Here is a 265105-nt window from a genome sequence, read left to right on the forward strand (position 1 = left end):
CTGAGCACAGGCTTACCTCCTCCCTTGGGAACTGAGCTTCTTGGCCACGCCCCAAACCATGGCCACACCTTCGAGGCCCTGGCCACGCCTCCAGGATTCTGGTCACACCCCCAAGGCTCTAGCACCACACCTAGACCTTAACCACAGGCTAAGGTCCTGGTCGAACCCTCAAAGCAGTATCTGAAGTAGCTCATTCACGCTGCCAACTCCCCAGACTCTGACCACAAATGCATGCACAGACATGGAGATCCTTGGAAACACAGAACCTTAAAACCATGGCCGTTTCTTTCCTTTTTTTTTTTTTTGAGATGGAGTCTGGCTCTGTCGCCCAAACTGTAATGCAGTGGCGCCATCTCAGCTCACTGCAACCTCTGATTCCCGGGTTCAAACGATTCTCCTGCCTCAGCCTCCAGAGACATTACAAGCACGTGCCACCACGCCCGGCTAATATTTATATTTTTAGTAGAGACAGGGTTTCACCATGTTGACCAGGCTGGTCTCGATCTCCTGACCTTGTGATCCACCGCCCGCCTCGGCCTCCCATAATGCTGGGATTACAGGCGTGAGCCATCGCGCCTGGCCAACCATAGACTTTTCTTTCTTTCTTTCTTTTCTTTTTTTGTTTTTTGAGACAGAGTTTCTGTCTGTTGCCAGGCAGCAGCATAATCTCGGCTCACTGCAACCTCTGCCTCCCTGGTTCAAGCAATTCTCGTGCCTCAGCCTCCCGAGTAGCTGGGACTATAGGCGCATCTCACCACACCTGGCTAACTTTTTGCATTTTTAGTAGAGAGGGAGTTTACCATGTTGGCCAGGCTGGTCTTGAACTCCTGACCTCAAGTGATCTGCCCACTTTGGCCTCCCAAAGTGCTGGGATTACAGGCGGGAGCCACCGTGCCTGGCCAAAGCCATATACTTTTAAATCATGACTTTTACTTTGAAATCATTTTTTTTCTTTTGAAATCATTTTAAACTTACAGAGAAGTTGCAAGAATAGTTTCAGACATTATGTCCTTTTGCCTCTAAATGCTTCAGTTGTATTTCCAAGTACAGCAGAGCAGTGTACATTTCTCAGTGATACTATTATCAACAGTGCAGTACAGCCTGTATTCAAATTGCCAGCTGTCCCCAACTATCTGTCATGACAAAACATTTTCATCTCTTCAGTTTCCTTCAGTCCGGTACAGCTCCTTAGCTTTTCTCTGTTTTTCATGTAATTGACAGTTGTGAAGATTACAGTCCAGTTATTTTGGGGAAGGTCTCCTTGATTTGGGTTTGTGTGGTATTTCCTTGCAATCAGATTCTGGTGGCAGGAGTGTTACAGAAGTGATGCTGTGTCCTTCTCTGTACGTCGTATCAAGAGGCACACGATGCTGCTTGTCCCAGGAGTGCTGATGAATTTGGCCACTTGGTTATTGTGAATTATGAAATCCCAGACCCATTGATTCACCAAGTCAGTCTCTTCCCTCCCTGGACCCTTCAGTTTCCCTGTCTATAAAATAAAAGTTTGGCTTACACAAAGGTTTGCAAACACACTTAAAGTGCAGACGTGTTCTGTTTACCTCTCACACTTTTTTTTTTTTTTTTGAGACAGAGTCTCCCTTTGTCTCCCAGGCTGGAGTGCAGTGGCTTAATCGCAGCTTGCTACAACCTCTGCCTCCGAGTTCAAGTGATCCTTTCACCTCAGCCTCCCAAGTTGCTGGGCACCACCATGCCTGGGTATTTTTTGTATTTTTTGCAGAAATGGGGTATCGCCATATTGCCCAGGCTGGTCTTGAACTCCTGGCCGATCCACCCACCTTGGCTTCCCAAAGTGCAGGGATTACAGGTGTGAGCCACCATGCCCTGACTTTGTGTGTGTGTGTGTGTGTGTGTGTGTCTGTGTGTGTGAAGCAAGGTCTCTGTCACTCCAGCTGGAGTGCAGTGGGATGCTTACAGCTCACTGCAGCCTCAATTTCCTGGGCTCAAGTGATCCTCCCACCTCAGCCTTCTGAGTGTCTGGAACTGCAGGCACCTGCCACCACGTTTGGGGTTAGAGGCGGGATCCATCTCTGTTGCCCAGGATGGTCTTGAACTCCAGGAGTCAATTTGTCCTCCCACCTCGGCCTTCCAAAGGGTTGGGATTACAGGTGTGAGCCACTGTGCCTGGCCAGCGCTCACACTCCTAAAGTCATTTTTTTGAATGTCAGAAGCATTTAGGATTTGGCAGATTTCATGCACGCATCTAGGAGAGATGTTCTCCGCCTTTCTGGGTTTACTGGATGTGGTGAGAACAAGTGGCTGGGGCCCTGAGAAATGCACTGAGGATGTGACTTCTGGCGTTAGAGCTGTCCCCGGGATGTCACCCAGAGGAGCTTTGGCAGTTGAGAGGTGACTGCTTACATTTTTTTTTTTTTTGAGACAGAGTCTCACTCTGTCACCCAGGCTGGAGTGCAGTGGCATGATCTTGGCTCACTGCAACCTCTGCCTCCCGGGTTCAAGTGATGCTACTACTTCAGCCTCCCTAGTAGTTGGGATTACAGATGTGTGCCACCATACCTTGCCAATTTTTGTATTTTTAGTAGAGATGGGGTTTCACCATGTTGGCCAGGCTATAAGTGCTGAATCCTGTGAAGGCTGGGAGGCTGGAGACCCCAAGCAGGGCCCTCCCACAATCTTCGAAGTCTGTGTTTCTCCAGCAGAAGGGGAAGAGTGGAAGGACACGTGCCCAGTCCCAAGGTCTAGGAGGCAGAGAGGGGATTTCCATGTGTGCAGAGGCCAGATCCCTTGTTTTAGAGAAGTTACTTACCAAGTTCAGTGCTGGGTTCAGCTCTCAGGCTCAGGGACAGTTTCTCATACACAAAGAGCCACATCACCCGCAGCCTAGACCCACAGGCACAAGATGACTTCCGACACACGCCAGGCTGATGACGGGCCAGGTCCTGTGCTAAGTGCCTGACACCCAGACACTCATTAAATGCTCAACCACCCATCAACCCCGAGGGGTGGAGGGGATTCCCATTTTGCAGGTGAGGAAACTGAGGCTGCCTCTTCTTCTTCTTTTTTTTTTTTTGAGGCGGAGTTTCTCTCTTGTTGCCCAGGCTGGAGAGAAATGGCATGATCTCGGCTCACCGCAACCTCTGCCTCCTGGGTTCAAGCAATTCTCCTGCCTCAGTCTCCTGAGTAGCTTGGATTATAGGCATGTGTCACCATGCCCGGCTAGTTTTTGTATTATTAGTAGAGACAGGGTTTCTCCATGTTGGTCAGGCTGGTCTCGAACTCCCGACCTCAAGTGATCCGCCTGCCTTGGCCTCCTAAAGTGCTGGGATTACAGGCATGAACCACCGCGCCCGGCCGAACTGAGGCTTATTAAATGCTCAACAGTGTGGTGGAGTCACTTCACCTTGAGTCATTTAGTCATTTGGTGGTGGAGCCCTGGTTGTGACAGATACACTTGTGGTCCCTCAATAGCCATACTCTCCTCTTCCCTTTTCTTTCTTTCTTTTTTTTTTTTTGTTTTTTGAGACAGTCTCGTTCTGTCTTGCCCAAGCTTGAGTGCGGTGGCTCCATCTCAGCTCACTGTGGCCTCCACCTCCCGGGTTCAAGCAATTCTCCTGTCTCAGCCTCCCGAGAAGCTGGGACAACAGGCATAAGCCACGATGCCCAGCTAATCTTGTATTTTTAGTAGAGACAGGGTTTCACCATGTTGGTCAAGCTGGTCTCGAACTCCTGACCTCAGGTGATCCACCCGCCTGTCTCCCAAAGTGCTGGGATTACAGGTGTGAGCCACCAATGCCTGGCCTTTCCTCTTCCTTTTGTAACTTCTTCCTTTTGAATAGAATTCAGAACCCCTGAATTTTGGCTGAATGGGTACATGCCGCCCAGATAAAACCGAATTTCCCAGCCTCCGTTGTGATAGGTGTGGCCATGTGATTCAATTTTGGGCAAATAGGATGTGATGTTTATGACTTCTGGGTTGTAGCTTTAAAGGGTAGGGGCATACAGTTGGCTTTTGTTACTTCTTCCCAGTGGTTGGAATGTGGATGTGATGGTGGGAGCTGGAGCAGCTATTTTGGACCACACAAGGTAGGTGTGAGGTGAGGGCAGCAGAACAACCAGGTAAAAGGCACCTCAGTCTCTGACACTCTTGGCTACTATTCTAGACTATTCACTGGGCCTTTACATGAAAGAAAAATAGACTTTCATCTTATTTAAGCTACTATAGGCTGGGCACAGTGGCTCATGCCGTAATCCCAGCACTTTGGGAGGCTGAGGTGGGTGGATCACCTGAGGTTGGGAGTTCAAGATCAACCTGGCCAACATGGTGAAACCTCGTCTCTACTAAAAATACAAATATTGGCCAGGCGTGGTGGTGCACACCTGTAATTCCAGCTATTTGGGAGGCTGAGGAAGGAGAATCGCTTGAACCTGGGAGGTGGAGGTGGCAGTGAGCTGAGATTGCGCCACTGCACTCCAGCCTGGGTGACACAGCAAGACTCTGTCTCAAAAAAACAAAACACAACAAAAAACAAAAAAGGTACATATTTCTTCTTTTATTTATTATAATTTTTGAGACAGGGTGTCACTCTGTCACCCAGGCTGGAGTGCAGTGGTGCAATCGTAGGTTACTGCAGCCCTGACCTCCGTCAAGTGGTCCTCCCACCTCAGCCTCCTGAGTGGCTGGGACTATAGATGCACGCCACCATGCCTGGCTAATTTTTGTGTGTTTTTTTTGTAGAGACAGGGTCTCACCATGTTACCCAGGCTTTGCCATGTTACTCAGGCTGTTTATTTTTTTTAAAGATAGGGTCTCTCTCTCTCTGTTGCCTAGGCTGGAGTGTGGTGGCGAGATCTTAGCTTATCGCAGCTTCAAACTCCTCTCAGCCTTTGAATATTTAGGACCACAGACACCTAATTTAAATTTTTTTTTTTTTTTTTTTTTTTTTTTTTTTTAGAGACAGGATCTTGGTATGTTGCACTCCAGCCTGGTGACAGATCGACATTCCGTCTCCAACAACAACAACAAAAAAAGCTGGGTGTGGCAATGCACACCTGTAGTCCCAGCTACTCGGGAGGCTGAGGCAGACTTGCTTAAACCAGGGAGGTGGAAGTTGCAGTGAGCTGAGATCACGCTACTGTACTCCAGCCTGGCTGACAGAGTGAGACTCTGTCCAAAAGAACAAACAAACATGAATATCAGTCAAACAATAAGAGTGCAAGGTGGATGCTACTGTTGTGCCCTCACTTTTATGGGTGGGAAAACTGGAGCTTAGGACCATGAAGCCCCTTAATCAAGGTCATGTCACATAGCCAGGAAGTGGAAGTGTATGACTTGAACCCAGTTCTGACTCCAGGGTCTGTGCTCTGAATGGCAGATATGCCTTTCTTTTTTTTTTGAGATGGAGTCTTGCTCTTTCGCCCAGGCTGGAGTGCAATGGTGTGATCTTGGCTCACTGCAACTCCCACCTCCCAGGTTCAAGCGATTCTCCTGCCTCAGCCTCCCAGGTAGCTGGGACTACAGGTGTGTACCACCACACCTGGCTAACTTTTGTATTTTTAGTAGAAATGGGGTTTCACCATGTTGGCTGGTCTCGATCTCCTCACCTCAAGTGATCTTCCTGCCTCGACCTCTCAAAGTGCTGGGATTGCAGGCATGAGCCATCTGGCCTGGCCAGCAAGAGGGCATTAACATACTCTTTAAGCCTGGCAGCTTCAGAGATGGGGTCTGGGTCAGAAACACTGACACATGGTTGCAAACAGAATAGCGTCCCAGTCAGGCGGGCTGGAAGACACACAGGCCACCCAGTCGGCGCTCACACAGGTCATCCATCCCGAAGTCCGTATCCATGAGTGTTTGTGTGCACACACACAGCCATTCACAGACCCCAGTGACGTCATCCAGGACGTCCATAGATGCAACAACATTGCAGAGTGATGGTGATTAATGTTCACTATTAGCAATTCACGTGAAGACCCACAGAAGCCCCCACAGATTAAAAACAAAAAACAAAACACCTCAGTGCTGTGGTTTGAATATTTTTTCCTTCAAAACCTCATGTTGAAATCTATTCTGCACCCCAGTCTGGGTGATGGAGTGAGACTCTGTGTCAAAAAAAATGAAGAAATTTGGGGCTGGGCGCAGTGGCTCATGCCTGTAATCCCAGCACTTTGGGAGGCTGAGGTGGGCAGATCATGAGGTCAGGAGTTCAAAACCAGCCTGGCCAATATGGTAAAACCCATTTCTACTAAAAATACAAAATTAGCTAGGCGTGGTGGCACACGCCTGTAGTCCCAGCTACTGGGGAGGCTGAGGCAGAATTACTTGAACCTGGGAGGCGGAGATTGCAGGGAGCAGAGATTGCACCACTTCACTGGGCAACAGAGCCAGACTCCGTCTCAAAAAAAAAAAAAAAAAGAAAGAAATTTGGGCCTGGTGTGGTGGCTCACACCTGTAATCTCAGTACTGTGGGAGGCTGAGGAGGGTGGATCACTTGAGGTCAGGAGTTCGAGACCAACCTGGCCAATATGGTGAAATTTCATCTTGGAAAAAAAAAAAAGGTATCACACCATGTCCTCCTTAGAAACAATGGCACAGTGGCAATGATGGTAGCATTCACAACCAAACACACCAGGAGTCCCGGAGTGACACACAGGAGATTGATTAGACAAGCTCCTGTCTGAGTCTCACAGCATCGCTCTGGGAGTCAGCTGGATTTGGTGCGCGGGGTGTGCACACACACGAATGCACTTCCTCCAGGTCCATCTCATGAAAGAGCCCCAGGCACCCAAGGGATATGGTACAAAAATAGTTTATTACAAAAGAAATCAAACCAAAATGCTTAATAATTTACATCATGATCTGTGCCTGTGACGGCCCACCTCCCCCCTCCTCAGTGATCTGGTAGAGAGTGGAGGGGAGTGGCTGTTCCCTGGGTCCACCAGCTCTGGGAGAGGACAAGGAAATGGAAGATGTGGGTGGAATTCCAGACAGGGACGGGTGCCTGAGAGTACTGGGGTCAGAGTCCTGGGCAGGGGGCGAGATGGGGGAACATCTGTGCTCAGAAGAAGGGTATATGGGTAGGTGCATGTGCTTCTGTGCAAATCCTGGTCCCGAAGATGGGGGGGGGCAGAGTGAGATCTTCACAGTTTCCAGAAGGGTTGACCCCACAGAGCAGGGGGCCCCTCCTCATGAGTCCAAGATCTGCCCCCCCATCCCTCTCAGCTGCCTCCTGGAGCTGGGGAGGGGGGCACTGGCCGGCCAGGGCCTCGGAGGACCCCAGCAAAGGGCAGGAAGGCAGGTGGAGATTGAGAAGGAAGGAAGAAATTGGGAGGAGCCATGGGGAATCCAGGGGGGTCCTTGGGGGGAGACTGGGAGGGTGAGGAGGATGGTGATGCAGACAGAAGACCTATGGAAGGAAGTGAGACAGAAGGGGGAGGGTGGTGAGAGGCTAGACCCAGAGAGCAGGGGCTGGGGCCATCTGGGTCTGAGGGAGGAGGGCCTGGGGGTCTGAGGCAGGACGGGCTGGGGGTCTGAGGGAGGAGGGGCTGGGGTCTGGACTCCTGGGTCTGAGGGAGGAGGGCCTGGGGGTCTGAGGCAGGACGGGCTGGGGGTCTGAGGGAGGAGGGGCTGGGGTCTGGACTCCTGGGTCTGAGGGAGGAGGGCCTGGGGGTCTGAGGCAGGATGGGCTGGGGGTCTGAGGGAGGAGGGGCTGGGGTCTGGACTCCTGGGTCTGAGGGAGGAGGGGCTGGGGGCCTGGACTCCTGGGTCTGAGGGAGGAGGGGCTGGAGTCTGGATTCCTGGGTCTGAGGGAGGAGGGGCCGGGGGCCATCACAGGGTGTGGCCTAGGCCGTTTAGGGGGCAGGGGAGGAATGGGGCAGGTTTGAAGCCAGGGGCGTGGAGTCCAAGGGGATGAGATAACGAGGACTTAAAGGAAGGGTCAGAGCTGGACACAGAGCAGGAGTGGTAGCCACAACTGGAAGGGGAGGTCAGCACTAGGCGCTGGGGTCAGAGCCCAGCTGGGGTCAGAGGATGGGGTGGGTAGGAGGCTGGAGGTCTGAGGAAAGAGGGGTCTGGGAGCTTGGACTCCTGGATCTGAGAAAGGAGAGGCTGTGGGTTGGGATTCCTGGGTCTGAGGGAGGAGGGGCTGTGGGTTGGGATTCCTGGGTCTGAGGGAGGAGGCTTCAGGGCTGGAGGTTGGGAGCCGTTTCTCACCATTGGAGCTGAGGCGGCTGCTGCTCTCTGGGGAGGTGTTGGTGCTCCGGTCAGGGGAGGGGTCTGGCTGGGAGGCGGAAGCAGGCCGGGTGGCCTTCCCCCTCAGGATGTCGATGACCTGTAGGAAGATGGGCGTCACCACAGAGCCACCCCTGCCTCACGGCCTTCCCTCCTCCTATCCCTCCTAGCTCGCTGGATCCAGGTGGGGGCCTCTCCATTTCTCAGTAGGAAAAGATAGGCAAGGCACTTCCTTTCTGGGTGCCAGTCCCTCACGTCTGGAAGTCACATCCGCGCTCTCAGAGGCTCACCCGCTCCCCTCCACGAAACAGCACAGGCACGCTCACACCTCTGTGCCCTGGCACACTCGCCTGCCACCTGCCCGCGGACACAGGTGTGCAAGGCGCATGCCCCCAGCCGCACCGGCTCACCCTGCGGCTGCGCGCCACCATGAGCGGCGTGTCGTTGTGGCAGTTCTTGAGGCTGCTGTCAGCGCCGCTGCGGACCAGCGTGCGCACCAGCGGGAGGAGCCCGCGGCCGGACGCCGAGTGCAGCGCGGAGCTGCCCGAATACATCTGCGCGTTCACGTTGGCGCCGTGCTGCGGGACGGGAGGGCCGGGTCAGGGGGGCGCGCGGGCAGCCGGGGGTAGAGGAACAGAGGCTGGGGGCCCGGGTGGGTGGCCGGCACGTGGGGCAGCACCGGATCGGGGTGGTGTCACAGAAAGGTGGGAGCGAGAGTCAAGGGCGGGCCTAGCGGGACTGCGCTGGCGGCGCTGAATGAACCGGAGCTGGACACCGAGGCCTGCGCCCCAAGGAGTCGGGGGTGGTGGGGGGAATTGACGGGGTGAAGGACGGGGGGGGCGGACAGGGCCTGGCTGGAAGGCGGGTTCGGCCAGACCATCGCAGGGCAGGGCCTAGGCCATTAAGAGGGCAGGGGAGGAATGGGACATGTTCGCAGCCACGGGCGTGGAGTCCGAGGGCTGAGACAGCGGAGGCCTTAAAGGAAGGGTCAGAGCTGGACATGGAGCTGGAGCCGGAGCCAGAACTGGAAGGCGGGGTCAGCGCCTGGGGCTGGGGCCAGGGCCGGCTGGGGGTCAGAGGATGGGGTGGGCGCGAGGCGCAGGAAGGCCGTACGCACCTGCAGCAGCAGCTGCACCATGTTAAGGCTGTTGTTTTCCACGGCGTGGATGAGCGGGGATCGGCCGCTCTTAATGTCCTGCGGCGGGGAGCGAAGGTCTTTGAGTCTCTCCAAGCTCTGCTCCAGCAGCCCGTGACCCGCATCCCGTTCGCATCCCATTCAAGTGGTCCAAGCCTCTCTCATGGGTCCGATATTCCAAGCCCCGCCCCACCCGGGCGCTCTCCCACGCCAACCCCACACTGGCCCCGCCCCCGCAAAGCCCCCGGCCCGCAAAGGCCCCGCCCCCGCAAAAAGACCCCACCCGGGGAAGGCCCCGCCCCTGCTAAAGCCCCACCCCTGTTAAAGCCCCCATCCCTTACAGCTCCTAGTGCGACTCACCACTGCGTCGATGTCGGCGCCGCGCTCCAGCAATAGCTGCACGGTTTCTTGGCACTCGGTGTTCACTGCCACGTGCAGGGCGGTGAGCCCTGAGGGAGGGGAATGCTCGGTGAATCCTAGGCCTGGGGCTTTGTGGCCGCAGATGGACTCCAGGTCTGCTGGACAGCCCAGCCATGCCCCGCGGTAGGTGCTTACCGTCGTAATTACGGGCCTCCAGGTCCAGCGTGCCCGGAGCTGCACTGTCCAGCAGGGCTCGCAGACAGGTCGGGCTGCGGTGCTCGCACGCCAGGTGGGCGGCCGTCTGGCCATGGCGATCCAGCGCCATGGGGCTGGCACCAGCTGTCACCAGGAGCCGGACCACAGACGGTAATGTGGTAATCACAGCCAGGTGGAGCGGTGTCTGAGGAACGGTGACAGTGAGGGACCTGTGTCCAGCCCTGCTCTCCAGTCCTGCCTCCCTCAGGTTTTCTGAACCCTGACTCCTCAACAATCCCTGCAGTCTCACCCAGGAACAGAAACCTGAGACGCCTCTCCGTGCTCCTCCTTCCCCAAGACCCAGAAGACAGGGCCTCCAACCTCCTCTTTCCCTAGTACCTGGATTCTGGGTCCCCAGCCCCCTCCCTCCTCACCTAGGAGGTCCTTAGGCCACTGAGCCCTTCTTTCCCAGGAACCAGGAGCCTGGAGCACCTGGCTACTTAGAGTCCAGACCCCAGCCCTCCTCCCTCGGACCCAGGAGTCCAGACCCCAGCCCTCCTCCCTCAGACCCAGGAGTCCAGACCCTCAGCCCTCCTCCTTCAGACCCAGGAGTCCAGACCCTCAGCCCTCCTCCCTCAAACCCAGGAGTCCAGGCCCCAGCCTCTCCTCCCTCAGACCCAGGAGTCCAGGCCCCAGCCTCACCTGCCGTAGGTTGTTGTAGGTGTCAAGCTCCCGGCCCCCCTGCTGGAAGAGGTTGACCAACCGGTGCACAGCTGGCAGGTTATCCTGCACCACAGCAATATGGAGAGGCCTGGGTGGGGGGAGGGGTGAAGGAATCACAGACTGCTCACCTCTCGCCCATATGCTTTTGGCAGTGCTAACTCCAATGTGTTGAATACTTTGGAAATGTCCCCAGTATCCAACCACTTCTCCCCACCCACTCCCTCCATCCTGATTCAGCCACCACTGGCTTCCTGCTGGGCCAGTACAGTTCCCTTCTCATGGCCTCCCTGCTTCCACCTGTGCTCTACTGTCTGTCCCCCACACAGCAGCCAGAGGGACTATTTATTTTATTTTATTTGTTTGAGATGGAGTCTTGCTCTGTCGCCCAGGCTGGAGTGCAGTGGTGCTATCTTGGCTCACTGCAATCTCTGCCTCCCGGGTTCAAGCTATCATCCAACCTCAGCCTCCCGAGTAGATGGTATTACAGGCATGCATCACTATGCCCAGCTAATTTTTATATTTTTAGTACAGATGGGTTTCACCATGTTGGCCAGGCTGGTCTTGAACTCCTAACCTCAAGTGATCCGACTGCCTCAGCCTCCCAAAGTGCTGGGATTATAGGCGTGAGCCACCACACCCAGCCCAGAGGGGCCCTTTTAGAACCTGAGTCAGATCACGCATCCCCCAGTCCTTACTGTGGCCCATAGGCCCTATGTGATCTTGTCTCATCCTCATCAATCCCCTTTGTCCCCATCTCCTTCCTCTCCCGGACCAGACTAGCCTCCTTGCTGTGTTTCTCCCATGTACAAAGCACGCTTGCCTCCCAAGGTCTTTGCACTGGCTGTTCCCTCTGCCTGGAACAGTGTTCCCCAGATGTCTGCAGGGTTCCTCCTGCTCATTTGGGCCTCTGCTAAGATGGTATAGTAGCTGCTCCCTCTCCCTCCCCCTGCTTCTTTTCCTCCAGTCATCATCTGACACATTGTACAGTGTGTTTTCTGTCTGAATCTCTCCCATAGAATGGCAGCTCCTTCAGGGCAGGGCGTTTTTTTTGTTTGCTTTTTTTTTTTTTTTTTTTTTGAGACGGAGTTTCGCTCTTGTTACCCAAGCTGGAGTGCAATGGCGCGATCTTGGCTCACCGCAACCTCCGCCTCCTGGGTTCAGGCAGTTCTCCTGCCTCAGCCTCCTGAGTAGCTGGGATTACAGGCATGAGCCACCGCGCCCGGCTGCTTTTTGTTTTTTAAGACTCAGTCTCACCGGGTGTGGTGGCTCACGCCTGTAATCCCAGCACTTTGGGAGGCCAAGGCGGGTGGATCAAGAGATCGAGACCATCCTGGTCAACATGGTGAAACCCCGTCTCTACTAAAAATACAAAAAATTAGCTGGGCATAGTGGCGCATGCCTGTAATACCATCTACTCTGGAGGCTGAGGCAGGAGAACAGCCTGAACCCAGAAGGCAGAGGTTGCGGTGAGCTGAGATCGCGCCATTGCACTCCAGCCTGGGTAACAAGAGCGAAACTCCGTCTCAAAAAAAAAAAAACAACTCAGTCTTGCTCTTGTCTACCAGGCTGGAGTGCAATGCTGGGATCTCGGCTCACTGCAACCTCCACCTCCCAGGTTTAAACGATTCTCCTGCCTCAGCCTCCCGAGTAGCTGGGATTACAGGTGCCTGCCACCATGCTCTGCTGATTTTTTTATTTTTAGTTGAGATAGGGGTTTCACCATGGTGGCCAGGTTGGTCTTGAACTCCTGACCTCAGGTGATCCACCCGCCGTGGCCTCCCAAAATGCTGGGATTATAGGCGTGTTTTGCCTGTATCATGCCCTTGGCAGTGCCTGGAATGGTGCCTAATGCTGGGCAGACGCTCCACAAGCATGCTCTGAATTAATGAATCCATCTTAGTGATCACCTGGGCCATCTGTGAAGCTGGTAACCAAGTTCCGATCCCTTTCCAGGCCATAGTTTTCTCATCCGTGAAATGAATGGGGATGAACTAGGTGCTATGAAGGTCTCTGCTAGTTGTGACTATGTATCAGCCTCCAACCTAAGAGACACAAGGGCTGCCTATGAGGAACAAAACCTTTTTTTTTTTTTTCGAGATGGGGTCTTGCTCTGTTGCCCAAGTTGAGCACAATGTCGCAATCATGGCTCACTGCAGGCTTGACCTCCCAAGCTCAAGATCCTCCCACCTCCTCAGCCTCCTGAGTAGCTGGGACTATAGGCATGCACTGCCAACCCTGGCTTATTTTTGATTTTTTGTAGAGAGAGGGTCTCACTATGTTGCCCAGGCTGGTCTCTAACTGCTGGGTTCAAGTGATCCTCCTGCCTCAGCCTCCCAAAGTGTTGGATTATAGGCATGAGCCACCATGCCCAGCCTGGAACAAAAGTTTTGACTAAAAGGGAGGTGGTTGGGTGGGGTGGCTCATGCCTGTAATCCCAACACTTTGGGGGGCCGAAGCTGGCAAATCACCTGAGGTCAGGAGTTCAAGACCAGCCTGGCTAACATGGTGAAACCTTGTCTCTACTAAAAATAAAAAATTAGCGGGATGCAGTGGCATGCGCCTGTAGTCCCAGCTACTCAGGAGGCTGAGGCAGGAGAATCGCTTGAACCTGGGAGGGAAGAGGTTGCAGTGAGCCAAGATCGTGCCACTGCACTCCAGCCTGGGCGACAGAGTGAGACTCCATCTTAAAAAAAAAAATGGCTGGGTGCTGTGGCTCACACCGGTAATCCCAGCACTTTGGGAGGTCGAGGTAGGGGGATCACGAGGTCAGGAGTTTGAGACCAGCCTGGCCAACATGGTGAAACCCCGTGTCTACTAAAAATATAAAAATTAGCCGGGTATGGTGGCTTGCGCTGGTAGTCCCAGCTACTCAGGAGGCTGAGGCAGGAGAATCGCTTGAACCCAGGAGGCAGAGGTTGAAATGAGCCAAGATCATGCCACTGCACTCCTGCTTGGGCAACAGAGCAAGACTTCATCTCAAAAAAATAAATAAAATAAAAATAGGGAGGTGAGGACAAAGTGGGATGGTGAGGCAGTCTGTACAGCCCAGAACCCCCTTCCAGACTGAAGGACTCACTCCCCAGCTTCTGGGAAGATTGTCAGCTTTCAGACAATTTGGGAATTGCCCTCAGCTGAAGAGAGCTGCTCACCCAAGGTCACGCCCCATGTGGATCAAGGGCGGCTGCCTTCCAATGGGATCCAGTCACTGGTTAACGTCAGCAAAGAAGGCCTTGCCTCCTGGCCTCAATGCCGAAGGCCACTCCAGCTTCAGTATTCTCTGTGGGACGGCTGAGGCCGTGTGGAGATGACACAGCAGCTCACCACCTCCCTCTGCCCAGATGGGCTTCCTTCATCCCACAGGTGTTGATGGAGAGCATTTCCAATAAACTTCCTGCTCAGTTTCCAAAGACCCCAACCTGGAACAGCTATTCGGAGACTGGTGTGTGTGTATGTGTGTGTGTGTGTGTGTGTGCATGTGTGTGCCTGTATGTGTTTGCAGGGGCTGAGGGACAGAGTGGAGGGCCAGAGGTGGGCTGCACGATCTTTTTTTTTTTTTTTTTTTTTTGAGATGGAGTCTCGCACTGTTGCCAGGCTGGAGTGCAGTGGCGCGATCTTGGCTCACTGCAACCTCTACCTCCTGGGTTCAAGCGATTTTCCTGCCTCAGCCTCCTGAGTAGCTGAGATTACAGGCGCCCACCATCATGCCCAGCTAATTTTTGTATTTTTAGTAGAGATGGGGTTTCACCATGTTGGCCAGGATGGTCTCAATCTTTTGACCTTGTGATCCACCTGCCTCGGCCTCCCAAAGTGCTGGGATTACAGGCGTGCGCCACTTTGCCCAGCCTGCATGTTCTTTATTTAGAGTCTGTTTACTAAGTAATTCCTTTCTCACCACCACCCGCCTCTCTTGTGAAATGTGTCTCTAGAATCCAGTTTAAACCAGCCTCCCAGGTGATTCTGACGGAAGTGATTCTCCTGGGGCCAGAGTTGCAGATTGGGCCACAACCCCTCCTAGCCTCCCTGCGTACTAGGGCGAAGCCATGGGGGCCTTTCGAAGCCTCAGTTTTCTCTTATGTAAAGTACAGCGCCCACAAGCCAGGGTGAGATCGCGCAGGTGAACTGCTGAACTCCGTTCCTGATCCGTAAAAGCCAAATGTAAAAAGAAAATGTTGCTGGAGGGGCGGGACCTGGGCCGAGGTCCCTGGGAAGGGTCCCCGCTTCTCTGCATTTCCCAGGACGCCTGGCCTGGGTCCCTCTCGGGGTGGCCGGGGTTAAGTGAGGGCAGAAGGAGCGAATGATTTCAGAGAAACCGTCCAGGCCTGAGTTCCCATAAACGCGCGGGCCGCAGGGGGTGGGGCGGGGCTGGAGGAAGTGGGGACGGGAGGGGCGACCCAGCCCTCGGACTTCCAGTAACAGGTCTGCTGGGCGGGGCTCCGCTTCCTGCTCCCGGGGGAGGGAAGCCTGGCTCGCCGGGGATCTACCCTGGCCACCCCCGGCACCCCAACTTCCATCCTCGAATGGGGCGGGGGAAGGGGGAACCCAGCCCGAGAAGACCTAGCTCCCTTGAGTTGTGCGTGTGTGTCGGGGGGCGCATAATCCCGAGTCCTCCGTCCTGGGGGCCCCTCTGGAACTCCACCCCTCAGGGTTCAGACTACAGCTGGCTGCAAGTCCCCCTTATGCCGGCATCCACTCCCAACATCTCTTGGGAGCCAGAAATAGCCCTAACTCGTCTTTAAGCGAATAAGGACTTCCCCAGTCCTTCGGAGCTCCAGGATCCCAAACTACCTTGCCTGTCCTTGTCCCCTCAGAGACCCAGAAATACAGCGCCCCAATCCCCGTCCCTTTGGGGATAGACTTTCAGGCCCCTTGGCGTGATCAGTTTCACCAGTCCAGGGCTTAGAATGTTCTGCTGCCGCTGTCTTCAAATTCTTAAGTTTTGAATCAGGGACCCTGCAAATTTCTGTATCTGGTCCTGCCCCTAAGACCCCTCTGAGTGCCAGGTCCCCAAGCTGCCTAGCTGCCGCTCATCCCCTCGGAGATTAAGGAATACAGTCCCCCAACTTCTGCCCTCTGAGAATCAGAACATCCGCCGTCACCCCGCCCCCTCCCCAGGTTTCTAGCTGCCCAGTCCCTGACCTCTTGGGAGTCCAAATGCCCCAAGGCTGGTACTCCCCTGTGAGATGGAAGTCCAGCCTCCCAACCTTTTGGCTTCTGCGGGAACCCAGACTTAGCGTCCCCCGCCCTCCTCGCCCCCACTGCCCTCCCCCGCGAGTGTGAAGTGGGGCCGGTGGCGCAGGCTGGGGCCGGGCCGCTGCCCGTTCCGGTAAAGTCTCAGCCCCAGCGGAAGGGGTTAAGGTTGGAGGAAGCGCCAGGAGGGGGGAGGCTGCGAGTGAGTGACGGGTGCTGACGTGGGGGTGGCAGAGCAGCTGGGTTGCGGTCAAGTTCTGCGGGAAGGGATTTCCCCCAGCAGGCAGCTGAGGCAGAAGTGTTTGCCTAGGGGGAGAGTCGGAGAGTCGGGGAGGGAGGGTGGGGGGAGGGCCCGGGGCTGGAGACTGGTGGACCGGGTGGCCTCTAGCTCGCACCCTGCTTTTCAGCGACGTGGACAGCTCACCCCTGCAGACTAATTAAGCCCGTTTCATAGAAGACCCCCCCCAGAGATACCCAGAACTAGGGAGGGAACTAGGTTTTATTAGCTCTTTATAATCTCGGGCACTTTCTCCAACCACCCGGGGAGCTCTGCTCAAACACGACCCATTTCCATGCATTGAGCGTTTACTGTTTGCCCAGCCCTGCTCTGTGCACTGTATGAATAAATGCGTACAAGATCTCACTGAATCCTAATTGTGATAGGTGCTATGATGAGACCCAGTTTCCAAACAGGGAAACAGGCTCAGGAACGTGAAGTCACTCAGTGGCCCAGTGGCGGAGCAGCCCCCTGCTCTTTCTCTGTTCATCTCTACCTGTGGTTTCCAGTCCCCAAACGAATTGCCACATAAGCGCTTTGTATAAATTACGTCATTTCTTCCCCATTGCCCCAGACCCTCACACATGATGGTTCCTGTTTTTGCAGAGAGGGAAACTGAGGCACAGGGAGGCGAAAGTGGCCACGCTGAGATGCAAACTCAGGTCAATAGAATAATAAGAATCACGATGATCAGTTGTAGCGAGTGCTTACTATGTACTAGGCACAGACTAAACCCTCCCATGAGAGATTTCTCAGCAGCCTCACAAACGTGTTCTTCAAATTGCAGGTGATAAACCATGGGGGTTGTGAAATCAATTTAGGGGATTGTCAAATTAAGGTAGTGAGCTGTGACCATGAAACAATGAAGTCGACTAGAATAGAAAATGGCAAAGTAAAACTGTAAAGCCGGGCTCGGTGGCTCACACCTGTAATCCCAGCACTCTGGGAGGCTGAGGTGGGAGGATCACTTGAGCCCAGGAGTTTCAGACTAGTCTGGGCAACATAGCAAGACCCTCATGTTTCTACAAAAACAAAAAAACAAAAATTAGCCAGGTGTAGGGGGAGTGCCTGTGGTCCCAGCTACTCAGGAGGCTGAGGCAGGAGGATCACTTGAGCCCAAGAGGTTGAGGCTGCAGTGAGCTCTGATTGCACCACTGCACTCCAGCCTGAGTGACAGATTGAGACCCTGTCTCAGAAGAAAAAAAGAAAATGTCAAAGTAGATTCTGCATAGTAAGGCTGAGTATTGTTTCATTTTGTGGTTTTTTTTTTTTTTTGAGACAGAGTCTCACTCTGTTGCCCAGGCTGGAATGCAGTGGTGAGATCTTGGCTCACTGCAGACTCTGCCTGCTGGATTCCAGGGATTCTCCTGCCTCAGCCTCCAGGTAGCTGGGACTACAGGCATGCACCATCACTCCTGGTTAAGTTTTGTATTTTTAGTAGAGACTGGGTTTCACCATGTTGGCCAGGCTGGTCTCAAACTCCTGATCTCAAGTGATTACGCAGATCACTTGAGGCTCAGCCTCCCAAAGTGCTAGGATTACAGGTGCACCCAGCCCATTTTGTGCAATTTTAATTTCAAGTTTATCAAGTGTGTGTGCTGGGTTTGAGATAAAGTAATAATAATATTAACAAACACTCAACATTTATGCCAGGTCCAGTGATAGGAGCTTTACATGTATAATTTATATAGTAAGTTAATCAATGAACTGTCTTTTTTGTTTTTAGATTGTGATAAAAAATCTGAAGACCATTGTTTCAAAAATAGTGTTCTGGCCGGGCGCGGTGGCTCACGCCTGTAATCCCAGCACTTTGGGAGGCCGAGGCGGGTGGATCACGAGGTCAAGAGATCGAGACCATCCTGGTCAACATGGTGAAACCCCGTTTCTACTAAAAATTTAAAAAATTAGCTGGGAATGGTGGCGCGTCCCTGTAATCCCAGCTACTCAGGAGGCTGAGGCAGGAGAATTGCCTGAACCCAGGAGGCGGACGTTGCGGTGAGTTGAGATCGCGCCATTGCACTCCAGCCTGGGTAACAAGAGCGAAACTCCATCTCAAAAAAAAAAAAAAAAAAATAGTGTTCTAGGGGTGGGCGCAGTGGCTCTCGCCTGTAATCCCAGCACTTTGGGAGGCTGAGACAAGTGGATCACTTGAGGTCAGGAGTTCGAGACCAGCCTGCCCAACATGGTGAAACCCCGTCTCTGCCAAAAAATACAAAAATTAGTCAGGCTTGGTGGTGGGTGCCTGTAGTCTCAGCTACTCGGGAGGCTGAGGCACAAGACTCGCTTGAACACGGGAGGTGGAGGTTGCAGTGAGCCGAGATTGTGCCACTGCACTCCAGCCTGGGCGACAGAATGAGACCTGTTTCAAACAAAAAACAAAACAAAACAAAACCACCCAAACAAAAATAGTGTCCTAGGAGGTAAGTGCTCTCAAGGTGCCCATTCTCCAGAGGAAGAAACTGAGGCTCAGAGAGGGGAAGGGCCTTATTCGAGGTCACACAGCCTGCAGTGGAAACAGTTCTGACTCAGGTCCACCGGGAGCTGAGTGGCCCTGTGTTATGGAGGGCCGGCCTCCCCAACCTCCCCTCCCCATAATAGGGGGCTGTCACTCACGTGTCTCCATCCTCATCTGCACGAGTAGCCATGGCGATGTCAGCAGAAAGGGGATGTTCCATGGAGCACATCATGGGGTACAGGGGTGTAGGCAGGTTCACCAGAGGAAATGGGGAGCCCATGGTCGGGGCAGGGTACAGGGGCAGTAAGGGTCCTGGACAATGGGGGACAGAGAAAGGACATGAGTGAGGCGACACCCAAGACCCTCAACCCCGTCCCCACTTCCAGGTCTTTGCTCCTGCGGTGTCACCTGCCCTTTCTCCCAGGTCCTTTTTGCATCCCATATGGGGTCCTCAGGGCCTAGAACAAACTCCCTTCCACATCCTTCCCCTGGGCTCCAGCAGCTTTCTCTCCCTCCAGGGCTGGTCACCTTCATTGTCACTTATCTTCTGACCCCAGACTTCAACCAGACAAAGGATCCCTTAAGAACAGAGGGAGCACCCATCCTCACCTAGCGGGGGAGCCCAGGGCCTGCCTGTGGAGTGATTTTGTGGCTGAGGGTGGTGAGGGACAGATGAAGAGCTGGGGACAGGGTGTGGGATGCATGGAGAGTGGGTTTGGGAGAGTGGAGGGAGAGAAGGGGTGGCACCAGAAGCCTGTTCAAACTGTTTTTTTTCTCTTTTTTTTGAGACGGAGTCTCGCTCTGTCACCCAGGCTGGTGTGCAGTGGCTAGATCTTGCCTCACTACAACCTCTGTCTCCCACGTTCAAGCGATTCTCCTGCTTCAGCCTCCTGAGTAGCTGGGATTACAGATGCCCACCACCATGCACGGCTAATTTCAGATCAAACTATTAAAAGCGGTCACGGCAAGCCAGGCCTGGTGGCTCACGCCTGTAATCCCAGCACTTTGGGAGGCCGAGGCAGGTAGATCACCTGAGGTCAGGAGTTCAAGACCAGCCTGGGCAACATGGCAAAACCCGGTCTCTACTAAAAATACAAAAATTAGCCAGGTGTGGTGGTGCACACCTGTAATCCCAGCTACTCAGAGGCTGAGGCACAAGAATCACTTGACCCCGGGAGGCGGAGGTTGCAGTGAGCCGAGATCACACCAATGCACTCCAGCCTGAGTGGGAGAGCTAAACTCTGTCTCCAAAAAAAAAAAGGGTGGGGGGACCATGCATGGCAGCAGGCAAATCCATACCAACCCATCTCACAGACGGGGAAAACTGAGGCCTGTGTTCTCACTGTGGGAATGGGAAAAGCTGGGAGGCCGTGGCAGAACTGACACATACAGCTTGAGGCTCTCCAGCTGTTGCGCTGATGGGGTGGAAGGTGCAGAAACTATGTAAATTTCTGGGGCTCTGGAGAAGAGCTCTCTGCAGCTTTGGGGGTCAATTGGGGATGGTGACATGGCTACAGCTATGGTAGGGGATGCCCCTTCCTTGAGCTCAGGGGTGGAGATGGGATGGGGAGAAGAGTGGGTGGCCTTCTCCGTCATCTGCTGATCCTTGTGTGCCCTCTGTCCCTGAACTCCCAAGTTTCCAGGTCCCAATAGCTCCAATACCAGACTTTGGGGCCCTGAGGCTTTCTGTCTGGAGACCCCTGAATCTCTCATCCTGGCTCTAAATTATCGAGTCTGAGAATTACCCAGTCTTAGGCTTCTCAGTCCCCTGATCCCCTCAGGGCCACCTGACCTTGACCCCCAAATAGGATCCTGATCACTTGTAGCCCCAATATATCTGAGTACCCAGAACCCCGGTCTCTGTTTCCCTAGCTCCTCAAGACCCACTGGTATGTGGGTCCCTGGAGCTCTGGTTCATTTCCTTGGATCCTGTGACCCCAGATATTGGGGTGATCAGAACCCTGTCTCTGTTCTCATAACACCCATGTCTCCAAATATCTTGGTTCCTGAGACTGTGACATCCTGAGATCCTCAGTATCTGTCTCCTTAGAACCCCAATCTGTTACCCTTTGATTCTAATATCAGGATACCAGGAACCCCAGTTTCTCCAGCCCAGCTCAGTTTCTTCATAACCCTACATATCTGGCTTAAGAGCTTGTAATTTTCTGTCCCTAGGACACCAGGCTGTGTCCTTTGATTACCTGACACCCCCATATCTGTATTACTGGGCACTGTCCCTGGCCCCCTCATGTCACTCAGCCCCTGGGCTCTGTCCCCCAGGGTCCCCAAATCCCCAGATTCCTGGGACCGTCATATCTGTGTCCCAAGGCACAGCTTCCTCATGATCTCCTATCTGTCTCCCTGAGACCTGGGGTTTTATTCTCTTATTCCCCCAAGTCCCCCGAGAGACACCGGTTGGTGTCCCGAGCTCTGTCTCCTGGCTCTGGTGACCCTATGCTCTGTGTGGCCCCCACCCGGCCCGGACCCTCGGGGAACACTCACCCGGGTAGTAAAGCGCCTCTGGCCGGGCCAGGCCGTGGAAGGGCCCGGGGACCGCGGGCAGGTCGCAGCCGCCGCGCAGAGGGTCCAGGGGGACGGCAGGGCCCGCAGCGCCGCGAGGAGCAGCAGGCTCCGGGGAGGGCTCCCGCAGCGGGCGTTTGCGGAGCGGCAGCGCAGCGCCTGGGAGTCCGGCGGCCTTGGGCCGGGTGCGCAGGTCCACGGGCCCCTCGTCCATGGCCCCCGCGGGGCATCGGGGCATGGGGCCGCCAGGGACGGCGGCCGGAGCGCGGCTCGGCTCGGCTGCACCGGAGGGTGGTTTTGCCGGGCGCCGGGACTTCCCCTGCAGCCGGCTGAACTGAAGGGACTTTTGTCGGCCGGGGCGGTGCCGGCCGCCCGCCTCCCCGCCCCCGGCCCCCCCCCCCCCCGGGGCCACCCGTACGCCCCAGGGGTTTCCTGGACCCGCCGCTGCTCCCGCGTCCTGCGCTGCAGCCCGCTGTGCGCCCCGCCCGCGCCCCGCCCCGCTCGCCCCCTCCCGGCCCGCCGCGTCCCGGGCAGCCAGGCCTCGGCGCGGGAGGGGGAGGAAAGGCAGGGTGGGGGGGAGGAAAGGCAGGGTGGGGGGGAGGAAAGGCAGGGTGGGGGGGAGGAGGCGGGGTCGCGGGTTGGGGTCCCCACCCCTGCTGCTTAGGGCAGCTCTCAGTCTCTCTGCCTCTGTTTTTGCCTTTCTGGCCCTATCTCTCAGTCTCTCTGTCTCTGAGTCTGCGATTGTCTCTCTGGTTCTCCTGTCTGAGTAGGTGTTTGTCTCTGCACCCCCGCGTTTGTCTCTGCGTGCTCTGTCTCTGACTCTCTTTTGTCTCTTTGTGTCTCTCACCATCTCTCTGTCCCTTGGTTGCTGTCTGCTTCTCTGTCTCTCAGGAGGCCTTGGCATCTCTGGGACGCGGGTTCGAATCCCGATTCCATTGGTTCCACTTCCTCGCTGGGTAACCTTGGTCAAACACTTCCCCTCTGAGCCGTTTCCTCCTTAGTGGGAGTGAAGAGACACACCCGGGGCAGGGACTGGCACTCGGCAGGCGCCCAGAAACGATTCCTCTTCTTCCCCTCTTCCATCTCTGCCACTCCACGTGCCCCATCAGCTGTGGGTCTAACGTTGCTAAGGGTGGGGTGGGGGTGGGGAGCACTCCACTGATTGTGTCTCTGCCCGCGGTGGGGCCCTGCACCCAGCGGGGCCCTGCGGGGCACAGGGGTGCTCAGAAAATCCTAGCTGCACAGAGAGAAAGAGATCTGGAGATAGGCGCAGAGATCTTGAGAGAGAGAGATAGCAGAGACGCAGACACCAGGTCAGAGTCAGAGCGACCGAGGCCTTGGGCTGCTGGAGCGGAGGGGGGCAGTTTGACTCCCCCCACCTCCTCCCACCTCGAGGGGGGTTGGTGGGTGGGGAACAGGCCTGGCGGGTTGGGGGCATGACTCAGGCTGGAGCTGGGAGGGAAGGAGTGGGGAGGCGGGCTTCTTCCCGGTCTCCTCCCCTCCTCTCCTCTCCCTCTCCCCGCCCCGGGGTGGGGCCCCGAAGGTCCGGGGCTTTCCCGGATTTCCCTAGGGGCGGGGCAGCCGCTGGGGTTGAGTCCGGGTCACTGAGTCACAGGAGGCGGAAAGGGAGGCTTTGGGGATACGGAGGGCGGGGTATAGGGGCTGCACCCCGGACCTGCCCAGAGGGCGCGCAGCGTTGCCCCGGGTCTCTCCCTGGGTCTCTTGCTGTCTTCGAAACTCACCTGGCCTCCCCTGCTTGTCTCCCGCCCCGCCCTCTGTCTCTGTCTCCCCATCTCTGACGCTGCCTCTGTGGCCCCTGGGACCTCGAAAATGGGTGTTGGGGCCCCGGGAAGGGACTTTGGCCCCACTCGGGCCCCACCTGAGTGGATCGTTAACCCAGGATGTGAGAAGTGGCTGCAGGGAGAGGCCTCACCCCTTCCCTCCCTGATCCTTTCTGCTTCTCTCTGGATCTCCCCTATACCCCTCATGGTGAAACATCCCAAGCACAGACATGCGTTCAAATCCCACCTCCACCCTGTGCTTCTGGTGGGACCTCAGGCAAGCCATACCCCGTCTTGAGACTCAGTTTGTTCTTCTGGAAAATGGGACCAATGGCAACCCCTGTCTGCTGGTGTTGTGCGGGCCACAGCAAGAGAAGGGGGGAGGAATTGGGTTGGACAGGCTGGGTGCTGTGTTCCCTGCCCACCCAACCCCACCTCCGGGGACCCTCAGACACAGGAGAGGGGTGTGGGCACTACTCCACTGCAGAAAGGAAAGCTGAGGGGTGGAGGGGTGAGGCTTAGGGTGGGGACCCTCAGAGGTAGGGTTGGAAGGACACCCAAGCCTGCCCCACTCCTGGCATCCCAGGGCCAGGTAGGGCAGTGGTTCCAACCTAGCAAGACTGAAGAGGGGAGAAGATTGCTGGGTCTGGTGGGGGCTTCAAAGGGCTGGGAGAAAGGGTGCCGATGGTTCTCTGAGGTTGGATGAGGGATAAAGGGTCTGAAGGAGGAGGATCTGAAGAAGGAAGACAGGTCTGAGAGAGAAGTAGATGATTTAGTGGGAGGAGGGGAGAGAGTCTGAAGGAGGAAGACAGGGCCAGATGGAGGAGGTGAGGGTCTGAAGGAGGCGGTAAGGGTCTGAAGATGGAGGTGAGGTTCGGAGGGAGGAGGTGAGGGTTTGAGAGAGGTGAGGGTCTGATGGAGGAGGTAAGGGTCTGAGGGTGGAGGTGAGGTTTGGAGGGAGGAGATGAGAGTTTGAGAGAGGAGGTGAGGGGTTTAAGGAGGAGGTGGAGGTCTGAGGGAGGAGGTTGAGGGTCTGAAGGAGGAGATAAGTAAGGGAGAAGGTGAGGGTCTGAGGGAGGAGGTGAGTTTGGAGGGAGGAGATGAGAGTTTGAGAGAGGAGGTGAGGGGTTTAAGGAGGAGGTGGAGGTCTGAGGGAGGAGGTGAGGGTCTGAGGGAGGAAGTGAGGATCCTGATGGAGGAGGTGAGGGCCTAGGGGAGAGGAGAGTATCTGAGGGAGAGGGCACAGTCTGGAGAAGTCTGGGAAGCACTAAGTGAGGAGACAGCTCTGAGGGAGGAGGAGAGAGTTGGAGGGAAAGAAGGGTCTGAGGGAAGAAGATTTGGAGAGAGTCTGAGAGTAGAGGCCAGACCTGAGGGAGGAGAAAGAGGTATGGGGGAAGAGATATGAGGGTCTGAGGGTGGAGGGCATGGTCAAGGGGAGGAGGAGCTAGTGGGGTGGAGGGGAAGAGAGGCGTGCCTCCAGAGCCAGCAGGGACCAAGGGGAGGGAAGGGAAGGGAGGCCGGGAGGCAGCCCCGCCCTGCAGCTGTCTCTAATTTCCCAGAATCTTCTGCTTTCAGGAAAGTCCCAGCTCCCACAGCGGCCTCCCTCCAGTGTCGGGAATGGAGGATGCGGAACCAGGATGGCCCCCCCACCCTTCCCCCTGCTCCTTGCACCCCAGGTGGAAAGGACTAGGGTCTCCCCTCTCTGAGCCTCGCGCTCTGGAGGGCCCCCACCTGCAGGGGCAGCCCCTGGATGGGTCTCAGAAACTTCCCAGAGGAGGCGCAGAAGTTCTGCTTGGTGTCTAACCTTTTTCCCCTCACGCGGGCTGCCCTTTGTACCTGTTCAGATCTGCTCCCCGCTGCTGCTGCTGCTGCTGCTTTTCCCCACCCATCCTGGGGAAGGAAAGGCCAGGAATTTACCTGCAAGGTCCTGAGAGGGAAATGAAATTCCATCTGGAAGTCTGTAGGCTTGAGGCAGCTTTCTTGCTCTCAGGGGTCTCAATTTCTTTTTCTAAGAGGAGAGAGTAGGGCTGGGCAGGCCCTAAGTTCCCATCTGGCTCAATTATTGGGTCTCATCCTGCTTTTTTTTGAGACAAGATCTGGCCCTGTCTCCCAGGCTGAAATGCAGTGGTGGGATCATAGCTCACGGTAGCCTTGAACTCTTGGGCTCAAGTGATCCTTCTGCCTCAACCTCCCAAGTAGCTGGGACTACAGGCATGTGCCATAACACCTAGCTAATTAAAAAAAAAATTGTAGAGAGGAGACTGTGTTGTCCAGGCTGGTCTGGAACTTCAGGGTCAAACGATCCTCCCTGCTCGGCCTCCCAAAGTGCTGGGATTACAGGTGTGAGCCACCACACCCGGCCTCCTTGTCGTATTTTGCTTTGAACTGAGGCCTGGGTGCAAATCTGTCTCCTGCTCGTTAGCTTTGTGACTTCTAGGCAATTATTTATTTTCATGGAGCCTCAGCATCCTGATCTGTAGAGTGAACCACATCACGAAAATATAACTCTGTCCTGTGGGGCCTGATGTATAGAAATCTCTCAATACAATTTAGTTGCTATTAGTTTTATTACAATAATAATAATATAACATTATAGACTGGGCGAAGTGGCTCATGCCTGTAATCCCAGCACTTTGGGAGGCGGAGGTGGGCAGATCACGAGGTCAAGAGTTCGAGACCAGCCTGACCAACATGGTGAAACCACATCTCTACTAAAAGTACAAAAATTATCCAGGTGTGGTGGCATGCGCCTGTGGTCCCAGCTACTCGGGAGGCTGAGGCAGGAGAATCACTTGAACCTGGGAGGTGGAGGTTGCGGTGAGCCGAGATCGTTGATGCCACTGCACTCCAGCCTGGGCGACAGAGTGAGACTCCTTCTTAAAAAAATAAAATAAAATAATATAACGTTATATGTTATTATTGTCATCATCAAATATCCTATTTTTTTTTTTTGAGACAGAGTTTCGCTCTTGTTACCCAGGCTGGAGTGCAATGGTGCGATCTCGGCTCACCGCAACCTCCGCCTCCTGGGTTCAGGCAATTCTCCTGCCTCAGCCTCCTGAGTAGCTGGGATTACAGGCACGCGCCACCGTGCCCAGCTAATTTTTTGTATTTTTTTTAGTAGAGACCGAGTTTCACCGTGTTGACCAGGATGGTCTCGATCTCTTGACCTCATGATCCACCCGCCTCGGCCTCCCAAAGTGCTGGGATTACAGGCATGAGCCACCGCGCCCGGCATATCCTATGTTTTTAATAGCAGGACCTGCTTCCTTGGGGAAAAGAGGATTCAACATGCCGAGCCCCGGCGCTTCCACATGCTAGCTGTGTGACCTTAGGCAGGTGACTTTCCCTCTCTGTGCCTTCCTTGCTCCACCACGACCAGCTAAGTTTTGTATGTGTAGTGAAGACTGGGTTTCACCAGTTTGGCCAACAAACTGGTCTCAACCTCTTGACCTCAAGTGATCCACCTGCCTTGGTCTCCCAAAGTGCTGAGATTATAGGCGTGAGCCACCGTGCCCGGCCCTTTGTGACTTTAATAATGGGGAATGGGGCTGGGCATGGGGTGTGTTCCTGTAGTCACAGCACTTTGGGAGGCCAAGACCGAAGGAGGGAGTCCTTGAGACCAGGAGTTCAAGAACAGTTTGGGCCACAAGGTGAATCCCTGTCTCTACAAAAATTTCTAAAAATTAGCTGGGCTCAGGGAGCATCTGTAGTTCTAGCCACTTGGGAGGCTGAGGTGGGAGGATGGCTTGAACCCAAGAGTGTGAGGCTGCAGTGAGCTATGATCACGTCACTGAACTCCAGGCTGGGCGACAGAGTGAGACTCAGTCTCAAAATAACAGTGATGATAATAGCATGATAACAGATTCTGCTTCACAGGCTTACTGAGCAGGTGAAGTAAAAATCTGTGGAATAAATGAAAGAATAGAATTTACGTCTGTCTCCACACTGCTGGCCTTCACCCTAACCCCATCCACGAGGCCAGGGCCTCCTCCTCACCCTTTTCTACTCGCAGAGGAGCTGAGCTCCAACTAATAATTGGCCCACTTAATCCTCTCAACACCTTGTAAGGAAATTCAGCTGAAATCCCCATTTTCTAGAGGAGGAAACAGGCACAGAGAAGTGAACTCACTGTCCGGGTCACACGGTGAGGAACCGGGGAGAGCTGAGATTTCAAGGCAGGTCCCTGTGACCCCAGCACTCTTCTGACCTGGGAAAAGCGGTCATGAATCTCGGAGACTGCAGGCACACCCTTCCAGCTTGATTCTAGACCCCTTCTCCCCAGGCAGTTTTGGTTTAGATGGGGAAACTGAGGCATGGAGAGGGGAAAGTCACGTGCCTTTCCCATGGAGATTCAAACCCTGGGGCTCTACTCTGCTGCCTCTCTGTGGGTGGAGAGAGGATGGCATTGCAGCAGGAGGGAATAGAGTTAGACTTAAGGGGCTGGGCATGGTGGCTCACGCCTGTCATCTCAGCGCTTTGAGAGGCCGAGGCGGGTGGATCACCTGAGGTCAGGAGTTCAAGACCAGCCTGGCCAACATGGAGAAACCCCATCTCTACTAAAAATACAAAACTTAGCTGGATGTGGTGGCAGGCCTCTTGTAATCCCAGCTACTTGGGAGGCTGAGGAAGGAGAATCGCTTGAACTCGAGAGGCGGAGGTTGCAGTGAGCTGAGATTGTGCCCCTGTGCTCCAGCCTGGGCGACAGAGCAAGACACTGTCTGAAACAAAAAAGAAAAAAAATAGAGTTAGGCTTAAGGGTTCCTTGAGGAGGAACCACCACTAGAACCTCCAGGGAGGCTCAGGGGGAGCAAGATAATTCCACAGACAGAGGGAAACAGAGACTCTGGTCTGGATGGGGAGGGCCGTGCCCAAGGTCAGGCTGTCTCCAGTCGGGGCCCTGGGCTGGAAGTCCACACGGCTCGGCTCCCTGAGGCTGCTCGGCCCCACCCCCGGGGTGAATGCAGGCCAGCTTCCTGGAGCATGGCCTGCACCTCCTGGTTCCTCCCCACCCTGGAGCCTTGGCAGCTGCAGGAGCTCCTGGCATTGAGCAGAATCAGCCTATCTGGGGCCTAAGCCAAGACTTAATCTTCCCCTTTCTGCCTCTTGCTGGGTCTGCATGCACGACGCTGAGTCAGAGGATTGCGACATCCTCTCTTGGCAGGCCAGGGAGACTGGACACCCTTGCCACACCCCCCCACCCCGCCGCCCCTGCCAGCTGCCTCGATCAGACAGGGGTGATTCGGTGGGGGGAGTGTGGAGATCAGCATCTGCCCTGGGTGGGTGGATGGGGGTCTGGGAAGGTGGGGTGTAGGAAGGAAGGTCACAGGGGTACCAGTGAGGTGACAGTCGACAGTCAGGTACTAGTGGGCTAGTGTCCTCATCTGTAAATGGGGCCCTGTCTAATCGGGTTTGAATCCCAGTTTGGCCACTTACGAGCTGTGTGACTCTGGGCGAGTGATTTACTCTCTCTGAATCCCAGTTTTCTCTCCTATAAAATGAGGGTAAAAACAAGTGCATGCCTTATGGGGTTGTCGTGAGAGCAAATGAATTCACACACATCAGTGCGGGCCTGGCACAGGAAGGTCTCAGCAAATGGAAGATATTATTTCAAAAGGATTGTTATTATTCATACAGGTATGGGAGTGGCAGCCACAGAGACAGGCAGCTCACACCCCCTTCAAGAAAAAACCTGTTGCCTGAGTGTGGCAACATGTCCTCTAATCCCAGTGCTTTGGGAGGCCAGGGTGGGAGAATCACTTGGGCCCAGGAGTTTGAGACCAGCCTGGGCAATAGAGCAAGACTCTGTCTCTACAAGAAAATACTTTTTTTTCTTTTTGAGACAGAGTCTTGTTCTGTCGCCCAGGCTGGAGTGCAGTGGTGCAATCTCAGCTCACTGCAGCCTCCGCTTCTCAGGTTCAAGCGATTCTCCTGCCTCAGCCTCCCGAGTAGCTGAGACTACAGGTAGACACCACTATGCCCAGCTAAGTCTTTTTTTTTTTTTTTTTGAGATGGAGTTTCCCTTTTTTTTTTTTTTTCTGAGACGGACTTTCGCTCTTGTTACCCAGACTGGCGTGCAATGGCGCGATCTCGGCTCACTGCAACCTCCGCCTCCTGGGTTCGGGCAATTCTCCTGCCTCAACCTCCTGAGTAGCTGGAATTACAGGCACGTACCACCATGCCCAGCTAATTTTTTGTATTTTTAGTAGAGACGGGGTTTCACCATGTTGACCAGGATGGTCTCGATCTCTTGACCTCGTGATCCACCTACCTCGGCCTCCCAAAGTGCTGGGATTACAGGCGTGAGCCACCGCGCCGGGCTGAAGTTTCACTTTGTTACCCAGCCTGGAGTGTAGTGGCGTGATCTCGGCTCACTGCAACCTCTGCCTCCTGGGTTCAAGTGATTCTCCTGCCTCAGCTTCCTGAGTAGTTGGGACTACAGGCATGCACTACCAATCCTGGCTAATTTTTTTATTTTTAGTAGAGATGGTGTTTTGCCATGTTGGCCAGGCTGGTCTCAAACTCCTGACCTCAAGGGGTCCCCCAAAATGTTGGTATTAAAGGTGTAAGCCATTGCACGTGGCCTCTGCAAAAAAATACAAAAATTAGCTCGGCATGGTGGTGGTGTGCCTGTGGTCCCAGCTACTTGGGAGGCTGAGGTGGGAGGATTGCCTGAGCCCCAGGAGGTCGAGGCTGCAGTGAGCTGTGAACGTGCTGCTGCACTCCACCCTGGGTAACAGAGCGAGACCCTGTCTCCGAAGTTTAAAAAAAAGGTCGGGTGTGGTGGCTCATGCCTGTAATCCCAGCACTTTAGGAGGCCGAGGCAGGTGGATCATGAGGTTAGGAGATTGAGACCATCCTGGCCAACACAGTGAAACTCCGTCTCTACTAAAAATACACAAAATTAGCTGGGCGCGGTGGCGCGTGCCTGTAGTCCCAGCTTCTCGGGAGGCTGAGGCAGGAGAATCGCTTGAACCTGGGAGGTGGAGGTTGCAGTGAGCTCAGATTGCGCCACTGTACTCCAGCCTGGAGACAGAGTGAGACTTCATCTCAGAAAATTAAAAAAAAAAGGACTTTTGGTCCTGCTGCCAGGCATTCGGAGAGAGCTGACAGCCTCTGACACTTGGCAGTTGGCTCCTTTGAGGTCCACCTCAGCTTACCAGCCAGGGCATGATCTCCTAGGCAGGCTCCAGCCGGTGACAGCTGGGGTTCAGAGGCAGTAGCCGTTTCTGAGCAGAGTGGGATTTCTCTAATGCAAGAGCCTTCCTGTGGGGCTGGCATTACAGCTTGACGATCCCCCTTGCTCACTCCTCCTGCTTCCCCCTTTCCTTTCTGAGGTGCTGTGCCCCCGGAATGTGTGTGTGTGTGTGTGTGTGTGTGTGTGTGTGTGTGTGTGTGTATATATTTAAGAGAGAGGGGCCGGGCGCAGTGGCTCACGCCTGTAATCCCAGTACTTTGGGAGGCTGAGGCGGGTGGGTCACCTGAGGTCAGGAGTTTGAGACCAGCATGGCCAACATGGTGAAACCCTGTCTTTAAAAAAAAAAAAGGGAAAGAGAGAGGATCTCATTCTGTTGCCCAGGCTAAGGTGCAGTGGTGCAATCATAGCTCACGGCAGCCTTAACCTCCTGGGCTCGAGCGATTCTCCTGCCTCAGTCTCCTGAGTAGCTAGGACTACAAGTATGTGTCATCACGCCTGGCTAATTTCTAAAATTTCTGCAGAAATGGGATCTTGCTATATTGCCCAGACTGGTTCATACATCTTACGCATGCCCAGTTCCGTATACGCATCTGCCTTCTCGAGGAGAGCCGGCTGGAGTCTAGACGCGGAACCTGAGTATCCATAGGAAGACCACCAGCGGCTATGCAGGTGGTCCGAGCCCAGCCTGTGGGGTCCTCACAACTACAGCCTGGGCTCCAGCTCCTTCAGCTGCACCAGCTCCACCAGGGCTGTGGTTGTGAGAAAGATGGAGACCCTCGATGGGAAGCTGGTGTCTGAGTCCTCTGATGTTCCGACCAAGTGAACAGCTGCGGCAGCCCCTCCCAGCCAGGCCCTTTTGCGGTGGCCTCAGAGCCTGGGAGGGAGGCCGCTGTGCAGGGGAGCGCCGGGAACCGGAGACCCACCTGAGGCTAAGCCCTAGCCCTCAGTCCACCGTGGGGGACTTTACTGCCTGGGGACCCCTCTTGCCCATGCCTCCAGCTACAAAACAATTCAATTGCTATTTTTTTTTTTTGAGATGGAGTCTTGCTGTCTCACCCAGGAGGCTGGAGTGCAGTGGCACAATCTCAGCTCACTGCAACCTCCACCTCCCGGGTTCAAGCGATTCTCCTGCCTCAGCCTCCCGAGTAGCTGGGACTACAGGTGCGTGCCACCATGCCCAGCTAATTTTTGTATTTTTAGTAGAGACAGGGTTTCACCATGTTGGCCAGGATGGTCTCGATCTCTTGACCTTGTGATCTGCCCACCTCAGCCTCCCAAAGTGCTGGGATTACAGGTGTGAGCTACCACGCCCGGCCAACTGCTTTTTTTTTTTTTTTTTTTTTTTTTTTGTCCAAAATAAAACCTTAGCTAGCTCTTAAAAAATAAAAAAAAAGTCTGCCTTCTTGGGGAACTGACCTGTGACAATGGCACTGGAATCAGACAACCTGATTGTGAGTATTGGCTCTGCTACATACTCATCTAATCTCTTTGGGCCTCAGTTTCCCTGTCCGAGTCACAGAATACTGACAGTGAGAGTAATAACACCACGGCTGAGAAGACCTAGTGAGTCAGCAACACAGCCCTTGGCAGGGTTGCCTGGCAGAAAGTGAGGGCTGCATACCTACATCATCCTCATCCTCATCCCTAAAGAGCTGGGGCTCTGGAGTCAGACCCACTTGGGTCTGTTCCCTACTCTGCCAGTTTCTGGCCATGTGGCTTCCGGCAAGTGCCGTGCCCTCTGAGCTTTGTTTGTAAAGAGGGGACAGACTCCTCCTTCTCAGGGCAGGGCACTGGCGAGATTAGGCATGGAAAGCCCCTGTGGAACCTGGCATGCTATGGGCAGGTGGTGTCATGGGGGCTGGGGACAGGTGAGCTGAGATCTGCAGGGCAGGCATGTCTGGCCCCCCAGTGAGGCCCTGGGCTTGGGCTGATGGATAAAGGGAAGTCCCAGGGCTGGGGAACCATGGTGTCCTCCTGCAGAAGTTCCCTGATTGTAGGATTCACCAGGGACATGGGGAGGGGAAGCCCCCTGCTCTGCTCATGCAGTCTGCCAGAGGGCAGGGAGAAGGTACGGGAAGGAAGGCCTCACATGGTGGGGGGAGTGCCTCCCCGCTTGGACCAGAGCTTCCCAAGGCTGGGAGGAAGGCCTCTGCCATCAGACTTGGAGGCCTCCAAGGTGGGGACATGTTTCCCGTCAGTGTAAAAGTTCCATGGCTGGGCGCGGTGGCTCACACCTGCAATCCCAGCACTTGGGGAGGCCTAGGCGGGTGGATCACCTGAGGTCAGGAGTCGAGACCAGCCTGGCCAACATGATGAAACTCCATCTCTACTAAAAATACAAAAGAATATTAGCTGGGCGTGGTGGCAGGCATCTGTAATCCTAGCTACTCCGGAGGGTGAGGCAGGAGAACTGCTTGAACTCGGGAGGCGGAGGTTGCGCCAGGATTATGCCGCAGCATTCCAGCCTGGGCAACAAGAGCAAGACTACGTCTCAAAAAAAAAAAAGAGTTCCTTGAGAGTTTGAATTGCATTCTTCCTCCTCCATCAGATCAGAATCTCCCTGAGAATGAGAGTGTGACCTCTTCAAAGATTAGATATCTCTGAAAGAGGATTTTGCTTCTCCTATCGATTCCCTGAAGATGCGTGGGGCATTTGTGCTCGGGACTAGTTCTATTTTTTTTTAAGAGACGGGGTCGCGCTATGTTGCCCAGGCTGGAGTGCAGTGACTATTCACAGGCGCGATCCCACTACTGATCAGCATGGGAGTTTTGACCTGCTGCATTTCCGACCTGGGCCGGTTCACCCCTCCTTAGGCAACCTGGTGGTCCCCGCTCCCGGGAGGTCACCATATTGATGCTGAACTTAGTGCGGACACCTGATCGGCATAAGGCACTACAGCCCAGAACTCCTGGGCTCAAGTGATCCTCCCACCTGAGCCTCCCGAGTAGCTGGGACCACAGGCACGCGCCACTGCGCTTGGCTCAGGACTAACTCTAAAAAAAAAAAAAAAAAAAAAAAAGTGGGGCAGCATGCCTTCCGCCTCTGTCTAGATTCTCAATTGAGGGTAGCAATTTTGCCCCTCCTCCCCAGAGGACATTTGGATGAGTGTCAGATTGGACTAGAGCTTCCTGAAGATAATGGCCATGCCTCCACCTTCCTACAAAACCTCCCTGAGGGTGAGTTTGGGTCCTGCGTCCTCCATCAGACTAGAGCTCACTACGCTGTAAAGCTTGAATCCTTCCTGGGACTAGGAGGGCTGTGAGAGTGAAATTAAGTTTTGTCCCTCAGATTAGACTAGGAACTATACATTTCTCCAGGAGGGAGCTGGTTTATCTGCCTCCTCCATCAGATTAGTGGTTCCTTCTTGACTTGAGCTGGGGGAAATCATGCCTCCCCTATCAACCTAGCCACTCCCTGAGTAGGGGTAAGCCCTCCCATTGAATTAGAAGCCCCTCTTCTCAAGCCCACCCCGGCAGCGTGGAGCACGGTGCCCACCCTGGAGGAAGGGACAGTACCTTTCCTGAAACTCCAGCCTTTTCCCTGGAAGTAGGTGCCTCCCCTACCCAAGGCCACAACCTGCCCTGTGGCCACCAGGGTTTAAAAATACAGATGCAAAAGTCCCTCAGGCTCCTGGGAAAGCTGAGGTCACAGTGAGCCCTTCCTCATTTGAGCCGGGGACATAGCACACTCACATCCCTTGTCCCCAGCTGCCATCCCAGTGTCCCAGTAGTGGCCACTCCTACCCTCCAACACATTCCCAGGATACCAAGGACAGGGCGGGCCTGTCTCTACTGCCTCATCCCTGTGGAGTCAGGTGGTCACAAGCCAGGAGTGAATCACCACATGCAGACGCTCAGCCTGGTGACCCTGGGCGGGCTCAATTTCCACATCCAAAAAGAACGGGACTGGCCCAGGATGGTTGAGGTTGCACCTCCTCCCAGGGAGAGCCAGGCTCTGCTTGCTGGTGGGAAGAGAAATGGATGACCACTCTCACTGGCGTCACGCTCTGTAGGAGGTCGGGTGGGGGCGGAGGCGCTGGCTTGTGGCCTCTACTTTGAACGTTACCTACCACTGAACTTGCCACTTCAGCCCCCTGTGGTCACACAGAGTCACAGCACCTTTGCTCACTTCTGGGAAAATCAAATTGTATTTGGTGTTTCACATCCCAGATTCTCCTGTGGGTTCCTGGTGCACGCTCGGGTCTCCGTGCCAGGGCTCAGAACTTTTGCCCACCGCCCCCTGGAGAGCCATGTCATTTGAGGAACAGAGATTTGGAATAGTGGGATTTAAAAAAAAATCCCTGAAAATTATATAATGTGGGGAGGATTGTATACAATTAAAATACAATGTTCTGTTTCAGAGACGTTTGTAAAGGAAACAGGTTAAGAAACAGTGTTGCTGGGCTGGGCGCGGTGGCTCATGCCTGCAATCCCAGCACTTTGGGAGGCTGAGGTGGGCAGATCACCTGAGGTCAGGAGTTCGAGAGCAGCCTGGCCACACCTTCTACAGGGGGACACCCTGTGGTCTAACAATTCTGGAGAATGCAGAAAAATGCACGCTCATGAGCATCAGGAGATGAACACAGTATTGGCCAAAACAGAAAGTGGAAACCAACCTTCTGCCCATCAACAAATCATAGATGGCAAAACCCCATCTCTACTAAAAATACAAAAATTAGCCAGGCGTGCTGGTGCGTGCCTGTGGTCCCAGCTACATGGGAGGCTAAGGTGGAAGAATCGCTTGAACCTGAGAAGTGGAGGTTGCAGTGAGCTGAGATTGGGCCACTGCACTCCAGCCTGGGCAACAGAGAGAGACTCTGTCTAAATAAATAAATAAAGGAAATATATTTTTTTTAAAAGATGGGGTCTCACTTTGTTGTCCAGGCTGGAGTGCAGTGGGTATGATCACAGCTCACTGCAGCCTCAAACTCCTGGCCTCAATCAGTCTTCCCACCTCAGCCTCCCAAGTAGCTGGGACCCCAGGTGCATGCCACCATGCTTGGCTAATTTTTTAATGAAATTTTTTATAGAGATGGATTCTTGCTAGATGCCCAGTCTGGTCTCTAATTCCTGGCCTCAAGCGCTCCTCCTGCCTTGGCCTCCTAAAGTGCTGGGATTATAGGTGTGAACCAACATGTCAGGCCAACAAAGGGAACCTTTTTTTTTTTTTTTTTTTTTTTTTGATATATGGAGTTTTGCTCTTGTTGCCTAGGCTGGAGTGTAATGATATGATCTCGGCTCACTGCAACATCTGCCTCTGGGATTCAAGTGATTCTCCTGCCTCAGCCTCCCAAGTAGCTGGGACTACAGGCATGCGCCACCACGCCCGGCTAATTTTGTATTTTTTGTAGAGACGGGTTTTTTCCATCTATGATTTGTTGATGGGCAGAAGGTTGGTTTCCACTTTCTGTTTTGGCCAATACTGTGTTCATCTCCTGATGCTCATGAGCGTGCATTTTTCTGCATTCTCCAGAATTGTTAGGCCACAGGGTGTCCCCCTGTAGAAGGTGTGGCCAGGCGGTTTTCCCACGTGGTTATGCCAGTTCTCACTCCCATCTCCAGTGCCTGCTGTGAGTTCTACTTGCCGCATATTTTTGCCATTACTGGATCTACCATATTTAAAAATACGAGTCATCCTGGTGTGCGTATGTGTGCACTGGATTCTCATGGTGGTTCTAATTTGCATTTCCTGGATCAATAATGAGATTCAGCACCTTTTCCTGTATCTGCTGTTCACTTGAATCCAAGCACAAGAGAATCTTAAGGACAGAGAATTCTAGACCCCTACAATCGTAGGTGCAAAGAATTCTAGACCGGCCACAGCAGCTCATGCCTGCAATCCCAGCACCTTGGGAGGCTGAAGCAGGAGGATCACTTGAGCCCAGGAGTTTGGGACCAGACTGGGCAAAAAAGTGAGAAACTGTCTCTACAAAATATAAAAAATAATTAGCTGGGTGTGGTGGTGTTTGCCTGTGGTCCCAGCTACTTAGGAGGCTGAGGCTGAATCTCTTGAGCTTGGGAGACCGAGGCTGTAGTGAGCTATGATCATGCCACTACACTCCAGCCTGGGCAAAGAGTGAGACTCTCAAAAAGAAGAAGAGGAAGAAGGAAGAAGAGGAAGAAGAGGGGGAGGAAGAGGAAGAATTATTCTAGAATGATAGACTCTTAGACCTTCAGGAACAAGGGATTCCAGAACTCTAGGCCCGTTTCCTCATTTGGATAATGGGGATAACAGGAGTCTCTAGCTCATCGTGTAGGTAACGTTATATGTGTATACCCGGCATGGAACTGGGCTCATAATAAGTGCTCAGTAAATGTGATTTCTCTGACGGCAAGAATTTTATACATTTTGTTCTCCCTTGTGTCCTTGGGATTTAGGGTAGAACAGAGGCCCAGAAAGTAGTTACTGACTGAATGAATCTTAGAATCAAAGGATCAAATAAACCTGCAATTACAGAACTTTAGGAGCAAAAACGGATAGAATGTAAGAAATTAAGAATAATCAGTCTTGGGTAAAAAGAATGTGGTACATATACACCATGGAATACTATGCAGCCATAAAAAGGAATGAGAGCATGTCCTTTTAGGGACACGGATGGAATTGGAAGCATTTATCTTTAGCAAACTAACGCAGGAACAGAAAACCAAACACCATGTGTTCTCACTTATAAGTGGGACCTGAATGATGAGAACACTCAGACACGGGGAGGGGAACAACGCGCACGGGGGCCTGTTGGGACGGGGAGGGGCGCAGAGGGAGGGAGAGCGCCAGGAAAAATAGCTAGTGCGTGCTGGGCTTCATACCTTGGTGACAGGTTGATAGATGCAGCAAACCACCATGGCACACCTTTGCCCGTGTAACAAACCTCCACGTCCTGCACTTGTACCCTGGAACTCAAAAAAGAAAAAGAAAAAGAATGATTAAAGCCGGGTGTGGCGGCTCACGCCTGTAATCCAAGCACTTTGGAGGCCAAGGTGGGCGGATCACCTGAGGTCGGGAGTTCAAGACCAGCCTGACCAACATGGTGAAACCCCGTTTAAAAAAAAAAAGAGAAAAAGAATGATTAGAGACGGAGTCTCGCCCTGTCACCCAGACTGGAGTGCAGTGGTGTGATCTTGGCTCACTACAACCTCTGCCTCCTCGGTTCAAGCAATTCTCCTGCCTCAGCCTCCCGAGTAGCTGGGATTACAGATGCACGCCACCACCCTCGGCTAATTCTTGTATTTTTAGTAGAGACGGGGTTTCACAGTGTTGGTCAGGCTGGTCTTGAATTCCTGACCTCGTGATCCACTGGCCTCGGCCTCCCAAAGTGCTGGGATTACTGGCATGAGCCACTGCGCCTGGCCTGATTAGAGTCTTAAGAACTAAAAAATGATAAAAATGCATCTTGGCAAACTTACGATTCACTATCTTTTTTTATTTTTATTTTTTTGAGACAGAGTGGTTTCTTTCCTGGTGCCCAGGCTGAAGTGCAATGGCATGATCTCGGTCACTGCAACCTCTGCCTCCCAAGTTCAAGCGAATCTCCTGCCTCAACCTCCTGAGTAGCTGGGATTACAGGCATGCACCACCACACCAAGCTAATTTTGTATTTTTAGTAGAGATGGGGTTTCTCCATGTTGGTCAGGCTGGTCTCAAACTCCCAACCTCAGATAATCTGCCTGCCTTGGCCTCCCAAAGAGCTGGGATTACAGGGGTGAGCCCCCTCACTTAGCCAGATTTACTATCTTAAATTTATATTTATTATTATTAATTATTATTTTTTAAGATATGGGTTCTTGCTTGTTCACCCAGGCTGTAGTGCAGTGAAGTGATCATAGCTCACTACAGCTTCAAACAGGAGGCTCAAGTGATCCACCACCCTGGGCCTCCCAAAGCCCTGGGACTATAGGCATGCACCACTGTGCCTGGCCTCTATCTTAAGAAACAAGGAAGCTAAGGCCGGGCACAGTGGCTCACACCTGTAATCCCAGCACTAGGCTGAGGTAGGTGGATCACCTGAGGTCGGGAGTTTGAGACCAATCTGGTCAACAGGGCGAAACCCCGTCTCTAATAAAGATACAAAAATTAGCTGGGCGTGGCAGCAGGTGACTGTAATCCCAGCTACTGGAGAGGCTGAGGCAGAAGAATTGCTTGAACCTGGGAGGCGGAGGTTGCGGTGAGCGGAGATGGCGCCATTGTACTCTAGCCTGGGCAACAGAGTGAAACTCCACCTAAAAAAAAAAAAAAAAGAAACACGGAAGCTGTCTGGTCAACGCTGCCTAGCTCAGAGTGAGAACAGAGAAGAGAAAGGAGTGGGGGCCTAGGTCTTCTCACCCTCCTGTGTCCCCTCCCAGGTGGTTCTTGTAGCCACTTCTCATTTCCATGGCCCTTCCTCGACCTCCTCACCTCCTCCTGCCTGGTTCTCCCTTTGCACAAGGCTAGAACCTGAGGAAGCTCCTCCCTCCTGAGCCCCATCAGCAGGAGAAAGTCCAAGATCCTGCCACAGAGGCCCCACGCCTGGTACCACCTCCCTTCGGCCTTATCTCCCTGGCTCTGTCCCACCCACACCCCTTTCTGCCTCTTAGCCAAGGCCTCTCCCCCGCCACCCTCCTTCCATTCATGCCCTCTTCTCTTCAACCTCAAAACTATGCCTCTTTCTTGGCAATACAAACTAGGTCACATAGTAAGTGCTCAACAAACACATCAGGCCCCAGCTCCGACATCCTTTCCTCCAGGAAGCCCTCCCTGATTTCTCTTTCTAGTCTGAGTCAGAAGCCCCCTCTGGGCCCTCTGACCCTGCCAGTCCCAACATTGTGGGATGCCACTGTCTGGGGACAGGCCAGTCTTCCCCATGTGTGAGCCTGTAAGGACAGGCCTGAGGTTGTCACTGCTGCGTGTATCCTGCACTGCTCCAAACAGCAGAGACTTCTGAGCACAGGGCTGGCAAGCCCATCTGACTATTCACAAGACTTGCTTACAATGCTCTTAATTGTGTGCCCTCAATGCCATTCCTCTGGGACCACGGGGATGGCTCTACTCACTTTTCCAGGTCAGCAAAGGAGTGCCCGATGGTTCAAAGGGACGCAGGTGAGGCCCTGACCGTGCTCAGCCCACCGCCTGCCCTCCCGAGACACAGGAGCCATTGTCAGCTGCTCAGCCCTCTGTCTCCAGTTCCACCCTAAAAGCTCATAAAGCCCCTCTGTTTCACTTGTAAACGTCTCTTGCGTGAATCCACAGTGAGATTTGAGACCTCAGCAGCTACCCTTAGTGATCATTCCCTCCTCCCCAACGGCCTCATCCTTCACCCAAGGCACAGAGACGTTAGGAGCTTCGTCTAAGGTCACACAGCCAATAAGGGGGAAGAGGAGCTAAGTGTTTTTTTTTTTCTTTTTTTGAGCTCTGTCACCCAGGCTGGAATGCAGTGGCGTGATCTTGGCTCACTGCAACCTCTGCCTCGTGGGTTCAAACAATTCTTCTGCCTCAGCCTCCCAAGTAGCTGGGATTACAGGTGTGCACCACCATGCCCGGCTAATTTTCTTTTGTATTTTTAGTAGAGACGGGGGTTTCACCATGTTGATCAGGCTTGTCTCAAACTCCTGACCTCATGATCTGCCCGCCTCAGCCTCCCAAAGTGCTGGGATTGTGATCCTGAGCCACCACACCTGGCCCTGAGTTAAGAGTTTAAAAATCAACTGTATTGAGGTATAATTTACACACAATAAAACACACCTGTTTTAAATGCATGTGTTTGGCTGGATACAGTGGCTCCCACCTGTAATCCCAGCACTTTGGGAGGCCAAGGCAGGTGGATCACTTGAGCCCAGGAATTTGAGACCAACCTCGCCAATATGGCGAGACCCCATCTCTACAAAAAATACAAAAATTAGTCAAGCATGGCGGGGCAGGCTGTAATCCCAGCTACTTGGGAGGCTGAGGCACGAGAATCACTTGAACCCCAGAAGTGGAGATTACAGTGAGCTGTGATCTTACCACTGCACTCCAGCCTGGGTGACAGAGTGAGACTCTAAAAAATAAATCAATTAAATTAAATTAAATTTTAAAAGGGGTATGTTAGATGAGTTCTGATAAACATGTACAATCATTTAATCATAACCCGATCAAGATGTAGAACATTTCTGGTACCCAGACAAGGCCCCCTGTGCCCTTCCCGCGTCACCCCCTCCCCTTGTCTCCAGACCCTGACCTCCAGCCACTAATCTGCTTTTTCTTTTTGAGGCGGAGTTTTTATCTGTCACCCAGGCTGGAGTGCAGGGCTGAGATCTTGGCTCACTGCAGCCTCTGCCTCCTGGGTTCCAGGAATTCTCCTGCCTCAGCCTCCCCAGTAGCTGGGATTACAGGCACCCACCACCATGTCCGGCTAATTTTTGTATTTTTAGTAGAGACAGGATTTCACCATGTTAGTCAAGATGGTCTCGATCTCTTGACCTCGTGATCCACCTGCCTCGGCCTCCCAAAGTTCTGGGATTACAGGCATGAGCCACCGCGCCTGGCCACATTTGGTACTTTTTGAATTTCGGAACTTGCGACGCCTTACCCTTTCAAAACAAACACATACAATCCATTCACTCTGCTAACGGGTTTTTCAAGCCATGCCCTGGTGTTGAACAAAGAAGATTCCTTACCTTGGGGAGTCACAGACTCATCCATCCATTCAGGACACAGTCAACAGGACAAGGGAAATACAGCCAATGGCGGGTATTTGCTATGGAGAAAAATAAGGCTGGTGAGGGAAAGACGGAGATGGAGGGGAGGAAGTGGAAGCTGTTAAATCCGGTGGCCAAGAGAGGCCCCACAAGGAATGATGTTTGGGGGCATGAGCCATGTGGACATCTGAGGGAAGAGTGCTCTAGGCAGAGGGAACAGCAAGAACAGAGTCCCAGAGGTGGGTGGGAACACCTGTTCGAGGCCAGTGTAGCTGGAGTAGAATGAACTGGGGGAGAGTGGAAGGGAAGATGGGGAGATGGGGTGGGTGACAAGCAGACGGCTCAGGATCTTATGAGCCACTGTAGGGATGTAGGCTTTTACTCAGAGGGTGATGGGCCATGGAGGGTTCTGGGCAGGGGAAGGATTCTCTGCCTTTTTTTTTTTTGAGGTGAAGTCTAACTCTGCCACCCAGGCTGGAGTGCAGTGACACCATCTCGGCTCACTGCAACTTCTGCTTCCTGGGTTCCAGCAATTCTCCTGCCTTAGCCTCCTGAGTAGCTGGAATTACAGGCATGTGACAGCATGCGCCAGCATGCCGGATAATTTTTATATTTTTAAAGTAGAGACAGGGTTTCGCCATGTTGGCCAGGTACCATGCTGGCCAACTCCTGACCTCAGGTGATCCACCTGACTCAGCCTCCCAAAGTCCTGGAATTACAGGCATGAGTCACTGTGCCCAGCCCAGGTTTTAATTTAATCTAATTCATTACTATTATTATTATTATTTAGAGACAGGGTCTTGCTCTGTTGCCCAGGCTGGAGTACAGTGGTGCCATCTTGGCTCACTGCAGCCTCGACCTTCTGGGCTCAAGCGATCCTCCCACCTCAGCCTCCCTATGATTTATGTGTTAAGAGGATCCCTGTGGCTGCATGTGGAAGAGAGACAGGTCCTTGTGAGGGTGCGGCAAGGACCCAGGCAGGGAGCCCTGTGAGGAGGGGACTGCACGGTCCAGGCCTTCAGTGATGGTGGCTGGACCATAGTGGGGACTTTTTTTTTTTTTTTGAGACAGAGTTGGCCAGGCGTGGTGGCTCATGCCTGTAATCCAAGCACTTTGGAGGCCAAGGCAGGCGGATCACCTGAGGTCGGGAGTTCAAGACCAGCCTAACTAACATGGTGAAACCCCGTCTTTAAAAATAAATAAATAAAAAATAAAAAGATTAAAAAAAGAGAAAGAGACAGAGTCTCACTCTGTCGCCCAGGCTGGAGTGCAGTGGCATGATCTCAGCTCACCGCAACCTCCACATCCCGAGTTCAAGTGATTCTCATGCATCAGCCTCCTGAGTAGCCGGGATTACAGGCCTGTGCCACCATGCCTGGCTAATTTTTGTATTTTTTATAGAGACGGGAGTTTCACCATGTTGCCCATGCCGGTCTCGAACTTCTGGGCTCAAGTGATCTGCTGGCCTTGGCCTCCCAAAGTGCTGGGATTACAGGCGTGAGCCACCCCACTTGACCTAATTTATTTATTTATTTAATGAGACGGCGTCTTGCTCTGTCGCACAGGCTGGAGTGCATTGGTGAGATCCTGGCTTACTGCAACCTCCGCCCCCTGGGTTCAAGTGATTCTCCTGCCTCAGCCTCCTGAGTAGCTGGATTACAGGTGTGTGCCACCACACCCAGCTCATTTTTGTATTTTTTAGTAGAGACAGGGTTTTGCCATGTTGACCAGGCTGGTCTCAAACTCCTGACCTCAGGTGATCCACCCACCTTGGCCTCCCAGCGTGCTGGGAATTACAGGTGTGAGCTGTAACACCCGCCCTACATCTTTACTTCTTTTGGTGGTGGGGGCTTTTGAAGAGGTACAGGGAGCCAGGAGAGGGAGGACAGAGAGGAGCCAGGGGACTGGGCCTGGCCTGTTTGAGCTGAGACCTGAAGGGCGTGGGGAAGTGTTTGAAGGAGGTGAACAAAAGGCTTTAGCAGAAAACCAGAAAAAAGGCTGGGCACAGTGGTACATACCTGTAGTCCTAGCATTTTGGGAGGCTGAGGCAGGAGGATCGCTTGAGCCCAGGAGTTCAAGACCAGCCTGGGCAATGAATGAGACCCTGTCTCTATAAAAAACAATTAGAAATTTACCCAGGTGTGGTGGCATGTGCTTGTGGTCTCAGCTACTCAGGAGACTGAGGTGGGAGGATCGCTTGAACCCAGGAGGTCGAGGCTTCAGTGAGCTATGATGGCGCCACTGCACTCCAGCCTGGGGCCAGAGCAAGACTGTGTCTTAAAAAAAAGAAAAGAAAGAAAACGCAAGCAGCGGGTGGTCAGGCTGTGGCCATGGTGCAGCACTTGGCTTTCTCCCGGGGCACTGGGGAGCTATGGCAGATTCTGAACGGGGGTCAAGGTTGGGTTTTGAAAGACTCCCCTGGCTGTGGTGCGGGCAGGGAGACCAGCTGTGCAGCAAGACACTAGGTGGCCTGTGTTGGGTGGTGGGTCCAAGAGGGAGGAGTGAAGGTCACCAATCGTAGATTTAGGAGGCAATCTTCTTGGAAGGGAAGGGCGGGGTGCATGCTGACTTGCTGGCGCCACTGTAGGCCGCTGTCCCAAGGCTTTCTTGTGTGTGAACGCATGGAGCCTTTACCACAACCCAGTGGGTATCCTCACTGCACAGCTGGGGAAACTGAGGCTGAGAGAGACACAGTCGCAGGCCCCAGATCTCACACAGCAGGTTATAGGAGCCAGCATTCAAACTCCTGGAGTCTGACTACAGAGCTTTGATGTTTTCACGCCCCCTGCTCCTTAAAGCTGAAGAAGCTGAGGCTCCCAGTGGGGGTGAAGTTCCTGGTTCAAGGCCACACAGCCCGGAACTGGAAAAGCAGGACCGAAACCACGCCTTACTGGGGGACATGGTCCTGCCCATCCCTTCGCCTTTCAGCAGCATGAGGGCTTGACCTCCGGGGAGTCCCCATTGTGGGTTGGCCGTCACTCCTCCCTCCCTATCCGCTTTGAGTCCCGAGCTCCCTCCGGACTTTAACCCTGGGCCACCACCGGTGGCGATGCTGCCAATAAGGGGAGGCGGTTGGTGCAGAGGCCAGCAGGGCAAAATTCCCCTACTCCCGGTGCCAGGGGAGTTACCCAGGGCAGGGGTGGGGGCAGGGGAAGGCAGGGCAGAGGAGCGGGAGGAGGGGGAGACGGGCATCTATAGCACGACAGAGACGTGGAACTTTGCTTTTCCGTGCCTCAGTTTCCCTCTTGGGAAAACAGGCATGGTTTTTCCCATGGAGGTAAGAAGGACCCCGAAACCTTTGAAAGGGTGGAGAAGTCTGCCCCTCTGGTCTGACTGGGAGACAAGGAGTTTCCCAATCGGATAGTGGGGGACAAGGTTGCCCAGCACAGAGGGAAAAATAAAAAAACTAAGGAGCTGTCACCAAATCCGAAGAGGGAGACAGGATTGCCCAAATCCGATGAAGAAGATAAGAAGCCCCAGCCCCAAGCAGCAAGAACGAGTGTCCAGTCTGTATTTCCGGTGTGTTGGGGGAAGTAAGGAGCAACATTCTGATGTGTGACAATGTATTTATTTATTAATTTTTGAGTCAGAGTCTTGCTCCGTTGCCCAGGCTGGAGTGCAGCGGTGCAATCTCGGCTTACTGCAACTTGCACCTCCCGGGTTCAAGCCATTCTCCTGCTTCAGCCTCCTGAGTAGCTGGGATTACAGGTGCTCACTGCCATGCCCGGCTAATTTTGGTATTTTTAGTAGAGAAGGAATTTCACCATATTGGCCAGGCTGGTCTTGAACTCCTGACCTTAGGCGATCTGTCTGCCTCGGCCTCCCGAAGTGCTGTGATTACAGGCGTGAGCCACCGCACCTGGCCAAGAGTAATACTTTGATGGGTGGGACAATACATTTCTAACCTGATGGGGGAGATGGGTAGTCCCGGTCTGATGGGGGTGTTGAAGGGCTCCTATACCTTCTGGGAGAGCTGATGAGCTTCTAAATGAGTGATAGAAATGGGGAGCCCCTCAAACTGGTGGGGAGACAGCCTGCTAGTCTGATGAGGGAGGTAAGAATCCCCCTGTCTGAAGAGGGAGCCAAGGTGCCCCACTGTGAGATTCCAGGGTGAGAAAAGAGACAAAGAACATGCTCCTTGCAGCTCAGCCAGCTCCCTCCTGAGCCCGGGAGTCAAATGGCCCCAGGATGCCTGGCCAGGGAGCCAGGATCGAAAGACCGAGAGGGATTTGCTCTCCTGACCCGGGGCAGTTCTGCCCAGCTCTGGGCCTCATCTACTTTTGGCAAACAAAGACCCGGCGGGTGGTGTACGGGCACCACCTAGCGGTTGCCATGGGCCACGCCTTCCATCCGGAGCTTGGGGAGAGCGCAGCCCTGGAAGACCAGAGGAGGGCTCCTCGGACTCTCTCCCGGGGAGCCGGGTCCAAGTCCCAAGCGACCCCTGACACTGGATTCTGCGCATCCAGTTCACCAGTTCTCCATTCACCCTGCATGTGGCAGCGGAGGAGTCTTTCGGAAGTACAAGCCTCCCCCTGCCTCTCCCTTGCTCCTGACCCTCCGGCGGCTCCCCAGTGCCCTGGGAGGAAGTCCACGGCGGGCCACAAGGCTGGCCTCTTCTGAACGACCCTATGCTTCAGCTCAACAATGAGTAGTTTCTCAAAGGTGTCATATGCAGAAGTTACCTTCAGGCCCTTGCACAGCCTGTTCCCTCTGCCAGGAACACCATTCCCTGCCTCCTCCCCAGCATCACTCCTACTCCTCTTTCAGGTCTTAGATGTCTCCTCTTTCATGAGCCCCCTGGTCAGCATCACGGTCCGGGGGGGCTGTCGTGGTCACTGCTGTGTTCCCGTGGGGCCTGACACTGACAATGCACTCCAGGGAATGTTGATTGAATGAATGAGTGAATGAATGAATGAATGCCAAGCTGAAGAGTTTGCTAGGGCAGCTGTAGCAGAGCTTAATCAGGGCCAGGACACGGTCAGATTTAGAAGTCCCTAGGTTTCCTCTTTTTTTTTTTTTTGAGACAGCGTCTTGCTCTGTCACCCAGGCTAGAGTGCAGTGGCGTGGCTCACTGCAACCGCTGCCTCCCAGGTTCAAGAGATTCTCCTGCCTCAGCCTCCCGAGTAGCTGGGACTACAGGTGCATGCCACCACACCCAGCTAATTTTTGTATTTTTTGTAGAGATGGGTTTCGTCATGTTGGCCAGGATGGTCTTGACCTCTTGACCTTGTGATCTGCCTGCCTCGGCCTCCCAAAGTGCTGGGATTGCAGGCATAAGCCACCGCGCCTAGCCCTCTTTTTTTTTTTGAGAGAGAGATGGAGCCTTACTTTGTCACCCAGGCTGGAGTGCAATGGCGCAATCTCAACTCACTGTAACCTCCACCTTTCGAATTCAGGCAATTCTCGTGCCTCAGCCTCCCGAGTAGCTGGGATTATGGATGCATGCCACCATACCTGGCTAATTTTTGTATTTTAGTAGAGATGGGGTTTCTCCATGTTGCCCAAGCTGGTCTCGAACTCCCGCCCTTGGGTGATCTGCCCGCCTCGGCCTCCCAAAGCGCTGGGATTACAGAAGTGAGCTGCTGTGCCTTTCTGGAAGCCCCTCGGTTCCCTCTCAACCCTGGGCTTTTCCCTGTCTCTGCAGCATTTGTACCTAGTCACCCCCACTCATCTTCTAGATATCAGGTGAGCTGTCCTCTCCTCCAGGAAGCCTCCTTGACCTCAGCCTGGGTCAGGTACCTGCTCTGAGCTCCTGCAGCCTCCTGGGCTCCTCTGTCCCAGGCTCTGACCACTGCTGGGCCATTATTACCTGGGGACAAGTCAGCCTCCCCTCTGGATCTGGGAGGGCAGGGCTGGGCTCTGTTCTCCCTCTCTGCCTTCTCCTCTGAGCTTACAGCATCTGCCAGGACCTGGGTTCAAATCCAGACGCCCCCATCATTGGAGCGTCTTAGGTGAGTGTGGGCCTCTCTGGGAGCCCCTGTTTTCTCATGTGAAACGTGGGGAGAACGAGAGACGGGCATGGAGATCCTCCCTGGGCTGTGGTGGGCGGTGAGGAGAGGAGATCCTGAAGTGCTGAGCTGACCACGGGCCGGGTGACCGCGGGTGACCCACTTCCCCTTTTGGGGTTCATCTGGCTGGATGAACGGTAGCAGCAGCCCCATCCTGCCGGGACATTCTGGGAGGTTCGCTCGGGGCTTCCCGGGGTGGGAGGGTCAGGGACCGGCGGAGGAAGAGGTGTCTGCTGGGTTAGGGGAAAACCAGCCTTCCCCATCATGAAACGGATGATGGGAGGGAAACAAACAAAGCTGGCTCCACCGGGGCGTGAGGGGAAGTTGGGGGAGAGGATGAGGGGCCCGTGAGGCGGGTGAAAACCACAGTCCGCGACTTGTCGCCAACTTCCCGCCTGGAGCCTGTGTGCCTTGGGTGAGGCTCCCAGCTCGTTAGCCTCAAACAAGACAGGTCTTCATTCCAACCTCCCCCCCAGCCCTGCCTGCAGCCTTCCGGCCTCAGAAATGGCAGCTTCAGCCTTGTGGCTGCTCATACTCACAGCTCGGAGACCCGTGACTCTTCCTGTCCCTTGCAGCACGATTCTGCCTCCGGTATCTCTTTCCACCTGGTGGCCAGAGGGATCCTGTTAGAACCTGAATCAGGGCTGGGCATGATTGCTCACACCTGTAATCCCAGCACTTTGGGAGGCCGATGCGGGTCGATCACCTGAGGTCATTTGCTTGAGACCAGCTTGGCCAACATGGCAAAACCCCGTCTCTACTAAAAATACAAAATTAGCTGGGTGTGGTGGCGCGCACCTGTAATCCCAGCTACTCAGGAGGCTGAGGCAGGAGAATCACTTGAACCCGGGAGGCAGAGGTTACAGTGACCTGAGATGGTGCCATTGCACTCCAGCCTGGGTGATGAGTGAAACTGTGTTTCAAAAAACAAAACAAACAACAAAAAAATTAGTCAGGTGTGGTGGCACATGCCTGGAATTCCAGTTACTCGGGAGACTGAGGCAGGAGAATCACTTGAACTCAGGAGGTAGAGGCTGCAGTGAGCCAAGATTGCACCACTTCACTGCAGCCTGGGAGACAGAGCAAGACTCCATCTCAAAAAAAAAAAACAAAAGAAAACCTGAATCAGAACCCATCCAGCTTCTGTGACTCCTGCCTCACTCGGGGCAATGGCCAAAGTCCTCACCATGGCTCTCAAAGCTGCTGGATTCCTGTTGCTTTTTTTGTTTGGTTTTTTTTCTTGAGAGGGAGTCTCGCTCTGTTGCCCAGGCTGGAGTGCAATGGCGTGATCTCACTGCAACCTCCTCCTCCCACGTTCAAGCGATTCTCCTGCCTCAGCCTCCTGAGTAGCTGGGATTACAGACATGCACCACTAGACCCAGCTAATTTTGTATTTTTAGTAGAGACGGGGTTTCTCCATGTTGGTCAGGCTGGTCTCGAACTCCCGACCTCAGGTGATCCGCCTGCCTCGGCCTCCAAAGTGCTGGGATTACAGGCGTGAGCCACCACTCCCGGTCATCATTTGTTCACTCTTGCCTTTGTCGCCTGTGCTTTTGAGGAGGTATTCGTAAAATCTTTCCCCAGACCAATGTCCTGAGGCACATCTCCTGTGTTTTCTTCTACTGGTTTATATTTTCAGGTCTTTCATTTAGGTCTTTCATCCATTTCGAGTTGATTTTGTATAGGGGAGAGGTGGGGATCCAGTCTCATTCTCCTGCATACGAATATCCAGTTTACCCAGCATCATTTATGAAAGATATTGTCCTTTCCCCAGTGAGAGTTCCTGGCATCTTTGTCAAAAATCAGTTAGCAGAGGTGGGAGAATTGGTTGAGGTCAGGAGTTTGAGACCAACATGGGCAACGTAGCGAGACCCTGTCTCTACAAAATATAAAACAATCATTCTGCCTCATAGGTTGTATGTAGAAAGAAAAAATTAAAAAGTATAAAAAAGGCTGGGCATGGTGGCTCACACCTGTATTCCCAGCACTTTAGGAGGCCCAGGTGGGCGGATCACAAGGTCAGGAGTTCAAGGCCAGCCTGGCCAACATAGTGAAACCCCATCTCTACAAAAATAAGTTGGGGGGTGTGGTGGCGGGTGCCTGTAATCCCAGCTACTCGGGAGGCTGAGGCTGCAGAATCGCTTGAACCGAGGAGGGGGAAGTTGCAGTGAGCAGAGATTTCGCCACTGCACTCTAGCCTGGGCAAGAGAACTGACTCCATCTCAAAAGAAGAAGAAGAAAATATGTATATATATATATAATTAGCAAATTAGCAGGTCATGATGGTGAGCACTTGTAGTCCCAGCTACTCAGGAGACTGAGGCAGGAGGATTGCTTGAGCCCGGGAGTTGGAGGCTGCAGTGAGCTTTGATTGTGCCACTGTACTCCAGCTGGGGCAACAGAGCAAGACTCTGTCTCAAAAAAGAAAGAAAGAAATAGAAAATGTAAAGTTGGATTAGTTGTGTAAGCACTAAATGCTCTGAAGAATAACGCCAGACAACTTTGGGTGTGCAGGGGACCCCTCTGAGGAGGCGACATTTGAGCAGAGACCTGGCTGGACAGAGGCAGGTGCCTGAGCGGGAGCAGCCAGTGCAAAGGCCCTGAGGAGGGAGTTGCTTGGTCCGTTTGAACAATAGCCAGGAGGCCAGGTGGCTGCAGGGAGTGAAGGAGAGGAGGGGGTGCGGGGGATGAGGGGCGGGCAGGCCTAGGGCCATTGTAAGGACCCTGGACTCTGATCCAAAGGGGGGATGCTCCAGGAATTGTGACTTTACCTCTGGGCGCTCAGTCTCCTCTTCTGAGAAATGTGCCAGATGACACTTGCGTCTGAAGGTCGCTGTGGGGACTCAGGGAGCTCCTGCTTCCACAGGCAGGAGCAGCCGCACAGGTGAGGCCCTTTGGCTGCACTGGGCCTGTGCAACCTTGCAGACTTGGGTGCCCTCTCTGGACTCTGCATTCTCTGTACGGTGTGTCAGGATGGGCTGAAGCTAATAGGGCTCACACCTTGGTTCCCAAAGTCTGGCCTTGACACCCGCTCCTCCGTCCTCCTCTTCCGTCTCCTTCCTCTTTCTTCTCCTCTCCCTCCCCCATCCCTCCTCCTCCTTTACCTCCTTCTTCTCCCTTCTTTCCCTGCTCCCCTTTTCTCCCTCCTCCACCCTCCTACTCCCTTCTCTTTCCTCCTTTTTTTCCCCTCTCTCTCCCTCCTCCCCCTTCCCTCCTCCCTGCTCTCCATCCTGAATCAACATTCCAGTCCATGGAAAAAAACAGGGCAGGCTTCCTTCCTCTCGCTGGCGCTGGCAGGGCTCCAGAGAGGGACTGGGCGATTGTGTATTCTGACCTCAAGGTCACCCCCACTCCCTGCCCTCCCCAGCGTGGTCATTTGAGCAAAGGCAGCTTGGGTGAGGGGGAAGGGATGGAGGCTGAGAGGGGCGTGGTGTGCCTCCCCACTCCTGGCTGGTGGAATCTGAGGGCCCCCAGTGCCACCAGAGCCTCAGGGCTTTATGGGGGAGGTGAGGAGCCGCTGTGGACCTGCTGGGGATGGCAGAGGACCCCAGTCTCAGCCCTCATCTGAAACCCGCTGTGTGACCCTGGACTAGTTCCTGCTCCTCTCTGGGCCAAATCCTGGCCCTGCTCCTTTCTGGCTGAGTAACTCTGGACAAGTCACCTCCTCTTCTTTGTGTCTCACTTTCCTTTTTTTTTTTTTTTTTTGTCAGTCTCTGCATCTGAGTCCCACAGCTTCCCAGCTGACAAAAATCCCCTAGACTCTTTTCCTCGGGAGTAGCTGGGATTACAGACGCACGCCGCCACACCTGGCTAAGTTTTTGTATTTTTAGTAGAGAGGGGGTTTCACGGTGTTGGCTAGGATGGTCTCGATCTCCTAACCTCATGATCTGCCCGCCTTGGCCTCCCAAAGTGCTGGGATTACAGGCGTGAGCCACTGTGCCTCGCCTAGACTCTTTGCTAAGAATTCTGCTTTCCGGGCGTGGTGGTGTGTGCCTGTAATCCCAGCTACTCAGGAGGCAAAGGCATGAGAATAGCTTGAACCTGGGAGGTGGAGGTTGAAGTGAGCTGCGATCGTGCCACTGCACTCCAGCTTAGACAGCAGAGCAAGACTCCATCTCAAAAAAAAAAAAAAATCTGCTTTCAAGTTCCCACGCTTGAGAGAGAGGTTTTTCTGGGCACAGGCAGGAGCCTAGGATATATATGATTTTATTTTATTTTATTTTTTGAGACAGGGTCTTGTTCTGTCTCATAGGCTGGAGTGCAGTGACACCATCACAGCTCACTGCAGCCTCAAACTCCCAGGCTCAAGCAATCCTTCCATCTCAGCCTTCCAGGTAGCTGGGACGACAGACACATGCTACCATGCCCGGCTAATTCTGTTTTGTTTTGTAGAGACAGGGTCTTGCAATGCTGCCCAGGCTGGTCTTGAACTGCCGGCCTCAAGTGATCCTCCTGCCTCAGCTTCCCAAAGTGCTGGATAACAGGCATTAGCTAGTGCTCCTGGCAGGGATGTATATTTTAATACACAGCTAGGAGATTTGGGAAATGCATTAATAGTTCCATTTCACAGAGAAGCTTTGAGGAGCAAGTCAGAGAATCTGTGCTTAGAGTGCGTTACCCTGGAACCTGCGATGATGAGTATCATGTTTCTAAAAGCTCGTAAACACTTATTATTATTACTTTTTTTTTTTTTGAGATGGTGTCTCGCTCTGTTGCTCAGGCTGGAGTGCAATGGCATGATCTCTGCTCACAGCAACCTCTGCCTCCCGGGTTCAAGTGATTCTCATGCCTCAGCCTCCTGAGTAGCTGGGACTACAGGCATGCACCATGACACCTGGCAATGTTTTGTATTTTTAGTAGAGATGAGGTTTCAGCATGTTGACTAGACTGGTCTCCAACTCCTGACCTCAGGTGATCTAACTGCCTCAGCCTCCCAAAGTGCTGGGATTACAGGCATGAGCCATTGCGCCTGGCCTATTACTGCTTTTGGTAAGCAATTCTCAGTAATAGCAATTTAAAGAGCATCATATATTACATAAATTGAGGCAAGCCTGCTTAGTAGGATTAAGTTTGCCAGGACAAATGTTATCTTTGAGGCTGAGTGCGGTGGTTTATGCCTGTAATCCAGCACTTTGGAAGGCTGAGGTGAGAGGATTGCTTGAACCCAGGAGTTTGAGACCAGCCTGGCAATACAGCAAAGACCCTGACTCTACAAAAAATAAAAAAAATTGCCAGGCATGGTGGCTCATGCCTGTAGTCCCAGCTGCTTGGGAGGCTGCAGTGAGCCATGATTTCACCACTGTACTCCAGCCTGGATAATAGTAAAACCCTACCTGTAAAAAAAGAAAAAAAGAAAAATGTTAGCTTTGCTTTTTCCATCTGCCTGTTGCTAAAAGCTAACATCTTAGTCTGGATCGTAAGTGTTTATTGAGCATGCATGTGCCAGATTCTTTACTTGTATTAACTAATATAATCTTTTCAATAATTGTAGGAGGCAAGGGCAGTATTATCCTCTCCATTTTACAAGGAGGAAAAGCAAGCAATGTACCCAAGTTCCTACAGCTAAAAGAGGCCAATTCAGTTCTGTCTGACCTCAGAGCTGTGCCCTGAAACCCCCTGCCCTGCTGAAGAATGGAGAGGACTCCCCAGCCGGCACCTCCACCCAGGAGCCACGGAACTGTGGGAACTGGAGCAAGGTTTTCAAGTCTCTGCCTCAGTTTCCTCACCTATAAGATAGAGGAATGATAATAACTTCTCTTAAGAGCTGCTGTGGAAATTCATTGAAAAAGGACCAAACCAATTAACAGGCTTTAGCTGTGTCCCCACCCAAATCTCATGATCCTGAGTTATTATCCTCAGTGTAGGAGGAGGGGCCTCGTGGGAAGTGATTGGATCACGGGGGCAGTTTTCAGTGTTTTAGCACCATCCCCCTAGTGCTGCTTGTTTAAAGGTGTGTAGCACCTGACCTTCCTCTCCTGCTGGCCATGTGAAGATGTGCTTCTTCCCTTTCACCTTTTGCATGACTGTAAATTTCCTGAGGTCTCCCCAGAAGGAGAAGCCTGCGTAGCCCACAGAATCACGAGCTGATTAAACCTCTTTTCTTTACAAATTACCGAGTCTCAGGTATGTCTTTTTAAATTTATTTTCTTATTTTTATTTTTTTATAGAGATGGGGTATCACCATGTTGGCCAGGCTGGTTTCGAACTCCTGACCTCAGGTGATCCACGCATCTCAGCCTCCTAAAGTGCTGGGATTACAGGTGTGAGCCACCGTGCCCAGCCTTCAGGTATGTCTTTATAGCAATGTGAGAATGGACTAATATACTGATGCTCAAGATATAGGAGTGATTATTGTTTTGTGGTTATTGTTATTATTCTTTCCTGGACTCTTAAAGAAGGGGATTGTACTATGTGGGAGGATTCAGCAAAAGAGCACAGAGATGCCCAGAGGGACGGAGGACCTGGTCTTTGAGCCTCCACCACACCCTGAGGCTATGGGATCTGGCTCGACCTAGAAACCTGAGCTGCTTCTCCTTCCCTCCCTCTGCCCCTCCTGCTGGCCTCATTCTGCATCAGCTGCACACAATCGCAGCTCTGACCAGCAGCTCCCATATTTCCCAAACCCCTGCTGCTGGGGCTGAGACTCTTACTCCTCGGGCTCAGGTGAGAAAGGCCATTTTGCCTAGCTGAGGAGGTAGAAGTTCCAAGGCTTGGAGTGGCCAGCTGCCCAGCAGAGATCCATTCTCTCTGCCTTTCTCAAGACAAAAACCTTGATGTTGATTGGGGCAGCAACATACCCAAGGCAAGGACTGCAATTCCCTGCCTCCTTTGCAGCTACGGTGGCCATGCAATTCCCTGCCTCCTCTGCAGCTACAGTGGCCATGCAATTCCCTGCCTCCTTTGCAGCTACGGTGGCCATGCAATTCCCTGCCTCCTTTGCAGCTACGGTGGCCATGTGACTCTTGGGCCAATCTAAACAGGAGTTGCTGGATGGTCCTTAGGTAAAATTCCCTTAAGAGGGGCACAGTCCATAAACTGGCAAGAGGGATTTTTCTGTCGTTGCTGTTGCCCTTTGTCCCCTTCTTTCTGCCTCTTGCCTGGAACATGGATAAGGCAGCTGTAACGTCAGCAGCCATCTTGGGCCATGAGGTGATGGAGAGGATGGAAGCCCCAAGCTAAGGCTAATGGGACAGAAAAATAGAAAGAGCTGTGTTCCTGATGACGCTGCAGGGCCTCCATTCCAGCTCTGAACAATCTGCTTCTGGAGATTTTTTATGCGTGAGAAAAATAATCTATCCGTATAAGCTACTCTCTGCACATCGAGCTGGAGTGCAGGAAGGAGTGTGATCATGGCTCACCACAGCCTCGATCTCCCGGCTCCTGAGCTCAAGTGATCTGTAGGTACACGCCACTAGTGTATATATACCTGGCTAATCCCAGTGTTATTTTAATTTAAGGAATTTTTTTTTCAAGTGTGTAGAAATTTTGGGGGAGACGAGTATAGCTATTGAATTGATATCTGTATTTGGTTTTATTTATTTATTTGTTTTTAAAAATAGAGATGGAGTTTTGCCATGTTGCCCAGGCTGATCTCAAACTTTTGGGCTCAAATGATTCTCTCACCTTAGCCTCCTAAAGTGTTGGGATTACAGGCGTGGGCCACAGTGCTGGGCCTATATTTGTTGCATTGCTATTTTAAATATTAATAATAAATTGACCTGCTGTGTAAACCTGCATTTGAAGAAAGGGCTCTGTGGCTTTTAAAAATGGTTTGGAAAAGTCTGGTCTACCTCAAGTCCACACCTTTTTACTGATGGACAAACTGAGGCTCTAGTGAATCCATGGCAAATGCAGGATTATGATCCAGATTTTTTTTTTTGAGATAGATTTTTCATGCTTGTGCCCGGGCTAGAGTTCAGTGGTGCAATCTCGGCTCACTGCAACCTCCGCCTCCCGGGTTCAAGTGATTCTCCTGCCTCAGTCTCCCGAGTAGCTGGGATTAAAGGCACCCGCCACCATGCCCGGCTAGTTTTCGTATTTTCAGTAGAGACGGGGTTTCACCATGTTGATCAGGCTGGTCTTGAACTCCTGTCCTTAGGCAATCCACCTGGCTCAGCCTCCCAAAGTGTTGGGATTACAGGCAGGAGCCACCATGCCCGGCCTATGATCCAGATTTTATAACCCCCATTCTGGAGGTCTTTGACAACCAGTCACCTCAACTTAACACAATTATCCCCAAAAGGCCCTTTCTCTTCCTTGCCCTAGCTTGTCTTTCTGTTCTAAGCCTGGTCTCTGCCATCACCACTCCAGGCCAATGCCAACAGCCTCTCTCCAGTGGGGCATTGTGGCTGGGTGGGGCCTGTGGCTCCCACTAATGAGAAGAGTTAGAAAACATACTCATTCTGGCCCCCACTTCCCAGCTCTGCACTCCTCGCCTCGATCCTTGCCCTGCTTGCATTCATCCATCCACAGGGCCTTTTCTGTGGCTAGAGAAGGATGGAGGTATTTTCAGGTTGTGAAGGTAACGTTTGAGGGACATCTGGGTAATCCCAGGACAATGGAAGACACAAAGGTGTGTCTTTGATTAAATGGGTGAGGACTGCCAGAAGGTGATGGAAGTCTTCTTGAGAAATATGGTCATTTCCCGAGCACAGGCAGCCCTGTTTTGGGGTCCAGGTGACAAAGTGTGGTGCAGTGTAGTCCCACAGAGGGCCATGTCCCACAGAATGCTGGTGCCCCAAGAGGGGAAGTCCTTGGCCAGCTGGGAGCAGGACTCTCACATATAACCTGAGGCACTGTGGGAGGGGCCTAACCTGGGGCACTGTGGGAGGGGCCTAACCTGGGGTACTGTGGGAGGGGCCTAACCTGGTGCACTGTGGGTGGGGCCCAAGGCCCTGCCATCCAGCAGTAGGGTGTGGAGCACGGTGATCTGGGCTCATCCTCCTGCACCTGCACACCCAGACAGAAAAGTCTTGAGCAGGAAAGGAAGTGAGTGTGACAACCGGGAAATGGCGGGGCTAGCAGTGGTGGAAGGAGAGGCTGACACACGTGTGCATTAACCAGGACGTTTATGGACTTGGTGGCTCCCCAAAAGCTCAGCGAGGGAGTGGGGCCCCGTGGCTCTAGCCCTAGGGTGGAAGCAGGAGAACAGCAGGACCACGACCCGACATCCTCACTGGCAGGGAGGGGTCCCCACTCAGGGGACGAGGACAAGACGATGACGTGAAGAGCTCTTCTCTCTGGACGTCTCCAGGGTCATGCTGCTACCCCAGGGCTGTGGGGGCAGATGGGAAGAGGGGGCAAAGGAGGCCATCAGAGAGGTGGAGGACCAGGTCCCCAGTGCCCCCACCCCTTCTGCTCCCCTGCCCAGGCCGGGCCACCCAGTGGCCGGTTCCGCCCCACGCTCAGCCTGTGCCAGGTTCAGGTTCAGGAAGGTAGCGTTGGTCCTTGTGCGAGGGAGGGAGGTTGACTGTGAGAAGAGAGAATGGGTGAAAAGGAATCCCAGGCTTTGTCGGGGTGGCCTGCTGCCACTGAACAGCATTCTCCCCTAACACTGACCCAGAAAACCAGGGTTTCATCAGTGAATGGATGAAAGTGGATGTCTGGCAGTGGTTGAGTCCTTGATCCTGGAAGTTTCCAGTGATGGAGAAGGCATCATCCCGGACTCAGGGACTTGGCTTCGGAGAGTGCTCAGTTTGATGCCAGACTTGGGGAATGATCTCATCCCCAAGTGTCTGAGAGCTAATGGGGGAAACCTGGCTCTGCTATAGAAACATGGACTCACAAATCCCTGGGGATGCTCAGTCTGATGGAGGAGACATGGACGCTGAGTCTGAGAGCTCCCAGTCTGATGAAGGAGACATGGTCCCTGACTCTGGGAGCTCCCAGTCTGATGGAGGAGACATGGACCCTGACTCAGAGCTCCCAGTCTGATGGAGGAGACATGGTCTCTGACTCTGGGAGCTCCCAGTCTGATGGAAGAGACATGGATCCTGACTCTGGGAACTCCCGGTCTGATGGAGGAGACATGGACCCTGACTCTGGGAACTCCCAGTCTGATGGAGGAGACATGGTCTCTGACTCTGGGAGCTCCCAGTCTGATGGAGGAGACATTGTCCCTGACTCTGGGAGCTCCCAGTCTGATGGAGACATCGTCCCTGACTCTGGGAGCTCCCGGTCTGATGGAGGAGACATGGTCCCTGAGTCTGGGAGCTCCCCGTCTGATGGAGGAGACATGGTCCCTGACTCTGGGAGCTCCCAGTCTGATGGAGGAGACATGGACCCTGACTCAGAGCTCCCAGTCTGATGGAGGAGACATGGTCTCTGACTCTGGGAGCTCCCAGTCTGATGCAAGAGACATGGATCCTGACTCTGGGAACTCCCAGTCTGATGGAGGAGACATGGTCCCTGATTTTAGGAGCTCCCAGTCTGATGGAGGAGACATGGAACCTGACTCAGAGCTCCCAGTCTGATGGAGGAGACAGGGACCCTGACTCAGAGCTCCTAGTCTGATGGAGGAGACATGGTCCCTGATTCTAGGAGCTCCCAGTCTGTTGGAGGAGACATGGTCCCTGCCTCTGGGAGCTCCCAGTCTCATGGAGGAGACAGGGACCCTGACTCCAGGAGCTCCCAGTCTGATGGGGGAGACATGAACCCTGACTCTGGGAGCTCCCAGTCTGATGGAGGAGACGTGGACCCTCACTCCTAGAGCTCCCAGTCTGATGGGGAGACATGGTCCCCAACATCTGGGAACTCCCAATCTGATGGAGGAGACACAACTTCCACACCTAGAAGCCTCCATCCTAATGGAACAGACCATCTTTATTTCAGTTTGAAAGAGAATCTCCACCATCTGATGGTAGGAACTTTGCCCTCGCAATAATACAAAGGAGGAGACATGATCCCTTTTGCATAGGATCTCCCAGTCTGAATAGGGAGGTCTGATTCATCCTTACTCTATGCCCGCAGTCTGATAGGAGAGGTAAACTTCCTTCATTAACCCATTTCCCCAATATGGCGAAAGAGGTAATATCTCCTATGTTTTAGGTTCCACCTGACTGCAGGAAAAAGGAGGCTCCGCCATCAGACTATGTCTTCTCTTTTAAAACCTTTAGTCTGCTGTACCTCTTATTCAAGAGAGAAGGCATGAGGGTCCCCTTTGGCAACCCCCAGTCTGATGGAGGAGGCCTGTCTACCCACAGTGTAGGTCATTAGTTTGATAGAAGAGGCAGAGCCCTATTTGGGAACCCCCAAGTCAGATGGAGGAGACAAGGCTTCCTTCAGTCTGATGGGGGAGGCATATCCATCTTTGGTCTATGTCCCCCAGCCTGATGGAGGAAGCAAAGACTCCTTTTGGAACCCCCCGCCCCCCATCTAACAAGGGGCATGCCTTTCCCCTTCCTGCATACTCACGGGTCACCTGAAGCTCCACGTCCAGTGTCTCAGTCTTGCCCTGCAGCGTGACAGTCTTGAGTGTGTAGCGGCCAGTGTCCGTGAGGTTCAGCTTCTGCACCAACAGCGAGCAGTTGGGGAAGCCCACCTCCCGGCCTGTGTGTGCAGGGCCTGCAATCCAGGTCCCTGAAGGCAGCTGGCTGAGCAGCCGGTTGGGCTCAGAGGCAGGCCCGCGGTACCAGGCGTAGACCAGCAGGTCCTTGGGGTAGCCCTGCACGGTCAGCGTCACGTCCTGGCCCTCCATCGGCTTGGTGGGCACGGGCACGATCATCATGGCAACTGCTGCAGCTGGGGAAAGAGCGAGGGGGGTGGGTCAGCTTGGCCTGCATCTGGCATGGTGTCCCTCTCCCATCCCTGGCTGGCTTCCCCCCAGCTGGCTGGCACTCCCCATGTGGGGTGCTGGGAAGGAGACTGAGGAAGGAGGTGACTTGTGTGGTGGTGGGGGTGGATTCTGGGTCTGAATAGTGTCTGCTAGGGGTCTGTGTCTCCCCTATCAGACTACAAATTCCCAGCCTTTGAGAGGTGTCTTCCCATTAAACTGGAAGACCCTGGAGGGTTGGGTCATGTCTCCTCCATCAGATTGGAAATCGCCAAAATATAGGGGCCATTCTCCCCTATCAGAGTGGAAATTCCAGAAAATGGGGACCATGTCTTCCCCATGAGATGGTTGGGACTTGTGTCTGTCTCACCGAGAGATCCCATAATGTGTAAGCTATAGCTCCCCCATCAGATTGAAAGATTCTAGAGGGTGGGAGGCCATGTCTCCTCCATCAGATTGGAAATTCCTATGAGGTGGCAGCCCTGCTTCCTCCCTCAGGTTGAGAAATTCTAAATTGTTGCTGAGTTTTTCCAATCAAGCTGGGGGCCCTAGAAGTTGGAGGGAAATGCCTATTCCATCAGACTGGAAATTCCTAGAAAGTGGGGGCCTGTACTCCTCCATCAGATTAGGAGTACCCAAAAGGTGGGTACCCCATCAGACTAGGAATGCTCAAAAAACAGGGCCATGTCTCCTGGAGACCAAGTCTCCCCATCAGAAGGAAAATTATCCCCAAGTGCAGACTGTGTCTCCTCCATCTGACTAGGAGCTCACTGAGGGTGGGTTGCCATCTCTCATCATCACTGATTGGAAGCTCATGGAGGATGAGGCATTGCCTCTTCTCTTTGACCCGGAATTCCTTGAATAAGGAAGCCATGTTTCTCTGTCTCAGGATCAGCTCTCCAAGGACAGAGACCATGTCTCCTCCATCAGATTAGTCTCCCAAGGTGGAAGGAGGGTGGTGTCTCCTTTTCTTCTGTCTCTCTCCCAGCACCTACCACAGAGTTGCTGACAGTACTAGAAGCCCTGGGGGCACTGTATCCACTCCCTGCACATACCTGCATACCTTGGACACCCCCCATGTTGGCCTGCACAGGCAGGGCTTGGGGTAGCACCTGAGGTCATCTGGTCCATCCCCCTGTCTCCTGTCAAGACCAGCTGCCAAAGCCCCAGGTGAGTGAGGCGGTAGGCACACTTACCTCTGGGGATGCCATTTCTGCTTTGGGTGAAAATCCACCCCTTGGATGAGACCCAGCCTGTTAGTGGGAGGGAGGGAAGGACCATTCCCCACTGTCCCCCTGGGATGATGGCCACTTGGGAAGGAACCGAGGTGGAATTAATGAGACCTTAATGTTCAAAGCCACCATCCCCTGAAGATGAGACAATGTCACCTGAGGATCCCAATGGCTCTGAAATGCCAGCTGCCTGCACTGCCCCAGCCCTCGGGTCATTTTAGGACAGAAGCCAGGTGACAATGCCTGCCCAGCTGTTTCTCCATTTGCCAGCAACTGGCTGCGATTCTCCAATTGTGTGTGTGTGTGCCCATCATCTGGGTCAGATAACTGGGTAGTCTAGTTGGCTGCACAGAATTTCAGCTGTCTGTGTGGCATGGGGGTGGGTCAAGGCCCTAAGCAGCTGGTGACTGAATTTAGAACAGCGGCACCCACCTGAAGTGACATCTGAGTGGTTTTCCACTCTGTCAACCCACAGTGCTTTGCCATTTGTTCTCCAGGTCAACAGGACTTGGGCTGTGTGGTCTCCCTTCAGACCCAGATGCAAAGGGATCCGCCTGCTATGCCAATCTGTCACAGCTCATGAATCAACTGTGAATCTACCATGTTCCAGTTCTCTGTTGGGCAAATGGTGGCCTAACCTTCACAGCCTGATGAGGCCTCTGTAGGGATTGCAGGGCGGCCAGGCTGGGGGTGACTCACCAGAGAGCTTGACCACCACTGAGGCAGATCCAGAGAGCAGGGTCTTGGTGTTCTTCACAATACACGTGTACGTCCCCTCCTGGGCCGTGGTCATACTGCTGATGTTGAGGTGGTCTTGGCCGTTCCTTAGGGCCTGCCCGTTGAAGGCCCACACATACTCGGGCTCTGGGCAGGACCTGGACACGCACCACAGGGTGAGGGACGTGTTGAAGTCAACCTTGATGGTGCAGCCTGTGCGGGTGGTGGAATCCTGGAGGATGGCCACACGTTCTGGGCCAACTGTGGGGGTAGGAGGGAGAGACACGGAGCAGTGGAAGGAAAGGGGTGTGGAGCTGGGTACTCCTGGCTTTCTCTCCACCAGGCTAGGTCCCTGGGAATATCTTGACCTAGAGGAGGGGGAAAAAAAGCTCTGGCCTTAACTCTAACTTGCTCTAGGATCTCAAGAATCACTCCCTTTCAGAGGATCTCAGCTTCTCTTCTGTAAAAAGAATGTGTTGGGCCAGATAACATTTCGAGATATTTCTGAAATCTATGGCTCCATTAACAAATTTTAAAAAAGCCCAAATGATTTTCTTTTTCTGACAAAGCCATTCTGAGTGTAGAATTTTAGGGCTTCAAGAATTGGTGCTTCTAGGTTCTAAGGTGCTAAGATTCTAGAAATCTATGTTTCTAAGATTCTAGACTCTCAGATTTCATGACAAGATTGTAAGATTCTAAGAATCTCTGCATCTAGAGGTTCTAGGATTCTCAGAGTCTGGAATTCAGTGCTTCTGAAGTCCAGAATTCTCTGGTTGTGGGAGTCTACGATTCTAGGCACTAAGTTTTTCTACATCATGGGTCCTCATCCCAGGACTCCACCCTGCACACTGCTGCCCCTGGGAGCGACTGCATGCTTTGGTTATATGTTTACATTTCACGTTTCCTCCCATTACACTATTCCCTCCCCTGCTCCTTTTTCAAACCAACTGGTCCTGTTTTGTTTCTCTGCAGGTCTTGCTCCTAACTGAAGGATTATTCAATAGCAAAGGTGGTCTGTAGAAGTCCTTTAGGATATGGGGCAAGTATATTATTATTATTTTGAGACAGCATCTCACTCTGTTGCCCAGGCTGGAGTGCAGTGGTGCAACCATAGCTCACTGCCCCTGCAGCCTCAACCTCCCAGGCTCAAAGAATCCTCCCATCTCAACCTCCTGAGTGGCTGTGACTACAGGCATGGGCCACCATTCCTGGCTAATTTTTATATTTTTGGTAGAGATGGGGTCTTGCCATGTTGCCCAGGATGGTCTCAAACTTCTGGGTTCAAGTGATCCTCCTGCCTTGGCTGCCCAGAGTGTTGGGATTTACAGGCGTGAGCCACTGCACCTGGCCAGGGCCAGTGCACTTTAAGAGGGACCCCTGGTCCCCAACCCCAGCTTGCCTGCTGACTCGCTGTGTGCCCTTGGGCCCCCTCTCCTGGCCTCAGTTTCCCCATGATGAGGTTTGGACACTGGGTATCTCTGGTGGGGCCAGGAGGACTCACAGTACACGGTCAGGTTGATGGGCTTGCTGCGGCTGACACTGACCGGGTTCCACACCTCACACTGATAAGCACCGGCCTCCTCCCGGCGGATGCCATGCCTGCTTATCGTCCTCCCGTCGGGGGACAGTCCCAGGCGGAGAGCGACGGGCAGGGCTCCACTGTTGAAGAACCAGCGGACCTCGGCGGTGGGGCTAGGGCTGCTGCACGTCAAACGCAGGGTGTCTCGACGCTCCACCAGTGCTGTGCTGTTGGCCAAGACTGTGGGCTGGGCCAAGATCTCTGTGGGAGCGAGAGACAGAGGGGGAGGGGGCCGGGCACCGCCTGCTCCAAGGGCCTTTCCTTACCCAGACAAGGGGCATAGCCAGGTTGTGGCTGTGCCCCTATACCCTCAGCTGGAGGGACAAAGAATGGTTTAGGAGGCAGGTCTAATCCTGGCGGCCTTCCTGAAGGAGGTGAGCATTTTGATGTTATTTTATAACCCTTTTCCCTGATGGTTTAAACATTTTTTGGATTTTTTTTTTTTTTTTTAAGAAGGATTGAGAAGGAGGTGGGAAGGCCTGGCTGGGCAGAGGGGTGCTTTGGGGGGTGTCTCACCATAGACCTGCACGTGTCCGTAGCCCACCTCGGTCTGAAACTGCCTGTTGAAGGTCTGTAGGATGTAGGTGCCTGAGTGCCCGGGCAGGACGCCCTGGATGTCCAGGCTGCCGTCGGGGCGCACAGCCTCCCGCCCCGTGTAGACGGGGCCAGGTGTCGCATCGCCCGTGCTCACGATGTAGCTGGCCAGCAGGTACGACACGCTGAGCGTGGGCCCCGCGTACCAGTTGTAGGCGAGCAGTTCCCCTGAAAGCCCGTGGACGACCAGCGTGACGTTGTCCCCTTCGGTCGGCTGGGCAGGCTCCAGGGTGATAGAGATCTCGGCCCCCACATTCAGGAATGTGGCTGAGGAAGAGGAGTCAGAGGGGTTGGATGAGGCAGGTTTGATCAGAAGAGACTCAGGCTCAGGGCACGTCCCCAGCTCAATGCCCTCTGTGTAAATGAGGACAGGCACAGCCAGGATTTGAACCTGTGACTCTCTGACTCTCCACATCTTAGCCACCTAATCTTCCTGGGAGTTTATCTGCGTGGCTTCCAGTACACTGCCTTTCTCTGTGTCTCTGTTCTTTCAACTCTTAGTGGGGATGACAGGTCTACCTGCCTCGTAAGGTTGTAAGGACTCTGTACACATAACACGTTTAGAATGCCTGGCATACAGTAAGTGCCCAATACATGTTAGTCAGATGCCTGGCATACAGTAAGTGCCCAATACATGTTAGTTAGGGCTCAGTCCCAGGGAGGGGTGTGTGGTGAGGACTGGGTTTGATGAACTGTGCAAGGATCTAGCATCTCATCTTGCAAACAGCAAGTGCAAAGCAAGTGCTCAGTCCATAGGACCGTGGCTTTAAGCCAGACCCAGGGGTTTTCCCATTGTGACAGTCACCAAACCAAGTCTCACGAGATCTGGCTGCGTTTCCAGCCCAGATAATTGCATGGCCCCATGTAGGACGTCAGGACCTGTCCCCGAGTCCTGACTCCCAGTCTGGGGCTCTTCCTCGGCCTATGGCAGAATCAAGGGTAAGATGAAAGCACTCCACGCCTTCCCTTCTCAACCGAGCAGATCAGCCCCAAGCCTGATGAGCTGACCAGGCTGCTTGGGTTTGAATGGCGTGCAGTTCCCTGGAACCGGTGGCTGTGGCAGTGCTCACATGCCTGGCCAGCTTTCCGGTACTTTCCAGGCTGTTAGAGCATGGCTAGGAGCAAGGGACTCTGGGTCTAGCCCTCAGTCCTGCCACTTTCTGGTGGTGTGACAGCGGCCAGTGATTTCACCTTTCTGAGCCTCATTTTCTCCCTGGGAAGTGGGGTTCATGCGTGGTCCTCCCTCATAGGTGGCTTGGTTTTTTTTGAGACGGATTCTTTCTCTGTCGCCCAGGCTAGAGTGCAGTGGTGCAATCTTGGCTCACTGCAACTTCCACCTCCCGGGTTCAATAAATTCTCCTGCCTCAGCCTCCCGAGTAGCTGGGACAAGGCTTGTGCCACCATGCCCGGCTAATTTTTGTATTTTAGTAGAGATGGGGTTCCACCATGTCGGCCAGGCTGGTCTCAAACTTCTGACCTCAGGTGATCTGCCTGCCTCAGCCTCCTGAAGTGCTAGGACTACTGGCGTGAGCCACCATGCCCGACCCCTCATAGGTGGTTTTAAACATACGAGAAGCTCTCAGAACAGCTCTAGGCACACAGCAGATATGGGAACCAGTGCTGCTGATAGTGACCTGATTCACACGACCCTGTCAGTGAGGCCCATTTCATAGATAGGTACATGGAGGCTGCCCCAAGCTACATCTTCTGGGAGAAATAGCTGCTGGGAAGAGTTCAGCCTCGTCAAGGCTTCCATACCTGATAAAACACAGAAACCTGCAGGAATGGAGGAGCAACAGCGGCCCCCTCATCCTGGCTCGTACCCTGGGCTTAGAAATCTCCAAAGCCCACCCTAAAAAACTCTTTGGGTGGCTGTCCCCAGCCTGCCCCAGGCAGGTGCCTCTTGGAGGGGTGAATGTGTCAGTGTGAAGCAGGGCTGCCCTCCCTCCCTAGCATGCTGGGGCTCACACCTTCCTTCTCTCAGACTGGGGATCCCCTCCCCTCCCCAGGGTCCTTGGGGGGCTGAGGTGCTGGGGGGTGCCATTCTTGCTCACCACTGAGGAGTAGCCAGCTGTACCCAGTCAGCGCCATCTGTCACCCCAAAACGAGTCCTGGAGTTGGTGGCGTTGAAGTCCCAGTGCTCAGACTGCCTTCCTGGTTGGGGCTCAGCTCCGTCTGCCGCTGGACCTGGGAGGGTTTGGTGATTTGGAGCCAGGGGAGATCACCTGAATTTGGAGGGATCGAGTCACCAAGGATCTGGGGCCCAGTTTGGGTACCAGGGTGGGTGTGGCAGGCACCAGGCAGAGGCCGTGACCTGGCCAGGCCTCCTGGGGCAGCCGCCTAACCCTCTTTGTGCTGAAGGCCGGGATTTGGTACTGGGAGAAGAACCAGGTCGCTGAGGAGAAGGGAGGAGAAGCGGGGTAAGATTTTTGGGTAGTTCTTAGCGACCACCCAGGCCCATGGCCTCCTGGGAGAGCTTGGGAGTCTCCAAGGAATAAAATCAGTAAAAAGTGACTGCGTCTTTCCCGGCCCCACCCCGTGCAGGGGACCTACAGGTGTTATCTCCATGGATGGCAAAACAAACAACCCTGGAAAGTGGGCATCTTTAGGACTCCCCTTTGCAGATGGAGAAACCGACGCCCCAGGTGGGAACTCCTGCTTGTCCAGGTTCCTGCAGAGAGAGGGGATTTGAGCCCTGCTCTGTGTGCAAACCCAGAGAGAAGGCCAGGAAGCCATATAGCCACATGCTTTCTTCAGGGCTCTGCTACTTGTTGGCTTCCTGCAAAGTGGTCGGAAATTCGCATTTTCTTTCTCCCTCTCCGGAGGCCTTGTTTTCCCCTATCTGTCAAATGGGTGTATTCGGAGGCTTTGGGGCCAAAGAGAGCTGAGTTTTGACACTGGCTCTGCACTTACCCACAGTGGGGCTGGGGAGACCCCCTTGTTGAGTCCCCATTTATGATTCTGAAAAATAGAGATGGTGGCCGGGTGCGGTGCTCACACCTGTCATCCCAGCACTTTGGGAGGCCGAGGCGGGCAGATCATTCGAGGTCAGGAGTTCAAGACCAGCCTGGCCAACATGTCGAAACCCTGTCTCCACTAAAAATAAAATTTAAAAAGTTAGTCAGGCATGGTGGCGGGCGCCTTTAGTCCCAGCACTTTGGGAGGCCAAGACGGGCAGATAACCTGAGGTGATGAGTTCGCAACCAGCCTGACCAACATGGAGAAATCCCATCTCTACTAAAAATACAAAAATTTGCCGGTCATGGTGGCCCACGCCTGTAATCCCAGCTACTAGGGAGGCTGAGGCAGGAGAATCGCCTGAATTCAGGAGGTGGAGGTTGCAGTGAGCTGAGACCATGCCACTGCACCCCAGCCTGGGCGACAGAGGGAGACTCTTTTTTTTTTTTGAGACGGAGTTTCGTTCTTGTTACGCAGGCTGGAGTGCAATGGCACGATCTCGACTCACTGCAACCTCCGCCTCCTGGGTTCAGGCAATTCTCCTGCCTCAGCCTCCTGAGTAGCTGGGATTACAGGCACGCACCACTATGCCCAGCTAATTTTTTGTATTTTTAGTAGAGACGGGGTTTCACCATGTTGACCAGGATGGTCTCGATCTCTTGACCTCGTGATCCACCCGCCTCAGCCACCCAAAGTGCTGAGATTATAGGTGTGAGCCACGGCACCCGGCCTAGAGGGAGACTCTTGTCTCAAAAACAAACAAACAAAAAAATAGAGATGATATGGACCCTACTTCAGGGCTGCTGACAGCAGTTAGTGAGATGTCACAAGTCAGGAATTGAAGCTAGGGCCTGGAGGACGTGACCCTGAACATGAGGTCTGATTGGTGCGGCTGCTATCAAAAGTACAGGTTCTGGGCCAGGCGCGGTGGCTCCCGCCTGCAATCCCAGCACTTTGGGAGGCCGAGACGGGTGGATCATTTGAGGTCAGGAGTTCGAGACCAGCCTGGCTAACATGGTGAAACCCCACTTCTACTAAAAATACAAAAAATTAGCTGTGTGTGGTGGTAAGCGGCTTTGGCGCCTGTAATCCCAGCTACTCGGGAGGCTGAGGCAGGAGAATTGCTTGAACCCGAGAGACGGAGGTTTCAGTGAGCCAAGTTCGCACCATTGCACTCCAGCCTGGGCAAGAAGAATGAGACTCTGTCTCATAGGAGTAAGCATAGGCTCTGGACATAGTTCCACTGTTTTCTACCTCCAGGACCCTGGGCAATTTGTGGAATCTGCCAGGCCTGAGTTTCCTTATTTGTAAAATGGGAAAAACATGGTACTCATATTACAGGGCTGTTGTAAGGATTAAGTAGACACACGTGTGAAGTACAGCGCTTACCACAATGACTGGCGCAGAGCGAATGCCCGGTAAATCACTCATTCATTTATTGGACGAATATTGAATGTGCTCCTATTGTTTGCCAGGCACTGTTCTAGGCGCTGAGGATGCATTAGTGCACGAGACAGATAAAACCCCTGCCCTCGGGAGGCCGACATTTGCAGAGTAAACCAAGGAAAGGTAAATATCTGACACGTCAGACTGAAAAATAAAGTCAGAAAGGGGATATGCTATTTCATTTTTTGTAGAGATGGGGTCTCGCTATGTTGCCCAGGCTGGTCTCAAACTCTTGGCCTCAAGTGATCTTCCCACCTTGGCCTCCCAAAGTGCTGGGATTACAGGCGTGGGCCACTGTCCCTGGCCTGGTTTGCCACTTTAAATTGGGGTGGAGGGAGGGTACCAGGGAAGGTGTCTCTGAGATGCTGCTGGGCGGGAACTGAGGGGGCTGCGGGGCCAGAGTTGCTGGTAGCTGTGTTCTTACCACCCACATCCTGATGGCTTCTGGGTCCTGGTTCCTCTGAGGCCTCAGCAGCCTGCTTCCGGGCAAGGGGCCACAACTGTGCTCACCTGTCCTGGTTTGCTCCTCCAGCACCGTGTCCTGGGCTGACCTCGCTGGGCAGGGCTCTGACAAGTGGGGGTGGGGGGGAGGCAAGGAGGAGGCGAGGGTAAGGCCAGGTGAGAGGCTCCGAGGATGTCCTGGCGCCTCCTGCTCCCCCTCCCTGCCTGCGACCTCACCTCACCCTTCTCCTTCCTGGCCCAGAGCCCTGGGACCTCGTCCCAGTATCAGTCAGGATGCCTCCCCCATGTCCCTGGGCACCTCTCACTCACCTTGTCCCAAACTGACCTTGGCGTCTTCCCCTAGAAGTGTTTCTTCCCCTGGTCCCTTTATCAGGGAAGGCACCACTGCCCACCTCATCACTGGGAAGAGAGACCCAGGGCTTCCTCCTGATGCTTCCCCTCCTTCCCGAGGACGCCACTCCCTCTGGCAACTGACTCTAAGTATATCTGCTCTCCCTGCCTGCAGCCCCGCCCTGGTCTAGGTGACCACCCACCACCCTGCCTCACCTGGGTCTCCTGTCTCCCCACCAACCTCCTCTCTAGTCTCTGGCCCTGGTTTCACCCCTTCCCATTGCCCTTCCACATGGCAGACAGAGGCTCTTTCTAAAACAGAAACCTGCCCCTGCCCCTCCCTGCACAGAACCTGCTGTGGCTCCCCAGTGCCCTTGGGAGGAAGCCCAGGTTCCTTGCTGTGGCCCAGGAAGCCCTGCCCAGCCTGGCCCCTGCCCACCTGACCAGCTATATAGAACACCCCTTGCTTCCGAGAACCCTCTGCTTCAGTTCTTCTGTCTCACTTGCAGTCTACCCAGAATATCCCTGCTTTCCTCTGCTCTATTCCACTGCCTTCCCCAAACCCCCTCCTTCAGGAAGCCCTCCTGGACTCCAAGGCTGGGTCATGTACCCCCTGGATCCCCTGTCCTAGCCCTGACCACCCTGGGTTCTTGCTGTCTGGGGCTGGGTCTTTTTCCCCCACTGGCCTGGGAGCCTCAGCTGGGCAGGGCTGGGCTGTCACCACTGTGTCCCCAGCACTGCCCAGCACAGCACCTGGCACGGAGCAGGGGCTCAGAGCATGTTTGTGGAACTGGACACCAGGTGTGGATGACACAGAGAGAGGAGTCTTCAGAGAGGCTCAGGTTCCTGGTGATCCACTATCTGCCTGCAGAGTGTGACCAGGCTGGGTTGTAGAGGCCCCGCGGCGTCACCCCCACCCTTCCCAGCCTGCTCCCATCCTCCACCTCCCTGGCCCCTCCTCTGGTGCTCCCGGCTATGAGCCCAGATCCTTGGTTCACTCAAGAGCTGCAGGCTCTTTAGCACCTGCTATGCGACAGGCCCAGGGCTGGGCAGAAAGCAGACAGGGTTCTCGTGGGCAGGGGCTTTTGCCTGTTTGTGCAGTGGGTGTGAGCAATCTGTCACTGACTTCCCTGGGACTCTTCTGAGGATCAAAATAGGCACATGGGGCTGGGCGAGGTGGCTCAAAATAGGCACATGGGGCCAGGCGCAGTGGCTCAAGCCTGTAATCCCAGTACTTTGGGAGGCCAAGACAGGTGGATCATGAGGTCAGGAGTTCAAGACCAGCCTGGCCAAATGGTGAAACCCTGTCTGTACTGAAAATACAAAAATTAGCTGGACGCAGTGGCGGGCACCTGTAATCCCAGCTACTCAGGAGGCTGAGGCAGGAGAATCGCTTGAACCCAGGAACCAGAGGTTGCAGTGGGTTGAGATCGCACCACTGTACTCCAGCCTGGGCAACAGAGCAAGACTCAGTCTCAAAACAAAAAACAAAAAACAGAAAAACAAAAAAGCAAAATAGGCACGCGGGGCCTGCGTCAGAGCACGCACTGGGCGCACAGTGGCTGCTGTTCCTCCACCATCTGACAAACGTTTATGGACCACTACTGTGTGCCAGGGACTGCGCTAGGTGCGGTGGGGTTAGAGCCATGAATAAGATAGACATAGGGCTGACCTACTGATTGGGGAAACAGTGAATAGACAAATACAAACATGAGCAGTATTAGAACAGGTGGTGACAACGCTGTGGAGAAAAATAAAGCAGGGGAGGGATGGAGGTGGTCGGGCACTGGTTTATGCAGGGCAGCGAGGCGACACCGTCAGAGCAACACTGGAGTAGAGGTTCAGTAAGGGGAGCCAGGCACAGTGGCTCACACCTGTAATCCCAGCACTTTGGGAGGCTGAGGTAGGAGGACCGCTTGAGCCCGGGAGGTTGAGGCTGCAGTGAGCTGTGATCACACCACTGCACTCCAGCCTGGGTGGCAGAGCAAGACCTTGTCTCAAAAAAAAAAAAAAAAAAGGACACACATCAAATAATGTAAAACAGATCATCATTTTTTATATTGATTCCATACTGGAATGACATTTTGCATATGTTGTATTAAATACATTCATTTCACCTTTCATTTTTTTGAGACGGAGTCTCGCTCTGTCTCCCAGGCTGGAGTGCCGTGGTGTGATCTCAGCTCACTGCAATCTCCGCCTCCTGGGTTCAAGCAATTCTCCTGCCTCAGTCTCCTGAGTAGCTGGGATTACCAGCACACCCGGCTAATTTTTGTATTTTTAGTAGAGATGGGGTTTTGCAATGTTAGGCTGGTCTTGAACTCCCAACTTCGTGATCCTCCTGCCTCGGCCTCCAAAGTGCTGGGATTACAGGCATGAGCCACCTCACCCAGCCCATGATTCTTTTTGACGGCGTCAGCTTTTCCCGTTGGCTCATCCAGCTCCCTGCTGTCCACCCGCAAGAAAACTCATTTTGCAGACAAGTAAACTGAAGCCTTGGGCCATTGCCTCATGAGGTTGGAGCAGGTGAGTCTTACTCTCAGCACAGCCATCTGGGGACACGGTCTATGACCTTGTTTGGTCGGGGTCATCCCTTGCCTGCCCAGCCCTCTTATCTCACCAGTCACTTAGTTCCCTAGGGAGCAGGAGGAGGCTGGGACTCCTTTATCTTCTCTTCAAGACCCCGCCCACTATTGAGATCATTAATATGTATTAGATGAAAGGGTGGACTTGGGCCTCTGTGGCAGAATCCTTGTCCCATCCTCCCTGGGCAGGGATGGGGAGGCCTCGATACTGAGGTGTGGCTGGAGCTAATCTCTTGGGTGGAAGCAGGTTTCTGGACCCCTTTCAGCCTCTCCTTATCTTGGGTGGGGCAGAGGGGGCTGTAATATTTGCTCAGGGATCTGACCTCAGGGTGTGACTTCCTGTGCCGGCCTGGCAAGGCCTGGAGCTGACTCAGGCTGGTCCTGGGGAGGTTGTTCTTGGGGAGAAACAACCAAACGTCCCCTTCATTCCTGACCCTAGAAAGAGCACCCAGGTGGCCGGGTGTGGTGGCTTGCGCCTGTAATCTCGGCACTTTTGGAGGCTGAGGCGGGTGGATCACGAGGTTAGGAGTTCAAGACCAGCCTGGCCAAGATGGTGAAACCCTGCCTCAACTAAAAATACAGAAAAAAAAAAAAACTAGCTGAGTGTGGTGGCAGGTGCCTGTAATCCCAGCAACTTCAGAAGCCTGAGGCAGGAGAATCACCATGTTGCCCAGGCTGGTCTCGAACTCCTGACCTCAAGTCATCTGCCTGCCTAGGCCTCCCAAAGTGGTGGGATTACAGGCGTGAGCCACCGCACCAGGCTAATGGTTAAAAAAATTTAAAAACCACTTTTTATTTTGGGAAATGTTACATATCCATCAAAAGCAGAGAAAAGAATGGTGGTACTCAGGCTGGACGCAGTGGCTCACACCTGTAATCCCTGTACTTTGGGAGGCTGAGGTGGGCAGATCACGAGGTCAGGAGATCGAGATCAGCCTGACCAACATGGTGAAACTCCATCTCTACTAAAAATACAAAAATTAGCTGGATGTGGTGGTGCACACCTGTACCCAGCTACTCAGGAGGCTGAGGCAGGAGAATGGCTTGAATCCGGGAGGCGGAGGTGGCAGTGAGCCGAGATCGCGGCATTACACTCCACATACACACACACACACACACACACACACACACACACACACACAGAATGGTGTCTCCCTTGAAACCACACACCCGTCACTCAGCTGATGGCCAGTCTGGTTTCCTCTCCTCACCCACAGCCCCTGTGTTATTTGAAAGCAAATCCCAGCCATCAGATCATTTCAGTCACAGCCATTTCCGCCTGTATCTTTAAAAGATAAAGACTCATTTAAAAAACATATTCACAATGCCATTGTTTCACCTAAACAGGGAAAATCAAAATGAACATTTCCTTAATACCTTCAAATGCTCCGTGTTCCAGTTTTCAGTTTTTTCAGCAAAGCCATGATTTCTTTAATAATATCATAATTCCTTTTGTGCAGCCCTCACTCAAATCTAATTTTAGAACACTTTTATCACTCCAGGAAAACTCCCTTCTGCCAGGATCGAAAAGCAGTTCAATATTTTGAAATTTCTGCCTGAGCAGTGAAGGGCTTTCTTCTGATGGAAACTTACCTGGAATCCCAGTGTGTTTAACATATAAACAACACCACAACCCACACCTGTCCATACCTCCCCCAGGCACAGGATCCCCGTCCAGGACTGCAGACCGACCCGGGGGGTGGGGGAGCTGGCAGAGGGGTGGCGAGGGGCTGTCTAGACCTCTAGCGGTCTACATACATCCATTGACCCTGCGATCCTAGGAAGCCACACAAAGCCTTCTGCACACAGAGTCGAATTGGGAGGGTTTTCCCCGTGAATCATAATGACTCTCGGTCATGGCCCAGCCCACTTCCTTCCCTGCCACCAGCTTACTCATTTGTAAAACGAGGAGCCACAGCCCTGAGAATCCGGGGTGTACCAGGGCTCGTGGGGAGAGGATGAGGGAGATGGGGAGAGGGAGGCAGTGAATCTGGTGGGCAGAGCTTGGGTGGAGAGAGCCTGGGAGCCGGGGGTGCGGGTGGGGGTCTGGGGGCTCTTAGTTCCAGTCAGGGACACTAGTCTCATCCTAATTAGGCCAGACATAAACACAGTGCCTGAGATTCCACCATCAGCAAGACCTCCTTTGGGTGAAGCCTCACTCTCTTCTCTGTGGCCTTTGTAGAGGGCAGAGACCTCTGCTCGGACACACACAGCCCACTTGAGTGGGCGTGGGTTGCGTCTTCGTTCACCTTCCTTTCAGGCTGGAATGAGCAGATGACAAAGTTCCGGCGTAAGAAAGACTTTGGCTTCGTTCTCAGCTTGTGCACTGACACCCTGCGTGACCTCAGCTTTTTCTGTTGTTGTCGTTTTGAGACAGGGTCTCGCTCTGTTGCCCAGGCTGGAGTGTGGTGGCACAATCACGGCTCACCGCAGCCTTGACCTCTGGGCTTAAGTAATTCTTCCACCTCAGTCTGCCAAGTAGCTGGGACCACAGGCAGGCACCAGCACACCTGGCTAATTTTAAAATTTTTTTGGCCCCGTGTGGTGGTTCATGCCTGTAATCCCAGCACTTTGAGAGGCCGAGGTGGGTGGATCACGTGAGGTCAGGAGTTCCATGGAGACCAGCCTGGCCAACATGGTGAAACCCCATCTCTACTAAAAATACAAAAATAATCAGGAAATCGCTTGAACCCGGGAGGCAGAGGTTTCAGTAAGCCAAGATGGTGCCATTGCACTTCAGCCTGGGTGACAGAGCGAGACTCCATCTCTAAATAAATAGATCAATAAAAGCAAATAAACACGTTTGCTTTTGTGCAGACTGGGTCTTGCTGGGCTAACCAGGCTCATCTTGGACTCCTGAGCTCAAGCAGTCCTTCTGCCTCTGCCTCCCAAAGTTCTCGGATTAAAGGCATGAGCCTCTGTGCCCAGCCAGTTTTGCTTACTTAACCTCATTTTCCTTATCTGTAAAATGGGGATAATCACAGTACTGGGTTGGTGCAAAAGTAATTGCGGTTTTTGCCGTTACTTCTAATGGCTAAACTTCCCTCACAGAACTGTTGTGAGGATATCAGTGAATAAATATAAAGCCCTTAGCACAGTGCATGGGGTATACTAAGTGCTCAATAATGTTTATTATTATTATTATTTTGAGACGGAGTCTCGCTCTGTCACCAGGCTGGAGTGCAGTGGCACAATCTCGGCTCACTGCAACCTCTGCCTCCTGGGTTCAAGCGATTCTCCTGCCTCCGCCTCTGGAGTAGCTGGGATTACAGGTGCCCACCACCATGCCCAGCTAATTTTTAAAATATTTTTAGCAGAGACGGGGTTTCCCTATGTAGGCCAGGCTGGTCTCGAACTCCTGACCTCGTGATCTGCCCACCTCGGCCTCCCAAAGTGCTGGGATTAGAGGCCTGAGCCACCGCGCCCGGCCTATTATTATTATTACGTTGAATTCCAGGTCATCTCCCCTAATAGACCTCAAACTCCCTGAGCGTAGGAGCTTGGCTGGTTCATCTTCCCCTCTGTCATGCCGGTCAAGTTCATGTAACAGAGTTTGGTAATAGTAGTTGCTCAATAAACATTTGTCAGTGAATGAATGGGGACTGCTAGGCTGGGAAAGGGAAGGATGTGTATAATGAGCATCCACACTCCGTGGGCCCTGCCTTGTGCTGGTCAGTGCTGGAGCCCTCAGTGATGGAGACAGCACTTGTGCTTATTGGGCTCATAGTTCAGAGGGAGACAGACCCATCCCCAGACAGTGATGGCCCACAGTGGGCAAGTCTGGGGTGAGTGAGCTCACAGGGGGTCAAGGAGGGCTTCCTGGAGGTGGAGGTGTGTGAGCTGAGACTTGGAAGGTGAATGGAGTGGGCAGGAAGAGTGGAGCTGTGTGCCTGGGGGTGTGCAAGGGCCTGGAAGTGAGATGGAACACAGTATGTAGGGAAACAGAAAGAAGTTAAATCCAATGGACCATAGACCAGGGCTGGGGTGAGAGGGTCGTGGGTGCTGAGAGGTGAGACTGAGAGTCCCCTGGAGGTTGCAGGTGTTGGAGGCTGTGGTGAAGAGCTTGGACTCCAAGGGCACTGGAGAGCCATGGATGGTTCTGAGCGGGAAGGGTCTGGGTTGAATTTGGGCTTTAGAAAGATCCCTTGGGCTGCTTTGTGGTGGGAGAATGGGAGGAGGCAGGAGTCTAGGCAGGAGGCCGGGGCAGGGAGGGGACAGAAGCTGCCTGGCCTGGGGCTGGGCTGCAGGGATAGGGGAAGGACAAATTCCAGAGGCCTGGAGGGTGGGCCCTGGTGCCCTCAGTGAGAGTGGGGAGGGCAGTGTCCAGGTTTTGGCTTGGGCAGCAGGATAGATTCTCTGTGTTCCCAGAGGGGTAAAGAAAGGGGCAGAGACGGGGTGGGTGAATGGGGGGCTCCAGGTAGCCACAGCGCTTGTGCGTGGCTCTGTGCGGTCCTCTGCTGCCCCCTGCTGGCTCAGGGCTGACCCTGTCTCACAGCAAGTCTGGCAATAGTGACGACCCAATAAACACAAACCCCAGTGAAAGAAGGTGACGTTTCTGGAGTGACAATGAGTCAGGCGCTACAAGGCACACTCATGTTCACTGTCCCCACTCCCACACCCTGACTCCGGTCTCCAGCTGCCCCCTCCTGCTGACTCAGGACCGACCTCTCAAACCCGCCTGCGTTCTCTCTCCACTTCCTCCTTCCCTCCCTCCCTTCCCATCTTTCTTTCTCTCTCGTTTTTCATTCTCTTTCTTTTCTTTCTCCACCTCCTTTCCCCCCAACTCCTCCTCCCTCCCCCACCCCATTTCTCTTTCTTTTCCTTTTTAAAAATATTTTGCGAATGCCAGGCACGTTGGCTCATGCCTGTAATCCTAGCACTTTGGGAGGCTGAGGTGGGTGGATCACCTGAGGTCAGGAGTTCAAGACCAGCCTGGCCATCATGGTGAAACCTCATGTTAAAAAAATATATATTTTTTGCGAATCTGGCAGCCCCTGAACCAAAATAGGTTCAGAAAGTCTCCACTCTTTCTTCTTTTTTAAACAGTTTTGAGGTATAATTCACATGCCACACAATTCATCCATGTAAAGTGTACAATTCGGGCTGGGTGCCATGGTTCACACCTGTAATTCAGGCACTTTGGGAGGCCAGGGTGGGAGGAACGCTTGAGTCCAGGAGGTCGAGGCTGCAGTGAGCCGACACTGCAACCACTGCACTCCAGCCCCAGCGAGAGAGCAAGACCCTGTCTCTCTTTTTTTTTTTTTTTTTTTGAGACAGAGTCTCATTCTGTTTCCCAGGGTGGAGTGCAGTGGCGCAATCTCGGTTCACTGCAGCCTCAAGCTATTCTCCCGCCTCAGCCTCTCGAGTAGCTGGGACTACAGGTGCGCACCACCATGCCCGGCTAATTTTTGTATTTTTAGTAGAGACGGGGTTTCACCATGTTGTCCAGGCTGGTCTCGAACTCCTGACCTTGTGATCCGTCTGCCTCAGCCTCCCAAAGTGCTAGAATTACAGGCTTGAGCCACTGTGCCTGGTAACCCTGTCTCTTAAAATGAAAATGAAACCAAAACAAAGTGTACAATTCAATAGCTTTTAGTATATTCAGAGCTGTGCAGCCATCGTTACAATCAATTTGAGAATATGGCTGGATGCAGTGGCTCAGGCCTGTAATCCCAGCACTTTAGGAGGCTGAGGTGGGCGGATCACCGGCACTCAGGAGTTTGAGACCAGCCTGGCCAACATGGTGAAATCCTGTCTCTACTAAAAAATTCAAAAATTAGCTGGGCGTGGTGGTGTGCACCTGTAATCCCAGCTACTTGGGAGGCTGAGGCAGGAGAATTGCTTGAACCTGAGGGGCTGGGGTTGCAGTGAGCCGAGATCATGCCATTGTGCTCCAGCCTGGGCAGCAGAGCAAGATTCCGTCTCAAAACAAACAAAAAAACCAAAAAACCATACTCATTCATTTGCCGATGGGCATTTGGATTGTTTCTGCTTTTTGGCTATTGTGAATAGTGCTGCTGTGGACATTCAACAGAAGTCTGTGTGTGGCCATGTCTTTTTTTTTTTTTGAGACCGAGTCTTGCTCTGTCGCCCAGGCTGGAGTGTAGTGGCGAGATCTCAGCTCACTGTAACCTCCGCCTCCCAGGTTCAAGCAATTCTCCTTCCTCAGCCTCCCAAGTAGCTGGGATTATAGGTACGCACCACCATGCCAGGCTAATTTTTGTATTTTAATAGAAATGGGATTTCACCATGTTGGCCAGGCTGGTCTTGAACTCCTGACCTCAAGTGATCCACCTCCTTCAGCCTCCCAAAGTGTTGGGATTACAGGCATGAGCCACCGCACCCAACCAGCCATGTCTTTTTCTCTTGCAGACCTGGCCCTGTTGCAGTGTGCATAACACGCCTGCTCCCTACCCTCCCACTGCTGGAAGCAGTCACCCGGGAGATGACCCTTTCCGGCACCTCTTCAGCATGTGAGTTCCAGCAGGTTCTCCGCACCTGCTCCATCCCTTCCCGGCATCATCACCCCTGACATTATGTTCTGTGCCCTTTGTTTATCTGTGGTCTTTCTCCTACCAGGAGGTCAGCTTTCCAAAAGCAGGCATTGCTGTCTCACTCATGGCTGTCTCTCCAGAGCCCAAAATAGGGCTCTCCATTTATTGAGCAGATGCTCAATAAATGTTCATTGAATTGATGAACAAACCAATTATTGGCACACTCTTCTCTCTAATCCCCTGTATCCAAACCAGAACCAAATTCTGTCAATGTTTTGTTCTACAGTTGCTCTGTTGCCCAGGTTGGAGTGCAGTGATGTGATCTCAGCTCAATGCAACCTCTGCTTCCCCGATTCAAGTGATTCTCCTGTCTCAGCCTCCCAAAGCGTTGGGACTCTAGGGACGCACCACCATGCCCGGCTCATTTTTGTATTTTTCGTAGAGGCAGTATTTCAGCGTGTTGGCCAGGCTGGCCTCGAACTCCTGACCTCAAGTAATCCTCCTGCCTCGGTTTCTCAAAGTGCTGGGATTCGAGGTGCCTGCCACCACGGATTACAGCCCTCCTGCCTGCCAAAGCCAGGAGTTCAAGACCAGCCTGGCCAGCATGGTGAAACTCATCTCTACGAAAAAAAAAAAAAAATAGCTGGGTGAAGTGGTGTGCACCTGTAGTCCAGCTACTTGGTAGGCTGAGGCAGGAGAATTGCATTGGTTCCAGTGAGGTGAGATCACGCCACTGCACTCCAGTCTAGGTGACAGAGCAAGACTCTGTCTCAAAAGAAAAAAAAGAGAGAGAGAGAAAAGATGGAATCCCCTCACACTCCTAGCCCTGCACCCTGGCTACATGGCTGGCTGGGCTGACCATCTTAGCAAGGCAGTCCGAAGCCCAGGCAGTGGGTGTCTGGTGCGGTCTGGGAATGGAGAAGTCTCCCAGGGAGTATCTGCCTACTGAGTCAGCATGAGACGCAGCTTCTCCTTCTGTGACATCTTCCTCATCCTCTATGTCAGTTTCCCACTTCCTGTAACACGTTGCCACAAATTTAGTGGCTTAAAACAACACAGATTTGTTACCTTACAGTTCTGGAGGCCGAGAGTCCAAAATGGGTCTCACTGCACTGAGGTCAAGGTTTCAGTGGGACTGTGTTGCTTTCTGGAGGTTCCAGGACAAGAACGCATTTTCTTGCCTTTTCCCAATTCTATTTTTTTTTTTTTTTTTTTTTTTTTGAGACAGAGTCTTGCTCTGTCGCCCAGGCTGGAGTGCAGTGGCATGATCTTGGCTCACTACAACCTCCACCTCCCAGGTTCCAGCAATTTTCCTGCCTCAGCCTCCTGAGAAGCTGGGATTACAGGCGCCTGCCACCATGCCCAGCTAATTTTTGTATTTTTAGTAGAGATGGGGCTTCACTGTGTTGGTCAGGCTGGTCTGGAACTCCTGACCTCGAGATTCGCCCTCCTCAGCCTCCCACAGTGCTGAGATTACAGGCGTGTGCCACCGTGCCCTGCCAGGAGTTTTGGTTTTGTTTACTACCAAGGCTGCAAGAGTCTGACCTAGGCCTGGCATACAGCAAAGGCTCATTTATTGCTGAGTGAATGCATAGATTGGGGGAGTGACAAAGCAGAACCCACCTTTGGGACCAGGGGCTGGGGCGGGGTGGAGAAGGGAGCTCCTGTGCTGAGGGACTTGATGGGATTCAGGGTGGGGGCAAGGCCAGCAGCTGGCAGCAGGTTCTCAGAGGGGCAGGGGCATCCTGAACAGGGAAGGGTCCGGCAGCCTTGGTCACCTTGCTGGAACTGGCGTGTGGGACCACAGGCCTGTGAGGCTGGGCCTCTCTGCCACCTGAGGCCTGCATGATGGGGGGGTCTGCCTTGTCTCCAGGGGAAAAGAGCCTGAGGGTCACTGGTGGAGTGGGGGTAGGGCATTGCAGCGAGCCAAGATCGTGCCCCTGCACTCCAGCCTGGATGACAGAGACTCTGTCTCAAAAATAAAAAGGAGCAGAAAGGTCAGTGTGGTGGAGACAGAGTGGGGAAGGAGGAAAGGGTGGGAGGTGGTGTTAGGGGACAGTTGGTAGCCCAGCCAACTGCCTGGGAGGCAGGCCTGAGGCCACCCCCTTGTCCCCAAATATCCAGATCCTGGGGGGCTTTGGGATGGGAGGGGCCCAGAGTTTGCCTTTCTAGACACACAGCCCGGGCCAGCTGGCTTGAAAGAACAGACTGAAGGCAGGGCGTGCACTCAGGGGCTGCGCAGGGAACTGGGCCTGTTCCGGGCTCCTGTTCCCCTGCTGGGACACCTGCCCCACGTGGTGCTGAGTCTTTGGCCGAGTCCACCTCATCAGCCCCACAGCCCCCGATGGCCTCGTCCTACTGGTCTTAGGCGTGAGGCTCCCAGAGGAGGCTGGGGCCTTGTCTTCTCCCCGGCTGGCCTGGCCCAGGACCCATCAGGAGGTTGGCACCAGCTGGCAGTAGGGGGCAGGGTCAGGGTTTAGCAGGTCCTGCTTGGGGGGAAGAAAGAACAGAATGATGACTGGGTGGAGGGTGGGAGTCTGGGGCAAACACACAGGGACAGAGGCGAGACCGAGTGAGATGGAGAGAAAGCAAGCCACAGAAAGGATGGAAGAGAATGTGGGAAGAGTGAGACTCAGAGACAGGAGGACCCGGAAGAGGCCACAGAGAGGATGGAAGAGAACATGGAAAGAGAGTGAGACTCAGAGACAGGAGGACCTGGAAGAGGCCACAGAGAGGATGGAAGAGAACATGGAAAGAGTGAGACTCAGAGACAGGAGGACCTGGAAGAGGCCACAGAGAGGATGGAAGAGAACGTGGGAAGAGAGTGAGACTCAGAGACAGGAGGACCTGGAAGAGGCCACAGAGAGGATGGAAGAGAACGTGGGAAGAGTGAGACTCAGAGACAGGAGGACCTGGAAGAGGCCACAGAGAGGATGGAAGAGAACGTGGGAAGAGAGTGAGACTCAGAGACAGGAGGACCTGGAAGAGGCCACAGAGATGATGGAAGAGAACGTGGGAAGAGAGTGAGACTCAGAGACAGGAGGACCCGGAAGAGGCCACAGAGAGGATGGAAGAGAAAGTGGCAAGAGAGTGAGACTCAGAGACAGGAGGACCCGGAAGAGGCCACAGAGAGGATGGAAGAGAAGGTGGAAAGAGAGTGAGACTCAGAGACAGGAGGACCCGGAAGAGGCCACAGAGAGGATGGAAGAGAACGTGGCAAGAGAGTGAGACTCAGAGACAGGAGGACCCGGAAGAGGCCACAGAGAGGATGGAAGAGAAGGTGGAAAGAGAGTGAGACTCAGAGACAGGAGGACCCGGAAGAGGCCACAGAGAGGATGGAAGAGAACGTGGCAAGAGAGTGAGACTCAGAGACAGGAGGACCCGGAAGAGGCCACAGAGAGGATGGAAGAGAAGGTGGAAAGAGAGTGAGACTCAGAGACAGGAGGACCTGGAAGAGGCCACAGAGATGATGGAAGAGAACGTGGGAAGAGAGTGAGACTCAGAGACAGGAGGACCCGGAAGAGGCCACAGAGAGGATGGAAGAGAACATGGAAAGAGAGTGAGACTCAGAGACAGGAGGACCTGGAAGAGGCCACAGAGAGGATGGAAGAGAACATGGAAAGAGTGAGACTCAGAGACAGGAGGACCTGGAAGAGGCCACAGAGAGGATGGAAGAGAACGTGGGAAGAGAGTGAGACTCAGAGACAGGAGGACCTGGAAGAGGCCACAGAGAGGATGGAAGAGAACGTGGGAAGAGTGAGACTCAGAGACAGGAGGACCTGGAAGAGGCCACAGAGAGGATGGAAGAGAACGTGGGAAGAGAGTGAGACTCAGAGACAGGAGGACCTGGAAGAGGCCACAGAGATGATGGAAGAGAACGTGGGAAGAGAGTGAGACTCAGAGACAGGAGGACCCGGAAGAGGCCACAGAGAGGATGGAAGAGAAAGTGGCAAGAGAGTGAGACTCAGAGACAGGAGGACCCGGAAGAGGCCACAGAGAGGATGGAAGAGAAGGTGGAAAGAGAGTGAGACTCAGAGACAGGAGGACCCGGAAGAGGCCACAGAGAGGATGTAAGAGAACGTGGCAAGAGAGTGAGACTCAGAGACAGGAGGACCCGGAAGAGGCCACAGAGAGGATGGAAGAGAAGGTGGAAAGAGAGTGAGACTCAGAGACAGGAGGACCCGGAAGAGGCCACAGAGAGGATGGAAGAGAACGTGGCAAGAGAGTGAGACTCAGAGACAGGAGGACCCGGAAGAGGCCACAGAGAGGATGGAAGAGAAGGTGGAAAGAGAGTGAGACTCAGAGACAGGAGGACCTGGAAGAGGCCACAGAGATGATGGAAGAGAACGTGGGAAGAGAGTGAGACTCAGAGACAGGAGGACCCGGAAGAGGCCACAGAGAGGATGGAAGAGAACATGGAAAGAGAGTGAGACTCAGAGACAGGAGGACCTGGAAGAGGCCACAGAGAGGATGGAAGAGAACATGGAAAGAGTGAGACTCAGAGACAGGAGGACCTGGAAGAGGCCACAGAGAGGATGGAAGAGAACGTGGGAAGAGTGAGACTCAGAGACAGGAGGACCTGGAAGAGGCCACAGAGAGGATGGAAGAGAACGTGGGAAGAGAGTGAGACTCAGAGACAGGAGGACCTGGAAGAGGCCACAGAGATGATGGAAGAGAACGTGGGAAGAGAGTGAGACTCAGAGACAGGAGGACCCGGAAGAGGCCACAGAGAGGATGGAAGAGAAAGTGGCAAGAGAGTGAGACTCAGAGACAGGAGGACCCGGAAGAGGCCACAGAGAGGATGGAAGAGAAGGTGGAAAGAGAGTGAGACTCAGAGACAGGAGGACCCGGAAGAGGCCACAGAGAGGATGGAAGAGAACGTGGCAAGAGAGTGAGACTCAGAGACAGGAGGACCCGGAAGAGGCCACAGAGAGGATGGAAGAGAAGGTGGAAAGAGAGTGAGACTCAGAGACAGGAGGACCCGGAAGAGGCCACAGAGAGGATGGAAGAGAACGTGGCAAGAGAGTGAGACTCAGAGACAGGAGGACCCGGAAGAGGCCACAGAGAGGATGGAAGAGAAGGTGGAAAGAGAGTGAGACTCAGAGACAGGAGGACCTGGAAGAGGCCACAGAGATGATGGAAGAGAACGTGGGAAGAGAGTGAGACTCAGAGACAGGAGGACCCGGAAGAGGCCACAGAGAGGATGGAAGAGAAGGTGGAAAGAGAGTGAGACTCAGAGACAGGAGGACCCGGAAGAGGCCACAGAGAGGATGGAAGAGAACGTGGCAAGAGAGTGAGACTCAGAGACAGGAGGACCCGGAAGAGGCCACAGAGAGGATGGAAGAGAAGGTGGAAAGAGAGTGAGACTCAGAGACAGGAGGACCTGGAAGAGGCCACAGAGATGATGGAAGAGAACGTGGGAAGAGAGTGAGACTCAGAAACAGGAGGACCCGGAAGAGGCCACAGAGAGGATGGAAGAGAACGTGGCAAGAGAGTGAGACTCAGAGACAGGAGGACCCGGAAGAGGCCACAGAGAGGATGGAAGAGAAGGTGGAAAGAGAGTGAGACTCAGAGACAGGAGGACCTGGAAGAGGCCACAGAGAGGATGGAAGAGAACGTGGGAAGAGAGTGAGACTCAGAGACAGGAGGACCCGGAAGAGCCAGGGAATGTCGTAGACACAGTGACAGAGACGAAGAGGCAGGAGAGACAGAGATCGGAGACAGAGAGAGACTGAGGAAAGACAGATGCAGAGGAACAAAGACGTGTAAAGAGAGGCGTCTTAGACGCGGCAGCATGAGCAAACTGCAGACAGAAAGACAGAGAGATTAAAGAATACAGCCAGAGAAACGAGAGAGAGAGAGAGAGAGGCTCCAAGAAAGGGGAAGGCACACACACACACATATGTAGGCCACGGAGAAAGACAGAGACACAGGGACAGATGGCAGACGGGAGGGAGGGAGAGGGACTGAGCCCTGCCACGGGGTTTCACTGGGTCCCTGACTGGCTGTGTGGCCCCTAGCAATCCCCTGTCCCTCTCTGGGCCTTGTTCCTCCTGTGCAAATTCAAGCTTCTTTTGCAAAGAAGGAAATTGAAGGCTTGGGAGGAAAAGGACTTGCTAGGATCTCTCAGGGAGGTGGTTTTGGGCCTCTCCGAGAGCTGAGACCAAACTTGCGGGGAGGAGGGGAGGAGAGCCCCAGTTTTGGTCATCTTGACCCCTCCCCACCCAGGCTTCAGGGCTCCTGGATCTGTGGGGTCCCCCCACCCCTCCAAGCTCCCAGCTCCATACCTGGTATTGGTGGTTCTCTGGCCCTGCCTGCAGGGGTGGGGGTGCGGGCAGGGGCTGCAAGGTAAGGACATGAGTTGGGTGGGCACCCGACACCCCCCGTCCTCTAACTGTTGACCTTTGATGCCGGGACAGTCCCAGATTCCAAGTCCCCATCACCGCTCCCAGACTTCGAGGCCCCCGGCAGAGGGGATTAGCTTCCCCGCACCTCAGCGTCCTCTGACGAATGGGCACTGGGCCCGGCTTCATGCGGTGCCCAGTGGCCTGTCAATCACCCCGTTAACGCTCAGTCTATCCCTGTCAGCACCTCTGGTTCGGAGCTCTTAGCCTTAGAGTTTTAAGTTTCTCTTATTTTTTACTTTTGAGAAAGAGACAGGATCTCGCTCTGTCACCCCAGCCAGAGTGCAGGGGTGCAATCACAGCTCCCTGCAGCCTCAAACTCCTGGGCTCAAGCGATCCTCCTGCCTCAGCCTCCCTGGTAGTTGAGACTATAGCTGCACACCACTATGCCTGGCCAGTTTTTTGTAGAGATAGGGTCTCACTATGTTGCCCAGGCTGGTCTCAAATTCCCCTCCTCAAGCAATCCTCTCACCTCGGCCCCCCAAAGTGTTGGGATTTACAGGCGTGAGCCATCATGCCCAGCTAAGTTTCTCTTTTTATTTAATCTAAATAATTTTTTTTTTTTCTGAGATGGAGTCTCGCTCCCATTGCACAGGCTAGAAGTGGTGTGACCTCGGGTCACTGCAACCTCTACCTCCCCAGTTCAAGTGATTCTCCTTCCTCAGCCTCCCGAGTAGCTGGCACTACAGGTGCACGCCACCACGCCCAGCTAAGTTTTTGTGTTTTTAGTAGAGACAGAGTTTCACCGTGTTGGCCAGGCTGGTCTTGAACTCCTGACCTCAGGTGATCCACCTGCCTCGGTCTCCCAAAGTGCTAGGATTACAGGTGTAAGCCACCACCCCTGGCCTAAATAAGTTACTTTTATAAACTTTTCAGTCCGGTGCAGTGGCTCACGCCTGTAATCCCAGCACTTTGGGAGGCTGAGGCAGGTGAATCACAAGGTCAGGAGATTGAGACATCCTGGCTAACCGGTGAAGCCCTGTCTCTATTAAAAACACAAAAAATTAGCCAGGCATGGTGGCGGGTACCTGTAATCCCAGCCACTCAGGAGGCTGAGACAGGAGAATCGCATGATTCCAGGAGGCGGAGGTTGCAGTGAGCCCAGATCACGCCACTACACTCCAGCCTGGGCGACAGAGTGAGACTCTGTCTCAAAAACAAACAAACAAACAATCTTTCATCCCTCCTCTGCTCCCCATTATAAAGGGAGTAGCTGCTCAGTGCAGAAAACACAGACAAGTATAAAAGAGAAGACAAAACCCACCCACCAGCCTCCACACCCCAGAGACAAATACCGCTTCTGTTGTGCTGCTCCCTGCCAGTCTTTTTTCCTTAGGATTGTTAAAAACAGGGAACGGTATCGAGAGTTAAGGTTCCCAAACTTGGTGTCAAGGTGGCGTGGAGGACCACAGCCAGCTCAGAGAGGAGGCACCTGTTAGCGTCGGCTTCAGGGGAGAGGCCAGGGACGGGACTCACCAGGGCTGGGTTCGTGGACCCCGAGTCACTGATGGGGGACACCAGGAGGATCGGAGAGGGCATCACTTCATAGATGTTGTCGTCTGAAACGGGGGACAGGGGAGGTGCCAGCTGACAGATGGGCCCCACAGGCCACTCTGGCTGCATGTTGATCTTCATTTATTTATCATTCAACTAAACTCTTCTTCTAGCCAAACCCAGTGCTGGGGACACAGGGGTGACCACGACAGTCCCGGGCCTGCCCTTCGGGGCTCACAGTCCAGTGAGGGAGGCAGACCAGTCTCCAGAGTGACAACCTGGAGTGTTTAGGGCTGGAGTTGGGAGACTGGGGGTGGGTGGGAGCCCAAGAGGGAGTGCCTAAGCAGCCTAGGAGTTAGGGAGGGCTTCCTGGAGGAGGAGACATCTGAGATAGTAGAGAGAAGTGAGAGGTAAGAAAAGGCAGGAAGGGCGGGGCACGGTGGCTCATGCCTGTAATCCCAGCACTTTGGGAGGCCGAGGCAGGTGGATCACGAGGTCAGGAGTTCGAGACCAGCCTGGCCAACATGGTGAAACCCTGTCTCTATTAAAATACAAAAATTAGCCTGGCATGGTGGTGCGTGCCTGTAGTCCCAGCTACTCTGGAGGCTGAGGCAGAAGAATCGCTTGAACCCAGGAGGGGAGGTTGCAGTGAGCTGAGACTGCACCACTGCACTCCCGCCTGGGCAACAGAGCAAGATTCCTTCTCAAAAAAAAAAAAAAGGGCAGGAGAGGGTGTGTGCATGCAGAGGTCTGGTGAGAGAGCCAGCTGTGTTTGATATGTCTTGACCGTGTGTGTGTATGCGTGTGTGCAATTTAATTAATTGTTTATTTTTTTGAGGAGAGTAATGTTACATATGAGAGATGAAGCCAGGGAAGTCAGTGGGAACCAGCTTATGAAGGGCCTTGAGAACAACGTTAAAGAGCCTAAACTTTGTCCCAAGGGCACTGGGGAGCCATGAGGGCCTTTGAGCAGAGGAGTAACAGGATCAGAATTTTAGAAAGAACTTGCCCCAAGATGGGTTGGAGGTGTCTGGAGGCTGAGAGACCAGTGAGGAGCTGGGAGTGGGGGTCTAGGAGGCTGGGAGTGGCCTGTGGGCATGGATGGGACCCACCCGCATGGTGGGATGGGAGTGCCAGACACTGAAAAGAGAAAAAGCCGGTTTGGGGTGGGTGCCGATGTGCTCAGATGATGAGGGTGGAGTTCAGGGGGCCCCAGAGAGGTCTCGGGGCAGGTGCATTGGGAGGCCCCTGAGTGAGGGAGAATAAGGGGCGTGTGGCTATGGGGGAGAAGGGAGGAGCTGACAGGAGGGCTGATTAGAGAGATCTGGGGCTCCTGCCTTACCAGCATCATGACCAGGGCCCAATTCTGGCTTCTCTGTGGTTGCCATCCTGGGGACACATGGAGGGAACCAATGTTAGGCTAGAGACACTCAGGTGGGTGGAGAGAGACGAAGAGAAGCTGGAAATCCCACCAGGCCTCGGAAAGCCACATGGTCTCTCTTTCAGAGTGAGCTAGGAGAGGCCTGAACTATCCCAGGCTCTTCTTCCGTAATCCCCATCCGCAATCCTTCAGTTTCCCTAGCCACCACCTGATGCCAATGAGCACCGTTCCCCAAACGGCACCATTTACAGAGATCACCTAAATGGTGCAGCTCCAACCACCTGTCTTAGGATTTCCTTAATATTGCTCTTTACATTGACTCATTTGCATTTATTTATTTATTTATTATTTATTGAGATGGAGTTTTGCTCTTGTCCAGGCTGGAGTGCAATGGCATGATCTCAGCTCACTGCAACCTCAGGGAAGACAGTGGGAACCAGCTTGTGAAATGCCTTGAGAACCATGTAAAGTAGCCTAAACTTTGTCCCAAGGGCACTGGGGAGCCATGGAGGGCCTTTGAGCAGAGGAATAACGGGATCAGAATTTTAGAAAGACCTTACCTCGGGATGGATTGGAGGTATCTGGAGGTGCAAGTGATTTTCCTGCCTCGGCCTCCCAAGTAGCTGGGATTACAGGTGTGCACCACCACACCTGGCTAATTTTGTATTGTTAGTAGAGATGGGGGTTTCATCAAGTTGGTCAGGTTGGTCTTGAACTCCTGACCTCAAGGGATGCACCCGCCTTGTCCTCCCAAAGTGCTGCGATTACAGGTGTGAGCCACCGCACCTGGTCTGAATACCCTTAATTTAAAAATTACACGGGAACCAGGTGAAGTGGCTCATGCCTATACTCCCAGCACATTGGGAGACCAAGGCAGGAGAATGCCTTGAGGCCAGGCGTTTGAGACCTGTCTGACCCACAAAGTGACATCCCATCTCTACAAAAATTACAAAGATTAGGCAGGCGTGGTGGCGTGCACCCGGGGTCCCAGCTATTTGGGAGACTGGGGTGGGAGGATGGTTTGAATCAGGGAGGTCGAGGCTACAGTGAGCTATATCATGCCACCGCACCCCAACCTGGGCGACAGAGCGAGACTTTGACTCTGAAAACAAAAGTACTCTTGATAACGCTATAGCAAGTTTGTTAATTTACCGAACAAGTATTTACAAGCACCAACCATGTGCTGGGTGTCACTGAAGGCACTGGGGACACAGCTGGGCACAAGACTGACAGGGACCCCTGGCCTCCTGGAGCAGATGCCCTAGCAGGGAGAGAGAGGGGAAGAAAGTTGTAACACAGCATTGACAGCAGATTATCAGGGAGCAACATTCCTTCCCCGTGAAGGAAAATGGAGAGTGGGGAGAGAGTGGAAGGTGTGTATGCAGATTTGAGTACATAAAATAATAATCGGCCAGGCGCGGTGGCTCACACCTGTAATCCCAGAACTTTGAGGGGCCGAGGCCGGCAGATACCTGAGCTCAGGAGTTTGACACCACCCAGAGCAACATGGTGAAACCCTGTCTCTACTAAAAAGCAAAAAATTAGCTGGGCGTGGTGGTGCACGCCTGTGGTCCCAGCTACTTGGGAGGCTGAGGTCAAGAGAATCACTTGAGCCCTGAAGGCGGAGGTTGCGGGGAACCGAGATTGCTCTACTGCACTGCAGCCTAGTGACAGAGCAAGACTCTGTCTCAGAAGAAGAAGAAGGGGAGGAAGAGGAAGACGAAGAAGAAAGAAGAGGAGAAGGAGGAGAAAGAGGAAGAGGAGGAGGAGAAAAAGAGGGGGAAGCAAAAAATTCGTGGCACCTAAGGGAGAGTTGAGAAAGGACAGAAAACTGCTGCTTTCATATTCTGGGAACTGTTGAGTGGCAGAAAAATTATCTACAATCAACTCAATCAATTTCAAGAGATAAAGTTCTGAGGACGCTGATGTCATAAGAAAGGAATTCTTCACGAACAGACTCTCCCTGGGGGAAACAGGACCTCACCTCTCTCTCCCCGCACAGAGGTGGGCAGCATCTGACAGCTTTGCTGCCGCTGTCCACGCCCCTTGTTTGACAACGGCATCCACTTTTCCTTTGGAGAGCCGGTCGACACTCTCAATCCATTTGATTATACGGGGCTGGATCTATCCCAGGCTCTGGGGCGCACAAATAGCCCAGGTTTGTCCAATCAGAGCTTTCCTTAGCCAACAACCCCTGGCCACAGTGGTTGGGTCATGAAAAGTCATGTGATCTGAGTTAAGCCAATGAGAGGTAGGTTTGGGCTTTCGCTGAACTACCGGGAACTGGGCGGTCTCCTTGCTAGGAGTTGCTAAATCCGTGGAGTATAAGCCTGCGCCCCCTGGGAGCGATGTTGTCACACCAGGGGAGAGCCGGCCTGAGAATGAAGCTACCGGAAAAAAAATAGAGTTGAGGAGTATATGGAGGAATTGCTTGAGAACAGGGAGCTCCTGGATGCAGCACATCCTGAAGTTAATAAGTTATGCAGTATTAAACAATTCCTTGTTTTTGCGCGGAGAACAGTGGCTCATGCCTGTATTCTCAGCACTTTGGGCGATGGAGGGTGGAGGATCACCTGAGCCCAGGAGTTCGAGACCAACCAGCCTGGGCAACATGGCAAAACCCCATCTCTACAAAAATAAAATAAAATAAAATAAGCTAGGCGTGGTGGTGCACGCCTGTAGTCTCAGCTACCTGCGAGGCTGAGGTGAAAGAATCACCTGAGCCTGGGGAGGTCCAGGCTGCAGTGAGCCGTGATTGGGCCACTGCACTCCAGCCTGGGTGACAGAGCGAGACCCTGTCTAAAATTCTTTGTTTTTGATAGGTCAGTTTAAGAGTAGGTTTCTGTCCCTTGCAATGCAGAATTCTGTTTGATACAGGATAGAAAGATCCTTTTCACCCCAGGAGTTTCAAGATTTGATGAGATTGTGTATGAGCCAGATGATGTGACTTGTGGAAGAATCCACGGGGCTTGAGAAGACAGTGGGAGGAGACAGGGGAGGGACGCCTGGGGACCCTGTACCTGTGGCTCTGGCCCCTCCAATTCCTTGTCACCAGAAGATAGGCAATGCAGCTGATGAGAAGGGCCCCAGCAGTAAGAGATCCAATGATGGTGGCCGCCAGGATCCCAGCATTGGTGGGCAGGTGTGTACTGGGCAGCTCTTTATTCCTTTCTAAGAGGTGAGAGAAAGAGAGGGGACTGTGCGGTGTCTCCTGAGGGCTTCCCCCTCCCCCCACCGACTGCATCAGTGACTGCATGGAGCACTGATATGCAGTTCCCTATTTCCAGCCCAGAGCTTTCTTGGGCTTTTCAGATCTGAGTATCCAACCATCTGGGTGGCACATAAAATTCAACATGTCCCAGTGGGCCAGACGTGGTGCTCACACCTGCAATCCCAGCAATTTGGGAGGCGGAGGTGAGCGGATCACTTGAGCCCAGGAGTTTGAGACCAGCCTGGGCAACATAGTGAGACCCCATCTTTATTAAAAAAAAATTTTGGTCTGGGTGCAGTGGCTCACGCCTGTAATCCCAGCACTTTGGGAGACCGAGGCAGGCAGATCATGAGGTCAGGAGTTCGAGACCAGCCTGGCCAAGATGGTGAAACCCCCATCTCAACTAAAAGTACAAAAATTAGCCCAGTGTGGTGGCACGCACCTGTAATCCTAGCCACAGGCAGGAGACTCACTTGAACCCGGGAGGCGGAGGTACAGTGAGCTGTGATCGTGCCACTGCACTGTAGCCTGGGTGACAAAGTGAGACTCCATCTCAAAAAAAAAAAAAACATTTGGCTGGGTGCGGTGGCTCACACCTGTAATCCCAGCACTTTGGGAGGCCGAGGCAGACAAATCACCTGAAATCAGGAGTTCGAGACCAGCCTGACCAACATAGTGAAGCCCTGTCTCTACTAAAAATACAAAAATTGGCCAGGCATGGTGGCGTGCACCTGTAATCCTAGCTACTCGGGAGGCTGAAGCAAGAGAATCACTTGAACCCAGGAGGCAGAGGTTGTAGTGAGCCAAGATAGTGCCACTGCACTCCAGCCTGGGCAACAGAACAAGGCTCTGTCTCAAAAAAAAAAAAAAAAAAAAAAAAAAAATCATCATGTCCCAGATGGAACTCCTCAGCTCTCCTATCTCAACGTCGCTGCTCCCTAGGATTTCATACAGTCCTCAGCACATCCAGAACCTGCTTGCCGACGTGCTCCCCCATCCCACCCCATCAAACTGTTTTTTTTCTTTTTTGAAATGGGGTCTCACTCTGAAACTCTCTCGCTGGAGTGCAGTGGCGTGGTCACGGTTCACTGCAGCCTCGAATTCCTGGACTTAAGTCATTCTCCCACCTCAGTCCCCCAAGTAGCTGGGACTACAGGCACACACCACCACTCCTGGCTAATTTTTAAACTTTTTGTAAAGAAGGGGTCTCACTAAATTACTCGGTCTGGTCACAAATTCCTGGACTCAAGCTGTTCTCCTGCCTCGGCCTCCCCAAGTGTTGGGATTACAGACGGGAGCCCCTGAGCCTGACCCAATCCGCTCTGCGTTTTCTCACCTCAGTTGATGATACTTGAATCCTTTTAGCAAAAGGATGAGGTTCTGGTGCTGAGAAATGTTAAGTGTGTGAATATTGAGAAATGCCGAGTATATGATAGAATATATTGTTTGCTAGGAAGAACGATGGCAAGGAAAACCTAGCCGTCCCCCCACCCCCAGCAGAAAACTGCTCGAGGCATTCCAAGGTGGCAGGACAACGGATGAACATCATACACCGGTTAAAACCATTCCTTGGATAGCTGACCCTGCCCCCGTGGCTCCCTCGTGGAGAATACTTCATAGGTTGTTTGTGATCAGTGGTAATCGGGCAGCAGCTGCCTACTTGGCGTGTTTTGTGTTACGAGAAAATACCGAACACCTGCATGTTAATAATGATCACCTGTTCAGAGAGACTAACTGCGGGGATCAGCGGCTGCTCCGGGCCTTCAGCCTGGAATGCTGTCAGCCCCTGAGGCTCTCAGCTTGGAAGGCTGCCGGCCCCCCCCCCCGATAGACCCACTTTGCTGTTCTATCCGGGTGTCTGCCTCTTAGTTCCTTCAGCCCGTCTGGGTGGGGGGGTCTGTATGGCCGAGCTGGTACTCGGTATTCTGGGCTGGGTTTTCCAGGAGATGGAGGGGACTTGGAGGATTCTTAAACTGGACTTGCCAGAATTAGGACCACGCCTACCCGACTCTTACCCTCTGACCTCCCAGCTTTAAAGCTGGACATCCGTTTTATCCCAGCTCTTCTTGGCAGCTAAGCTCATAGACGGTGAGGTCCTAATGCTGCCTACTGGCTGTGTGACCTCGGACAAATTAATCTGTGACTTGGTTCATCTGTGAAATGAGAATAATATGAATACCTAGCTTTTAGGGTGGTTATGAAGTTTGAAATACACACGTACACACACACAGATACACACAGACACACACACAATGCTCTCTCAATGATCCAACAAAGAAGTAGGCTCTGTGCCATTTTACAGATAAGGAAACTGAGGCTCGGAGAAGTAAATCGACTTTACGGCTCACGATAAGTGCACGCTGTGACCATACCCAGGCCACCTGAACTCCTAATGACCACACTGTGCGGCTTCCAAAAGGGGCGCCTGTGACCTGGGAGCCCTGAAAGGGTGGGGAGAAGCCACTTCAGGCTCCATGAGTGAAGAAAGGACTTATCTCCAACCAGGCTAGAGTGTCATTTTATGCAGATTTGTGTAATCAAATTAATGCATAGGTTGAGTCAACTTTTGCCTATTTCATTTCTCTAAAATTTTTTCTAGTCACCGTCCAAAACCCATTTTAAAATTGAACTAGGGGCCAGGCGTGGTGGCTCACACCTGATCCCTAACCAATCCCAAAGGATCCTCCACTTACATTTAGCCACCTCAAGGTCCCTCCCCCGCGCCAACAGCCTCCAATCAGGGAGTACTTCAGGGTACCTGAAGCTTTTCCTGTTTTCCACTATGAAGCTCTCTCTCTCCTCTGCCTGCCTTTGAGTCTCTGCCTAAATACAAGTGACTGTGGCTGACTCCCTTGCCACAGCAGGCTCTGAATGAATAGCCTTTGCTTTTTCCATTTGGTTGGTCTTTGTTTATTTCCACAGCTTAAAAAGCCCCAGCTTCTCATAGGTTTGTCAAGCCAGGGTGTGCGCGGTGGCTCATGCCTGTAATTCCAGCACTTTGGGAGGCCAGGGAGAGCAGATTGTTTGAGGCCGGGAGTTCGAGACCAGCCTGGACAACATGGCGAAAACCCTTCTCTACCAAAAATACAAAAATTAGGCGTGGTGTCGGGTGGCTGTAATTCCAGCTACTCCGGAGGCTGAGGCAGGAGAATCACTTGAATCTGGGAGGTGGAGGTTTCAGCGAATGGAGATCGAGCCACTGCACTCCAGCCTGGGCAACAGAGTGAGACTCCATCTCGAAAGAAAAGAAAGAAAAGAAAAGAAAGATTGGAAAACCAAACCTCGTATCTTCTCACTGATGCGTGGGAGCTAAGCTGTGAGGACGCAAGGGATGAGAACGATACAATGGACTTTGGGGACTTGGGGGGAAGAGTGAGCGGGGGGACGAGGGTTAAAAGACTACACATATGGTGCCGTGTGTACTGCTCGGGTGATGGGTGCACCAGGGTCTCACAAATCACCACTGAAGAACTTACTCATGTAACCAAACACCACCTGCAGCCCAATAATGTATGGAAAAATAAAATTGTAAAAAATCAATTGTATATAAAAATATTGTGTATTTTTTATTAAAATTATTAAAATATTGGTATATGTTATTAAAAATAAAGTTACACTCAGGCTATGTGTATAAGATGTCTATAAACATAAATAAATTTTATGTTTAGACTTGGGTTGTATTCCCCAAATATCACATTATGTATATGCAAATACTAAAAAAAAATCCCAAGGCCGGGCGTGGTGGCTCATGTCTGTAATCCCAGCCCCTCGGGAGGCCGTGGCAGGCGGATCATCTGAGGTCAGGAGTTCGAGACTAGCCTGACCAACATGATGAAACACCATCTCTACTAAAAGTACAAAAATTATCTGGGCGTGGTGGTGTGTGCCTGTAATCCCAGCTACTCGGGAGGCTGAGGCAGGAGAATCTCTTGAACCCAGGAGGTGGAGGTTGCAGTGAGCTGAGATTGTGCCATTGCACTCCAGCCTGGGTAACAAGAGTGAAACTCTGTCTCAAAAGAAAAAAAAAAAAAATCCCAAATCTGAAACACTTTGGTCCCAAGCATTTCAGTTAAGGGACACTCAAGCTGAACCTCCGTGCCCGGGGCTGGCTTGTTTCCAGGCTATCCAGCGCCTGTGGAGTCGTCTGCTTCGTCAGTCCTGCTGGAGACTTGCGTTCTTAGCTTCCTGTGCAGTCGGGAGCTGCCATGTGGCCCAGGCTCCCCCAGAGGCACCTTGTGAGACTTTGCTTTGGAAGCCAGAGGCACAAGAGCGCAGCACCACGCGAGGCGCATCGATGGTGAACATGGCAGCCAACGCATCCACCAACATATGGGCTCCATGAGGGCAGAGATCTTTGCGTGCTTCCTTCTTTCTTTATTTTGAGACAGAGTCTTGCTCTGTCACCGAGGCTGTAGTGCAGTGGCACCATCATAGCTCACTGAAGCCTTGAATTCCTGGGTTCAAGAGGTCCTCCCACCTCAGCATCCCCAGTAGCTAGGACTATAGGCTTTCACCGCCATGCCTGGTTAATTTTTTTATTTTTATTTTTGACATGGAGTTTTGCTCTTGTTGCCCAGGCTGGAGTGCAATGGCGCGATCTTGGCTCACCACAACCTCTGCCTCCCAGGTTCAAGCAATTCTCTTGCCTCAGCCTCCGAAGTAGCTGGGATTACAGGTGCCCGCCACCACGCCCAGCTAATTTTGTATTTTTAGTAGAGACTGGGTTTCACTGTGTTGGTCAGGCTAGTTTTGAACTCCTGACCTCATGATCCGCCCACCTCGGCCTCCCAAAGTGCTGCGATTACAGCCGTGAGCCACCGCACCCGGCCTTATTTTAACTTTTGTAGAGAAAGGGTCTCACTTGTTTCCCGGGCTTGTCTTGACCTTGTGGGCTCACGAGGTTGAGGCAATCCTCCTGCCTCAATCTCCTGAAATGTTGGGTTGACAGGCACGGGTCACTGCTCCTGGCCTTTGTCTGGTCCCTTCTGTATATCCTCAGTGTCTGGCATACAGTAGGTCTTCCACAGATGTTTGCTGAATGAATGAGTGAATGAACGACTACAGCTCTCTGATGCCCCAGAGGCAGGAATTCCTTGCTCAGCACTGACACTGTGGGCCACACTTGCTCTTGTGGGAGGGAGCAGCCCTACTGAGTCATTGCAGCTTGTTCCTGGGTCTCAGCCCCTGGGAGATCCCATGAGCCTGCAGTGCCCTTTATTACATCCCTTTCTGCACATGCCAGCTGCAGTCAGCTTCTGTTGCAGCCTCTAAAGACACCCCAGACCCCCTCACAATTAAGGGAGAGAAACAAGTGAGTCACATGGGATACAGGACATGCTCCCGGACATTTCCACTCCCCACCCACATGGAGGGGCTGCTGGAAACAGAATGCTTGTATCCCCTTCCCATTTCTTTTCTTTTTTTTTTTTTCTTTTGAGATGGAGTCTCACTCTTTTGCCCAGGCTGGAGTGCGATGGTGCAATCTCGGCTCACCGCAACCTCCGCCTCCCGGGTTCAAGTGATTCTCCTGCCTCAGCCTCCTGAGTAGCTGGGATTATAGGCATGCACCACCATGCCCGGCTAATTTTGTATTTTTAGTAGAGACGGGGTTTCTCCGTGTTGGGCAGGCTGGTCTTGAACTCCTGATTTCAGGTGATCTGCCCACCTTGGCCTCCCAAAGTGCTGGGAAACCAAGCGTGAGCCACCACGCCTGCCCCCCTTCTCATTTCATATGTTGAAACTCTAATCCCCAATGGGATGGTATCATATTTGGAGATGGGGTCTTTGGGAGGTGATTACATCATGAGGGTGCAGCCTTTAGGATGGAATGAGAGCGCTTATTAGAAGAGACATGAGAGGGCTTGCTGCCTCAATCTCTTCTCTCAGCCATATGCAGACACATTGAGAACATAGTGATTTGCGAATCAGAAAGTGAGCCCGCCTCAGACTGTAGATCCGCTGGCACCTTGATCTTGGACTTCCTGGCCTTCAGAGCTGTGAGCCATAGATGTTTGCTGTTTCAGACACCCACTCTGTAATAGTTTGTTATAGCAGCCAGAACTGACTAAGGCAGGGACTGAACTGGGGGCCACTGCTGCCCTTACATGTTCAGAAATCATGACCTTCTATCCTTAAATGGCTTGGCTGCTGAGGACTGCCCAGTACAGGCTGGACACAGAGGAGGCCCTTGGTGGGGGGCTGTTTCCTGCAGGAACCAGTGAATGAGCGATTTAGCATCTGCAGGGGGCAGCTACGTGCCTTCGATTCAGGTGGCCCTGTATTAGAATCCTGACTCTGCCACTGATTTGCTGATTTGTTGTCTGGTGTTCTAGAGATGTCTTAAACCACCTGAGTCTCTGTTCCCTCCTGGATAAAATGGTGATTCAACCTGTGTGCCTCTCAGATCTTGCCTCCCTGCGTGCTCCTTGCTCACTGTGGGAAGAAGGAAAGTTCCTCTTTAAAGTTTCCTTTCTTGTTAAAGAACAAATCATAAGTGTGCTAATAACTCTTTGTTAAACCCTAGCCTATGTAGCTGTTAGACATGCCACGCATACAGGCACGTAGTACATTCTATGTTCTTGTACTTTAACCAGGATATCTGTGCTGGACGTGCTCACAGCCATGTCCCAGTTCTCCATTGCTTTTACCTGTTTAGAAAAGTTTTAAGTTGTTAGCCAATTGGGTTTTAGTTTAGATTGTGCAGTCTGGCTCCAGCCAACGGAGATCAGACACAGCAGTAAGGATGACCCCAAATGCATAAGGGATAAATATATCTGTTTTCCTTTGTTCATTGTACTCTCATGGCAAGATGGCTAGCGAGGGTCCCCTTCCTGCAGTCCAGGAAGTAAAAATTGTGTTGCTGAAATATCTTTTGTCTCAGTGCTGATTTTTCTTTGAGGCATGGAGCATCTGTTTCCAACACTCACCAACAAGCTAGTCTAGCCTCGGGGCCTTTGCACCTGCCGTTCCCTCTGCCAGGAGCTCTGTCTCCCCAGCTATCTACATGGCTCCCTCTTGTCTTGGTCCATTAGGGCTGCTATAACAAAACACCATAAACTGGGTGGCTTATAAACAACAAACATTTATTCCTTACAGTTCTGGAGGCTGGGAAGTCCAAGATCAGGGTGGCAGTGTGGTCTGGTTCTGGTGAGGACCCTCTTCTGGATTGCAGATTGCTAACCTCTTGCTGTGTCCTCTCATGGTGAAGGGGTCAAATGAGCTCCCTTGGGCCTTAGTTAGAAGCACAAGAAGGGCCAGTGTATTAGTCAGGGTTCTCCAGAGGGACAGAACTTACAGGGCATATGTATATGTATTAATAAAAAGGAGTTTAGTAAGGAGAATTGGCTCACATGATCACAAGGTGAAGGCCCATGATAGGCTGTCTGCAAGCCAAGGAAGAAAGAAGCCAGCAGTGGCTCGGGCTGAGTCCAGAAGGCCCCAGACAGGGAAGCCAGTGGTGCAGCCTTCAGTCTGTGGCCAAAGGCCCCAGAGCCCCTGGGAAGCTACTGGCACAAGTCCAAGAGTCCAAAGGCCAAAAAAACTGGAGTCTGATGTCTAAGGCCAGGAGGAGCAGAAGAAAACGCCCAGCATAGGAATAAGAAGGAAGCCAGAAGTCCCTGCAAGCAAAATGATCCCATCTTCTGTTGCCTGCTTTGTTTTTTGTCTCACTGGCGGCCGATCGGATGGTGCCCACCTGATATGGATTGGCTGTGTCCCCACCCAAATCTCATCTTGAACTGTAGCTGCGATAATTCCTGTGCATTGTGGGAGGGACCCGGTGGGAGGTAATTGAATCACGGGGCCAGCTTCCCCCATAGTGTTCTCATGGGAATGAATAAGTCTCATGAGATCTGATGGCTTTATAAGGGGAAACCCCTTTGGCTTGGTTCTCATTCTCTCTTGTCTGCCACCATGTAAGACGTGCCTTTCACCTTCTGCCATGATTGTGAGGCCTCCTCAGCCACGTGGAACTGTGAGTCCCTTAAACCTCTTTTCTTGGGTATGTCTTTAACAGCAGTGTGAAAATGGACTAATACACCACCCACACTGAAGGTGGGTCTTCCTTGCCCAGTCCACCAAGTCAAATGTCAATCTCCTTTGGCAACACCCTCACAGACACACTCAGAAACAATACTTCACCAGCTATCTAGGCATCCTTCAGTCCAATCCTGTGATGCCAAATATTAACCATCACAGCTGGGCATGGTGATTTACTCTTGTAATCTCAGGACTCGGAAGCCAAGGTGGGAGGATTGCTTGAGGCCAGGAGTTTGAGACCAGCCTGAGCAATACAGTAGACCCTGTCTCCACAGTCTTTTTTTTTAAACGAAAAAAAAAATATATATATATATAAGGGCATAAAATCCATTCACAAATGCTCTACCCTCATGATCCAATCACCTCCCACGAGCCCCATTTTTTTTTTTTTTGAGATGGAGTCTTGCTTTGTTGCCCAGCCTGGAGTGCAGTGGCACAATCTCAATTCACTGCAACCTCTGCTTCCTGGGTTCAAGTGATTCTCCTGCCTCAGCCTCCCAAGTGGCTGGCATTACAGGTGCCTACCACCATGCCCAGCTAATTTTTGTATTTTTAGTAGAGACGGGGTTTTACCATGTTGGCCAGGCTGATCTCGAACTCCTGATCTCAGGTGATCCACCCTCCTCGGCCTCCTAGAGTGCTGGGATTACAGGCATGAGCCACCACGCCTGGCCCGAGCTCCACTTTCTAATACCGTCATCTTGGGGGTTAGGATTTCAACATATAAATTCTGGGGGGATGCAGACATCAGTCCACAGCACCTCCCTCCCTCAATCACCTTCTTCTGGTATCTCCTCTAAGGTCACTTCTTCAGTGAGGTCTCCCTGATGACCTCCCTTCCCACGTCACATCATCTGGTTCATATTCTTTACTCAGCAAGTCATAACCACTGCGTGCCTCTATTTTTCCATCTGTAAAATGGACACAATAATGGCACCCACCTCATGGAGTTGCTTTAAGATAAAACTGAGTAAATACGGAGTAGTGGTTCTCAACCAGGGGTGATTCTTCTCTCAGGGTGGAGACATTTGGTAATATCTGAAGACATTTTTGGTTGTCACGACTATGAAGGTGCTACTGGTACCTAGTGAGTAGAGGCTAAGGGTGCTGCTGAAATCTCTGCAATGCACAAACCCTTTACTAGGAGGAATCGGCCAATACAAAACATGAGTAGTGCCAAAGCTGAGAAACTATGCTTTAGGAAAAACAGGTTTAAGACAGTACCTCGCTCTTAACAAGCACCCAAGAAATGCCAACTGTCATTATTGTCCACCACTCTGTCCCTTACACTTTACCCCGAGTGGATTCATCGGTAAATACTCGCCTTATGAACATAAAGATTGAGGGATGCATTCCTTACAACCAGGCATACAGTAAGTGCTCAATAAAAATTTAGTGGCCAGGCACGGTGGCTCACGCTTGTAATCCCAGGACTTTGGGAGGCCGAGGTGGGCGGATCACCTGAGGTCAGGTGTTCGAGACCAGCCTGCCCAATATGCCGAAACCCCATGTCTACTAAAAATACAAAAATTAGCTGGGCGTGGTGGCGGGTGCCTGTAATCTCAGCTACTCGGGAGGCTGAGGCAGGAGAATTGCTTGAACCCAGGAGGCGGAGGTTGCAGTGAGCCGAGATTGTGCCACTGCACTCCAGCCCGGTGCCAGGCACAAGGCAGGCATTTCATAGATATTTTATTAGTTAATGCATGTGAGGGTTAAAGGCTATCTCCGGGGATTGGTATACAGTAGACACTCAATATGTATGAATAAATGAGAGAACCAAATGAAATGGTGTTTGCACAGGGCCTGGTGTGTGGTAGCTGCTCAGGGCTCATTAGCTTCCCTATCTCATCCCCAGACCCTAACACTTACCAGCTACCTGGACCTCAGTCTTTGCCTTCATAGTCCAGTCAGAGTTGATGGTGATGGCTACTTGGTAGGTGCCGCTGTCTGTAGGCTGGGCGCGGCGCAGCAGCATGGAACCATTGGGGAAGCCCACAATGTCTCGCTGTCCCATGGCGCTGCCATCCCTTTGGGGCCGTTGTATCCCGGGGATGTAGGTAAATAGCCTCGTGCCTCCATAGATCTCCTCCCCCAGGTACCAGTTGACATCCTGGAAGGTGTCTGGGACACCCTGGACAGACAAGAGAAGGTCTTGGTTCTTTTGAGGCTGCTCTGGAATCTTCTGGATGTGGAGGGCTGCCTGGGAGCTTTGGAGCATCCAGAGGACCAGGATTGAGGCTGTGGGAAGTTATAGAGAAGGGCTGAGATCAGGGGTGTTGCCAGGGTCCATGGCATGCTCCTCTCTAGACAGAGATTTTCACTGGGGAGCAAGGACTCTGAGTGCTGCTCATTGGAAACAGTGCTGGGATTGATTATCGATGTCTGCCGTGGGTGCAGGAGTGGGAACACAGGCATGGATACCACAGATTTGCCATCCTACTGATCCAGAGGTTTTTCTACATTGAGATGCTGTGTGGCCTGCTTCTAAACACATGGACTCTATGAATTCATTCATTCATTTATTCAATCAATACTTATAGGCATGTATAATATATAAGCTACAATACCAACTATATATAATACATCTACACTTCTTTCAATGTTTAGGCATTGGAGATGTAGCAGAGAACCAAACAAGCATAAAGTCCTGCCTTCATCATCCCGACATTACAGAAAATTCCACAGATAAAACGATGATGAGGATGTGATTCCGTTGCCCCTCCCCATCTTACCCTAATTTCATCCGCTCAGATCATCTTTCCCTACTTCTAAGAGGAAGCTTCAGTCCCTGGGCTGAGTCCCTCATCCCTTTTCCCCCTCGGCCTTTATGATGTATTTCCTCCTTACCTGAGAGCAGGAGGCTCTTTGAGAAGCAGCCCTGGATCCCCATGGGAATCTCCATCTCGGCGTCCTGTGGATATGCCAAGGGCCCAGAAGCTGAACACTCAGGGGGCCAGAGGGCTGGGCCCTGGCTGTCTGAAGTAGGCAAGCTCAATGGGGATCCCAGGGGTGCCTTAGAGACCCCGCTGAGGCTGGCCCAGCCCTAGCATCCCCTGTTCACAGGCTCTGGAGGCTCCACCTATAATCCCTGGGATGGGAGCACAGACACAGGTTGAACCAGTTTTTCAGGGTGACTGGGGAACTTCCCAGGACTCCTCCCCTGACCCTCTTCAACCTCTTTTTCTCACTAGGGTGACTGTAACAGCAGTCACTATAACAATAGTCATAGTAGCCTCTGTTTGAACAACTCCCCAGGGTTTGCTCATTCAGCAGCCACCATAAATAACTGTTCCCATTGCACAGATGTGAAAACAGAGGCCCAGGAAGAGGCAAGTCTGCCAATAGACAGACGTGGGATTTCACCTGTGGCTGACTCACTTGAAAGCTCTAAGACAGACCACGCGAGGTGGCTCATGCCTGTAATTTCAGCATTTTGGGAGGCCGGGGTGGGTGGATCATGCAGTCAGAAGTTCAAGACCAGCCTGGCCAACATGGTGAAACTCCGTCTCTATTAAAAATACAAAAATTAGTCAGGTGTGGTGGCAGGCACCTGTAATCTCAGCAACTGGGGAGGCTGAGGCAGAAGAGTCACTTGAACCTGGGAGATGGAGTTTGCAGTGAGCTGAGATCGCACCACTGCAGTTCAGCCTGGGTGACAGAGCGAGACACTGTCTCAAAGAAAAAAAAGAAAGCAAGAAAGCTCTGGGCCTAGTATTTTAGTCTTGCTGTATTTCCATTCATGAACATTGAATGTCTTTCCATTGAAATTTGTCACTTATAATTTCATGACTATTTATAGTTTTCAGAGATGTGTTATTATATATTTTTTGAGACTGAGTCTCGCTCTGTTGCCCAGGCTGGATTTCATTGTTCACCACAGCTTCCAAATTCTGGGCTCAAGCAATCCTCCCGTCTCAGCCTCCTGAGTAGGTGGGACTACAACTGTGTACCACCATGCCCGGCTAATTTTTTTATGTTTTGTAGAGATGAGATCTCACTATGTTGCCCCAGCCTGGGGTCGAACTCCTGGGCTCAAGTGATCCTCCCACCTTGGTCTCCCAAAGTACTGGGATTACAGATGTGACTCATCACACCTGGCTTAGCCTAGTTTTTTAAAAAGCATCCTCCATTCATTCATTCATTCATTCATCCAGCACACATTCCCAGTGCCCAGTTGTGGGTGCTGGGTGATGTTGGTGACACAGTGATGATTGAGACCATCGTCTGTCCACAGTAGGGTACACAGTCCTGTAGCATGTGGGGGGCACATCCCTCCCCACACAGTGATGATCCAGAGTGATCAGGGCTGGAATGGAGGAGGCCAGGAGTCTGGGAGAGCCCAAGGTGACACACCTCATTCAACCTGAGGGGTAGGGAGGGCTTCCTGGAGGAGGGGGCATCTGAGCTGAGACCTGGAGTAAGTAGAAGTGAGGCAGATGATGGGGTGAGGCTGGGTGAGGGTTACCAGGCAGCATAAACAGCAATGCAAGGGTGTGGAGGCTGATACAGTCATCAAGGCGAATTGAGGAGGTTGCAATATCCTGGGTGAGTGGAGCCAGGAAGAAGCACGTGGGACATGTGTGTGTGAGGCTGGGTGGTGTACTCTGTTGGTTGGATCAACAGAGCTTGGGTGATGGAGAGTCTAGTGTTATGTTGTTTAATATCATAGCTATTAGTCATATGTGGCTATTTAAATATAAATTTAGGCCAGGCACGGTGGCTCACACTTGTAATCCTACCTCTTTGAGAGGCCGAGGTGGGAGGACTGCTTGAGCCTAGACATCAGCCTGGGCAACATAGTAGCTGGGACTGCAGGCATGCATCACCATGCCTGGCTAAATTTTGTATTTTTAGTAGAGATTGGGTTTTGCCATGTTGGCCAGGCTGATCTTGAACTCCTGACCTCAGGTGATCCTCCTGCCTTGGCCTCTCGAAGTGCTTGGATTATAAGCATGATTCCATCTCTACACAAAAAATTTTAAAAATTAGCTAGCTTTGGTGGCTCTTGACTGTAGTTCCAGCTACTCAGAAGGCTGAGGCAGGAGGATTACGAAGCCTGGGAGGTCGAGGCTGCAGTGAACTTTGATCATGACACTGCACTCTAGCCTGGATGACAGAGTGAGAGAGACCCTGTCTCAAACAGAAAATGCTGAATAGGCTGGGCACAGTGGCTCATGCCTATAACCCCAGCACTTTGGGAGGCGGAGACAGGCGGATCACGAGGTCAGGAGTTGAAGATCAGCCTGGCCAACATAATGAAACCCTGTCTCTACTAAAAATACAAAAATTCTCGGGGCGTGGTGGTGCACGCCTATAATCCCAGCCACTGTCCACCGGGAGGTGGAGGTTACAGCGAGCCGAGATTATAGCACTGCACTCCAGCGTGGGCAACAGAGCAAGACTCCATCTCAAAAAAAAATTGAATATATATGTATATGTAAAAATGTATATATATGTGTATAAATATGTATATATATGTGTGCATATATATTCAAAGCAATTAAAATTAAATGCATTAAAAAATGCAGTTTCTCAAACTAGCCACTTTCAAGTGCTCACTAGCCTCGTGTGATCAGTGGCTACTACACTGGACAGCACGGATGGAGAATGCTTTCATCATCATCTCAGAAAGTTCCATCCGGGATCGAGAGCTGACCTAGGGATTTGAGGCAGGCATGCCAGGCATTTCTACCTGGTGAGGGCCATGGGGAAGAGACAGTGAGGTCGGGGTGTGGTGTATCCATAGCACTTTGTGAGTGTCTGAGCGTTCTGGACACATGTCTTCAGCCTGTTGGGGGTGATGGTATCTTCCAGAGGCCCCAGGTTGAGGCAAATTAGGAATCTTTTGAGACGGAGTCTTGCTCTATCATCCAGCTGGAGTGCAGTGGCATGATCTCGGCTCACTGCAACCTCCGCCTCCCAGGTTCAAGCAATTCTGCCTCAGCCTCCCGAGTAGCAGGGATTACAGGCATGCGCCACCACATCCAACTAGTTTTGTATTTTTAGTAGAGATGGGGTGTCTCCATGTTGGTCAGTCTGGTCTCGAACTCCCGACCTCAGGTGATCCACCCACCTCGGCCTCCCAAAGTGCTGGGATTACAGGTGTGAGCCACTGCGCCTGGCACACCTAGAAGATTTTATGCTGAGTTCGTGGGTCAGAGTACCCTCAGAATCTACCTTCACTCCTTCTTTTTTGAGACAGAGTCTCGCTCTGTCGCCCAGGCTGGAGTATAGTGGCATGATCTCAGCTCACTGCAACCTCCGCCTCCTGGGTTTAAGGGATTCTCTTGCCTCAGCCTCCCCAGTAGCTGGGATTGCAGGTGCCTACCACCACGCCCGGCTTATTTTTGTATTTCTAGTAGAGACGAGGTTTCACCATGTTGGCCAGGCCGGTCTCGAACTCCTTACCTCAGGTGATCCGCCCACCTTGGCCTCCTAAAGTGCTGGGATTGCAGGCGTAAGCCACTGCACCCGGCCCTTCGATCCTTGCTGCAGTTTTGCAATTTCCTTGGTCTGTCTCCTGAAGAGAGGTTGTTGCAAACCCAGCAATTATTTCCAGGCACGTAATGCAAAGCCAGCTATTCTCAATTTTCCGGTGGCTGGATTCTACTCTCTCTGCTGTCTCCCTCCCTGCCTCCCTCCCTCTCTCTCTCCTTCCTCTCCCTTTCAAATAATGACTTCGATTCCTTTTGCATTATTAAACGAAGAGTCAAAGTTTATTACAGAATATTTAGGCAGTACTTAGAATAAACCTAGACATCTTCCAACTACTCAGAGGTAGGCACTGCTAGTAACAGAGCTCTAGGCGGGCCTGCAGCCTTCATCCGGGCCTCTCCCCAGCCCCAGAGGGCAGGTCCTGATTGGTCCAGCTTCCCAGGCGGTCCCATTCTTTTGGCCAGGGATTGGTTGAGCGGTAGGAGGCACTCGTGAATGAGACCGGAAAAGACACTGCTGGGTGAGGTTTCTCGTTCCCACGGAGGCTCACCCAGGTAGGGATGGACAACTTCTCTGGGTCTGAGTCTGGATGTGATGCCCGGAATGCAGCAGCCATCTTGGCGCCAGAGGGTGATGCCCATATGTGGAGGAAAGCTGAACAAACAGCAGAGAAGTAGAGTCGTGCCCAGAGTAGACCAGTTCTTTTTTTTCTTTCTTTTTTTTTTTTTTTGAGACAGGGTCTCGCTCTTGTCACCCAGGCTGGAGTGCAGTGCCTCGATCATGGATCACTGCAGCCTCCGCCACCCAGGTTGAAACGATTCTCCCACCTCAGCCTCCTGAGTAGCTGGGATTACAGGCATGCACCACCATGATTGGCTAACTTTTTGGAGAGATGGGGTTTCACCATGTTGGCCAGGCTGGTCTTGAACTCCTGACCTCAAGTGATCCACCCGCTGCAGCCTCCCAAAATGCTGGGATTACAGGCATGAGCCACCACACCCAGCCCATAATTTAAAAAAAATTTTTTTTTTAGATTTCAGTAGCACAGGCATTTTCACTCTAAGTAATCTGCAACCCAGAGGCTTCTGGGACCTCACAGCTCCTCAGGGCGAGATCATATTGACCTGAAAAGACTCCCCGCTCCCATGCAGGAGCAATGTGGAGGGAGGGTTTGGAGTTTTTAGCCTCTTTATGATCTCCATCATATCCCGCCTCCCGCCAATTCTCTGATATGGATAGTTGCAGTTTTTCTCTTTCTTCTCTTCTTTCTTTTCTTTTCTTTCTGAGTGCAGTGGCACAGTCTTGGCTCATTTCAACATCCGCCTCCTGGGTTCAAGCGATTCTCCGGCCTCAGCCTCTCGAGTAGCAGGACTACCTGTGTGCGCTACCACATCCAGCTAATTTTTGTATTTTTAGTAGAGACAGGGGTGTCACCATGTTCGTCAGGTTGGTCTCGATCTCTTGACCTCGTGATCCACCTGCCTTGGCCTCCCAAAGTGTTGGGATTACAGGCCTGAGCCACCACGCCCGGCTGTTTTCTTAAACTTATAACTCTATACAAGACCCTATACCAAAATTCTGGGTCCACTCTCCATTCCTAGCTCTGTGGACTCCAAGGATGCCCCCTCCCTCCAGATAAAGGTCATCATCTACATCGCTGGTGGGGACAGAGCTCAGCACGAATTCTGTGAGGTTCATTTGTCAATATTAATCACAACGACAAGAAACATACCCTTTGGCCCAGCAATTCCACCTTCAGGAGTGTGTCCTATACTCACGTGTCAACATGAGCTCAATGACAGTATGCCTTGGCCAGGCACGGTGGCTCATGCCTATAATGCCAGTACTTCAGAAGGCTGAGGCGGGAGGATTGCTTGAGACCAGGAGTTTGAGACCAGCCTGGGCAAGATGGCAAGATGCCTGTCTCTAAAATAAAATAAAATAAATAAAATACATGACACTGTGTAAAGTTATTCACTACAACACTGTAATAGTAAAAGGCTGGAAATGATACAAATGCCTGTCCTTTGGGGCCTGGTTAAAAAACCTGTACATCCCTCCCATGGAATATGAGGTAGAATAACTAAGGAGGCATTCTGTGAATTACCAGAAACTGTGAGCAGCCAAAGTAAGGTCCAGGGCTGGGCGCGGTGGCTCATGCCTGTGATCCCAGCACTTTGGGAGGCCGAGGCAGGAGGAGCACTTGAGTCTAAGAGTTCCAGACCAGCCTGGGCAATACAACGAGATGCCCATTTCTAAAAAAAAAAAAAATTTAGCCAGGTGGGGTGGTGCCCACCTCAGGAGGCTGAGACAGGAGGCTCACATGAGCCCAGCAGGTGGAGGCTGCAAGGAGCCATGATCAGGCCACTGCACTCCAGCCTGGTCAACAAAGCAAGACTCTGTTTCTAAAATAAATAAACAAATAAACAAACAGATAAAGGGTACTATTCAATGGTGTTTTTAGTACATAATTTTCAAAAATTGTGGTTAAAAAGAGATAACAGAAAATTTGCCAGTTTAGTTACTTTTGAGTGTATGATTCAGTGGGATTCACTGCCTTCATAGTGTTGTGAAACTGATACCCATGTGCAAAAGAGCTGGATCACTACTCTAAACACAAATTAACTCAGCATGGATCCCTGATGTCTTTTTTAACTTCTAATTTGGGGAAGCTGATGTACTATCTAATTAAAAAAAATTAGCTTGGCACAGTGAGGTACGCCTGTGGTCCCAGCTACTTGGGAGGCTGAGGTGGGAGGATTGCTTGAGCCCTGGACTTAGAAGGGCTGCCATGAGCTAGGGTAGCACCACTGTACTCCAGCCTGGGGGACAGTAGACAATGTCTCTTCAAATTTTTTTGGGAAAGGGGGAAAAAAAAAAAGACAAGCAAGCGGTTACGGCCTTCACTTAACGCCTTGCTTCCACGCCCCTGGTTCCAGCCCACGTGGCGACAGTACACCTGAAACCTGTCTCCTCCTTGATTTCCACAAGAGACCCCATTGCACACAGCCAGTGCAGGTGCAATAAATAAGCTATAATGAGGTTCTGGAGGCTGGAGATGGACGAGGATCTTATGTGCCACCAAAGCAACCAATGTTCCTTTGTCTCCCCAACTCTGTAAGGTCCTATTGGCCTCGTCACCCCTTGAATCCCTTGCCCCTGCCATTCTGCCAGTTCTGGTCTCTTCCCCACTCCTCCACCTCTGTCCAGAGCAAATCCTATGTCCCGCTTATCTTCTCTCGCAGAGCAGCTCAAGCTTTGCTTTCCCGTTTAGCATCTTGGCCAAAGGTCTTCTCTCCCTCATGCTATTTTCCTAGAGGGTTTTCTTTATAAGAGGAATTCTGGTGCCTGCCCTCAAGATCATAGAAGTTTTTTTTTTTTTTTGAGACGAAGTCTTGCTTTGTCACCCAGGTCGGAGTGCAGTGGCGCGATCTCGTCTCACTGTAATCTCCACCTCCCGGGTTCAAGCCATTCTCCTGTTTCAGCCTCCTGAGTAGCTGGGATTACAGACGCATGCCACCATGCCCAGCTAATTTCTGTGTTTTTATTAGAGACGGGGTTTCACCATGTTGGCCAGGCTGGTCTTGAACTCCTGACCTTGTGATCCACCCATCTTGGCCTCCCAAAGTGCTGAGATTACAGGTGTGAGCCACCGCGCCCGGCCGATCGTAGACCTTTATAAAGTAAATTTGTCAGTTGCATCTGAGCAGCTCAGCCTCCTGGGTCTTGGGTCTCCTGCATCTTGGCCCTATAGGAGTGTGTCCTGAGCAACCACAGCACCGCCTCTCCCTGCATCCCTCCCCCTCATGCTGGAAATAGCATTTGCTTCTTTTGTGAGTTATTTCCTGCCAGCCCAGCTTGCTGGCTGCAGATGCTGGCAGAAAGTGGCTGCAGCTGACAACCTTCTCCAAGTTCGCGTCTCTTCTCCTTGGACAACCCCCAGGCAGCTGCTCGTGGTCTGAGTTCCAGCCTCTGGTGACCAGGGTCAGTGGCTGTTTCTTGTAACCACAGAGATCTGACAGATACAGAGACTCAGAAGCTCAAGGCCAGAGGCCAAATTTTTACCCAAATTCTCTGGGGGTCCACACCCTTCTGTGTGGTCCACTGTGCAGTAAAGGCTTAGCCTTGCCTAAAGAAAGACCGGGCCCTTTATTCTCAGCTCCTGGGCATTCATCTCTAAGCTCTTGGAATACCCTGCCTGATAGCCCGTCTGAGCTGATCATGCTAATGCTGTGATTTATGGTGGGGGGGACCTTGGGCCACATGGTATGGGCTTGATGCAGGAGGTCCGCCATGTGGGTGGTGAGCTGCTTAATTCAGCACTTTGGGAGGCTGAGGCAGAAATAACACTTGAGGCCGAGAGTTCGAGACCAGCCTGGGCAACATAGGAACACCCCGTCTCTACAAATAATAAAAAGATTAGCCATGCATGGTGGCACATGCCTGTGGTCCTAGCTACTCAGGAGGCTGAGGTGGGAGGATGACTTGGGAGGTCAAGGCTGCGATGAGCTGTGATCTCACCACTGCACTCCAGTCTGGCAACAGAGCCAGACCCTGCCTCAAGACAAACAAAGAAAAAACTGGACACGAAGGTCTCGAGTGAGCTCCTCTGGCTGGCAGTACTTCTTGCGTGTTGTCGCATGTCGTTGCTGTGAGAATCAGGTGCTGCCTACACGGCTCCACTGGGAGGGGACGGCTGGAAGCCGTCAGCTCATCTCTCCCAGAACGTGTGCTGGGCAGCACCTCGCTTTGCTGATTTTAATCTCTGTCCTTTTGCTGTAATAAACCGTAACTGGGAGCTTAACAGCTTTCCTGAGTCTAGTAAGTCCTTCTAGCAAGTGAGCTCAGGGTGGTCTTGGAGACCTCTGAACATACACCTACCACCTCGTTTTGAGGTCTGGCACAGGAAGGATGCCAGTCTCTTTGGAGGGGTCTTCATCCGTTGGGGCGGGGTCCAACTCTGGAGGCCCATGTCCTTGCCAGCTCCAGTCTCTCTCCCCGCTCAGACCCGACGCTGTCACCTTGTGCCCTCTGCCTGTGGATCCTGGGAAGAGTTGGCCACAGGTGCATAGGAGACGGGCTGGAAGAGAGTTTTCAAACCTTAGCCTCAGGGCTCTTTTGAACAAAATCAAAGAACATCTTCCCACCGAAGACCAGTGTGCAAAGAACTATAGGCCTGTCCCCTCCGCTCTCCCTGGAAGCCAGGGCGGTGCTTCTCAAGGTGTGGCCAAGGGTGGAGTTGGTGGGGAGGGCCGATATTAAAATGCAGATTCCCTGGCCTCGGCACAGACCACACTGTCGGGGGCTGTGTCTTAGCAAACTCTACAGGGGATTCTGCCCAGCAGGAAGGGTTGGGAAATGCTGCTCAAGGCAGCAGGAGAAAAGACCCAGAAGACCCAGGCTCCTGAGGCTGGGCTGCGGGCATCTGGAGACGTCTGGTTTGTAGTTGGTACAGACCCCACACCCTCCTCAGCTCCCACACTGCACTTACCCTGTTAACCAAGGTGCTGGCAGCCGTCCGACCTGGGGAAATAGGAGGGGAAGTCGTCAGGAAGGAACAAGGCTGGGAAGCTGGGAAGAAGATATGCCCGGGTGTCAGGGCCCTGAAAACGCCAAGTTCTGCCTCTGCCGTTACATGGGGCGCCACTTCCCTTAACGCTATACACGTTTGTCACACAGGGATGGCGGGTATGCTCGTCAAGGATTTGAGACCAGCCTGGGCAAGACAGCAAGATCCCTGCCTCTAAAATAAAAAATTAAATAAATGGCAGTGTAGGCCGGGCACCGTGGCTCATGCCTGTAATCCCAGCACTTTGGGAGGCTGAAGTGGGCAGATCACGAGGTCAGGAGTTCGAGACCAGCCTGGCCAACATGGTGAAACCCTGTCTCTACTAAAAGTACAAAAATTAGATTTTTTAACTATCCATTAATTAAATAAAGATCCATAAATATCGAGCCTGGGCTCTGGAACCAGATGGATGGGTTCAAATTCCATCTCTGTCCTTTAGGAGCTGTGTAACCTTAGACCAGTGACTTAACCTCTCTGGTTTCAGTTTCCTAAACTACTGAACATGGGTTTATTTAGCAAACAGTAGTAGTATTCAGCAAATGGTAAATGTCTACTTTGTGCCAGGTACATTCTAGGTGCTGGGGACACACCTGTGAACAAAACAGATAAAAACGCCTGCTCTTGGCCAAGCATGGTGGCTCACGCCTGTAATTCCAGCACTCTGGGAGGAATTCCCCAAGGTGGGTGGATTGCTGGAGTCCAGTTCAAGAGCAGCCAGGGCAACACAGCGAAACCTCAACTTTACTAAAAATACAAAAAATTAGCCGGGCCTGGGAGTGCATGCCTATAGTCCCAGCTACTCAGGAGGCTGAGGTGGGAGAATCACCTGAACCTGGGAGGGTGAGGCTGCCGTGAGCTGATATCACGCCACTGCACTCTAGTCTGGGCAACAGAGAGAGAGGAAAAAAAAAAAAAGCCAGGCATGGTGGCTCACGCCTGTAATCCAGCACTTTGGGAGGCCCAGGTGATGAATCACGAAGTCAGAAGTTGGAGACCAGCCTGACCAACATGGTGAAACCCCCGTCTCTACTGAAAATACAAAACTTAGCTGGGTGTAGTGATGCACGCCTGTAATCCCAGCTACTTGGGAAGCTGAGGAATGAGATTAGCTTGAACCTGGGAGGCGGAGGCTGCAGTGGGCTGAGGTTGTGCCACTGCACTACAGCCTGGGTGACAGAGTGACAGCCTGCCTCAAAAATAAATAAATAAATAAATAAATATTAAAATCAAGGAAGTTGTAGTGACAGCCCGCCTCAAAATAAGTAAACAAACAAAATAAAATTAAAAATTAAAATCCAGGAGGTCGGACATATAAAGCAGCACATGGACAGTGCTCAGCAAAGTATCACTCCTCTGATTACAGAATTAGCTGGTACACTTCTCCAGAAGGAGCCATGGGAGGGTGCTCCAGGCAGGGGAACGGCCTATGGGCATCTCTTAAGGTGTGAAAGCATCAGACCCTGTTAGAGCTGAGGATCAGAGGTGCCAGTTCCTGCCACCTCCTCCTAGAGTCACTCCTGAACAAGGCAGATGGAGTAAGGCTGAGGGGTTAAGCATTACTTCACCCCTATCCTTCTGACAGGGACTCCCACATCACCTGAATGAAGTGCCGAAGCCTCAGGCCTGATACGATCTTCTCCCACTCTGTAAATACTTGTAAATGTAATAAATGAAGCAGTGAACGAGATTCCCTGGTTCTGCACCCTCGTTGGTCAAATGGGGAAAACCTCATGGCACTGGGGTGAGGATTCAGTGAGAGGCACACGGGAAGGGCTTAGCACAGAGCCCAGCACACAGTAGGTGCTCCATTATGGCAGCTTTGGTGATGCTCACTCGTGGAGACAGATAGCAATGCCAAAGGAACTTACGGGAACATCTGGACCAACAGAAATAAAGCCCAAACCCCAGCAGGGTCAGAACAACCAGGAGTCCCAGAAACAGGAGGAGGATGTTGTTCCAGGACATGCCTGGGGGTTCACTGGGAGGTCCCTCTGAAAGAGAAGGAAACAGGTATTTAGGTAAGGAAACTCTTGGGGTTTATCCCTCATTCTTGAAATGGCATCTCAAATTTCCTTACGGAGCCACCACTCCACCTGCCTCAGTCTATTTAATTCAGGTGGACTGGATCCTACCCTCTGGTTCCTAGAATGGGACTTTGACACAGGCCTGACCAATCAGAACATGCCATTCTCCCTGGCTGCTGTGATTGGTTCATAGGTAGGCTGTGGCCTAAGCTGGGCCAATGAGAGCCAGCCCTGGGACTTTGGCTACAGTTATGGAAAATGGTGTTTTTTTCCTCCTGCTGTTGCTATTCTGGTAGGATGTGAGCCTGTCACTGCTGAGGGCTATCTTGCTTCCCTGAGGACAGAGTCTTCCTGAGAATCAAGCCAGTATAACGAAAAGCAGAGGCAAGAGATGTATAAAATAAAAGTTCCTGGATTACATAGTTGGAACCCCTGGCTCTAACCATACCTGAAGGTGACATTTCAATAAACTCCTGGATTTTTTTTTTTTTTTCTTAGACTACTCTGAGTTGTGTTTCTGACAACTGCAATTGATAGAGTTCTGCCTAATACATTTGGAAAGGCCTGAGTCCCTGAGAGAGAGGGATTCCACATCTATCCCGACCCGGGTGTGCGGAGGGAGTGTATTCAGGCAGCTGAACAACGGTACCAGCGGTATGGTATGGTGTTAACAGGGGAGTAAAGCTGGCCCCACTGGTCCTTTTGTGAGAAGGCTTAGGAGAAGGATGGGAGCCGGCTGCTGTGATTGGTTCATAGAGAGCATTGGAGAGGGAACCCTGCCGCGACCTCTTCCTTTGGTCCCTGTTCTCCTCACCCAGGGAGTTCCTCACCTTTGACCTGGACAGTCAGTTCTGCCTGGCGAGCTCCTAGGGCACTGGTGACGTTGCAGATGAAAGTCGTGTTGATTGACTTGTCCACAGGATGGATGAGGAGCTGGGCGCCCTGGGCCACAGCAGAGGGCGGCAGAGGACCCATGGTACTGGGAGAGACAGAAGGGCGAGTCTCTGCTGCGAGTCTGGAGTGACAGTGATTGAGCACCCACTACTTGCCAGAAACCCTCACGCCCTCTATGGTATAAGCCGAGAGCAATTCTGGAGGACGCCCCCAACCCCCGACTCTTCCCTTCCTCTCATGCCCACACCCAAACCATCAGCCAATCCTTAGGCCCCGCCCTAAGATCCATCCAGAATCCCACGGCTCCTCAGGGCCGCCTCCCTGCTCTGACCTGGTACATTCTGGCCCCCAGCAGCCGCCTCCACGCTGGGCTCCATTTCCGCCCTCGCCCCCTCGTTTGTTCCCCACTTGGCCACCAGAGGTCGCCTGTGAACCCTAAGTCAGTTCTTATCACTCAGCTCAGCACCCTCTGGTGGCTTAGCCTGGCTCAGAGTAAAACCGAACTCTCCTCCGTGTCACAGGCCCCACGTAACCTGGCCCCTGCTACCTCTGCCCCTGTTTTCCACGACCCTCCCCTTTGTTCCCGCCTCTGTATCCACAGTGTCCTTGCTGGTCCTGAAACTCTCCAGTTAGGTGTCCTGGGTGTTTGCTTATGCAGGGACTGATGGATAGAAATGGGTTTGCCTGGCCGGGCGCAGTGGCTCACGCCTATAATCCCAGCACTTCGGGAGGCCGAGGCGGGTGGATTACGAGGTGAGGAGTTCAAGACTAGCCTGGCCAAGATGGTGAAACCCCGTCTCTACTAAAAATACAAAAATTAGCCGGGCATGGTGGCGGGCGCCTGTAAATCCAGCTACGCAGGAGGATGACGCAGAGAATTGCTTGAACCAGGGAGGTGGAGGTTGCAGTGAGCCGAGATTGCGCCACTGCACTCCAGCCTGGGTGACAGAGTGAGACTCTGTCTCAAAAGAAAAAAAAAAGAAAAAGAAATGGGTTTCCTATACTGTTCCCTCTGCTAGAATGCTTTGCCCCCACGTACCCACAGAGCTCACCCTCACCTCCTTCACCTTAGCAACATCTCACTTGGCCACCCTATTTCAGCTGTGATGACCACCCTTCCCATCCCCATTCTCTCTCTCTCTTGCTCTCTAATTTTATCGTTATTTTTTGAGACAGGGCCTCACTCTGTCACCTGTGCTGCAGTGCAGTGGCACCACCTTGGCTCACTGCAACCTCTACCTCCTGGGTGCATGCAATCTTCCCACCTCAGCCTCCTGAGTAGGTGGGACTGCAGGTGTGCCCTCCCACACCCAGCTAAGTTTTGTATCTTTTTTGGTAGAAATGGGGTTTCACTGTGTTGCCAGGCTGGTCCCGAACTTCTGGCCTCAAGTGATCTTCCCATCTCAGCATCCCAAAGTGCTGGGATTACAGGCATGAGCCACAGCGCCTGGCCCCCATCCCCTTTTCTGCTTTATCTTCTCCATGGTATTTATCGCCATTGCACACACACTCACACTTTACGACTTTATCTTGCTTCTTTTTTCTTTCCCCACTGGAATGGAAGCTCCATATGGGGAGGAAATCTGGTCTGTTTTATTGACTACTATATGCTGGTTAATTGCACCTGGCACACAGTAAGTAGTCAAGGAACACTAGTTGAATGAACAGAGGTAGAGATGGAAGTATTGGGCTTTGGGCACTCTGCAAAGCTGGGATGCAAACGCAGCCATCTGGCTCAAGAGGCTGAATTGTGGTGCTTTGAGGCAGGTCAGTAAAGGCACCGTCACACCATCAAAAACCTCTGACCGGCAATTCCTTCCACTGACAACTGACAAATGACCACGGGGATGGTCACCATGGCATTTGCAGAGTTGAAAATGGAAACCAACATCTGCGTCCTGTACTAGGGATGGTTAAATAACTGATGACATCCACGTATGTTGGAATCTCTTCCCTGCACTTTGGGAGGCCCAGGCAGGAGGACTGCTTGAGTTCAGGAGTTCAAGACCAGCCTGGGCAATGTAGTGAGATCTCATCTCTATTTCTTAATTTTTTTTTTAAAGGTGATAAAATCCCAGCAACATTAAAGAAGGGGCCATGTTAGCCAGGCGTGGTGGTGTGTGCCTGTAGTCCCAACTATCTGGGAGGCTGAGGCTGGAGGATCACTTGAGCCCAGGAGCTCAAGGCTTCAGTGAGCTGTGATTGTGCCACTGCACTCCAGCCTGAGCAACAGAGTGAGGCCTTGTTTTTAAAAAAAAAAAAGCAGGGGAGCTGAGGGTGCTTTGAAATGCATAATATGATTGAGGGATGAATAGAGGGACGGAAGGATTCACAGAAATGTGATAAAGCAAGCACAGCAAAATGTTAGTGGGGCAATCCACATGGTGGAATCTTAAGTGTTCACTGGAAAATTAGGCTTTTTCTGTATGTTCGACAATCTTCCTAATACAATATGTGGGAAATGGGCTTGTGGATCTATGTGCTTTGAGATGGAAAGATATTCACAAGATAGAGGAAAAGTTTCAAAATTATATGTATGGCATAATTCCAGTTTTTGTTTAGAAACACAGAGATAAAAGACAGAAGGGTGTATAATGAGGGCCACTGGGTATTTCCGGAGGTGGCTGGGTACGCTTGACTAGAGGTGCTGCAACTCAATAGCCTGGCGTTTCTAAAGCGACATGAGTTATTTTTGTAATAAGGAAAAAGGCCTAAGGCTGGGTGAGGTGGCTTACGCCTGTGATCATAGCATTTTGGGAGGCTGAGGTGGTTTGATTGCTTGAGTCCAGGAGATTGAGACCAGCCTGGGCAATGTGGCAAAACCCTGTCTCTGCAAAAAATACAACAAAATTAGATGAGTGTGGTGGCCTATACCTGTAGTTCCAGCTACTCAGGAGGCTGAAGTGGGAGGATCACCGAGCCCAGGGAGGTTCAGGCTGCAGTGAGCTATGATCATGGCACTGAACTCCAGCCTGGGTGACAGAGCCCCAGCCCCTCCTCCCTCAGATCCCGGAGTCCAGGTCCCCAGTCCCTCCTCCCTCAGACCCAGGAGTCTGGGCCTCAGCTCCTCCTCCCTCAGACCCAGGAGTCCAGACCCCCAGCCCCTCCTCCCTCAGACCTAGGAGTCCAGGCCCCCAACCCCTCTTCCCTGAGACCCAAGACTCACGTGCTCCACTCATAGCCTGTGGGCTCTGGGTTGCTGTGAGCGTCGCAGGTCAGGTTGGCGTCAGTCTGGCCGAGGTACCAGTTGCCATCATAGCCAGAAATGGATACCTCTGGGGGATCTGCAGGAAGTGGACACAGAGGTTCACAGACAGGGAGCCTTTGGTGGGCCTAGGGCTACATGGGATTCACATTACTGCAGGAAAAGGTCTGGGCATGTTTGGGGAACAGTGGGAGCTGGAGAGGCCTAGGAGGGGTCTAGGGAGATGGGGTGCCACAGAGAGCAGAAGCCTGGGAGTCCCTGGTCAGTGGGGACATGGAGAGGGCTTCCAAGGACCTGCTTTTCTCCACTAGCTTTCCTAGGTAGCCTGGTCCAGGTATGTGTTGGGTGTCCTGCGGGAAAAGGCCTCCTTGTCTCACTCATAGGCAACTGTCACTCGTAACACACAACAGTGTATTCGAGGCTCTGACAAGTCCTGCGGGAAAGAGCACTGGATAAATCGCCCTGCTCTAGGGTGCTGCTCAGCCATCCCAGACATGACCGACAGCGAAGATCCTTCAGCATCCTCAGGAGGAAGGTCGGTGGGACAGGGTTTGTTGGGGGTGAGGGGTGGGAGTCAGTGTGGAGGGACTCCAGTGTAGACAGCACCTGAGGGAATCTGTGTACCAGTTGCCTGGTGGGGGAGCAGGCAGTATAAACGAAGATGGAAGGAACAGTATGGATGATGCCTAGAAGAGCTTGTGTGGATATTAGTGACAGGCTCAGTGTAGACCTGGCGTTAGAATATCATAGCAGATGCTATAATGTCCGGCCCGTGTTCAAAATGCTGGGGTGGGGGTGAGATCACTTCCATATATAGAGTGTGTCCCAGGGAGCCGGTGAAATTGAAACAGGCTGTGTGTGCGTGTGTCTGTGTGTGTGTGTAGACAGTATTTGGATGAGCCAGTGTAGACGATGTGGGAGCTTAGTCTAGATCTATGCTCTCCAATATGGCACCTACTGACCACATGTGACTACCGAGCCCTTGAAACATGGCCAGGCCGAAATACACACCAGATTTCAAAGGCTTACTAGGGCAAAATAAATGGGAGAGATCTCAAGAAAAAAATTTAGAAATGAATTACAAGTTGAAATAATATTTTGGGCATATCGGGGTAAGTAAAGGCAACTATTAAAATTAATTTTGGCCAGGCACAGTGACTCATGCCTGTAATCTCAGCATCTTGGGAGGTTGAGGCAGGAGGATCGCTTGAGCCCAGGAGTTTGAGACCAGCCTGGGCAATATAGGGAGATCCTGTCACTACAAAAAATACACTAGGCTGGGTGCAGTGGCTCACGCTTCTAATACCAGCACTTTGTGAGGCCAAGATGGGCAGATCACATCAGGAGTTCAAGACCAGCTTGGTCAAGATGGTGAAACCCTGTCTCTACTAACAATACAAAAATTAGCTGGGCATGGTGGCGGGGGCCTATAATCCCAGATACTGGGGAGGCTGAGGTAGGAGAATCACTTGAACCCGAGAGGCGGGGGTTGCAGTGAGCCAAGATTGCACCACTGCACTCCAGCCTGGGCAACAGAGCAAGACTCTGTCTCAAAATAAATAAATGAAAAAAAAAATAAAGTAGCCGGGCATGGTGTCACATGCCTGTAGTCCAGCTACTCAGGAGACTGAGGCTGAGGTGGGAGGATCGCCTGAGCCCAGGAGGTCAAGGCCGCAGTGAGCTGTACCACCACACTCCAGCCTGGGTGGCAGAATAAGAACCCATCTCAGATAAATAAATAGGTAAGTAAATACACAAATAAATTTCATCTCTTTCTTGTCATTTTGTAATGGATGGCTATTGGAGAATTTCAAGTCCTCTATGCAGCTTGCATGCTATTTCTGTTAGACAGCACTGGTGAGCGAGTGCTTGGGGCTGTCAGTGGAGATAAATGTGTGGGTGTCAATGTCAATGGCACCATGCGGGAGCTAGTGGAGGTGACACTGTGCAGGAGAACCGGGACAGACGGTGTGAGGGGGCTGTGCAGGCCAGTGTGGCGATGTGGGGCAAGACTGGACAGCCTGTAGATGAGCCAGTGTAGACAATACTGGGCAGAGGGATGTGTAGACTACACCGGGGGACTAGGCTGCAGACTCTGCTCAGTGCAGCCAGCACCCAGGGGAGACTGTCGATCGTGGCTCAGGGGAACTGGAGATACAGTGTGGGAGGTGAATGCAGACAGTTCCCCAGGGAGGCAGGGTAGACAATGGGAGGGGGCACTTTAGAGAGTGCCTACGACCGGGCGAGGTGGCTCACGCCTGCAATCCCAGCACGTTGGGAGGCCGAGGAGGGCAGATCACGAGGTCAGGAGATATAGACCATTCTGGATAACACGGCGAAACGCCATCTCTACTAAAAATACAAAAAATTAGCTGGGCGTGGTGGCATGTGCCTGTAGTCCCAGCTACTTGGGAGGCTGAGGCAGGAGAATAGCTTGAGCATGGAAGGCGGAGGCTGCAGTGAGCCGAGGTCACCCCACTGCACTCCAGCCTGGGTGACAGAGTAAGACTCTGCCTGAAAAAGAAAAGAAAAGAAACGGACAAGGGAGTGGGTGTAGACAAGGGAGGCTGTGCTGACAGTGGCCAGGAGAGCCAACATGGGGAAGGTCATCGTGGATAGTTGCCTGGGGAAGGGGGTGTAGCCAGTGTTTGGGGGCCGCGCAGACTGTGCTCAAGGGAGTCAACAGAGTGTGCGGTATCAGTGTAGACAGCGGCTAGAGGAGCCACAGTCACACCAGTAATCCCAGTTACTCGGGAGGCTGAGGCAGGAGAATTGCTTGAATTCAAGAAGCAGAGGTTGCAGTGAGCTGAGACTGCACCGCTGCACTCCAGCCTGGGAACAGAGTGAGATGCTGTCTCAAAGAAAAAAAAGAGAGAGGGCAGACAATCTGGGTGTCAGCACTGACCGTGGCCCAATTAGCTGGTGTAGACAATAGGGGCAGTGTTGTCTATGGCCCAGGGGAGCTGGTGTAGACAGTGGGGGTAGGCCATGCAGACAGGAGTCAGGGGAGCCCGTGCAGATGATGGAAGCAATGCCTACAGTGTCCTGGGGAGTCAGTGTAGACAGGGGTGGGGGCGGCCCGGCAGGGGTTCTCGCCGTGGTTGACTTGGGCACACTCACAGTACACGGTGAGGTTCACAGCCAGCAGCTGAGGCTTCTCGAAGCTCTCGTGCTCTACTTTGCAGGTCACAATCTTGCCGTCCACCTGGCTTGAGGGTGCCAAAATCCAGAGGCTGGTGACGGTGACCGTGCCAGACAGGCGCCCTTGCACCTGGGTCATATTGGCCATCCCGCCCAGGTCTGAGTGCCAGGTGATTCGGGCAGGCGGGCGACCCCCTGTGGAGATGCATCGGGCCACGGGCACAGGCTCTCTGGTGAGCTGGACCTTCTGAGCCTCAGCTGTGTTCTGGGGCTTGGCTAGGAAGAGGAACAAAAGCAACAGGTCATCCAATGAACCCTTCCGTGGTAGAAGAGGGGGATTCATTAAGGGTACAGGATGGTATGCTGGCTGGGCATGGTGGCTCACACCTGTAATCCCAGCACTTTGGGAGGTTGAGGTGGGTGGATCACTTGAGGTCAAGAGTTCGAGACCAGCCTGGCCAACATGGTGAAACTCTGTCTCTACTAAAAATGCAAAAATTAGCCAGGGTATGGTGGCACACACCAGTAATCCCAGTTACTTGGGAGGCTGAGGCTGGATAATTGCTTGAACTCAGGAGACGGAGGTTGCAGTGAGCCAGGATTGAGCCACTGCACTCCAGCTGGGCAACAGAGCAAGATTCTGTCTCAAAAAAAACCCAAAAGTGTACAGGATGGCATGGTTCAAACCCCAGCTCTGTCCCTGAGCAGCTGGGTGGCCTTGGGCAAGTCTGTGCCTCAGTTTCCTTGTCTGTCAACAAGAGATAATGATGGGATCACAGGCATGAGAATATTCCGGTAAAGCTCTAAGAATGGTACTTGGCACATAAGTGCTCAATAAATATTATTTGGTGGAAAGTGCTGGGGCCCAGCAGTGACCAAAATAGCCCTGGTTCTGCCCTCATGGGTACTCAGTCCAAGGGGCAGAAATACTCTTTTCCAGGCAGTGATGACTTGGAGAAGGCAGGGCTGGGACGGGGAAACCCAGAGGGGGTTATCCTAGTCTGGGCCTCAGTGGAAGAGAGGAAGCCTGAGCTCTGAAGTTGAGAAGGGAAGTGACTTGCCCACGGTCACAGAGCTATAAGCAGCAGAGCTAGACTTTCACATAAAGTCTGTTCGACTCCAAAACCACCTTGACCATCTCTTAATCATCCTCCTGGTGATTCCCAAACCTGGGACTTCCTTCCCCATCATTACCTGTATTATTATTTACCCAAGGTTTCTCCTTAACTTGACTCACTACTTCTGTTTTACCTCATCCTATAAACCGTGATACCCAGAATCCCAGGCTTGTTGGAGTGACAAGAGTTGCCTTTGATTGGATGCTGTGTGCCAGTTGCAAACCCGTGAAATTTCATGAATTACTCATGCACAAGCCTGGAATAGTTCCTGGCACATAAACTTAAAAACCAAACATCAACAATGAAAAAGGCGGGCATAGGGGCACATTCCTGTAATTCCAGCTACAGGGAGGGCAGGAGCATTCCTAGAGCCCAGGAGTTCCTGGCTGCAGTGAGCTATGATCACGCCACTGCACTCCAGCCTGGGTGACAGAGCAAGACTCTGTCTCAAAAAAAAAAAAAAAAAAAAAAGGGTCAGTTATTTTGAATCCTTATGGTGATCCCCATCCCACAGATGAGGAAACTGAGGCACAGAGACTTCTTGCTCAAGTTCCAGGAGGAGGGCCTCATGGAGCTCATGAAAATGAAAGCATGACCCCCCTCCTCTTTTGGGTATGAGGATCTTTGCTTTTCTGTCTGTTTCAACTTTCTCCTTCTTCACCAAGTAAAGTAACAGTAACGGACAGCTCTAAGCCATGAAGCACCTCTGCTCTAAGCCTTCACCCGGACACTCAGGACAGCTTTCCAAGGGTGATGCTATTGTCACCAATCCTTTTACAGATGAGGAAAGGAGGGACCCAGAAGACGCCACCCAGGCCTCCTCCCTTCCCAGTGCCCTCCCAGCCCCCTTTCCAATATACCCCTTCCCCTCCCTCAAGGTGATCCCAGGCTTGGAGGTCCTTACTCCCGGGGATCTCCCCTCTCTTCCTGCCCTGTAGCCCCTCCCCCACTAGCCTCCCCCACTCCACCCCTCATCATTGCCCTGCCCCTTCCTTTAGTCCCAGGGAATCTGCTGTGGAGGGAATCTCCCTCCCTCCCAGGCCTTCCCGCTCTTTACCTACCTCCCTGATCCTCCCACCAAATCTCCGCCTTTCATTCAGCCCCTGCCCCAACGCGCCCCACCTCACCGAACACTCGGAGCCAGGTAACCGCGCTCCTGCTGCCCTGCGGGAACGTGACGAACAGGCAGGTGTAGTTGCCTTCATCCTCGGCGCGCAGCTCGAACACCCTCAGCGAGGCATCCCGCAGCTCCGCCCCTAGCCTGGCGGCCACGAATTCCAGCCGTTTGGACTCCGGGTAGTTGGGGCCCTGAGTACGGTGGAAGACGGCCACGCTGCGTGAGTCACCGAGCCGCGTCCAAGTCAGCTGCGACACGTGCGTCACCTCCGTGCTGGGCAGCTGCAGGTGGCAGGGCAGCGTCACGGAGTCACCCAAGAAGCCGTGCACCTGGGTAGGCGCCTTCAGGACGATGTCTCCTGCGGAGAACCGAAGAGAAGGTATCAGATCTGGGGCGTTCTGGGGCCAGATAGGGAGGGGCTCCGGGAGGCCTGGCACCCGGGCGTGCACTGGCACGCTGGGATCCTGGAGCCCTGGTGGGCGGTGGGAGGTGGGGAGGGGGGGACTGGGGCACGACTTGCGGTCATGGCAGGCAAGGAGGGTAAGGGCGTCTGGGATGGTCGTGCCCTTTCACTTTTTGGCCATTTATTATCATATTTCCTCTATTATTACCGTATTTCCCTCAATCTCGACATCATCGATTTTAAAAATTGTGGTAAATATTGTGGTTTAAAAAATTAAATTTACCGCCGGTGCGGTGGCTTATGTCTGTAATCCCAGCCCTTTGGGAGGCTGAGGTGGGCGGCTCATAAGGTCAGGAGTTCTAGACCAGCCTGGCCAACATGGTGAAACCCAATCTCTACTAAAGATACAAAAAATTAGTCGGGCGTGGTGGCGAGAGCCTGGAATCTCAGCTCCTCGGGAGGCTGAGGCAGGAGTATCGCTTGAACGCGGGAGCCGGAGGTTGGAGTGAGCCTAGATCTCACCATTCCACTCCAGCCTGGGCGACAGGGCGAGACTCCATATTAAAAACAAACAACAGACACACACACACACACACACACACACACACACACAAACTAAATGTACCATTTAAGCCATTTAAAGCATACAATTCAGTGGCACTATGTACATTTCATGATGTTGTGCAACCATTACCACTACATAGCTCCAAAACTTTTTCTTTTCTTTTCTTTTTTTTTTGAGACCGAGTCTCACTCTGATGCCAGGCTGCTGGAGTACAGTGGTGAGATCTTGGCTCGCTGCAACCTCCAACGCCTGGGTTCAAGCGATTCTCCTGCCTCAGCCTCCCGAGTAGCTGGGACTAAAAAGTAGCATGGCTAATTTTTTGTATTTTTAGTGTAGATGGGGTTTCACCACATAGGCGAGGAAAATCTCATAATCTTGATCTCTTGACCTCGTGATCCGCCCGCCTCTGCCTCCCAAAGTGCTGGGATTACAGGTGTGACCCACCGCACCCAGCCCAGAACTTTTTCATCACACCGGTGTTGTAGGTTTCACATACTATGACTGCTATAATTTACAGCACAACTTGCTGTTCCCAATGTAGAAAACAGGGAGAACTCTTGAGTCTTCAAATCTGTGAAACACTCTATTACTCTGGGTGGGTCCTGGCTGGAAGAATGTAGGGGATCGTGGCACAAAAGGAAGGCAATTATAGCCCAGGAGTTTTGGGTTCCTTCAGATCTCTGCTGTGAGGCCTCAGGCAGGTTACTTAACCTCTGATTCTTTTTCCTAGTTAGTAAAATGAGACTTAGAACAGTGGACATTCACAGGGTGCTGACACAGCTCAGGGGCTCTTCTGGGCACTTTACATACCTATTGGCATTTAGTCCCTGAGGCAAACACTACTGCTAGCATTTTACAGATAGGGAAACTGACACACAGAGTGCAGTGTCAGCCAAGTCATATGGAGGTCTAGTGGCAGAGATGGGATTTGAACCTGGGTGGTCTGTAGTCAGAGTCTGACCTCTGATCCCCCAGGTCCTATATGAAAATCTTTCTGCTAAGGGCCTTAGCACATAGTAGGTCCTAATATGTGTCAGCTCTTATTGAGACTAATAAACATAGTCCTATTCATTCTTTTTTATTTTTAAATGCTTATTTAATTATTTTTGTAGAGATGGGGTCTTGCCATGTTGCCCAGGCTGCTTTTGAATTCCTAAGCTCAAGTGATCCTCCCATCTCAGCCTCCCAAAGTGCTGGGATTGCAGGCATAAGCCACTGTGCCTGGCTGCAATCAGCCTGGGGAGCATAGCAAAACTCCATCTCTAACAAAAACACAAAGAAATTAGCCAGGTGTGGTGGTGAGCGCCTATTATCCCAGCTACTCCAGAAGCCAAGGTGAGAGGATCGCTTGAGCCTGGGAAGTTGAGGTTGCAGTGAGCAGGGACTGTGTCACTGCACTCCAGCTTGGGCGACAGAGCAAGACCCTGTTTCTCTCTCTCTCTCTCTCTGTCACACACGCACACACACAAATATATATATATATATAAATATATATATAAAAAATATAAAAAATATTTATGTACTCATTAAATATTAATAAAATATATCATTATATAAATAATATATGTTATAAATATATAATATATATTTAAAATAGCTACTAAATATATATTTACTATATATTTATTAATAAATATATAACATGTAATATATAATTATATATAATAATAATTATAATATATAATATATATACTTATATCAGGAGTTTGAGACCAGCCTGGCCAACATGATGAATCCCTGTCTCTACTAAATATACAAAAAAAATGGCTGGGTATGGTGGCTCACGCCCGTAATCCCAACACTTTGGGAGGCCAAGATGGGGCAATCATGAGGTCAGGAGTTCGAGATCAGCCTGGCCAACATGGCGAAACCTCGTCTCTACTAAAAATACAAAAAATTAGCTGGGCTTAGTGGCAGGCGCTTGTAATCCCAGCTACTCAGGAGGCTGAGACAGGAGAATCTCTTGAACCCGGGCGGTGGAGGTTGCAGTGAGCAGAGATAGTGCCACTGCACTCCAGCTGGGCGACAGAGTGAGACTCTGTCTCAAAAAAAAAAAAGTAAGAAAAAAATTAGCCAGGTGTGGTAGCACATGCTACTTTCGAGGCTGAGGCAGGAGAATCACTTGAACCTGGGAGGAGGAGGCTGCAGTGAGTCGGAGGCTGCAGTGTGGGGAGCAGGACACTGCACTCCAGCCTGGGTGATGGAGTGAGAGTCTGTCTCAAAAAAAAAAAAAGAAAAAAGAAAAAAGAAAGAATGGCCGGGCACGGTGGCTCACGCCTGTAATCCCAACACTTTGGGAGGCCGAGGCGGGTGGATCACGAGGTCAAGAGATCGAGACCATCCTGGTCAACATGGTGAAACCCCGTCTCTACTAAAAATACAAAAAATTAGCTGGGCACGGTGGCGGGTGCCTGTAATCCCAGCTACACAGGAGGCTGAGGCAGGAGAATTGCCTGAACCCAGGAGGCGGAGGTTGCGGTGAGCCGAGATCGCGCCATTGCACTCCAGCCTGGGTAACGAGAGAAACTCCGTCTCAAAAAAAAAAAGAAAAGAAAAAAAGAAAGAAAGAATGAATGGCCAGCCAGACATTGGAGTCAGAAGGGGAATGGTGTCGAGTGTCGCCCACTGTCCTCCTCCCCAACATCAACCATCCTCTCCGCCCAGACACAGCATACCCAGCAGGGGTGTGGCCTGAGTGTGGTGAGCCGCGGGGACTGAGTGAGGTAATTCGGCTTGAATCACCGTCCGCTGATTTTCCCTGATTCATTTGCCATTTTGGGAAAATTTCTGTACCCAACCTCCATCCCCTTTCTGGGGGGGCCCAGCCGGTGTTCTTGCCAGTTTCGAGAAATTTCTGTACCCAACTAACTCCCACCGCCATCCGGGTGGCTAAGAGGAGGGTCCTGCCTTCGCCCCGTGTTCCTGCCGATTTCGAGGAAGTTCTAAACCCAACTCAGACTGCTGTCCGGGTGGCTAAAAGGAGGCTCCTGCCCTCTCCCTGTGTTCCTTCCAACCCCGGGGCAGAAACGGGGGTTGGGTGGCGCCGAGCCGCGCCGTCACCTTCGGGGACTCGGGGGGCCGAGTGCCCGGTTGGGTTGCGGAGCTGGGAGGACGGGGCCGCCGGACTGCGCGGAGGTCACTCACCGGTTCCCGGGCATGACCACAGCACCAGCAGAGCCAGCAGCAGCAGCGGCCACGCGGCGGCCATGGCTCGGGCCGTGCCAGCTACTCCGGGCATCTGGGCCCCGGCGGGGGTGCCGCCTCCACGCTCCCCGGCGCGCTCGCTCTGCCGCAACTGCTGCGAGTCCAGATCCCGGAGCTCGGGTCCTGGAATCCCCGTGGGGCGGCTCCGCCAGTGCCTGGGAAGGGGAATACCCGCTTTTTTAAGCTCCAGACGAATGACTGGCGAGGAGGGCAGTGGGCAGCCGGGTGCCCCTGGGCGCGGGGGCTCCAATCTGCGCATGTCTCTCAGGGCGCTCAGTCCGGAGACAGACGCTTGCTGGTTCCCTAGGTGCGCACGAGAGGAGGCGGCTTCTCGTGTGAGGACGCCAACTTTCCAGAGGCGCGGGGAGACATTCGGCAACCGAGGCTCGGGGTTGCCGCGTGGCAGAGCTGAGGTTCCAACTCGTGATGGGACAGATCCTGAGCCCACCAGGCTGTGCTTCCACGCAGCCTAAACCCGTGGGCTTTGGGGTCCTGGGCTCATGTTGGGCAAATGGCTTTTCCTCGAGTGCCCTCTGATTCTTTACCTGAAAAATGGGCATAGTAGGGCGCAGTGGCTCAGGCCTGAAATCTCAGCACTTTGGGAGGCTGAGGCGGGAGGACTGTGGGAGCTCAGGAGTTAGAGGCTGTAGTGAGCCACCATCGCGCCACCCAACTACAGCTTGGGTGACAAAACCGGACTTTGTTTCAAAAAAAAAAAAAAAGTTGGGGGTCGGGGGAGCAGGCTCAGTGGCTGACGCTTGTAAGCCAGCACTTTGGGAGGGCAAGCAGCTGGATCACCTTAGGTCAGGAGTTCAAGACCAGCCTGGTCAACATGGCAAAACCCCGTCTTTACTACAAATACAAAAATTAGCTGGGCATGGTGGCACATGCCTGTAGTCCCAGCTATTAGGGAGGCTGAGATAGGAAAATCGCTTGAACCTGGGAGGTGGGGTTGCAGTGAACCAAGATCCGGCCTCTGCACTCCAGCCTGGGTGACAGAGCAAGACTCCATCTCAAAAAGAAAAAAGAAAAAGCATACTAACAATACTTAGCTCACATTGTGGTTTGTAAAAAGCTTAAACAAGAAACTGCTTAGCTCAATTTCAGGTCTGAACTAAATAAAAGGCAGATAGACCAACAATAGCAGCAGTAGCAGTGGCAATTATTATTATTGTTGCTTTACAGTTGCCATCAAAAACTAATGTTCATGAGAATGGTGATTCATTCACTCTTCATTCAACGTGTATGTATTAAGCCAGCCAGTAACCCAGGTGCTGGGGATACAGCAGAAAATAAGACAGACAAAAATCTCTGCCTTTAATGAAGACTGTGTTCTAGTGGAAGGAAACAGACCGTAAGTAGATTAACACAGAGAACTCCATCATGCCTGGGGGGGAGATAAGTGTTATGGACCAACCTGCGGTAGGGAGAGGGGAGGAGGGAGGGACAGAGAGAGAAAGAAATGGAAGAGAAACAGAGAGACACACTCAGAGATAGGGACTGGGAGACAGAGACAGAGAGAGATTGAAGGAGAGACACAGCATAGACAGTGAGATGAGAGAGAAATGAGAGGTGACAGAGAGAGATTTGGAGAGCCATACCCTCAGAGATAGAGCCTGAGAGACTTCCTGGTCCCCAGAGGTGTCTGTCCCAGCCAGGATCTCCATGAGGACGACTAACAGCAGCTCTGGTCCCTCTTCTCTAACATCCTTATATCCTTTTTATTTAAAATTTTTTTCAGACAGGGTCTCACCATTTCACCGAGGCTGGAGTACAGTGGTACCATCATTGCTCATTGCAGCCTCCACCTCCTGGGGTCAACTACTCCTGCCTTCACCTCCCCGGTAGTTGGGACCATAGGTGTATGCGATAACTCCTAGCTAGTTTTTAAATTTATTATAGAGACGGCGTCTCATTATGTTGCTCAGGCTGGTCTTGAACGCCTGGCCTCAAGCGATCCTCCCACCTTGACCTCCGAAAGTGCTGGAATTACAGGCGTGAGCCACTGTACCCGGCCCCACATTCCCGTAGCTTTCTGTAAAGTCCCTCCTTTGGGTTTTGGCTGGCTTGGAGGTTTCTGTCCCCGGGTGCTCTCTTTGACTTGGAGCTGATGCTTGCTCAGGACACATCTGATGGTTGGGGTCTCTCACCCTGGAAGAATGTAGGTGAATTTCTAAATGGAAACATGGAGGCTGGTCTCTTGGAAATCTCTGAATTTTCTCACTCTTGTTCTGCTATTTCCAAATGGGGAATCTGTAGCCATCATGTTCCTCCTCTGGACGATGCCGTCACCATCTGGGGTTTCCCCGCCTCTCAGGGTTCCCCAGCTCCTGTGGCTCCAGGGTATCCTCTCAGGTCCCAGAGGGTCAGAGGCTGCCCTGAAGAAGCAGGCTTACAAAAAAAAGCAAGTTTGGTTTGGGGCATATCTGCTTGCTTCTGTGTTTCTCTGTCAAGAGTCTAAATTCCTTGAGTGTTTGGACCAGTTGTAAACATATTCTTCATTCAAGTGCTGAAATATCCCCTGAATAAATAGTGAATGGACATCTCCAGTGGGTATCCTCTTTTTTTGTATTTGTTTGTTTTGAGACAAGAGTCTCGCTCTGTTGCCCAGCCTGGAGTGCAATGGCGCGATCTCGGCTCACTGCAACCTCCACCTCCGAGGCTCAAGCGATTCTTGCGCCTCAGCCTCCCGAGTAGCTGGGATTAGAGGGCTGCGCCACCATACCCAGCTAATTTTTTGTGTTTTTAATAGAAACACAGGGTTTCACCATGTTGGCCTGGCTGGTCTGGAACTCCTGAGCTCAGGTGATCCGCCCTCCTCAGCCTCCCAAAGTGCTGGGATTACAGGCGTGAGCCACCACGCCCAGTGGGTATTCTTTTCATGCTGTGGTTTTCAAACCTCTGGATCCAAAAGGATTGCCAAGAAGCTTATAAAACTAAGCAAATATGAATCCATTTCCTCATTCTTCCCTCTCCCATTAAAAAAATAAAATGGTAGCATTGTTCCGTCTCTTTCTGTTTTTCACTTAGCAACATATCTTGGTGATTTTCCCATAGGCAGACATATTGAGCTACCTCATTCATTCATTCATTCACAGATGTGTAGTAGGACATTGCGTGACTGCAGAGTCACTTTTGAAACTGTCCTCAGGGGATGGGCCTTTTTGGGTGTTTCCAGCCCTTTTGTATTTGCAGTCTATGCTTCCCTGGGTCATCATGTCCATGGCATTTCCCATGTATGTGACAGTGTCTGTCATATTTATTCCCAGAAACAGACTTGCTGGGTCAAAGGGCATGCATTCCTGGTTTAGATGATATTGCCAAATTGTTGTCCAGCCCCCAGGCCAGCAAAGTAAGGGCGTGGAGTGGCTTCTACCCAGGAATGCTCATGGCAGTGATTGAAAGTTTAAAAATTTCAGATGTGCAGCTGGGCATTGCGGTTCATGCCTGTAATCCTAGCACTTTGGGAGGCTGAGGTGGGAAGATTGCTGGAGGCCAGGTGTTTGAGACCAGCCTGGGCAACACAGTGAGACCCCCCCCCCCACCATCTCTACAAAAAATTTAAAAATGAGCCAGGTGGGTGGCACATGCCTGTAGTCACAGCTACTTGGGAGGGTGAGGTTGGAGGATCCCTCAAGCCCCGGAGTTTGAGGCTGCAGTGAGTGATGATTGCATCACTGCACACCAGCCTGCATGATAGAGTGAGACTCTGTCCACCCCAAAAAGAGAAATGTCAGATGTGAAGCTTTGTCCAGAAGGGTGTGATGTAGGAGGCCTGGGAGCAGGGAAGAAAGGGAGAAAGACCCGGAGAGCGAGAGGAGGAGACTGGGGACGAGGGCTCCAGAGACTCCCTTGGTTCAAATTCTGCTTCCACCCATTGGTAGCTGGGATTCTTAAGCAACCAGTATTGCTTCGCTTGCCTCTTTTTTCTCATCCACAAAATAGGGGCTTTTAAAAACATGTGGTGATAATTAAGTAAGTTATTCAGAAACAAATTGTATGTAGCTGGGCGTGGTGGCTCACGCCTGTAATCCCAGCTACTTGGGAGGCTGAATCACTTGAGCCGAGGAGGCGGAGATTGCAGTTAGCCAAGATCACACCACTGCATTCCAGTCTGGGTGACAGAGTGAGATTCTGTCTAAAAAAAAAAAACTTATGTGGTTTAAAAAGTTATTTATTTAACTGCTGAACAAATGGCAGCAATTATTATTCACGTCTCCTGGGACTTACGATTCTTCATCTGAAAAGGGTGGGCATGGCACGGCACGATGGCTCAGACCTGAAATCTCAGCACTTTGGGAGGCTGAGGTGAGAGGACTGTTTGAGTCCAGGAGTTAGAGGCCGCAGTGAGCCGCTAACTTACTTCTAATCAGGGGTGCCTTATTACTTTGCTGGGCACTCCTGATTAGGAACTACTGCCACAGGCAGTATAGAGTTTTATGCAGGGCAGAGGCCACATCAGAGCTAAATCTCATGTTCCTCACACAGAAAATGGTAGTGATGGCCGGGCACGGTGGCTCACACCTGTAATCCCAGGTGTGATTACAGGTGTAATCACTTGGCCTCCCTTCGGGAGGCCAAGACAGGCGGATCACGAGGTCAAGAGAATGAGACTATCCTGGCCAACATGGTGAAACCCCATCTCTACTAAAAATATAAAAATTAGCCTGGCATGGTGGTGCCCACCTACAGGGCACCTGTAGTAGTCCCAGCTACTCAGGAGGCTGAGGCAGGAGAATCGCTTGAACCTGGGAGGCGGAGGATGCAGTGCTAAGATCATGCCACTGCACTCCAGCCTGGGCAACAGAGCGAGACTCTGTCTCAAAAAAACAAAACAAAACAACAAGAAAATGGTAGTGAGTTTGTCATTCTCTAGGGACGAGTCTGTGTCACCTACCAGGCTGGAAGTTTCACAGCAGCTGGTCCAAGGCTGCGTAACTCATGTCCTGCCCTCTTTATGGCGCCACTGTGGTGAGAGATAGAGAATGGGGTTGGTGGTTTTGGCAGGGCAAAGCTTTCATCTTCTGTACTCTGAGGATACGCATGAAAGAGCTGGAAAAGAAAACCCTGGAAATATAAGCTTGCCGGTCCTTCCCCAATAGCCCGCTGTCATGGACAAGCACGTCCCCTCTCTCATTTCCCTCCCGTCCCCGCACCGTGCCCACATCTACCTGGAGTGTAGTGGTGCCTCACCATGGTGGTTTTCCTTCTTTCTCTCCCTCCACATCTCTGGCTCTTTTTCTTTCTTTCTTTCTTTTTTTTTGTGAGAAAGAGTCTTGCTCTCCAGGCTGGAGTACAGTGGCCAATCTCATCTCACTGCAACCTCCACCTCCTGGGTTCAAGTGATTCTCCTGCCTCAGCCTCCTGAGTAGCTGGGACTACAGGCGCGCACCACCATGCCTAGCTAATTTTTGTATTTTTAGTAGAGACAGGGTTTCACCATATTGGCCAGGCTGGTCTCGAACTCCTGACCTTGTGATCCACCCGCCTCCACCTCCCAAAGTGCTGGGATTACAGGTGTGAGCCACCGATCTCTGGCTCTTTCAATGCCCAAGGAAGGAAATGAAACCTGCCCTCAGAGTCCGCTGCTACCACAGATGACTACGTGGAGTGACACCCTGTTGCAGGTACTGTTGTCAGGACAGTGTTCACGTTCTTGAGGCTGGATGACTAAATCCTGAGGCCTCTGGCTTTTAAGGACAGCTCCAACGTCACTTCCTCTTTCCCTTTCCCCACCAGCCAGTGGAACCCTGGCAGCCACTCTAAACAAACCATGTGTTCTCACCTTCAGGCATTAGAACTTGCTGGGCCCTCTGGCCAGAACGTTCCCCGCCCCCCCGCAACCATTCTTCATCTGATTAATTGTTACTCATATTTCAGATCAGTTGAGCCACCCCTTCCTCCAGGAAGCCCTCCTGGACTCCTGGGCTGGGCAATGCCTCCTTTGGTCTCCCCAGCCCTCTAAGCTTGTGTGTTCCAGTCCTGCCCACTCTGAGTCTGCCATTCTGTAGGGACGGGGGGTCTGTGTCACTTACCAGGCTGTGAGTTTCTTTTTTCTTGAGACAGAGTCTTGCTCTGTTGCCAGGCTGAAGTGCAGTGGGTGATCTTGGCTCACTGCAATCTCCGCCTTCCGGGTTCAAGTGATTCTCCTGCCTCCAGGCTGTGAGTTTCAAGGCAGCAGGGCCAAGGTTGCGTAAGTCATACTAGGAAGTGACTAATCAATTTCCCCATCTGTAAAATGTAGCTAATAATAGCACCTGCTTTCTAGGGTTCAGAGAAATAAATGAGGATGATGCATTAAAGCTCTTTGGTGCAATGCCTGGTAAATATCACTCTGGAGACCTGGCTGCTCTTTTAAAAAAATTTTTAAAAAAATTTTTTTGGGACAGAGTCTTGCTGTGTGGCTCAGGCTGAAGTGCAGTGGTATGATCTTGGTTCACTGCAACCTCTGCCTCCCAGGTTCAAGTGATTCTCGTGTCTCAGTCTCCCACATAGCTGGAACTATAGGCACTTACCACCACGCCTGGCTAATTTTTTGTATTTTTAGTAGAGACGAGTTTTCACCATGTTGGCCAGGCTGGTCTCGAACTCCTGACCTCAGGTGATCCACCCACCTCAGCCTCCCGAAGTGCTGGGATTACAGGCGTGAGCTACCTCATCCCGCCAAAATTTCTCAATAACCCACCCCTTAATTAGCATGTCAGTACAGTGGATTTAAATATGATTGCAAAAACTGCCCCTGAGCTGCTTACAGGGTATCTCTGCTCTGCGGGAACAGTCACAGAGCTGTAACACAGCCACCTCAATACAGCTGTTTTCTTCTTTTTTTTGTTTTTTGTAGAGATGGGGTCTCACTATGTTGCCCAGGCTGGTCATGAACTCATGGGCTCAAGTAATCCTCCCACCTCAGCCTCTCATAAGTGCTGAGATTACAGGCGTGAGCCACTGTGCCCGGTCAAAGCTGTTTTCTTCTGCTACTGGCTTGCTCTTGGATTCTTTCCCAAGCAAAGCCAAGATCCTGCCCTGCATCAATACATCATGGCACATATGGCTGCCAGGGAGGCAGAGAATATCTGTGCCAGAGACATCCAAACCAGGGTGGCTCCATCTTAAATAAAGGCCGAGTAAGAAAAAATCTTCTGAGTTACATTCCCAGGAAGTTGAACACTCTTGGTCCCAAGATATTTATCACTGAAGGAACAAGTTAATGGTACTTACTCACTAAACAAGACCAAGAACTTAAAGAAATGTCTTGGTGTCATGATACCTTAAGCACAAAACACACTGCTAGATTAAGAATAGGTTTTGCTTGGGCTGAGCGTGGTGGCTCATGCCTGTAATCCCAGCACTTTGGGAGGCCAAGGCAGGTGGATCATGAGGTCAGGAGTTCAAGACCAGCCTGGCCAACATAGTGAAACCCTGTCTCAACTAAAACAAAACAAAACAAACAAACAAACAAACAAAATTAGCCAGGCGTGGTGGCGGGTGCCTGTAGTCCCAGCTACTCAGGAGGCTGAGGCAGGAGAATCACTTGAACCCAGCAGGTGGAGGTTGCAGTGAGCCGAGATGGCGCCACTGAACTCCAGCTTTGGCAACAGAGGGAAACTTCGTATCAAAAAAAAAAAAAAAAAAAAAAGACTAGGTTTTGCTTGAAAGGTAATAGCATATCCATAAATTCTTGCTGAAATTAATAGTTACACAAAAGAATAACAATGCTAAAAACCTGTCACAAGCTGATCACAAGCCTTTGTAATAAAGCATGTAAGAACATTATTTGGCCCAGCGTGGTGGCTCAGGCCTGTAATCTCAGCACTTTGGGAGGCCGAGGCAGGCAGATCGCTTGAGCCCAGGAGTTTGAAACTAGCCTGGGCAATGTGGCAAAACTCTGTTTCTACAAAAAATACAAAAAGTAGCCTGGCATGGTGGCACGTGCCTACAGCTACGATCCCACCTACTCTGGAGGTGGAGCTGGGAGGATTGCTTGAGCCTGGGAGGTTGGGGCTGCGATGAGCTGAGACTGCACCACTGCACTTCAGCCTGGGTGACAGAGCAAGATCGTCTCAAAAAACAAAAACAAAAAACATCATCCTTAGCTCTGTTATCCTCTATAAGCAAGCGTTGTATTTGAGGTGGGGGCGTTCCTCCTCTTTCTTTCTGAGGACATCCTGCTCTGTAATAGAATAGCCTCTAATAAGCTATTTTAACGTCACAGCATGCTGTGATTTGCCCTGAATTCTGTCTTGTGTGAGACTCAAGAGCCTGCTCCTCCTGGGGTCTGGGTTGAGATCAGTAACACTTGAAGACAGAAGAAATTAATTTTTCTTTGTTTTTGTGTTCTATTTAGATGCAAATATGTGATATCTACTTAGTTACAGATTAACCAGAACAGGTGCCAGCTGTGGGCTTCTCAATTTTCTTTCTTTCCTTCTTTCCTTTTCTTTTTCCTTTCTTTCCTTTTTCCTTTCTTTCCTTTCTTTCTTCCTTCCTTTCCTTTCTCTCTGTCTCTGTCTCTCTCTCTCTCTTTCTTGAGACAGACTCTTGCTCTATTGCCCAGGCTGGAGTGCAGTGGTGCAGTCTTGGCACACTGCAACCTCCACCTCCCGGGTTCAGGATATTCTCCTGCCTCAACCTCTTCAGTAGCTGGTATCACAGGCACCTGCCATCACATCTGGCTAATTTTTGTATTTTTAGTAAAGACAGAGTTTCGCCATGTTGGCCAGGCTGGTCTCGAACTCCTGACTTCAGGTGATCTACCCGCCTCAGCCTCCCAAAGTGCTGGGATTACAGGCATGAGCCACTGTGCCCAGCCCTCAATTTTCTTATGTTACATCTCTTACTTTTTGTTTTGAGACAGAGTCTTGTCTCTCGAGCAAGAGTGCAGTGGCGTGATCTCTGCTCACTGCAACCTCTGCCTCTTGGGTTCAAGCTATTCTCATGCCTCAGCCTCCCAAGTACCTGGGACTACAGGTGCCCACTACCACACCCTGCTAATTTTTGTATTTTTATTAGAGATGGAGTTTCACCATGCTGCCATGCTGGTCTTGAATTCCTGACCCCAAATGATCCACCTGCCTTGGCCTTCCAAAATGCTGGGATTACAGGCATGAGCCACCACACCTGGCTAATGTCTCTTAATTTTTTTTTTTTTTTTCGAGACAGAGTCTCGCTCCGTTGCCCAGGCTGGAGTGCAGTGGCCATGATCTTGGCTCACTGAAACCTCTGCCTCCTGGGTTCAAGTGATTCTCCTGCCTCAGCCTCCCGAGTAGCTGGGATTATAGACATGTGCCTCCACGTCCGGCTGATTTTTGTGTTTTTAGTAGAGATAGGGTTTCACTATGTTAGCCAGGCTGGTCTGAAACTCCTGACCTCAGGTGATCCACCCGCCTTGGCCTCCCAAAGTAGAGGGATTACAGGTGTGAGCCCCTGCGCCCGGTCGGCTATGACGCATTAATCACAAGGTGAATAGTCAATGGCTGGCACATGGAGAGTGCTCAACACACAAGACGTGGACTCAGGTCCGCTACTATTACTGCTAAGCATAATGCTGTTTAGGTGGTTGTGTTAGTCACAGAAGCACTGAATGTTCCTCAGAGGTGAGCTGTATCCCCAGAGGAGTTTCATCCACACTTCGGTGCTCTGTGCCTGCCATCTGTCGGGATCCTCTGCTGGAGGGGTATTAAACGTGAGCAATGCCAAGCTCAAAGGCTGATCTTATTTGCAAACACGCCATGGATTTCTGGGAACCATCTCCCCACTTCTCAGGAAGAGGCTTCATGAGAAACCACTCAGACGTGGTGGTGTTTTTATTTATGTTTTGGTTCTTTTTGAAAAAGAGCAAAAAGAAAAAAAAGAGCAGCATGTGTAATAGACATATTTTGGGGTCTGGGCAATTTCCCAGGTAAAACCTCCCACCTGTCTTCTAAGCACTGTGCTTCCACAGACAGGGATGAGCCCCTGGTGCTTTGCTTGCACAATGTGTCACAGCGATGGGACCACGGATGACACCGGGTCAACCCATCAGATGCTTTCTTCAGGTGTTTCAGAAACAGGGTAAGGAAGTCTGGTTAAGCGGGTTGCTCCCTTGAACAGAGATGTTGTGGACTTGGAAGCTATGGGATGGAGGCTTTTTCCAAGTGGATAGAGAAGCACAAAGTGCCCACCTGCAGAGAGAGAGAGACAGAACTATGAATTCCACGTGTAGGGAGAAAAGACTTGTAAGGGCTTGGGGTAGGGGTGAAGTGTGTGGGTGGGGGAGGCTGGGAAAGAGAGCGGTGTACTTCCACATTTATTGGTACATTGCAAAACAGGCCACGGATTTTTCCCTTCCTAGTAAGAGGCGGAATCAACTTCCCCACCCCTTGAATTTGGCTAGCCACGTGACTTTCGTCCCTTCTGTGGCAGAAGTGATGGCATGCCAATTTTGAGATTGAGACTTGAGGGGCCTTGTAGTTTCTGCTCTTCCTCTTGGAATCCTGTCTCTGCCTTGTGAACAAGCTTGGGTCACCCTGCTGGAGGATGAGAGACAGTGTAGAGGAGAGGCCAGTTGTCCCAGCTATGAGGCTATCCTAGTCCAGATAGCCCCTGGGCAATCTGCCAACTGAGCCCAGATGCAGAAGCGAGCCCTGCAGAGAACAGAAGAACTGTGCAGCTGAGGCCAGCCCAAATGGATGACCCATGAAATTGCAAGCTAAATAAATGGCTGTTGTTTGAAGCCACTAAGTTTTGGGGAGGCAGTGTTACACAGCAGATGGGAGGCAGTCTGTTACACACCTATGGATTGCTGGAAAATTTCATAAATCCTCATATTAAACTGTTCATTTTGTTTTTTCCTGAGCTACTTTAGTGAGTTTCTTTTGCAGGCAGCCCAAGGGGTTTATGAAATATAAACTGCTTGTTTAGGCGGCTTCCAGGCATGTGCTGAGCTGGGCAGATGGGGTGCTGGCAGTTGGCAAAAGGAGGGAAAAGCACCTCCCGGAGCTTTCCACAGGAGGGGAACATCTCACAGACAAATGGCCAGGGAACCAGCAGGGAGGAAGTCACATATGGAGTCTCTGCCCAGGAACCTCATTCTGTTCCCAAACCTAGGATTTCCTTCACACCCTTCCTGGTGTTACCTCTTCAGCTGACGGGAGAGTTGCCCACGTTGCGGCTGGATGTTCTCCGTCTGCAGTGGAGAGAGAGAGACAGAGAGAAACCATTATTAACTGCATTATTATCCACTCCCCAAATTAATATGTAGTCCTAGCCCTCCAGTGTGACCAATTCTTCAGGCATAACAAAGTTAAATGAGGCCATAAGCGTGGGGCCTGGATCCACTAAGACTGGTGTCCTCATAAGAAGAGGAAGAGATAGCAGGGATGAGCGCAGAGGAAAGGCCACGTGAGGACACAGCGAGAAGGTGGCCTTCTGCAAGCCACAGAGAGGGGCACCCAGGGACATCAAAGTGGCTTCCACCTTAATCTGGGACTTCCAGCCTCCAGAACTGTGAGAAAATACATTTCTGTTGTTTAAGCCCCTCAGTCTGTGGCATTTTGTTACAGCAGCTGGAGAAAATTAATACAATCATCTTCATCATATGGCTGAGGTTTACTGAAGGCTCACCACGTTCCAGACACGGTTCACAGCTCATGACTCCCACCATTTTACTTAGTCCTCACTCCTATCCTTGGAAGGAGGTATACTCATATTGCTGGCTTTTTTTTTTTTTCTATTTTTCTTTTTTGGAGACAAAGTCTCACTCTGTCTCCAAGGCCAGAGTGCATGGGTGCTATCTTGGTTGACTGCAACCTCCGCCTCCCAGGTTCAAGCGATCCAATATCCTATATATAGAAATATAGATCGTATATTGGCCCATCCGGTATACTGTGTTTGTTCACTGTGTTTCCTGATGGTGTCTGCGACCAGGATGCAAGTTCCATGAGAGCAGGCACTTTCCGCAGTTTCTTCCCTTGGTATCCTCAGTGCCTGGTCACTCTGCAGATATGTGTAGAAGGGACGAACATAGTGCTTACCACATTCCAGGCACTGCTTTAAGTTTCTTAGAAATATTCGGTCACTGGCTGGGCATGGTGGCTCACACCTGTAATCCCAGCTGTAATCCCAGTGTTTGAAGAGCCCAGTCTGTGCCCAGTGTCCGCAATCTAACCCCTTTTGGGAGGCTGAGGCTGGCAGATCATGAGATCAGGAGTTCGAGAACAGCCTGACCAACATGGAGAAACCCCATCTCTACTAAAAATACAAAAATTAGCCAGCGTGGTGGCATACACCTGTAATCCAAGCTACTCAGGAGGCTGAGGCAGGAGAATCGCTTGAACCCAGGAGGCAGAGGTTGCAGTGAGCCGAGATGGTGCCATTTCCAGCCTGGGTGACAGAGTGAGACTCTGTCTCAAAAAAAAAAAAGAGAAGAAATATTCACTCACAACAACCCAGAGTCAGGGGCTATTATTATCATCACCATTTTGCGGATGGGCAAACTGAGGCACAGAGAAGGGAAGTGGCTTGCCCACAGCCTCACTGATAGTAAGTTACGGAGCTGGGACTTGAACCCAGGCAGCCCAGCTCTAGCGTCCTCTTCTATCTCTTTGTTGCTGTGCTCCCATTTTGGAAACCAATGAGTCAGACGGGCTCCTCAGGGGTCCCTGTCACCCTCCTTGATGGGGCTGTTGGTTTCATCTCTGTTTCCTTGTTGGGCCAGCTCAGTGCCTCATGGGGGCTGAGTGGATGTTGCCCAGTGCAGTGGGGTGAGGGATGGAAGTACCTTAGGCTCTGGATGATGGTGAAACACAAGCCTCCAATCAGCACCCCAGCTCCCAGGATTCCAGCCACGATGAGCGAAATGGCAGCGCTTCCGGACAGGGACAGAGTGGGGTCTGGCTCCATGGGCTCTGGTTCTGTGGGCTGCACGTTGGCTTCAGTGGACCAAGGAGGAGTGAGATTGGAGGAGCCATCTGCCCACCCTCCCTGCGCTCCCCTCCCTCCCGCCACTCCCCCTCCCAAGTGTCTCTTCAATCCATCCTTCTCTTTCATCCTCCAGCTCTCCAGCCCCCTCTCCTCCCTGCTCTCCTGCCCCAGTCCAGCGCCCACCCACCTTCCTTCCACCTGGAAGCCAGGAGGATCTTTCTAAAGCTCACACCTGACCCTGTTCCTCCCCTGCTCAGAACCCTGCTATGGCTCCCCGGCACCCTGGAGCAGAAGTCAGTTCCTCACGTCAGCCTTCAGGGCCCTGCCGCCTGGCCAGCCTCATCTCTCATTGCCCTGCCTTTATAGCCCTGCCACCCTGCACTCCACTCAATTTCCCAAGCTCACTCTTTTCTTTCTCTCTTGCCTCCAGGCCTGTCCATGCTGCACTCTCTCTCTGGAATGCATTTATGCCATTTCTCTCCCTTGGATTGCATAATTCATAATTCTTTTTTTTTTTTTTTTTTTTGAGACAGAGTCTCACTCTGTTGCCCAGGCTGGAGTAGAGTGGCACAATCTTGGCTAATTGCAACTTCCACCTCCTGGGTTCCAGTAATTCTTGTGTCTCAGCCACCCCGGTAGCTGGGATTACAGGTGTATGCCACCATGTCCAGCTAATTTTTGTATTTTTAATAAAGACGGGGTTTCACTATGTTGGCCAGGCTGGTCTCGAACTCCTAGCCTCAAGTGATCCACCCGCTTCGACCTCCAAATGGCCTGCGCTAATTTTTTGTGTTTTTAGTAGAGACGGGGTTTCTCCATGTTGGTCAGGCTGGTCTCGAACTCCTGAATCTCAGGTGATCCGCCTGCCTCGGCCTCCCAAAGTGCTGAGATTACAGGAGTGAGCCACCACACCCGGCCTGTGTTTCTTCCAACAACCCTGCAGAGGTATATAGGATTACCCCCATTATACACATGAGGAAACTGGGGCTCAGAGAGGGGAAGTGACTTGCCCTAAGTTACCCAGCCAGGAAGGCATGGGAACAGGGACTGAACTAAGTTTTGACCGGGTCCCAAACCATTTCTCTGATCCCAACAACCTGCTGTCAGTTTGATTGCCACCCAGGTCTCCATACACCTACTGCATATGGTAATAGTTACAATTAATAATGACAATGCTAATTGCAACAGTGATATTGGCTCACGGTTACTGAGCACCCACTAGTGTTCAGTAGTGCTAGGCATTATTGTTTCAAGCTATTCACCTGCTTATCTCATTGAATGCTCACAACTACACTCTGGGGTAGGCACTATTATCTTCCCAGTGTTATGGATGAGGAAACTGAGGCACAGAGAAGTCAAGACACTGGCTCAGAGTCACACAGCCAGGGATTCAAATTCCAAAGCCATTGCTTTGAACCACTCCTTAGATGATGATGATTTTTTTATTTTTGGAGACAGAGTCTTCCTCTGTCACTCAGGCTGGAGTGCAGTGGTGCGATCACAACTCACTGCAGCCTTAAACTCCTGGGCTCAACCGATCCTCCCATCACAGCCTCCCAAATAGCTGGGACTACAGGTGGTGCCACCATGCCTAATTAATTTTTTAGTTCTTTTTTTTTTTTTTTTTTTTGGAGACGGAGTTTCGCTCTTGTTACCCAGGCTGGAGTGCAATGGCGCGATCTCGGCTCACCGCAACCTCCGCCTCCTGGGTTCAGGCAATTCTCCTGCCTCAGCCTCCTGAGTAGCTGGGATTACAGGCACGCGCCACCATGCCCAGCTAATTTTTTTGTATTAGTAGAGACGGGGTTTCACAATGTTGACCAGGATGGTCTCTAACTCCTGGGCTCGAGTGAGCCTCCCGCCTCAGCCTCCCCAAAGTGTTGGGGTTACAGGTGTGAGCCACTGTGCCTGACCCACTTCTTAGACTATGATCTGCATTTTTTGCAGGTATGTGCTGAGACTCAGAGAGGCGAAGAGGCTTCCCATGTTCACGTAGCCAGCAAATGGATGGAGCCAAGGACCCAGGTAGCCTGGTCCAGATCCTGAGCTGGGCTTTCATTGTAGTTAACCTCTTTGAGCCTGTCATCTGAAAATGGCCTAATTGGCTGGGCATGGTGGCTCACTTCTGTAATCCCAGCAATTTGGGAGGCCAAGGTGGGCGAATCACTCAAGCCCAAGAGTTCGACACCAGTCTGGCCAACACAGTGAAACCCCGTCTCTCCTAAATATACAAAACTAGGCCAGGTGTGGTGGCACACGCCTGTAATCCCAGCTACTCAGGAGGCTGAGGCATGAGAATCACTTAAACCTGGGAGGCAGGGCTTGCAGTGAGTTGAGATCGTGCCACTGCACTCCAGCCTGGGCAATGGAGCAGGACTCTGTCTCAAGAGGAAGAAGAAGAAGAAGAAGGAGAAGGGGGATAAGGAAAATGAGGAGAAGGAGGAGGAGGAGGAGGAGGAGGAAGAAAGTGGCCTAATAATCCATAGCCCACCAGGTGGATGAAACATTGGAATGACATTTGCCTATAAAGGGTCTCACAGGGGCTGCTCATAGAAGGTGGCTAAATGGAATCAGCAAGGCTGCCCCAGGCTGGAGAGGGTGCAGGGCTCTTGGGTGGGGTGGGGTGGGGGACTCACTTGGCAGTGAGATGGTCACAGGCGCAGAGACCAGCTGTTCCTTGCTGTTTGTGGCTGTGCACATATAGGTGCCCAACTGCTCCATGGACAACCGCCGGATGAACAGCCTCTCCCCTATCCCACAGGGCACCCCATTGAGGGTCCAGCTCACCACGGGCTCAGGGTCCATTATCACCATCCACTGCAGGATCACAGAATAGTTGAGCTCAGTCTGGATGACGCCCTGGAAAGCCTCTGGGAATGTCTTCAGTTGCGGTAGTGGGAAGCTGTCTGTGCAAACAGGGAACAAGGCCACAAGAGCGGAGACCTCTCAGAAAAGCTGGGTATGTCTTCTGCCCACCATAGAGACGTTCATTCTTTCATGTGTTCATTCATTCATTCATCCAATAATGTGTTTGAAGAGCCCAGTCTGTGTCCAGTGTCCGCAATCTAACCCCTTCCCCTTCCCACTTCCGGTGGCCAGCACCTGCATTCTGTTGCCTGAGGGTCTTCACTGGTGGCCAAAGCCTACTCTGCCCACGGAGGCAGCAGGCTGGAGTGGGAATGAGCACACCCGGGAGCAGCCTTCCACAATGCTGGGCACAGGTTGGTGTGTAAATACCCCAGATCCCTCGCCGCCACGTGGGATAACTCTGCAGAGTCGTTCCACACCAGGGCCCTGACTTCCCCAGTGGGACTGTGCTCTAGCTGCCCACAGTAACCAGGTCGGGAACATAGCTCTTATTATTTCCTGCCTTCTCGGCCTAATTTCCTCATTCTCCAGTTCCTTGCACCTCCCAAACAGACTACCTGACCTTAAATCCTTGGCTCTGGATCTGGGTGAACCAAATCTAGAACTCTGAGGCTCCAGGGCTCGGGGGCTCAGCAGCAATGAAACAGACGCAGTCACTGCCCTCATGAAACTTATGATTGAGTGACGAGAGAGTCAACAAACAGACCAATAAATACATATGGTGGTGGTAAGTGCTGTGAGGAAAACTGCAGAGGGCTGTGGGGTTGGACTAGGGGTGGGGTAAGCCCGTTTCAGGTAAGGCAGGTCAAGGAGGGCCTCTTTGAGGAGCTAATGTTTGAGCAGAGTCCTGAAGAAGCAGAGGAAGGAGCCATGTGGATTCCTAAGGAAAATACCCCTCCTGGGTTCAAGCGATTCTCCTGCCTCTGCCTCCCTATAGCTGGGATTACAGGCACCCACCACCACGCCCGGCTGATTTTTGTATTTTTAGTAGAGATGGGGTTTCACCATGTTGGCCAGGCTGGTTTTGAACTCCTGATCTCAGGTGATCCACCCGCCTCGGCCTCCCAAGGTGCTGGGATTACAGGTGTGAGCCACTGCACCTGACCATGGATTGGGCCCTTGCTATGAGCCAAGCACACGTGGGTAAAGGTGTTTGGGCCACAGGGGCGGAGCTCTCATGGCTTGGTGCTGTCCTCATGGTAGTGAGTTCTCGTGAGATCTGATTCCCCTCTGACTCTCTTGCTCCTGTTCTCACCACAAGAGACACCTGCTCTTCCTTTGCCTTCCGCTATGAGTAAAAGCTCCCTGGGGACTCCCCGGAAGCTGAGCAGATGCTGGCACCATGCTTCCACCTGTGAAACCATGAGCCAATTAAACCTCTTTAAAAAAAATAAAATAAATAACCCAGTCTTAGGTATGTCTTTACAGCAATGCAAGAACAACCTAACACAATGTCAATGACAAAAAATAGCTACAACATATTATAACTCCTCTCCTTAAGAGGTGGGACCTATTTTCCTCCTGTTGAAGCTGGGCTGGCCATGTAACTTGCTTTGGTCAATAGAAGGTGGCGGAAGTGATGGCAGTCAGTTTCCAGCCTGGGCCTGAAGGAGTTTTGCAGCCTCACATCTTGTTCCTCTTTCATTGCTGAGTGAACAAGCCCAGGACAGCCGGCTGGAGGACGGGAGGCTCTGTGGCCCACTCACCCCCATCACTCCAGCCACCAGCCAGGCCATAGCCAGGCACATGAAGGAGGCCATTCTGGACCAGCCAACACCCAGACACCCCAACAGCTGACCACAAGAACTATCCAGCTAGATAAGTGATTGATATGTTAAGTTTTGGGGTGATCTGTTGGGGAGCGATTGATAACTAGCACAGAATGTGTCCTGGTGGGCTCTTCTAGGGTCCAGTGGGTCTGCTTTCTGAGAAGTCAGTCCCTCCCACGGTGGGGCCCCACTCACTCTTGACATGGATCTGCTCCATCGCACTCCTGCGCCCCCTGCTGGTTTCTAGCACGACGGTGTAGCTGCCAGAGTCCTGAGCCGTCACGTTTCGAATGACCAGGCTGCCTTGGGTGCGCAGCATCTCCCGGCCAGTGTGAGCAGGTCCTGGGAGGCCCTCCGGGGAGAATATCATGGCTGCTGGCTGGGCATCATGCCCTCGGAACCAAGACGTGGTGAGAATGCCATCGAGGCTTCCGGGGACAGGAAGGTGGGCACTGGCTCCTTCGGTCCAGGTGTTCAGCTGTGTCGAGAAGGGCAGCTCCGAGAAGGCAGAGCAGGTGCAGGATGTGAGCAGGATGCCTTGGAGGAGCAGGGAAGGGGGAGACAAGGGGGGCAAGTGAGACCAAAGGCGAAATGCTGTCCCTGCCGGTGACCGTTCCCAAGCCGCTGAGAGTGAGTGTGGGGCATCGAGAGCTGACGATGACAGTGACAATAATGATAGAAGTAGAGGAGAACCGTCACAGAGAACACTCACTAGCACCCACCACAAGCCTGACTGTGTTCTAAGTGCTGGTTGTGTATCACCTCACTGGTTCCTCTCCTTGACCCTATGAAGCATACAGTGGTATTACACTGGATGTTGCAAAAAGTGGTTTTCTACCCTTCTCTGCTCCACTCTGCTGCCTGAAAGGCTGACTTCCCTGAGCTGTGTTGCTGGGGTCCCCTTGCCTTTTGCTGCTGGTTCATTTCTGTCAGTGGTGCATTGGCAGAAGAGAGGGCAGCAGGGGAGTGAGCTTGAAGGGAGTAGTCCCACAGTTGGCTGGGTCCTTCTGTTCCAGCCCACAGCTCCTGCTGAGTGGCCCTCTCCATACACTACTGATGTCTTCCGGTTCTGGGATCTGCTTTTCTCCTTATGGCTTCCAGCCTGAGGGAGGTAATAGCTCCCTGCTGTTGCTAGGCCCTGGGTGCTGCATTATCCCATGTTCTTCCTATCCCTCACCTACACCTCTGCTGCAAACAGTCCCTGTCTTAAACTCTCCTTACCACTCCCTTAGAGTAGACCAACTGTTTCTTGCCTCAACCCTGACTGATACGACTGTGGTACCCCATTAACAGATGAGGAAGCAGAGGCTAAGAGAATCTAAAACATTTTCCCAGGATGTCATAGGTGGTAAACAGCAGAACCGTGATCCCCATGCAGGCAGTCAAAATTCTCAGCCACTAAACTATCCTGCCCAACTCCTGCCTGAGTTTCTCTCACGTCCTCTCATTCAGTTTCCATATTGCTTGGAACTTGGAGTTGAACCCCTGGAGTTGGTTCCAGATCCCACGCAGTTACCCAACCTGCTCTTCTTTCTCCCACCAGAATGGTGTGGTGGGAATACAAGCTCTAGCCATAAAAGACTAAAAAAAAATTGATGTAAAATGAAAAAAAACCCAAAACACCTGAAAGGTTAAAAAAATCCCCATCACTCACAAAGTCAAAAGAACGACGACCAGGAGAAACTCATTCTAACTGATGTCACAGACAAAGAGCTCATTTCACTAATATATAAAAGCTCCTGGAAATTAATAAGAAAATATCAGCAACCCAACAGAAAAATACACATAGCATATGAATAGGCAGTTCATAGAAAAGAAAACTGAACTATCTCTCAACGTAGGGAGGATGCTCAATTCCACTCATAGTAAGAGAAATGTAAATGAAAACAAACCGAGATAACCTTTTCAGCAAAGATCCAAAAGTTTGCTGATGACTTGTGTTGGTGATGCTGAGGGCAACAGGAATGCCTATACTTTGCTGGTACATGCCCTGCAGAGGGCAATCTGGTAAAGTCTTTCAAAATGACAAATTCTTGTATCCTTTGACCCTCTAATTAAATGTCAGGGACGCATTCTATAGATAGACTTTCCCAGAACAAAATGACCAGTACATAGTGTTACCACACCCTGTTTACAATAGCAAAAGATTGGAAATACCCAACTCTTCAACAATAGGGGACTGATGAAATAAATAATGGTTCATTTATTTGATAAATGTAATCACTTATTTTAAAGCTCTCTTAAAAAAGCAATATAACAGATGGTAACTTTTAAGGATCAGAAATACCCATTTACAGAATGCATGTTAAAACATCAGCTTTCTTCTTGGTTAAACGAATGAGATGTGGTGGCTGGAGATACCCACTCCCAGGAGCTCATCACCAGATACAAACACACTGGGCTCTGGAAGCGGGTGTGAGGTCTCAGAAGCAGCTTTGGGTGATTGGCTGACACTGCATGCTGGCTGAGGCTGAGTGCCAGGGACCATGCCAAGCCCTTCCAACTTGGTATCCTGACCAGGATACCTCATTGAGCCCCTCAACAACTCAGAAGTTGGTGCTGGTCTGTTTTACAGAGAAAGAAACTAAGGGAAAGCAAGTTTGAGTCTTAGATTCAGAGTCATAGTGGAGAGCTGGGAGTTGTGGGGGTCACTCATTGCCCACGTCCCACCTCCATTGAGTTAATCTCCAAGTCAGCAGCTGGTGTGAGCTTCCTTCCTTCCTTCCTTCCTTCCTTTCTTCCCTCCCTCCCTCCTTCCTTCCTTCCATCTCTTTCTTTTGTTTTTTCAAACAAGGTCTCACTCTGTAGCCAAGGTTGGAGTGCAGTGGTGTGATCATAGCTCGCTGCAGCCTTGAACTCCTGGGTTCAAGCAATCCTCCCACCTCAGCTTCTCAAGTCTCTGGGATTTTAGGGGCACACCACCATGCTCAGCCAATTTTTAAACCTTTTTTGTAGATATGGGGGTCTTGCTATGTTGCTCAGGCTGGCCTTAGTGAATCTCTGGCCTTAAGTGATTCTCTCACCTCAGCCTCTGAAAGTGCTGGGATTATAGGCATGGATTATAAATCAGTGTGAAGGGAACATTTTAAAAGGATGACATAATATTTGTTCTGGCCACTCTGATGAAGTTATAACCTTGCCTCTATTTTTTCTTTTAAAAACTAACAAATACAAATTGTGTATATTTATGTTGTACAATGTGATGTTTTAAAATACGAGTACTTTGTGGAATTGAGCTAATTAATATGTTAATTGAGCGAATTAACATGTGCATTACTTCATGTACTTATTTTTTTTGTGGTGAGAACACATAAAATCTACTTTTTTTTCCTTTTTTTAATACCAGCTCATGAGAGCAAAAATCTACTTTCTTAGCCAATAATTTACTCAGAAGTGTACAATTCAAGAGCTTTTAGTATACTCAAAGAATTGTGCAACCATCAACACAGTCAATTTTCGAACATTTTCATCACCCCAAAAAGAAACCTTGCCTCTCTTAGGCACCACACCCTAATCCTTTCACTCCTGATGGATTGTTGTTTTTTTTTTTGACGTGGAGTTTCGCTCTTATTGCCCAGGCTGGAGTGCAATGGCACGATCTCCCCTCACTGTCATCTCTGCCTCCCGTGTTCAAGCCAGTCTCCTGCCTCAGCCTCCTGAGTAGCTGGGACTACGGGCATGCACCATCATGCCCAGCTACATTTTGTATTTTTAGTAGAGATGGGGTTTCACCATGTTGGCCAGGATGGTCTCAATCTCTTGACCTCGTGATCTGCCCGCCTCAGCCTCCCAAAGTGCTGGGATTACAGGTGTGAGCCACCGAGCCCAGCCTAATTTTTTTTTTTTTAATATAAGAGTAGGCCAGTGCGTTGGCTCGCACCTGTAATCCTAGCACTTTGAGGGGCCAAGGCTGGAGGATTACTTGAGTCAGGAGTTCAAGACTAGCCTGGGCAACAGAGTGAGGCCTTGTCTCTACAAAAATAAAAAATTAGCTGGGCATGTTGCATGTGCCTGCAGTCCCAGCTACTTAGGAAGGAGGCTGAGGTGGGAAGATCCCTTGAGCCCAGGAGTTCGAGGTCGCAGTGAGCTATGATCCCACCACTGCACTCCAGCCTGGGTGACAGAGCAAGACCTTTCTTCCTTCTCTCTCTCTCTCTCCTTTTCTCCCTCCCTCTCTCTCTCTCTATATATGGTATTACTCATACATACTCATATACATACATACATACATATATATATATATATATAAATCCATTTTTATAGCATAAAACTTAGACACCTAGAGATAAACACTATGTTTTGGAAACTTTTACTATTTTTTTCAAGCTTTATGCTTCTTATTGTTTCTATTTCTTTTACAGAAAAAGTAGTTATATTCAGCAATTCTTACAAGACATCACAGAAACAACTTCTGCTCCTCATTATAGAATAATTTGGAATGTAAAATAAAAAGCAGTAAATCAAATCCTTAAGCCTAATACTCAGATAACCATTTGGGGAGTATATTTTCTTTGAAGGTTTTTCATAATTTTTAAAATGAATTTTTAATCACACAAGTGTTTCTACTTAGGAAAAAAAAAAAAGCAGACCCATCTAAAGCCAAATCTCCCTTTGACCTCCACCCCTGAGCTTGTCCTGGTCACACTCTCCAGGCACCTGCTGTTATCAAGAGAGCATGTTGTGTTTACAGAGTTGAAGTTTGTCGCACAGTTGCTTTGTGTTCCTTTGGATAATGTTTTGTAAGCTCCCCCCATCACTTTGCAAACCTCTTTCTTCCTTTCTTTCTTCCTTCCTTCCTTCCCTCCCCTTCTTTCTCTCTTTCTCCCTCCCTCTCTCCCTTCCTTCCTCTCTCTGTGTCTCTCTTTCTCTCTTTCTTTTTTTTTTTTGGAGACAGAGTTTCGCTCGTTACCCAGGCTGGAGTGCAACGGCGCGATCTCGGCTCACTGCAACCTCCGCCTCCTGGGTTCAGGCAATTCTCCTACCTCAGCCTCCTGAGTAGCTGGGATTACAGACACGCACCACCGTGCCCAGCTAATTTTTTGTATTTTTAGTAGAGACGAGGTTTCACCATGTTAACTAGGATGGTCTCGATCGCTTGACCTCATGATCCACCCACCTCGGCCTCCCAAAGTGCTGGGATTACAGGCGTGAGCCACCGCGCCCGGCCCTCTCTTTCTCTCTTTCTTGACGGACTCTTGCTCTGTTGCCAGGCTGGAATATGGTGGTGTGATCTTGGCTCACTGCAGCCTCCATCTCCTGGGTTCCAGTGATTCTCCTGCCTCAGCCTCCCAAGTGGCTGGGACTACAGGTGTATGCCAACACACTCAGCTAATTTCTGTTTTTTTAGTAGAGACAGGGTTTCGCCAGGCGCAGTGGCTCACGCCTGTAATCCCAACACTTTGGGAGGCTGAGGCAGGTGGATCACGAGGTCAACATAGTGAAACCCCATCTCTACTAAAAATGCAAAAAATTAGCTGGGCACGGTGGCGCATGCCTGTAATCCCAGCTACTCAGGAGGCTGAGGCAGGAGAATTGCCTGAACCCAGGAGGCGGAGGTTGCAGTGAGCCGAGATCGCGCCATTGCACTCCAGCCTAGGTAACAAGAGCGAGACTCCGTCTCAAAAAAAAAAAAGAAGAGACAGGGTTTCACCATGTTGGCCAGGATGGTGTCGATCTCTTGACCTCGTGATCTGCCCGCCTGGGCCTCCCAAAGTGCTGGGATCACAGGCTTGAGCCACCGCACCCGGCCTTGAAAAACAACTTTCTAAAAGCTGGTTGCTATTTTATCCAGTGGCATAGCCAATTCCCAAAGTGCCCCACCCTCTCTGCCCCCACCCCAGCAAGATCCAGCAGCACACAGCATGGCCCTTTTTCCGACTTACAACAACAGCAGCCAAGGAGAAGCTTTCCCACCTGCTTTTCTTTCCTTCCTCCCTCTGCCCTCCACCCTCCGCCCTGAGAGAAGCCTCAGACAACAGCTCTGATGAAACAGGGAAGAGGCCCACCATGTCCCTTTCCTCCTTCCAGTGTGACACAGGCCTGAGCTGGGGACACAGCAAAGCTTTGAACTGGGTGGACTTTGGGGTTTTAAAATTACACAGAACTGAACTTTTAAGACCTGGAACAGGAAGTAATTCAGTCACTGTCTGAGAGGCAGGTGTGTGTGGTCTCTGGCAAGTGTTGTCTGGGAAGCCAGCCCACCTGCCTTCAAATCTTCATTCTGCTACTTCCATGTGTGCGACCCGGAGAGGGCACATGGCCTCTCTGAACCTCAGTTTCCCCTTCTGTGACATAGGGATCATCCAGCCCTGATCTCAAAGGGTTGTTATAACAGTTAAATGTTACTACATGATAGCACTTAGAACGGGCTGACAGCCTGGGCACAGTGGCTCACACCTGTAATCCTGACACTTGGGGAGGCTGAGGCAGGAGGATCGCTTGAGCCCAGGAGTTCAAGACTAGCCTGGGCAACATAGTAAGACCTCATCTCTACTAAAGAGAAAAAATATATATATAGCTGGGTTCGGTGGCATACCTGTGGTCCCAGCTCCACAGGACACTGAGGCAGGACAATGGCTTGAGCCCAGCAGGTGGAAGCTGCAATAAGCCACCGTCATGCCACTGCACTCCAGCCTGGACAACAGAGCAAGGCCTTGTCACAAACAAACAAACAAACAATGCCAGCGGGCTGGCATGCAGACCTATTCAGTCACGGCGACCTGCTATTACGGCTGTTATTATTTTATTATTGTTATTACTTATATTGATTATTACTAGGTTGTGGATTGCCGGGGTGAGACAGGGCACCTGGTGGAAGGGGGTCCTGAATTCTGATCCTGCTCCTTGCCAGCCCTGAGATCTCGGATAGGTGACCTGGTCCCCTCCTTGTGCCTCACTTCCCTTCTTCCTAAAAGAAGCCAATAGGATCATCTCTTGCGGCGGGGTGGCCTTCAAGAGTTCCCATAAGTTGGGAACCTGAGCTTCTTGGGCCTCAAACTGCCCAGGGTCGAAGCTCTGAGTGGGGCGACTTGGATTTGGACAGAGACTCTCTCCTCCTCGTCCCTCCCCGTGGTGGAGCCGCTGTCTCCAACGCACCTGTTAAAAGCAGCTTCCTCCAGGCAGGGGTGTGGCCGGAGCTGACGTCCAGAGGACTTCTCATCTCGAATTCTGTCCAGGGACTGTGCAAAGAAGGTCTCTTCGTCACACGTGGGGTCTTTATAGGCCTGCGCAGTTGCGTCTGCAGCCTCGGCCCCGCCCTGCAGGACCCCGGCCACAATGACCACGCCCACCCTGGCCATGTCCCCATGTGACTTTTTGAGTTGGCTGGGAAGTCACCTCCAGCCACATCCTTCTCTAGCACTGGGTCAGTGGTGGCGGTGGGTGGGGACCAGACTGGGACAGGGTTTCTGGGGAGGAGGCCCTGAGGTTTTGCTCTCATTCCCTCACCCTACAACCCCTGCCGGGAGATGGAGGGAGGAGCAGCATCGCCCGATCATTCACATCAAAGGCAAGGAATGGCCAAAGGTCACCTGGTAGGAGGTGACGGGGCCTTCTGCTGGCCTCCTGGGTTCTCTCCTGGACTCTGAACCACAGCTTTCTTCCTCTGTAAGAAGAAAATGTTTATTTCATGTGTACATTAAAAATTTCCAGAGAAGCCAAAAAGAAGTATTCACTCCCTGCCTTGTCATTTCTGGAAAGATTGTGGGGAGACACTGTATTGCATATTCATTAATAAATTGTTCTGCTAAGAAAATTTAAAACAAAATGAAGGTGTTAATAATAGTGTCTGCCCCAGAGTCAGAGGGGACCGTGGACACAAGGTGGTTGGCATTGTGCCTAGTCACATAGTAGGTGCTCGGTGAATGTCAGTCACTATGAAGTCAGTGCTAATTATAATTTGACATCTAAGATGTCCTGGAGGCGTGTTCAGAATCCCAGTATCAGGACCTTGCTCAGACTATATCCTGAATTTTAGATTCTAGAAGGATAACCACACTACACTAACTAGCTCCTTTTTCCTCACCCTTCTCACTCCCCAGGCCCGTTCTTTCCTCCTCAAATTAATAATTATATTGCTCTAACCAATCGCTGGTGTTTACTCAACACCTACTATATGCCGGGCACAGCATTAGCCCTGTAATAGCACTGCCTAATTGAATCCTCCTACTAACCTCGAGGAGTAGATACGAGCGTCCTCATTTTCCAGTGGTGCACAGGTGCTGAGTAACTCGCCTACCGTCACACAGCCGTTCACAGGGGCTTTCTGCCAGTTTTTGGAGGGCGCCAGCTCAGGGCCTTTGCACACGCTCTTCCCTTTTCTTAGAACCTTATTCATGTAATCTCAAAGCCGACTGTATCTCATTATTCTGGCTTAATTCACACACATCACCTCCTCAAAAAGGCCTTTCCTAATGCCTGCTGCAACTCAGGCCCCCAGCTGTTTGCTAGCAAGCCACACTGTTTCGTTTTCTTCTTGACATCATTTGCCGCTCTCTTAGATGATTTCTTTGTTCACTTGTGTTATCTGTCTCTCCTCCTTAGTCTCACCTCTCCAACTTGAACGTCAGATCCAGGAGGGTAGGGGTGTTAATCTGGTGTGCGGCTGTGCCCCTGGTGACTAGAACAGTGCCTTGCACGTAACAAGAGCTCAATACATTTTTTTTTTTTTTTGAGATGGGGTCTCACTCTATCAGCCAGGCTGGAGTGCAGTGGCACAATCATAGCTCTCTGCAGTCTCAACCTTCTGGATTCAAGCAATAATCCTGCCTCGGTCTCCTGAGTAGCTGGGACTTGTCCTTCCGTCTTGGAACCACTTTCAATCCATGTGCCCAACTTCAAGCAGACCCTGAGCAATCTCTGGAAATCTGTTTATTTCTCCTTGGTCAGTTCCTGGTTCCAATTTTCTCAGCAGCCTTTCCAGCCTTTACTGCCATATGCAAAGCCCAGGTCACTCTCATAATCATACCTGAGAACCAGTTCAGCTTTCTCTGGTTAAATTTCACTCATTGGGTCTGAACTATCACTCCCAGCTCACTTTAACATTTTTTTGTAGAGACAGGGTCTCACTGTATTATCCAGGCTGGTCTCGAACCACTGGGCTCAAGTGATCTGCCTGCCTCAGCCTCCCAGAGTGCTGGGATTACGGGCATGAGCCACCGCGCCAGCCGACATGTTTTCTTTTTAGTGAATAAATGGATGAAGGGCAAGTGAGTGAAATGGAGTGTCCAGACTTGAACTCAGATTTGTCTGACTCAGAAGCTCATGCTTTTCCCTCCCAGAGAGGTTCAGGTTCCACCCAGGGCTAAGGTTCACCCATGAGTTGTCAATAATAGTCATCGTCAGGTGACACAGTTATTTCTTATTAGCATTTGCTAACGTGCTTCCTTTACGGTTGGTCTGAAGGCCTCTGCTAGCATGATGACCTAGGCCAGGACACCACTGATAGGCAAAAAGCAAATATTTACAATGCAGTTAATAGCCATTATGCTGTAAGAGTCTGGGGTTTCTGCCCAGCCAGCATTCACTCTCTTTTATCCAGGTAAAAAAACAAGCTGGCGTTCCCTTTGGAAACCAGCTTCCTCATGGCTTCAGGGAGGTGAGGGGCCTAGGACTGGCCAATCAGAGCACCGCATCCCCTGACAACACTGGCAATATAGCCCTATTCCCTTTTCAGAGCATTTACTAAAAAGGGCCTACAATTGTGAACCCTTCCTCTTTCTCCTTGAGATGTGTGTGTATGTATCTATATCCCACAACTCAGGGCAGTTTTTTTTTTTTTGAGACAAAGTCTTGCTCTTGTCCCCCAAGCTGGGGTGTGATGGTGCGATCTCGGCCCACGGCAACCTCCACCTCCCCGGTTCAAGCAGTTCTCCTGCCTCGGCCTCCCGAGTAGCTGGGATTACAGGCACCTGCCACCATGCCCGGCTAATTTTGTATTTTTAGTAGAGATGGGGTTTCACCCCATGTTGGCTAGGCTGGTCTCAAACTCCCGACCTCAAGTGATCCACCCGCCTCGGCCTCCCAAAGTGCTGGTATTACAGGTGTGAGCCACTGCACCCGGACCCACTTTTCTTTACTCAGTATTATTATTTAAAATGACTCATCTAATGGATTAAAGATCTAAACCTAAGACCTAACACCATAAAAACCCTGGAAGAAAACCTAGGCAATGCCATTAAGGACATAGGCGTAGGCAAGGACTTCATGACTTTAACACGAAAAGCAATAGCAACAAAAGCCAAAATAGACAAATGGGATCTAATTAAACTTAAGAGCTTCTGCACAGCAAAAGAAACAATCATGAGAGTGAACCAGCAACCAACAGAATGCGAAAAATTTTTTGCAAGCTACCCATCTGACAAAGGGATAATATCCAGAATCTACAAAGAACTAAAACAAATTTACAAGAAAAAAACAAACGACCCTATCAAAAAGTGGGCAAAGAATATGAACAGATACTTCTCAAAAGAAGACATTTATGTAGCCAACAAACATATGAAAAAGTGCTTATCATCACTGGTCATTGGAGAAATGCAAATCAAAACCACATTGAGATACCATCTCACGCCAGTTAGAATGGCGATTATTAAAAAATCTGGAGACAGATGCTGGAGAGGATGTGGAGAAATAGGAACACTTTTACACTGTTGGTGGGAGTGTAAATTAGTTCAACCATTGTGGAAGACAGTGAGGTGATTCCTCAAGGATCTAGAAATAGAAATACCATTTGATTCAGCAATCCCATTACTAAGTATATATCCAAAGGATCATAAATCATTCTATTATAAAGACACATGCACACATATGTTCATTACAGCACTGTTTACAATAGCAAAGACTTGGAACCAACCCAGATGCCCATCAATGATAGACTGGATAAAGAAAATGTGGCACATATACACCATGGAATTCTATGCAGCCATAAAAAAGGATGAGTTCATGTCCTTTGCAAGGACATGGATGAATCTGGAAACGATCATTCTCAGCAAACTGACACAAGAACAGAAAACCAAACACCTCATGTTCTCACTCATAAGTGGGTATTGAACAATGAGAACACATGGACATGGAGGAGAACATCACACACTGGAGTCTGTTGGGGGGTGGGGGGCTAGGGGAGGGATAGCAGGGTGTGGGAAGATTGGGGAGGGATAATATTAGGAGAAATAACTAATGTAGGTGACGGGGGATGGAGGCAGCAAACCACCATGGCTGTGTATACCTATGAAACAATCGTGCAAGATATGCACACATACTCCAGAATTTAAAGTATTAAAAAAAAAGTTGAAAAAAAAGACTCACCTAAAATAAGTTCGCTCAGTTTTTAAACAATAGCATCCACAAAATTATATATGCATATGCTAATTACATTTAAATGGTGATGATGGTAAAAAAAAAAAAGGAAACATATCTGTCCACATACCTTGTGGAATTTTTTGATGTGTAATCAAAAAAAAAAACAGGAGCCCCATATGGAGGAAATAGTCGTGACAATTGTTAGTATTTATGGAGAACCTGGCTCTGAGCCTGGTCCTACTCTTTGCATAGATGAGCTCCACATTTATTCATTTATATAACTTCACACTTTATATCAATTAGCTCTTTTATCCTTTCAACAACACTATGAGTCAAGCGCTGCCATTCTCCTACTGCAGAGGAGGAAACTGAGGCACAGAGAGGTTAAGTGACTTACCCAGGCCACACAGCTGCTGAATAGCTGGGCAGACCCAGGTATCAAGCTCCAGAGCCTGTGGTCTCAAGTGCAGCAACCTTTTAAAGTCATTTGGGTCTCCTAACCTCCCTAGCTGGTAAATCGCTTCCATTTTTTCACATGAGGAAACAGATTCCTGGAGGTGAAATAAACTGTCCAAGGTCACATGCAAGTAAGCGGCAGAACCAGGATTTGGAGTTAGGGATTTGGACCTGGGCTTCTGAGTCTGGCTCTGTGATAGGTGAAGAGAGGTCAGTGCTGGGTGAGAGTATGGGGCTGTGGGGAAGAACATTCTAGGTTGAAGGAAAAGACAGGTTGAACTTGTCCTTCCATCTTGGAACCACTTCGAATCCATGTATCCAACTTCGAGCAGACCCTGAGCAGTTTCTGGGAATCCATTTATTTCTCCTTGGTCAGTTCCTGGTTCCACTTTTCTCAGCAGCCATTCCAGCCTTTACTGCCATATACAAAGCCTAGATTACTCTCATAATTATTCCCGAGAACCAGCTCAGTTTTCTCTGGTTAAATTTCACTCACTGGGTCTAAACACATTTTATTTCCTGCCCCCACCCGTGAACTTGTGAGCCAGCCTCACTTCCTTCCTCCCATCCTCAGACAATGAATTTACTGACGTTCAAGGTCAAGACCTGTTCTCCTGGCTCCTTGAGTCCCTGTACCATCAGTCATCATTTCTCCTGCCCTGTGTGGGGGAGTCACATATTTTTCACATCTCTATGAGAAGGATGTGACATCGAACTGAACTGGGTCTGAATCAGTCTTTAACCTGAATCAGTCTTTCAGGTTAAATTTGGAGTGGCCTGGCCGGGGAGGGAGTCCATTCATATGGTTTACGTGTGTGGCAGGGGGCAGCTTTGAATTGTATTTATGGTTTACAAGCGCAGCATCACAGGTATAGCAGAGAACAAGATGGAAGAGCACAGACTCATGATAACTTCACAAAGCAGAGCTGCATACCAGCTAGGACTGTTACAGGAGAGAGAAAGGCATTTCTATGGAATTTAAGCCATTGTTATTTTTATTATTTATTTATTTTGGAGATGGAGTTTCACTCTTGTTGCCCAGGCTGGAGTGCAATAGCACTATCTCGGCTCACTGCAACCTCTGCCTCCTGGGTTCAAGCGATTCTCCTGCCTCAGCCCGCCGAGTAGCTGGGATTACAGACATGCGCCACCACTTCCGGCTAATTTTGTATTTTTTAGTAGAGATGGGGTTTCTCCATGTTGGTCAGGCTGGTCTTGAACTCCCGACCTCGAGTAATCTGCCCACCTCGGCCTCTCAAAATGCTGGGATTACAGGCAAGAGTCACCACGCCCGTCCCCATTGTTATTTTTAATCTATCACCAGCATCTAAATTTATATCCTAAATTGTTTAGATTACAGGTGACAGGAGGCAAGGGAGGTCATGACAAACCCACTGGGCTACACAGCTTGGTTACATTCCCTGATATTGCATATTGCTTAGGAAATACTGATGACGTGCTGATTCGTCTCTCTCTTAATTGGTTCTGACTTCAGGCCAGACTAAGGATGTCATTTGTTGATGAGAAAAGCTAAGCTCTGTAAAATATTTCAAGATATTTATTCTTAGCCAAATGTGAGGATGATGACCTGTGACACAGCCTCAGGAAATCCTGAGAATGTGTGCCCAAGGTGGTTGGATTACAGCTTGATTTTGTACATTTTAGGGGACGGAAGTTACAGGCAGACATCAATCTGCACACGTAAGGTGTACACTGGTTCAGCCCGGAAAGGTGGGGCAACTTGGAATGGGGCAGAGGAGTTACAGGTCGTAACTGGATTCAAAGGTTTTCTGATTGGTAATTCGTTGAAAGAATTAAGTTATTATCTCAAGACGTGGAATCAATAGAAAGGAGTGTCTGGGATAAGTCGCTGTGGAGACTAAGGTTCTTATTGCGTAGATGAAGTCTCATGGGTAGCCACCCTTCGAGGCAGTGGATGGCAAATGTTTCCTACTCAGACTTTAAAACGTACTAGACTCTCAGCTAATCTCTTCAGGATCCGAAAAAGATCCAGAAACGGAAGGGGAACCTCTACAGAATGTAAATTTCACCCACAAGAGACAGCTTTGGAGGACTATTTCAAAATATGTCAAAAAATTTATTTTGGGATAAAATACTTTGGTTTCCTTCAGAGCCTGCTGTTATGTGATGCTATACTCTGGTTGAAATTTGGCATCTCAATACTACAGTCTGTTTTGTCTTTTTTTTTTTTTTTTTTTTAAGATGGGGTCTCACTCTGTCGCCCAGGCTGGAGTGCCGTGGTGCTATGTAGGCTCACTGCAACCTCCATCTCCCAGGTTCAAGTGATTCTTCTGCCTCAGCCTCCCAAGTAACTGGGACAACAGGTGTCTGCCACCATGCCTGGCTAATTTCTTTTTTTCATTTCTTTTTTCTATAAAATGTATATAGCTACACAATTTTTTTTAAAAAAAAATATTTTTAGTAGAGTCGGGGTTTCACCATATTGGTCTCAAACTCCTGACCTCGTGATCCGCCTGCCTCGGCCTCCCAAAGTTCTGGGATTACAGCATGAGCCACCGTGCCCGGCCCTGTTTTGTCATTCTTAAGGTCTCTGTTTAAATGTTGCCGCGCAGTCGTGCCTGAATTCCAAAGGGAAGAGGTATAAGGAGACACAGCTGACCCCAATCACGGCCTGAATTAGTTTTTCAGGTTTCTTTGGAATCCTCTTGGCTGAGAGGAGGGGTCCAACCAGTTGGTTTTGGGGCTTAGAATTTTCTTTTTGGTTTACACATTCATTGGGATCTGATGCCTCCACCTAGTGGAGAGTTAGGTGCACAGAAACCAGAAGTTTTATTTCGACTATCGTCTGAAAAGCAGGCCCTACCTTCACAGGGGAAAGACGAGCTGCAGGGTTCCCATGGACACAGAACGCCAAGGAGAAACTGTCCTGGGGGTTTTCTGTTGAGGACTGGCTTGCTCAGCATGCGTGCGTTCTTCCTTCTGGTGGCTTTCCTATACTGCAGAGACTGGCAAGCTGAAAATGATACTTCCTCACTGCCTGTGAATCTAGGTTTCTGCCAATCTGACGTATTTGTGTGCGATTAGGAAAGTGGAAGTGATGCTTATGATGTTTGAAAAGTGGAGCTTGTGGTTATGACGTTTTTGCCACTTTATCTGGCAAACACTGTTGTGGAGAGATTTTTTATTTTTTTTTAAGAGTCTCACTCTGTTGCCCAGGCTGGAGTGTAGTGGCACAATCTTGGCTCACCGCAACCTCTGCCTCCCGAGTTCAAACAATTCTCCTGCCTCAGCCTCCTGAGTAGCTGGGATTACAGGCACCCACCACCATGCCCAGTTAATTTTATGTATTTTTAGTAGAGATGGGGTTTTGCCATTTTGGCCAGGCTGGTCTCGAGCTCCTGACCTCAGGTGATCTGCCTGCCTTGGCCTCCCAAAGTGTTGGAATTACAGGCGTGAGCCATCACACCTGGCTTAGATTGTTTTTGTTTTAGATGGAGTCTTGCTGTGTCGCCCAGGCTGGAATGCAATGATGTGATCTTGGCTCATTGTAACCTTTGCCTCCCAGGTTCAAGCATTTTTCCTGTCTTAGCCTCCTGAGTAGCTGGGATTACAGGCAACTGCCACCACGCCCAGTTAATTTTATATATTTTTAATAGAGATGGGGTTTGCCATTTTGGCCAGGCTGGTTTCAAATTCCTGACCTCAGGTGATCTGCCTGCCTTGGCCTCCCAAAGTGTTGGAATTACAGGCGTGAGCCATCACACCTGGCTTAGATTGTTTTTGTTTTAGATGGAGTCTTGCTGTGTCGCCCAGGCTGGAATGCAATGATGCGATCTTGGCTCATTGCAACCTCTGCCTCCCAGGTTCAAGTGATTCTCCTGTTTTAGCCTCCTGAGTAGCTGGGATTATAGGCACCTGCCACCACGCCTGGCTAATTTTTTATATTTTTAGTAGAGATGGGGTTTTGCCATTTTGGCCAGTCTGGTGTGGAACTCCTGACCTCAGGTGATCTGCCTGCCTTGGCCTCCCAGGTGTAAGCCACCTTGCCTGGTTTAGAGTTTGTTTTTGAGATTCCACTGAAGCAGTGTCATTGTCTGGAGTAAATATCTGAGATTCGTTGTCTCACAGCTACAGAAACGTAGGACGTGGACCACCAGAGTGAGATTAAGAGTGGAAGTTTAATAGGTGAAAGAAAGAGAAGAGCTCTCTGTGCAGAGAGGGGGTCCTGGAGAAAATGGGTTGCCACTTCCGCAGTGAAATGCAGAAGGTTTTATAGATGAGCTTGAGGAGGCAGTGTCTGATTTACATAGGCCACGGAAGATCGGTCGGACCAGGTGTGGCATTTGCATAGCACGTGATAAACTGGTTAGGACTAAGTGTGCTGTTTGTGTAGCGTCCAAAGAAGCTTGCTGCCCCATCCAGCTTTATTATGCAGATGGGTTTTCTACCTGGCCAGTGCCATGTTGCCTGCTTTTTTACTGCACACGTGGTAACAAAGAAAAGGGAAGATGAAGCCTCCATGTTGAACATACCCGGTTTCCAGGTAGCCCTTTTCTGTTGGCACAGCTGCCGGCATTCACCCTTGCAAGCTTCCAGCTAGCTTGCTTATCTATGTCTGCAGCCCAATTTTTCAGACTGCTCTTTGTTTAGAAAAGAAATTATTTTAGGGTTGCTTTTTGTTAAAAGAGAAATTCCACCAAGTGTATCACCACCAGTGACTAGCTTCGTGCGTCTTGAGAGGCTCTTGCCTGTGTGAACTCAGCGGGCACTGCATAGGTCTGGAGCCGACAACTCCAGTAGCAGCAACAGCAGCAGCTTTTTTATTCCCCACTGCCTGTGATGGTGAAGACAACAGCTCCTCTGATGGGTCAGTTTTGCAGCTTCAAGTCATCGTGGGGGTCTAATGGAGTCAGAGTCCTTTCTCTTTTCCATCAGAGGACACCCAGATGTCTTTCCCAGGGATGGATCTGTCTCCTTTGCCTTCTCAGAAATTGAATTAGGCCAGGTGCAGGGGCTCACACCTGTAATCCCAGTACTTTGGGAGGCCAAAGTGGGAGGACTGCTTGAGGCCAGGAGTTCCTGACCAGCCTGGGCAACATAGTGAGACTTTATCTGTTAAAAAAAAAAAAAGTTAGCTGGGCATGGTGTGTGCCTGTAGTTCCAGCTGCTCAGGAGGCTGAGGTGGGAGGATTGCTTGAGCCCGAGTTGAAGGCTACAGTGAATTACGATCCTGCCACTGCACTCCTATCCCAGCCAGTCCCAGGAGACAGAGTGGGACCCTGTCTTTAAAAAAAAAAAAAAAGAATTTGAATTAATTCAATCTTCAGTCAAATCAGATGCAAAAGAATGTCATAATACCCAACCTGCCCCTGAAATACCTTAGGAAACGCAAATGCAATAGCATTCCAAATGAAAGTGTTGGAAACGGGATTATAACGTCGGGAAGAATCCACTCCGCGACAATGGATGACTCAGCAAGGCTAGTTCACTTCCTGCAGGAAGGGTGCACCTCACCGGCAGTCTTGCCACGAGAGCACACCTGAACAAGGGAGACAGAGACATTTATAGCTTTCCTAACCTGACGCAATCGTCCTACTACTGTGTTCAGTTTCCATTGGTTGGAATGGGACCTCACATTCTATGCTTGGCCCAACTGGCTAAAAAACTTGGAAATTTCCTGATAAGGAGGAAGGAAAGGAAGCTAGTCAGGAGAAGGTCCGGAGGGTTTCTAAATAAGGAATGGCATGCACCAGGATTTGGAGCCTGCCCAGTTCTGTTCAGACATGCCAGAGCAAGTCAAGGTAGCTGATTTAGAGAACATATATACATGGGTATATATATATATATTTTTTTTGAGATGGAATTTCGCTCTTGTTACCCAGGCTGGAGTGCAATGGCGTGATCTCGGCTCACCGCAACCTCCGCCTCCTGGGTCCAGGCAATTCTCCTGCCTCAGCCTCCTGAGTAACTGGGATTACAGGCACGCACCACCATACCCAGCTAATTTTTGTATTTTTAGTAGAGACGGGGTTTCACCATGTTGACCAGGATGGTCTCGATCTCTTGACCTCATGATCCACCCGCCTCGGCCTCCCAAAGTGCTGGGATTACAGGCGTGAGCCACCGCACCCGGCCCGGGTATATGTTTATGCTAATAGTGGATAATGGCCATAGAGCAAGAGATCAGAACTCCTTATAATGTAGTCTAAGATATAAACTTTGAAGAAGAACTTTCCCATCTCTCACAGAAAGCAATTTTCTCATCTTGCTGTTTTCAGCCACCGTCCATAAATGAGCAGGAAGGAAAATATTCATTTAAATGAGACAAGACTGTTACATTACCTATCTGTTTTAATACAAATATCTAGCCGAGTCCTGGGTGGTCTTTTTAGCTCCACGACGGTGGGGGGAAGGGAGAATGGCCAATGAAAACTCATAATTCTTTGTACTTCTCAGGAAAAAGGAGTGTCATTACCAGGTTTCACCATCTTGGCCAGGCTGGTCTCGAACTCCTGACCTTGTAATCTGCCCACCTCGGCCTCCCAAAGTGTTTGGATTACAGGCGTGAGCCACCGCGCCCGGCCGACAACTGCGGTCTTTAAGTTTTACTTGGGTTTCCTCTGTGTCTTGGTGTCCATCCCACATTTACAAACTTTTTCAGGGACATTCCTCCTTGTCTCCTGTGCTCTTATTCCTCATCCCATCCTATGCTTAACTGAGCCTGGGGTATGTTTATAGATGATTAAACCAGCCCCCTAGACATCACTTTGGATGCTTTTGGCCATAAAAAATGGATAACTCAACTCAAAGTGGTTTAAAATACTGACATGTATTACCCTATGTAGCAGGGATTCCAATGACAGGGTAGTTCCTGGGTTGGTTGATATGGTGGCTCAGTAATAACACCAAAGGTCCAGGTTCTTCATCTTCCCACCCAGCCTTGGCAGGTTGTCCTCTCATGGTGACTTCCCTCCCAATCCAAGATGGTGGCCAGCCACATCCAGAGACACAAAAGGGGAATTGTTGCTCCTAGTTCTCTTCAAGATCCAATAAAAATCTCTCCCGGTTGGGCGCAGTGGCTCACACCTGTAATCTCAGCACTTTGGGAGGCCATGGTGGGTGGATCATGAGGTGAGGAGTTCAAGACCAGCCTGGCCAAGATGGTGAAACCCCATCTCTGCTAAAATACAAAAATTAGTAGGGCGTGGTGGCGCTCGCCTGTAATCCCAGCTATTCCGGAGGCTGAGGCAGAGAATTGCTTGAACCCAGGGGGTGAAGTTTGCAGTGAGCTGAGATTGTGCCACTGCACTCCAGCCTGGGCAAAGAATCCAGACTCCATCTCAAACAAACAAACAAACAAACAAAAAATCTCTCCCATCAGCCCCAGCAGACTTCTCACTCGGCATTGGCCAGAACCAGGTCCCATGCCCATTCTTCTTCCCCTTTTATCCAGCCATCCAAAGAATACCCAAAGCCCCCAGTTATCACTCATCTAGAGAGCTGGTTAGGACCCTAACAGGGATGCCTGAAAGAAGTTTTGATAGTTCAGGATGTGCTACCCGGGCCAGGTTGCCCTCTGCTCTTCTCCTAGACTGTTCTCCATTTGCCACCAAATTCTTCCTGTTGCTCATCTATGACCCTGTCATTTGGGCTGTAACAAGAGTAATCTATCTTGTGTGAATGATATATAGAAGCTATTATTACTGTTCCACCTTAGCCTGCTCCACCTTGCCCTGCCCTTCTCTAGAAGTGGATACAGCGGGGAATACCCCCACTCAATCTAGTTCTCACATGCCCTTCTCATCCCAGGTGGCTGTGGATCAGAATCAGGGCCACTGCCTTGCCCACATTGGTAGGAGCCATTTATTGTGCTCTGTGTGAATGGCGTCCCCTGGCGGTGGAGGTGTGTACTTTGGGTGAGGACAATGGTGGGATGAGGACTTGTCTAGAAGGGGGTGCAAGACTGGACCTTTCATCTCTGGGTTGGGGAAGTGAAGAAGATTGGAACCCGCCCCATTTACAGTTCCTGAACATCACCAGGTAAATACTCTCTGTGGCTGCCGCGTGGGAAGAGTGGATTATTGATTCACTGTGGATTATTGATTCACATTGGCTCCCAGCTGGGCAGGGCAGGGCAGGGACTTTGTCTTATCAAGAGTTTCTTTTGGCTGGGCTCCAAGAGGAGCTCAATGGCTGCTTTGCCTTGTGCCTGTTTCCCAGGTCACCATCTGCCCTAGGTGAGTGACATCCACTGGCACACTGTGGATAGGTTTTGGTGGAATCAGTTCTCCAAATGACTGTCAGGTAACTTTTCAGTTTAGAGAACCTCAGGGGCTGAACGTTTAGGATGCCCACCATCTCTAGACAAGGAATAAGGTTTTGGAAAATATGCTTCTCATGTCCACATCCTCTTCCTTGGTAATACATACCTTGATTGATTTTTTTTTTTTTTTTTTTTTGAGACAGTTTCACTCTTGTTGCCCAGGCTGGAGTGCAGTGGTGCGATCTCGGCTCACTGCAACCTCCGCCTCCCAGGTTCAAGCAATTCTCTTGACCCAGCTTCCCAAGTAGCTGGGATAACAGGCGCCCACCATCACACCCAGCTAAGTTTTGTACTTTTAGTAGAGACGGGGTTTCTCCATGTTGGTCAGGCTGATCTCGAACTCCCAACCTCAGGTGATCCACCCCCCTCAGCCTCTCAAAGTTCTGGGATTACAGGCGTGAGCCACCGTGCCTGGCCCATACCTTGAGTTTTAAATGGATGCATGGGAGTCCAGCCAAAAATATTATTTTCTCTCATTCCCTGAAGCTAAGTGTGGCCATGTCCTGACTTTTGGCCAATAGTTACAAGTAGAAGTGTTGTATGAGACTACCAGGAGCTGGCCTTAAAGATAGCTTTTGCTCCTAACCCTTCACTGCTGACCAGAATGTGGATATGATGGCTGGAGCTCCAGCAGCCATCTTGGACCACAAGTTATATACTGAAGATGACAGAGCAATACTCATAGAAGGAGGCTGCATCCCCAGGATTATGAAACTGCCACAATCTCCCCCTTACACATTTTGTCAAGACTAGGTCCAGCTGCAAGTAACAGAAAACCCCAAAATCAAATGGCCTCAACAAGATGGAAGTTTCTCTTTGACATAAATGGAGTCTGGAGGTAGAGACTTTGGGATGCTTCTCCAGATTTCTGGCATTAGGCCTCCATTCCCACATCAGAGCAATCAGAGCAATTAGCTACACCTGAATATGGCAGCGGCCACGGTCAGATGGGGACCCACCACACTCTATTGCTCTCAAGGCAGGCGGCAGTTATCCACTAGATTGTGCGAACTTTCTCTCAGCAGGATATCTTTGTCTCCAGCAACAGTGGGAAAGTCAAAGTGAAGCAGGCTCCCAACTGCTTCATCCATTTATACGACCTACGTGGCCTCAGGGGCATCCGAGTTTGAGATCTCTGGACAAGCCCAGGGAGGGGGCGGCAGGGTAACTCCACACATATCCCTTGCATAGCTGATGAGGCAGGGCTGAGGGCAGCAGCCAGCCTTCCCAAGCCTGAGCCAACTGGCTCTTGAGAAGTTCCCAAACTCGCGGAACCTGGAAGGGCTAGTAGGCAGGCACAGGCTCTGCTGGCGTGAGGTTGCGGGAGGAAGCCAGACCCAGGGAGTGTGGGGCCAGCGCGCCCTCTAGTGCACATCAGGGAGCTCTGCAGCCACGGTGAAGATGCTGAACTTGATTCCTAGAAGTCTACCATCCAGACCCCCCCCAAACAGGCTCCCCTCCCAGTCCCTTGGCTTCCAGCTACTTCTTGCACTCCGAGGAGCTGAGCAATGTTCCAACTCTACCCTTGAACTCCAAAATCAATTCAATCTGCAGCCAGAATGATCATTTCAGAATATGAGGCACAGGGTGTTAATCTTTAACTCAAAATTCTTCAGTAGTTCTGACTCCCTCAGAATACAATTAAAAGTCCTTACGGGCAGGCACAGTGGCTCATGCCTGTAATCTCAGCACTTTGGGAAGCCGAGGCAGGAGGGTCACTTGAGCCAGGAGTTTAAGACCAGCCCGGCCAACGTGGCAACACCCCAGCTCTACAAAAAAATACAAAAATTAACTGGGCATGGTGGCACATGCCTGTGGTCCCAGCTACTCGGGAGGCTGACGTACAAGAATCACCTTGTAGATAAATGTTCTGTTCTTATTTTACTTTTCAGACTTCTGAAATATTCCATCAAATGGATTCACCCTAGTATATTTCATGAGTACCTTACTTAAGTTTTGTGATGGTTAATTTTATATGTCAACTTGGGTAGCCATGGTGCCCAGATATTTGGTCAAAGAACAGTCTAGATGTCATGGTAAAAGTATTTTTTTTTTTTTCAGATGAAATTAACATTTAAATCAGTAGACATTGAGTAAAGTAGATTAGATTACCCTCCATAATGTGGTGGCCCTCAACCCGGGAGGCAGAGGTTGCAGTGAACCATGGTCATGCTGGTGCACTCCAGCCTGGGTGACGGAGCGAGATTCTGTCGCCAAAAAAAAAAAAAAAAAAAAAAAAGTAGCCCTTATAATCATCTACAAGATCCTACATGATGTTCCCAACCAGAGCTAATACTGCCCCCTAGCGGCTATTTGGCAATGTGTGGGAAGGTTCTCTGGTCTCAATGCCTGGAGGGAGCTGCTGCAGGGAGCTTGTTGCAGGGAGAGCAAGTGGTGCTGAACTCCTTGCAACGCACAGGACGGATCCACAGCATGAAAAACTGTCTTGCCAAAAATGCTAATGCCAGTTGTAACTTATCTGTCTCTCCTACCTCTCAGATTTTATTTCTTACCTCTTTCATTTTCACTTACTCAACTCCAACCACACTGATTTCCCTCCTTTTCCCTCCAAAACAATGATCTCTCTCCTGCCCCAGGGCCTTTGCACGTGCTCTTCCCACTCTCACAGTTTAACTCCGATGAGTGAGTCTCTGGCAGTGGCTGAGTCTAGCGTGCAATGCTGCTAAGTGCCCTCTGTGATAGTGCTCTTTGCTTCCTTTCCTCCCTTAGCCTTCTTCCTGAACCTCTGCAGGAAGCAGGTGTCTGCTCAGCTGACGATCACATCCGACCCTCCCCGGGCTATCGAGGGGGGCAACGTCACCCTGTCTGTCCAGGGGATCCCTCAGAATCTCATCTCCTACAATTGGCTCCAAGGAGCAACCACCAGCCAGGTTACCCGGATCCTCAATTTTAACTTCTTCAGCCATGGCTACACCCCAGGACCAGCCCACGCTGGCAGGGAAACAGGCAGTGCTGATGGTTCCCTGACCATTATTGATGCGCGTGCACTGGACGACGGCATCTACACCCTGCATCTCATCTCTTCTGGTGAAAACAGTTCCCATCGTGCTATGCTACTTGTCTCTGGTACCCTTGGGAAGCAGGGGGAGGCTCTCTGGTAGCACAATAAACAGTAACATTTAGAAAGTGCTTTCTGTGTACTAAGTATTGTGTATCCTTTGCAGATAGAGTGTCATGGGCTCTTCACTACAACTTTTAGATAAGACTCAGGAGCAGGGGAGCTAAGGCTCAGGGAGCCTAACAACATGGCCAGTGGCACCCATGGAGCTGGGATTTGAACCCAGTCTCTGCTTAACCCTAAAGCCCATGTTCTTGAGTACTACATTAGAGTGTTACTACATTGAAGTATTTAAATATTACCACCCCACCCTGTTATTAAAGTAACAGTGCTCAAAGCATCCTTCTTCTGAGTAATTATTCTGTATCCTTCCCTGTACTAACCCTTTTACTTAATTATCACATAAAATCTGTGTATAATATATACAATACACAAAGAGTTTCCACAAATCAATAAGAAAAAAATACTTCAATAGAAAAAACAGGAGAAAGATTTGGATAATCAGTTTGCAGAGGAAGAAATAGAAATGGTCAATAATGATATAAAAAGATGTTCAACCTCACTAATAATAAAGGCAATCCCTTACTCATAAGCCTCTTAAAACTTCTCAAGTGTGATTCTAATCAATGTTGCCAAAGGCGTGGGAAGTGAGCGCTCCTAAGTGGTTGATGGGAGTGTAGGGGCAAAGCATTTTCTGAGGGCTACTTGGTCTTTTCTATAATAACATTTTGAAACATTTTATTTGGAAATAATTTCAAATTTACAAAAAGTTGCAAAAAATGAAGAGTACAAAGAACACCCATATGCCCTTGATTCAGATTCACCTATTGTTAATACTTATTCTCATTTAATCATTTGTGCTCTCTCCCCCCTCCCTCCTTCCCTCCCTCCATTTGAGAGTAAATTACAAACATCACGGCTCTTTACCTCTAAATGTATCAGTGTGTGTTTCCTAAGAACAGAGATATTCTCTTACATACCCACAATGATCACCGTCATAAATGTCCAGGGATACAATACTTTTATGTAATCTATCATCCATATTCCAACTTTGTCAATTGGCACAGTAAAGTCCTTTATAGCCTATTCCCCCATCCAATTCAGGATCCAGTCTCTAGTCAGATACTGCATTTTGTGTCCTGTCTCTTTACTCACTTTTAATTTGATACTTTCCCACAGTTTTTCTTTTTTTCAATGACTCTTTTTTTAAAAAAATTTAGAGATAGGGTCTTGGTCTGTTAGCTGGGCAGGAGTGCAGTGGTGTGATCATAGCACATTGCAGCCTCCAACTCCTGAGCTTCAGAGATCCTCCTGCCTCAGTCTCCTGAGTAGCTGGGACCACAGGCATGCACCACCACACCCATCTAATTTTGAAAAATTATTTTTTAATAATTTTTTTTTTAAGACAGAGTCTTGCTCTGTCGCCCAGGCTGGAGTGCAGTGGTGCTGTATTGACTCACTGCAACCCACACCTCCTGGGTTCAAGAGAGTCTCCTGCCTAAGCCTCCAAAGTAGCTGGGATTACAGATGCCCGCCACCATGCCCAGCTAATTTTTGTATTTTTAGTAGAGATAGGGTTTTGCCATGTTGCCCAGGCTGGTCTTAAACTCCTGGACTCCAGTAAGCCTCCAGCCTTAGCCTCCTGAGTTGCGGCGAGTACAGGCACACACCACCGTACCCAGCTAACTTTTTAATCTTGTGTAGAGATGGGGTCTCCCTATGTTGTCCAGGCTGGTCTTGAACTCCTGGGCTCAAGTGATTCTCCTGCCTCAGCCTCCCAAAGCACTGGGATTACAGGCATGAACCACTGTGCCTGGCCACATTTTCTAATTTTTTTAAATTTATTTTTAACATTTTTACATTTTTTAAAAAAGCATATTTGTTTATTTACTTTGAGGTGGGGTCTTGCTATGTTGCCCAGGCTGGTCTTAAACTCCTGGATTCGAGTGATCCACCTGCCTCAGCCTCCCAAAGTGTTGAGATTACAGGCTTCAGCCACCATGCCGGCAAGTTATTTTCCACGTATCTCGCTTACTGTCTCCCTCCTCCCCTCCCAGCACTGCAAAACATGTCGTTTCTATAAAGGCAGAGATCTCTTTTTGTTTCATTTGCTGACATTCCCTGAAACCTGATACAGTGCCTGGCACATAGTAGGGCCATATAAATCTCTGCTGAGTGAATGGACTTGGGAAGGCACAGTCACAGGGCGGCAGCCTGGGCTGGGAGGTCAGTCCCACCTGGGAAGACACAATTTTGAGCCAGTCTGCATGGCTGAGACTTGGTAGGCGAGAATGGGAAGTAAAGAGGACCTGGTTTATTTTCACCTGTTGGAAATAAATTGAAAGTTGTGGTACAGGGAGGGACCCAAAAAGTCCCCTTCTCTCCTTGCAGCAAAAGACGGAATCTGCCCTGGGGGCTTGGTAGGTGAGTTGGTGGGGATTTCAGGAGAGAAAAACCCTGCCTCTGCATGAAGGGGCAGATCTGGGAAGTCCACTCCAGCAGTAGCTCTGTCCTCTTGGGTGGGGAGGAGGGGAAGATGGGAGAGTGCCTCAGGGCAGAGGTGGTGGGGAGGGAACCTGGTTTAGGAGAAGGAGGGTGGTCACAAGGTTCAGACATTTCGGGAAGAACGGGGTAGGTGGCAGAGGCCTTGAATGCTGGGCTGGCCTGGGTCTCAGCACAGGGAGCCATAGAGTTTGAGGGTGTGGCAGGGTGATGTGGCCACAGGAGTTCATTGATCTTAGTGTACAGAAAGGTGGGGCTGGGGGCAATCCAAGGGCCCTTGGAAAGGGGAACACGGAGGTTGAGGGCCAGGACCAGAGACGCTCTGTGACTCTATCCAGGTCATCTCACTTCTGTGAGCTTCAGTGTTTTTAACTATACGATGGAATAATCATATTCCTTACCCTACTCTTTTTTTTTTCTATTTCCTTCCTTCCTTCCCTCTTCCTTCCCTTCCTCTCTCCCTCCCTCCCTTCTTTCTTCCTTCCTTTTCCTTTCTCTTCCTTTCCTTTCTTTCCCTTCCTTCCTTTCCTTCTTTTCTTTCCTTCTTTTTTTTTTTTCTTCTTTCTTTTTTTAGAGACAGGGTCTTGGTCCATCATCACCCAGGCCAGAGTGCAGTGGTGCGATCATGGCTCGCTGCAGCCTCAAACTCCTGGACTCAAGCAATCCTCCCACTTCAGCCTCCTGAGTCCTGCAACTACAGATACACACCATCAATGCCTGCTATTTTTTTCTTTTAATTTTTTTGTAGAGATGGGGGCCCAGGCTGGTCTCAAACTCCTGGGCTCAAGCAATTATCCCACCTTGGCCTCCCAAAGTGTTGGATTTATGGGCGTGAACCACTGCATCCAGCCTTGTCTGATGGTCTTGTGACCTGCTATGTCCCCAGCACCTAGAACAGGCACAGTAGGCACTCAGAAAATGAGTGTTGAGTGGCTCTTGGTCAGTTTGGGCTGCTGTAACAGACCACGGTGTGGGTGATTTATAAAGAACAGAAAGCTATTTCATGCAACTCTGGAGGCTGGAAGTCCTATATCACAGTGCTAGCATCGTCACGTTCTGGTGGGGGCTCCCTTCCTGGTGGCAGACTGCCGTCTTCTGGTTTCATTCCCCACGTGGTGGAAAGTGAACAAGAGAGATCTCGGAGATCCCTTTTATAAGGGCACTAATCCCATTGGGAGGGACTTGATTGCCTCCCAAAGTTTCCATCTCCTAAAACCATCACACGAAGGGTCAGGATTTCAACATCTGGAATGGCAGAGGCACAAACATTCAGTCCACAGCAGTGATGGAGCGAGTGAATGCATACCCGCTCCTAGGGCTGCAGTGAGATTACGATGTGGGGCAGTCACGACATCCAGCGGGAATTCCGCATCTGCCGATGGCTCACGCTGTGCCAAGTGTTGTTCTGAGCACTTTCCTGCACAGACTCTTTCAATCCTCACAACCGTCTTGTGCGGGGAGACTGATTTCTCCCAGTCTGCACATGAGGCACATAGAAGCATGCAAGGGTGATGACATTTTCCCAACGAACCACGGCTGGGATGTAAAGGACTGAGCTGCCAGCCCAGGCAGTCAGATAGCCTTGTGCTTGTGACCAGGGCTTGTGCTGCAAGCCAGGGTGACAGATGGCCTGGCACACTGAAGTCAGGTGCTCATAACCACAGAGCCTCTTAGGAGGCAAAAGCATCATCATCTATTTTACTTTATTTTACTTTATTTTATTTTATTTTATTTTAATTGAGATGGGGTCTCACTATGTTGTCCAGGCTGGTCTTGAACTCTTGGGCTCAAGTGATTCTCCCACTTAGCCTCCTAAAGTGCTGGGATTACAGGTGTGAGTCACCGTGCCTGGGCATCATCTCCATTTTAGAGCTGAGGAAAGTGGTCTCCAGAGAGGGGATCTGACCTGCTGAGGCCACCCAGTTAGCAAGTGGGGGAGTCAGGATTTGAACCCATGCAGTCTGGCTCCAGAGCCAGCTGCCTCAGCCTCATGCTTTATCAGGGCAGATACTTTGTGACTGCCTATAGCAGGAGTAAGACACAAGCAGGGCAGCAAGACGAGGCAGCTGGGTCATAATCTCTTTCTTGCAATGCCAAACTGCCCCTTATACCCTAAGTAACACTTCTAGAATTTTCTAGGACTCTTGTTGAATCACCCATCCTCCCTCACTGCCTCTATTCTAGAGCTACCTGACCTTCCTTCTGTGCCTCAAATTCAAAAACTTTAAACATGCTGCTCCCCCTGGCTCATCCCTATGCCCTTAGGTTTCAGCTACTATGTCCCCTCCTCCAGGAAGCCTTCCCTGACCCTGAGCCTGAGTCAGGTGCCCCCTTCGAATTTCTCCATCCCAGCCCTGCCCACTCTGGGTCTCCATCTCAGCCCTGCCCACTGTCTAGGGACAGGTCTGTCTCCCCCACTGGACTGTGAGCCTTTGTGAGAACAGGATTGGGGCTGTCTTAGTCAGTGCTGTGTCCCTAGTACCACCAGGAGCAGGGGTCAGCACAGAAGAGAATTCAGGACTGGGTGCAGTGGCTCATGCCTGTAATCCCAGCACTTTGGGAGGCTGAGGCAGGCAGATCACTTGAGCTCATGACTTCAAGACCAGCCTGGGCTATACGGTGAAATTCCTTCTCTACTAAAAATACAAAAAGTAGCTGGGTGTGGTGGTGCATGCCTGTAGTCCAAGCTACTAGGGAGGCAGAGGCAGGAGAACCACTTGAGCCCAGGAGGTGGAGGCTGCAGTAAACGGAAATCATGCCACTGCACTCCAGCCTGGGGGACAGAGCAAGACTCTGTCTCTAAAAAAATAAAAGAAGAGGAAGAAGAAGGAAGAAGAGGAAGAAGAGGAGGAGGAGGAGGAGGAGGAGGAGAAATCAGGGAGTATTTGTTAAATGAATGGATGGATGGATACATGGATTAATGACATTTCTCTCAGCTGGTAGGTTCTGTTAAATCTTCTGGGTTTGGGTGTACATACTCTCAAAGAATAACAGCTTGTCTTGCTCATAGAGATGTTTTTTAAAGTAATTTTTATATATTGAACCTTTACTATGTTCTCTAAGTTTCAGCTCAGATGTCCACTCCTCCAGGAAGCCTTCCCTGCCCCCTCCCCCAAGACCACGTCAGGCTCCTCCTGGAGTTCCCCTAGTCCTGCTCAGTCTGTGATCCCTGCCCGTCTGACTCCAGAGCTTTTGTTTATGACCAGGATCTAGATCACAAACATGATTTCAGCTCATTTAATATTTACTGGCTGTTTACAATGAACTTGGCACTGGGCCTGTTTTATTAAGCTCTTGGAAACAAGGAGCTGGCCATTGTTGTTTTTTTTATTATCTTTGCTATTGACCATCCTAATCTCAGTTCCCGGTCTCCAGGGTTCCTGGAGTTCCTGCTCTCTGCGCTGGGCAGGGAAGGAAAGTGAGCCCTGGGGGTGGAGGGCAGAGGTAGGGTCAAAGTTGCTTCCCTGCCACCACCTGTCTGTCCTGGGAGCCACAGTTACTTCAGTGTGTGTGAGTTTCTAGCAGGGCGGGAGAGGAGAGAAGGCGGGTGGAGGGGCTGCAGCTGGAGTTGGGACTGTCTGTGTGTGCAAGCCGGGGGAACAGACAGCCTGGCACACTGAAGTCAGGTGCCGGGACCCATGGGGCCTGCTGACTTATGGGGACACCACTGGATGGGAATCCTGCTCTCAGGTGAGTGCCCTGCTTCCTTCAGATGGAGGTGGAGGGGAGTTGTATGCATCTGTTTGTCAGTGATATGTGTGTATGTATGTGTGTGTGCGTGTGTGTATGTGTGTGTGTGTATGCACTTGAGGAAAGAGAGATAGAAATAAGGATAGATGCAGATATAAAGATAGGGCTGAGCGTGGTGGCTCACGCCTGTAATCCCAGCACTTTGGGAGGCCAAGGTGGGCGGATCACTTGAGGGGTTCGAGACCAGCCTGGCCAACATGGCAAAACCCCATCTCTATTAAAAATACAAAAATTAGCTGGGCTTGGTGACACAGACCTGTAGTCCCAGCTATTTGGGAGACTGAGACTTATAGGAGAATTATTTGAACTTTGAACTCAGGAGGCGGAGGTTGCAGTGAGCTGAGATCGCACCACAGCACTCCAGTCTGAATGACACAGCAAGACCCTGTCTCAAAAAAAAAAGAAAAAGAAAAAAGAAAGAAAGAAAGAGAGGTACAGAAATAAAGACAGATACTAAAGAGACTGACAGAAGGAGACATAAACAGACACCAGAGAGACACAGATATATGTTTATTTGCCAGTGGGGTGTGTGTGTGTGTGTGTGTGTGTGTGTGTGTGTGTGTGTGTGTGTGTGCAGAGAAAGAGAGAGAGAAAGACAGAGTCAGAGCCACAGAACCAGAGACCAAGAGAGAAAGAGAGATAGGGAAATACAGGGAGAGAAAGATACACAGAAAGACAGAAAAAGGGTGAAAAAGTAACTTTAGAAATGACACCAGTTGGTGCCGGGTGTGGTGGCTCACATCTTAATCCCAGCACTTGGGGAGGCTGAGGCAGGTGGATCATGAGGTCAGGAGTTCAAGACCAGCCTGACCAAGGTGGTGAAACCCCTTCTCTACTAAAAATACAAAAATTAGCCAGGCGTGGTGGCAGATGCCTGTAATCCCAGCTACTCAGGAGGCCGAGGCAGAGAATCACTTGAACCTGGAAGGTGGAGGCTGCGGTGAGCCGAGATCACACCACTGCACTCCAGCCTGGACGACAAAGCAAGACTGTGTCACACACACACACACACACACACACACGAAAGGAAATGACACAGTGAGAAAAACGGGGGGGCAGAAAGAAGAGAGAGGGAGACAGAAGACAAAGAGACAGGGACAGAACTGTGTAAAGACAGAATTAGATTCAGAGAGACAAGGACAGAATTGGAGCATCACAGAGACAGACAAGCAGACGGGGGTGAGACAGGCGGAGGGAGGCTGAGGCTGTGCAGCCAGAAGCGGCCAGGTCCACGGATCAGGATGGATGTGAAATTTCTGCCTCAAAGGCATCTGAGACAAAAGGCAGAAACTAGAATATTTTGATGAAAAAAGTATTTTGGAAGTGAAGACATGATTTTGCAACAACTCATGTGCAGAGGTGAGGGCCCAGCCCAGTCCTGCTGTGTGTCTCGGGGACCGGCTCCTCCTTCTCTGGGCCTATGCTTCCTGGCTGACCCTGGAAGGCTGCAGGAACTCTGTCGTCCTGTGGGGCTGAGAGTTATCAGCCACATCCACAGGTGTCTCTGTAAGTGTTGCGTCTTCCTGGTGGGACAGAAGGCAGGACCCTGCGAGAAGAAAGCCAGAGGGAAAGGGCCAGGGCAGGCGTTCCACAGAGGGAGGCTTCTTGTCTTGGGTGGGTATGATGAGACTCCCATCAGTGCTTTCGCTCACGTCATGCCACTTATCCTTTCGACAGTTCAGTGAGGCTGGAACTGTTACTACCTCCATTTTTCAAATGGGGAAACCGAGGCTCAGATAGGGAACATCACTTGTCCAAATAAATGGCAAAGATGGAATTCAAACCCAGGTGGTCAGGCTCTGAGCCTGTGGACCTAACCTCTAATAGCATTTGAGGCAGAGAAACCACAGACACAAGAACCTGTCATAAGACCACTGCCATCATCATCATCGTCATCATGGTGGCTGAATATTTGCTATGAGCTGTTTTAAGCATGTCACATCCAATGTCTCATTCAGACCTCACAACCATCAGAAGAACTAAGTTCTACTGTTCTCACCATTTTGCAGTTGAAGAAACTGAGGCTCATGAAGTCCCTTACCCATGATAGTAGGGCTAGTGACAGAGTCTGTATTTGTTCCTAAGAGCTCGTGCCCTTATTTACTGACTGGCAGGTAATGGGAGTGTTTGGGCCACACTGGGGCCCTTTTGAGAGGTGCAGAGGGGCATGGTGTCCCGTCTGTGTTAAGTGGGCTCACGGGAGAGACAAGGTCAGCTGCATGTGAGCACAGCTGCTGAGGTTAGCCCTGGCACAGTCTCTCTCTCTCTCTCTCTCTCTCTTTTTTTTTTTTTTGAGACAAGGTCTAGCTAGCTCTGCCACCCAGGCTGGATTGCAGTGGCACGATCTCGGCTCACCGCAACTTCCCCCTCTTGGGTTCAAGCGATTCTCATGCCTTAGCCTCCCAAGTAGCTGAGATTACAGGCACACGTCACCATGCCTAGCTAATATTTGTATTTTTTGTAGAGGCGGAGGTTTCACCATGTTGACCAGGATGGTCTCAAACCCTTGGCCTCAAGTGATCCACCCACCTCAGCCTCCCAAAGTGTTGGGATTACTAGCATGATCCACCGTGCCAGATCCCATAGTCTCTTGCAGCCCCCGTAATGGTGTGCAGAATGATCAAATGGAAAACTGGAACTAGTTCTTTGGTTTTGTTTTGTTTTTTTTTTTTTTTTGAGACGGGGTCTTGCTCTGTTGTCCAGGCTGGTCTCAAATTCCTTAGCCCAAGTGATTCTCCCACTTCAGCCTCCAAAGAACTGAGATTACAGGCATGAGCCATCACACCCGGCTGAAAACTGGAAGCTTCTGCTATCTTGTTCCTCTTTCCTACCCATGCAAGTGAAATCTTGCCTGAGGACAAGTCTGAGGAAGTGACAAAAGTCAATATTTCACACCAAGATCACAGTAGAAGTACCTGTGAATCAAGGGTTGGGTCTGTGGCCACTCCTGGGCTGACAGGAGGAATTACAGGGTTGAGAGCAGTCTTCAGGCCCTGGCAGGCCAGGTTCAAGTTCAGCTTCTGCCACTGACAATATGGACTTATTGTCAGTGAGTGACGTCACCTCTCTGAGCATCAGTTTCCCTCTATGTGGAATGGGGAGGCCATCTTGTGTCTCCAGTAGAGGCCACATCACTGGAGAGAACACGGTGACTATCAGGGGGCCCAGTTAATGTTTGCCAATATTCATTACCACCCCCAGAACAACCCTAGGATGCAGGTGATAGCATTCCCATTTTACAGATGAGGAGATTGAGGCTCAGAGAGGACAAAAACATGCTGCAGCTGGGCGTGGCGGCTCACGCCTGTAACCCAGCACTTTGGGAGGCCGAGGAGGCGGATCACTTAAGGTCAGGAGTTGGAGACCAGCCTGGGCAATTTGGTGAAACCCCATCTCTACTAATAATACAAAAATTATCTGGGTGTGGTGGCCTGTGCCTGCAATCCCAGCTACTCAGGAGGCTGAGGCTGGAGAATCCCTTGAACCTGGGAGGCGGAGGTTGTGGTGAGCTGAAATTGTGCCACTGCATTCCAGCCTGGGCAACAGAGCCAGACTCTGCCTCAAAAAACAAAAACAAAAACACGCACACAAACAGAAACCAGACAAACAAACAAACATGACACAAGTCATGTAGCTGGTAAGTAACGAGTAGGACTCAAGTCTCTATGGGTGGGATGCCAGCTCTTTGACCTCAGAATTCCTTCTGCTTCTGAAGACCCTAACCGGGCACCCCCCAACACACCTCTCCCTCCCCGAATGTCTCCTCTCTCTCCTTCTAGCCTCGCTTTGGACCGTATGGAGTCCTCCAGCTGCAGCCCAGTTCACCTTTGATGCCAACCCACGTGACGCCACACAAAGTGAGAAGGATGTTGTTCTGTCCGTGTCTGGGACCCCCAGGACACCCCAGACTCATGGCAGATCCAGAGGTGTGGGCCCTGAAAACAAGACGGTCATTCTGATCTCTGCCTCCATGGAGATCCATCATCTGGGCCTCACGCCCGAAGTCCCAAGAGGACGAATCTGATTGGCTCAGCCAGGGTGTGGCAACGACTGGTTCAGCCATCTATGCGGGGGGAGGGGGGGTAAAGGGGGAGGCTGTGGTTGTCGTGGCTGGGGTGGGCAAAGTTAGCTAAAAAGTGGGCAGGGGGGCTGGGTGCAGGTCCTTACACCTGTCATTCCAGCACTTTGGGAGGCTGAGGTGGGTGGATTACTTGAACTCAGGAGTTTGTGGCCCACCTGGGCAACATAGGGAGACCCCATGTCTACAAAAAAAAATCGCCAGGTATGGTAGTGCACACCTGTAGTCCCAGCTATTGGGAGGCTGAGGTAGGAGGATCGCTTGAGCCCATGAGGTCAAGGCTGCCATGAGCCATGATTGCACCACTGCCCTCCAGCCTGGGTGACAGAGTGAAACTCTGTTTCAATAAAGAAAAAGAGTGGGTAGGGGCCCTTGCTGGCATCCATGTGGCAAGCTTGATTGTTGTTGCAGCTGACATCGATTGACCTTGTCAAGTCCCAGATCCTCTAACTCACTTGCACAATGGCTTTCAATGGGGCTTGGAGAGGGGAAGTAACTTGCCCTACATGACACCTACAATAAGCACTAGATCCAGCACTTAAGCCCAGGCAGTCAACTCCAGTGTGTCTTCTGGCAATTCCGATCTAGTCCTGTTTCTCTGGGTCCCTCTGTAACTAGGTCTTGTTTGTTCTTCCTCTACCCGTGTCTCTGCCTCTGTCTCCGTCTCTTGCTTTCAGGGCTGGCCAAGCCCACCATTGAGGTCAGCTCGGGCACTGCCATAGAGCAGAAGGAAATGGTGACCTTCTATTGCAACACCAGCGATGTCAACATTACCATCCACTGGGTTTCCAACAACCTCCCCGTCATGTTCCATGAGCGTATGCAGCTGTCCAAGGATGGCAAGACCCTCACCATTCTCATTGTCCAGCGGGAGGACTCGGGGACTTACCAATGTGAAGCTCGAGATGCCTTTGGGAGTAAGAGCAGCGACCCCACCTTCCTGGATGTGAATTGTGAGTCCCTTTCCATTCTTTCCAACCCCTCACCGACACTCATTTCCTTAGTGCCTTGCTCAGTCTCGCAATACCACCCAGATGTGGACTTGTCTACCTTTGAACTTCAGACATGTAACTGTTTGACAGCTCTACTTGGATTCTACTGGAAACCTCCAACTTAATGTGTCTAAAAATTGAGCTCCCAAACCTCAGATGTTTGATCCAAAACCTTGCCTGGATAGGGGTGAGCAGAGCATTAGCTGGCTCACTATTTATTTATTCATTCATTCATTCATTCGAGACAAGATCTTGCTCTGTTGTCCAGGTTGGAGTACAGTGGTGCAGACAGAGCTCAATGCAGACTCGACCTCCTGGGCTCAAGTGATCTTCCTGCCTCAGCCTCCTGAGTAGCTGGGACTACAGGCATGAGCCATTGCAACTGGCTAATTTTTAAATTTTTTGTGGAGAGGGTACCTTGCTATGCTGCCCTGACTGGTCTTAAACTCCTTGCTCCAAGCAACCCTCTTGCCTCAGTCTCCCAAAGTGCTGGGATTACAGGTGTGAGCTACCATATCCAGTCAGTTGGCATACTTCAGATGTGTCTTTCAATCTTGCTTTACCCCGAGATGAGGTTGACATTTCATCTCCATCTGACTGCTGTACCTCCTTTGTAATGGATATAGCCTTTGAGTGGGGAGGAGGGAAATAGAGTATTTATTGATCCACTAAAGACCTCCGTAAGAGACCTGTTGCTGATGCTATTGTTCCTGCTGTAATTGTTCCTGTCCTCTCAGATGGTCCTGACCCTGTTGAAATCAAACTGGAGTCTGGTGTTGCCAGTGGGGAGGTGGTTGAGGTGACGGAGGGCTCCAACGTGACCTTCTTGGTGGAAACAAAGTCTCATCCACCCCCTTCCTATATGTGGTTTCTCCCTGACTCCTCCAATCTGTCTCTCACCATGAGAACATTCGCCATCCATGCTGTGTCCAGAGAACATGAGGGCCTGTACAGGTGCTTGGTGTCCAACGTTGCCACCCACCTGTCCCGCCTGGGTGCTCTGAAGGTCCAAGTCCTTGGTAAGTCTCCTTTCCTGGTTCCTCTCCTTCGTTCTTCTGAGAGTCAGACAGTGGCCACATCAGAAGGATCTAGGAGTTCTTAATCCGGGGCCTTTGGATACTGTGTGAGGGAGTAATTTCTGCATGGTATTGAGTTGCATGTGAGATGTTTGTGCTGTCTTCTAGAGACAGGGTCAAGGATTGTCATCAGATTTGTGAAGAAATCTTGAACTCCTAAAGAGCCACTGAGCTACTCTAATACCCCAGAGTTTGAGGAGGACCCAGGGGGATTTCCAATGTAGCTGGTGGTTGAGCAGGGTTCCAACTGCAGGGAAGGCTAGGCACACTGGCCCTTGGCTTGGAACGTCCTGCACAAGACCCTGGTGGCTCTCTAGGGGGTGTCCAAGATTTGATTCTCTGGAGGTGGGGGGGTTAACTGTCTACATTTAAAAACACTAACACAACACTCACACACTCCATACACACACAGATAACTCCACATGCACAGCACACTCACATACAATACACACAGTAAACATAACTCATACCTTGCAATACCACATACACATACCGTGTAATACCACAGACATAGAGCACACACTGACACAAAACATACACACATATAGCATGCACACAACAGAGGTGTACAACTCACCCATCACAAAGTACATAACACATCAGACATACAACACATACACACAAACCCACAGCACATACACACAAACCCACAACACATATATACAATATGCTCACACACATACAACACACGACATACAAAACACAGACACACATATCTCACATACGTCTACCAACAAACACAAGATCACAGATACATGACACAGTCACATAAAATATATATACACTTAATATGCACCAGTGGACACACATAACACATCACAGACACTCAGCACCCGCTAAACATTACAACCATCCAACATCAGACACTCAAGATGTACAACATGAAAAACACACCACATACCATACATTCAACACCCTTAACACATATATACAACAGAAACACAATGCACATGCAAAATGCATACACATACCACATGCAGCAGAGACACAGAGCATATATACACAACACAAATACATAACACAAACAATACCACAGACACAGAACACACACTCATATACAAAAAATATATACATATAACATATGCTCACATACAAAGTGTGTATGTGTACACATATACTTGATATTAAACACATACACCCAGCACACACGAGAGATGCAAAACACACAAACACCACACACTACGCACACAACCCATTGCATATTCACATAATAATCACACAACACACATTCATCCACAAAAGACATGTATGTACCCCACACACCAGTCATATGCAAATCACACACACACACCTGGAAAAACTTTGTGGGCCCCACATAGGCAGGAGACAGGGGAAATCTCCCTGAACTTGATCCTGTATCTCCATGTGTTTCCAGAAACACTGACCACACCTCAAGTCATGTCTTCAAGCCTGAACCTTGTGGAGAATGACAGGTCTGTGGCCCTGACCTGCCAAACTGACCATGAGAGGGTGAATGTCCAGTGGTTCCTGAGTGGCCAGCCCCTCCTGCCCAGCGAGCACCTGGAGCTGTCAGCTGACAACAGGACCCTGACCATCCATGGCCTCCAGCGGAACGACACAGGGCCCTATGCCTGTGAGGTCTGGAACTGGGGCAGCCAGGCCCGGAGTGAGCCCCTTGAGCTGACCATCAACTGTGAGTTACCTAGGGCCTGGACCTTCCCCTTCTCCCTGCCTCTCTAAGTTCTTCCTTCCAGTAGTTGATGTCGTGATTATTGAGCTCCTGCTCTGTGTCGGGCATGAATCTGGGCACTGGACAAAGCCAAGTGCCTGCCCTCAGGGGGCTTATGTTCTAGTGTAGAAGCCAGACCATAAATAGAGAAGTAGGTAATAAGGTTTAGGGACAGCACCAGATTTAGGCTTTCACAGGGTCTCACTGGCCCTTGTCTACAGGGAGGCAAACATAGAAGCAGGAGAGAGGAAAAGTGAGAGAAGGAGTCGTATTTGTCTGGATCCTTGGAGAAGCAGACCCCAAGATGGGATTAACAAGATTATTCATGCAAGGGTTTTATTAGGGGAAATGTGCCTGTGAGGATAACTAGGGAGGCAGTTGTAGGAAGTCTGGGAGAGCCATCAGACTGGGAGACTGAGATGCAAATGTGACTCCGAGTGACAGGGAGAGGGACAGAGACTTGAATGGACGCACCTGGATAACCATGCAGTTGAAGGAATACCCAATCAAGGCTGCTGGCACCTTCCATGTCCCCAGGAAGGGGCCTGCCTTAGTTTCCTGGATGTACCCAGGTACTGGCAGGGTGCAGCCTGTGGGAGGACTGGGAGCAGATTTGGTGGCACAGCACTTGGGCCCTTGGTCAATTACATTTCTGCCATTGGAGGTCTTTGAAGAGCTTCCCCTGGTGGCCACAACTGCCCGGCGAAAGATAATGGGGTGAACCAGAGTGGCAACTGTCAGGTGATGAGAAATGGGTGCACTGTGGATATATTTTGAATATGCTGCTGACTGATATTAGGTGAAAGAGAAAGAAAGGAGTTGAGAATGACTCTAAGGTTTATTGCCTGAGCCACTGAAAGGATGTAGGAGTCATGAACCAAGATGGAGAAGATTGAGGGAGAAGAGGTTTCTGCAGGGAGAGAATGGGGGAGTGCACTTTTGTATATGCGAAATAGCAGGGAACACAGAGGTAGGGGTTATTAAGTACATGTCTTTGCTCCTCTTTCCCCTTCTCTGTTGCTCTCTCCTCTCTCCTTCTCAATTCAGTCATTAAACCAAAAATATTTATTTTGTGCTGTCTCTGTGCTAAGCAACGTGTTGGGCATCTGATACTTGCCATGATTTTCAGCTCTCACAGCCTGCTGGGGATAGGGAGGTCACTAAGCAGGCAAATAAAACACAGCATGATAAATGGGGCCTCAGAAGACAAAGGGAGGGTCTGGGGAGCCCAAAGGAAGCTTCCATCTGGGGGATGTTGCAAAGGGTCATCATGAGCAGGAATGTCCACCGTGAGAGCTGAAGGATGCGTAGGAGTAGGTTGGTTAGAGCAGAGTCAGGGAAGAGCATTCCAGGCAGCGGGAAGAGTATGCAATGGCTTTAAGGGAGGAGAGAGTGTAACAGGGATAGAATCTCCGAGTGAGATTTAATTCCTGAATGAGAGCAGGAGGGGTAGGAAGGTGGTGGGGCTAGAGGGGTCTGTGAGAGTCAAATTGTAAATGGCCTCATCGGCCACAGGCTTTGTCCCAAGGGCACTGAGGAGTCACAGAGGGTTCTGAACACTGGAGGGATAGTGACAATTTAGTACATAGGAAGACTTTTCTGGCTGCTGTGTGGAGGATGAGCCTAGGATGGGGAGACCAGGAGGGGCTGGGATGCAAGTGAGGGATCTAAGTGGCCAAAGGGTTAGAATGATTCAAAGTATGTTTAGGAGGGAGCAGAGATAGGGTATTACTCCCCTCCTGGAATGTCTCAATTAGCGACCTTTTGCATCCTTTCCAGTATTTTACATTAATTTAAATAAAGTATGACTCTCAAACTCTTTTAGGTTTTTAAAAAAATAGAGACAAGATCTTACTATTTTGCCTAGGCTGGTGTCGAACTACTGAGCTCAAGCAATCTCCCTGCCTCACCCTCCCAAAGTGCTGGGATTACAGGCGTGAACCACAGCCCCAGGCCCAAACTCTTTAATTTATATGAGAAATCCAACAGCTACTTTCATCTGTTTCCTTCTTGTATGTGGTAGAAGAGAAAAGTGACAATGATCCCTTCTGACATTACAAATAAAATGTATACCATTGAGAATACACAGTACTAGAAGTTAGAAGTTAGGGATTATGTGCACAGGACACAGCAACAATTTCTATTCTTTTTCTTTCTTTCTTTCTTTTTTTTTTTGAGACAGTCTCACTCTGTCACCTAGGCTGGAGTGCAGGGGTGCAATCTTGGCTTACTGCAACTTTGGCCTCCCAGGTTCAAGCTATTCTTAGCCACCTGAGTAGCTGTGATTACAGGTATGTGCCATCACACCCAGCTAATTTTATTTTTCTTTTTTTAGTAGAGATGGGACTCGCCATGTTGGCCAGGCTGGTCTTAAACTCCTGGCCTCAGGAGTTCCACCCTGACATCCACCTACCTCGGCCTCCCAGAGTGCTGGGATTACAGGTGTGAGCCACTGCGCTTGGCTGAGCAACAATTTCTGATGCCTGGGTGACTGAGAATACTTATTTAAATTTACTTTGCAAAGGCAGAGTTTTTGGCTTTTTTTTTGTTTTTGTCTCGATCTCCTCCACTCCCAGTGTTGTGGAGCACACTCTGCTTGTCAGACAGCTTAGGAGGAAAAAGGAGCATGTTCTCTTTATCTTACTGAGATTCCAAGGTGAAAGTGAGTGGCGCAGAAAGGGATGACTCGCCGATGGGGGCCAGGGTGCCTCATGTTTGGCTTTGCACACAGATGGTCCTGACCGAGTGAACATCACCAAGGAGTCAGCATCTGAGGTGGTCAGCACCATCAAGGCAGAGCTCAACTCCAGCCTGACCCTGCAGTGTTGGGCCGAGTCCAAGCCAAGTGCTGAGTATCGCTGGACTCTTGAACACTCCACCAGGGAGCATATGGGGGAGCATCTGATCATCAGGGCTCTGACCTGGGAACACGATGGGATCTACAACTGCACAGCCTCCAACCCGCTCACCGGCCTGGCCCGCTCCGCTTCTGTTCTAGTCAAGGTGGTAGGTGAGTCTCTCAGGGTTGCCTTCTCCTGGGACCCAAGGGGCCTTTCCTGATGCTGGTCCTGGCCACCTAGTCTATCCCTACCGAGGGCTGGAGTATGGCAGTCTCCACACTGCCTGAACAGGTTCTCAGTCCACAGCTGTCAAATCCCAACCCCTCATGCTCAGGGGAACACAGAACATCCACTTCCTGCTGTGTTCCCTGGAAAACTCTCCATGCTGTTCTAAGCCTCAGTTTGCTTCCCTGTAAATTGGGTCTGTGATGTGTTTTAGTACGTTTTCATACTGCTGATAAAGATATGCCCAAGATTGGTTAATTTATAAAGAAAAAGAGGTTTAATGGACTGACAGTTCCACGTGGCTAGGAAGGTCACACAACCATGGCGGAAGGCGAAAGGTGTGTCTCACATGGCGGCAGACAAGAGAGAATGGGAACCAAGTGAAAGGGGAAACCCTTTATAAAATCATTAGATCTCGTGAGACTTATTCACTACCATGAGAACGGTATGGGGGAACCGCCCGCATGATTCAATTGTCTCCCACTGGGTCCCGCCTATAACACATGGGAATTACGGGAGCTGCAACTCAAGATGAGATTTAGGTGGGGACACAGCCAAACCATATTGTGATGCCTATCTTTCAGAGTTGTTTAGAAGGACGACGAGTCGGGGACATACCCAGGGAGGGAAGGACTGAGCTATATGGGGAATCAGAAATGATGTTAATAACAACTGGGCATGACTGGCAGGGAGTCCCTGTATCTCTATCTTTAGGTCATTTTTTTTTTTTTTTTTTTTTTTTTTTTTTTTTTTGTGAGACGGAGTCTCACTCTGTCACCAGGCTGGAGTACAATGGTGTGATCTTGGCTCACTGCAACCTCTGCCTCCCAGGTTCAAGCAATTCTCCTGCCTCAGCCTCCCAAGTAGCCAGGACTACAGGTGCTTGCCACCACACCCAGCAAATTTTTTTGTATTTTTAGTAGAGATGGGGTTTCACGATGTTGACCAGGATGGTCTTGATCTCTTGACCTCGTGATCCACCCGCCTCGGCCTCCCAAAGTGCTGGGATTACAGGCATGAGCCACCGCACCCGGCCTGTCTTTAGTTCTTGAGAAGGCAACAGTGTCACTGTTCACCAGGGTTCACATCCTTCACCAATGCTTATTAACCATGTGACCTTGGGCAAGTTACTTACCCTCTCTGGGCCTCTGACTTCTTATCTGTAAAACATAATATTTCTGCTTGTTTCTTAGGGTTGTTGAAGACGGGTTAACATTTGTGAAGTTCTTAGGGCAGTGCTTGGCATATTGAATTTGTTAAACAAACAAAATTAATTCTTTTTTTTTTTTTTTTGAGACGGTCTCACTCTGTCACCCAGGCTGGAGTGCAGTGGCACGATCATGGGTCACTGAAGCCTCAACCTCCCAGGCTCAAGTCATCCTCCCATCTCAGCCTCCTGAGTAGCTGGAACTACAAGTGTGTGCCACCACACACAGCTAATTTTTTATTTTTATTTTTCGTAGAGATGGGGCCTCCCTATGTTGCACAGGCTGGTCTCAAACTCCTGGGCTCAAGTAATCCTCCTGCTTTGGCCTCCCAAAGTGCTGAGATTACAGGCTTGAGCCACCACGCCCAGCCTAAAATAATGATAATAAATCAATACATCATTATCATTATTTATTGAATCTGTGCCACATGTCTGAATCCAACTTTCTCATATATAATATCGATAAACACTTCTTGGGTACTCTCTGTCAGCCAGTTTTGAGGTGAGCCTGTTGGTTTATTCATTGTACAGGAAGGGAAACAGACCTTTAGACTCAAATCCTGTCATCGGGGTTTGAAACCAGGTCCTCAAGTTGTTCACTAAGCCTAGGACATCATTTACATCAACTTCCAAATTACCTCATTTAATCTTCAGAACAATCTTGTGGTCTTGTTAAGACCATTTGATAGGATAGATGGAGCAACAGAGGCTCAGGGGAGGAAGCAGTGAGTGCAGTTGATGCTCATGGGGATATTGTAGGATTTGAATGAGATAACCTATGAAGGGCTCTTGGTGCTGTAGCTTGCTAGATAGCAGCTTCCATCATCATCATCATCATCATTTTTCAAGCATCTGCCATGTATCAGGCACTGTGCTGGTAGTTTTATATATGATCTCATTAATCTCTTAAAAAGTGTAGAGGCTGGGCACAGTGGCTCATGCCTGTAATCCCAGCACTTTGGAAGGGTGACCCAGGTGGATCACATAAGGTCAAGGGTTCAAGACCAGCCTGGCCAACATCGTAAAACCCAGTCTCTACTAAAAATACAACAACGACAATAATAACAACAAAATTAGTCTGATGTGGCAGTGCATGTCTGTAATTCCAGCTACTCGGGAGGCTGAAGCAGAAGAACTGCTTGAACCCGGTGGGTGGAAGTTGCAGTGAGCCAAGACTGTGTCATTGCACTCCAGCCTGGGTGACAGAGTGAGACTCCATCTCAAAAGAAAGAAAGAAACAAAAGAAATGAAAGAAAGAAAGAAAGAGAGAGAGAAAGAAAGGAAAGAAAGAAAGAGAAAGAGAGAAAGCGAGAGAAAGAAAGAAAGGAAAGAAGGAAAGAAAGAAAAAGAAAGAGAGGGAGGGAAGGAAGAAAGGAAGGAAGGAGAAAGAGAAAGAGAAAAGACAGGAAGGAAGGGAGGGAGAGAGAAAGAAAGAGGAAAGAAAGAAAGAGAAAGAAAGAAGAAAGAGAGGAAGGAAGGAAGGAAGGGAGGGAGGGAGGGAGGGAGAGGAAGGAAGGAAGGGAGATGCAGAGAATAAAACTAAGAAGCCCTGAAGCACCCTAAGAAGTTCCCTCCTGCCCCTCCAAAGCAGAACTCCTTCCTCGCACTCCTGACCCTTGTGGCTGTGTCCTTAATTCCAGTGGCTGGATTTCACCCTTCTGAGAAAGGCTCAGGCAGAAGTGACACGGGCAAACAGCAGGCCAATATTAATGAAAGCAATGGCCATTTATTAATCACCTACTATGTGCCAGGTGTTAACATTCATGATTTCATCTCATCTTTGCAAACATTCTGTGCTATTTACAGATGAAAAAATGAGACTCAGAAATGAATTCACTTGTCCAGGGTCACATGGCCCCAGTGAGTCAAGGGGCTCTGAGTGAAAGCCAGGTTTCTGGTTGCCAAAGCTCTTTTCTCTGGTCTGTGCCTCCTCTCTGGGAGGGTGAAAGGCAAAGTCATATTTGATCCATTATCCTAATTGGCGTCATCATCATGGCAAATATTTACTGATCATTCTCCATGATTCCAAACAAACACTATATATATAGAACATGAATACATATATGTTTAATCTTTCCAAAAAACCCTATAACACCTATTGTTCCCATTTTACAAAAGAGACAACTGAAGCATAGAGAGGTTAAGTAACACGCTCAAAGTCACACAGCTGAAATTTGGACCCAGAAACTGGGTATTTCAGTTTATAAATGATGCTCTTAATACCACTGACTGAGGCTGGGCACGGTGGCTCACGCCTGTAATCCCAGCACTTTGGGAGGCCGAGGTGGACAGATCACTTGAGGTCAAGAGTTCCAGATCAGTCTGGGCAACATGGTGAAACCCCGTCTCTACCAAAGAATACAAAAAATTAGCCTGGCATCGTCGCGAGTGCCTGTAGTCCCAGCTACTCGGAGAGGCTGAGGTGGGAGGATCGCTTGAACCTGGGGGCGGAGTTTACAGTGAGCCAAGGTTGCACCACTCCAGTCTGGGTGACAGAGCGAGACCCTGTCTCAGGGGAAAAAAAAAAAAGCAAAAACAAAAAATCACAATCTTATGCCTCCCAAAGACTGGAAGACAAGTGCTCACAAAATGTCAGCAGAGAAAAAGCTGCGAGCTTGGGAATGGGCTGGGGGCAGGGATGAGGGTGTGTCAGGCCTGGGTCTTGATTCTCTCTCCTTGCCCAGGTCCCCAGTCCTCCTCCCTGTCCTCAGGGGCCATCGCTGGTATTGTCATCGGGATCCTGGCTGTCATTGCCCTGGCCACAGAAATAGTCTATTTTCTCTACATCAGAAATGCCAGACGGTAATACAGGGACACAGGGAGGGGAATGGGGGCGTGGCCAACAGGGGGAGCGCCTGTCGGGCTTGTTGCTGACCATGGTACTGAGTCGTGTCTGGCACCTGGGGAATTCAGAGGGTTGCGGACATTGTCCAAGAATGGACATAGGATATGGGCGGAACCTGTGGAGATGGGCAAGGACTAGAGGCACAGAAGAATGAGGGCTTTGGGGTTTCAGGCCCTCAAGGAAAACAACAGATGACCCCATTCATGAGACTTCACAATCCACCCCTAAGGAGGAGCACCCTACAGAGCCCAGTTCCAGTAAGTGACTCTGGCTGATGCCCGGGGCAGGGGTGAGGGCTGGGGAAGAGGCTGGTGCTGGGGGCGCCCACCTTTGACACCAAGTCACTGTATGATCAGGCCAAACCCTGTCTACTCTAAGCCTCTGTGTTCCCATCTGGAATATGGATGAGATTGGAATCAAGACCTCTGATGGGTTCTGCCTGTTCCAACAGTCATGGCAAAAGCGGGACACCATACTGGAATTCTCTCCTTTCTCAATCTCAGAAAACATTGTTAATTGATTGTTGTACACAGAGCGAATCAATCACAACACTCCTTCCTGTTGAATCCAAATCCGGTCTCATAACATATCTCAACATAGTGCCTCGAGTGCCCTCTACTGATGGGTTAGAGTTGACCAAAGACAAAATGATACATATCTGCCATCTCTGCATCTGGGATTCTGGAAGGATAAGCCTTTTGATATGGAAGGTTTTCTAGAAACTGTTCAATCCAGCCCCATTTAACAGAGAGGAAAACCAAGGCCATGAGGGATGAAGGGCTAAACCCAGGCTACAGAGGACCCAGTGTCAAAACTGGGACTAAAACTTAGATTTCCCCCCTCATCTGTGTCACCATACAGCCTTCCTAACCCAGAACCTGATTTCCAGGACATTCCCAGGACAGGCTCACTGGAAATGTGACAGGGAGTCCTGGGAAGGAAAATTTCTGCACTTCCTTCCTGGGGACAGGGGTCCTGGAAAAACAGCTCCTTGCCCCATATCTCTTTCTGACTCCAGCTTCTGACTGAGATTCACTTTTCCTAGAAAGCCTGAGGCCTGAGTATTGCAACATGTCCCAGCTCCAGGGATGGAGCAGAGTTGAAAAGGTGAGTTATGCTGCAGAGGGATCTTCCTTGGTCCCCCAACCAGGCTGCTATAGTCCTACCTCTTAGGGTGGGAGATGGCATGATCTCTTGAGAAAACCCAGTGCCAGGTCAAGTCTCTCTGCATCTCCTTCCCTGACTTCTCTGAGGATCTCAAGACCCTCCTGGGTTTTCTCATCTCTTCTCCTCGCCTTCTTACTCTTTGACATGATAATCCCTAGCTTTGAGCCCCCTGGAAATCACAAGGGCTATAGCTGCCTCTGAGGCCAAAGCTATTTCTGAGAATCTCTTGGGGTAGCCCCTATTCTAAGCCCTATGACCTCTCTGCAACTTTGTTTTTCCCCAGATGCAACCACCAGACCCTCCAGAGAAGACCTATGAGGTACATTGCCCCTGCTGGGTTTGGTTAAAGAATCTATAGAGGAAATACAATCTGAGTTTATATGTGACAATCCTGAGAGATCATCTTGTCTAAACATTTCACTGCACATCACAGGGCCAGGGATGGGAAGAGAGTAGCCTAGGGCCTCACAGGGAGCTGGGTCAGATGCCAAGACCCTGGATCCTCTTTTGTTCCTTCCACCTCCAGGGCTAGGAATTGGATTGCCAATGAGGTGGTACTGGAACAGCACATGCTGGGGTGAAAAGGAGGCTGGGAGTAGGGGTTGCAGAGCCAGCAAGAAAAAGGAGAGTCCTGGGCCAGGGACAGAGCCTGTTTTCTAACTCCGCTTCCACCTCTGATTCTTTGCAAGAACGTGAACAGATTCCTTCCACTCTCTGGGTCTCTGAAGACTGTAAGTTGGTACATTCCTGGCAATCTGTGTTTGCGGGCCCTACCTGATTTCTCTGCTTACTTGCAGACGAGGCTGCCTTCAGAAAGCCCTGGAGGCAATTCTTTCAGCCCCTGGAAGCCACCACCCAAAGCTCTGATGCCCCCACTCAGATTGCTCTCCACTCGGCCAAAGGGTAACATGGAGTCAATCTATGAGGTATGTTTATGCCACATTGAGTCTTTGGGCAGGTGGAAATCTGTCACCAATCAGCTTATTCTTCCCTACTAAAGAGTCTATAGGATGAACTATGAAAAACAATTCCCTTTAAAAAATCTCAATTCCATCCTATCCATTTCCATCTTGTCATTTTCTACTCAGTTTTACTTCATTCCTTTCCAGTGCACTCCATTTTATTGCATTCCATGTTTCACTCCATCCATTTCCTTTCAATCCATTTAGCTTTATTCAGTTTCTGTATTTCTGTATCACTTCACTCTGCCACTTTCTTTCCATTCCACTCTATTTCCACCCATCCCATCTCTTCCCATTCACTCTACTCCATTCCATGCCTTTTTTTCTCTCCTTCCTTCCTTTTCTTCTTCCTTTTTCTTTCTCTTTCTTTCTTTCTCTTTCTTTCCTTCTCCTCTTCCCTCCCCCCCCCCTTCTTCTATTTTTTGAGACAGGGTCTTCCTCTGTCATCCAGGCTGGAATGCAGTGGCTGTCTCCGATCACTGCAACATTCACCTTCTGCTTCAAGGGATTCTCCCACTTCAGCCTACCAAGTAGCTGGAACTACAGGCATCAGCCATCACGCCCAGCTAATTTTTGTATTTTTTTGGTAGAGACAGCATTTCACCATGTTGGCCAGGCTGTTCTCAAACTCCTGACCTCAATTGCTCTGCCCACCTTGGCCTCCCAAAGTGCCGGGATTACAGGAGTGAAGCTACTGTGCCTGGTTTATTCCATGCCTTTTCATTCCATCCCACTCAATTCTGTTTGATCCCATTACACTCCTTTCCATCTCTTTCTTATTTCATTCCTTTTCGTTCTTTTCCATTTCTATTACTTTTATCCATTTTTTAAATTCCTTTCAATTCATTTATTTTACATTCCATTACACTCTATTTTATTCCAGCTTCTCAATTTCCATCCCACCATTTTATTTCATTTCCATTCTTTTCTTCCCATCCCATTGCATTCCTCTTATTTCCATCCATATATTTAATCCATTTCATCCATTCTATTTCCTACCTCTCCATTCCTTCCTAGTCAATGTCCCTATATACATTCATTTCCATTTGATTGGTTTTCATTTCATTCCACTGCATGCCAGCTTTTATTCTGTTTCTTTTCCATTCACTTTTTTCCCATTCCCTTTTTTCTTTTTCATTCACTTTCTCTTCTCCATCCCTTCCCCTTTCATTCAGTTCTATTTCACTGTTTTCCATTCCCTTCTCTCTGTGGTCTTCATTTCCTTTTCCTTTTCATTTCTTTCCAATCCATTCCACTCTATTCTATTCCATTCAATTCTACTCCATGTTTCTTCACTTCCATCCTCTTCTTTCATGTCCTTTATGGCGCTTCATTCTCTTGTCTTTATTACTTTCCTTTTCAAGCTTCCCATTTAAGTTCTTTTCAAGTCATTCCATCCCACTCCTTTTAATTTCTTTCCAGTCTTTTGCATTTCCTATGCTTCATGACATTGATTTCAGTTTCATTATTTTATATTCCATGGCATTCCATTCCACCTCTTTTCAGTTTTTTTAATTTTGTTTATTTTTATTCTTTAATGTTATACTTTCCTTCTATTATATTACTTTTCTGTCATTTCCTTTCCATTTCTTTCCCCTCATTACCTTATTTTATTACTCTCCTTCCCACTCCATTTTATTTTATTTATTTCCACTACAATTTTCCTTTTCATTCAATTTCTTTCCCTAGCATTTCTTTGGCAATCATGCCATTTTATTTTACTCCATTCGCTGCCTTTAATTTTTATTGTATTCCTTTTTGTTCTACTCAGTTTCCCTCCATTCCATTTATGCCTTTGCCATCTCTTTCAATTGTATTCCTAAACAGTCTATTCCTTTTCATTCATTTCCTTTCCTTTGCAAGCTTTCATTTCATTCATATTTACTTCCCCACATTTTTCCCATGGGAGATTTGAAGCAGTTTATATACAACACTACAAAATGGTGTTAAGTTAGAAATAGAAATTACCATAAAAATGTTTTTAACAATAGCAAGAAGTCAAGATATGGGTAAAAGGTAAAAATATATGCAAGGCTTACATGATATCTGCCCATATATCTCTTATGTGTTTCTAAGCTTCCTGGTAACAATAAAACAGAGAGGTATGATTAGTTACATCATTCAAAAAGAAGAAAACTGGGCCAGGCATGAATGCCTGTAATCTCAGCACTTTCGGAGGTGGAGATGAGCAGATCACTCAAGGTCAGGAGTTTGAGACCAGCCTGGCCAACATAGTGAAACCCCATCTCTATTAAAAATACAAAATTTAGCTGGGCATGGTGGCAGGCACCTGTAATCCCAGCTACTCAGGAGGCTAAGGCAGGAGAATCACTTGAATGTAGGAGGTAGAGGTTGCAGTGAGCTGAGATTGAGCCACTGCACTCCATCCTGGGCAATGGAGTAAGACCCTGTCTCAAAAAGAAAAGAAAAGAAAAGAGAAAAGGAACAGAGAGGAGGAAGGAAGGAAGGAAAAAGAAGAAGAAAGGGGGGAGGGGGAGGAGAAGATGATGACTATTAGTTCATCCAGGCATAAGCAAGATTCCCAAAACAAGTTCAGAGCAGTCAGGCGATAGCTCCATAGTTCTAAGGACTAGTAGAATTACTTTAGAGAATTTAAGTGATCACAACCCTGTCATCAGGACTAGCCAGATTACCCCATTTCCAAGAATGGACTTTAAATAATTCTATATTCTGAACAAGTCAGTGACCAGTCAGAGTTTATCCAGAGAAGTAATAAGAGAGAGGCCAGAACAGGGACTGAAATCCATGTCCTACTGACAGAGTGAGTTTAGAAAAGAAAAAGTTTAGGGACAGAGAACTCCAATATTTTAGTGTCTAACAGGCTTTGGGTAGAAGGATAAATGGGTTCCTTGTTGTTTCAGAGGGCAGATAAATTACCATGGAGGATAAGTAAGAGAAGGGTAGATTTTAGCCCGACAGATGAACTATTCTTGAAAAATGTGAATATCCTATATACCTTTTAATTTTTTTGAGACAAGGTATTGCTCTTTCGCCCAGGTTGTGTGCAGTAGTGCCATCACAGCCAATGGCAGCCTCTTGATTCCTGGGCTCAAGTGATTATCCCACCTTGGCCTTCCAGAGTGTTGGGATTACAGATACGAGCCACTGCACCTGGCTGAATATCTCATATAGTAATATCTTAGTCGAGAATTTTTAATGTTAAGAAAGTTAAACCTTTGGAATGTAGTTCAAATGGGGGTTAACTGAGATAACACTGAGAGATATCAGATAACTCAATTTCAGAAATTACTCCTAGGCCCCTTGGGGACTCGAATGCTATTAAGAAGCTGTTTCTCTCTTATTATAAAGTTTCTCGTTTTCACTAATCTATGAATTCATTTCATTCTTCTCAGTCCAGATTGAATTCCTATGTAAGTCTCCTGGTCATTGCTTCTCTATAACTTCAGATTATATATAATATCTTCTGCTGCCCTTTAAGCATTTATAGGTTAAATTCTCCATAGGAGAGTCAAGTTGGTTCAGGCCAAGGCATGGATCACATTTAGGTTTGTCAGCTCTCTAATCAGCTTTGAACTGATAAAAAACTTAGCCACCTAGTCCCTCTCTTCACCAGTATCTGGGTAGGGAAGCCATGTTTGTTCCCTATTATTAGTAGGGCAAAAGGTCTTCCCAGAAATCCCACCCAGTAAGCTTCCTTTTATATCTCATTAGCCAGAATAAGATCACATGGTGCTCCTTGTTGCAACAGAAGCTGAGAAAGTGACATATTAACATTCCCAGTCTCTTCAGTAGAAACAAGCAAGGGAAGTGGTGTGGGGAAAAGCATTAGGTCAGTTAACTCAGTCTCTGCTACATTATGGAGGGATTAAAAGGAGCAAGCCATGCAAACAGTATGGAGGGATACATTCCAAGTTGAAAGGCATCAGGAAGAAAGGCCCTGAAGTGGATGTAGAGTCGTCAGTTGCTGTGTAATGAATTACCACAGACTTTGAAGCTTAAAACAACATTAATTTATTATCTCACAGTTTCTGTGGGTCGGGAGTTCAGGCATTGCTTAGACAGGTCTTCTGCAAGGCTATATAATCAAGATGTCAGTCAAAGCTCAGGTCTTATCTGAGGCTCAACTGGTGATGGATTTACTTCCAAGCTCACATAGTTATTAGCAGCATTCAGTTCCTTGCAGACTGTCAGAATGAGAGCCTTAGTTTCTTAATGACAGCCGGAAGTCATCCTCAGTTTTTTGCCATGTGGCCCTTTCCATAGGCAGTGCACAACACTGCATCTTGCTTCTTCAAAGCCAAGACAGAAGTCATAAACTTATGTAATAGCATCACATACATGGAATCATGTCTATCTTGCCACCTTTGCCATATTCTGTGGATTAGACGCAAGTCACAGGTCTTGCCCTCAAGGGGAGATTACATAAGGGAATTAATACTTGGAGGTAGGGATTATGGGGAACATTTTAGAGTCTGTTTACCACAATGGGGAAGCAGATGGGTCATCCCAGGAACAGAGAGGTGCCAGTGTGACTAAAGTGTGATGAGAAGGGAGGATCTTTGGAATTTCCAAAGAAAGGAAAGCGCCAGGCTGTTTGGTCCCCAGACTATAGTGAGTAGACTAGGAGGGTCCACCCAGCAAGTGGAGCTCACATTTTCTTTTTGTTTAACAGGAGCTTGTGAATCCAGAGCCCAACACTTATGCCCAAATCAATCCCTCGGTCTAATGGAAGCAGAGATCTTTTCTCCAGGAGTCCTAGAGAAACCACGCTTGGTCATATATTTAATGACATTTATTAAGTGTATATTATAACTCAGTCATTCTCTGTCATCTCTGTAGACCTTGTAGATGTTCTACTGCAATGGGTTGGTCAGGCCCTGGCTCCCACAGAGTCTTAGATCTTGACTCATATTTTTTTTTTTCAAAGAAATAGTAACAGGGTAAAAATGACAGCGTTCGGATCTAGAATTAGAGGGCCAAGGTTTGAGACTCATCAGCTTAGGATACCATAGTCGTAGGTTGAGGATGAGCAAACACCATTGGTGGACACTGACTCCAGGGGGAAGAGTGAGTCTGAGTCAGCCAGAGAGGAGCAGAGGACAAAGGCAGAGTCAAAGAAGAAGTGGCTTTTCAAATCATGGTAGAGGATAAAGATAAGGAGCCCTTAAGAAATTAAGAGCTCTTAGTAACAGGAGAAAACACATAGTGAAGTGAGGGACTGAGGCTCCTGAGGAGAGGTAGGCATGAAACGCTTAGAATCCTGAGAAGTGCAGGGGTGGAGAGAGTTAGAATGAGATTTTCTGAAGGTAAAGAAAGTGAAGAGACAAGGATATATCCATGGTTTCTTGCCAGGGCAACTGGATGATTGGCAGGTCACTTTCTCAGCAACTTTGGGATAAGGAGAGAAATGAAGAATTTGCTTCATGTCAAGAATTTAGACATCTCAAGAATCAGTTGGAGAATCAAGTAGGCAATTGTTCATAAAAGTCTAGATAGCTGATGGCTAGAGATACACATTTGAGAGTTGTCAGTAGGATTTAAAGTTATAGGGCTGGATGAGCTCCTTTGTTAGGGGGGTCCCTAAGACCACCTCATGCTCAATGATTTTCTAGAAGAATTCACAGGACCCAATTGCTATACTCATGATTATAGTTTATTATAGCAAAAGGATGGAGAATAAAATCAGCAAAGGGAAAGGGTTCATGGGATGAAGTCTGAAGGATACCCCTGTACAAGCTTCCAAGTGTTCTCTTTCAGTGGAGAACTGTAAGAAATAAATTGCCCTTTTAAAACAAATTACCGGCCGGGCGCCGTGGCTCATGCCTGTAATCCCAGCACTTTGGGAGGCCGAGGCAGGTGGATCATGAGGTCAAGAGATCGAGACCAAACTGGTCAACATGGTGAAACCCCGTCTCTACTAAAGATACAAAAAATTAGCTGGGCATGGTGGCGCGTGCCTGTAATCCCAGCTACTCGGGAGGCTGAGGCAGGAGAACTGCCTAAACCCAGGAGGCGGAGGTTGTGGTGAGCCGAGATCGCGCCATTGCACTCCAGCCTGGGTAACAAGAGCGAAACTCCGTCTCAAAAAAAAAAAAAAAAAAAAAAAATTACCCAGATTTAGATATTCTGTTATAGGCAACAGAAAGTTCTGTTTACTTATTTATAATGAAGGGCAATTTATTTCTTACAGTTATGGAGGCTTGGAAGTCAAGGTCAAGGGGTAGCATCTGGTAAGAGCCTCCTTGCTGTGGGGACTCTCTGTAGAGTCCTGAAGTGGTGCAGGGAATCACATGCCAAGGGGACTGAGTGTGCTAACATGTTAGCTCAGGTTTCTCTTCCTTTTGTTATGAAGCTACCAGTTCCACTCCCATGATAACCCATTAATCCATTAGTCCATGAATGGATTAATCCATTCATGAGGGCAAAGCCCTCCTGAGCCAATCACCTGTTAAAAGCCCCCATCTCTCAATATTGCCACATAGAGGATTACGTTTCAACATGAGTTTTGGAGGAGACAAATATTCAAACCACAACACATGAAAAATCCCCCAGCAATGATGTGTGACAACATGTGTGAAGCAATGCCATCGAGGGAAGGTCACCTAAACCTGGGTGTCCACAGTTTTTGTAGAGGGTCAGCCACTGAAGTTACAGACTCCTAGAAGCAAAGCAGATGTTCCCCCATAAATCACATTATTAGTATAAACCATCTGGACACACTGGTACAGCAAGGCTCAAGCCTCAGGCACGCAAAAGTACTCTTACCAGATAGAACGTTATGAGAGCTCAATTCCCAGAGCTGCCCAAAGGCTAGTCAGGAAAACAGGACTTTCATGGGAACTTACAGGGTTTGAGCAACCCAGGCCTGTAATGTCAACCCCAAGGAGAGTGGATGAAAATAAGGCAAAGGAACAGACTGACAGCTGATTCCTGGGTCCCTCCGATGTTTACAGAAGAGATCAAGCAAAGGAGACAGAAAAGGACTGATAACGCAGAGGAGGAACCAACACAGTAAACTCCTGGAAACAAAGAAAGAGTTTTCAGAATGGGTCGTTGCTATCTTTGGAGATGAATGCCTATGATGATGATGATAATGTTGAGATTTTAAAAATTAATCATAAGATGTGATACAAAAGACCAGAGTTAAAATCTGAAGGGTTGCACTAAGTAGCACCAGAGACACCTCCCTATTTGAACCCTGGGAACTTTCCTCTTCCCTGCCAAGGAATGTCCCTCTCCCCGACATCCTAGAGACAGATCATGCCCTTCTACCCTCTAGTGACTCTTATTTTTGTCTTCCAGAATTTAAATAGATTCATAACCTTCTTGCTCTTCACTGTATCTTGAGCCCTTACCTAATTCCTGGCCAATAAATAGGACCTTAATATGGAACTTTGGTCCCAGCTCTTCCCCAGACTGTTGATAGATAAATCTTTAGGTTAGACGGGTATCTTTCTAGAATGTTCCTGAGTGGTAATTCTTTTTTTTTTTTTTTTTTGAGACACAATCTGGCTCTGTCACTGAGGCTGGAGGGCAACAGCATGATCTAAGTTCACAGCAACCTCTGCCTCCGGGGATCAAGAGATCCTTCCTGCCTCAGCCTCCTGAGTAGCTGGGACTACAGGCTTGTGCCACCATGGCCAGCTAATTTTTATATTTTTTTGTAGAGACAGGGTTTCGCCATGTTGCCCAGGCTGGTCTTGAACTCCTGGGCTCAAGTGACCCTCCTGCCTTGGCTTCCCAAAGTGCTGGGATTACAGGCAAGAGCCACTGCCTGGAAGTGGTAACTCTTCTAAAGTCCCTGTAATATTCAGGTTAAGTCAGGATGTATGGGTTCCTGGAAGTAAACATTACCACCTTGTTCATTTTGAAAGAAAGAAAAAAAAAACAAACAGAAGACAGATAGACAAAGTCAGTTTTACATTACATAGTACTTATGTTGTATTTTCTGAATATCTTTTTTTTTTTTTTTTTAGAGATGAAGTCTTACTCTGCTGCCCAGGCTGGAGTGCAGTGGGGCAATCTTGGCTCATTGCAGCCTCTGACTCTCAGGGTCCAGTGATTCTCCTACCTCAGACTCCCAAGTAGCTGGGATTACAGGTGGCACACCACTACGCCTGGCTAATTTTTGTATTTTTTTAGTAGAGACAGGGTTTCACCATGTTGTCCAGGCTGGTCTCAAACTCTTGACCTCGAGATCTGCCCGCCTCGGCCTCCCAAAGTGCTGGGATTACAGGCGTGAGCCACTACAACCAGCCCATTTTCTGAATATCTTAAAAAATTAACACAAAAATAAGTGAAGTGAAAAAAGGAAGATGAGCTAACACTCAAACCATTGCATTTTTATTTTGTCATATTTGTATTTGCAGATCAATCTGCGAGATTTTATATCTTTACAACACAGCTAGCAACATGGCATTTCTATTTGTCCATTTTCTCTCTCTCAGTAAGGTTTTGAGGGTTTCTTCAGATGACTTATATCTATCTTACTAAATTTATTTATAAGGCTTTTTCTTGCTTTTTTGTGAATATGAACTTTTTCTGTCTTGTTTGCAAACTTAGTATTGCTTGCATGTAGAGGAAAGATACTGATGCGTAGACAAGGGGCAACCTAAGGTAAAAGTTAAGAGCATGGACTAGAGTTCAATTTCTTGGTCTCAAATCCCAGCTCTATCCTAACAATACACTCTAGGGTAAGTTACTTATCTCTGGGCTTCAGTTTTATCTTCTGTAAAATGTAAACAACAGTCTCATCTCACAAGAGTTGTGGTGAGGACTACATGAGTAAATATATATATATGTATCTTACAAGACTGCTTAGCACAGTTTCACATGAAGGTTTGTTATTATTAGCACAGAGTGTTACATAAATGTTTATTATTACTTGTTTCACATTTAATTACTTTTAAACTCTCCTTGATGTTAATTGCTTTTAGTTAACTCTCTAAGGTCTGCTAATAACATCTGCTAATAATTTTGTATTCTTTTTTTTTTTTTTGAGACAGAGTTTCACTCTTGTTACCCAGGCTGGAGTGCAATGGCGCGATCTCGGCTCACCGCAACCTCCGCCTCCTGGGTTCAGGCAATTCTCCTGCCTCAGCCTCCTGAGTAGCTGGGATTACAGGCACGCGCCACCATGCCCAGCTAATTTTTTGTATTTTTAGTAGAGACGGGGTTTCACCATGTTGACCAGGATGGTCTCGATCTCTTGACCTCATGATCCACCTGCCTCGGCCTCCCAAAGTGCTGGGATTACAGGCGTGAGCCACCGCGCCCGGCCTAATTTTGTATTCTTTGTACCTAATAGTTATAACATATATCTATTTTGTATTGAAGTTTTCTTTTTAAAACCAGTTCTTCAATGAGAATGCATGAACATAGGGAGGGGAACATCACACACCAGGGCCTGCAGCGGGGTGGGGAGCTATGGGAGGGATAGCATTAGGAGAAATACCTAATGTAGATGATGGGTTGATGGGTGCAGCAAACCACCATGGCACGTGTATATCTATGTAACAAACCAGCATTTTCTGCACATGTATCCCAGAACTTAAAGTATAATAATAATAATTTTTAAAACCAGTTGTCAGACATATGCTGAAATGTAGCATTTCATAGACAAAATTAAATAATATGTAGAATTTGCTTCAAAATCACTAGGAGATGAGGCGAGGGGAAAGCACAACATAGGTGGAAATATAGATGAAACAAGACTGAGTGAAAATATTTAAGTCAGATGACAGAGGTCATGGGGGTTCATTGAGTCCCTACTTTTGTTTTGAATTTTAAAAAATAAAAGGTAAAAAAAAAATAAGCTACCTACTTCGATTTAGGAACCAATGTCATATTTAACCCTCAAACTTTAGAGATACGCCCATTAAAAGAACACAAACAAGAATGCCTCTTTTACTAATATTGTTTTGGAAATGGCAGCCAATATAATACAACACGAAAGAGAATATCTAGTCTAAAATACTGGTAAGGAAAAGATGAAATTGTAGATAACTGTCTCAACAGAAAAGCCAAGAGAATCTACTGGAGTATAAGAATTAATAACATTGCATTAGGTTAACCAGATACAAAACAAATACTTTAGGCTGGGCGCGGTGGCTCATACCTGTAATCCCTGCACTTTCGGAGGCCGAGGCGGGCAGATCACAAGGTCAGGAGTTTGAGACCAGCCTGGCCAACATAGTGAAACCCCGTCTCTACTAAAAATACAAAAATTAGCCAGGCATGGTGGCGCGCGCCTGTAGTCCCAGCTACTCGGGAGGCTGAGGCAGGAGAATCGCTTGAACCGGTGAGGTGGAGGTTGTGGTGAGCCGAGATCACGCCACTGCACTCCAGCCTGGGCAACAGAGTGAGACTCTGTCTCAAAAACAAAACAAAAAAGAAACTATGGGGATAGAAATTACATTTCAAATAGCAATAATTCATTGTTGTTAAAGGTCAGAATTTACGTGAGGAAACTATAGGAGTGCTTTGACAAGCATTTTTAAAAACTAAAAACTTATGTATTTTCATACAGAAGGGCTCCAATTTCCAGCTACCTCCCCAGTGGGTTGAAAATAACATCATAATTACTTAATAGGGTGATTGGGCTGGGTAATGAGATATTAAAGTGTTTAATACAGAGACGGGAACCTTTATTTAGTCAAAACAGATTGGGCATCTATTATGTGCCAGGTCTCTTTATTTTAGGTGAGGATGCAGCAGTGATCAACATCGATAGAAATGCTTTTCCTTATGGAACTGACATTGTAGTGGTGAAGGCAGACAGTAGACCAAATAAATACTTAAAATACATAGTGTGCTAGATAGCGAAAAGTTCTCTAGAGAAAAAATAAGACGAAGTGGGAGGCACGGAGCCTGTGGGGAGGGAAGGGGTTGCTTACAAGTTCACAACAGGTGGTGGGGCAATGCCTCACGAGAAGGTGATATTCCCCTAATGACCAGACGGTGAGAGCCAAATGAATCCCTCAGGAGAGGCTGCCAGGGAGTGCAAATAAAATGATTCTTTATATTTTACTATTAAGTGTAAAAACACAGATTCCTGAAGGGTTCGGTAGACGCTCCCTCAACTGTAAAATAGGGATGTCGCAAATGTCTAACAGGTTTCCCCCAAGACTAGAGGAGACAGTGGGTCGCGCGCAGCGTCTGACAGGGGGCACCCAAGAAGGGTCCCCGCCATTTCTATTGGATTTCGACGTCACGTCAGAGCGACTCCCCACCCGTCGCTGCACTGGCCTCGGCCACCCGGTCCTGTTGCTGGTCTTAAGGCTTCCCCCAAGACCTGCACAAACACAGTCGCGACGCCCCACCAGACTTCGGACGCTGACGGTCGCTTACCTTCTGCCTGGGTCCTCCGCCCTACTTCCCCCGAAGAGCCGGAATCTTTCTCACCCATCGCCCGCGCCGCTGAGGCTTCAGGGAATTGTAGTTCCGGCGCGCCGAACCCAAATGTATTTCCGGGTTCGGCCACAGCGCAGCCATTGTTCCGCGCGCCGACGCTCGCAGTTGCTGAGCAGTTAGGCCCTTTCGACTTGCAGATGCTGACTAGCGGAGGGGACCAAACAAGCCTAACCCGTGTCGACCGTATTGCAGAATCGGGGCCAGGGTTTGCTTCACCCGAGTTCGTCCTGCCGCAGAGCCTGCCAGGCACTGAGGCGGTGATAGGCCCAGCCTGGGCTGCGGGCCAGCGGACGCTCGGTAGGGGCACGGGGCAGCGCCTGGTGTCCGATGCGAGCATGCGCAGGGTCTAGGCGCGAAGCTGGAAGCGGTGGTGAGTGTAACGGGGAGACCTGATCTCTGTGCGGGTGGCGGTTTAGCCTGAGGTCACCTAGGTTGATGGAGTTACTGAGACAGCTGTACATTCTGCGACTGTCCTCTGTGTGCATGCGCGGGTGCTTGGTCAGTTGGTGCTCTTGTCTGGGGCCTAAGGATACCCAGGTTGGTGAAAAATAGGGTATATGCATTGATGTAAGGGGGCATCCTGAGAACTCCCCTCCTTCAGTGCCGGGCTTATTTAGTGGAGGTCCTGAGGCTATCCGGGTTGATGGAGTACTCCATTGCCGATTGTGGTTTCTGGAGAAGAGGGGCTGTGCCACTGTCCCTCTACTCTTGAGCAAGCATTTGAGTAGGAAGCAAAAGGTGGTAGATAAGATTCTGAGCAGGTGGCTCTGAGCCCCTGGAGCAGACAACGCGCTTCTCGAAGGTCTAGGGGCGCTGTGGTTGGTGGAGAGACCAGGTTGGAGTTGCAGATTCTTGTCCCAGAAGAGGCAGTGTTGCTATTGCTAGTGAGCCCTTGGTGGGAGTCACCCATGGGCAGCAAACTCCCAAGCTGAAGAAGGGTATCAGCGCCTAGAAACAGCTTCTGGGCAGAAGGCACCCTGCATGTCCTGGGGGTGTCTGAATGGAAAACAGAAACTTGAACTGATAGTAGGGACCCATGTAGGATAGTGCAGAGCTTTAGGACATTCAAGATGGCAGACTCTGGGTTGGAGATACAGAGTCTGAGTCCAGGAAGGACAGAGCTGCAACAGCTGCCATCAAATTGGTAGCTGGGAGGAAGCTGTATACTGCCAGCATCCTTATGAAGCAGATGTTCCTGAGACCTTTACTTGGGCTACCCTACTTGCAGGCACAATAATGTGCAGATTAGTAGAGGGACAGCGTCTGTGCTATAGATTTGGTCTTGGAAAGAGCTGACTGCATGACACCCAGGCCCTCCTGTTTGGGCAAGAGAAGGCCAAAAGGCCCAGTTCCCATGGAGCTGCTGTATCATGGGCTTGAGAATCCTCACGCCAGCGAGTGCCCAAGTCCTGAGGCTGATTGTGGAGCCGTATGCTCAAGCTACTGTTTAGTTGTTCTAGCTGCAGGCAAATAGTGGGGCAGGTGACCCCAGAACTCACACAGAGGCTTTGGGTGCCTGAGATGTCCCAGGAAGGGTGAGGGATGTAGATTCTTGTCTCAGGAGCAGGGTGTGCCCCCAGACTGGCAGAAGATCCAGGTCCTGGATGCAGATTGTGAGCGTGAACCTGCTCTGTGGCTGTGTCTGTGGGAGGAGGGAGCCTAGGTGGGTAGCCCATGTGCAGTGGCTGTGGAATAGAGGCCTGGGGGCCCCAGTTTGAATCTGGTCTTAGGAGGCATGGGGCTACTCCAGCTGCACTCTGCACATGTGCTGGCATTTGGGCAGACTGGGGAGGCATGGGCAGTCTTAGGACCCTGGTTCTGCCTGAGGATGCTCAGGTGTGTGGAGGAAGCAGCTGCAGAGGGGCGGGACTGTGTCAGGCACTCCTTGTGCACACACACAGGCGTTTCGTTGGGAAACAGGAGGCTGGAGATGAGTTTTAGACAGAGGGTGCTGGGGTCTTTGTGTGGTTGGAACCCTGATCACAGCCTGGTGGTGCCCAGGTTGACAGTCTCTTCCTGAGCCACAGGTGCCTAGGAAGGTGTTTGGCCAGGAATCTGGGCAGGGGCTCCAACAAGGCTGTGGAGGAAAATGAGGAAACAGTTTGGGTGCAGGTTCAGGAAGCAGCTGCATTGTGAGCCTACACTGTGCTGCATGAGTGAGAATATGGTGGAAGCAGGGGAGAGAGTAAGAAGGAGAGATAGGGTGCAAGGAGTGGGGTGCCTAAGGTGGGATTTGCTAGGGGCTGCTCTAGTCTCAGACCGCAGAATACCTAGTTAGTACAGAGGCACCTGAGCTTCTGAGACACATATTTAGAGCCTGGGTAGGGCTGCTTTTGTCTGGCTTATGTTGGTGTCTGTTGGAGGCCCCTAGTCCTGTGCAGGCCCTGTTGTAGTTTCAGGCCTGAGGATGCCCAAGCTGGTAGAGGGACTGGTTTAGAGCTACAAATTCAGGGCCTGGGAGGGTGTTAGGGTAGAAATCTGGCTGGTGCTGTTGGAGTAGGAGCCAGTGGACCCCAGAATGGTGGAGGGAACAGGATGTGGGTGCAGCTACATTCTGTGTATATGCTTGGCTATTTGAGCAGGAAGTGGGTGGCCCTCTGTGCTGGGTTGCTGGAGGGACAGGCCTGGCTGATGGAAGGGTAGGATCAGTCTTAGTTGCTGAATCAGTTCCTGGGAGCAGTGGAGCTGTGTCACCAGCTGCATGCAGTTAGGCAGTGAGTATGATTCTGGCCCTAGGAAGAAGTGCTGGTTTGGGGCTGTAGATTGAGATTGGTAGGAGTAGGATGGGGTGAACACCAAGGGGTCTTTGATATGTCTGATATTTGTGGGGAATCCCAGGGCCCAGTGGAATAAGAGAGTGATGGACTGGTGCTGCAGACTTTGGTGGTGGGCAGGAGGCCATGTTTGGGCATAAGCTGGGCTTACAGGTGGGGACGGTCCAGGGGCCCAAGACAGTGGAGGAACCAGAAGCTTAGCCTGGGAGAGGGACTGAGGGACTCTCAGTGCATGCACAAATATTTGGGCAGGAAGTTGGCAGGAACCTCTAGCAGTGCATTTGCCATGGGAATGCATCCTTCATCCTGTGAGCAGGGGCTAATGGGGGTGGGGGCCACAGCAGATCTGACAGACCTGCATCTTCATGCTGTACCTGGGACTTCTCTCAGTGCAGCTCAGGACCTCAGCACCCTGCTGTGCCTGGAGGAGAGCATGGAAGAGCAGGATGAGAAGCCCCCAGAGCCCCCAAAGGCCTGTGCACAGGTGAGTGGAGCCACCTTTCCCAGAGGGACCCACAGCTTGCTCCCACATAAGCCCTGCAGCCTGACCCTCTGGGCTTGGGAGGCTATGGCCCTCCTGACTTTTAGGGGGTTTGGGGCCCTCATTGCCATCAGGCTTTAACACTTAGACACTTATAATTTATAAATCTTCCTGGTAGTTGCCTCACCTTTTTAGCCCACATAACTCTTTCTGGGAGGAATTTGGCATCCTAAATCAAAAGCCCTTAGAATGCTGATTCCCCTTTGGCCAGCAATTCACAGCTTTGTTTGAGAATGAACAATTGGAAATATACTAAACGTGCAATGCAAGAGGATAGCTGAATGAATTATGGTAAGATCATGAAATGGAATACACTGTAGCCATTGGAACTGATACGATAATGCAAATTTAATGACAGAAAAAGTTATTTATTACCTATGTTAAGTAAATAGCACTTAGAAATCATCACCTTTTAAAAAGGGATATAGTTTTAATGTATATAGAAAATACATTAGAAGACTATAAATATACCAAACTGTTAACAAACATTATCTGGAGTTACTTTATAAGTGACTTTGTTTTATTATTCATTTATCTGTATTTTCTTTTTTTGGATACAGGGTCTTGCTCTGTCGTCCAGGTTGGAGTGCAGTGACACAATCCTAGCTCACCGTAGCCTCAAACTCCTGGGCTCAAGCCATCTTCCTGCCTCAGCCTCCTGAGTAGCTGGGACTACAGGTGGGCACCACTAAGCCTGGCTAATATTTTTGTGTGTGTATTTTTAAAATTTTTTCTTTCTTTCTTTTTTTTTTTTGAGACAGAGTTTCGCTCTTGTTACCCAGGCTGGAGTGCAATGGCGCGATCTCGGCTCACCGCAACCTCCGCCTCCTGGGTTCAGGCAATTCTCCTGCCTCAGCCCCCTGAGTAGCTGGGATTACAGGCATGCTCCACCATGCCCAGCTAATTTTTTGTATTTTTAGTAGAGACGGGGTTTCACCATGTTGACCAGGATGGACCCGATCTCTTGACCTCGTGATCCACCCACCTCGGCCTCCCAAAGTGCTGGGATTACAGGCATGAGCCACCGTGCCCGGCCTAAAATTTTTTCTAGAGACGATATCTCACTATGTTTGCCAGGCTGGTCTTAAACTTCTGATCTCAAGCCATTCTCACACCTCAGCCTCCCAAAGAGCTGGGATTACAGATATGAGCTACCACACCTGGCCTGTATTTTCACATTTTTGTACAGTGCATTTTAAGGTAAAAATATTAACAATTGGCCAAGCACAGTGGTTCACGCCTATAATCCCAGCACTTTGGGAGATCGAGGTGGGAGGATTGCTTGAGGCCAGGAGTACAGGACCAGCCTGGGCAACATAATGAGACCCTGTCTCTACAAAAAACTTTAGAAATAAGCCAGTATAGTGGTGCCCATCTATAGTCCCAGATACTTGAAGGGGTGAGGTGGGAGGATTGCCTGAGCCCAGGAGGTCTAGGATGTAGTGAGCTATAATTGTGCAACTGCACTCAAGCCTGGACAACAGAGTAAGATTCTGTCTCTAAGAAAAAAAAGAAAGTTGACAATTTAGAACATTTCCTACCGCAAATATTCTTTGAAAATGCTGAATTTCTTAAAACTGTTAAATTAGGGTTTCTCTTCCTGAACAATTCAGCCCTGAAGCCATGAGGTGGGGCAGTGCGAGGTAGGCACCTACAGTCGTCAGGGCTGCCTGCTGTGAAGAGAGTGTCCATGTGCAGGGTGTCAGTGACCAAGTAGGGTGAGGAGAGCATCTGCACAGGATGACATCCCCGCATAGTCAGAGCCCACGTGGAATGAAGAAGTCACTTGTGTACCTGGGGGAGCCCATTGTGGGTGTCAGAGCCCAAGTGGGTGAGGCCAGTCTCCATATCTGGGGATCTGGTGTGGGGTGATGGGGTCAGAGCAGGTGAGCAGGGCATCCAGAGGGGGGGTGCCCCACTGGGGACAGTTGGAGCCCAAGTGCAGCAAGCAGATGTCCATGGTAGATGGGGTGTTGGCGCCAGAGCAGGGTAAGTTGTACACCTGTGTTGAGGGTCAGGTGCAGCCTGGTGTGGCATGTCAGAGCATGAGCATGTTGAGGGCATCATGCATGACGGTGGCCTGCAGGGGTGTCAGAGCCCAGCAGCATGTGGAGGGCACTCACATAGTGGGGCGGCTTGATAAGGGCTGTCCAAGTCCAAGTGGCAGAGTGAATCTGAGAGCTGAGGCAGTCTAGCCTGGGGAGTCAAAGCCTAAGCAGGGTGAGGAGCGCCCCTGGGCAGAGGGTGGCCTAGTGTGGGGTGGCAGAGCCCAGGGAGTCTGGGGAAAGCATCCATGGGGAGAGGGCGTGGTTGTGGAAATGAGAGGAGCTACCTACAGGGGGATAGATCAGATAATAAATGTATAATCAGGGACTGGAGCCAGGTGTCTTGCCGTCAAATGAGGTAGAGATATGGCAAGAAAGAACATTTGAGTGGACTCTGGTGTGCAGTGGGCATTGGAGGTTTTAATGTGGGCTCATGGTTTTCAGTACACATTAATCTAGAAATATATAGAGATGTGTGCCTGTATCTGTGTGCATATGTGTACACACAGATTCCCTGTCTGTCCATGGAGGGCTGGGAGCAGTGACATCCCAGTACCACTATGCACACCTAGTGTCCAGACTTCACCTTCTAAATATGTTGTGGGTTTTATGGGTTTGTTAATGGCTCTTTAGTGTTAAATTTTTTGCTGTTACAAATAACATTGATATAAATGTTTTGTATGTGATTCCTTGTACACATGTGCAGTTGTTTTAGAAGGAGTTAAGCAAATATAAGTTTACACATATATCTTTATCAAAACTACAGGTAAAATGTATGGGTTTTTGTTATTTTGTTGTTTTTTAAGAGACGGGGTCTCACTCTGTCACCCAGTCTGGAATACATGGCACACCAACATAGATCACTGCAGCCTAGAATTCCTGGACTGAAGTGACCCTTCCACCTCAGCCTCCTGAGTAGCTAGGACTGCAGGTGCACACCACCATGCCCAGCTGATTTTTTTATTTTTTATTTTTTATAGAGACAGGGTCTCACTGTGTTGCTCAGGCTGGTCTCGAACTCCTGGGATTGAGCCATCCTCCCACCTTGGCCTCCCAAAGTGCCGAGATTACAGGGTGAGCCACAGTGCCTGGCTGGTAAAATGTGTTTTGATGTGGCCATTGGTGTTCTAATTTAATTGAGGGACTAGGTGTTTTCTGGGAATCATAATGGTCCTTTTGCCATTTTCTTTTTTGTGAACTAAATTAGAAGTCCAATATATTACTTGTGTCACATATTTAGTGACTGCCTAAGTAGGCCCTTTGCAAAGCACTGGGAGGAAAGATGAGGCAGGCAGCGCTGCCCTGCACAACTTAGTTCTCAAATCCAGAAATGTGCTTCTTATATTTTCCAAGGCTGCATAGGAAAAGCAAAAACGTCCTGTTTCTTGTATTAGTTATCTGTTATTACATACCCCAAAACTTTGCAGCTTAAAATAGCCAATGTTTACTTTGTCACACAATTTCTGAAGGTCAGGAATCCCAGTCGGCTTAACTGGTTGTTTCTGGTGCTCAGGGTCCCTGATGAGGTTGCAGGCAAGTTGTTGTCTGGGGCTGCTGCCTTCTGAAGGCTTGACTGGGTGGGAGGGTATTGTGGCACACTCAGATGGCTGTTGCAAGAGGTGCTCTACACCACATAGGCCTCCCTCCAGGGCTTTCACAGCGTAGCAGTGGATTTCTGCCAGAGCAAATGATCGAGTGAGAGAGAGAGGGAGAGAGCAGGAGATAGCAAGAGCACTTAGTTGCATACAATCAAGGTGAAACCACAGTGTCTTTTATCATCTGATTTCAGAAGTGATACACCATCACTTCTTCCATATTCTATTGGTCACACAGACCCATATTGGTGCCATTGGGCTAGGATTGCACAAAGGCATGAATACTAGGAAGTAAGGGTCTTTGGGAGCCACCTCAGAGTCTGGCTACCATTCTTCTCAACTCTGAATGTTCTCTAGTTAATTTTAATTATTATCAAAAGATGAACAAGTACTTGATTTGGACCTGAAGGATATTCGAACCCTGGAAGGGAGAGAAAAATCAAGGGAGCCCAAGTTTTTGCTTTGAATGAAGGCCATGAGTTCAGTGAGCCAATCTAGGAAGAAACCATCTGGATATTGGGACATCACCTTAGAGATTTTAGTGGCTCATACACAGAGAAGTAGCTGGTCCAGGGAAGGCCTTAAGCCAACTTTGAGCTCTACCTGCCTTCAGGGGCTGAGACCAAAACTGCTGCCAAGTAGGTGGTAGAATCTCACCCATCCACTGTCACTCTCAACATTCAAAGCTGTGCAGGTTGTTGGTGGCCCTATGTGGATGGTCTGTTTTCTATATTTGAGGACAGTGAGAATTACTCATGGATGATAATGTGGGGCAGGAGAGGGAATTTTCTTGTGCATGAGAACTAAAGGATCCTCTTGTCAGGATGGTCTCAAAAAATGAGGCAGGGGAATCTTCTTTCCAGTGCTGTAGTTTGTAGAGGTTGGTTTTATGCTTTCTAGATTTGGTGATTAAGAAACCTCAGGGCCTCCCACATGGGCCTCTGTGGATGCCACATACCTTGAGCTGAAATGTGAGCTCTACCTTCCATCTCCCTGGGCAGGAAGAGATGGAAACACACCAAGAAGTCATCTGCTTGTGTGACGCTTGTGTTTTCTCAATGTCCTCACAAATATATAGAGGGTTTACTGCCAGTACACCCCAAAGCAAAGCTCTGAGAATTGAGTCCAGTAATACTTCAGTGATTTGATTAGAAACTTCATTTTATTGCTTCAAGAATGCCTCATATTGGGAAAGGTATATTTGGTCATCTCTGTTTATAGGTGAGCAAATATTCATAGCCCTAGGTCTGATTTACCACTGTCTCACTTTGAAGTGGACAGGTTACTCCACAATAGTTCTGCTTATCTCTTTTCCCCTGCTTTGGGTCCCATGGGGTCCCACCTATGTTACAGAAGGAACAATTTTTATCTCCTGCCCACAACCCTTTTCTTTGTGGAAGTCAACATTCTGATTCCTGTTCCCATTTTGTAAAGTCTGCAAAGAAAAAGGGAAATGCTCCTTTATGATATAGGTGACTATTGAACAAGAGGGTAATTTTAAAATGCTCCAAAGCATACAGAAAGTAGAGTAAAGGTTTTTAGTTTTGTTCCTGTGTTCCAAACGCTGTATGTGTCTCTAGTCTTGTCAAATTCAAAGAACTTTTATTGTGCTCCTACTCAATACTGAAGAGAATACAAAGATAAAAAATATACAGTGCTTTATAATATAAAATTCAGGACCCAGGGGGCGGTATAGAGAAATGGAAGTAATATGAAGAGAATAATTTTACTGGTATAGTAAAGGGCCAGCAAAGTTAAGAAGTCCTGAGAGAAAAAGACATGAAGCTTTCTGCTATCTGGGAACACTTCATGGAGGAGGTGGCATTTGATCTGGGCCTTGGGTGATTAGACAGATTTTGGACAATGGAAAGCAGAAGAGTTTGTGTCAGGCAATCAGTGGACTTAAACGAGCTTACTAAACTTTATTACCATTAATTTCTACATTGGTGAAATAGACATATTACTCTTTTCTTCAAAATGTTTTTAGGCCAGTTACAGTGGCTCACACCTATAATCCCAGCACTTTGGGAGGCCGAGGTGTGCGGATCACAAGGTCAAGAGATTGAGACCATCTTGGCCAATATGGTGAAACCCTGTCTCTGCTAAAAATACAAAAATTAGCTGGGCATGGTGGCACACGCCTATAGTCCCAGCTACTTAGGAGGCTGAGGCAGAAGAATCGCTTGAACCCAGGAGGTGGAGGTTGCAGTGAGCTGAGATTGCGCCACTGCACTCTAGCCTGGTGACAGAGCGAGACTCCATCTAAGAAAAAAAAAAAATTAGCCAGCTGTGGCATTGCATCTGTAGTCCCAGCTGTTTGGGAGGGTGAGGCAGTAGCTAGCTTGAGCCCAGGAGTTCAAGACTATAGTAGGCTATGATGGTGCCACTGTACTCCAGCCTGGGTGACAGAATGAGACCCTATCTCTTTAAAAACAAAAAAGTTTAGATGATTTTGTGAGGTGGAAATTCTGTGTTGAAGTACTCTATGTATTACTAAAAATACTAGGCAAATGATAGATTATATTGACATTATCTGAAGGAAACTAAGGAAGCTAAGATGTAAATTCAGGAGATATTCCTAAAATGGTCAGTAATTTAAACTGAGTAGAACCTAGGGGAAAGTCAGGGTATGTGGGTGTGCATGCATTCACGGGCTCACATGCATTTGTCACAAGCTTGTTTCTGAGCATTTAGTTTGTAAGAGTAAGTTGGGAGCAGGTTCTGGAGGCTGACACTTTGAATTTTCTGAGAAGAAAAGGTACCCAACAGAGGTTTACTCTAACCAGGGGAAGGGCTTGAGCTCAACTATGCTTTAGTGCCTCTAGGGACCCCAGGGACAAATGCAAAGGTACAGGTAGCATATTCCATGTCCCTTCTAGTGGCTGTTTTATAGTCAGCATACATTTATGAAGAGCCTACTATGTATCAGTAGTGATCTAAGCATGGTGGAACCATGGTAAACAGGACAGACAAGACCTCAGCTCTTTTTTTTTTAAAGTCTTTTAATTACTGCATTTTTTGTACTAAAATTTGTTTATATTTTTAAATTATTCAAGACCTCAGCTCTTAAGAAATTCATTCTTTTGGAAGAGTTAAATAAAAAACCAAAGATACAAGAATATATGTGATGTGAATATAGGAAAGCAGGGTAAAGCGATATAGTTGACTGCTGGGATCAGGGCAACGAAGGACATTTCCTCCAGAGTCTACTTTAAGGAAAGATGAGTTTCTTTTGTTTTCTTGTGAAAACTTTTAAACAAAAAGGTGCTGAAAACAGTTTTCATTCGAGAGGAGGTACAATCATATTCTCCAAGTAAACAAACGGATGGAGAAACATTCCATGCTCATGGTTAGGAAGAATCAGTATCATGAAAATGACCATACTGCCCAAAGTAATTTACAGATTCAACGCTATCCCCATCAAGCTACCAATGACCTTCTTCACAGATCTGGAAAAAACCACCTTAAACTTCATATGGAACCAAAAGAGAGCCCGCATAGCCAAGTCAATTCTAAGCAAAAAGAACAAATCTGGAGGCATCACACTACCTGACTTCAAACTATACTACAAGGCTACAGTAGTCAAAACAGCATGGTACTGGTACCAAAACAGAGATATAGACCAATGGAACAGAACAGAGGCCTCGGAGGCAACGCCACACAGCTACAACCATCTGATCTTTCAGAAACCTGAGGAAAAAAAGCAATGGAGAAAGGATTCCCTGTTTAATAAATGATGTTGGGAAAACTGGCTAGCCATGTGCAGAAAGCAGAAACTGGACCCCTTCCTGACACCTTACACTAAAATGAACTCCAGATGGATTAAAGGCTTAAACATAAGACCTAATACCATAAAAACCCTAGAAGAAAACTTAATTCTTTTGGGAACATCTTTCCAGGTTTTTCTGTGTATATTTATATTTCATAGAAATCTATTCATCTTCTGTATACTGTTCTTATTTTTTCACTCAGCAATATACTATAGACATCTTTCTATTATGTGTATCAGTACATGCAAATTTATTTCTTCTTCTCTTGGCTGCTAAATAGTATTCAGTCATCTGAGTAAAGCATAATTTATTTGACCAAGCACTTCTTAGTGGACATTTAATCTCCCTTCTCATGTTGCTATGATAATGTAACTTGCTAATGAGATTTCTTGTACATGCATCCCAGTGTACTTCATGTTATTTTCGAAGGATAAGTACTTGAAAGTAGGCTAATGGATATTACATTACACTTTAAAAAATATTACCTTTAAAAAAACTAAAACAAAAATATACGTAAAAATAGAATAAACTCTGCACTCGAATTAATAATATTGTACCAAAATTTCAATTTCCTGGTTTTGACAGTGTACTGTGGTTATATGATATTACCAAGGAAAGCTTAGTGTGGCTTTATTTTTGCCGTTTCTTGTGAATCTTTAAGAATTTCCAAATAAAGCATTATTTATAAATACAAATATTTAATATATAGCAAATACAGGGTGATTGTATCAACTTATACTTCTTCTAAGAATATATGAAGCTCTTGGCCAGTGGGTTGCCAGAGCTGGAGTCATTAGCAACAGACTAATGACTGTGACTGTCACAGAAACATCCTATGTGGTCAGGATGTTGATTACATACAGGGAATGAGCAAATAAGTAAATATAAACAGGAAAATGGGAGCCAGAGAAAGAAGGTATACATAAAGAAAGGAGAAAGTTTAGATAGAATAAGATGTGTTATTGAATTGTAGTTGGAGGTATCCATGTGAATTTATGATCTTTAATATATACAGATACAGAAATAAGTGTTTGATTTTGACGTAAAGAGGTGAGCATCTGGTTTGTATATTCACAGCAGTTTCTTCATGGTTGCATGTGCATTTTTCTTTGTCCATTTTTCTGTTGAGGCTACCTTTTATTGTTTTGGAAGAAGTCTTAATAGTATAGATTTTTTTTAAAATTGCATTTTAGTTTTGGGGTACATGTGAAGAACATGCAAGATTGTTGCATAGGTGCATACGTGGCAGTGTGATTTGCTGCCTTCCTCCCCTTCATCTGTATCTGGCATTTCTCCCCATGCTATCTCTCCCCAACTCCCCACCCCCCACTGTCCCTCCCTATTTCCCCCCAACGGACCCCAGTGTGTAGTGCTCCCCTCCCTGTGTCCATGTGTTCTCATTGTTCAACACCCACCTATGGGTGAGAACATGCGGTGTTTGATTTTCTGTTCTTGTGTCAGTTTGCTGAGAATGATGGTTTCCAGGTTCATCCATGTCCCTACAAAGGACACGAACTCATCGTTTTTTATAGCTGCATAATATTCCGTGGTGTATATGTGCCACATTTTCCCTGTCCAGTCTATCATCGATGGGCATTTGGGTTGGTTCCAGGTCTTTGCTATTGTATGTGCTGCAATGAACATTTGCTCTTGTAAACTGTGCTGTAATGTGCATGTGTCCTTATAGTAGAACGATTTATAATCCTTTGGATATATACCCAGTAATGGGATTGCTGGGTCAAATGGAATTTCTATTTCTAGGTCCTTGAGGAATTGCCACACTGTCTTCCACAATGGTTGAACTAATTTACACTCCCACCAACAGTGTAAAAGTGTTCCTATTTCTCCACATCCTCTCCAGCATCTGTTGTCTCCAGATTTTTTAATGATCGCCATTCTAACTGGCGTGAGATGATATCGCAATGTAGTTTTGATTTGCATTTCTCTAATGACCAATGATGATGAGCATTTTTTCATGTTTGTTGGCCTCATGTATGTCTTCTTTTGTAAAGTATCTGTTCATATCCTTCACCCAGTTTTGAATGGGCTTGTTTGTTTTTTTCTTGTAAATCTGTTTTAGTTCTTTGTAAATTCTGGATATCAGACCTTTGTCAGATAGATAAGCTGCAAAAATTTTTTCCCATTCTGTTGGTTGCCGATTCACTCTAATGACTGTTTCTTTTGCCATGCAGAAGCTGTGGAGTTTGATTAGGTCCCATTTGTCTATTTTGGCTTTTGTTGCCAATGCTTTTGGTGTTTTGGTCATGAAGTCCTTGTGTATGCCTATGTCCTGAATGGTTTTGCCTAGATTTTCTTCTAGGGTTTTTATGGTGTTAAGTCTTATGTTTAAGTCTTTAATCCATCTGGAGTTAATTTTAGTGTAAGGTGTCAGGAAGGGGTCCAGTTTCTGCTCTCTGCATATGGCTAGCCAGTTTTCCCAACACCATTTATTAAACAGGGAATCCTTTCCCCATTGCTTGTTTTTGTCAGGTTTGTCAAAGATCAGATGGTTGTAGATATGTTGTGTTGCCTCCGAGGCCTCTGTTCTGTTCCATTGGTCTATATCTCTGTTTTGGTACCAGTACCATGCTGTTTTGATTACTGTAGACTTGTAGTATACTTTGATGTCCGGTAGTGTGATGCCTCCAGATGTGTTCTTTTTGCTTAGAATTGACTTGGCTATGCGGGCTCTCTTCTGGTTCCATATGAAGTTTAAGGTGGTTTTTTCCAGTTCTGTGAAGAAGGTCATTGGTAGCTTGATGGGGATAGCGTTGAATCTGTAAATTACTTTGGGCAGTATGGCCATTTTCACGATATTGATTCTTCTTAACCATGAACATGGAATGTTTCTCCGTCTCTTTGTGTCCTCTCTTATTTCGTTGAGCAGTGGTTTGTAGTTCTCCTTGAAGAGGTCCTTTACATTCCTTGTTAGTTGTATTCCTAGGTATTTTATTCTCTTTGTAGCAATTGTGAATGGCAGTTCGTTCTTGATTTGGCTGTCTTTAAGTCTGTTATTGGTGTATAGGAATGCTTGTGATTTTTGCACGTTGATTTTGTATCCTGAGACTTTGCTGAAGTTGCTTATCAGTTTCAGGAGATTTTGGGACAATGGGGTGTTAAAGTCTCCCACTATTATTGTGAGGGAGTCTAAGTCTCTTTGTAAGTCATTAAGAACTTGCCTTATGTATCTGGGTGCTCCTGTATTAGGTGCATATATATTTAGGATCGTTAGCTCTTCTTGTTGCATTGATCCTTTTACCATTATGTAATGTCCTTCTTTGTCTCTTTTGATCTTTGTTGCTTTAAAGTCTATTTTATCAGAGATGAGAGTTGCAACTCCTGCTTTTTTTTGCTCTCCATTTGCTTGGTAAATCTTTCTCCATCCCTTTATTTTGAGCCTTTGTGTATCCTTGCATGTGAGATGGGTTTCCTGGATACAGCACACCAATGGGTTTTGGCTTTTTACCCACTTTGCCAGTCTGTGTCTTTTGATTGGGGCATTTAGTCCATGTACGTTTAGGATTAATATTGTTATTTGTGAATTTGATACTGCCGTTTTGATGCTAGCTGGCTGTTTTGCCCGTTAGTTGATGCAGATTCTTCATTGTGTTGATGCTCTTTACCATTTGGTATGTTTTTGGAGTGACTGGTACTGGTTGTTCTTTTCTATGTGTAGTGCCTCTTTCAGGAGCTCTTGTAAAGCAGGCCTGGTGGTGATGAAATCTCTGAGTACTTGCTCGTTCGCAAAGGATGTTATTTTCCTTCACTTATGAAGCTTAGTTTGGCTGGATATGAAATTCTGGGTTGAAAGTTCTTTTCTTTAAGGATGTTGAATATTGGCCCCCACTCTCTTCTGGCTTGTAGGGTTTCTGCTGAGAGATCTATTGTGAGTCTGATGGGCTTCCCTTTGTGGGTAACCCGACCTTTCTCTCTGGCTGCCCTTAGCATTTTCTCCTTCATTTCAACCCTGGTGAATCTGACGATTATGTGTCTTGGGGTTGCTCTTCTTGAGGAATATCTTTGTGGTGTTCTCTGTATTTCCTGGACTTGAATATTGGCCTGCCTTGCTAGATTGGGGAAGTCTTCCTGGAGAATATCCTGAAGAGTATTTTCCAGCTTGGATTCATTCTCTTCATCACATTCAGGTACACCTATCAAACTTAGATTAGGTCTTTTCACATAGTCCCATATTTCTTGTTGACTTTGTTCATTCCTTTTTACCCCATTTTCTCTAATCTTGCCTTCTTGTTTTATTTCATTGAGTTGATCTTCGACCTCTAATATCCTTTCTTCTGCTTGGTCAATTCGGCTGTTGAAACTTGTTCATGCTTCACGAAGTTCTCGTGTTGTGTTTTTCAGCTCCATCAATTCACTTATATTCCTCTCTAAGTTGTCCATTCTCGTTAGCATTTCGTCAAATCTTTTTTCAAAGTTCTTAGTTTCTTTGCATTGGGTTAGAACATGTTCTTTTAGCTCACGGAAGTTTCTTATTACCCACCTTCTGAAGCCTGATTCTGTCGTTGCATCACACTCATTCTCCATCCAGTCTTGTTCCCTTGCTGGTGAGGAGTTGTGATCCCTTGTAGGAGGAGAGGTGTTCTGGTTTTGGGTGTTTTCATCCTTTTTGTGCTGGTTTCTTCCCATCTCTGTGGATTTATCCACCTGTTTTCTTTGTAGTTGCTGACTTTCTGATTGGTTCTCTGAGTGGACATCCTGTTTGTTGATGATAAAGTTATTTCTGTTTCTTAGTTTTCCTTCTAACAGTCTGGCCCCTCTGCTGTAGGACTGCTGAGGTCCACTCCAGGCCCTGTTTGCCTGGGGATCACCTGAAGCAGCTGCAGAACAGTAAGGGTTGCTACCAGTTTCTTCTGCTTTGTTCCAGAAGGATACCCACCAAATGTCAGTCTGAGCTCTCCTTTATGAGGTGACTCTTTGGATATACAGGGGTCAGGGAGCTGCTTGAGGAGGCAGTCTGTCCTTTATAGGAGCTCAAGTGCTGAGCTGTGAGCTCTGTTGTTCATTCAGAGCTGCTGGGCAGGTACGTTTAAGTCTGCTGCAGCAGAACTCATAACCCCCTTTTTTTCCCCAGGTGTTCTGTCACGGGGAGTTAAGGCTTTATGAGTTTCCGCTGTGCTGCTGCCTTTTTTTTTTTTCAGGGCTGCCCTGCCCAGCAAGGAGGCAGCCTAGTCACTGTCTGCCTGTAGAGGCTTCACTGAGCTGCTGTGGGCTCCGCCCAGCAGCCGTGTGAACTTCCCTGCAGTCCTATTTATATGTGTGTAGTTAGAACTGCCTCGGCAATGGTGGTCCGCCTCTGTAATGACGGACTCTCTCTGTAATGGCGGGTTGCCTCACCAACGGCGGGTTGCCTCAGTAACGGCAGGCTGCCTCAGCAATGTGGACTGCCTCCGTAGTGGTGGAGTGCCTTGATAATGGCGGACGCCCCTCCCCCACAGAGCTGGCGCCTCCCAGGTTCAGCTGTGCTTGCAGTGAAACTCAACCCAGAGTGTTTCCAATTGCTGTTTTTTTGTGGGGGGGGGCGCGGGTGGGACCAGCCGGGTCTTATCACCTGGCTCCCTGCCTGACAGCCTTTTTTTTTTTTGGTTGAACGGTCGGCTCTCTCCCAAAACAGCTGCGCTGGCGACCCGTGGGGCTCCTCCGCCTGGGAATCTCCTGGTCTGTGGGCAATAAAAATCCATCTGGAAATGCGGCATCCACTCACCCTCTGTGCTTTCACTGAGAGCTGCAATCCTGAGCTGCTCTTAACCGGCCATCTTGGATCAATAGTATAGATTCTTATTGATAATGCCTTTATTAGTGGTACTTTTTGCTAAACTTTTTTTTTTTTTTTTTGACATGGAGTCTTGCTCTGTTGCCTAGGCTGGAGTGCAGTGGCATGATCTCAGCTCACTGCAACCTCTGCCTCCTGTGTTCAAGTGATTCTCCTGCCTCAGCCTCCCAAGTAGCTGGGACTACAGGAGGGTGCCACCATGCCCAGCTAGTTTTTTTTATTTTTAGTAGAGATGGGGTTTTATCATGTTGGCCACGCTGGTCTCAAACTCCTGGTCTCAAGTGATCTGCCTGCCTTGGCCTCCCAAAATGTTGGTGTGAGCCACCACATGTGGCCTGCTAAACATCTTAAAAAATTAATTTGTTGATCTTTCTCTTTATGATTTTGGCATTGGTCATGCTGTATTTCATTTTATTTGCTTATAATTTTGTGACCTAGGAATTTTGGCAGGGCCTGCCGGACAGTTCTTTGCTCTTTAGTGTCTTTAATGCACTCATTCTGCTGCATTTAGCTGCAACTGGGCTGGCCCAGAAGTCCCACAAAGACCTCATGCCCACTTCTCTGTGGGCCTTGGTGCTCCTCTAGTTATTTCCTTTCTCTCTCCACATGGTTAGCTGAGCTTACCAATGGGAGGAGGGAGTAGAAGTATGGTGGGGAGGATGTGTTAAAACAGGTGGTATGTCAAATCCTAGCCCGCTGACAGGAGGAGATTTGAGCTGCCACTTAGCTCCCTGATTATTTTACTTTTTCTCTTCTGTTTTGCCTCCTCAGGATTCTCTCCTTCCTCAAGAGATTATCATCAAAGTTGAGGGAGAAGACACTGAGTCACTGACCATCCCATCTCAAGTAAGTTGGGCAAGCCTCTGTCTTTACATTGAGAAATGTGCATGGCTGGGAAGTGAGTAGAAAGAGAGGAAACGGAGATGAGAGTGGACAACTTTTTCAAGGAGTTTGGTTATTGTGTGAAAGGTGGAAGAAAGTGAGAACTTCAAGGACTTTTGAGATTGAGGGGCTTTTTGTTTTTTAAGGGATTGAAAAGATTCAATTCAGTTTAAGTGATTACAGGAGGCAGTTAGTGGAGGAAAAAAAGTTAATGATCAGGAGATAAGAGAAACCATAGAGCAGAGTCCTTGGTTAACACCAGAGAAATTAATTCAGAGCATCTTGAATAAATTTGCTCTATATGAAGAGAAGGATTTATATAGGAACAGTGAGGTTGAGGGAATTATTTGAAAGCTTGATTTTTGTTTACTGTGAAAAATCAGATGAGCATGATGGTGGGAATTTGGAATGGAGAGATGTATGATAAGGGTAGAGAAGGCTTAAAATAACAATTTTGGATTATGGGAGAAAACGGTCTTCTCCAGTAGGTGTAATAGGATTGCTGGTCAATCTGAATGGTTCATTCATTAATTCATAATACTCTGTCCTGCTGCTTTTGTGGATTTTTTCCTGCAGTGTCATTTTGTAGCCCACTTTCCACAGATAGCAGATTGACATTCAAGTTCATTTAGTTTTTGTAATTTGCCAGGTCCACTTCCTGTGGAGTGGACATTCCAAAGGTCAAGGGAATATTTGAAAGAGAATTTAAAAATATCTCGAATAGGAAGATTAAAATGAATGATTCATGGACCTTAAATTGAGTAATTAATATGGAAGAGATAAAGAAGCCCCTAAGTAGAAATGAAAAGAATATCGGCTGGTAGTGGTAATAGTAGACATTTCTGTAGCATATGGCCCTAAACCATTGAGGGACAAGAGAAAAGGGAGAAAATTGAGCCAATACAGTGGAGCAATCTGACATTGTAGTGAAAGATGGGCAGTTTCGTATTTGTGATTCAAAAGGTGTAGTGCTTTATGGAGATTTTAAGGTCTGAGGTGTCCCCCTAAGAGTGAGCTGATGAAGAGCACCTTCAGGATACAAGACTTGGGTTAGCCATATGAATTGATGACTGATAACACAGTCTCTGATGTGTGCGAGCTTGAGGTTGTATCCTAACTACTAACCTTAGGCGTATGTCTTAATTTCTCTGACTGTCTTGTTCTTCATAAGAAAAAAAATGGTACTGCTAATAGTGTTTCCTCACAGGAGCCCTGTGAGAGTTAAATGAATGATAATCCATGTGACATGTTAGTACAATGCCTGACACCATGGTGGTGCTTCATGAAAACTCATAAGTGCTTCATTAAAGTCTGTTATTTTTATATTCTCATCAGCTAAGTGGATGTTATAGACAACATGAGACAAGACAATACAATTTCTTATATTAGAGTATAAATCCCAGGTATTAATCTTCAGTGAATGGGGGTGGGGGTGGTGTGCAGTAGGTGGGTAGGACAGAGCTCCAAGAAGTGAGGTAAATGGCATGAGTTTCAGAGTAACTGGGAGGACGTGCACTCCCTCTTTGATGCTGAGATCCCTAGGATGGGAGAGGATGGGCATTCTTAGCTTCTGAGGACTGAGGAAGAGAGAAGTCCTCAGTAGGAAGTGTAGGTCTCCATTAATACAGGGATATATAGGGAATATTTGGTGAAGGATATTGAAACTGCATTATTTTATTATTATTTGGAGACAGGTTCTCACTTCAGTCACCCAGGCTGCATTGTAGTGGTGTGATCATGGCTCATTGCAGCCTTGACTTCCCAGGCTCAGGTGATTCTCCAAACCTCAGCCTCTCCTGAGTGCTGGGACTATAGGCATGCACCAGGACACCTGCCTAATTTTTTGTATATTTTTAGTAGGAATAGGGTGTCACCATGTTGCCCAGGCTGGTCTTGAACTCCTGGGCTGAAATGATCCACCCACCTTGGTCTCCCAAAGTGCTGGGATTATAGGCATGAGCCATCATACCCCGCCTATTTTATTGTTACAAAAGACAAGTTTCATGGGCACAGTTGAAGATTTTGGGAAAGAGTTTTTGGGCATGGGAAATTTGGGACAAGTGAGAAAAAGGGTAGAATAAGTGGGATAGAAGTCCGGAAAAGCTAGTATCTGCACATTGAAGGGCCTTTTCAAACATGGGTATGTGGTACAGCTTGTGAGATTCAGGTAAAGAGAGATAACTTAAATCAATTTGGGTGAAGGTTAATTTGATATATTAGGTTTGTTGATACTGTTGATTCACTTACTGAAATAATTTATTAAATATAAATTTAATATGTACTATATATAAACACTATGCTAAGCCTTGGAGGTACGTTTGCAAACTGTAAACACCTTGTCCCTGCCTTCATGGATCATGGCCTAGTGACAGAGATGACCGTTATGCGTGAGGATAGAAGTCCACGGAGCTTTGAGAATATATAGTTAGTGGAGTGGGGTGCTAATCTAGTTTAGTATTATCTGTTTGACATTTGAGCAAGCTTTATACTAAAGAGACCTATATTAAACAGGAAGGGGGAGTGTTTATTAAAAGCAAGCCTGCATTACAGGTTGAAAGACAGTACCTTAAATATTAATGTTAAATTCAGGTTGTAAGGTTTGAATGAAGCAACTGAGATTTAAATGAGGCAACTGAGGCCAGTTATTGGAATAAAGAAATTTAATCAGCTCCTGGGCAAGGTTCTACGGTCCTACAGGAGGGGCCGGAGAAGTCATGCTTCTCTTCTTGGGGCATGGGGTTTTATAGGGAGTAGAAGTAGCTGATTGACTATGGGGGAAACAAAGACAAGGTAGTTCTATTGGGTATTAAGAGACTGGGGATGGGTGAGGTGAACAAAGCGGGGGCATTTCCATTGGGTATGAAGGGAGTGAGCACGGATGAGGGGCTGGTCGAGGACGTACAGGGGAGCTACCATAGGGCAGGTTCTTGGCAGGCCTTTTCAAAATTTCTGGCGGGTGCAGGGCTGAGATTGGAATGCGGAAATGGGCAAGGGGGAGCCTGCGTGGAGAGGGCAAATGCTGAGCAATGCACTCAGAATGATGACGTAGTTTTTAGGTGTGTAGAGAGAAGGGCATGTCCATTCAGCTCCCAAGGAGGCACCGGCCTTACACAGGTAGCAGTTTGGCAAGTTATTTTTCTGAATTTCACATTGGGCTAATCATGAAAACATTTGAGGTTTCGGTGAAATTTTTAGGCTCAAACTTAGAGGCATGTACAGCAGTATTTTGCATGTGTTTTTATGGCATTCAGGACCCTGTATCCTATTCATGAACTGCAGTTCAAGAATGCCTGGTCTATTTAAAGAGCCTTTAGTGGCAAGAGGCATTTGACTTCCCCTTGCCTTTGCTCCTCCTGGGTAAGGACAGATCACACTTAGCACTTCTTTTTTGGATTAAAATTCTTGCCCAGTTATCTTAAGAACAGGCCCTTTCCTACTCAGAGGAGACAGCCCAAGAGACCCTGTTTATATGTCAGTAATAACAGCGAATGTGTCCTAAAAGGCTCTGCCATGCAGCTGGATATGGACAGAAACAGAACTGTTATTTGAAGACTGAGCATTCAGAATAAAGTTTGCTTTGGTTCTCAGTTAATCTTTCAGGATTCTGAGACCTACTAATAGTAGCAGTACAGGCTAAGCACTCCTAATCCAAAAATCTGAAATTGTCCAAAATTTGAAGGTTTTGGAGCCATGGCATGATACCACAAGTGGAAAATTCTATACCTGACCTCCTGTGACTGGTCACAGTCAGAACACAGTCAAAACTTTGTTTCATAAAAATTTATTTAAAATATTACATAAAATTACCTTTAGGCTATATGTTTAAGGTGTATATGAAACATAAATGAATTTGTGTTTAGATTTGGATTTCATCTTCAAGGCATCTCATCATGTAAGTGCAAATATTTCAAAATCTGAAATCCAAAATGCTTCCAGTCCTAAGTATTTTTGTTGTGGGATACTCAACCTGTAATTACTAGTCTTTGTCATTTCATCAGTAAACTCTGCTAGTGGCTTTTCATAGATCTTCATAATTATTAATTCAACCCAATAAGTTAGGTATTATTAGGCCTAATAAATAGAAATGGAACAAAGTCACCATTAAAAGACAGATTGGGTCAGGTGTGATGGTTCATGCCTGTAATTCCAGCACTGTGGGAGTCTGAGACAGGAGGATCACTTGAACACAGGAGTGTGAGACCAGCCTAAGCAATATAATGAGGGTCTATCTCTACATAAAATTTAAAAATTAGCCAGGCATGGTGGTGCACATGTGTAGTTGCAGCTACTCAGAAGACCAGGTGGGAGGATCACTTGAGTCCAGAAGGTAGAGGCTGCAGTGAGCCATGATTGTGCCACTGCACTCCAGCCTGGGCAACAGAGTGAGGCCCTGTTTCAAAAAAAAAAAAACAAGTTGTCAGATTAGATATATTTTTAAATCCAGATATATTCTCTTTATAGGTGAGAAGACCAAGTCTTTTTATTGTCTACATCCAGTGCTCTTCACCTATTCATACTGCTTTTCATTGAGGTCCACATTTCATTTTCTATCTCATGCATTAGCAAAGAACAGCCTGTGGCTGTTTTTGTAAATAAAGATCTATTGTAATATAGCCACATCCATTTGTTTATATATTTTCTGTGGCTAATTTCTTGCTATAGCAGCAGAGTTGAGTAGTGTGATAGAGACTGTGTGGCTGACAAAGTGTAAAATATTTACTGTCTGGCCTTTGACAGAAAAAAAGTAACCATCTGTTTCATTAGTTTCTTGGGAATTTGGAGGGAATTCCTAAGTGAGAATTCTATAATCACTATTGCAAAAATCAGAATAAGCATCTTTTTTTATGGCAGAAAAGTTAAGATAGTTTATGTCGGTTCTTATCTCGTGTTCCTCTTTGGAGTTGTAATAACAGGTCCAGCATCTAAAACCCAAAGAGTTCACCCAGAAGGCACCTGTACATCTTGGCTGGAATCTTTTGGGCACTGACAATCTCAGGACAACTCCCAGGTCACCAGATTTTCCTTTTTCCATCTGTCAGACTTTTCTTCCTCCATAAACTTTGGAAGGAAATACTCAGCTGAGCAGGAATGTGTGTATTTTTTTAGGAAGGAGTGAACTTCAAAATTGTGACTGTGGACTTCACACAGGAGGAACAGGGCACTTGGAACCCTGCTCAGAGGAGCCTGGACAGAAATATCCTGGAGAGCCACAGAGACAAAGTCTCTTGGGGTAAGAATATACTCCTCTTTAATGAAGATCCATGTACTGAAATGATTTCACATTCTCATTGATTAACAACTGTGTGATTCTGCAGCCACAATGATATTGGCTGCATATAGATTGTGTTTGTGCTCTTTATTCCCCAGTGAAGATTAATTTTAATTTGTGAGGTAGAAACAGTGCAGCTTCTTGGGCTTGAGATTTTCAGTCTTCATGTTCCTAAATACCAAAGGCTGGGACCAGATTCTGCAGTAATTTTCTTTTGTCCTCAGCTTCCAACACTCAAATTCCTGTATTTTCCTCATCAGCTTTTCAAAACAGATACAATCTCCTAGTTGGAGCAAAGGAAAGATTATAAAAAGAATTTTCCAATACATGTGTTCAAGTGAGAACCAAACACATAGGGATCATTGCAAGTATAGAAGGTTTGTTTGAAAAAAATCCCCATAGAAGATACCACATTTTTCTTCACTTTGTACCTTTTGGTGAACTGTATATATGACCACTTTTTCCATATATACTCTGTATTGCTTGACCTAGTAGCCACCTAGACTATTAGGAGCAACTCTAGTCTCTCTCAGTTGGAATCACAGAAATTCATGGGACTATATTAGGGAACTGGGATAATAATGCCCCATTTAGGGAACTGGGATAATAATGCTCCATTCCTTTTCTTTTATTCGCAAAAGTAGTTTTCTCATGTCTCACTGACACAGAGTAGAATATTTAATAAGTTTTGTGCCTTCCGAAATTCCTAGATATGTAGACACTAATCTCTTAGTGAACAACTATATAGCACTAAAGAGTGCAAAAGAACCTCTATTCTTTACATATTGCAAAATTGGATTACAATTCTGTAGGTTCTATGTAGATGATCTTATTTTGGAATATGCAGGTATTTGACATCCACAGTCTTGTTTATTCAGACTGAGATTAAACCAATATTACGATAGTTACATTTTAAGGCTCTATCGTAATATTGCACTGTGGTAGTTTTGTACTTAATGGTTTATCTCACCCTTTTGCTTTTTCAACCTAGGTTATTGGTCAGTATTTGAAAACAAATCCACATGCATTTTTTATACTTTCTTGTTAGCTTTATTCCATTTTTCCAGCTCTAATTTTTTTTGGCTAAGATGTCTTTATTTTGCTTTCTTTCAGACTTGGCAACTGCAGTTGGAAAAGAAGATTCAACTTCAAAGCAGAACATTTTTGATGAAGAACCAGCTAATGGCGTGAAGACAGAATGTTTTACAAGGGATGATCCTTGGTTATCTTCATGTGAAGGAGTTGGTGACTATAAAGATCAGTTGGAGGAGCAGCAGGAAAAACAAGAGATATTTTTGCAGGAAGTGGCTTTCACTCAAAGGAAAGCAATTATTCATGAGAGAGTCTGCAAAAGTGATGAACCTGGGGAGAAGAGTGGTCTGAATTCCAGTCTATTTTCATCCCAATTTATACCCATAATAAATCATTTTCATAAACATGTACCACATGCTAAAAAATGGTACCTTAATTCTGCTGTAAACAGTCATCAGAAGATTGATGACAGTGAGACACTACATGAAAATAATGAATGTGGAAAACCCCCTCAGAGCATTCACCTTATTCAGTTTACAAGAACTCAAACAAAAGATAAATCCTGTGGATTACATGACAGTATTCAATCTTTTTGCCATGGTACACCCCTACAGATACATGAAAAAATTCATGGAGGAGGAAAAACCTTTGATTTTAAAGAATGTGGGCAAGTTTTGAACCACAGCATATCCCATAATCAACAGAGAATTCCTGTTGAAGAGAGTCTATATAAATGTAGTAAAACCTCTCAGAGTTCCTCCCTAACTCAAAGTATGAGAAATAATTCTGAAGAGAAACCTTTTGAATGTAATCAATGTGGGAAATCCTTCAGCTGGAGCTCTCATCTTGTTGCGCATCAGAGAACGCATACAGGAGAGAAACCTTATGAATGTAGTGAATGTGGAAAATCCTTTAGCCGGAGCTCGCACCTTGTTTCCCATCAGAGAACTCATACTGGAGAGAAGCCTTACAGGTGTAATCAGTGTGGGAAATCCTTTAGCCAGAGTTATGTCCTTGTTGTGCATCAAAGAACTCATACTGGAGAGAAGCCTTATGAGTGCAATCAATGTGGAAAGTCATTCAGGCAGAGCTATAAACTTATTGCACATCAAAGAACACATACCGGAGAGAAGCCCTATGAATGTAATCAGTGTGGGAAATCATTTATCCAGAGCTATAAACTTATTGCACATCAAAGAATTCATACTGGAGAAAAACCCTATGAATGCAATCAGTGTGGGAAATCCTTTAGTCAAAGTTATAAACTTGTTGCTCATCAGAGAACTCACACAGGAGAAAAACCCTTTGAATGTAATCAGTGTGGGAAATCCTTCAGCTGGAGCTCTCAGCTTGTTGCACATCAAAGAACTCACACTGGAGAGAAACCATATGAATGCAGTGAATGTGGAAAATCTTTTAACCGTAGTTCTCACCTTGTTATGCATCAGAGAATTCACACTGGGGAAAAACCATATGAATGTAATCAGTGTGGAAAATCCTTCAGCCAGAGTTATGTTCTTGTTGTACATCAGAGAACTCATACTGGAGAAAAGCCCTATGAATGCAGTCAATGTGGGAAGTCCTTCAGGCAGAGTTCATGTCTTACTCAACATCAGAGAACACATACTGGAGAGAAACCATTTGAATGTAATCAGTGTGGAAAAACATTTAGTTTGAGTGCTCGACTTATTGTACATCAAAGAACGCATACTGGAGAGAAACCCTTTACATGTATTCAGTGTGGAAAAGCTTTCATTAATAGCTATAAACTTATTAGGCATCAGGCAACTCATACTGAAGAGAAACTCTGTGAATGTAACTAGTTTGGAAATCTCTCAGCTGGAATTTATTTCTTTTTATTTCATTCTTTTAAAGAATTTATTTTAAGGTAGTACATGTAGTGGGAAGAGCTGCTATAAAAACAATACATGTGGGAAAACTTCCAGTCAGTCCTCTGTTATTGTGTATCTGGAATTTGTTCTGGAAAAGAAAGGGGGAAATCTATGAATGACATTTCAACCTAGCAATTCCATATACAACATTAAACTTGGTTCTTATGACATATTACTATGAAAATAATAAGTATTGGCACTTTTCCTTGCAGAAAGCACTGAGACCTGAATCAGATCACTTCTCGGCCTTTTGGCTAAGATCAAGTGCAGACCTGAATCAGAGAAAATCATGCCAAAGCCATCTGCCAGTGTGTTAGACCTCTTTTTCCATAAAGAGTAAATGGAATGCTAACATTAGTGGGCTTATTGAGAAGATTGAAAGATTGCTGTAGTGTTTAGAACTTAGGCTGGAAAACCATATTTTAGTGCATCATTTTACTACATGATGTTCCAATTAGATAGCTCATAATCTGTTCCATACAGCACTTGCTGTTGTTACATGTGAAGATTTTGTAAAATTTAGGAAAGTGTCTATGATATATAGTGAAAAATGTGAGTCAAGAATATAGAAATAATACTTATGATAAAGTATGTACAGATTAGAATTGAAAGGGATAATGGGTGTATCTTCAGTTTTTCAGTTTATGTTACGCCTTCCTTTTTGGAATGTATGCTGTTGTGCTATAATAAATGATATAAGTAAAAATTATTCAAAAACAAAAATGAAATACAAAGATTTCCTTCTTTGACTATTTAGGAAAGACTAAGCAACCAGATAGCAAAGATCCCTCAGGATGAGATTTATGTTTGGATTAGCATGAGCATGTTACTATTTAAGATGTAGATTCCTAGGGACATTTCCTCCTTGAATATAAAACAGATCCCTGGAAATAGGTGTCTAGAAATTTTGGCCAGAAATGGTTCGATATGAAGAATTGGGAATGCATGGGAAGTATAGAGGGCAAGTGGCCTTATTTTCATATATCCAAAGCAATATTAAGGAGCTCTATTTTCACATTTTTGTTTTTCCCCTTATATAGTATTCTCTTTCCTCTGGGATATGTTCCCTGATGTGAGAGTCCTCTGAATGGAAGTGTGCTTCCCTGGCTCAGCACTGACCACCTAAATTACACTTGCAAGAATGCTTTCATGAGGTAAGCTTTTAGTTACTCTTTGATATTTAAGATTTGATTAACATGTCTTGCTGACCCTGCCCCTGAATCATGAATTTGAATCCTGTGGATTACCATATATTGAAGCCTCTGATCTCAGAAAGGTAATAAGTTGAAAGTTGAACTGAGAGACCAGATAACAGAGGTTGATACCCTGGGGATAGGAAGGAAAGCTTAAGGTGACATCTAAGTGTGTAGATCCTCTTATATGTGGATATTTTTCAATCAAACACTGATCAAAAATACAGATTTTGCAGGATGCAAAGCTCAAGTATGTGGACGGCCAACTTTTTATATACATGCAGACAACTTTTTACATACATGCGTACACAGGGCCAGCTGTGGGACTTGAGTATGCATGGATTTAGGTGTACATGGGGTTCTGGCACAAATTCCCCAAATATGCTGAGGGATGACTGGATGGTGACTTATGGTGGACAAGACATAGTTTCAATAATTTAAAATGTTAGAGTAATTTCTATCATTTGCTCAATAATTTTCCTTTGCAGAAAAGATTATAATTAAAAAGTGGCCAATGAAAACTAAAAAGAAGTTAAAGCATCAACAGGCCAAAAATGTGTAATTAAACTTTTCAGCCTAAAATTTGGGGTTAAAAAGGAGGATCAATAACTAGATTTTAATTACATATAACACATGAATATCTATATATTCATAACATTTTATGAGTAAACATTTGTATAAACATTTTTGGCTGTGTAAAATTCACAAAAAACAAACTATACCATAGAAAAATTTATAGAGATTTTTATAGGCCAGATTTAACCCTACTGCAGTAAAATTATAAATAAAAGGTGCCAAAATGTTTTTAATGCCTGGATGTTAAGGAATGCTCTCCTGAAACCAGTTTTTTAAGAGAGTAAATCAAAACTGAACTTCAACATCACCTTGGAAGTACTACATCAGACCACTTAATGCCAAACTTGTGGGATACAGAAAAAGCTGTTCTCAGAATAAGATAGAAAGGCTATAGCTTTAAATGACTTCTTTATCAAAAGAGAATGAAAAAATAAACATGAGGACCCATGGTGATATTATGGAAACAATAACATAAATGAACATCAAGAGAAACAACAAAAACTAACAAATGGAAATATGTAAAATCTTAACATGATCAAGAGTTGAATTCTTCTAGGGGGTTTCTATTCAACATTGTTAATTTTTTTCCTGTCTTCCTTCTATGCTCACTTTTCATTTTGAAGTGTAAACTTTAGCATTCCCTTAACTGCAGTGTATGTGTGGTGACCTCTCAAAACTTCTGTGCCTGAAAGTGTCCTCAGTGGTCATGAACTCTTGAATGGTAACTTGGCTAAGGAAGACAATTGCTAACAATTATTTTCCTATATTATTTTGAAAATATATTTTCTTCTGGCATTTAATGCCAAAGATAATTTTTTTGGATAATCTTATTTCTTTATAGAATAATCGAAGCTGTGGGTTTTTTTCTGCTCAGTTTCTCAGAGTATGTTTTTAATAGGAGGAATTTGGTATAATTTCTAGGTTATGTAGAATTCCCAGCAGGGACCTCTCAGTTTTCTATTGCTTTTCTTTATATTCTCTTTGAAATGCTGTTTGACAAGTGTTGTAGCCCCACATTCTACCTTTCATAACTCTTAGTTGCTTTTCTCTTAGTTTCAGTCATCCAGGGGAAAGTCTTCAGAATTACTACTGTTTCCTATCCTTTCTGTTTATTTTTAAATAATATTTTTCATTGTCGGTATTTTATATTGATGCTTTTCAACATCTCTCCACCCTAGGCAGCTTTCCTAAGCCTTGGGGGACCAGCTCACAATGACTCTTAGGATTCTGATGCCTCTTGCTGCCTGTATATAAGTAATAAACCCACCTCATGTAACTTGTTGCATGTGAGTGTGTTCTGTCTTAATTAACTCAGATCTAAGTTGGTAATCAGTGCTGTGAACCTGCCTCCCAGTCTTCCCAAGTGAAATTAAGTCCATTTGCAACTTCTATCAACAAACTGGAAAAATACTGATTTTTCGAGATAAAATTCTATGGGCCTAAGATTAATAGGATTTAGCAAGTACATTAAATGAGATATAAAGAATAGATGGTATTATGTACAAAATCCATTAAAGTTTTTTAAATATAAAAGATGTATCTAAAAACAACATCAAAAAGTCTCGATTTCCCTCTCCTAGCTAAAATCTCAAAAATATAAATTAAAGCATGTTTAATTTTGTTAAACCTAGACATAAAGTGAAGGATAAAAATCACAAAATAAGGTGGAAATAGTGCAAAATCAGTAACAGCTGAGCAGTAGTGTGGGTGAAAATAGATATCCTCAGCAGGTACATTTCTCTGAAGTGAGGTAGACACCCCTTAACTATAGACTGAGATCCTTCACAATAAAGAGAACAAAGTACATTATCTGTCCCAGAGTCATTCTGTCTCCAAGAAAAGGCTGAAAATGACTGGGAGAAAAACATATTTGCATGAAGCAGTCACCTCCATGGCACAGTAACAAATACTAGACTGCATAGTGAGCAGCCCTATAGCTGACTTCACTGTTGAGTAGGAAGGAGTTAAAGGTACTTCTACACATCAACTATAAGAACTATAAGAGCCTAGAATATAGCTGTTCAAGGAAGAACTTCTTAGGCAAGTGAATAGATGAAAATGAGTGAGTACCAGGCTGGTACAAAGACTACTGGCCCTACAATTATTATTTAGAACTATAAGCAAGAAAGATGGGAAAACCTGGGACAATCCAAGGCCACCAAGAAAAATGTCCTGCAAAGGATTGATGGCTCACATCCAAAACTAGCATATATTGGACAGATGCAGTGGCTTACACCTGTAATTCCATCACTTTGGGAGGCTGAGGTGGGCAGATCACCTGAGGTCAGGAGTTTGAGACCAGCCTGGCCAACATGGCAAAACCCCGTCTCTACTAAAAATACAAAAATTATCCAGACATGGTGGCACATGCCTGTATTCCAGCTACTTGGGAGGCTGAGGCAGGAGAATCACTTGAACCCAGAAGGTGGAGGTTGCAGTGAGCCAAGATCGCACCACTGCACTCCAGCTTGGGTGACAGAGCAAGACTCCATCTCAAAGAAAAAAAAAAGGAAAGGAAAGAAAAATAAATAGCATATAGCTCTCTACAAATTGTAGCAGCCTGGGTTCTTAGTTGGAAAGCACGTGAGCCATCTCTAGCCATTTGATTCAGAAAAGGAGTTTATTAAGAGGACATGTGGCTCCGAGAATTGGCAAGAACCTGTTAAGACCACAGTTGTGGCTATACAAACAGAAACAAGTGCCAGAATCCTGGTCTGGAGCCCTTAAAAATTTTGAAGTCACGTCTCTGCACTAATTTTTTTTTCTGATTCCAAGGCTAAGGCAGGTACCTAGATCTGGTGGATCCTAGGTTGTGACTGGGCCTTAGCTTTCAGGAAGGTTGGAAGTCAGGGGCACTAATGCCTGGCATTTTCCAGAGAGCCTCGTGGTAGGTGGACTCTACCTTCCATTCACCCCAATTAAGTGGACAATTTTTCATTCATAGAATTGGTACTCAATAACCAGCACTAAAGGAAAAAATAAGCCACCTTTTGCCCAGCCAATCTATCAACATTTTCTTCACTTTTTAAAATATTTATTTTTAAAGATAAGTATATATAACCTCCTACCTAATTTAACACAGCTATCTCACTTACAACTAAAGACATATAGGGGGAATCCAAACCTTCACATTACTTCATCCACTTCCAAGTACAGGATCTCTGGGTGATGTCCATTCCTCTTTTGAAAAATTCCTCTTGTAGGAAGATGGTTCAGATGTTGATTATAAGTTTTAAAACTGAAAATAATAAAACTAGGTCAAATTACCAAGCTGATATGCAGAAACTTTGGTTGTTAGTAAATAAAGCTTTCTAAAACTGCTTTTGTAAAGCAACAATCAAGTTGGTGATATAGGAAGTTATTACTGTTTAGGATAATTCAATCTGTATTTGGATTTATTTGGGGTCTGTCTATAACAATGACTGATCAACCTTGCAGTAAAAATGGTGTTGTTATATTTTTAAAATGCTGCTTTAGGCATTCGCCAAGTGGATCTTCATGTTGGAACAGCACAGTTAGATTTTCTCTTTTATTGGCAGTTCGGTGATGTTTTGTAATCCACCGGGGATGGCAATTCAATGGAAATATGTTATTGACTGATAAATCTTTCTGTATTATTTTATATCACCCATCTGGATTCCTTTATGTCTTCTGTGTTCTGTTGAATTTTTATTCTGAAGTCTAGACAATTTTCATGATCATTTCCTGTTTTCCTCAAGGACAATTCCTGGAATTTTCTATTAGGTCAGGTTCTTGAAACTTGGATTTTTTTTTTTTTTTTTTTGGATATTGTTCCTCTTGCTTGCCCAAGTTCTATTAGTCTATTCCCTGACAGTGTTTACTTAGGTCTGGATTGTTGGTATCTATGCACTTGCATCACTGAAGATCTATTAGGTTGGTGATTTTGTAACCATGATCTTTCTCTTACTCTATATTTGGTTTGTTCACATTTTTCTCCACCACATCACTTGCCTTCTGAGAGGACAAAGGCCACACTATGCCTACAGGACACTTTGGGGCAGTCTGAAACTTTCTAGAAGTGGCAGTTTATGGATTTTCTGTACTTTTGAAAAACTTCAAGGACATGTCATTAACCTGAATTGGTAGTTTATTTAAAAATAATGATTATGTGTACATGTGATAATAGGTAGAAAGTGCTGAAGATTTGGTAGTTGGAAATAGGCTAAAAAAGAACAAAACCTATGGCAAAGCTAGAGTTCTTTTTTCTAAAGAAACCTCAAAGCCATTTATCATTTTCTCTATTATTACTATTCTCTATTAATTATATGGGGAGTCCCTTATTGATAGCAGGTATATGTTGCACTGGGTAGAGGGAGTTGGGGCATCTTTTCATAATCTGGTGCTTTAATGCAATGTTGCTGGTAGTGTTGATCATTTAGACTTGCATATAGTACAGCCGGTTCCAAGATGTATCCTCGATTTGGGGTATCTTTTTATAATCCAGTGCTTTAATTTGATATTGCTTGTAGTGTTGATCATCTAGACCTGTATCTAATACAGCCAGTTACAAGATGTATCCTTGAGAAACTGGATGCCCAGTCACCACAGCATCACTGTGTGGTGTAGCCTCTACCTGTGCATGAATATTCAGTATCCAATTATCTCTCCTATGTCAAATGGGAAGATACAATGATTACTGTGTTTTGAACATTTGAACATTGTCCTCAGTTATCAATGGTACAGTTCAGTTGTATTTTTGTTATAAAAAGAAAACTAAAGTTTCTGTTTTTAAATAAAATTTTAGGGGTTAAATAAAACAAACATTAAAATTAAGTTGTAGGGTTTTCTGATTATTTGTGTAACATTCAAACTGTTTAACAAACATTGAATTAGGAAACATTTTAAGAATATTGAGCTGAGATTAAAACTAGAGTTAAATCAGATGTAGCATCACTTCCTAGTCTTAAAGGCTGAGCAGCTTCTTGGGTTGCACCATTATCCTGTGGATCCATCAGTACATAGTAACAATGTGGATTAGGGATTTTGGTGAGTAGCTTACCTAAGGCAGAAAAATTAAAATAGGCTTGTAACATATTGTGGCTAATAGATTAAAAACACCTTCAGAGTCATAATAATAGAAGATCTGTGTATAGTGGCATGTGCCAGATGGTGTTTGAAGTACTTTACAGATATTAATCATAAAATCCTCACAACAACCCTATGAGGTAATAACTATAATCTCTACTTTAAAATGGAAGAGACTGAGGCAAAGAGAGGTTCACAATAAAAACTAGAGGGAACTGTGGTTTGAATCCATTAAATGGGGTGGTTTTGGAGGCCATGCTCAAAACCACTACAGGGTACCAAACTGCTGCAGATTAGATAAGATTCACAGCCCTTTCCCATGGACTTCATAGGATCCGCATGGACCATGGCACATCCCACGTACTGTTGATGTTGGACCCTTATCTCTTTGATTATAAAAGACTTTCTCTTGTGTCTAAAAGTCTTAGAAACCAGAGGACACTTCTCCAAGGCAGTAGCCTCCTTTGAACCCAAGAAAAAAACCTTTAAGAACTCTGTATCCTCACATTTCAAGTACAGAGGCCAAAGCAACTCCATCTTGGATGCTAATGTGCCATATTGACTTCTGATTCACTCCTGTTTGGGAAGACCTCTAAGATGTCCAGTTTATCTATTATTTCTTGTATAAGGGCATGTAGTTACTATAAATCCTGCCCTTAGGTTAAAACAATCTGGAAGTTACTACGCTTCACTTATCCTACATATTCCTTCTTAAGCACATATACCCTTTCCCTGTGGTATATAAGTCCTCGGTCTGGAGGGTAATGGCATTGGATCCACAAGATCCACTATCTTGTTTCACTGCCACTGGAGACACAGACATAGCTTCTGATCACAAAGTCCTGTTAAATTTCTTTTTTCTCAGAAACCAGATGTGTCACTTCTTTCTTTAGCCTTTCAGCTTCCTCAGATTTTGGAGGTAGATTTGCATAGACCTGTCTGTCCACTGTGAAACATCAAGGTCTGGTTGTTCAATAATTTGTCTTCGGAAGCTGCCAGGCAGAGTAAGTGAGGGGATCTCCTAGCCAACATCGTAGAGACAGGACACTAGCAAGAAAAATAAACGCCTTTGAGGACCTTCAACAAATGGAAACAGAACCTATTTTTTATGACTGCCAAAGATTACTTTCTCCAATCAAGTTCTGCTTCAGAGACAAACCCAGAAGGCTTTTCTCAGCATGGTTTTTTACGTTGAAAATACTGCCTACCCAGTTACACATGCAGACAACATAACACAGAACAAATTCAGTGATTCATGTGTGTGAAAAAGGTTTAACCTCATTGATGATATCAAATCAGAAAAGTTGTTCTGTTTTTCTTTTAAGTCTACAGCACCTGGTATTCTCAGATGTTCTCCCATCCAAGTATTAATGAGGCCCTACCCTGCTTAGTTTTTGAGATTGGACACATTCAGGATGGTATGGCTATAGACAGAAAATGTATCTTTTTAATTGTATAATACAACTTGATGGACAGAGAAAGAATGAGCCATGGGTGGATAGATAAATCTCTCACTTTCATTCATTGTTAAGAGCATAAATTGAGATCGCTTTTCTAGAAAGTAATTCCACAATATATATCAAGAGTTATCTAAATACTTAGACCTCTTGCTTCATATTTTTAAAAAACAACATTGTCACTGACATGGACAAAAACAATGGAGTATTACTGCATTATAATTATGCAAAATTGTTTAAGAAAAAGAAAAACGTTAGCAGAATAGATAGAAAAAATGAGGCTTATCCATAATGAAATAGTATGCAGATATATAAAATGTTTTACAAAGAGTTCGTGATGGTATTGTCTTATCAACAATTGACATTAGATCCAACCCACATGCCTACAGGATAAAAACCTTAGCTTAGCAGAGAAACAGAAAAAAAAAATGTATATATGGAGCAGTTACTTCTCTGTGCAAACAGTTATCTTCTGCTCCTGGTGGAACAGGGTCCTAGTGGCCTCATGTCCACGACATACCATTATAATCTGAGATCTTATTTCTGTCCCTATTTCCCCTTATTGTCTGTGATCCAGTGGTTTTCAATCAGAAGAGAATGCTTTCTCAGGAAGATGCAGCAGGATCCATGGTAGAATCTTACACATATGGAATCTGTGATCCTAATATATAGTCTTTAGAGGAAGCAAGTGAAACTGTGCAGCCCTGACGGAGAGATATTGATGAGAGAGTGTTAGGCATGTGAATGATTTGGGAGTAGGATATGTTTAAAAGGAACAGCTATCTGCAGTTATAAGAGAAAAGAACCAATCACGATAATGCCCATCTTCTATTAAACTGTACCTTGTACCTAGCAAAGCCTGAGAAAAAGTAGCTATTTATACATCCCCAGAGATGCCCACTCTGCCAACACATTGATTGATTGATTGACTGATCGAGATGGAGTCTCACTCTGTCGCCCAGGCTGGAGTCAAGTGGCACAGTCTCAGCTCACTGCAACCTCCACCTCCCGGGTTCAAGCTGTTTTTGCATCTCAGACTCCTGAGTAGCTAAGACTATAGGTGTGTGGCACTATGCTCAGATAATCTTTTGTATTTTTAGTAGAGATGGGGTTTCGCCATGTTGGCCAGGGTGGTCTTGAACTCCTGAGCTCAGGCAATCACAAAGTGCTAGGATTATGGGGGTGAACCACTGCACCTGGCATGCCGCCACATAACCAGCACATTCCCCAAATAGTTATTCAGTATTTTCCTCTTTTGGTCATTATCCAGACCACAGTATTAGACCTGTATTAGTCCTGTTGGAGCACACACATCACTTCACATAATTATGAAAATATTACAATCATTTCTAACTAGAAGTCTGAGTAGTGTTAGCAGTGCATCATCACTGAATTTTGAAAAAAAATAATGTCGTCATCAGAAAGGATGGCAGGGATTGTCCTCACCCATTACAGTCACAGGACTATTTTTCATAAACCATGGATATGCTCCATGTTTTTAATCCCATTAAGTCCAAGCATTTAAATGATCTCCCCTCCTTTAAAAATCACAGTAAAATACTCAGGGAAAGATGAGGACATTGTTGTCAGTACTGGAAAACACAACAAAGCACCATTATTGCAAATTGTCTTTGAAACATTTCTGCTACATTATAGAGATGTGCGTGGATATCAATAGCAGAAGAGCAGGACAGAAAGCACTTATTACCAATCCCAGAGGAGGACTCTGAACACTTACCCCCATTGCATCTTGTCATGGGAGTCACCAAGGAGAACACAAGACAGAAAAGCACTGGATGGAACAACATTTTACTTATACAGAGAAGAAGCAGAAAAGTATCAGTTTCAGTAATATACCTCAGTCCCCCATGGTACCCCTGCAACCCTGGAACCAATGCAGCTCAGTTTGCCTATTTGCACCCATCTCTTGAAGCCACCTTAGAAGGATCTTGACCCTTTCCATAAAGTGTGAAATACTGAACACTGCAGGCATCCCTTGGGGACCGCTGACCCACACTTTGAAGGAACACTCAATGAGTCTGAAACAGGTTAAGTATCTCTTAGGAAAGACATATTTCAGGCTCCAGGCCTAGTCTTACATGGCTCAGTGGAGTTGAAAGACTGCCCATGAAACAGTCTTTTCCTAAGAAAGATGGTTGAACAAAGTTCCAAGTCTGACTGGTTTTGCCCATCTTCAAGAAGCACAAAGGGGATGTGAAAAAAACATATGCTCAAATGAAAATTTTAACTGACATCTTTCTTACAAGTCATGTAAAGAAAGAAATTATATGGCTGAATAATAGACTAGATGGTTTAATTATGTTTTGAGTGTTACATATGAGCCATGATGAGAACTAGAAAATAAAGTAAAAATAAAAAATACATAAGCCATGAACATTTCATATCGGTGACAGTCTGCCTGACACCCAGGAATTACTTAGAAACTCACAGACCTCACTGGGGTCCTCCCCTATGTCTCCCATCTCTTCACCCCCAGCCCTCAGGGACTCTCTCAAGTCTCCAGGTTACTCTCCAACCATCCCTAGATCTCTGCAACAGTCAGGCCTCAACACCCATGTGACAACCAGAAACTCAGGGACCTCGCAGGGCTCTGGCCCCATGTCTCCCAACTCTTTACTCCAGGTCCTCGGCTCCTCTCCTGTGTCTCCCAGCTCCTCTCCAACCATCACCAGATTTCTATCGCAGTCAGCCTCTCACAGGCAGGAATCACCTGGCAACTCAGAGACCTCCCTGTGTACCTCCCACATGTCTCTCATCTCTTCAGCCCCATCTCTCAGAGACTCTCAGGTTTCTCCCAGCTCCTCTCCAGCCAGCCGCAGATTTCTGCAACAGTCAACCCGACACACGCAGGAAACACCCAGAAATTCAGAGACCTCACTGCACTCCTCCCCTGTGTCTCCAATCACTTCACACCTAGCCCTCAGGAACACACCCATGTCTCTGTTACTCTTTACACCTCCCCAGATTTCTCCACCAGTCAGCCCCCACACCCAGGAAGCACTTGAAAACTCAGGCCCCTCACAGGGCTGCACCCACATGTCTCCCAACTCTCCACACCTCAGCTTTCTTCACCAGTCAGCCCCTCATACCCAAGAAATACCTGGGCACTCAGAGTCCTCACAGAGCTCCACCCCCATGTCTCCCAACTCTTTACTCCAGCCCCTCGGCCACTCTCCTGTGTGTCCCAGGTACTCTCCCATCATCTCAAGAGTTCTGCAACAGCAACCCCCAACATCGAGGGATCACCTACAGACACCAATCTCAGTGCCCTCCTCAATCATGTCTCCCATTTTGTCACCTGCAGCCCTCAGGGACTCTGCTGTGTATCCCAGCTCCCCTAGAGCCATCCCCAGATTTCTCTTGGAGTTAGCCTTTCACTCCCAGGAGTCACCTAGAATCACCTAGAAACTCACAGACCTCCCCATGCTCCTCCCTCATGTCTCCCATCTCTGCATCCCCATCCCTCGGGGACTCTCCAGTGTCTCCCCGCTCCTCTCCAGCCATCCCCAGATTTCTCCTGGGGTCAGCCCCTAACATACAGGTGTCACCTAAACTTCTCTGTGCTCCTCCCTCACCTCTCTCATTTCTATACCACCATTCCTTAATGCCTCATCTGTGCCTCCCAGCTACTCTGCAGCCATTCACAGTTTTCTGCAAGGGTCACCCTTCAGCACTCAGGAGACCCCTAAAAACTTACAGAGCTCACCTGATTATTACCCAGTGACCTCCATCTACACAGCAGTGGCTCCCACATATTCCCCAGGGGGACTGAACCCATCTTCTTTTACACTCACACTCCCAGGGCTTCACAGTCACTCCTTGCTATCATCATTTAGCTCTAAGTCCTTGAAAATCTGGGCAACATGATGCACTTACCTGCTTATTTCTCCACATTCCTGGTCAGGGTCCACACCCAGCCCCTCCTGCGTTCCAGCCTCAGACACAGGCTTGTCCTACTTTCTACTGTCACACACTTGCTAGTAGAAGAGGCCTGTCTAATGGCCAACAGCAGGACCCTTCTGCCTGCTGACATGGCTGCAAATCTCCAGCCTTTCAGTGTTCCTGTGGGCGACACTACTGGCGATATCACTAGCTTGACCCTCCTTCCTGGCAGTGGCACTTGGTGTGAACCCCCATTTTCAGATCTCTGATTTATACATATGACCAATTTCCCTGCTCTCAGTTTCTTTCATTCACAGGCCTTCTCATTGTTTCTGCCTCCAATTCAGACATTTACTCATCCTTTTCCCCTATGTCTGCCCCTGTCTCCATGGTAATGAATTGTATGACCTTTTGTATATTCATAATTGTACACAGTTTTAAATCACAATTTGAAACTTTTAATTACATTACAATTTGTAACATTTTAATTAATCCCCTAAGAAAAGCCCTGTAAACCTTAGTCACTTCCTCATTCTGTCTCCAAGTCCCAATCCCAACCACAGCCACAACCGTGGCACCAGGTAACAGCTACGTAGAGAGCTCTATGCTATCTGCATATATTTAGTCTGGATAGTTCCTATAAACAGAATAGCACAACATGTGAGCCTGGGCAAATTTAGCCTATCAAACTGGGAAAAATGTAAGAACATGCTTAGGTCTACATTGGATATTCTGAAATTGAAAATGTAAGTTCACTGGAGGATAAGGTGGTAACATCACTAAAAACTAAAGAATCCGAGGCAGGCATTGCAAATAATTTGATTATCTAGTCATGTAGACAACTATCCATGATATATGACCTGCGAGGAAAGAAACGGTTACAAAATATTATGCCATTTGGGGGAATGGGATTTTTAAGAATATACATTGACTCATGTAAATCAAGGACCAAGCATGAGTTTAATTTTTTCTTACATGTCTTTATATGAAACATGCACCATGCTTGAAATAAACATTTGAAGGGCTTTTACACTAAAACACCAATAATGCTTTATATCCCTGGTGATGTGATGATGGAATGGTCTGAGAATATGGGCAGTTTTGCTACATTCTGAATATAAACGAGATGTGGAATACACACACATTCAATATGGCATCACTTAAGTGAAAACAAACACACAAATGCTCTATTTGTAACCATACACAAATATGTAGAAACTGATCTGAGACAACAATGGCAAAATTGTTAATGGTGCTCATTCTGGAAGAGAAATAGAATGAACAAGGAAAAGGAGGTTGGTGTAGAAATGGGGGCTTACATTTTAACTATTTTGTCAAAACCTAAGAAAACATTATCTTAAGCATATGTATCATTTTCATCAGGAAAAAAAAAAATAGAAATAAAATCCTAGCAATATGCAGACATTATTAAAGAAACTAGCTGTGAAATAAAGTGTTAAACTGAAACAGGGACAGACCGATTTTTTGTTAAAACAATGCTTCTCAACCTAGGTGCAATGAGGGCAAGTCTATGAATTTGATCGCATATTAAGAACAGTTAGCAAATTACTGGAGAAAATTATCCTCAACTCATATAACAGTAGCTAATTTTTTAAAGAGAGTGTGGTCAGAAAACAAGGAGAAAGAAGGAATGAACAACTGAAAAATAAGTGAACAGCCAGGCCTGGTGGTGTGCGACTGTGATCCCAGGTACTCAGGAGGTCGATTCCAGAATTATTGGTTTAACCTAGATATTAAAGGCTGCAACAAGCGCTGACTGAGCCACCACACTTCAAACTGAGTGATGCAGAGACCCTATATCTAAAATGACTTTTAAAATAAAAACTTTGAAAAATGAGCGAAATATATTCAAAGGCTATAAACAGAAAAATGACAAAGACATATCAATATCAACTAGGACTACATTGATTGTTAGCAATGAGATTAATGCAAATATCCTTTTCGTATTTCTAGCTGACCAAGAGCAAACATTTCTTACTATCAATCCAGTGATCGTCAATAGTGTGAGAAGATCGACCTCTTTTCCGCTATAGGCTGAGTGGCAAAAACAAAAGCAAAATGGGTTTTCCTTTGCTCTCACACCGCAGCAGTTGACACAGAATTCGGTGACCACCTGTGTGGTGATTTCTCTCTACCGAGCAAGCACACAAGCAATTCTGCTGTGGACAGTAGCTGAGTGTTCATAAAATGAAAGAGAAGACCATCCACCTGGGCGTAGCATGAGATCCCACAGGTCCAGGGCCCAGGCCCACAGGATTGGCCTCCACTGTAATGACAGTGGGAAGTCCCTGGTTGTTTTACCCATGCTTCTGACTGGCTGGCTATCAATCAGTTTTCCACCATCTTTTTTAAAAATTTCACTAATTTGCATAAAGCAGCTGACAGGACTCAGGGAAACCCTTATATTGACCACTTTGTTAACGAAGGAAACTGCAGGGCGTACAGGTGAAGAAATGCACAGGACCAGGTTTTAGGGGAGGGGCGCACCACCTTCCCGACTGTTTCATCCAGAAGGTCAGTTCGTAAACCCAGTCCTGGGTGAAGCAGAGACCGTGTCTCAAACGACGTTTTAAAATGAAAACTTTAAACAATGAGTGAAATATTTCCAAAGGCTGTAAACAGAAAAATGACAAAAAGATAGCAATATCAACTAAGACCATATTGATTGTTAGCAGTGAGATTAATGCCAATATCCTTTTCATATTTCTAGCTGACCAAAAGTAAACATTTCTTACTTTCAATCCAGTGATTCTCAATAGTATGAGAGGATCGACCCTTTTCCATTATAGGCTGAGTGGCAAAAACAAAATGAAGACGGTTTTTCCTTTGCTCTCCCACCGCAGCAGTCGACACAGAAGATTCCTGTGACCACCTGTATGGGGATTTCTCTCCATCGAGAAAGCACCCAAGAAATCCTGCTGTAGACAGCAGCCGAGTGTTCATAAATTCAACAAGAAATCTGTCCACCTGGACATTACATGAGATCCCAAAGGTCCAGGGCCTGGTTCCACAAGACTGGCCTCCGCTCTTGTGACAATGGGAAGCTCCTGATTGTTTTACCTGTGCTTCTGACTGGCTGGCTGTCAATCAGTTTTCTACCACTATTTTGGTCTTTTTGTGTATGTGTGTGTGTTTTGTTTTGTTTTGAATTCCATTAATCTGCCTAGAGCAGATGACAGGACTCAGGGAAATTCTTATATTTACCAGTTTGTTATGAAGGAAATAGCAGGACAATCAGGTGAAGAGATGCATAGGACCAGGTTTTGGGGGAAGGGCGCACCACTTTCCCAAGTGTTACATCCAGAAGGTCTGTCTGTAAACCCAGTCCTTTTAGGGTTCGATGGAGGCTTCATTTGATAGGCTTAATGGATGAACCTATAGGCTATTGGTGATCAGTTCAACTTTCTGTCTCTCTGCCCTCCCCAGAAACTGGGCATGGGGCTGAAAATCCCACCCCTCTAGTGTTGGCGTAATCTTTCCTGTGAGGAGCCCCAGCCTCATCCTGAAGGCACCCAGGGGCTGCCAGCCACCAGTCAACCCATTAGCATATATCCCCCAAAACTCACATCATTTTGAAGATTGCTAAAATTTTAGGTCATGTTGCCCAGGATGGTCTCGAACTACCGGGCTCATGAGACAACCTGGGCAAGAACACTTGGCTCCCTGGCTTCAGTCCCCTTTAAAGGGTGAATGGTGTGTGTGTGTGTGTGTGTGTGTGTGTGTGTGTGTGTGTGTGTATACAAAATTCCTCAAAAAAAAACATATTGAGAAACTGTTAACTGCAGTTGCCACAGAGAAGGGGTCCAAAGGATGGATGAGGGGGAATGGTTTCATTGGAATTTTTCAATAATCTCTAATATTTTATATCACAGTCTTATGTTATTTACAATTAATACCAATAACCTCATAAAGATTTAACATCAATGGGGAGACAAGGCCTCTCACCCAATGTTGGTAGGAAAATTGAGAGTGACAGTTACTTGGGAGACTCTGAGACATGGCACTTACCAGGACAGACTCTGGAGCCAGGATACCCCTGTTTAAATTTCAGCTCCACCACTTCCTAAAATATTTCCATTCTTTGTCACTTGTTTTCCTCATCTTTAAGATGTGGAGGCTGGGCGCAGTGGCTCATGCCTGTAATCCCAGCACTTTGGGAAGCCGGGGTGGGTGCATCACGAGGTAAAGAGATTGAGACCATCCTGGTCAACATGGTGAAACCCCGTCTCTATTAAAAATACAAAAATTAGCTGGGCATGGTGGCGCATGCCTGTAGTCCCAGCTACTCAGGAGGCTGAGGCAGGAGAATTGCTTGAACCCAGTAGGCGGAGGCTGCGGTGAGCCGAGATCGCACCATTGCACTCCAGCCTGGGTAACAAGAGCGAAAACTCCGTCTCAAAAAAAAAATGCGGATAATTATACTTTCTATTTTATACTGTCCTTGGGAGTAAATGATTTACTATGTCTGAAGTTCTTAGAACAGTGAAAGAAATATATGAAATATGATACAAAGTGAGCCCTAAAGGTGCTTGTTGAATAAGTGAGTAATATCCAGTAAATGTTAAGTATTGCCTTTTACTCATCGCCTCCATTTCTAGAAATTAAGCCTTCAGAATTTAGTGGATCACATGGACTCTCAATTTGAATCTACTTTGATTCTTTTTACATGTGACCCACAGATGTAGAGTCAAGGCAGAAACAAGTTTACTTAGCAGGAAACTAAAATTTTAAACTCCATCTTGCATAGCAGGAGCTCAACATACAACACAAGCTTCAAAATAGCAAACGCAAATGGGCACAGTTGGCAAACCATTGAAGTTGAAGGAATTTAGTACGACAAGATGACTTCCACAACCCATATAATGAGGGTTAACCTCCTAGGGTTTCATGGTCAACATGGTAGCCAGTATCTATATGTGACTCTGATGGAGCATCCCTAATCTGAGATCTGAAATGAACCAACATCTGAAATTTTCTGAGTGCTAACAAGAGGACACAAGTCTAAAATTCAACACACCAGTGCTCAACACATTGTTTTATGCACAAAATTATTTAAAATAGTTAATAAAAACATCTTCAGACTATGTGTATAACTTTGTATATAAAACATAAATGGGCCAAGTGAGATGGCTCACACCTGTAATCCCAGGACTTTGGGAGTCTGAGGTGGGCAAATCATGAGGTCGGGAGATAGAGACCAGCCTGACCAACATGGTGAAACCCTATCTCTACTAAAAATACAAAAATTAGCTGGGCATGGTGGCACACACCTGTAATCCCTGCTACTCAGGAGGCTGAGGCAGGAGAATCCCTTGATCCTGGAAGGCAGATGTTGCAGTGAACCGGGATCATACCACTGCACTTTAGACCCGGCGACAGAGCAAGACCATCTCAAAACAACCACCCCCCTAAAAAAATATCGTAAATGAATTTCGTGCTTAGAACAGATTACCGCACCCAAGATATCTCATTCTGTTTATGCAAATACTCAAAAAATCGAAACATTTCAAAATCGGAAACACTTGGACTCCTAAGCATATCTGATAAGGGATCTTCAACTTGTACTGACTACTTCACTATGATAAGTCTAGATAGAGATAGATAAGCTGTAAGTGTAAAACATTGCGTTTTGAAGACTTACTACATAAACAAAAAGGTAAGTTATCTTATTAGTAAAACATTTTGATGATTTCATGTGGAAATGATAATGTATTGGATATGGTACTTAAATAAAAAGTTGTTAAGGGGCTGGGTGAGGTGGCTCAGGCCTGTAATCCCAGCTCTTTGCAAGGCCGAGGCAGAAGAATCACAAGGTCAAGAGATCGAGACCATCCTGGCCAACGAGGTGAAACCCCGTCTCTACTAAAAGTACAGAACTTAGCTGGGCGTGGTGGAGCATGCTTGTAATTCCAGCTACTCAGGAGGCTGCGGCAGGAGAATTGCTTGAACCTGGGAGGCAGAGGTTGCAGCGAGTCGTGATTGCTCCACTGCATTCCAGCCTGTCAACAGACCGAGACGCCGTCTCAAAAAGAAAAAAAACATTATTAAGGTTAACTTCATGCGTTTGTACTCTTTTTCATATGGTTCTAGAAATGCTCAAATCTCATCTGGATCTTGCATTTCTATTTCTGGTGGACAGCACATTCCTAGAGCAACAAGAGCCATATTGCCAATGACTATGTGACCTGTAGTTCACCTCAGATGCACCCAACCAGCTCCTCTATTGAGGCTCCTGCCCTTTAGCGGGCAGAACATGAATTTGCCCCTCTCAGGACTGTTGTCACATCACAGCAACCCCCACATGGGAACATTATGTTTTTTCCCTGATCCTGGACACTCTAGAATTCAGGTCGAGTTCAGGTTGATCTTCTGGACTTTGGTTTCTAGATAATGAGCCCTAAGAGTTGTGCCAGTGTCTGGGAAAAGATTATGTTCTTCATCAGTTATCTGATCACTCCTTCATCAGCAGCTGGGCAACCCCTGCCCTTTGCTGTCACAGTCCCTTCCCTTCCCCCTTCCACACCCTTGAAAAGGGGCTTCCATGTCAACAACTGACAGAAGGCAGCTAATGTGTAATTATGCAACCATCTCCTCCACCAGATTAAGACCTCAAAAATAGCATTTTGAACCAAGAAGTTTCAAAATATGCTGCGTCGTCCTCAGCTATGAACTGCAGGCTGTGTTTTAAAGCTAATTGTTCCAGTCCAGTGAGGCAAAATGGCACTCATTTATTCTACAATACAGAGATCCACAAAATATTCCTGTCGTAACATCACTGTCTTCATTGGGACTGAGAGACATCAACTCTCGTAACAGAAAGCTATTGACCCTGAATGAGCCCACTAGGCAAGTGAGAGTAGAAAAGATCTATTTTGATGTAAATATTAACATAAAATGAAGTATTTGTCATGACTGAGCGTTGCCAGTCTCAGTCTGAGTAACAGAATTTACACAAACGGAATTCTAAAACAGATTAGCATAACTGACAGCTTAATTAGATAATCTAATTATCTGGAGCGGCACCTGGATGTTTCTCCCCACTCTCATCCGATGAATGCCCCCCCCACCTGGCCTCCAAGTCTCAGGATGCTTCCAGAGCAGAATGTTTATACAATGCGTATCTCCACTTTTTTCTAAAAGTCTTTTCACTTAACCAGGTTCTCCTCTGAAACTGCCATGCATCAGGGTCCGGGGGAGGGCTTGTTACTACACAGAACTGTGGATCTCCGGGGTTTGAGGGTTGCAAGGATGCTGCTGTCTCAACAGCACAATGTGAGAACCCCAGCACTAGATGGTTTTCAGTGTTGAAGTGCATTGAGTTCATAATCTGTTTGGCCAGGAAAACTTGTAAGTGCTTAGATTGTCCCAAATGTTTCACGTGACATCAAATCAGAAGAGCAGGTTCTAAGAGGTGGAGCCTGGGAAACTTGGGTGAGACTCCTGGAAAGGGGGAGTGAAGCTCCGCCCCTTCCGCTGCCAGGCCACGCCCTAGGGCTACTTAAAGCCGCCCAGGCCGGCCAATGCTCAGATCTTCGCCGAGTCAGGCAGCGGCCGGAGCGTTTTGCAGGCTCTGCGTGGACTTGGAGCTTACAGCGTCTTCTGACCTGGAAGCGCACTCAGAGGACAGGACGGAACACTTGGGTAAGTGAGTCTCTGTCTGTCTGTCTCACTGGTTTGTTTATTCCCATTTTCTTAAGGAGCACTTACCACACACACACCCACACAAAGACACGTACACGCACACACATTCTCGTGCCAGCGCGCGCGCGCGCGCGCACACACACACACACACACACTACCCTTCATTGTGGGGGTCAGAAAATTGGTAGGGGGCCCTGGGAGCTGCAGGTTTCCTAATCATGTCTGCATCAAGGAACATTGGGGTCTCATCTGGGCCCTCCTATGAGCGGTCCCCCAGCCTGGCCTTCTCAAGATCCATGCCAGCCTCACACAGCTTCTCCCTCTCCCCTCCCAGAAACCTGTCAGTCTTAAGAGGAAGCTCCTCACCAGGGATCTGGAGCTGCTCTTCATCCTCTAGGGCTTCACCACACTCACCTCCGTCATTGCCAAAATCCCACAGGCTCCCATCTCCCTTTCCAAACCATGATGGACACTCCATGAAGCCATTGTGCTCTCCTGTGTCCTCCTCTGGGGATTCTTTAGAGTCATCATGTTCATCAGAAATATACCACATGTTCTTACTGCCATCACCCAGAAGCTCACCCCTAGCCCTTAGGGACTTTCCTGTGTCTCCCAGCTACTCTCCTAACAACCCCAGATTTCAGCTGGAGTCAGCCCCCCAGACTCAGGAATTACCTACAAACTCACAAACCTCACTGCACTCCTCCCCTATGTCTTTCATCTCTTCACCCCCTGCCCTCAGCGACTCTTCTGTGTCTCTCAGTTACTCTCAAACTACCCCCAGATTTTGGCCGGAGTCAGCCCCACACACCCAGGAGTCCCCCAGAAACTCACAGGTCTCAGGAGATTATGAGTGGCCCCCCAGCCCTGACTCCTCCAGATCCATGCCTGCCTCACCCAGCTTCTCCCTCTCCCCTGCCAGAAACTCACACCCAAGGGGCAGCTCCTCACCAGGGATGTGGAGGTACTCTTCACCATCCCTTGAAACTGCAGCACACTCACATCCATCATCAGCAGAATTTCACAGTGTTACATTTCCCTTTCCTAACCAAGGAGGACAATCGCTGATGCCATTGTGCTCTCCCATATCCTCCTCTGGAGATTCTTCACAGTCACCCTGTTCAACAAAATACCATATGTTCTTCCTGCCCTCACCCAGCAGCTCACCCCCAGCTCTCAGGGACTCTCCTGTCTGTTCCAGCTACTCTCTAACCACACCCAGATCTCAGCGAGAGTCAGCCTCCCACACCCCAGAATCACCTACAAACGTGCAGACCTCAGTGAGATCCTCCCCGGTCTCTGTCATGTCTTCACCCCCAGTGCTCAGGCACTCTTGTGTCTGGTTTAGTTACCCTCCAGCCATGTCTAGATTTCAGCCGGAGTCAGTTTCAGGCACCGAGTGCTCACCACCAAATTCACCAGGTTCACTGAGTTACTCCACAGTCTCTCTCACTTCTTTATCCCCAGACCACAGGGACGCTTCTCTCTCTCTCAGCTGCACTCCAACCCTATCTAGATTTGAGCAGGAGTCAGTTTCAGGCACCGAGTGCTCACCACCAAATTCACCAGGTTCACTGAGTTACTCCACAGTCTCTCTCACTTCTTTATCCCCAGACCACAGGGACGCTTTTCTCTCTCTCAGCTGCCCTCCAACCATCTCTAAATTTCAGCTGGAGTCAGTTTCAGGCACCCAGGGCTCACCACCAAACTCACCAGTTGTTTCACTGAATTACTCCCCAGTCTCTCTCACTTCTTTATCCCCAGACCACAAGGACCCTTCTGTCTCTCCTAGCTGCACTCCAACCCTCTCTAGATTTGAGCAGGAGTCAGTTCCAGGCACTCAGGGCTCACCACCAAACTCACCAGTTTCACTGAATTACTCCCCAGTCTCTCTCACTTCTTTATCCCCAGACCACAAGGACGCTTCTGTCTCTCCTAGCTGCACTCCAACCCTATCTAGATTTGAGCAGGAGTCAGTTCCAGGCACCCAGGGCTCACCACCAAACTCACCAGTTTCACTGAATTACTCCCCAGTCTCTCTCACTTCTTTATCCCCAGACCACAAGGACGCTTCTGTCTCTCCTAGCTGCACTCCAACCCTATCTAGATTTGAGCAGGAGTCAGTTCCAGGCACCCAGGGCTCACCACCAAACTCACCAGTTTCACTGAATTACTCCCCAGTCTCTCTCACTTCTTTATCCCCAGACCACAAGGACGCTTCTGTCTCTCCTAGCTGCACTCCAACCCTCTCTAGATTTGAGCAGGAGTCAGTTCCAGGCACCCAGGGCTCACCACCAAACTCACCAGTTTCACTGAATTACTCCCCAGTCTCTCTCACTTCTTTATCCCCAGACCACAAGGACGCTTCTGTGTCTCCTAGCTGCACTCCAACCCTCTCTAGATTTGAGCAGGAGTCAGTTCCAGGCACTCAGGGCTCACCACCAAACTCACCAGTTTCACTCAGTTACTCCCCAGTCTCTCTGATGTCTTCACCCCCAGCCCTCAGGGACTCTTCTATCTCTGTCAGCTACTCTCCAACCATCTCTAGATGTCCGCTCGAGTCAGTTCCAGCCACCCGGCACTCACCACCAAGCTCACCAGTTTCACTGAGTTACTCCCCAGTCTCTCTGATGTCTTCACCCCCAGCCTTCAGGGACTCTTGTGTCTCTCTCAGCTGCTCTCCAGCCATTTCTAGATTTCAGTGCGAGTCAGTTCCAGGCACCCAGGACACACCACCAAACTCACCAATTTCACTCAGTTCCTCCCTAGGCTCTTTAATGTCTTCACTGCAGCCTTCAGAGACCCTTCTGTCTCTCTCAGCTACTCTCCAACCATCTCCAGACTTCAGCTGGAATCAGCTCTCCACACCCAGGAGTCACCTCCAAGCTCTCAGACCTTACTGCACTCCTCCCCCATTTTTTTCAACTCCTCACCCCCAGCCTTCAGGGCCCTCCCTGTGTCTCCCAGCCTGTGGCTCCTCTCCAGCCATCCCCAGATTTCTGCAGCAGTCAGCCCCAGGCACCCAGGAGAACCCTAGACAATCACAGGCCTTGCCAGATTATTTCCCTATGACTTGTATCTCTACGGGGATGGCTCCCACATGTCCCTCAGTGACGCCGAACCCATCTCCTTTTACACTCAGACACTCCCAGGGCCTGACAGCTACTCCCCGTTATTGCCCTTCTGTTCGAAGCCCTGGCCAGTCTACTAGCCAACATGCCACAGTAACCTGGCCATTTCTCCACATTTCTGGTGAGGGTCCCACACCCAGCCGCAGAAGAGCCCCTCCCGCATCCCGTCATCACACACAGGCCTGTCCCTCTACTTGCTACTGTCACACTCTTGCCAGCCGAATAGGCCCCTCTAATGGCCGACATCACCACCCAGCCTATCATCACCCCACAGCTGTGCAGCGGGACCCTCCTGCCCGCCAACATGACTGCTGGTGCCCGTGCCAGCACGAACCTCCGGCATGTCGGCGTCTCTGCGGGCGACACCACCGGTGACATGACTAGCATGGCCCTCCTGCCTGGCAGTGACACTGTTGATGTGACCCCCCAGTTTCAGATCCGTGATTTGTAAACAGGACCGTTTTCCCTTAGCTCTCTTTCTTCCATTCCCAGGCTTTTCATTCTCTCTGTCACTGCCTCCATTTCAGACATTTACTCACCCTTTTTCTCTTGTTCACTGTGTTGGTGGTGGTCTCAATGAGAATGTGCTACATATGATTCCCCGGTTGAAGGTGATGAATTTTCCTGGTTAGAAATTCTGGTAAAATCTTGAATAAACATGGCAAGAGGAGACATCTTTGTCTTGTTTTTATTAAACTGATTTTTCCTCATTTTTGTTTATTGTAGAGATTGGTTATCACTGTGCTGCCTAGGCTGGTCTCATCCTCCTCAGCTCAAGTGAAATCATAGGCATGAGCCACTGCACCTGGCCGTTTGTCTTGTTTGTGATGTCAAGTGGAAAGCACTTAAATATTTTGCCATGAAACAATGTTTACTGTGGGTTTTTGGTAGATGTTCTTTACCAGGTTAAAGACGTTTTCTTCTATTCTTAGTTTCTAGAGTCTTATCGTGAATAACGTTGGATTTTGTCAAATGCTCTTTTACGTCTATTGAAATCATCGTGTGTTTTTTTGTTTTAATAATCGAATATGTGTATTTCACATTGAGGTCTCCAAAAACTCTCTTTCAGGATTCATATTTTTGGTTATGATTAAATATGTTTGTGTTTTGACTGTTTACAGATATTCCTTTTATTTGATCTTGCAGTCTACACATAGTTGAAATATGCAAAAATTTACATTTTCCCCTTTCCATGGAGAAAGTGATATTCAAGTTGGGTCATGAATTCTGAGTAATAGTTCAAAAACAAAGGAGAGGATAACCTTACAGACAAAAGAACAATAGCGGCAAAATCAGAGACCTTTAAAAATGAAAGACTGAGCTGAAGAGTAGGACTGTTCATATTCAAGCAAAAAGGGGTGGGTGTGTGACCAAATGCCTGGAGGCTTTGGATGCTGTGGAGCCCTTGACAGTTTTTGAGAATGTATCAAAAGAATTAGTCTATTTGGAAGAGAGAGTCCTGGAACTTCTAAGATATAATTTTTGAACAATAATGAGAATGGAGAAATAAGGAAATGTGTTATCACTCTAATTGAAACCTCTTGTCATGGCACAGAAAAAGATATGTCTATCTTGAGAACAGAATTGTATTCCAGAAAATATCTTATAGAGTAATGTTGTAAGTGATTAAAATAGTATTTCAGTTTATAGGGAAAGAATCAGAAAACAAGACCTTCCTTTTATACTACACACAGTGATTAAAAACAATAAAAGCAGGCTGGGCGTGGTGGCTGACACCTGTAATCCAAGCACTTTGGAGACCAAGGCGGGTGGATCACCTGAGGTCGGGAGTTCAAGACCAGCCTGACCAACATGGTGAAACCCGTCTTTAAAAAAGAACAACAAATTTATATTAAAAAAACAATAAAAGCATTAGAAGTGAATATAGACATATGTTTATTGGGAGTCAGGGTAAGGAAAGTCTTTATGCTCCTACAGGAAAATACAGAATCCAGAATAAACAGACAGAAAAATTTGGGCAAATCAAGGTGTTTCTATTTTAAGCTTCTTTACTGTATAACATTTCAAACTGGGAAATAATTCATCATTTCTAACAGACTCAATACCATTAGTGTAGACAGAATTTAAAATAAATGAATGAAGAAAGTGGGCAAAGGATATAAACAGAAAGTTCACCACCAATGACATATCAGCACCTATTCAGCATTTCCATGATCAAGGAAGTGCAGTCAATACTCAGTCAGCATGTTTAGTCTAGCAAATAGGATAAAATTAAGGAAATGATCAATTCTAGTTTAGCGACACTGAAATTGGAAATATAGTTTACTGAAAGACAAGGTAGTAGTATGGAACCTAAAAACTAAGTGATCCTAGGCAACCATTACAAACGGTCTCATTACGTAGTGAAAAACCATCTACAACGTGTGATCTGTGATTGAAAACAAATGGTTACAAGCTATTATGAGCCATTTAGGAGAGGGGATTTAAAAAAATGTATATAGGCTGGGCATGGTGGCTCACGCCTGTAATCCAAGCACTCTGGAGGCCAAGGCGGGTGGATCACCTGAGGTCGGGAGTTCAAGACCAGCCTGACTAACATGGTGAAACCCTGTCTTTAAAAAAATAAAATATATAGATAAAAATAAAAATAAAAATAAAATAAAAAATGTATACTCACAAACATCAGAAAATAAGCCAAGATATTAGTGTGTTCATATGTGCGAGGATTACAGAAGACTTTAAATTCGTTGTTAGAATGTTTTTCTTTTTTTATATGGAATATGTACACCTTTTGAAATAAACCTTTAAATGTAATTTACACGAAAACAACCAGTGACACTTCATATCCAGTGGTGATGGGATCATGAATTTGAGAATATTGTAAGGTTTTCTTTAACACGAATGTCAACAATAAGTAAAGACGTTTCTTGTGGAGAGACAAGAAAGGTGTGGTGGTGCCGAAACCTGACCACAGGACACCATGCAGGGCCGCCTCTCCTCGCTGGGTAGTGAGCGAGACTCGAGGGGGCTCACACTGATGACCATGACTTGACCCTAATTCAGACCTCCCCACGGAGGGTTCTGGGAAATATCCGGCAGTCCGGAATCACTCACTTCCGCTTCCGTCGGGCACCCCACAGAGCTCCTCTCAGACGATAACTGGCCTGGGGCATGGGGCGGGGCCCAGGCGGGCAGCACCCTCATCCCAGGCTTGGAAACAGCTGTGTGAGGCCAGCAGCTGTAGCTTTGAGATGACATCTCCCAGTGTGGGAGACTCTCGACACAACAGTCTCTGATCCATAATCAGTTCTCTCAGGGTAGCTGCTCACCCATTTCTGTACTAATTTAAGACTTTTGGGTCTGTGAAGTCATTTTTGCAAAGAGTTGCAGAAGTTGGTTCCTTGTGTTCTCTTTTTATTCATTTGAAATTTACTAAGCACTGTATAAGTCGTGAGAGATGGTTTCCTGTATTGTTGCTGGCTCTTGCTTTTGTAGCCGCCTAGGCACACACAGGCAGAACTCCACTCTTAAGTGCCACACAGCCTATGAGAGTCATGGCTCTGAGTTCATATTTTGAGTTTATGTGTTCTCATTGTGACCTGAAAGGTGCAGTGTGAGTAGGTTTGTAGACAGCCTACACTGGGCAGCAACAGTGGCGTGGCCTTTGTCCCTGAGTCCTGTAGGGAGGGAGGTCACTTTCCTAGAATCTTGAAGCCAGTAGGAGCAGCAGATTACAGAATCAGGTAGATTACATCCAGCTGGCACTGAGAGCTTTCACCCTGTGGTGTGTTGGGAACTGTGATTCAATCCTGTTATCTCACTGCTCATTTTTCTTCCACAGCCTTGCCTTATTGGGACTGCTTCTCTCTCAGAGAGAGCTGTATAGAAGAGGGAGAAATAACCTCTGGTTTCTTGGTACTAGACCTCCAGTTGAGGGATCGTTGGTTTCTTGTGTTTTGTGGCAATGCCAGCTCTCATTACGACCTCATTCTTTATCCGATGGTTTACAAATGTCCATCCAGTCTGCTTATCTGCAGCTGCCTTCCACCAGAAATATTTTTTTTTCCTGAGGGTTGGGGAATTTCCCAGTTTCTTTATTTAGTATATTCTCTCTTTGTCTCCTAGTAGAGGGTCATTGAGTCAGTAAATCACTCAGGTTTACAGTGTTTCACGTCCATGTTAGGATGAAACACAGTGTAGAAATAATTACAGTAACTGCGATGGTGTGTATAACTGAGTGCTTCTTATATGCCAGGTATCATGATTATCATGACGAGGCCTTCACTGCTGTGTACCGGGTGCCCGAAACAATGCCTGGCATAAAGTTCCCCATGAATAAATATTTGAGTGAATAAATATCATGCTATTGTATTTTCTGAGCAGCACCGTTAGATTTTATTAGCCTGTCACAGATGAGAATGCTGAAGCTGAAAAAGGTAAAGAAACTGAACAAATAAGGTATGTCTAGGAAGTGTTATAAATAAAAGTCAGGGCCTTTGCAATTGCACTTCCTTCTCTTTTCATCCCAGATCTTTGCACAGCTGATTATTCTCATGCCGCTTCTAGAGACTGTTCCTGACCACCTGCTTAATGCTGCCCCTCCCACTGCTGGTACGTAAGTTTCACATGTTACATTCTCCTTGTGAAACAGAATCTGTCATGTTTGCTTCATTTTCTTCATAGTCCTTTTTGCAAGGAAAGGTCACCTCATCTGTGTAAGGTATATTGTCGAGTCAAAATGAGGAAACTGAGGCCAGTGTGAGAAAATGAGAATCCAATTTATTCAGCTCCCGGGCGAGGTTCTGTGGCCCTGGCAGGGGCCAGAGAAGTCTCGCTGGGCTTCTTAGGGCGTGGAGGTAATTGATTGGTCATTAGGGAAACAAAGAGCAAAGGTGAGGGGGGTTGACTGATTATTAGGGAAACAAAGAGCAGACAGTTTTATTGGTCAGGGGAAGTTAAGGTGCCAAGGGGCAAGCTGCCATTGGTATCCAGGCGGGGCTACTGGTGGGTTGACCGGGTGGGGAGGTCAATGTTAAGCAGCCGTTGGACAAATCTTTGGCGGGCTTTTTAAATTTTGAAGGGGTCAAGTGAGGAATGCAGGAGTGGGTGTGTGGAGCCTGCATGGAGAGGCCAGATAGGCGTGGGTGTTGGGAGCGAGCATGGAGAGGCCTGATAGGAGTGGGTGTGGGGAGCCAGCATAGAGAGGCCTGATAGGAGTAATGGGTCTGGAATGATGACTTCATTATCCGGCACGGGGAGAGATAAGTGTGTCCATATAGCTCCCCGCGAGGCAGCCGGCCTTACAATCTGTAGACTGGTTTACCCACCAGAACACAAGCAGCATCAGACTTGTATCCCTACTGTTTCTTGTAGTGTTTAAGACGTTGATAGACCCTGAATATGAATGTATTAAATGAATGACTTTCTGGATTCCTGGGTTAGTTCTGGGATGGATGAATAATGGTAATGGTAGTTGTTTATTGGAAATGTTCTATGTGCCTTGTAAATAGGCTGTGAGCTTTTTTCAGATAGCCACATCTCTTCTGGGAAATGACCAACCATCACTTCTTTCAGCTTTTCAAATAAGGATTATTATCTTATTTAATAGAAACACAGACCATGGAAAGAAAGAAAGCTTATTTCTTTCAGCTTCTCAAATACAGATTATCATCTTTATTTAATAGAAATACGGACTGTGGAAAATACTGTGGTCCAGTCAAACGACAGGAAGCGCTAGGGTAGGGACCAAGCACAGGGATCACAGGACAGAGTGGCCGAAATTCCAGTGACTGGAAACATCCCTGTGGGCCCAGTCCTGAAGAAAGTTGCAGGTCATGCTAAAGAGTTTGAAGACTGTGTGCTGTCGTTGTTATCCTCGAGTTTCAGGTTAGATTATATATATATATATATATATATATGTATATACACATGCATACATATGTTTGAGACAGAGTCTTGCTCTGTCACCCAGGCTGGAGTGCAGTGCCGCAATCTGGCTCACTGCAGCCTCCGCCTCTGGGTTTAAGTGATTCTTCAGCCTCACTTTGCTGTCACAGCCCCTTCCCTTCCCCCTTCCACACCCTTGAAAAGGGGCTTCCATGTCAACAACTGACAGAAGGCAGCTAATGTGTAATTATGCAACCATCTCCTCCACCAGATTAAGACCTCAAAAATAGCATTTTGAACCAAGAAGTTTCAAAATATGCTGCGTCGTCCTCAGCTATGAACTGCAGGCTGTGTTTTAAAGCTAATTGTTCCAGTCCAGTGAGGCAAAATGGCACTCATTTATTCTACAATACAGAGATCCACAAAATATTCCTGTCGTAACATCACTGTCTTCATTGGGACTGAGAGACATCAACTCTCGTAACAGAAAGCTATTGACCCTGAATGAGCCCACTAGGCAAGTGAGAGTAGAAAAGATCTATTTTGATGTAAATATTAACATAAAATGAAGTATTTGTCATGACTGAGCGTTGCCAGTCTCAGTCTGAGTAACAGAATTTACACAAACGGAATTCTAAAACAGATTAGCATAACTGACAGCTTAATTAGATAATCTAATTATCTGGAGCGGCACCTGGATGTTTCTCCCCACTCTCATCCGATGAATGCCCCCCCCACCTGGCCTCCAAGTCTCAGGATGCTTCCAGAGCAGAATGTTTATACAGTGCGTATCTCCACTTTTTTCTAAAAGTCTTTTCACTTAACCAGGTTCTCCTCTGAAACTGCCATGCATCAGGGTCCGGGGGAGGGCTTGTTACTACACAGAACTGTGGATCTCCGGGGTTTGAGGGTTGCAAGGATGCTGCTGTCTCAACAGCACAATGTGAGAACCCCAGCACTAGATGGTTTTCAGTGTTAAAGTGCACTGGGTTCATAATCTGTTTGGCCAGGAAAACTTGTAAGTGCTTAGATTGTCCCAAATGTTTCACGTGACATCAAATCAGAAGAGCAGGTTCTAAGAGGTGGAGCCTGGGAAACTTGGGTGAGACTCCTGGAAAGGGGGAGTGAAGCTCCGCCCCTTCCGCTGCCAGGCCACGCCCTAGGGCTACTTAAAGCCGCCCAGGCCGGCCAATGCTCAGATCTTCGCCGAGTCAGGCAGCGGCCGGAGCGTTTTGCAGGCTCTGCGTGGACTTGGAGCTTACAGCGTCTTCTGACCTGGAAGCGGACTCAGAGGACAGGACGGAACACTTGGGTAAGTGAGTCTCTGTCTGTCTGTCTCACTGGTTTGTTTATTCCCATTTTCTTAAGGAGCACTTACCACACACACACCCACACAAAGACACGTACACGCACACACATTCTCGTGCCAGCGCGCGCGCGCGCACACACACACACACACACACTACCCTTCATTGTGGGGGTCAGAAAATTGGTAGGGGGCCCTGGGAGCTGCAGGTTTCCTAATCATGTCTGCATCAAGGAACATTGGGGTCTCATCTGGGCCCTCCTATGAGCGGTCCCCCAGCCTGGCCTTCTCAAGATCCATGCCAGCCTCACACAGCTTCTCCCTCTCCCCTCCCAGAAACCTGTCAGTCTTAAGAGGAAGCTCCTCACCAGGGATCTGGAGCTGCTCTTCATCCTCTAGGGCTTCACCACACTCACCTCCGTCATGGCCAAAATCCCACAGGCTCCCATCTCCCTTTCCTAACCATTATGGACACTCCATGAAGCCATTGTGCTCTCCTGTGTCCTCCTCTGGGGATTCTTTAGAGTCATCATGTTCATCAGAAATATACCACATGTTCTTACTGCCATCACCCAGAAGCTCACCCCTAGCCCTTAGGGACTTTCCTGTGTCTCCCAGCTACTCTCCTAACAACCCCAGATTTCAGCTGGAGTCAGCCCCCCAGACTCAGGAATTACCTACAAACTCACAAACCTCACTGCACTCCTCCCCTATGTCTTTCATCTCTTCACCCCCTGCCCTCAGCGACTCTTCTGTGTCTCTCAGTTACTCTCAAACTACCCCCAGATTTTGGCCGGAGTCAGCCCCACACACCCAGGAGTCCCCCAGAAACTCACAGGTCTCAGGAGATTATGAGTGGCCCCCCAGCCCTGACTCCTCCAGATCCATGCCTGCCTCACCCAGCTTCTCCCTCTCCCCTGCCAGAAACTCACACCCAAGGGGCAGCTCCTCACCAGGGATGTGGAGGTACTCTTCACCATCCCTTGAAACTGCAGCACACTCACATCCATCATCAGCAGAATTTCACAGTGTTACATTTCCCTTTCCTAACCAAGGAGGACAATCGCTGATGCCATTGTGCTCTCCCATATCCTCCTCTGGAGATTCTTCACAGTCACCCTGTTCAACAAAATACCATATGTTCTTCCTGCCCTCACCCAGCAGCTCACCCCCAGCTCTCAGGGACTCTCCTGTCTGTTCCAGCTACTCTCTAACCACACCCAGATCTCAGCGAGAGTCAGCCTCCCACACCCCAGAATCACCTACAAACGTGCAGACCTCAGTGAGATCCTCCCCGGTCTCTGTCATGTCTTCACCCCCAGTGCTCAGGCACTCTTGTGTCTGGTTTAGTTACCCTCCAGCCATGTCTAGATTTCAGCCGGAGTCAGTTTCAGGCACCGAGTGCTCACCACCAAATTCACCAGGTTCACTGAGTTACTCCACAGTCTCTCTCACTTCTTTATCCCCAGACCACAGGGACGCTTCTCTCTCTCTCAGCTGCACTCCAACCCTATCTAGATTTGAGCAGGAGTCAGTTTCAGGCACCGAGTGCTCACCACCAAATTCACCAGGTTCACTGAGTTACTCCACAGTCTCTCTCACTTCTTTATCCCCAGACCACAGGGACGCTTCTCTTTCTCTCAGCTGCCCTCCAACCATCTCTAAATTTCAGCCGGAGTCAGTTTCAGGCACCGAGTGCTCACCACCAAACTCACCAGTTTCACTGAGTTACTCCGCAGTCTCTCTCACTTCTTTATCCCCAGACCATAGGGATGCTTTTCTCTCTCTCAGCTGCCCTCCAACCATCTCTAAATTTCAGCCGGAGTCAGTTTCAGGCACCCAGGGCTCACCACCAAACTCACCAGTTGTTTCACTGAATTACTCCCCAGTCTCTCTCACTTCTTTATCCCCAGACCACAAGGACGCTTCTGTGTCTCCTAGCTGCACTCCAACCCTCTCTAGATTTGAGCAGGAGTCAGTTCCAGGCACCCAGGGCTCACCACCAAACTCACCAGTTTCACTGAATTACTCCCCAGTCTCTCTCACTTCTTTATCCCCAGACCACAAGGACGCTTCTGTGTCTCCTAGCTGCACTCCAACCCTCTCTAGATTTGAGCAGGAGTCAGTTCCAGGCAGTCAGGACTCACCACCAAACTCACCAGTTTCACTCAGTTACTCCCCAGTCTCTCTGATGTCTTCACCCCCAGCCCTCAGGGACTCTTCTATCTCTGTCAGCTACTCTCCAACCATCTCTAGATGTCAGCTCGAGTCAGTTCCAGCCACCCGGCACTCACCACCAAGCTCACCAGTTTCACTGAGTTACTCCCCAGTCTCTCTGATGTCTTCACCCCCAGCCTTCAGGGACTCTTGTGTCTCTCTCAGCTGCTCTCCAGCCATTTCTAGATTTCAGTGCGAGTCAGTTCCAGGCACCCAGGACACACCACCAAACTCACCAATTTCATTCAGTTCCTCCCTAGGCTCTTTAATGTCTTCACTGCAGCCTTCAGAGACCCTTCTGTCTCTCTCAGCTACTCTCCAACCATCTCCAGACTTCAGCTGGAATCAGCTCTCCACACCCAGGAGTCACCTCCAAGCTCTCAGACCTTACTGCACTCCTCCCCCATTTTTTTCAACTCCTCACCCCCAGCCTTCAGGGCCCTCCCTGTGTCTCCCAGCCTGTGGCTCCTCTCCAGCCATCCCCAGATTTCTGCAGCAGTCAGCCCCAAGCACCCAGGAGAACCCTAGACAATCACAGGCCTTGCCAGATTATTTCCCTATGACTTGTATCTCTACGGGGATGGCTCCCACATGTCCCTCAGTGACGCTGAACCCATCTCCTTTTACACTCAGACACTCCCAGGGCCTGACAGCTACTCCCCGTTATTGCCCTTCTGTTCGAAGCCCTGGCCAGTCTACTAGCCAACATGCCACAGTAACCTGGCCATTTCTCCACATTTCTGGTGAGGGTCCCACTCCCAGCCACAGAAGAGCCCCTCCTGCATCCCGTCATCACACAGAGGCCTGTCCCTCTACTTGCTACTGTCACACTCTTGCCAGCCGAATAGGCCCCTCTAATGGCCGACATCACCACCCAGCCTATCATCACCCCACAGCTGTGCAGCGGGACCCTCCTGCCCGCCAACATGGCTGCTGGTGCCCGTGCCAGCGCGAACCTCCGGCATGTCGGCGTCCCTGCGGGCGACACCACCGGTGACATGGCTAGCATGGCCCTCCTGCCTGGCAGTGACACTGTTGATGTGACCCCCCCAGTTTCAGATCCGTGATTTGTAAACAGGACCGTTTTCCCTTAGCTCTCTTTCTTCCATTCCCAGGCTTTTCATTCTCTCTGTCACTGCCTCCATTTCAGACATTTACTCACCCTTTTTCTCTTGTTCACTGTGTTGGTGGTGGTCTCAATGAGAATGTGCTACATATGATTCCCCGGTTGAAGGTGATGAATTTTCCTGGTTAGAAATTCTGGTAAAATCTTGAATAAATATGGCAAGAGGAGACATCTTTGTCTTGTTGTTTTTATTAAACTGATTTTTCCTCATTTTTGTTTATTGTAGAGATTGGTTATCACTGTGCTGCCTAGGCTGGTCTCATCCTCCTCAGCTCAAGTGAAATTATAGGCATGAGCCACTGCACCTGGCCGTTTGTCTTGTTTGTGATGTCAAGTGGAAAGCACTTAAATATTTTGCCATGAAACAATGTTTACTGTGGGTTTTTGGTAGATGTTCTTTACCAGGTTAAAGACGTTTTCTTCTATTCTTAGTTTCTAGAGTCTTATCGTGAATAACGTTGGATTTTGTCAAATGCTCTTTTACGTCTATTGAAATCATCGTGTGTTTTTTTGTTTTAATAATCGAATATGTATATTTCACATTGAGGTCTCCAAAAACTCTCTTTCAGGATTCATATTTTTGGTTATGATTAAATATGTTTGTGTTTTGACTGTTTACAGATATTCCTTTTATTTGATCTTGCAGTCTACACATAGTTGAAATATGCAAAAATTTACATTTTCCCCTTTCCATGGAGAAAGTGATATTCAAGTTGGGTCATGAATTCTGAGTAATAGTTCAAAAACAAAGGAGAGGATAACCTTACAGACAAAAGAACAATAGCGGCAAAATCAGAGACCTGTAAAAATGAAAGACTGGGCTGAAGAGTAGGACTGTTCATATTCAAGCAAAAAGGGGTGGGTGTGTGACCAAATGCCTGGAGGCTTTGGATGCTGTGGAGCCCTTGACAGTTTTTGAGAATGTATCAAAAGAATTAGTCTATTTGGAAGAGAGAGTCCTGGAACTTCTAAGACATAATTTTTGAACAATAATGAGAATGGAGAAATAAGGAAATGTGTTATCACTCTAATTGAAACCTCTTGTCATGGCACAGAAAAAGATATGTCTATCTTGAGAACAGAATTGTATTCCAGAAAATATCTTATAGAGTAATGTTGTAAGTGATTAAAATAGTATTTCAGTTTATAGGGAAAGAATCAGAAAACAAGACCTTCCTTTTATACTACACACAGTGATTAAAAACAATAAAAGCAGGCTGGGCGTGGTGGCTGACACCTGTAATCCAAGCACTTTGGAGACCAGGGCGGGTGGATCACCTGAGGTCGGGAGTTCAAGACCAGCCTGACCAACATGGTGAAACCCCGTCTTTAAAAAAGAAAAACAAATTGATATAAAAAAAACAATAAAAGCATTAGAAGTGAATATAGACATATGTTTATTGGGAGTCAGGGTAAGGAAAGTCTTTATGCTCCTACAGGAAAATACAGAATCCAGAATAAACAGACAGAAAAATTTGGGCAAATCAAGGTGTTTCTATTTTAAGCTTCTTTACTGTATAACATTTCAAACTGGGAAATAATTCATCATTTCTAACAGACTCAATACCATTAGTGTAGACAGAATTTAAAATAAATGAATGAAGAAAGTGGGCAAAGGATATAAACAGAAAGTTCACCACCAGTGACATAGCAGCACCTATTCAGCATTTCCATGATCAAGGAAATGCAGTCAATACTCAGTCAGCATGTTTAGTCTAGCAAATAGGATAAAATTAAGGAAATGGTCAATTCTAGTTTAGCGACACTGAAATTGGAAATATAGTTTACTGAAAGACAAGGTAGTAGTATGGAACCTAAAAACTAAGTGATCCTAGGCAACCATTACAAACGGTCTCATTACGTAGTGAAAAACCATCTACAACATGTGATCTGTGATTGAAAACAAATGGTTACAAGCTATTATGAGCCATTTAGGAGAGGGGATTTAAAAAAATGTATATAGGCTGGGCGTGGTGGCTCACGCCTGTAATCCAAGCACTCTGGAGGCCAAGGCGGGTGGATCACCTGAGGTCGGGAGTTCAAGACCAGCCTGACTAACATGGTGAAACCCCGTCTTTAAAAAAATAAAATATATAGATAAAAATAAAAATAAAAATAAAATAAAAAATGTATACTCACAAACATCAGAAAATAAGCCAAGATATTAGTGTGTTCATATGTGCGAGGATTACAGAAGACTTTAAATTCGTTGTTAGAATGTTTTTCTTTTTTTATATTGAATATGTACACCTTTTGAAATAAACCTTTAAATGTAATTTACACGAAAACAACCAGTAACACTTCATATCCAGTGGTGATGGGATCATGAATTTGTTTGAGAATATTGTAAGGTTTTCTTTAACACGAATGTCAACAATGAGTAAAGACGTTTCTTGTGGAGAGACAAGAAAGGTGTGGTGGTGCCGAAACCTGACCACAGGACACCATGCAGGGCCGCCTCTCCTCGCTGGGTAGTGAGCGAGACTCGAGGGGGCTCACACTGATGACCATGAGTTGACCCTAATTCAGACCTCCCCGCGGAGGGTTCTGGGAAATGTCCGGCAGTCCAGAATCACTCACTTCCGCAATCACTCACTTCCGCTTCCATCGGGCACCCCACAGAGCTCGTCTCAGACGATAGCTGGCCTGGGGCATGGGGCGGGGCCCAGGCGGGCAGCACCCTCATCCCAGGCTTGGAAACAGCTGTGTGAGGCCAGCAGCTGTAGCTTTGAGATGACATCTCCCAGTGTGGGAGACTCTCGACACAGCAGTCTCTGATCCATAATCAGTTCTCTCAGGGTAGCTGCTCACCCATTTCTGTACTAATTTAAGACTTTTGGGTCTGTGAAGTCATTTTTGCAAAGAGTTGCAGAAGTTGGTTCCTTGTGTTCTCTTTTTATTCATTTGAAATTTACTAAGCACTGTATAAGTCGTGAGAGATGGTTTCCTGTATTGTTGCTGGCTCTTGCTTTTGTAGCCGCCTAGGCACACACAGGCAGAACTCCACTCTTAAGTGCCACACAGCCTATGAGAGTCACGGCTCTGAGTTCATATTTTGAGTTTATGTGTTCTCATTGTGACCTGAAAGGTGCAGTGTGAGTAGGTTTGTAGACAGCCTACACTGGGCAGCAACAGTGGCGTGGCCTTTGTCCCTGAGTCCTGTAGGGAGGGAGGTCACTTTCCTAGAATCTTGAAGCCAGTAGGAGCGGCAGATTACAGAATCAGGTAGCTTACATCCAGCTGGCACTGAGAGCTTTCACCCTGTGGTGTGTTGGGAACTGTGATTCAATCCTGTTATCTCACTGCTCATTTTTCTTCCACAGCCTTGCCTTATTGGGACTGCTTCTCTCTCAGAGAGAGCTGTATAGAAGAGGGAGAAATAACCTCTGGTTTCTTGGTACTAGACCTCCAGTTGAGGGATCGTTGGTTTCTTGTGTTTTGTGGCAATGCCAGCTCTCATTACGACCTCATTCTTTATCCGATGGTTTACAAATGTCCATCCAGTCTGCTTATCTGCAGCTGCCTTCCACCAGAAATGTTTTTTTTTTCCTGAGGGTTGGGGAATTTCGCAGTTTCTTTATTTAGTATATTCTCTCTTTGTCTCCTAGTAGAGGGTCATTGAGTCAGTAAATCACTCAGGTTTACACTGTTTCACGTCCATGTTAGGATGAAACACAGTGTAGAAATAATTACAGTAACTGCGATGGTGTGTATAACTGAGTGCTTCTTATATGCCAGGTATCATGATTATCATGACGAGGCCTTCACTGCTGTGTACCGGGTGCCCGAAACAATGCCTGGCATAAAGTTCCCCATGAATAAATATTTGAGTGAATAAATATCATGCTATTGTATTTTCTGAGCAGCACCGTTAGATTTTATTAGCCTGTCACAGATGAGAATGCTGAAGCTGAAAAAGGTAAAGAAACTGAACAAATAAGGTATGTCTAGGAAGTGTTATAAATAGAAGTCAGGGCCTTTGCAATTGCACTTCCTTCTCTTTTCATCCCAGATCTTTGCACAGCTGATGATTCTCATGCCGCTTCTAGAGACTGTTCCTGACCACCTGCTTAATGCTGCCCCTCCCACTGCTGGTACGTAAGTTTCACATGTTACATTCTCCTTGTGAAACAGAATGTGTCATGTTTGCTTCATTTTCTTCATAGTCCTTTTTGCAAGGAAAGGTCACCTCATCTGTGTAAGGTATATTGTCGAGTCAAAATGAGGAAACTGAGGCCAGTGTGAGAAAATGAGAATCCAATTTATTCAGCTCCCGGGCGAGGTTCTGTGGCCCTGGCAGGGGCCAGAGAAGTCTCGCTGGGCTTCTTAGGGCGTGGAGGTAATTGATTGGTCATTAGGGAAACAAAGAGCAAAGGTGAGGGGGGTTGACTGATTATTAGGGAAACAAAGAGCAGACAGTTTTATTGGTCAGGGGAAGTTAAGGTGCCAAGGGGCAAGCTGCCATTGGTATCCAGGCGGGGCTACTGGTGGGTTGACCGGGTGGGGAGGTCAATGTTAAGCAGCCGTTGGACAAATCTTTGGCGGGCTTTTTAAATTTTGAAGGGGTCGAGTGAGGAATGCAGGAGTGGGTGTGTGGAGCCTGCATGGAGAGGCCAGATAGGCGTGGGTGTTGGGAGCGAGCATGGAGAGGCCTGATAGGAGTGGGTGTGGGGAGCCAGCATAGAGAGGCCTGATAGGAGTGGGTGTGGGGAGCCAGCATGGAGAGGCCTGATAGGAGTAATGGGTGTGGAATGATGACTTCATTATCCGGCACGGGGAGAGATAAGTGTGTCCATATAGCTCCCCGCGAGGCAGCCGGCCTTACAATCTGTAGACTGGTTTACCCACCAGATCACAAGCAGCATCAGACTTGTATCCCTACTGTTTCTTGTAGTGTTTAAGACGTTGATAGACCCTGAATATGAATGTATTAAATGAATGACTTTCTGGATTCCTGGGTTAGTTCTGGGATGGATGAATAATGGTAATGGTAGTTGTTTATTGGAAATGTTCTATGTGCCTTGTAAATAGGCTGTGAGCTTTTTTCAGATAGCCACATCTCTTCTGGGAAATGACCAACCATCACTTCTTTCAGCTTTTCAAATAAGGATTATTATCTTATTTAATAGAAACACAGACCATGGAAAGAAAGAAAGCTTATTTCTTTCAGCTTCTCAAATACAGATTATCATCTTTATTTAATAGAAATACGGACTGTGGAAAATACTGTGGTCCAGTCAAACGACAGGAAGCGCTAGGGTAGGGACCAAGCACAGGGATCACAGGACAGAGTGGCCGAAATTCCAGTGACTGGAAACATCCCTGTGGGCCCAGTCCTGAAGAAAGTTGCAGGTCATGCTAAAGAGTTTGAAGACTGTGTGCTGTCGTTGTTATCCTCGAGTTTCAGGTTAGATTTTATATATATATATATATATATATATATATATATGTATATACACATGCATACATATGTTTGAGACAGAGTCTTGCTCTGTCACCCAGGCTGGAGTGCAGTGCCACAATCTGGCTCACTGCAGCCTCCGCCTCTGGGTTTAAGTGATTCTTCAGCCTCACTTTGCTGTCACAGCCCCTT

The 265105-nt window shown here is 48.8% G+C and overlaps 7 protein-coding genes across 23 annotated transcripts; 2 read left to right on the plus strand and 5 right to left on the minus strand.

Moving 5' to 3' along the window:
- Positions 1 to 6769: 6769 nt before the first annotated feature.
- On the minus strand, positions 6770 to 49897 carry BCL3 (BCL3 transcription coactivator). 8 transcript variants are annotated; one of them, XM_064381180.1, is made up of 16 exons: positions 49463 to 49897; positions 47231 to 47296; positions 40663 to 40742; positions 36841 to 36924; positions 26972 to 27560; positions 24676 to 24729; positions 21906 to 22054; positions 21041 to 21392; positions 18697 to 18850; positions 10599 to 10707; positions 9897 to 10101; positions 9702 to 9790; positions 9324 to 9401; positions 8617 to 8784; positions 8189 to 8306; positions 6770 to 7382 (listed from the first exon to the last, which is right to left on the minus strand). In XM_064381180.1, the coding sequence occupies exons 7-16, from the start codon at positions 21960 to 21962 to the stop codon at positions 7195 to 7197; spliced, it is 1518 nt and encodes a 505-aa protein (XP_064237250.1). In that variant the 5' UTR covers positions 21963 to 22054; positions 24676 to 24729; positions 26972 to 27560; positions 36841 to 36924; positions 40663 to 40742; positions 47231 to 47296; positions 49463 to 49897; the 3' UTR covers positions 6770 to 7194. The 8 variants fall into 8 exon arrangements, with proteins under 8 accessions (XP_064237250.1, XP_064237251.1, XP_064237249.1 ...); XM_064381181.1 differs by having other exon boundaries at positions 26972 to 27049; positions 36841 to 36930; XM_064381179.1 differs by having other exon boundaries at positions 36841 to 36930.
- A 5871-nt stretch (positions 49898 to 55768) lies between these two features.
- CEACAM16 (CEA cell adhesion molecule 16, tectorial membrane component) lies at positions 55769 to 68372 on the minus strand. Its single transcript, XM_064381187.1, has 7 exons — positions 67759 to 68372; positions 66931 to 67554; positions 64638 to 65254; positions 62506 to 62850; positions 61912 to 62190; positions 60393 to 60671; positions 55769 to 58430 (listed from the first exon to the last, which is right to left on the minus strand). Exons 3-7 carry the CDS (start codon positions 64672 to 64674, stop codon positions 57946 to 57948), a joined length of 1425 nt encoding a protein of 474 aa, XP_064237257.1. The 5' UTR covers positions 64675 to 65254; positions 66931 to 67554; positions 67759 to 68372; the 3' UTR covers positions 55769 to 57945.
- A 10075-nt stretch (positions 68373 to 78447) lies between these two features.
- Positions 78448 to 103804, minus strand: CEACAM19 (CEA cell adhesion molecule 19). Its single transcript, XM_012446561.3, has 9 exons — positions 103794 to 103804; positions 100233 to 100296; positions 99255 to 99623; positions 89158 to 89308; positions 87315 to 87398; positions 86099 to 86145; positions 84739 to 84821; positions 83146 to 83199; positions 78448 to 79347 (listed from the first exon to the last, which is right to left on the minus strand). Exons 2-9 carry the CDS (start codon positions 100285 to 100287, stop codon positions 79291 to 79293), a joined length of 900 nt encoding a protein of 299 aa, XP_012301984.2. The 5' UTR covers positions 100288 to 100296; positions 103794 to 103804; the 3' UTR covers positions 78448 to 79290.
- Positions 103805 to 108810: 5006 nt separating this feature from the next.
- On the minus strand, positions 108811 to 126727 carry PVR (PVR cell adhesion molecule). The gene is made up of 9 exons (XM_064382122.1): positions 126662 to 126727; positions 125001 to 125529; positions 120899 to 121360; positions 118633 to 118929; positions 115474 to 115591; positions 112244 to 112392; positions 111258 to 111380; positions 109312 to 109343; positions 108811 to 108900 (listed from the first exon to the last, which is right to left on the minus strand). Exons 1-9 carry the CDS (start codon positions 126725 to 126727, stop codon positions 108838 to 108840), a joined length of 1839 nt encoding a protein of 612 aa, XP_064238192.1. The 3' UTR covers positions 108811 to 108837.
- Positions 125127 to 200478, minus strand: IGSF23 (immunoglobulin superfamily member 23). Of its 9 annotated transcripts, none has more exons than XR_010344253.1 (10): positions 200398 to 200472; positions 150127 to 150200; positions 149693 to 149775; positions 142793 to 143134; positions 140597 to 140866; positions 137818 to 137957; positions 136175 to 136224; positions 131096 to 131220; positions 129958 to 130026; positions 125127 to 125215 (listed from the first exon to the last, which is right to left on the minus strand). XR_010344253.1 is itself a non-coding variant. In XM_012446565.2 (9 exons), exons 4-9 carry the CDS (start codon positions 149754 to 149756, stop codon positions 135100 to 135102), a joined length of 987 nt encoding a protein of 328 aa, XP_012301988.2. In that variant the 5' UTR covers positions 149757 to 149775; positions 150127 to 150200; positions 159709 to 159869; positions 200398 to 200466; the 3' UTR covers positions 134846 to 135099. The 9 variants fall into 9 exon arrangements, 7 of the variants coding, with proteins under 7 accessions (XP_064237260.1, XP_012301990.2, XP_012301988.2 ...); XR_010344252.1 differs by lacking the exon at positions 125127 to 125215 and adding an exon at positions 125452 to 125605; XM_012446565.2 differs by lacking the exons at positions 125127 to 125215; positions 129958 to 130026; positions 131096 to 131220 and adding exons at positions 134846 to 135220; positions 159709 to 159869 and having other exon boundaries at positions 200398 to 200466.
- On the plus strand, positions 171841 to 193774 carry CEACAM20 (CEA cell adhesion molecule 20). The gene is made up of 12 exons (XM_012446570.2): positions 171841 to 171924; positions 175764 to 175910; positions 176740 to 177015; positions 177792 to 178073; positions 179506 to 179784; positions 182552 to 182830; positions 186777 to 186894; positions 187109 to 187194; positions 187983 to 188044; positions 188388 to 188423; positions 188902 to 189030; positions 193721 to 193774. Exons 1-12 carry the CDS (start codon positions 171873 to 171875, stop codon positions 193772 to 193774), a joined length of 1800 nt encoding a protein of 599 aa, XP_012301993.2. The 5' UTR covers positions 171841 to 171872.
- A 69-nt stretch (positions 200479 to 200547) lies between the features above and the next one.
- ZNF180 (zinc finger protein 180) lies at positions 200548 to 226218 on the plus strand. Of its 2 annotated transcripts, none has more exons than XM_012446584.2 (5): positions 200548 to 200830; positions 203625 to 203718; positions 217745 to 217819; positions 222962 to 223085; positions 224238 to 226218. In XM_012446584.2, the coding sequence occupies exons 2-5, from the start codon at positions 203668 to 203670 to the stop codon at positions 225977 to 225979; spliced, it is 1992 nt and encodes a 663-aa protein (XP_012302007.2). In that variant the 5' UTR covers positions 200548 to 200830; positions 203625 to 203667; the 3' UTR covers positions 225980 to 226218. The 2 variants fall into 2 exon arrangements, with proteins under 2 accessions (XP_012302007.2, XP_021524217.2); XM_021668542.2 differs by having other exon boundaries at positions 203630 to 203718.
- The last annotated feature ends 38887 nt before the right edge of the window (positions 226219 to 265105 follow it).

This window comes from Aotus nancymaae, unplaced genomic scaffold (assembly GCF_030222135.1).
Source record: "Aotus nancymaae isolate 86718 unplaced genomic scaffold, 86718_ANA_hifiasm-v0.15.2.pri h1tg000028l, whole genome shotgun sequence".
Lineage (NCBI taxonomy): Eukaryota > Metazoa > Chordata > Mammalia > Primates > Aotidae > Aotus > Aotus nancymaae.

Excerpts from the sequence above, each read along its gene's own strand:
- BCL3 (XM_064381183.1), bottom strand. The coding sequence starts at position 21,962 with ATGCCAAGGCCTCCTGAGAGACAGAGAAGCAGACAGCAACCAAGGGAC. Across the intron at positions 9,402-9,701 it reads GCGCCGACATCGACGCAGTG|GACATTAAGAGCGGCCGATC; the intron begins GTGAGTCGCACT and ends TCCCCGCCGCAG. Across the intron at positions 8,307-8,616 it reads TGGTGGCGCGCAGCCGCAGG|GTCATCGACATCCTGAGGGG; the intron begins GTGAGCCGGTGC and ends ATCTTCCTACAG.
- CEACAM16 (XM_064381187.1), bottom strand. The coding sequence starts at position 64,674 with ATGGCGCTGACTGGGTACAGCTGGCTACTCCTCAGTG. Across the intron at positions 62,851-64,637 it reads CAGCTGGCTACTCCTCAGTG|CCACATTCCTGAATGTGGGG; the intron begins GTGAGCAAGAAT and ends CCTCTTCCTCAG. Across the intron at positions 62,191-62,505 it reads CGGACACGTGCAGGTCTATG|AGATCTTGGCCCAGCCCACA; the intron begins GTGAGACACCCC and ends TCGCTCCCACAG.
- CEACAM19 (XM_012446561.3), bottom strand. The coding sequence starts at position 100,287 with ATGGAGATTCCCATGGGGATCCAGGGCTGCTTCTCAAAGAGCCTCCTG. Across the intron at positions 99,624-100,232 it reads AAAGAGCCTCCTGCTCTCAG|CCTCAATCCTGGTCCTCTGG; the intron begins GTAAGGAGGAAA and ends AACTTCCCACAG. Across the intron at positions 83,200-84,738 it reads GGTCCACGAACCCAGCCCTG|CCCCTGCCCGCACCCCCACC; the intron begins GTGAGTCCCGTC and ends CTTACCTTGCAG.
- PVR (XM_064382122.1), bottom strand. The coding sequence starts at position 126,727 with ATGGAGATCCTGGCTGGGACAGACACCTCTGGGGACCAGGAAGTCTCT. Across the intron at positions 125,530-126,661 it reads CTCAGGCTCTATCTCTGAGG|GCTGCGTGGAAGCACAGCCT; the intron begins GTATGGCTCTCC and ends CCACGGGTTTAG. Across the intron at positions 118,930-120,898 it reads TACCTGGCTCCGAGTGTTCG|CCAAGCCCCAGAACACAGCT; the intron begins GTGAGGTGGGGC and ends TCCTCTTCCTAG.
- IGSF23 (XM_012446564.2), bottom strand. The coding sequence starts at position 149,756 with ATGAGAAGTCCTCTGGACGTCAGCTCCGGCCACACCCCTGCCTGGAGG. Across the intron at positions 140,867-142,792 it reads GGAGCAGATCCATGTCAAGA|ACAGCTTCCCACTACCGCAA; the intron begins GTGAGTGGGGCC and ends CTGTTTGCACAG. Across the intron at positions 137,958-140,596 it reads TGTGACCATCTCACTGCCAA|CCCACAGAACCAGAGCCCAT; the intron begins GTGAGTCCCCCA and ends GCCAACGTGCAG.
- CEACAM20 (XM_012446570.2), top strand. The coding sequence starts at position 171,873 with ATGGGGCCTGCTGACTTATGGGGACACCACTGGATGGGAATCCTGCTC. Across the intron at positions 171,925-175,763 it reads GATGGGAATCCTGCTCTCAG|CCTCGCTTTGGACCGTATGG; the intron begins GTGAGTGCCCTG and ends CTCTCCTTCTAG. Across the intron at positions 189,031-193,720 it reads ACATGGAGTCAATCTATGAG|GAGCTTGTGAATCCAGAGCC; the intron begins GTATGTTTATGC and ends TTTGTTTAACAG.
- ZNF180 (XM_021668542.2), top strand. The coding sequence starts at position 200,788 with ATGCGAGCATGCGCAGGGTCTAGGCGCGAAGCTGGAAGCGGTG. Across the intron at positions 200,831-203,629 it reads GCGCGAAGCTGGAAGCGGTG|CTCAGGACCTCAGCACCCTG; the intron begins GTGAGTGTAACG and ends CTCTCAGTGCAG. Across the intron at positions 223,086-224,237 it reads CAGAGACAAAGTCTCTTGGG|ACTTGGCAACTGCAGTTGGA; the intron begins GTAAGAATATAC and ends GCTTTCTTTCAG.